General features: G+C 44.1%; 2 protein-coding genes across 6 annotated transcripts; both read right to left on the bottom strand.

The window, feature by feature from the left end:
• Positions 1–65587: 65587 nt before the first annotated feature.
• Positions 65588–68398, bottom strand: DDIT4L (DNA damage inducible transcript 4 like). Of its 2 annotated transcripts, XM_074993520.1 has the most exons (4): positions 68259–68326; positions 68130–68173; positions 67824–67961; positions 65588–66641 (listed from the first exon to the last, which is right to left on the bottom strand). In XM_074993520.1, the coding sequence occupies exons 3-4, from the start codon at positions 67909–67911 to the stop codon at positions 66154–66156; spliced, it is 576 nt and encodes a 191-aa protein (XP_074849621.1). In that variant the 5' UTR covers positions 67912–67961; positions 68130–68173; positions 68259–68326; the 3' UTR covers positions 65588–66153. The 2 variants fall into 2 exon arrangements, with proteins under 2 accessions (XP_074849621.1, XP_074849620.1); XM_074993519.1 differs by lacking the exon at positions 68130–68173 and having other exon boundaries at positions 65589–66641; positions 68259–68398.
• Positions 68399–143408: 75010 nt separating this feature from the next.
• On the bottom strand, positions 143409–273125 carry EMCN (endomucin). 4 transcript variants are annotated; one of them, XM_074993514.1, is made up of 22 exons: positions 272935–273125; positions 249990–250049; positions 247654–247713; positions 244697–244756; positions 241740–241799; positions 238782–238841; positions 235825–235884; positions 232867–232926; positions 229909–229968; positions 226952–227011; positions 223994–224053; positions 221036–221095; positions 218078–218137; positions 209205–209264; positions 206249–206308; positions 203293–203352; positions 188926–189084; positions 177083–177178; positions 175330–175354; positions 174286–174347; positions 156991–157068; positions 143409–146206 (listed from the first exon to the last, which is right to left on the bottom strand). In XM_074993514.1, exons 1-21 carry the CDS (start codon positions 272993–272995, stop codon positions 156995–156997), a joined length of 1377 nt encoding a protein of 458 aa, XP_074849615.1. In that variant the 5' UTR covers positions 272996–273125; the 3' UTR covers positions 143409–146206; positions 156991–156994. The 4 variants fall into 4 exon arrangements, with proteins under 4 accessions (XP_074849615.1, XP_074849617.1, XP_074849616.1 ...); XM_074993516.1 differs by lacking the exon at positions 223994–224053; XM_074993515.1 differs by lacking the exon at positions 232867–232926.
• Between the last annotated feature and the right edge of the window lie 8028 nt (positions 273126–281153).

Below are 281153 nucleotides of genomic sequence, written 5' to 3'. Positions count from 1 at the left end.
GCATGAACAGTAAAGTCCCTTATGGTCAGATATGATGTGGGGGTCAGATCTTGCAAGGGCAGAGCACCCTGAGGGTGGGATATCCTTGAAGACACTTGTAAAGTGCCCTAGTCTGCTTCTTCTTGTGTAAACAGTATACTGAAGCTTTCAGTGATAGTTAAGACAGCACAAATAAAGGAGGAGACCTATGGAAGGTCGCTAACAGACCACAGTCCTTTTAAAGATTTTATTGGAGCATGGCTTTGGTTCTGGGTGCAACTTATTTGAAATGACCTTATGCTGTGACAGAGTTGATGAGGCAGCAGGATGGCTGAAGCACTTTTGCAATAGCTGAAAAAAGGGTCTGTAAAGGTGGCCTGGTAGGAGAGCCAGAGGCAAGGCTTCCAGAGGGCAGAGTTTCAAGAAAGACTAACTACCCCCCTCACTCCTATTGCAAATGTAGGCAGTTTTCTTAGAGAAATTGGTTTCAGGTTTCAAGCCTCTAAATTTGGGACTATCGGACTCAAAGTATGGTACCCCTACTATGGGAGCAGCAACTGCCACTGTGGTTCTTTCTGCTTCAGTGCTGAACAAACAAATTGTGCAGTTGCATTTAACCTACCTGTAGCCACTTTCTGTTCACAGGCTACATGGAGCTGAAGGAGGAGTAACTTCATTGCTGTCAAAGAAGTTACTCTCACTCTGGAGTGGTATTAAGGAGAGCAGAATCTGGTACCTGGACACATTTGAAAATAAATTTACAAAATATAAAAATATCAAAGGAAAAAACACAGGGAGATGAGCAACAGCTTGTTCCGTAGAAAGACTGGGTTGTATTTTGGAGCCATGGACTTTCTGCCATTTGTATTTAAGAGGGTTAAATAGACCTTGCATGTTTCCTGACTCTGGCACCAATTTAATCAGATTCCTTCACTTTCTCTCGTGCAAAGCTCTAGTATCAGTGACAGCTGGAGTTAAATGAGTTCTTTTTTTCTTTCACCCTCAGTGTTGGGAGAGTCCCCAAGTCTGAATTCACAACACAGGAATGTGCTTCACAAATACATGCTCACTCTGCCATACTTCCTGTCCTTTCACAAGAGCAATATAATTCAGTGCTGCATCAGCAGGGCAATGGTTTGTGTCAGTTATGGGGATTACCAACTGCAGTAGACACAGTGGCTATGTCTACACTGGAGGGTTTTTCTGACAAAACCCACAGTGCATCCACGCTAAAAATACATTCTGTTGACATGCTGTCAATGGAACTTGGCACTTTTGTCGACAGCTTTCTGCCTCTCCCCCACGAGGCAGAACAACCTCCTTGACAGAATATGTCAGCAAAAAAGCCACATGGATGTTCTGGGGCCCCCTCTGTTGACAGACAAGGCTTCCGGGACACTGAGCAGCCCCATCTGCTGTGCTTCTGGTCCGCTGTTCTGTTGAGAGAGGGCCAGGCAGTCTGGCCACTTTTGTGTGTGGACATGATCTGTCGACAGAAGTTTTGTGGGAAGATCTCTGTAGTGTAGACATAGCCAGTGAGTTTGAAGGGAGATCAGAGATCTCATCCCACTTCCTTGTTACTGTTAAAAGCAAGGCTCAAGTTTGTAACTGCTCCTTCTCTGTACCAGCTGCTCTTAGGCTAGAGTGATGCATGTCCCCTGTTAGTGGTTATCTTTAACAACTCTGTTCGGCACAAGAAACTATCATGTTTTTGTTTCAAAGGCTGAATTGGTCCTTTCTAAGGTGAGGCAGCCTGCTTGATGTATAAATGCTCTGTAAAATACAGGGCTTTCTTCCTGGTTGCTTTGTATGATTTAGCAGCAGCCATCTGCAAACCTGCTGATAAGATGGCTCACTGGTGACCTACATAATGGACTGATGAAAAGGTCTCAGCAAGTCAGTCATGTCCCATCTGGAAGAGAACAAACAACACTGCTAGTCCTCTACCTCAACATAGAGAAATCTATCCATCCACACCTGTGGGGTACAAATAAGCTTCATCATCAGAAAGCATTGACAAAACTTGGCAACATTTCCATGGATCTTAATCATGCTGTCTGATGAGTTGCTCACATCTGGCTTCGGAGCTTTGCAGGACCACTCCATGGAGGTCACTTGTGGGACATGTCTTCAGACTTTCTTCTTGAGTCCCCTCCTGAGTGTCTTATGAAAGCAAACTTACTAGCTCTCTTTACCCTCCATTGTTGGAACTAAGAGAGCATTTCCCATATTGATTATTCATGTTTGTAAGTTGCTGTGTTCTTTCAGAGTTTGAATGAGGAGGTCCTCAAGTGGCTGTTTTCTCGTATAGGTCTCTATCCAGATGAATTATTTAATATGTACAGTACGTAAAAAAAGTCTATAAAGGTAAAATATTAACTACTGTCACATTCTTTCAGTGACTTTCCTGGAGCACAGTCCTCAAATAATCAAAGAGCAGTTGGTTTTTGTAACAATGATTTCTTGCCTTCAGGCCAGCAATCTGCAGAATATTTTTATTCTGCATGACCTTTCCCAAGGATTGGTTCATCATCTCCCTTTGGGAAGATGTTTAAACAGGATCATTCAGTATGGTTTCACAAATATTGCCATGGTATCTTCATAGATTTACACATGCATTGTTTGTGCCCCTGCGATCAGCTGGAATGGCTAGCTATGTTAACAAGGTTCTTGCAGAACTTTTCTCTGAAGCACTGGTCACTGCCTGAAGAGGATATCACACTAGTTGGACTGGAGGTCCAATCCAGGCCAGCGAATCCTATGTTCCTAAATTTGTTAGCTAAACATCTGAATACTGGGAGATGTTTGCTCCATTTTCACTTGCCTATTACTAATCTTGGGCTCAGCTTTAATATGATCCAGCTAGAGATGCGATTGAAACATCTATACATTTTGGGATCCTGAGAGCCAGCTGGCTTCAATAAGAACTACGGCCCCTTGGCACCTAGGATTTAACTCAAGGACTGTGGGTCTCAAAGGACCCTCATATTGAATCTTTCAGGACAGTTAAGATAAAGATCAGGATCTGAATGTCACAGGACAGAGCTGTGTCTACAGTGGGCTATATCTGAACAATGAGTCCAAGTGCTCCTGAACAGTGAGGAAGTTTGTATTTAGACTTTAGACCATTTCTACAACTGTGAAGTGTCACTCCAACCTGGTCTCTCACCCAGTCAATGTGGTACAGATGCTCCTGGCAGTTTCCATCACTCACTCTCTCTGTGCAATCTCCCTCAAATTTTCCTATCACTGTGGGATTCAAACACAATTCTCAGTAATAATTAAGAGGTTTCCTCTGCCAGCTAAAAGAAGGGGCTATTAAGCGTCCTTATCAGTGACTCTAAAATGGATGCAGTGACTAGTTGGGAGCCCAGTCCAATAATCTCTTGCTTCTATGTCCCACAATCCTTTGTTCAGAGCATAATGTTACAAACACCAATGTGTTTTCTACTAATACGCAATAACGTATCATTTGTAAAATACACACTAGCAAGACAAACTAAGGTGCGAGCATTGTGCTGGGGATATGTTCCCTGAATAACTATATTCTCGTCCTGGCTCTGTTCATGACTGTGGCCAAGTTACTTCATGGCTCTCCTTCCCCCTGTGGAAAATTGGATAATGATTGCTCACCTTTACAAAGTGCTTTGTCTATATGGCATTTTTCAGGCACAAAGCGCTAATCATTAGTCACACTGAAATTGCAACACCATGAGCTTACATTACTTCATCTTCAGTTTATCGCTAATTCTATGGGTAGTCAAAAATATCAATAGTGCAGAAATGGAAATATTCTTATTTTACAAATATTCTGATAAAAGAACAAAGCGAGGCACGAGGTGTTAACTATGGCTCAGCTACAAAGGTCCTTTGTATCAACATAGCCAAACCTATTTAGCAATTTGTTCAATATTTGCAGCAATCACCCTTCTAAAAGAGGGATATGACTTTTGCTGAAGATCTTCCCAAGGGGAGGAGATGATGGACCACTCCTTGGGAAAGATCAGGGAGAATAAAATCATTCTGCAAATTGCTGGCCTGAGAGCAAGTGAGAAGTCTAGTGCATGGCACAATTCATCACAGTGATCCGCATCTATGTCATCACATAGACTGGTGAAAGCAGTCTAACATCAACAGAGCTGTAACAGAGAGGTAGCCATGTTAGTCTGTACTCCAACAAAACAAAGCAGCAGAAATGTAGCACTTTAACGACTAACAAAATGTTTTATTTGGTGATGAGGTTTTGTGGGACAGACCCACTTCTTCAGATCAATTTCATTTCCCATAGAGCTGACACCTTTAATTAAATGTACAGATTTTGCAGCTTCATCAATTCCCTTTGTAAGTCCAGGTGGTGTCTATGTGGGGTTCTGATTTTATCTGCTTTACACAATATATGTGAAGTTACTCCTGATGTACAGCAGCATAGCTGAAAAGAGAATCAAGCCCATTGTTACTCCACTGCCAAATTAAAGAACTGCAAAAGTTTGCTTCCTGTAGTATTTGAAGCTACAAATCCTTACATCACACAGTTTAAAAAGGAGATAGCTGTCAAATCCATACCAAATAAATGCAGTTAGCCATGAAAGCAAATGACCTGGCTGTGAACCCCTCCGCCTGGAGAGAGAGACTCATTCTCACAAACTTTTTTAATGAGTTTCTCTCCACAATCTGTTGCCAACTCATGAACTTATCCCATAAAAGACCTGTTAGATAATGGAATTCCTGTAATTTGCTACAACAGAACCAAAAGTTGTTTGTGTAAACATCATGGCAGCGTGCACTAGAAAAGTGTGATTTCTAAAGTGCACTAGTGTGTTTTCCACTAACTGGCTTGCGTTAAACATGCCGTAGGTCACAAAGCACTATGTTACCATTCACCAAGGAATTTAAAGTGCCCACCATCAAGGTTTACAAGAGCAACTTAGTGGTAAAGTTTTGGTGCACTTTAAAAAAAAATCACTCCCGTTTAGTGCATATTGCCACATTATACAGACAAGGTAGGGGCCTCGTCTACTAAGTCTTGTAATTTATGGAGTCTTTCTGTCAGTTCTTATGGGTGTTGGATCAGATTCTGAGCCCACTGCACAGGGCTAAGTTACATTTGCCACTATTTTGTGACGCTTCCTTAGCTTTGGTCTTTGGAACACAGCATGTGAAGATGCTTTCAGTGCTTTAGATTAAATATTAGCTGTATTTGGACCCCCGTTTCTATAGCTCCCTCCATTATGGCTCTTTTCTCATCCTTTACAGTTGTTCACCATGATTGTCCCCATCCTCCTTCTGCTTTACATCTTGCTGTGTTATGAGAACTTCCACTTCCATGTGGCTCACGTGTATGCTCACCTGGGATACCCCAATGCCCAGCACATTGTGGGGCAAAGATATCTGCAAGGTAACATTTCTCCAACTCAGAGAGTAACTCACCTTCAGAATATACATGTGTGCAAAGAGAGAACTTGTGAGTGTGTGTGTGTGGGGTGTATGTGGGTGCCATATGTTACCTTGTTGGCCCCCATCATCCATTTTGACTGAATTTCTCCTCATTTCTTTGCTATGTCTTTGTTTCACATCCAGGAGCTGGTGTGGAAAAGAACGAGGAGATGGCCATGCACTGGTTCAGGTGAGGTGAAGGCGAAGATTACTGAAGTGGCAACTTCCCACACTGCTGCCCAGGATAAAGGTCCTCAGATATCTTTAGATTTCCTGTAGGAGGGGAGTAGGGAAGAAAAGCAAGCTATATTTTCTCTGGTAGTTTGTTTCCAAACTGCTCTAATTTATGAGAGAGGAACTTGGTCTAACGTGGACACTGACTCCCTTTGTGGCTTTGGACAACATGTCACTTCTCTGTCTGATTCTCCCATCTGTTATTTCTATTTTAAAAAAAAAACACAGGGGGTGCTCAAATGTGAGGATGATGGGGGCGTCATATAAGTACCTACAAATAGAGATTCTGAAGGCCTCTGAGTGCTATGCCTGCTGTGCTGGAAAAGAATGAGGCCTTCTGAGGGACAGCAGAACAGCAGGCAATAGAGGGAAAAAATATACAGGCTCAGGATCACTTAGGGACATCAGCAGTCTGATTTTTTTTCTCCACTGTTAATTTATTGCTCATGAAAGCTTTCTGCTGTGAGAGCGAGATAACTGCCCCTCTGCAAAAGATGTTTATAGCCTGATCAGAGAGTATTAAATGTTTCAGAGGAGACTTTGATTAGACCCGTCTCTAAAGGTGGTTTTTAAACAGTTTCCTTTTAACTCAGTTGTTCTGCAAGCACAGCCACGGCCACAGGAACTGCAAAATGGCTAGAAGAACAGCCCTATTAATGAGAAGTGAAACAATAACTTGGGGACAGTGTTCACACCAGAGACCGCAGTCATGGCTTTTTGCAGCTGCCAGTAGATATAGATAAAGTCTGATCCAAAGTTGATTGCAATCAAATCCATATCACCCTACATACTTCTGAAAGCATTTATGTAGGCAGCAAATGGGCACTGAAGAGATATACACCCTCAGGAATGGTAAGTAATTTGTGGAGGTGTCTGTACTTGCACGAACACTTACATGTACTTTTACATGTGAAACACCAAGACTAGTAAAAAAAAATAAGGCTGGGGTACTGGCAAGCTGTCAACATATGCAACATTTGCCTTTACTGTGCCATTTGTAGTATTAGCTATGCTTCAGACCAAGTTCTGCTCTCATATGTGTTTACCTACCATTCCCTTTATAGTTAATGGGAGTAGAGTACACAGCTGAGGGAAAGATTTGGTCTATAATGCCAAAGCAAGTGTAACAACAGGAGATAGAAAATGTTGATTTTTCTTGTAATTTCACCAATGAACTGAAACTAAGCTTTTATCCCTCTTACAAACACTTTTGGACAAAGAAGTTTAAAACAGTCCATGTCAGCAGCTGTGCTTTAGTGGGTGAAAAAAATCCTATTAGAGGTTGAACCTCTGTAGTCTGGCACACTCTCATCCAGCAACATCCTTAATCCTGTATGATTTTTATTAGCCTGATGACCACTTATCATGGGTATAGCCAAGTTTCCCAGGGACCCATAAAGTTTGTTTATAGCCACCAGTCCTGGCTGTCAGTGTTCTGTGCTGTAATTTACCCCTAAATATCTTCTAAGAGCCCAGTAAACAGTGGAAGTGCGGCAAATTCTCTCATTTGGGACTAGTGAGGTCCAGAGTGTGCAGGACTTGAGAAGTGCAACCTGTAATACTAACAGAGGCCCTACTCTGGAAGAGCACTTTAACGTGCTTAAGGCCATCTGTAATGAGGAAAAGCCCTGAAACTTAAGTGCTTTCCTGAACTAATGTTTCCCACTTGAAATACAATTGTCACTTAAGCCTGTCAATTTGCTCATACCAGTCTTTTCCTGGGTTAGTGCATTGACACTGACCGTCCTCTCCGGGCTTCCTTCTCTCCCTTTTCTATATGCATTTCTTTTTTTCCTGTCTTTCAGAGAAGCTGCAGAGCAGGGGCATCCACACTCCTCCTTTAACCTGGCTGTGGGAAAGCTGAAGAACATGACCATGTCACTAGAAAAAGGGTAACATTTTCCTTTGCTGAAACCCAGTTCCTTCCTCACAGGAAGCCCCAATATCACTATGAATCATCAAGTCTCCACTAGCATTTGCATTGAAATTACCCACCATTTTACGGTGAGTGACGCCAAGAATTAGTGTGGATGTGCTGCCTTTCACAAACCAGTGTTAGGTGAGATAGCAGTTACAAAGTTAATAGCTAGTCTGTATTAACGCTGCCATCAGTAGAACTACTGGTAGAATACTAATAGTAGACAAGGCCAAAGAGGGGAAATAACTAACAAAGGTCAAATTTTCAGATAGAATAGTCTTTCTGGTGTCAAAGCATCTTGGGGCCTGATCCAAGACCCATGGAAGTCAATAGAAAGATTCTGACATCAGTGAGCTTTGGATGAAGCCCATTAAGAAAATGTGGAGACAGTGAGACTCCCACTTTTCTCTGTCTCTCTCAAATGCTGTTTTCTCTGTATTGTATTTAGGAGCACATTAGCTGCACAAAATGTTCAGAGTGAGATCAGTAATCCAGAGAACACTCACTTAGCTTGTAGTTTGTACATTCACTGTGTATGAATCCGAGTTCAGTTTTGATTGAATCTAATATAACTGAAGGTTTCACATCTAAGTCAACAAGTGAGTTTCATGGCAGATTTGACTGAGGGCTTTTTTCTGGTTTTTGGAGGTTTTTTTGGTTCTTTCAAACCTGAAACTCAAAATAAAGCTTGTGTAGTTCAACATCAAGTGACTTGAAACTAGAAAAAAAGGTTTTGAACAAAGTCACATGATTTGAAACCTCTGTGTCACAAATCCCTCACATTTTTCTCCTAACAAGACTATTAAATTAGGTGGAATTTTGCAGTCAATCGTAGGAAAAATGTGTTTAGGATGATCAGTGATACAGCTGGGAGGAATTTGTAATTTCACTGAGTTAGAAAACTCAACAAAACTTAGCTCCAAAGACCCTGGGGAAATAGGAAGGAAATTAGGGCATTGCCCTTTAATGAAGTTAAAAATTAACTCTTAGGAAATTCTTCAGTGTTACAGTGATGGTGCTGTTACAAACTCCTGTATACAGAAAAAAGCAAGAGGATCTAGTTCATTCTGATCTATGTACTTGTGTTTCTTAAAATTTTCTGTTGATAATGACTTCATATTCTTTAGGGAAGTGGAAAATCTCCTCAGTGTGGCTGCAGCTCAAGGTCTCCAAGAAGCTCAGGAACTTTTAGAGATCATCATCCGGAACAGAAATCTTCCTTGACGGACCCCAGAAGAGATGGCAACACTCTGGCCATTCTATTTAGGCACTTTCGTAGATCTTGTCTTCTTTATCTTTGAACAATTTCTTGTAGTTCCATTTTGGAAGCATTAGATGGGACATTGCATTTGTCTTGCACTAGATCACTGCGAATGGCATTTTGGATGGTATGAGGCAGGAAGAAAGACCACTATATCCAGTCATCTTCCTTAAGCACAACATAACTTTGTCTTGAATCCAACATCTGTCTTAGAAGTTGTAACTCAATTTTATATTAGTACAAAGAGTGCTCTTAGGATGGGGAAAGGTAATAGAAGGTATCAACATATACAGTAAAAGCTTTGCTATCCAGCACTTGAATATCCAGAAAACTTGGTAACCATCATCTACCACAGATGCCACTACAATGATCAATTTACAATTGTTAACCCAAAAAATTACAGTCAGTTAACTGGAAAAGTTCTGATAGCTCTCTCGCATCATTTGCCAGTGTTTGTGGAAGTTGCATTTTTTGCTGGCCCTGAGCATAGAGAAACAGTAAATGACAGGACTGTATACAGAGCTAAGTACATAGAGTTAAGTGTACAGAGTTAAGGAAGTTCATTTAATTTCTTAAGCATTTTTTGAGTCTGGTGAAAAAGCTTGAGTAACTGGAACATTTGATTAACTGGCAACCCCCATTCCCCATGAACGTGGGATTAAAAAGCTCTTATTGTACATAGCTTTTCTTTTTGTTTGTAGCACACTACTTATGTACAGTATTGAGGGGCTGGATAGGATGAAAGGTCTGCAGGGGAAAAATAAACAATGGGCTTATAAATGCCAGTGATAAAAACCTCTATTAGTCTATATGCTTTGTAATGAGAAAGTTAGCATATTATCTGTGTTGATTGCAAAATCACTTTCAAGTAGCAACCAAATTAAGTAGCATGTTGATCCACTGATATTGTAATTTCTATCTTTTGATTCAGGATCTGAGACAGAATTGGTTGTTAGATGTGTTTTGTTGTGTAATTATGAATTGTAAATTGATAATAGTTAAGCTATATCATAATAAACATCTATGCATATTTTGCCATGCAGTTCATAATGAAAAACAATGAGTTAATAGAAACATAATAGCAACTTAATTTAGTAGTCATCATCACATCTATGTTTTTGCCAGGCAACTGGCAGAAGAAAGTAATTAAATGAACAGAAGTAGCCTTCATTTTCAAGGTGCCTTCAGTTTAATTCAACAAGAGGGGTGATTAATTGTAATAGAACATGCAGTTTCTAAACAAAGATAGAGGGTATTTTGCTATCAAACTTTTTACCCCCTCCGTCAGATGTGCCAGTCTGTGCTGTACTGTGTTTTTTTTTGGCCATCACTGTTTGGGTTGTTTGTTACATAATATGAATTGTCTGCTTTTTGAGGAGTGGGCTGACTGCACACTCAAGCCTCAGGGCTAAGAGAGGAGAAGCAAAAGAAGAGAAGGCTGACCAAAGGGTAGATTTCAGTCTCTGACAGCTACTCTTCTACAGTGAATTTGTAATGGAAGACAGAATCCCTTGTGTTCCTTGACTTAGGCATTAATACCACCCTTCTAAGGCTTAAGCAGTCATACCATCTTCAGGCCTAGTCCTGAACTCAGCTAAGATATTTTGCTTACAAGAATAAGGAAATTGGGGATATGAACACTAAAGTGTCCATATTTCTATTAGGTAAACCCCCGAAATGTGTGAGTTCAAGTTGCGCTTGACTTACATTGACGTGAGTTAAGCGCAACTCAAAGCCATTCTGCAGCTGTCTGCCCACCTGGCTTCCCCAGCTGGGGAAAGCTGGGTAGGCAGCCACACCTGGCTCCCAGAGTGACGGGGAGCCAGGAGACTGACCAGTGATGTGTTCGTCAGTATTCTGGCTCCCACCAGCAGAGGGGAGCCACAAACCCCATGTAAATCGGGGGTCTGCTGTATATAAAACCACCTTTGTCATATTTATGACCATAATTACCCCCCAGAACCCCTCACCTGGCAGGCCCCACTTCTGCAAACACCAGCATAGTCCAACTGGGGAGTAAAGCCCAGTGAAGTAATTGTATGTACACAGTTCCTTTTCCACTCTCCCCCACAACATCTGGGAGCTGATTTTTTTCCTCCATTGCACTTTGTGTAGTCATGTTGATCTGTTCATGAGGGGGTGTGAAATGCAACCAGATCAAAGAGAAGGACCAGAATCTCCTGCCCTTTGAAATGGTCAGACACACCCAGTGGAGAATTCCCTTTCCGCAAGGGAATTCTCCATTGGCCTAAAGGCGATGGAAGCCGCAGAGCCGCCTTCTGCACATTCTCCTCACACAAGAAATGAGGGGGCAAGACATGGAGGTGGCAAGAGAGATCCTTCATCGACTGTGCAGTCCTAACTTGTGGAAGGTGGCCCTGACTCTGCAAATTGCACCTGGTTCTAGCAGCCCTCACTGATCTATGGTTGAGTGCAGACTATTGTTTTCAGAGAGTTTTGCATCTGTGTTTGTGACTAAGATACAAGGCATCAGAGAGCCAGGCCTTTGTTTCCCTGCCTACTCTCCCTCAATCTAATGCTCCAACTTCAAGGACCTACATAAACACTGATTGAAATTAACCAGTTTGATTTATAATTATTTCCCTGTCCCATTTCCATCTAGTGTCTTCCCTCCAATGGTCTTTTTTAAAATCTAGGCAAACAGAAGACAGTACAGTGTCTGCTTCTGCCTGCAGAGTGTCACAGAATCTGAGCCTCTTTTCTCCTCTGCTTACCATCAACATAAAAAGGAAAAGAAAAAGCAGAAGCAGAAGAATGTTATCTGGCCACAGAATCAGAATACATCATATTTCATTGTATAGCCGTGTCTACACGTGCACGCTACTTCGAAGTAGCGGCACTAACTTCGAAATAGCGCCCGTCACAGCTACACGTGCCGGGCGCTATTTTGAAGTTAACTTCGACGTTAGGCGGCGAGACGTCGAAGTCGCTAACCCCATGAGGGGATAGGAATAGAGCCCTACTTCGACGTTCAACGTCGAAGTAGGGACCGTGTAGTCGTTGCGCGTCCTGCAACTTCGAAATAGTGGGGTCCGCCATGGCGGCCATCAGCTGAGGGGTTGAGAGATGCTCTCTCTCCAGCCCCTGCGGGGCTCTATGGTCACCGTGGGCAGCAGCCCTTAGCCCAGGGCTTCTGGCTGCTGCTGCGGCCGCTGGGGATCCATGCTGCAGGCACAGGGTCTGCAACCAGTTGTCGGCTCTGTGGATCTCGTGTTGTGTAGTGCAACTGTGTCTGGGAGGGGCCCTTTAAGGGAGCAGCTTGCTGTTGAGTCCGCCCTGTGACCCTGTCTGCAGCTGTGCCTGGCACCCTTATTTCGATGTGTGCTACTTTGGCGTGTAGATGTTCCCTCGCAACGCCTATTTCGATGTGGTGCTGTGCAACGTCGATGTTGAACGTTGACGTTGCCAGCCCTGGAGGACGTGTAGACGTTATTCATCGAAATAGCCTATTTCGATGTTGGCTTCACGTGTAGACGTAGCCTATATGACAGATACCAACCATAGGCCTGGGCGGTTGAAGATGAGGGAAATCTTCCTATTGATATTACTGGGTTTTGTGTTGTGCTCTGTGTCAACTGCTGTAAGACCATCAACCTGTACCTACTTTAACTCCAGCCATGCAATACTTTACTTTTATGTGAAAACTAGATCTGAGCATGTTGTCAAACAGTGATCTACCCATAAAGTACTCTAAACACCATCTTTTCCAGTCCTGCAGTGTTACCTAGGAGACTGTTCTTTTTCCTATAGCTGTGGGCATAGAAAGCAGAACAGAAGTGAGGGATAAGGAAAGGTAAGAATGATTCAGGGCCAGAAGTTGTATATATCCTCTGTGCTGCCTTGACTTATGGATGTCAGAACAAAAATAAAGCTGCCTCACTCCTGGGTGAGCTCAGACCTATCCTGATTTTAATAGTTTTCTTAGGTTAAATATCTCTCATAGTGTTACATCAAACGCTTAATGGAGAAATTTATCATAGCTGTGACCTTCCGAGGTTCCTTCTCATGCTGTGAAATGGCTCAGTACTACAGTAGCTGATATGAAGCTGCAAAAAGGTGGTAAAAAATCATCCCAGCTAAGATTCCATACTGTGGTGTAGCAACATCAAAAGGTGCTTCTTGCATTGAGTGTGTCTGCACAGGGGTGGAATAGCTCATTTGGTCCTGCATTGGTTTATAAAGTGATAGAATAGTCCTGGGTCCAAACAGTGGGTCTTCTGAAGCAGAGCTCTATAAACTGTTATTTCCTATAAACCTTCTGTCAGAGAAGTATTCTTTCAGCAGCTCTTTCAGAAACAAAGTATTTGTAGCAAGCCAGATTATTCTGAAGGTAGTTGGGAACTCCTTACCATGATTTAAACACTTATAATAGTGCATGGCTATGTCTACACGTGCACGCTACATCGAAATAGTCTATTTCGATGAATAACGTCTACACGTCCTCCAGGGCTGGCAATGTCGAGGTTCAACTTCGACGTTGGGCAGCACCACATCGAAATAGGCGCTGCAAGGGAACGTCTACAAGCCAAAGTAGCACACATCGAAATAAGGGTGCCAGGAACAGCTGCAGACAGGGTCACAGGGCTGACTCAACAGCAAGCTGCTCCCTTAAAGGGCCCCTCCCAGACACAGTTGCACTAAACAACACAAGATCCACAGAGCCGACAACTGGTTGCAGACCCTGTGCATGCAGCATGGATCCCCAGCTGCCGCAGCAGCAGCCAGAAGCCCTGGGCTAAGGGCTGCTGCACACGGTGACCATAGAGCCCCACAGGGGCTGGAGAGAGTGCATCTCTCAACCCCTCAGCTGATGGCCACCATGGTGGACCCCGCTATTTCGATGTTGTGGGACGCGGATCGTCTACACGTGCCCTACTTCGATGTAGGGCGCTATTCCCATCCCCTCATGGGGTTAGTGACTTCGATGTCTCGCCGCCTAACGTCGATTTCAACTTCGAAATAGCGCCCAACACGTGTAGCCGTGACGGGCGCTATTTTGAAGTTGGTGCCGCTACTTCGAAGTAGCGTGCACGTGTAGACGTGGCCCATGACTTGTGATGGAGTCATCCTTTCCCCCTGAGGAAGACTGTCAGGCCTGGATTCTCCTCAAAAGGGAATTTAATGCTGTCATGTAACATGCCAACAGACTGTCTGCAGGCCTACAGGCCTCAGAGAACAGCCTGCAGGCCTCAGAGAGCAAGAGTGGGAATTTCCATTCCTGTGGTACAACCAAGTTCCCATCCCTCCATTATGGCCAGTTACAGCCTTGAACCTTGTAAACATAAGCATGAGATAGCCGTATAAGCTCCTGACAACTGCATTTAGACATTGGAACCAGAGAGACCAATAACCAGGACAACTGTGGCTTCAGTCCTGTGAGAATGTTAAAAGTGACATTGAGCCAGTATGTGCACACCCAGTAAACAGCTAAGGGATAAAATCACCATAAGGTCCTGCCCCAGCTGAGTTTCACCAGGGACTCTCCCCCTCAGGGGTGCCTTGGCCATTTCCCCAGCTGAAGCAACGTCCGCCGTGGCCCTGAAGTGTGGTGCTTTGGGACTGGAACTCCCCGTGGCAGAAGGGATGTAAGCATGCCAAATAGCCTCTTGTCCAGACCTATACATTTCTGTTATACTTGGCTTATTAATGTGTACCTTGTGAATAATTTGCAGTAACTTGGAGTAGATAAGCTTAATAAAGTACTATTATCCCTAATCGGCTCTGTGTTGAAGCGAATCCCATAAATCCTGTCAGGCCTTGGCCTTGTGAGTTGACAAATGTTTGTAATTATAGTATGCATCTGAAGTGCATTTCTACAGTATAGCCCTGTGCACAGTACTTGTACCACCACAAATTCCATTCAAGTGTGCAGTCATATTCCCGAGAAGAGCATTCAATACATGTGCATATTCCAGCCAAATAGCTGGGTTAACACAGAAAGAATCCCATTCATTGGAATTGATATTCCAAGCAGAAAATGTAATTTCTGTTTTATCAAACAATGCACAATAGTCCTTTTCCTTCTTGGTGTTGAATATTTGAGGCAAACACACTCCATAACTGCTGCTTCACAGTACTGTTTTGTTTAAGGCTGTCTCTACACTGGATTATTTTGCTAGAATTTCCCCACCATAGGGGCTCCATTTCCAGATGGGACAAGTCTAACCATCCTGTCATCTCGCTCCACCCAGAACAGCTCTAGATAACATGGTTATTAAAAACTTGAAATCACCAGCAACCTGCCTGCAGAAGCATTCCCAATAGTGGAGCAGTAGGAACCACAATGGAAACAGTGGGACATTTTACAAACAAACTAGCAAACTAGGCCTTGGTCATCTCTGAGTACATAAATCAAGAGCATGTTTACTTACTTCTGAACTATAAAATTATTCACACATGGAAAGACTATGATGCCACAGCCAAAGTACAGGACGATAATATGCAGGATTAGAGTGGTATTGTAGACTCTGCTTTGCCTGGCGTAACAATACCAGACTATTATGTCACAAGTGAAATCACTAACATGATATCTGATAAAGAAGGATTAGGATATAACAGGTGAGCTGTGTGACTGAGGAGGGAACATGTTCAAACTGACAGTGGGAAGTAAGTTCCTAATCTCCTGCTCAAATAATAAAAGCAAAAGGTCCAACTTCATAGCATTTCAAAGAGCACTGTGACCACGGAAACACCAGCCTCACTTGTGCACCAAATCATTATTTCAAAAACAACTTCAAAGAGCCACAGGAACACTCTAACCATCACTCCCTGCCAATATCTGCTAAAATTATATCAGCTTCAGAAGGAAGCAAGTTACCCAGCTTTCAGCATGAGACAAACAGCAGCTCAAAGCCATATTTCCTACCAGCTCTGTACATGTCCTACATGGCAGCTCTTGGCTCCGGGAAATTGTCCTGGACAATTGGAATGGAATTCTCTCAGCCATCCATCCTCAAAGCATACACCAAGAAGGGCTTTAATCAATTACTGATGGCTTAGTGTCACCTTAGCTACGTCTACACGTGCACGCTACATCGAAATAGGGTATTTCGATGAATAGCGTCTACACGTCCTCCAGGGCTGGCAACGCTGATGTTCAACGTTGACGTTGCGCAGCACCACATCAAAATAGGAGCTGCGAGAGAACGTCTGCACGCCAAAGAAGCACACATTGAAATAAGGGTGCCAGGCACAGCTGCAGACAGGGTCACAGGGCAGACTAGCGCTTCTGGGGCAACAGCTAGCCGCTCCCTTAAAGGGCCCCTCCCAGACACACGCAGCCTGCACAGCACACGGTCTGCAGAGCCATAGGCACACACACCTCGAGCAACACAGTCATGATGGACCCGCAGCAGCAGCAGCAGCAGCAGCAGCTGCAGCAGCAGCCGCCAGAGGTCCACCCAGCCGCCCCTGCAGGAGCAGTGCTCGCCCTGCTCCATGCCATGCAGGAGGCAGCTGAGCACCTCCTTGCCACAGAGGAGGAGCTTCCCGCAGGGGAGGAGGACGCAACCCCCCCAACCCTGAAGCACCCCGCCACCCCCCCGCCTCATACGCCACCGGCTGTGGAGCTACCCCACGAGCACCGACTGGTGGGAGCGGCTGGTGCTCGGAGAGTGGGACGACGACCGCTGGCTCAGGAACTTTCGCATGAGCTGGCAGACATTTCTGGAGCTCTGCCAGTGGCTCAACCTCGCACTCAGGCACCAGGACGCCGCTATGCGGCGTGCCTTCAATGTGGAGAAACGGGTCAGCATCGCTGTCTGGAAGCTGGCCACTCCAGACAGCTACCGATCTGTGGGCCAGCAGTTTGGTGTTGGCAAGGCCACCGTCAGGACTGTCCTCATGGAGGTAAGAGGACCCACAGGGGGAGGGGGAGGCAGCTCTGGGAGGGCAGGGGGGCCCTGGCAGGGGAGGGCCACACACACCCTGCTCACCACTCATTGGTGCTCTCCCATGTGCTTCCCCTGCAGGTCGTCCACGCCATCAATGCCATGCTGCTCCACAGGCTTGTCAGGCTTGGGGACCCGGATGCCGCCATCGCGGGCTTTGCCACCCTGGGCTTCCCCAGTTGCTTCGGGGCTCTGGATGGGACTCGCATCCCCATCCGTGCCCCGGAGCACAGTGGAGGACGCTACATAAACAGGAAGGGCTACCACTCAGTGGTCCTCCAGGCCTTGGTGGACAGCCGGGGCCGTTTCCTGGACATTTATGTGGGCTGGCCTGGCAGCACCCACGACGCCTGGGTATTCTGGAACTCGGGCCTGTGCCGCCGGCTGGAGGCGGGGACCTACATCCCCCAGCGGGAGATCCCTGTGGGGGACACCACCATGCCCCTCTGCGTCATCGCAGATGCGGCATACCCCCTCCGGCCCTGGCTCATGCACCCGTACATGGGCCATCTGTCTGCCAGCCAGGAGCGCTTCAACCAGCACCTGAACCACGCGCGTCAGGTGGTGGAGCGCTCATTTGGCCACCTCAAAGGGCGCTGGAGGTGTCTCCTCACCCGCCTGGATGCGGGCCCCACCAACATCCCACAGATTGTGGGTTCATGCAGCACCCTACACAACCTGGTGGAGAGCAAGGGGGAGGCCTTCTTTCAGGGCTGGGCTGTGGAGGCCGGCAGGGCTGATGTGCAGCCACCCGCTGCCCCCAGTCGCCAGGTGGACCCTGAAGGGACCCGGGTCTGGGAGGCCCTGCGGGCCCAGTTCAATGAGGCTGCGGGGTGAATGCTGGCAGGCCCCTCCACTGCACCCTCCCCCATCCTCCACAACACTCCCTGCCCCTACGCCCACACCACAGAGCACCCAAGAGCACCCCCCCCCACTTTTCTTGTCAAAATAAAAGCAGACAGTTGTTTGTCAAATCAAACATCTTTTGAACTCTTATTATTAGGGAAATTCTAACTTATATATGTATATATTATAAAAACAGGGATAACATGAAAGGGGAAGACAAGGAAGGGGAGAACTATTTACATGGGGGGGTAAGGATCAGCACTGGAAAACGGGGGTCACAAATACAAACTATTTACAGCAAAAAAATAACTTAAAAGTGGGGGGAATATATACAAAGGGGGGGGCACGTCCTGGGCCCCACACCCCTACAGTCCAGCGCTTGGGGTGGGCAGCCGGGATCCCCGCCTTGGCCGCAGCCCTGGCCGGGGCTGGCTGCGGGCCGGGTGGCCCGGGAGATATGGCCAGCGAGTGTCAGCTGGCCCCAGGTCCCCCTCGGCGGCGGGTGGTGGTGCGACAGCGGACGGCACGGCGGGTGGAGCAGGCAGGGTGGGCGCAGCGGCGGCCGGTGCGGCATGGGGGGCCAGGTAGTCCGCAATGCGGTTGAAAGTCTGCATGTAGGCCCCCCATGCCTCCTGGCGCCAGGCCAGCGCCCGCTCCTGCAGGTGGAGGCGGCATTGCTCCACCAGCAGCCGCTGCTCGGCAACCTCCACCTGCCAGCGGTGGAGGGCCAGCAGCTGGGGGTCCGTCACTGGCGGCTGCTGGTGCTGGGTCCACCGGCTTGCCCGCCGTGGGGCTGGTCGGTCCTCCGCCGAGGGGCTGGCCTGGAGTGATGGCCCCGGAGGGCCTTCCGGGACCACTGACTCCTCGCTGGCGCTCTCCGGTCCTTCCGATGGTGCAGCTGCGGAACACAGGAGCGGGGAAAGAAGAGTGGAGACAGCCGTTAGTGTGGACTCCGAGCCGTGGCCCTTGTCCCCCGACCCCTCTGCTGCAGGTTCCCCATCCCCGTCCCCGGGAGATGCTGCTGTGATGGGGTTCAGGGGTCCCCCTGCACTGCACCCTGTCCACTGGCAGGAGTGACTCTCACTCAGCAGGTATGACAGGAGAGGTTTATTAGGCAACAGATGCCCAGTTTCTCCCAGAAGTGACAGTACAGCAGTCAGAGACGGTCCTTCCAACCCGTCCTGGGGAGAAGACCCTGAGGGGTGCCCCTCTGGGGTGTAGCTTTCCCCCTCCTCAGGCTGGCTGCCTTCTAGCTCTCCCTTCCCCTAGCCTCTAACTGCCGCCCCCGACTCAAACCCAGCTCGGCTCCTCCCTCCTCTTTGCTCAGGGCAGAGGTGTAACCTGCCAATTGTAGCCCCAGGATCATCCTTAGCCACTGGGAGCTATTCAGCTTGTTTCTCATATCTAGCCTGAGTCTTGCACTTGTACTCCCCCCACTCCATCACATGCTGCTGCTGCTGCTGCTGGGTGTCCCACCCCCTCCCCCCGGGGGACCCTCGAGGTTCCGCTCCCCCCAGCCCCGGGGATGGGGCATGGCACTGTCGTGCTGGGGGGGGCAGGGGTTGATGGACTCTTCTGAGGGACATGCCACTGCTGTCCTTGGGGCCATGGTCATCTGGGCATGTGGAGGGCCCTGGTCATATCTATTACCCCTGCCCCTCAACCCCAGGGGTGTGCACTGGGGGGGGGGTACATACCTGACGGTCCACTCCCACGGTCGGGGGACACCCGGTGGGCGGACGCCCGGCTGGAGCTCCGGGACGGCATCATTATTTGGAGCCCGATGTCACTGGAGGAGGAGTCCCCCTCCTCCTGCTCCGGTGCCCCGGGGGTGGGCTTCTGGGGGGGTCCCCAGGGTGCAGAGCTTGCCTCCGGGGCCTGCTGTGGCTCCTCAGCCGAGGTGTCAAGAGTGGCCAGAGGGGAGAAGGTGTGCCGGGGGCCCAGGATGTCCCTGAGCTCCCTGTAAAAGGGGCAAGTGACGGGGGCGGCCCCAGATCGGCCGGCCGCATCCTGGGCCCAGGGGGTAACCCTGCCGCAGCTCCTTCACTTTACTCCGGACATGATCCGGAGTGTGGGCAGGGTGACCCCGGGCGGCCAGGCCCTCGGCCAGCTGAGCGAATGCATCCATGTTCTGCCTCTTGCTCCCCATTACCTGGAGCACCTCCTCCTCGCTCCAGAGCCCCAGCAGGTCACGAAGCTCGGCCTCCATCCAGGAGGGGCCCCGCTGCCGCTTCCCAGGCTGGCTGCTGGGCTGTGAGCCCTGGCTCCCCTTGGGGGGGGTCCCCTGGGAGCGCTGGGGGGGCTGCCGGGTGGCCATCGAGTCGGCTGGGGGTGTGGGTGGCTGCGGGGGAGTGTGCAGGCTCGCCGCGTGTTACTGCTGCTGCCTGCATGCTCTCTCAGCTTCCTGCACAGGAAATGAGGGGGCGGGGACCTTTAAGGGGCTGCTCCATGCGGCCACCATTGAGCTCAGGGGCTGGAGAGAGCGTCTCTCAACCCCTCAGCTGATGGCCGCCATGGAGGACCCCGCAATTTCGATGTTGCAGGATGCGCAACGACTACACGTTCCCTACTTCGACGTTGAACGTCGAAGTAGGGCGCTATTCCCATCGCCTCATGGGGTTAGCGGCTTCGACGTCTCGCCGCCTAACGTCGATGTTAACTTCGAAATAGCGCCCAACACGTGTAGCCGTGACGGGCGCTATTTCGAAGTTGGTGCCGCTACTTCAAAGTAGCCGGCACGTGTAGACGCGGCTCTTCTTTGCAAGGAGAAGAGAGCTCTGGCCAAGAAAATGGATAGCACAACTCTATCTCCCTTGCGGTCCCTATCAAATCCTCGCACTGACTTTTCTTTTTATTCGCATTTACCTCTGCAAGCATAGTTGTGGTCTCACCCCTATTGGTTTGTTTCTCTATGGCTTCAGAGCTGGTTTTGTCTGTAATGTTTCTTGTATCACTGATTGTATCATTGCCACCTAATGGACTACATGGAGACAGATATTACCCCCTGTTCCTTTGCTAGAGAGTTGGGGGGACAGAGAGGTGGGATAATTTAATGATTTGAGCACAGGTGTAGACTGGTGCACACAATAACCAGCCTAGGACACAAGTAGCAGGCTGGTCCTCATTAAGATCGTGAGCTTAATGAGCAGGACCCTCTCCAATCATGGGGTCCTGCAGAACCTACTCACCCACTAGCAAACGTCTGCTGCTGTCACAGGGGAACTGTATCATTGCCCTTTTCTGGTCCCAAGTTCCCTGGTGGCTCTGGGGTCCTCATTTATACCCCCTACCAGGAAATCATCTTACATAATCACTGGATACCATTCAGCTGGATCTGATGATGCCCAGCACTTGCCTGCTGTGATCTTCTCCTTAGTAGAGCTGGCTGGTGCTCTGGCTGTTAAAAGGTCACAGTGCCACATTAGAAAAGGAAGGGAAACTAGCCAGGTTTCACATTCAGCTGGTACACACGGATACAGCCCGTCAACACCTCTTACTTTCTCCAGCATCTAAGCTTTCATTTTGAACAAAACAAGTCTTTCGCTATTATAGCTGCTGAGAGAGCCTCAAACCAAGTGTATCAGATAAAGTGATGTCCATCTGAATTAGTAAAATGTGAAACAATAACTCAGAGGTGTGGACTGCCCCTTCATCTCACAGCACACTGACTTGATGCTCAGAGACAAGGCTGATGGCATTAGTCATCTCATGTTTCATCAATGTCCAGAAGGAAGGGTAGGGCGAATTTTATTATGAAGTCTAGTGCAGTTTACTGAGAGCGACAACTCATTCTGGCACCATGGGAAGGTGGTTTGGGAAAATATTGCTATTTACCCTATCACTCACTGGTGAAGCTGAACCCAAAGAACATAGGAGAGTCCTGCAGGGAACCCAAGTCCCCCACAGGGAGGCAAATTCAAGATCTCCATTAGGACATAAGAGCCTCATCAAGGGCCTGCCTAGAGCTGAACAGTTCCTTTCCTTCCATTGCACACCCCTTTACATCACTGTAAAGTGAGTCACTTGATTTTGTTGGATGATACCTCTACATTTTATCTCACCAACCCTCCCCCAGATCCTCAGTTATGATGGGCGGGAGTCTTATCCATTTCGGTGAGGGAGAAATGAAAAATTGCTTCTTCCCCCTGTTCCAAAGTGCCAAGACTGTCCATGCTAAGAGAATTAAAACTGAAGGCCTGAACCCTACATTTTATACACACATCCCAAATCTGAAGTAGGAATCTGGGTACCACATGTTAGACAACCTCACAGCCTTCACATAAGAGAGTTTAATGTATAAACATGCATATATAAAAGGTTGCAGAGCAGATAGGAAGAGGATATAGAAGTGCATGAGAAAAGAACAAATGTGAGAAGCAACAAAGCCATTTATATTTATGGTGTTAATTTTTCCTCACTCTTAACTTCTTAGTCTCTCTTTCTGAAGGACAGAAGACATTACATGTATAATTATCACTGCCAGTTGGGTGATACTGGAGAGAACCAGGGACTCTGATCTTGAGATTCTATCCCCGTGGCCCCTGCCAGCCTGCTCCCTTGTATACCTTTCCTGTCCTTTAACTGTTCTCAGCAGATGGATTTATTGCTCTCATTTGCCTAATATAGCCATGGAGTCCCCATCTCCTACAATTAAATATAGTAGAGGGATGGTACAGCTGGTACCATAGTGGCCAGAGTACTGGCTCAGTTCTGAGGCCCTAGCACTCTGTTACACAGGCAGATGCCTCAGCTGTACTTAGCAATGCAGGTAGGGTGGGGATGAGGAGATGGTCAACTAAAATAAATGTCCTAGGAAACTATAGTTGGGGTCCTTACAGACATGGTTCAAGTCACACTTACAAGACAGGGCAATTACTGATCATTACCATCATCCTTGGAAATGGTGCCCCCTGAAGGTTGGGGTTCTGGCCCAGCAAAGGCCTTTATGCTGAATGAATTCTTCTCTCAACCTGAATAGACATAACTCATGTGAATCCCCTCAAATGCTCCTCCCCCTCAAAACATGTGAGGTGTAAGAAGTACTCAGCTCTCTCCAGGTACCATGAGGTTTCAAAAGTTTGGAGGAGAAAACAATAATGCCAAGTAACATAAGGGCTTGCCATGTCCTCCCTCCACATGTGAAGGGGGTGCTGCTTCTGCCATAGCCACAGCTCTTGACTTCACTGGTACTGTTTGTCCTGACACTCATCTTATATGCTTCCTTTCTCATATTAATTAAATTATACTCCTGCTTATATTCCTTCTGCCTCTTTAAACTATCCCACTACCTCCTTGGTACTTGTATTCCTTCAAACAGCATACAGTTAGGTCCTATCTTGCCCATTTAGTGACAGGAGATACTTTCTCTCTTTCTTTTTCGCTTCCAGGAGATACTGGTACATGCCCATTTGGTCACAGAATGAAGGGAGAGAATTTGTTTCAGTCATTGAATGGGCCTCTGAAGAATGCAGTATTTACAGGACACACAGGCCGTGTCTACACTTAGCCAAAATTTCAAAAGGGCCGTGCTAATGGCCAAATAGGAGAATACTAATGAGGCACTGAAATGAATATTCAGCACCTCATTAGCATGCTGCCAGCTGCAGAACTTTGAAAGTTCCGTGTTTTGCCTGCATGCGGCTTGTCTACATGGGGGCCTTTTTGAAAGGACCCCGCAAATGTTGAAATTCCCTTATTCCTATCAGCTGACTTTTGAAGTGCCACAGCCTGCAGCATACAAATGAGGTGCTGAATATTCATTTCAGTACCTCATTAGTATGCTCTGATTTGGCCATTAGCATGGCCCTTTCGAAATTTTGGCCAAGTGTAGACATAGCCACAGTGAGGTAAAGAAGCCAAAGAGAGTTAGGCACACAACACCTGGTGAAAATCTGTGCAAAGGAATGTCTAGCGCTCTTGGTAAAATAGGAAAACCCAAGGCCTTGCTTGCATGACAACAACAGGGTCATGTCCTGAAACTGAACATGCAATGTGAAATGTTACCAACAGCCAGTGACATAGCCTCTGAAGACAAGGACGGCAAGAAAGAGCTGATGATGATTTGGGAGACACTGTTAATGTCCAAATTACAAAAAGAGTTTAAGTCCTTTAGTTTGATCTCTTCCTTCACTGCCTCTCCTTAACTCCAGTGTCCTTCCTCTTTTTTGTCATTTCCGCTTTTTTCCACAGTTGTAGTTTGTCTTTCAGACCCTCAGCACCACCTTCCCCTGTCAGATACTCTGCCAGCTCTGGAGCTACCCCACCAGCTCAGAGTGGTGGGAGCACCTGGTTATAGGGGAGTAGGACAACAACTGGTGGCTCTGGAATTTCCAGAGGTGGCAACTGATGTTGATGGAGCTCTGCCAGTGGCTGTCCCCCACTCTGAGACATCAGGACACCCAGATGTGGCGTGCTGTCCCTGTAGAGAAGAGGGTCGCAATAGCTGTCTGGAAGCTGGCCACTCCAGACAGTTACCGCTCTGTGGGACACCAGTTCGGTGTGGGCAAAGCCACAGTTGGGGCCGTTCTGATAGAGGTAAGCAGGCTCGGCCATGCACCCATCAGGCGAGCATGCAGCCCCCATCCTGTGATCTGGGGTGCGTGCCCTGTCGGGTATGTACCTGATGGTCCACCACCGAGGTCAGGGGATGCCCGCCTTGGCTGATGCCTGGCTGGAGGTGTGGGACTGGACATCAATGACCAGGTCCTCCTGCTTGCTGCACCACTCGGCAGCTGGCTGTGGCCCTGCTGGCATTGGGCTGGCTGATGGTCCCATCTTGGCAGGGTCCTCAGGCTGGGGGCTCCTCTGCCGAACTATTGAGGATGGTGGGTGTACCTGGTCCAGGGTGCAGACAGGGTGGCCACAGGTTCTCAGGCCAGCTAGGTGAAAGCAGCCGCATTCTGCCACTTCATGCTCATTTCATGAAGGATCTCCTCCTCCTGCCATAGGCCCAGCAGGTCTTGGAACTCATGCACTGTCCAGGAGGGGGGTCTCTCCCCCTGGCTGGACCCCTGGGAGCCCTGGGCATGCTCGGAGCAGGGGTTCTTGGGCTCCTTATGTCCCTGGCTGGTGGCCTTGCTGCTCTGGTAGCATCTGGGGGTCTTGCTGAGGCATGCAGGGGCACCATGTGTGACAGCAGCTGTCCGCACACTCTCAGCTTCCTGCAACAGGGTTTCTGGGTGTGTGCAGCTCTAAGGGCTGCTGCATACACTGACCATAGAACCCCGCAGGAGCTGGGCAGCACATCTCTGTGTCCCGGTGGATCAGCACCATGGCAGACCCTGTTCTTTTGAAAGAGTGGGTCTCAGAGCATCTTCACACTCTGTCTTTCAAAATAAGCTTTTTAAAGGGGTGGCTTTTCCTATTTCACATTTGGAAGAGCACTTTCGGAAGCTGGGCTGCATTCCTTTGATTTAATTTTCGAAAGAACGCACAGCATGTGTGGATGTATCACATGCTCTTTCGGAAGAGGGCCTGGACTTTTGAAAATAATGCCTAGTGTAGATGCAGCTAGTCTGTATAGCAGGCCTGTAAAGCAAATCGTTTCTTTATCATTTTTCATTTAATATATTCTGCCAACCAGTTTTCTAACTTTTATGTTCATGTTTGTAAAGAAAATGCAGAAAACAATTTATCTGTAATTTGTTGTAAGAGTCACCGTCAATATAAAAGTTATGTACTTAAAAAAAACCTTTACCTTGTTACCAACAACTCCTTGGCTATGTCTACACTAGCCCCCCCCCTTCGAAATGGGGATGCTAATGAAACAGTTCGGGATATGCTAATGAGGTGCTGCAATGAATATGCAATGCCTCATTAGCATAATGGCAGCCACAGCACTTCGAAAGTGCCGCTTTCGATCACGCGCACCTTGTCTACACAAGGTCTTTTTCGAAAGGACCCTGCAGATGTTGAAATCCTCTTATTCCTGTAATCAAATAAGAAAAAAGGGATTTCGAAATGTGCAGGGTCCTTTTGAAAAGGACCCCATGTAGACACCATGTGATTGAAAGCGGCAGTTTCGAAGTGCTGCGGCCACAATTATGCATATGCAGCACCTCATTAGCATCTCCAGAGGTGTCTGATTAGCATCCCCCTTTTGAAAGGGGGAGGGGCTAGTGTAGACATAGCCCTTAAGTCTGAAAGCATTATAAATGTAATTACTTCTGTTTCAATCATAAGATGGTAGTCTCTTCTATATTTCTTTTTTGGTTGTAATAAAACTGTATTACACTAGCAAAGTCTCTGAATCAATTAAAAACTTTCACTTATTATTCCTTATTTCTAGTGCTGCAAGAATATATTTTAATTTGCCAAGACCCTGTTCTCATTGATAATTTAGTCAGTCATATTTCTCCCATTATTAGTCCTGACTGAATAATATATAATAGTAATAATAATAATATATTCAATTCTCCTGTCAAATAACAAGTGATTCTTTTTCACCAAGTTGAGTAATCTCCACTAAGCAGGGCCAATAAAGAAATGGGCTTTAGGGGCTGTAGCCCAGGGCTCTGTGCTAAGGAGGGTCCACAGGCTGCAGCCATTAAATCCCCTGTGTTCGGGGACAGCCTTTCCTGGTTGGGAGGTGTCTCCATGCCCTGCTTTTCCTCTCACCCGCTCCATGCTGCCCTCACTGCCAAGCCCATGGGCTGGGAATCACAGCTCATGGGAGGTGCAGCAGACAGTGCTGAGCCACCTGCTCCCCACAACCAAATGGGAGCTTCCTCAGGTAAGTGCCCCACATGCCAAACCCCACTAGTTCCAGCTCAGAGCCTCCTCCTGCATTCTCAGTCCCTAACTCTCACCCAGACCCCACATTCCAACCCAGAGCGCCAGCCCTGAGCTTGCTCTAGTGCCCTAACTTCCTCCTGGCCCCTGCACCTCCACCCCCTGCTCTAGACCTGAGCCCCTCCCATATCCTAACCCCCAGATTCTGCCCCGACCTTAGTCCTGTCCCACACCCTAAGTCCCTAATTTTCTCCCAGACCTCACCTCGAATCACAGCCTCAGCCCTGAGCCCACTCCAGCACCATACCTCCTTCTACACCTGCACCCTAGCCCCCTTTTCACCCTAACTCCCACCCAGACCCCCTTACCCCAACCTCCTGCCCTAAGCCCCCCTCACACTCCAACTCCCTTGCCCCCATCCTGAAGCCTCCTCCTCCACCTCCAAACCCTCATCCCCAGCCCACGTGCCCATTTGGAGCTCTCACCCCCTCCCACTTCCACCCTCCCGGCTCAGCCCACCACCCTCTCCCACAGCCTCAACCCCTCAGTTTTGGACCACCCTGGAGCCTAGGGGGCCCCAGAAAATCTAATAGCTATGTTAGAGTTAATCTGGCCCTGCCATTAGGGTAGGTTTAGTAGGCTGCAACCCTGAGCCTTTACATTATTTCCAGCCAGTTCATCCCAGACTGTCAGATAAACAAAAATTAAAACAAAAACCTTCACAACACCTCGTTTCTTTCTTTACAGGAACCTCTGTTTTTCAATGTTCTTCACAGTTTGGAGATGGAAGCAGAGTCAGACCACTCAATCTCATTCTCCCTGGCACATAGAGGTTGGCAGGTAATCCTCTTCCTACCTCTGTCTCCCCCACCCTATAATGGAAGAGTAAAACCGAACGCTGCACTTCTTCCTAGAACTTGTCCTTTTTGGCTGAGAAGAAAGAGGATCCTGCCTTGCCCCATTCTGGACTCAGGTGCAAAAGAGAACAGCAGCCTGGGGTTTTTCCAGATGCTGTTACACTGGAACCATGTTTTTTCTCTCAGCATATTCCTCTGCTGTTCTCTAGGTCTTGGTCTATCTCAGAACTACTGAAGCCTGGCCCCCAAGACTTCCCCCTCTGGCCTTATAGGGTTAATACTTCCTATTACAAAGAGAATTTTCAAAAGCACAGGGGGATGTATCTGCACTAGGAAAAAGGGAGTGTTTTTAACTCATGAGAGCTAACAGGTGGTAACTAGCATGATGTAAAACCTAGTAAAGACAAGGCAGTTTGTAGTTTTAACATGCAGCAGTTAAAGACTGCAGGAAACTTATACAGGTGGGAGCATTATAATGTTAGGCCACAAAACCCCAGCACACATGAGAGCAAGTCCCTGAGATCAGCTGTAGGAGGATGGAGCGGCCTGAGGTCTCCTTGACGGCAGACACAGACGTGGAAGAGAAAGCGCGCCTGGAGCTTATTTCCATTGTATCGCCCAGTAATAGCTCCACACTGACCGACTGTGTGTGTGTGCGCGTGCACGCATGCAGGTTTGGTGATGAGATGGGGGAGAGCTGCTGGCGGTACTGTGGTATCTGGGAGAAAGCATGAGGTAGGTGGTGATGGCGGGAGCCTAAGGTAACGTAGTGTACGTATGCTTGACAGCTAGAGTGGGTGGCAGCTCCTGGGCTGAGAGGGTAGTTGCATCCCTGTCGTTGCTCTTCCCAGCTATTGTTCCATGGGGGCTGTGAGCCACCCAAGGGTAACCCCCATTGTATGGGAGAGTTCACCAACAGAAAGTGCTGCTAACATTCCATCCGCAACCAGGCAGCCATGACCACTCTGGAGCTCACTCTTATAGATGCCGAGGGGGACATTTAAACAAAATAAAGGGAGACAGTAGTGCCGTTTCTGGTGGGCTTACAACCTGCTTCTGACAGTGCTCCTGTGGTGAGAGCCCTAACACAATGTCCAGGGAGGATTCATTTTGGCCACTCTGCAGATGGTACCATTTTAAGAACAAGTAGCCGTTTGAGTTAAAAAGCCACCAAGTTAAAGGAGCGGTATTTACTGGCAGGCTCGTCTCTGCTGGTTGGGTTTGGCTGCAACTGTGTTTTATTTTTACTTGATTTTTTCTTAAAATTTTTTTTATGAAGAGGACTCACTGGAGTCAGTTAGTGCTGGGTAATATTCTTAGGTAAACCTGACCCATGTGAGCTCTCTGTCAAGTAACTGGCAACAGGCAATAAAGACCAGTGTCTTTTCAGCACAATTTTTTGTTCCACCTTTATAATAGAGGTTACCTAGAATTCACTCAGTTCTAGCCACAATGAGGTTTAAATTAGACAAGAAGCTGTCTGGGGCAAGGGCCATAACTTCTTGTTTGTTTATACAGGGCTCAATACATTGGGCCCCTGGTCCAGATAGAAAACTTTGACAGTATCACATTATAAATAAAGATGATAACTTACGTGGCAATGGCAATAACCAAGGAGTCAGCACAGACATACATCATTTCATATTGCTGTGATCAAGAGCACAAACATTAAAGAATGTGGGTGTGCTTATAAATTAAAGATGATCATTATCTTTATGGTTTTTCTCATGGGCTATGTCCACAGGGGAGGCTTTTTCTGGCAAAAACGGGCTTTTGTTGGGAAAAACCACAGAGCAAAATGCGCTTTGTTGACAGTTTGTCACCAAAACCCAGCACATCTGCCAGGAGCATTACACCTCTCCCCGTTTAGGTAGAACGCCTCCCACAACAGTGCTCTTTCATCAAAATAGCTGTGTAGATGCGTCAGGGCCTTTTTGTCAAGAGACAGGCTTCCAGTTCACTGGGTAGCCCTGTTTGCTGAGCTTCCAGTCAGTCATTCTGTGGAGAGAGAGCCGGACAGTCTGGCTGCTCTCTGTTGACAGAGCAGATTGCTTTTTTGATCCATTTTTATGTGTAGACACAATCTGTTAACACAAGTTTTGCAGGGAAATCCCTTTCAACAGTCACTTCTGTTGACAGAGGCTTCTTGTGTAGATGTAGCCATGGTATGGAGGAAATGCAGGACACATTTACAAGCAGTCAGTGCTAAAGCTGGGTGAAATTTTTGATCCAAACCTATTTTTTAAAGAAAAAAATGCAGATTTAGTGACAATGATATATTTGGCATATTTGTGTATGTTTCACCAAAGTGTTTCAGGATCCTCCCCCGCCCCCCCCCCCCCAAAATCCCCCAAACAGTAAAATATTTGCTGTTGCACTGTCAGATTAAATATTCAGATTTTTCAATTTGAAACAATTTTGCTTCAAAATTTCCTTCAATTTTATTTAAAATACTATCCAAAACATTGTAAAATGGTCAAAAATCTGTAGAAAATACTTCAGTTTTGTCAAAACCAAACATCTTGTTTGACCAAAAGTAACTTTTACAAAAAAGAACCCTTTTGATTTGCCAACATTTTTAAAAAATTTCACATTGGTTCAACCCCAAATCATAGTTTCTTCCCCTATTTTTCAGAATTGCCAGCAAACTGAGAAATCCATTATTCACACAGCTCTAATTCCTACCTCATTGTATTATCCCCTGAAGCACACCTTGAATCGTTGCGCTATCCTGTACCTGTCATGCTGACCCCCCTGATTTATCTTGCAGTTGCCAATACCTTTATCATTGGCATCAACTCTGTGTTGTCAATTAAAAGGATTACCTTTCCCAGCACACAGCTCTAAATATAATGTAACTCAGTTTATCTGAAGTACATTTTGGTATTATTTCCATTATGCAAATATAAATTTATTATCCACTCATTATGCTTTGACTACAGGGTTGCTAATTAGAGGCAATTTAGCTGACTTTAAAAATATCCTTCCCTTTTCTTACACTTTCACTAACTTGAAAACTGTACAGAACACACTCAAGCCCAGTGTCAGCAAAGAAAACGTGCCATTAACAGCTCTGTTTTAATCATCTTAATTGACTTTTATTATGTAGAAAACCACACAAATTATTCTAATGACTTCTGTCTGGTGTCAGGAGTGTGAAAGATAAGGGGCAGTTTATTTTAATCATTTTTGTAATGCTATTATAGCTCAAATGTTACATAAATTTGATGCACTTGGCTAGCTTAAATACCCAGTTAGAGAATTCCGTTTGTAAAGGTATGTGACCACGGAAAAGAAACTGCTTCAGGAAACAGAGATAGCCGTGCTAGTCTACATACTATCAAAACAAAAAAGCGGTCCAGTAGCACTTTAAAGACGAACAAAATAATTTATTAGGTGATGAGCTTTCGTGGGACAGACCCACCTCTTCAGATCATAGCTTTACCAGAACAGAATATTGAGTCTGTTCTGGCATGGCTATGATCTGAAGAAGTGGGTCTGTGCCACGAAAGCTCATCACCTGATAAATTATTTTGTTAGTCTTTAAAGTGCTACTGGACTGCTTTTTTGCTAGAGGAAAGTTGGGGTTGTTTAGAACCTGGACTATTTTCAGAATTAAGGCCCATATGCCTAGAACAAGAACTCGGTTGTTTTGAAGCCGAGTCTGTGCATCTTCTCTCACACCGAGGCTTACACAACTAAACCAGGAGGGGATTAAAGGAAGCAGGGAAAGAGCCAACAATAGCAACAGAATGTCTTCCCAGGATTCCAGCCCAGTAGCATCAAGAGACTCGCTTGATAAACTTTCTCAAAGCCACCACCCTGCACAGCCATTGGCCCCCCACTTTAGCCACATGACTTTTGTGGGTTGGAAAGGGAAGCAGAGAGATCCCAGAATGCACAGAGGAGTAAATGTCTCCTCAGGCTACATTAACTTCATGCTGCACTCATTCTAGTTTTCCTGCAGTTCCTGGCAGGGAGCATAGTGCGTCGCACAACTCTGCTCCAGCTCCTGTGCTCACTTCTTGGCCAAGCCTTGGTTTTTCAAATCACCAAAGGGGAAAGGGGATTTTTTTTCTGCTGAGAAGGAAATGTGTAGGGAGCCACGATGCCATCAGTGATCGCAAAAGTCTTAATCCCTGCAAACCTTTCACTAATGTCTGCATAGGGAAAGAGACATTAGCTTTAAAACAGCTGCTAGTCCATCTGGACATCTCTGATGATGGCCATTTGCTTTTGCTTCTGTTAAGAGATTAACATGCCATTTTACAGTAATTTTGTTAACTTTTCTTTCTTAGATACTCATTTACCTAAACACCTTTTTAGTTACTGTTAAGAAAATCAAACTATGCTCTGCTGCATTCAGTCATTTTTTTTCTCCTGTAGACTTTGTCCCTGTATGTCAATATATGTGATTCCTATCACATGTACAGGGGAGAGGGAGCAACCTTATTCTATTAGTGTTGGGGGCACTGAGATTTTGCATACACAGGTAGTTCTTTCCATCTTATCACCAACACCTTCCATTCAGGTGCCATTTTTAGCACTTCAAAAATATACTTTATCCAAGGGTTTAGGAGTGCTCGGAATTCTCCAGAAGTATTTCCACCCCAGGTCAAGAGAGAGAAATCAAACGTTATTGCTAACAATAAAGAAGAGTCAACTATCAGAAGCATAACTTGGAAGAGACTTCTGCAAACTTAACGATCAAACACCAGACTCTCCACCCTATGAACGCTAGGGGTCCCCAGTGGACTTTCAAAAGCTTGAGGAATAAAAGAGGAGACTAGCTTTCTTGAGCTTTTGTTGAGAATAAATCCCAATACCTCACAGTATGTTCCCATGCTAAGCTCTCTTGATACCAGGGACGAAAATAACAAGGGTTAGGGTCAGTGTTGTGCCTGTAAGTATGTCGGGTTCTCTGAGAACCCTAAATTCTCTCTCTCTAGAGCCAAGTTGCAAAGCTTATTGTCAATTTAATTCATAACATAAGTATTATTCTGATGGCAGGTATGGTTGTTTTAAATTAATCCCTCTTGGAAATTTTATCTTTAATTTCTTGAGGGAGTTTAATGTTCATGTAACTGAGAAATTTAATAGCTTTGGCTATAATCCAGTTTAGTGCTGGCAGGCTCTGGGAAAGCTAAACCTAAAACACCCCTTCTGCTTTAGACCTGGTCTTCTGTTGGATAGAGGTGATGGTTTTGTGACATTGCAAGCCTGAGGGAAAAGTGACTATGATAATATCACAGAACTCATTTGGATTTGGGATTTGAACTGTCAAATATCAGTCAAATAGCCAAAATGCAAGGAATTACTGCACCAGCTATCCCTTGGACATTTGATACAAGCCAGAGGAGAACAGGCCCTATGTTAGGATTAAGCTAAAGTTCATGGTTCAAGGCTAATCCATTCTAAATTAATGAATGGGTTCACAGTGAACAGCTTCCATACCTCACAAGCTACTCCCATACCATTTTCTGTGCTTGTTGAACAGTGGAGACCTTGGGTGACTCACAGCTCTTCCCCACCCCCTCCAAATTTTGGCTCTTCTTATAAAATGTTGGCCACAACTGTGTTAGAAATTTATTTTCTCATCATTTCCATCTACCCTTTTCCTTTAGACCTCTCTCAACCTCAAAAATCTCATGGGCTGGTTCAGTTTTGTAGATTCTAATCAAAGCCACTCCAAATTTGAAGGAGCTCAGTTTCAAGGTTATGGCTTATCTCCAAAATGCAAGAAGTAGGGGAAGGGGGATTGTGGGGATCTTTCTAAAACGGTTAAAAAAAAATTATGCCATTTAAGTCTAGATTGTGGCTTTGCTCAGAGAGGCACATTTCCCCCTTGCTCCAGAGAGAGCAATGAGAGTATTGCTGTTAGTTTATAAAAGCAACAAGTTACTCTAATCTGTATTTGAGTCAACACAGCTGTGCTGGCCAGTGCATTGTGGGAGCACAGCCAAACCTCTGCCCCTTGCCCATCTCTTGTGGAGTTAGCAACTGCATTTACTCCTTGGCACACAGACTCTGGTTGCCTCAATGGGGACATAATGTATTGTTTCTCTGATTTGGAGCCACTCACTGATTTTAGAGTTCAGCTACAAACAATGAAGTGATCACTTCCCTTGGGTAGAAAACATAACATTTCCACATGACACCAGGTCCTTCAGCATTGTGGTGCATTCTCTTAGGGTCCAGCTGCCTGAAGAAGAAAAGAAGCAAACCATTCTGCTTTCGTCCAAGCTGCGGTCCTTTCATGGTCTCATTAAAATTTCTACCACTAACATTTGTTTCACATTATCTTTGGCTTTTTCCTTACCGCTCTCTTTCCTTCTTCTTCCTTGCTCCCAGTCACCATTTTCTGTGTTTTGTCTCATTTAGACAGCACACATTTGAGGGGTGGCACCATATCTGCTTCTGTCAAGTGTCATGAAAACTGGGGACTGAAGTTCTTCTAAATAAATATTTTGCAGATATTTAAATATTTAATCAAATAAAAGAGCAGGAGTAAGTTTTCTGACCCATGGGTGAACAGATGTCTTAGATATCTAAGTGGTCACAGTACAAAGCAGGGAATTATGGGCATTCACGTGCTCTGACTCATCATCCTAGGATCTTTCATCTGAGGACGTGTGTTGAAGGCCACCTTTCTACAGGATAAAATATCTGCAGTACATGGAACTCTATTCAGCTTAAACTCACCTCCATGGCTATTTTTCCTCCAAGAGAACAATAGGTTGGTCCAGAAGCTAGAGGTTACATCTACACTGGAAGCATTTGTCTACAAAAGTTACTGTTGGAAGAGATGTGCCGACAAAACTCCTGTCAACACATCATGTCTACACATAAAAGCAGATCTATCTTTTGATCCGCTCTGTTGACAAAAGGACCCCATGGAGCATCTACACAGCTTTTTTGCTGACAGTTTCTGTCAACAAAATGCATTTTGTGTGTAGATGCACCGCAAGTTTTGTCTACAAAACCTCAGTTTTGTTTACAAAACCCTCTAGTGTAGATGTAGCCTCTGAATGGGATATCCAAATTTTGAGGCAGCAGAAGCTGGCTTTGGCAGTTTTTCAGAAATGGAACATCTCCCCCTGCTTTGCATGTGCATTCACACCACATTTTTTAGAATCACAAATACAAGCACACAACCATGTTTTTTTGTTGTGTGCAAGGAAGCTTGCAATTGAAAAGCTGTCATACAGAACAGCGAAAGTGCATTTTGCTCTAGTTGTATTCTAGAAAGGTTTTCTCTAAGCCCTCTAGCAGCTACTTTGCATTAAGTCAATAGTCAAAATGTATAAGTTTTTGTACAAAAAAATCACGATCCATAGTCAGATTTAAAATAAGTTAAACACCCACCTTAACGTGGGTATAAATAACTGGAGAACCACCTCAGAAGGAACATGTTGCTGGAAGGTTCAGACACCAGGAAAGGCCTAGAGATCACATTACCAATTCCAATACAGTTAAGCAGCATATTGTGTAAGGTGATCCTTTAGAAAGACATTAGTAATACAGGCTGCACCTCTCAAATCAGTACTGTCTCATTTGGCAACATCTGTGGTCAGGCAGGATGTTTGGATGTTCCAGGACCAACATACACTGGGCTGGGGCTGGAACCTTTCCTGCCCTGACTAGATGGGTCAGGGGCTGGATTCCCTCCCCTGCCTGCCCTGCAGGGCCAGGGGACAGAGCCGGAGTCCCCTGGCTGCTCTGCAACAGCTAGGAGGCAGGTGCTGGAGCTCTGTGGCAGCTGCAGGGGGCCAGGCCTTGGGTTGGAATCCCAGAGGAGGGAGGCTGGTATCTGGGGCCACAGCAACCCTGGGAGTTGAGGACCGTCTGTGGGCAGAAGTCCTGGACTTTCCCTTGCCCAGCCAATCCTCTTCAGGATCTGTCAGATCCCACCGTGCAGGACAAGGGAGGTGCAACCTGTAGTCCCATCCGTAGTGTGTGGCTATTAAGGGGACAGGTAATTTTCATAACAGAGGGGTATGTGTGTGAAAATTAACTCCCTTGTTATTGTTACATTAGGTACAACAAGATGGTTGATGCTGTGCACCCTTCCAGAGGTGGCAACTTTTCAGTACTCGCTGCTGTTTATGTAACTTATGAAACACGCTACTCTGAAAGGCATGATGTATAAAATGTATTGCATTTGTCCTTCCGTAATTTTGCTGCATACCATACTAATACGTGTATTAGCACAATATGGTCTTCTGTGCCAGGCATTGTTCTGGGCATAGTAATTGCCTATTTGCTACAGCACTTCTATCACAATTTGTCTCTCACTATTCAGTTTCATCTCAATTGTCCGAAGCTCAGTTATCCAAGACTTCCTATTGTACAAATTAGGGACACTAGTCCTAATATTTATTAAGTAAATTGAAAAGTCCACTGATCCTCTAAAAATCACAGTTTCCAAATGTATTCAATCCTTTCCCCTCTCCTCAACTGGCATTTAAATAACTGAAGTTTATTTTTAATGGCCAGCTGAAAAATAAAGTGGACCCAATATACGCAATGTTAGAGCAGTAGTTTGAAATATATAGCACTTTGGAAATTATATGATATTCAAGTATAAAATACATAAATTTGTACTTTTGCACAAATGTTGATTCTATTATTGTTTCATTGTGTTAGGCAGCATAAATGAAAAGGTTATAAAAACTGCAATACTGATCAGTGCATTTTCACCGATGCAGTTCCAAAATCATCACCATCTTGGCAAGCAATGTCTCACTAATACAAGGACATGTCCAGAGCTTTTTTTGTGCTGGTACTTGCCGGAACTGAGTACTGGAACCTTGTCACTCCCAGCCATGAGACTGATTGAGAGGGGTTGGAGCAGGGAGTTGGCTGAGTACCTGTTCCTCTTTTGTAACAAAAAAAAAATTGCACTGGGCATCTCACATCCTGTATCTAGAGCCTTCACTTTCTGGGGAGGGAAAACAACAAAGCTGAAAGAGTGAAGAAACTACAAAAATGGAAAATGAGCGCAATATAAATATTGCAGGCACAAGAAGCATAATGCTTTCTATCTAGTGTCAGTCATTACTTTGCCAAGATAGCTCCAAGCAAGAGAACACATATCAGCAATACAGTATAAGATAAATGCTGTTTGTAATATCTCATCAACCTCAGGGTGAATACTTTAGTAAAACATCAATATAACATTATTGCCTCTAAGACATGTCATATTGCACAGAGCCTTTTATGGATTAAGCATCTGAGAGTAATACAGTGAAAAAAAGGGACTGCCAATAGTTACAGTCACTTGTTCCACATAAAAGTAACGCAAAATTACGATAAAGGAAAACTTAGGGTCTGCAGCTAGTCTGGATGAAGAACTGTATCAGAGGGGTAGCCGAGTTAGTCTGTATCCCTATGGCACCTTGTAGACAAACAGCTTTTTTTGGAGCACATGCATCTGACAAAGCGGGTCTCCGCCCACAACAATTTATGTTCCAAAAATCTGTTAGTCTACAAAGATGCCACAGGACTTCTCGTTGTTTTTGTGGCTCTGAACCTTTTCATCCATCTGAAGCACCATAACTACGGGTACAGGTTGAACCTTTCTAATCCAGAACTCTCTCATCTTGCAAACTCTGTAATCCGCCATGATTTGAATTAGCCAGATAGCCACTTATCAAGGGTGTATCCAAGTTTCCCATGGTCACATAATGTTTCTTTACACACACCAGTCCATGGTTTTAGTGCTCTGTGCTTTTATTCCGCTGGAATTTATCCCTAAATGTCTTTGAAGAGTCCAGTAGACAATTGAAGTATTAGTAATGTGCTAGAAAATATTGACCTCCCATTTAGTAAATTCTCTCATCCAGCACTGGTCAGGTCCCAAGCGGGCCAGACAAAAGAGGTTCAATCATGTAATGGAAACTTTTTCCCCTTGAGTAGTCTTCATAGTCTAAGAGCAGAGTGCTTGGCACTTTATAAACACATATTATTATAAGATCCTCTGGGCACAGACTTTTTCCTTATTCTAATTCAGGCAGAGACAATGGAAACAATCAAAGATTGGACATTAAAGTCAAAGCAGACAGATCTAGGTTTGATAGGAAATGTAAAGGGCCAGGGAAGTAAGTTTTAAGGAAAACTTGAGGGAGGCCACTTGAGTTACAAGCTAACTGCCCTGCAGAAGACCCCCTTTCTAAACTTTGAAGAACAGAACACTTATGTCAGAGATATAATCCAAAAGTAGCAGCATGGGAAGGACAGTATTCATATAAATAAAGAAAAAGACAATCATATGCATAAATAGGAAACAATGAAAAAATGCAAGATACAAACCAACCAACCAAAACCAAACAAACAACTCCTCTCCTTATGTGCATTTGCATGGGATTAATCCCACCTTGTGAGATGTTGGACATCCTTTCTGTAAATGACTGACTCCAACGGCAGCTGAGACCCAGTATCTTCTGGGAAAAGCTCAGCTCCTCACCAGCCTGAGCTCAGTCTGGGGATTTTCTAATCACTAACATTTACTAGGAATAAAAATATTTTATGCTAATTAATTTATTTTTATTTTAAATAATTGTTTCCTCAGTTTAACTTTCTTTAAGTGTAGCAGTTCAAGTGTTTTCATCTCTAATATGCTTAGCATAGCATTGTCTAGCTGCTGGGCAAGTATTACAAGAAGGAGATGTCCAAAAGGACAGGCAAATTCCCCAGACCACTCTGGGTTGATCTGAGGCATTACCTATTGTTAGTATGTGATAGAATTTCTTTCTGCCCTTGTTCTTTGCCAGATCTTATCGGTGACCTGAGGACGATGAAAATAGGACTTTTCTGTATTCATTTGGGAGAGTGTGGCACAGCCTCCAGCTTGTTGCCTAGAAGATTTGATGTTCCCCCTCCCATCTGAGTCCTTACTTAGACCATGTTGAATGCAGGGGGGCACACAACTGTGTAGAATCGGGGTTCCTCAGACTGTCTGGATCTAAGGGATCTGGGTACCACTTCAGCAAAGTACACGCTTAACTTTAAGCATCCTATGCAAGGCCATTCCTATACAGCAAAACACCTAAACAAGTAGGTAAATCCCATTTGAGTTAGGCACTGGGGATGAACCCATACTAGAATGTGACAAAATTTTCAGACAGTGTGCTGGTGCTGAACGGGCTTTGCGGTTAATCTAGACTTTAGTGTTCACACCCAAGAACAATCAGAGAGCAGCAGACACCAAAAGTAACTTCTTTCCATTCCAGTTCATCTGATGAAGTGAGTGTTACCTATGAAAGTTTATGTCTTAATAAATCCACTAGTCTCTAAAGCGCTAAAGTATTGCTTGTTGTTTTTACTTAAAGTTACGCACATACATAAGTGTTTGCAAGACTGGCATCTAAATATGGAAAAGATCTCCACAAATTCAGGGTAAACTCGTCCGATGGTTGTTCTTCGTTAGAATTTTGCCATAAAACTTTCCAATTTGTCACTGGAGTTTGGTTTCGGTTTCTGAGCTTGAGCTAATGAAAAATGGACAGACATTATCAAAATGAAATATGAGATTCCCCCCTCTCACTCAACCCCATTAATGCATCATGCATCTTGGCTTGGCATAATGCAGCAATATCAAGCTGAAAGCTGGGGAAATCCTATTTAAATGAGATCAGTCTCCTGTGATGAGCCTAGGTTACTTTGCTTAGGGTCAGGTAATACTTGAGCTCAATGACAGTAGAAATAACAACTCCTGCTCTTTCAGACTTTGATTATCAGTCTTTCCTTGTCTGAGGGTTATTGAATAAAATGATTAAAGTGCAACACTTCTGTTGAATAAAACATTTGAAGCTACTCCACTGCTCACCATCTCACAGGAATAATGACAGATATACTTATTTTAAGGAAAGAGTCAAGTGTTAAATTCAAAGTAGCTGTGAGTAATGTCTGCATGTTAATCCATCCTCTCTGACAATCCTCCAGGTACAACATTCAGTTACAACTTCATGTATATTTTCCACAGTCTATTTTTCTGCCTGTGAGAGCATCACCCCCCACCCGTTAAGACACCACCAAAACATACCAAGGTGATTGGAAACTGTTCGGTAGCACAGGTACATTACACACAGAAAGTCTTTGAACATTCCACCTAGGATATTTTTCTAAAAAGGAATATTCTCATTCACTGTGTCCCCAAAGGACCACCCTTCTGGAAGGAACATGCTAACGAACTAAGGGGAACATTCAAATGAGATGTGGATTTAAATATCTCATGCCTCATTTACATATTCCCACAAGATCTCACTTCCATAAGAGCCTTTTCTGGAAGCCAAAGGTGCAATGCAGACAAGATTCCTTTGGAAGGAAACCCCTTTCTGGAGGACCCTTTATTTCTCAAACTGAGGAATAAGGGGTGTTCTGGAATGGTGGTTTCCTTCTGAAGGAACCCATCTACAAGGCAGCTTTGACTTTCGGAGGCAAGATCTCGTAAGAATATACAAATGAGGTATGAGATATTTAAATCTGCACCTTATTTGAATGTTCCTCTTAGCTCATTAGATTGCCCCTTCTGGAAGGGCGGTCCAGTGTAGATGTAGCCATTGGGAGCTAAACTTAGCTTCCAGAAATTTAGCTTGTGTTTCTCAAGCAGTTTCTCTACATGAATCAAAAATGGTTTTCAAAGCCAAAGCAGCCTTAAATATAGCAGAATGGTCAAATGTAGCTCTAATCCTGGAAGCCTACATAGAGACACTTAGGAATGTTTTTAAGCTCCTTATAAGAGACACTCGACTTCTGTTGACTTTAACTGGAACTGAAGGTGCATGACACTGCAGAAAAGCTGGCCATTGGAGTCTCAAACTGCATGTTCACAAACAGTAATTACAAGCAAATTTCCTGAGGGAAACAGCAAACAGATGTTAGGGTCTAGCTGTCTTAACAAAATTGGCTTCAGGTCTAGATTTGCTGCAGAAATGGAAGCCAGGTTTGGCAGTGAGGATGAGGCTTGTAACAGATATAATATTATGGCTTTATATTTGGGCTTGATGTGAAGCCTGAGCCAAATTTTGATAGTGACCAACATCCCATACCAGTAGAGGCCCCGATCCTGATCTTACTGACTTTAGTGAAAACAGGATTGAGCCAGAGAGAGAGAACTCCAAGGCAGCCTCTCGCCTGCTCATCTTTTCTCTTTGGCTAAAGGTAAGAAGCATTGCTAGTAAAAGACATTAAAGAAATGGAGTAAATGGATTGTTCCTAATAATACTGATGTAAAATTAGAGTAACACCATGAAGTTACGCTTGGTTTGTACTGGGCTAAATAGAGGAGAAAATGGCCTTTTAGCACTGTTCTGATCCCTCTACAACCTTCCTCCCTCTATTGGGTTAAAAAAAAAAAAAGAGTCGTGTGCAGCAAACCAACTGCTATGCCATAGGAGACTCTGCAGGTTTAGAGATTTCTCTGAACCTTTGATAAACAACATATTGCCCTCCTGGGATACTTCAAAGGCAGTGCCTTTCCAAATAATGGAGCAGCCAAGGCTTTAAGACAGCATTTTCCATCTGCTTCTGTGTGTATTTATAAAACAGCTACAGGGGACTGTGGAGAAGATCAGAGGTCTAATGACTGATATTTAAAGGTTTTTGAGATTACAAGCATTTGAAATGGGGTAACTGCACTGGAAGGCATCATATACTTCAGGTAAACGGTAGCTTCACTCTATCGTTTGAGCCACTTATCCCTCAGTGCATACTGTTAGTTTAGTATGGAGAGATGAATGGCAAGTTTTCTAAAGATAATGATTTTTCACACTGCAAGTTTACCTACATGCTAAAATGTATCAATCAAAATGATGTGGTATTGAGCAACACAAAACATGAGGAAAGCTTCTGGTCTATCTACATGTACAACAATGAGTCAAGGCTGCTTATTTGACACTGAACTTGAAATTAAATGTGCTGAAGGCTGAGGCCAAATCTGAGCAACCAACACACTTCAGCCCACTACAGATCATCAGAAGGGGAAAAAACAAGGAATCTCATAGGTATGTTTAAAACGAGGCATGTAAGTGTACGGTGACCACATTGCAAATATGGGACACCGGCCTCCAGGGATCAGGGCAGAGCTGCTGTCCCATGTCAGGGCTCCTTGAGGATGGGGGCTGCTGTGCTTGGGTGAGGCACAAGGGATGGGGGCTCGACAGCCTCCAATGGGGAGGCACCGGGGATGAAGGGGAGTGGAGGATGGGCTCCAGAACTCCCTGATGTGTGTGCAGATGTTCCAAAGCCTCTCAGTGGCAGGCAGTGGGGAGGAGGACCAGGGAATGAAGCAGTAGCTGCCTGCCTCCCTGGGGTGTGGGATGCCAGGGAACGAGGCAGCGACCCATGGAAGGGCTCCCTGGCAGCCAGAGCTGCCTCCCCCAAATGTAGGGAGCCAGGGAATGAAGCAGCTGTCTCATTGCGGTGTTCGCCAGCAGCGGGGGTTGCCACCATGGGGTGACGGGGAGTGGGGCAGTCGCCCCACAGAGGCGCTCCCCTGCAGCAGAAGCTGCTAACACAAGCTGCAGAGCTCCAGGGAATAGTGCAGCCACCCAGTGGAGCAGATCCCACAGGGTGTCAGGGAACAACAGTCCTGCAAAATAAGGAACAATTTGCCCATTTTCTTTAAAACATCAGGACGCCTGTGAGACAGCTTAAATAAGGGACTGTCCCGGTAAAAATGGGACGGATAGTCATCCTATATAAATGTCAAGCACCAAGGCAAGATTTCGATATAAAAACAAGCACTTAAACTCAGATCCAGATATTGCAGTTAGGATCAAATAAGATATAAACAAGCATGACGACTTGGGGAGAGAGGGGGAACAGTCAGCCAGCAAGGCCTTGTCCTTAAAGGCTATCATTAAAATAAAATAAATGCACAGAATCAGAAAGTAAGCACAAAATAGTCCCAGCTTGAAGCTCAATGGTACAATAACCTCTGGATGGGTAACCGTTCCTTTTCAAAGATACTTTCTCCCCTCCATCAGGAAGATAGCCATTTTTACAGCAATTCACCAGATCACCCCTGCAAGGCTAAGTAGGGAGGAAGCTCTGCTCGAATTATTCACCTGGAACCAAGTAGTGCCCAACATACTATCACATGACCTAGGACTATCTCTTATTAGCTGCGTCTACACGTGCACGCTACTTCGAAGTAGTGGCACCAACTTCGAAATAGCGCCCGTCGCGTCTACACGCGTCGGGCGCTATTTCGAAGTTAACTTCGACGTTAGGCGGCGAGACGTCGAAGTCGCTAACCTCATGAGGAGATAGGAATAGCGCCCTACTTCGACGTTCAACGTCGAAGTAGGGACCGTGTAGACGATCCGCGTCCCGCAACGTCGAAATTGCTGGGTCCTCCATGGCGGCCATCAGCTGGGGGGTTGAGAGATGCTCTCTCTCCAGCCCCTGCGGGGCTCTATGGTCACCGTGGGCAGCAGCCCTTAGCCCAGGGCTTCTGGCTGCTTCTGCGGCAGCTGGGGATCTATGCTGCAGGCACAGGGTCTGCAACCAGTTGTCAGCTCTGTGTATCTTGTGTTGTTTAGTGCAACTGTGTCTGGGAGGGGCCCTTTAAGGGAGCGGCTGGCTGTTGAGTCCGCCCTGTGACCCTGTCTGCAGCTGTGCCTGGCATCCCTATTTCGATGTGTGCTACTTTGACGTGTAGACGTTCCCTCGCTGCGCCTATTTCGATGTTGGGCTGAGCAACGTCGAAGTTGAACATCGACGTTGCCGGCCCTGGAGGACGTGTAGACGTAGACTATTTCGATGTCGCAACATCGAAATAAGCTATTTCGATGTTGGCTGCACGTGTAGACGTAGCCATTATGTGTTTGTACAGTATGAAGCATAATGAGGCCTCAATGCAATTGAAGCACCTTACTACTCTTGTAATACAATCACTAAATAATAATGGTTTTCACAAGAGCTCAGTTACAGGTAAGGCTGTAACCCAGTTTGCATTGTAAATTCTATTTTTAGCACCTTTGTGTTTTGGGGAAATATCCTTTGGCCTAAAAGCCTGTATTAGGCTTTGGTTGGAAGAACAGATATTATGTGCAAAGGATGCAATGAAAACTATTGGCGAGGTTAATTAAGTAAAGACTTCACACTTAATCCTCTCTTTAAATTCAGGAATTTATTTATTTTTTATATATTTATGACTAAAAAATACATAGGTTCATATCTGCTGCTGTAGTTGTTGTGTTTTCTATGCAAGACTAGAAGAATGGGTAGACAGATGGTTTTTAACCACTTTTTTGGGTTCAGCTGATCCTGGAACCAGCCATGAACTAGTCTGGTCCCCAGAATCAGCCAGAGCAGAATTGTGGCTACTCAAAACTAAGCCCCGTTGCACATGAGCATAAATGGCTACCCAAATAATCAGGAATTACTCGTGATCAGCCATGCCCCTTTCACTGGAATTGGAAAGGCAGGTGTAGGAACTATTATGATGGTTAAACTGGATGGTCTGTGTGCCAAAGGATGAATGAACATGAATCTGACAGCAGGAATGTGAACACACGTAAACCTGTTCGGGATCTCCTTAAACTCCCTGGACCTTCAATAAGTGATTTACAAGCATCCCTTCTTCTACAAAAGAATTTTACCACAAGATTACAGAGGGAGACGTCTGAATTGGAATTCATTTACAAATTAAAAACTTTAACCTAGGCCTCAATAGAGATCTTAACTATTTCATACTTTACAAGGGCAATTCCCCCACCTTTTATATTCTCAGGAATGAGACTCATCCTACTTAAATTGCTTCATAAATTGGCCCTACTAGTGCATCTTCTCTCCCTCTGCCCCACTATATAAACCCTGCATTCTGTTTTTCCTCTTCATTTTTTCATCTGAGGAAATGGATTTTGCCCATGAAAGCTCATGACCTAATACATTTGTTAGTTTCTATGACTGCTTGTTATTATGATGGTTGTCTCTATATCCACACCAAGAATTCCTCTCGGTAAGCAGAATTCTCATGGGTAGGTCTTCCAGATTTATGGCCACACTGTGGCCTCTAATACATAATTTAACCAGCTGCAGCTCATGAGTGGGACTCAGTCCCTGGAGCTTCTCCTATCGCAGTGGTGGAACTGCCTCCTCAACAGAGACCAGTACTTGCACCTGGAATGCTTTTAGGACCATTAAACTAAAGGAAAAAGTAAGAATTTCTCTATAAACTGCTTTGGCTCCTTCATGCCTTTCTTTGTCAAGGGTTTTCTGGAAAGTTGAAGTGAGTTTTATGGTGTTGAACTGGATAGATAGGGAACAAACAGAAGGACAGAACTGAACTGCAAAGTGACCAGGACAGACAGCGGCTTCAGCAAATCAGAGTTTCAGTGCTGATAAACGCACTTCCAGGGAGAAGAAATAGCAGCGAACATAAAAAATGGGGGATGTAACAAAGCAACCTCCTTCAAGTATTTTCCCCCTGTATCTCACTAATAACCTCCTAATAGTAATTTTTCATGCACTCAAGCGTTGCAATTGCCACAGAAGTTGTGAGCTTGATATTAGATGGTCAAGAAGGGCAGTTGCCCATGGAAGGATATATGGGATCCACAATCTTAAAATCTGTAGAATCAACAACTTACAATATTTTTCTAGGTTTTTAAGGTGTTATTTTAATAGGTAATAATGTATCAGGGCACTTATTAAAAATGTAGATTGTTATTTGTACCACACTGGTTAATGCATCTGTGTATCTCTCTAATTCAGCATCTTGGGGACCTGACTGATGCCAAACAAATTTGCTGGACTACAGGAGGTCATTATTGTCTAGTAGCATTACCAACACTTCCATGGTTTAGTGGGCTCTTGGAAGACATTTAGGGGTAAATTGAAGCTAAATAGCTGCACAGAACACAGAGCCAGGGCTGGTGGCTGTAAACAAACTTTATGGGACCACGGGAAACTTGGCCACACCCATGATAAGTGGGTGTCCGGATAACTAAAATCATGCTGGATTACAGATGTTGCTGCATGAGACAGGTTCATCCTGTACTGGATGTGCTCAGAACTTGCATTAGTATACACATAGTATTTGTTACCACAGAGTAGCATCAAGCCAAATAGTTCCAGGTTATGTCATTTTTCATATACTATTGCTAGTTCGTTGGTTACACTCCACTGAAATGCCCTGGATCAATATATTTAGGTGGTTGCCAGTAGGAAGCCCCTTTCCTGCAAACTTTAGGTGCAAGACAGCTTTCTCTACCTGCACTCCATACAAGTTTAACAAAAAGCCCTGTGTAAAATGTTTCTGTGCATTTGCAGTAAGCAAATTTTCAAAGGGACATAATTGGTCAGATCAAGTCCAACTTTCATTGAAACGTATACAAGTACTTCTTCCTCAATGAGGGACAGTTCCATAAGAGTTTTCAGCTTTCTGCCTTCACCCTTGTTGGACACAGGGTTGCCCAAATACAGAAATGCAAGATTTTTTTTTCAAGTCTGTATATAGTGGGGAAGTATCTCCCCCATATAGATTTCTGAGTTTCAGAAAAAAAACTAATTGAACTAATTTTGTTCAAACTGTCCCAAAACTTTGGTTTTGTGCACAAACCAAGTTTAGAAAACTTGAGCCCGAAAGGTGGAAGATTTAGAAAATAATGCGTAACTTGCTGTTAACGAGGAAGCTTTACAAAACTTCATCTGTGCAGGCTGCTCCTGCTCTAATAAGTGTTAATATTCGTGGCCAGAGAATTTTGATATATTTAAATTCTATGGCTACGTCATCCTTTCATAACTGTTTTTGTAAACGTAGCACAATTGAGCAACCAGAGCAAACACATTTTTTATCTGAGATGTAAATTAGTCATCTTGAAAATAGCACAACCAGATACAGATTACACTGTGTTGTGAACATTCTAGCTGGTATTCCTAGTAACAAACCAAAAAAGTTAAAAACCCCTGTAGGTTTGCATCAAGGCAGAGAGTGAGGAAAACAGAAATCATGGTGGGAAAGAACATGGTGAACCTAAAACGGGTTTTCTTCATTTTTACCATGTTTGTAGTTTGCTGCTGAGTTAATGGCAGTAGGTCTTGGAAATCCATATGCATTGTAAAGGTGTCTTTTGCACACATGTACAGACATATATACTACATTTTATACCATCTGTATTTAGTAGATACAGCCAGTGTATCTACAAACAAACCAAAAAAAGTTATTGGCAACAAAATTCAGACTGGGAACATTTGAAGGATAGCGAAATGGAAAAATTCCAAAGATTCAAAGAACTACTGGGAATCTGAATATGGGCCACAGAGCACTGGCATGAGTTGAGCCAAATTTAGCCTCCATGAGTAAGTGTGAAATGCTCCTTACTTTGTGTTCCTTTACTAACATGTGTCAGGAATGTGACACTGAGTCACACAGGGGGTGGGGGCGGGAGGATAGCTGAGTGGTTTGAGCATTAGCCTGCTTAAACCCAGAGTTGTGAGTTTAATCCTTTAGGGAGCCATTTAGGGATCTGGGGCAAATAGATTAAAAAAAACTTGCTAGGGATAGTAATAGGTCCTGGTGTGAGGGCAGGGAACTGGACTTGATGACCTCTGAAGGTCCCTTCCAGTTCTATGAGATAGGTATATATCTTCACATTTAAGAAGTCACGACCAAAAGCTTCCACTTGAGAATGTATCTTAAAAATCAGTTTCACATTTCTGAAGATAAAGGGACAGCACAAATCATTTGCTGCATTGCCTTTTATAGCAAGTCAGTGTTTGTTCAGTCCCTTTCAGCCCAACAACATATCAATATATGCATTTTTATTATATACAAGTGCAGGAACTCTGTCCAAATGATGATCACACAAATTCCACCAACCATTTGCACTACTAAAAATGCGAAGATTGATCATGTTTTAACAGTTCCCACACACATAAACTGAGATGCCTGTACTTGGCTCTCTCTACCACATACATGACCTTTGTGAGGCTTCTTGAATGGTTGCTTTGTCTGTAGTTATCAATTTCTCTGTGGTCTTTCACTTACCAATCATTTAATAGAGTTATAGCAAGAAGTCACTTGAACAAAATTAAGATAAATGCGCTTGAAGCTTAAAACTGACAATCGTTTTACTGCCAATTTTATTTTAAAATGAATCGTTAGCCATCAAAAACTTCATTGTAGCTACATCTAGATTTCCAAGAACTGTTGGGAAAGATATGCAAATTGCACAACGCATTCGCTTATCTTTGGTGATAGTTCTGTCAGGGTGCCAAATGTTGGAAAACCCCCCTTTGTCAAGACATCCCTCCTTCCTCTTGGACCAAAGCGTACAGGGATGTCAGCAGTACGCTCCCAACCAGTGGATTTCTTCCAAGAGATATGCAGTCTGGACATGCACTCTGTTGACAGAAGACTGCAGTCTAGACATAGCCTGTGCGACTACTTTATAATGATGTCCTGGGCTTAATATTGAAAGTCATTAAAAAAAAAAAAGACTATATGCATCAAAAGACTGGAAATGCATTTTGCAAAAATGTTATAAATTTTCACTTGCACAGCAATGGAAGTAACTTAAAACAACAAACAAACAAACAACAATCTTAGATTTGAAAGATACGAGTCATCCAGGACAATGCTACATTATCCTCATCTGTTTTCCAGAAAGCCTATCCACTGCCTTTCAACTGACACTCAGTAGAACTTATATTAAATTTCCAAACTGTGTCAGCATTTCTGCACAAATCTCTCACATATCTGCTTTCTAAGATTGTAAGAGGGATTGGATCACAGATGCTGCCAAGCAAGAGCTGAGTTCTGCAAATTTCAGTTTGAAATTTTATTCCAGAAGAATTTCATCCTACTGCCCCAGTTCAGCAAAGCATTTAAGCACCTGGGCTTTTCCAAATAAGGATGGACTGTTGACACTGGGCCTGATGTCTGTCTGACTAATAACTTCATTTCATTTGCTCATGAGTGGCTTGCAAAAGTAAAAGGAAAAAGTGTACTATGTCCCTTTTCAGACGAACAAATGAGGCAGATATTTTCCCCCTGATATGAGAGGGAACTGAACTAAGATACTAAAACTGCCTTCTCCTCAGGCTGTGCTTGTGAGGTATGATTTGGAAACTTTCTATTTCATAATGGATGCAAAAGTGCAGTGTCATGAATGAAAAGGTATTTTAATGACTGCATCTAAAATTCACAGAATAAATCACGGCAGATGTTTTTCTTAAGTTATATAAAAACTAGCCCATTTGAGGATCCATGATCCAAGGAATGAACCTTTTTTGAGCTTGAGACCTCCAGGATCTGCAGCCTCTTCCCCAAGTGTCTTCAATGCAGTAGAAATTTAGGGACGGATCCATAACCGCTGTAACTTGGCACAGTGCCGCTGAAGTTAGTGGAAGTTATCTCAGCTTACGCCAGTTGAGGAGCTGGCGTTTAGTTTTTATCAGACACAGAAATATTTGCTTTGGTGGAGTTTTATAACTTTAAACAAAGTCTTGTAATACTCATCATGATTTTTAATTGCACTTGTTTTGCCACATCACATATGGTTAATTATGAAATTGTTTGAATTAAGGGAACCATCTGAGCTTCACTGGGGATTCTGAAACATAATTATGAGACAACCAGCATACAACTTGGAAATCAGACAGCACACTCCATGCTCCCAGTAGTTATTTTAAGTATCATATATAAGCACTTCTTCGGTGATCTGAGTACTCAGCCTCAGACCTTCTGTTTCAACAGTCTTCTGAGAAGCAAATGATTTAAGAACGGAGAAGGCAGAAACCCTAAATGAATGCTAAATATGAACCCTCTGCTTTTGCCTGTCTTCAGGAAAATGAATTTCTCCACATTTACCCATATGTCCAGCTATTAAATACTTTCACTAAATGGAGCCAAGTTTATTATTGTCATTGGTGGTGGTTTTTCAACAAATTGATAAAATAAACCGTAATAAAGTTACCAGGAATAGATAATTTCACCCAAGAGTTCTGAAAGGACTCAAATGTGAAATTTCAGAACTACTTACTTTGGTTTGTAAATCAACTTCTGCAGCAAATGACCAGAGGACAGCTAATATGATGCCAATTTTTAAAAAAGGCTCTAGAGGTTATCTTGGCAATTACAGGCCTTTAAATCCAGCTTCAGTACCAGGCAGGCTGATTGAAACAACAGTAAAGAACAGAATTGTCAGACACATATGTGAACATAAGTTGTTGGGGGGAAGAGTCAACATGGTCCTTGTAAAGTGAAATCATGCCTCACCAATCCACTAGAACACTCTAGGGGTGGGAAGGATATCAACAAGAAATGCTTGTATGTGAAACTTAAAGGGGGATCCAGGGGATATAGTGTATATAGATTTCTAGAAAGCCTTTGATAAGGTCCCTCAGCAAAGGCTCTTAAGCAAAATAAGCTGTCATGGGATAAGAGGGAAGCTCCTCTCCTAGATTGTAACGGGTTAAAAAGACAGAAAACGAAGGATGGGAATGAATGTTCAATTTTCAGAATGCAGAGAGGTAAAGAAGGACTTTTGCTAAGATAGCACTGTAAGCTGGATGGTCTGGGGCATATCTTCTGCCAGTCTCAGAGATCATCTATTTGCTGTGAACATGAATAGCAGGGAAATAAAGCAATGGAGGAGGGATTTAACACCAGGAAGAAAACCCAAGATTTGTCATGAATAGTCCATGGCACACATTTCTACAATTGCAGAGCCAAAGAATTTACAAAATATAAGACGACTTGCTTTCAAACAGTTCCCTGGATGTGCAATTTATACCACTGAATATCTTGGGGGAAACACTGTCTTATGGCAAAAGAAAATGTACATATAATTGGTGTGCCATGAAAAGAATCACGAAGTATGCTGGAAATGTGCAAGTGTAATGCCCGAACCTTTGGGCTTGATCCTGTATTTTATCGAGGGCCCCATACTAATGATCATTCCGATCCTGGTAGCTGAGGGAGCTCAGCATTTACCAGGCAGGGCTCAGCACAAGGTCAAGCCCTGTATTTGTGGCAAGGAAAACACGCTGGGATGATCTGGCTTCCTCACGAGCACATGATAATCATATTGATTTCAGTCAAGTTAATACTGTCTGTGAGTGTCTAGTAGCTCTTACAGTGTCTTCAGATATGAGAAAATGTTCCACAAAACTATGAGACAGACAAATACAGATAAACACTTTCTTCTTTCTACTGTACAGCACTATCACGGCCTTCTAGAAAAGCTGAGTACAGTTGCCATTTAAGATTGCTCACAGATTTAGCTTTTAAGGTTTTAAAACGATTAGACTGTAGTGCACTACACATTAGGTTGGATGATTTTGAAATACAGAATCTGGTTTTCATCTCAATATTGCGTTCAACAAATGTACACTGGGAACTCACTTATGCTCCTAACTCTGTAGAATGGCTATTGTCATGGAAGGTGGCCCCAGAAATGGGAAAGTCACCTATCAGACTGGAATGCTCTGTGACCACGCTACAGAATTAAAAGCTTCAGGCTGCAACTAACAGGAAGTTCTGGTTTCTCCTGCATCATATGATATAAAATAATTGACTTGTTCTCCTTACTTCATTGAGAACAACATACTCATAATCTAGCAGTAATGGAGTTCTTGGAATAGGCACGTAACAGCTCTCTGAGAAAATTCAAGATACAGACCAAAGTTATCCTATTTCTTATATAAAGACGGAGTCTTTGACACGCATGTTTTTAATGTTCTGTTAGAATGGCAAAGTATTTCTAGATGAGTGTGAAGACATTTTAAATTGCTGATTATCAGCACCCATAAATTATAAAAACCACATGGTCTTGCTGTCCTTAGACTCATTTGCGTAATAAGCATGCATTGGCAAATACTGACACCCACAGGGGTAGCTGTTTTAGTCTGTAGCTTCACAAAAACCAGATAGCCCTGCAGCATCTTAAAAACCAATAGATTTATTTATTAGGTAATGAGCTTTCTTGGGTAAGACCCACTTCTTCAGAATGGAGTAGATAAAAAGAATCCAGGGTTTATATGGCAGGGAGCGTGGGAAGAAAGGAGGAAAGAAGCAAAAAAAAAAAAAAATCTACAATGTACACTGGAACATGATCCCTCCCCCTCACAGGCCCTGAGTGACCGGCCTGCTCTCCCCTACAGACAGCCACCCACCCTCAAGACAATACCAGCAGCCACACACCATTCCACAGAAACACCAATCCAGGAACCTATCCTTGCAACAAACCCTGTTGCCAGCTCTGTCCCCATATCCATACTAGAGACACCATCACTGGACCTAACCACATCAGCTCCTACATCTGCGCATCCGCTAATGTGGTATATGCCATCATGTGCCAGCAGTGCCTCTGCCATGTACATTGAACAAACTGGAGCGTCTGTGTCAAAGGATGAATGGACATAAATCAGACACCAGGAACTGGAATAGTCACAGTCCTATAGGGGAACCTTTCAACCTTCCAGGTGAGTGAGTAAAGGATTTGAAAGTAGCCATTGTTCTACGAAAGGATTCTATCACGAGACTACAGAGGGAGACATCTGAGTTGGAATTCATTTCCAAGTTTGACACATTCAACCTCCAGCGTAACAGAGATCTCAATTATCTTATGCATTATAAGGGCAATTTCCCCAATTTTGATTTTCACAGGAATGGTTCATCCCACAGCTTACTTCTTCCACTGGCCCTATTAATGACAGGCTTTTTTGATCCCTCCCTCCCTCCCTCCCCCCTGCTCTGTAACCCAATCCCCTCACCCAGAACCAGGCACCCCCAGCCCCTCATTGGCCATAACTCAATCCCCCTTCCCTCCTCCAGGACCATGCATCCCCCTTCCCTGCTCTAACTGCAACTCACCAGATCTGCCACCACCTGCTCCTCCCACTACGTGGTGGGGTGTGCGCACAGAGCAGTGGATGGCACATTGGTTTTGGAGCACTGCACTAGGTCCAGCTGGAAGGAGGGGGGCAGAATAGAACCCAGGTGCTGGGCTGGAACCCAGGAATCCTGGCCCCCACCTGACTGCTCCAACCAGGAGGCTAGATACCCACCCCTCTGAGGGCTGGAATAGATCCCAGAAGTGCTGACTCCCAGCCTCCCTCCATGCTAACCAGTAGACCCCACACCACTCCCAATGTTGGAATAAACATCTACCCCCTCCTGGCTCCCAGGCTTCCTGCTTTAACCACTAGGATAGACTTCTACCCCTCTCCCTGATGAGGGGAATAGAAACCAAGAGTCCTGGCTCCCAGTCTCCTAACCACTAGACTAGGCTCTGTGGCACACCAGTATGCACAGCACTGATGTAAACCCTGGAATCTTATTATCTACTCCAGTCTGAAAAAGTGGGTCTTATGGGAGCTCATGACCTAATAAATAAACCTGTTAGTGTTTAAGGTGCTACAGGACTGCATGTTTTTTACTGATACTCCAGAATACAATAGAGACAAAAAAATAGATCTTGTGCAATACCTATCTTTTCAGAAATACCTTATTCATCTGTCATGGGTCTGGACAATGCATACATGCAAATCACAACCACAGCGCTGGCCAAATATCAAGCACATGGTGCAGGTAGTGAGTGAGACAACATCTAGCCACTGTGACATCTAGCAAAAGGCCTGCTGGAAGGTCACTAGGGGCTTTCTTGCTCTAACTTGCTATGTCAGAACAGCCACTGGAAAAAAAACCATGTAATCATTTGAACTAACTTGTGCCTATGCCTACAAGGTGCACAGAAGGTTAGAGGAAGAAAGGGAACAAAAACCACAGCTGCTTTCCAGTCTTTCAAATTCCCAGCCTATTGAAGAGAGGGTTCTAATATTGGCATTTGAAGCTTTTTACAGCTGAGAAGGATGGGAAGGAAACGGGGTCATAAATCCTGAATCCAAACTGCCAAGCCGAATTGTTAGTAGGGCTGCAAACCAGAAGGCTCCCTCTTCTACTGGCATGCAAACTTTCCAGAAACAATCTAGGACATGTTTTCCCAAACTGGGGAGGCATGAAGAAATTCCAGGGCAGGGGCACAAGGCAACCCTGCCCCAACACCCAGTCATTCCCCACACTCAAAGAAAAAGCCAGCCTTTGCTCCCGGCTCTCAGCCCCTGCCATTTCATGTGGGTGACCCAGCTGCTATAAAAAGCAGGCAGCCGGTGAAGGCCCATGTGGAGCTAGCTGCCTCTTGCAAAGGTGAGCGAGTGTGGGTTTGGGGGGAGGAGGAGCATGTAGTTAGATGACGGGCTGGCAGTGCCTGGCTTTGTGGGAGGGGAAGGGCTCAGGCAGGTGGCTCACAGGCAGCTAGGGTTGCTGGCCCATGGTAAAAAATAGGTGGGGGAGTGTGAGGGTTTCTCAAAAATCATAAGAGAGTCATGGTGCCAAAAAGTTTAGGAACCACTGATCTAAGAAATCAAGTGTAAGTTGGTGCCTTTCACCACTTGAAGATCTTTTCACCAAACACTTCCTTGAAGTTTGTGCTTCCCTAGAAGGAACCTCTTCTTCATCGTCAGTTTGATTATTTTTAATAGATGTGCTTGACTATACAATGCCATGCAAAGTCAGCCTGCAGAAAAGCCCAGGAGAGGACAAGAACTGCCCTTCAGGAAGCAGGCATAACTCCACTGGAAGGGACTGGAGGGAGATTTGGGGCTTGTCACCATGGTGATGGAATTGAAATAACTACATCAGTTCTAATTCATACCCCCAGTTATCACAATCTTAAATCTGGGTGTGGACATTCTTGTTGTTGTATTGGAGTGCCCTGTTTCAATATAATTTCTGTTGACTCCTCATTAGTTTAACTAAAGTGATATACAGGTGCTCCTGCACCAAATACAACAGAAATTACCCACATACTTATTTTGGTTCAATTTGTCACATAGAAAATCCATGGACTTGTCTTTATCTTTGCTTTGCTCCCTCTGGCACTTCACCCCATCCTACCCATCTCCACTTCACGCATATTTCACATTTCCCTCCAGTCCCTTCAACAGCATGAGAGAGCTGCGAGCTGCTCCTTGTCTCTCTGCCAAAGCAATTGGTTGTCTGCACTCCCTGCCATGCCTGCTGGACAAGATTAGACCAAGACATTTTGCACTTCTCAAGGAAACACTACACTGGACTGTCAATAATTTTGGGACAGGTCTCACAGTGATTGTGGGGCTACCCGACCATGCACTTGCCCTGACTTACGATTAGTTTTCTTCAGGGCAACTCTCTAAAATGCTGGGGATGTGTTTGAGTGGGGAGGCTGTTTTACGGATTTGAGGATTTTAAACTAACTTTATTATAACCCACTCATGTCCAGGGATTCTCAGAATTGTGTGTTTAGATAAATAGCAAGAAATTTGGATCCTTATCTGAACCTAAGAAGGCTCCTCATAAAATCTTCTGTCCCCAAAACAAATCCATTATGGCTATGATCTGAAGAAGTGGGTCTGTCCCACGAAAGCTCATCACCTAATAAATTACTTACTCTCTGTTACTATTCAATAAATTACTTGTTAGTCTCTAAAGTGCTACTGGACTGATTTTTTGTTTTCCACTCCCTCAACAGCTTTCCCCAAACTATAGCTGCCAGCGGTCTGCTACCTTATCTCCAGCACCCTAAGGGGTAGGAGAGCAGGCTGTCTCCTTCTCTGGACTCTTCAGAAGAATCTTCCAAACTCTCTGTCCTTTGGAGGTGAGACTCTGAAGACTTCTTCCTTATTTCTTGCTTTATTTGACTTCATTGGGTCCCCTTCCCACAATTTCTCTCAGATGTGAGACTGGTGGAGAACTGAGGTGTTTTTCTGTCCCAGTCACACACAAGACCAGGCTGGATAGACAGTGGCTTTGGCTTCTCTGGCCGTTTTAACTCTGCTGTTCTCTGGTCATCTATCACTGCTCATGTGAAAAGGAAGAGAGAAAAGAGATCATGCAACTAAGGCATTGGACTGAGACTCAAAAGATGGAAAGTCACAATCTTTCTGAGCCTCCATTCCTCAACTGTAAAATGGACATGTGTATTTTCCTACCTTCTATGCTGGAGGGAGGATAAATCCATAATGCTTGAGGGGGTGCTCAGCTATTACAGTTGGCAGGGCCAGTTCGATAAAAGTTCAGGCAGGCAGTAAAGCAGCATAAGCTGCCATGTGTCTGGCACAGACTCTGGGGTGGGTTTAAACACCCAGAACAGGCATAGCCAAAATCCAGGGAACTGGGAAATACTACAGTGACAACATTAAAAGGAAGAACCACTTTCTTCCCACATCCAATTAGGGATTTCAGTATCACCTCCGAAGCCACTCAGGCTACATCTATACTACCAGGGAAGACTGACCTGCCCAGGGTTGATCTTCTGGGGTTCACTTTTACACGTCTTGTATGGACACATGAAATTGAGCTCTCAGGGGTCACAGTCAACCGCTGTACCCCTTGTGAGAGGTGAGGAGTAAGGGAGGTCAACAAGAGAAACTCCCCCGTTGACCTTCCCCTGCATAGACAGACAAGTTAGCTGAGCGCAGATAGGTTGATTTTAACTACACAATTGGTGTAGCTAGAATTGTGTATCAGTGGTTGACTTTCTTAGTCTAGTACAGCCATAGCCTCAGTCTTCCTCTGCTTCTCGCAAGTTTCCACTGAGAGCCTTGCCCAGATTCCTTGCCTACCTGGCTCTCTGTTACAGGCACCAATGCTCAGGAATACACTGTTACAAAGAGCAAAAGACATTTCCCACATCAGCAACCACCTGTGAAGTGCATGAGAAAAATAAAATGAATAGAGCGGGGCAGCACAGACCTGCCTGCTGAGGTTGTGAGGAAGAAGTGAGGCAGAAGAAGAGACCAACATGCTGGTTCCGGTAGAATTCTTGACCTAGGGGAACTGAATCTTGTGAAAGAACTCTGCCATCTAACTGATCTCTTCCAGATCGACTTAGTATGATCCTAATGCTTATAGAATAGCATCCTCTGTCCTTTCAAAGCTCACTGGAAAAAAAAAAAAGGCCAGTTCTTTGAAGCTACATGGAGACATGCCAGGCACTATGATCATGAGCAGGAGGGTCAGAGCTCTCTGTTCACAATGCAGCAAAGAACTACTGTTCCACTGGGGAAGTTTGCCTAAGTAAGGAGGAAGATTTGAGCCAGTTTTCCCACAGTTACCCTGCTGTTGTCATTTGGTGTTTTGCCATTGATTTGAAAGGGGATAGGACTGAGATCCAACTATTGTAATTCAATAAAATAACTATTTAAAGTGTCTTTTTAAAAGTTAACACAGAACAATGTTTGCCTCTGGCAGGAATGTCAGTACCGGCACTGAACAAATCATTGACTAACTGCCTGAAAGCCCTCAGTGTCCTGCATGCTAATGACTGGGAATTCTATTAATGATCTGCTGTGGAAAGCCCCATGAATACAACAGATTATTCTTAAACATCACTTACAAACTATCAGTATACAGGCTACAGATTACTTTACCTGGGGTGCTAGAACAATTTATGGTGGGGGTGCTCACATCAGTTGAATAAAACTTTAAACCCCACATATAAAGAAAACCACATCAAGTGCGGGGTGCTGCCACAGCCTCCAAATTCCAGCAGCTACAGCTTTGTCTGTGTCTATGGAGTCACCTACTATATTCCTTCTGATTGCAATTTGCCCTAATTGCAAATTTTAATCTGCATACAAAACAACCGTAATGTGCTTCATCCAGAAAAACTGCATACCAGCCCACTCTCCCATTACATGTCACTAAATAGATGTATTTGTTTGGAAAGAAAAACGAGAAAGCAGATAGGAAATCCAGATCTCACAGAAATTCCACAGATACGTAATGTGTTCAACTGCATATTAAAATTTCTGATCATACATTTTACAGATATTTAGTCATTTGTATGTCTGGACCTGCAATACAAAACATTGGATTTGCCCTAAAAAAGAGAGGAATGTTCCGAGAAGAATCAATGTAAAAGGGGCATTTGTTTTAGCATAAGCTCACTATTGGTTTATAATGCAGCACAAGCAGTTGGCAGAGGCAGTGAATGGAATGTTTTTACACTTTCTTTTCAGGATAAGCTTCCTTAGGCAACTAATGAATACTTAGGAATCATGACTTCTGTGTTTGGTTCAGCCACTGACCATTGTGATTTTAGGCAGGTCAGGTAGGGCCTTGGCACCATGAGGGTGATCCAGAAGGATCAAAGCCATAAACTTTCGGAATCTTAGCTTCCACACCCATGAAATGAGAACAATGATATTTAATCTACTTCACAAACGTGATGTTGGAATTAATGTCGGGTTACTTTGAGATCCTTGGATACAAGCTACCATAGGAAATCAAACTACGTGATGGCCCCTACCCTATATTACACTACCAAAAATAGAACTTATATGTTATCAGGACCCTTCGTCTCAAAGAAGCCAAAAGCTCTTTACAAACTATGTGCATAAAGCACCATTGAAATGCAACTACAGTTGGGAGATGGATAGCTACCAGATCAGATTTCATGTGGAAAGAGCTTATTTCACAGTCTGTGATGCATTTTTTTATGTCTGTGAGATTTGGTAGGGTCCTATCTATCAGGCACTGAGCATTTTGTGCAAGATACTGAGCACCTTCAACTTCCTGTGACTTTAATTAGAGTTGAGGGTGCTTAGCTCTTCCTAGGAGATACTCAGTACCATGTAGGATCAGGTCTTTAACCACCATTTTGAGATCAACTATGACAACAGGGTTAGACAAGAATGCACCACCCTGGTGTTTCTCTTTTCAGGTTAAGGTACCAGCCAGCAGGTGTGGGTGGGAAAAAGGGAGATGCCCCCAAGGCCCAGCGTTTCAAAAGGGGTCCAGAGCTCAGGCCAAAGTAGCAGCAGTGGAGGCGGGAGCTCCAGTCCCCTTTGAAGCGCCACAGCAGTGCTGCTCTGACTGCGTGTGGCTGTGAGGGAATGTGTGTGTTTGGTGGGGTCTGGCACTGTGAAGGAATGTGTGTGTTTGGTGGGGTCTGGTGCTGTTGAGGGCTGACTGCCCTAGGCCCCCCTCCCACCTTGTCCCGGGGCCCACGGTGGCTGGCGGCACCGCTGTCAGCTAGTACAGAGCCACTTGCAGAGGGAGAGGTTAATGTAGGGAATGAAGAGAAGCAGGTTTCCTGAGAAATTGTGAACGAATGATAAGAAAATGCCATGTTCGTTGGAAGAGATCAGGAAGGGATGCCAGCTTCTTCCATGGCCTGAGTAATGTTGTTACAAGAACAGCTCAGCTTACCCTTTATTGCAGGTGTGAGGGGAGATTATAGTAAGAGGTGGCTCATCTGTGAACAGGTGATCATGGAGTTAGGGGGCATCTTCTCTTTTAGGTAACAGAGCCATATCTCCATTATGTCCAGTAAAGAGAAAAAGTAGACCTTTTTGCCATCCAGAAAGAAGGGGTGCTGGAGCATGAGGGACAAAAAGGATGTGTGTGAGCAGAATATGATCTGAGGCTTTGGAGCTCTCTCTTTGGATGGAGAGCAGAAACTACCAGCAATGATAGCTGCTTTGGAGAGGAGTAAAACCTATATTGTACATGCAGTTGCTGGAGTTCTCTTTTCTTTTGTAACTTGTCCAGTGCAACACTATTTGCCTCAGTTAGAAGGTTGTGGATGCTAATGGGGGGCAGGGAAGCTCTCCCCCCTACAGTCAACCTTTCTTTAAAAAGCTGTGCCAGAAACCAGCACACTTGACTCCTCTACCTAAAGGCAACTGTCTTACTAAAAAGCAGCCTGCTCTTTACAACCGCCCTTAAGAGGAAGGGTGGGAGAAATCCAATCCAGGATTATAAGGTAACCGATCTTATGCTGCAGCCAGAAACAAAATTATAACATGGGAACCCGGAGACAGTGTGTAAATAGACAAAAACAAAAGATTCAGTCTCCACTGCTGGCTTAATGGAGCAAAGGCTGTAATCCTTACACGTTAATAGATTTTAACAAACCCCAGCCACCCTTCTCTCGGTGGCTATTGCCAAAAATGCTTTGTGTACTCTACAGTATTTTTGAAAAGTTACTTTAAAAAAAAAATCCATCTGCCTACCCTTTATTTATACTTAGGACTACCCCCTTGCACCACATTCTGCCACAATACAAAGCTCAGTGGGGGCCTGGGTGTGTATTTTCCATGGGGGAAAAAGAAGATGGATAGCAGTTTATCAATTTCTTTCTTTACTGGTAGTTGAAACTTACACCTCTCAATATTTAGCAGTTCTTAGTGATTGATGGGATTGTTTACTAGTTTCCCTTTGGTCTGAAAGATACCGAGTGGGTTTTCTGGCAGAGCATGTGAGGGGTTTGGCTTAGGCCCAAGGCAAAATGCACTACAGCTCAAGCTTTGTTTACATCACTGTCACCCTTGGGCATTTTTGGATTTTAATAACTTCCAAACAGATACATTTCTGTTAGCTGAAAACAGAATGCAGAAGCAACACCTGGGTTTATTAAAACCTGCACTGTGTGCACAGACTATAAAACTGACTTTATTTCAAAAAAAGGTTTGAAACTAGAAATGTTGTTTCCGTCCATCAGGTTCCTGTTTATACAGTTGTACTTGCTGAGCGATGTAAAAATATGCACGACTAACCTCACAGTATTAAATAACTCCATTACTGCTGGATGACAAACATTAAATGGAATGAACTGGAAAGGATAATAAATCTATATGCAACAAGTCTCAACACAGTTTGCCCATTGATCTAATAAAGGAAATAGCATAGAATGCACATTAATAATCATACACACAAACACAGGTAACATTCTCATTATTGGACAAGGTTCATAATGTATAACTTAATTGCAAATGTTGGCTGTCACAGAAAAGGATTTGGCAATTTTGCTGTACTATCGTGTGCAGCTGCGACTTGGCCCATGGCCTGAGTTAAGGCCAATATGAAACAAAACGGTTCCATTCTTCCACCCCCAGCTTTTAACTTAAACTGTGTTGCTTTGGGTGGTTGACAATATCTGCAACTTCTGATGTATTGTTTTACTTCCTCATGATACTCATGGAAATGAGATATTTATGTCACATTGAAATCATCAAGCAAAACACGTTATAAATAAATCATCACAGACGACAATGAGAGCTGGGTTAGATGTTACTTGCCAGGAGGCTGGTGAGTACAGAACAGTGTAAAGAAAGCATTAGGGCTGAATTTCTAATATTAATTAGCAGGCTACATACGTTTCAGTGGTGGGGGAGGAGAAACTGGGAGCCAAGGACCCCCAGAAGGAAGGCAAGGAGAGTAGCTGAGAAGCCCTGAAGGGTGTAAATGTGAGTATAATTGTGCAAAGGTGGAACTGAGTGGTTCAGTTTGAGAATCAGCAGCAATTTACTCAGCAGGATGGAATGGGTTACCAACCCACAGAATTTGTGGGGAGGCAGGTCAGAATGGCTGGGAAAGAGGCAGCATCTACCTACTCAGGTCCTTACACTGAGGTCTTCAGGGTGTTGTCTAGTTTCCTTCTAATGCATTAAGCAGCATGGCTAAAGTGACGCTTCTTGGAGTGCTCAAGCCTGTGTGTCACCTTGTTCTCTCACACCTCCAGTGAGAAAGAGAAACTTGCTGGTGCTTAACTAGGTATTAACTCCATTCCGCTTCCAGCCCCTTAGCTACCCCAGCCATTGCCTCAGGGCCACACCAGCCCTCACTTTACTTTGCAAGTTATTTACAGGTGCAGGGCCCAATTCTGAGCCCCAGTGGAAGAATTCCTGATTTCCAGGCCATCCTTGCTTAGATATAGAAATACCAGGCCTGCTCTCCTCAAAGGAAATGTGTATACCAGTGCCTCTTTAAGCAGAGGATATTTATAGCTTATATCTCAGTGCTGTGATGTTATATAGTGAAAACACTCAGATGTTTATCAAAGGTTAAGATTAAAGAGATAGTAAGAGAGTAACTTTTGGTTTAGAGACTAACCCCAGCCCAAAAGTATCTGTCTGCCTCAGCTCACACCTCATAATCCTTTACAGAATTCTCAGCCAAGGAAGACAGGAATTCTATTGTCATGAACATAAAATTGGACTGACTAAGTACCTCTGCAGGTACAAAATAGAGAAGTGCCCCTTTGCCTTTTTCTTTTAGCCCCACAGCACCATTGTTTGTTCCCCAAGATAGGATAAGCCCCCAAGCTTTATTTTGCTGGGGTGGTGACTTCATCTTCCATATTGACTTTCAGTGCCAAAGGAGCTTCCAGGGGCATAGGCCAATGCTCAGTTTACTTGTTAACGGAGGCCAACAGGTGACTAGATATCCTTTGTGCAGTAGAAAACTGGTTGTTGACCCAGCCTCGATTCAAGTTTCTTTAGGAGCATAGTTTCAGCTCCACACAATTTCTTACTTGAATTTTTGCATATATTAAACATGGATCTTAAAAATCCCTGCGACTTCTGTTTTTATTGAAGACTTTACATGACATTCATTACAGATTAATACCACAAAAGTAGGTGTATCATAAGTGTAAGGAGTTACCATTTCAGAGATTAGCTTTCTGCCCAGGGCCTGCAAGGATTTTGTAGGGTCACAATTAGTGTCCATCACCTGCAGTTACCTTTTTAGTCTTTCCTCTCCACAAAAATATGTGAGATGTAGCATTTACTTATAGCGGTGAACAGTAGGGCAGAATTGTATATGGATGTCAGCTAGATGAAAAGTGATTACAGTTATACTTCTTCACTTTAAGGGACTAGAGGAAACAGGGAAAGACAAGTGAAGATGTACCACAGGAAAGACTGTGGGCAGCAATGAGGTAGAGCTTAGGACACAGCTACTTTTCAGACTAAGGTCTCATGTACATAGGAAAAGGTCCCCTACCTTGTGCTGCTCATGTTACGGGTGAGATAGAAGTGGAAACAAGACTGCCACTGCGCATCAACAAGAAAAATAAAACTCCCTCACAAATGGGTCACTCAAGATTACCTGCACTAATACAGTCAGGCAAACACTGGTTAAACAGCTGAATCAGAAATATGTTCACTGACAGTTGCATAAGTTACAAAAATTGTATGACCCATCACCATACACACACTTACTCCATTATGGAATAAGTATGCCCAGAATCTGCACCTCACAGATTTCATGGAAATTCTATTTCTTATTGGCAAATCTGGTCTTCAGTCTGGTTAATGGAATTATTTCTTACATAGGGCTACTGCCTCCAGCATATACCCCTGCAATCATGCAAGGCAGCTTGCTTCTGAACATGACAGTGAACAGATTTGCTCCACTCCCACTATGAAACCAGTGGTAAAATTTAAAAAGAAAATAGCCAGCATAACTAAAGCAGTTCAAATGGAATTTAGTCAAAATAGCAGGTGTAGGCACCCTGCTGTATCAACATATCCTATGAAAAGGAGTTTAAGTTTGCATCAAGTTACAGTCACTCAGAGTGAGAGACACATTGACAATGACCCCAGTGTCTGAGAAAGATGGAGGACTGACTGACTACATGGTAGCTTCTCCCGACAATAGGGGCAATAAATTCCAGCCTAAGCTCCCCAAGCCTTTAAGAGGAGCCAGCTGGCTTTCATACCTAGTTAATTCTGGTCACAGATTTACTGACAGGGTGACTGTTGCAATGGTGGACTGGTGAGGGCCTAGGTTATCATCTACAACTGAAGAGTTTTTTTTACTAGGTAAGTTGGTAGGCTTCTTTAGTCCTGACTGGCTCTAGTAAGAGTTGAGGTAATACTTGCATCAAGCATCAAATTTAAAAAATTGTAATGTGGTTTCTCTGCTTGAGTTAGAGTTAGGATAGTTATTTGCATACTTTGTAAAGCAGCATTTTACATTTACAATATTGGAAACCACTATAAGCAAAAAAAGTGAGTATTCCCTGTTATAGGCCAAGAGCAGAGAATACGAGACAGCATCCTGCTATGGTGAATTAGTAACTTTACTGCAGATCTCTTGGAAAAATAACATTCCTTACAGCCCTGCAACAGGGAGCAGTAATAGACTTCTTGGTCTGTGTTAGGAAGGGCATCAGTCAGTGGCAATTAAAGGAGCACTGCCCAACAAAAACCAGTACAGCCAGGTTCAAACAAACAGTCTCATCACTGTTTTCTCATCTACTTCCAGTCATCAGTTGCTTGTTTTATGCTTTACTTTGGGACAGGAAATCTGCAGCGTCTAGAGGAGGGACCAGCAACCCTCAGCATGGGTACCAAGAGTGGCACACAAGCTGATTTTCATTGTACATGGAGGTAGAGGTTCAGCCCCACCTCTCTTCACCCATGCAGCTAGGAGCTTGCTCAAAGCCATGCCACCTGTGGCGGCTAATGCTACCGATCACTCCCTAAATGGTAACTCTGTACCTTAAGTTATTTACTAATGAAGCTGTTACAAGTAGGACTATTTGTAATGTAATAGTATCACCAGCACTCTGACCATACACTGACTTCAAAAGGTCATATTTCAGCACTCTGCCTCAGAAAGGTTGCGGACCCCAGTCTAGAACAGGGACCAGTCCATGACTGGGGCTCTTGGGCACTACCATTAAAAAAAGGGGATCTCAAAGACACCTTGAAATTTAAGGTAAAAAAATATAATTTTTATTGTAAAGATACACGTCTTTGTACAAGAATCAATTTCAAGAACAATGCCAGCTCGAAAGGCAAGCCAAAACAGTTCTAGGAAAGGGACTAACATCTATACATCAGTGCAGAGAGATCCAACCATACCAAGTACCACTACCACTGAAGTTATTGACATGAAAATATTAAAAAGCAGTTCAAGTGCAAACAGAGTCAATTTCCAATTGTCCAGCTCTGGAAAGTCCAAGGCTGTGAGGTGTGGTAACTTCCAACTGTTAGAGTGAAGTTTTGTAATTCATGTACGCCGGTTGCATTGTGTACCCAATGCACAACTTGATGGAAAACACATGTATCTCCCCTTCTTCCACTCACTTAGTAAGTACCAAGTTGTGCCACAAATGTCTCGTACACATTCATATAGCTCAAGTATTCACAAGATAAGTCTTCAAGAGAATGATAACTGGGAGCCAAGATGCTCCATATGAGCCTGCCCAGGTTGTTTCCCCTCTATTATCTGGTGATAAAGTTCTCAGAAGATGACTAAGTGCCAGCAACCAAGACACAGCTTTTGTGCTCAGATGAGCATGGCAAATACATAGAGAATGTGTACTGAGAAGTATGAAGGGAGAAAGATTAGGCAAGTGTCTGTCACCTCATCCCCATATTGCATAGTGGGGATACCTGCTTCTGGCTGGATGCGTAAGATGTTGAGTTACAGCCAGTGACAGTCACTGCCTATTCTTTATTAAACACCCTGTTCCCCCACACTAAGATAGGCAATTTTGTTGAGCAAGGGCAGGTGTGTGAGACTAGCTCAATTTCAGCAAAAAAGCGTAAGTCTTCAGGAAAGATGTGGCAATGGGGAAAGGAAGCATTTGAGCAGCAATGTAAGCTTAAGCTTGAGCAGTGAGCTAAACTTCAGCTGTCTGTCTTGGAGAGTGAAAAAGGGCAAGCTCATGAAAGAGAAACTGCCAAGCTGTTACCGAACCAAACAGGGGCAATTTTGGTGGTTTGCAGGTCTGAAGCCCCTACAACAGGTGCCCTGTGAAGAGAGTTTAAAACCACCAAGCGAGGACAGAAATCTTCTAGCTTCTGGAAAGAAGCCACTGAGAGAACCAACTGAAGTGTTTTTTGGTTCCACTTTTAGGAAGGGGCATGGCAAGGGAACAGTAGGATTTAGTTGTCTGCTCAGCAAAGAGGAACCCTGACTGCAGACATTCCATTTTCAAAATTAAGTAGGAGGTAGGCAAGTGTTTCCAAGACAACGATCCAGCATTTCTGCTTCAGAAATTACCTTACACTTCAACCCATTTTTGCTGCCCCATTTACATGGCTTCCCATTTTTTAGAATAGAACAGTGAGCATTCAAAACACAACTGACTTTTGTTTCAACTAGTCATTTGCTCCATTACACCTCAACATTTTAAAAAAGTGCACACTGCTGTGACTTCAGTGCAGTCTGTCATAATCCTCAAATTGAGTAAATTATGTTTACTACATTATGCCTATGAAATCATGAAATATATTTTTGTGTGCACCAAGTTTCAGACTGGTGCCTTGTAAGAGGCAAGATCTACTTCTTCTTGGCCCTGTCTACACGAGCCCCAAACTTCGAAATGGCCACACAAATGGCCATTTCGAAGTTTACTAATGAAGTGCTGAAATGCATATTCAGCGCTTTTTTAGCATGCGGGCGGCTGCGGCACTTTGAAATTGACACGCCTCGCGTCTCATCCTGACAGGGCTCCTTTTCGAAAGGACCCCGCCTACTTGGAAGTCCCCTTATTCCCATCAGCTCATGGGAATAAGGGGACTTCGAAGTAGGTGGGGTCCTTTCGAAAAGAAGCCCCGTCGGGACGAGACGCGCCAATTTCGAAGTGCTGCGGCCACCTGCATGCTAATGAAGCGCTGAATATGCATTTCAGCTCTTCATTAGTAAACTTCGAAATGGCCATTTGCGTGGCCATTTCGAAGTTTGGGGCTCATGTAGATGTAGCCCTTTTGGACAAGGGAGTATGACACCCACAGAGTTAAATTAGCTGAACACAGCTTAAGAGGAGCTCTAGAGAGTCTTTGTGGAAAAAAAAGTTTCAGAACTATAAAGCTGTGCTGGTAGAATTATTTCTATGGCATATGTACTTCCTACATAAAAAAGGTTTGGTAATAATTATTAGGCTGTCCAGTCAGGTCAGACAGACACTAGTTATAAGTTTCAAATAAAGAGTCAACTTCCTGACCCATGCCCCTTGTTCCAGGCTCTTCTGCACACCCAGAACCAACGCGCTGTAAAACTGACCTGGGAAGATCTTATGCTAGCCTGAAGGCTTACACACTGGAGTATTTGCATAGAATAAGGCACATTGGTTGCTATGCATGAAATTGAAGCGTAAAGCCAGGTACCTCTTAAAAATTCAGGATATTAGACTCCACTTGGGAATTTTGGTTAGTGGCCACAGGTGCAGTTTAAACTTGCAGCAATTTCTAGCATTCTTCAACAACAGTACCTATCAACGAGTACAGTTTTTTCTTAATAAGCCGAAACCCAGGACTCAGAATCAGTGTACCTTTGCTGGCAGAAGCAAAACAAGCTTGGGTAAAGAAGAAGTCCCTGAAACTGGGCCAAGAGAAACAGTCCTGCTTGAACACAAGTGTCAGTTCAAAAGTAGGAACAACACTGGGATCACAGATAATCTTATCCAGCTTTTTACATAAATTTCCAATTTCTAAGTTGACATGGATAATGCCACCTCTCAAACCACAGGGCTCAGTTGAAGAAAGCCGCAATACATCTTGAGCTATTTTCTTGGTTAGTTTTTCTGGTATCAGAACCTTTGAGCAGTGAAGTTTGGTCTGCTTTGATTTGGACAGGCAGTTCTCCAACACTTTAACTAGACTCTGACAGGTTCTCTCCTCGAACACCACCTCAGTAAGGTTGGGTTCAGGCACAACGTAATCCCAGTAGTCAAAGTCTGCAGGAGAATCAATAATGAGAAGACATGAGGAGGAAGACACTGAGTAACATGCAAATAACTGGCAAGCAGCAGACAAACATCTGCTACTTTTCCTGAAGCATTGCTAGACAGTAAGCCAGCATGTTAGTATCAGCATAGTGCAATTTCATACATGAATGAGAATTAAAGCTACATTATTTGTGTTCCACCAACACCACTCTACAGACACTTGAAGGACAGATGAGCAAGTCACCCTTCTCTTGGTTACGCTGGTTGTTACTCTAGGCGTGCATCTACACTAGGAACTAACTTCAAAGGTTAGTCACTACTTCAAAGTAGCCAGCAGAGAGTCTACACACATTTTCCCCCAGCTTTGAAGTCCTTACTCCATTCCCAGGAACGGAGTAGTGCCCTGCTTTAAAGAAGGGTGTGTGTAGATGCCCAGCTTCGAAGTTAGCAAGTTTGAAGTTATTTTTGCAGTACAGACACAGCCTAGCTGTAAGAAAGTCATTTTCCATTAGGGAGAGGACTTCACAACCATTACTAATACTTATCACTGCAGGGGGATAAAAAGGTAGCCCGTCAGAAACACAAAGGACAAGTGACTGGCCCATTTGGTCATCCGCTTTCTAATGTGAAGAGTCTGTCATGTGGCAGATCACCGATGAGTGATTGTTTAGTACACATATGCAAGAAAATAGCTTGCTTGCTCGCTCATCCCAGTAAGTTACTGAAAGCTGCAAAGTATACTACAGGCACATTAGTAATATAAACAGATTTAGGCCAAAACAGTTACACTGTTCCATTAGTCAGAGCCCTATGAGCAAGTCAGGCTAAGCCATTGCAATTCTCACAGAACACCACCTACAAAAATTGGATCTGCCACTCAGTCATTCTGAAAAGTTTATTAGGATCATCTTTGCTGCTACTCTAGCTAGCCATGAAGTACTTTAATATTCCTGAAGTATTAGAGGTAGCCTACAACATTCTGCATTAGTTTCCACACTCACTTGTAATCATGAGCAAAACCTTTGCTCAGCCCCTGCCCTCCTTCCTTTATAAGGATCACTGCGCTAGCACATTAAAGTTATAACACCATTTGCAGATACCTCCCCCCCACCCATTTGCAACCTGACTTTTTAAAGGGGAAAAAAAGGCAGGGATGGGGGTGGGTGAACTGGGAAGGTCAAAGATACTCACCAGTTATGTTTGCATGGTGAAAGCCTTGGTGTATCAGTTCTGAAATGCATGCAGTGCTTTTACTGCTTAAGCTGCCAGTTGCAACCATTTTAAAAGCACACTTTAACCTCCAGCAGATCTTTATGCTCTCCTGGTTTACTGAAAGGGAAGCAAATGTTGCATACTTACAAACAAAACAAGTTGTCAAGAGACAACAGCATCAGCTCATAGCAACGTTGGGGGAACATTTGCTTGACAGATGAAAAATCGAGCTTAAGACTTTAGTTACAGGCTTCAACAGGCGTTGCCACGCCGTTTGTAGCTCACCCCTTGAATATTTTTCTGTGTCAGAGCGGAGCCTTTCCTTCCTCCTGAAAGGAGGCAGAGCTTTAAACTACAGGGAGAGCAAAGTTAAGGCACCTATCAATGAGACCAGCCCACCCGATTTCATCTTACCTGCTACGACGCGACAGAAGTACAATTACAGATTGTGTAGTTAAATAGCCGCTTTCAGCTGCAGGGCAGACCCACCCCCCAAAACAGGGCACACCAACCCCCTCAACAACTAGACACTTAGAGTCAATAGCAACACATCCCTCCTCCCTCACATCGCTCAGCCCACTGCAGCCCTCGGGCAGCAACAATTTATACGCACGTGTCAATCTCTCATTCCCCCACCTGTCCCCGCCCCTCCCTCTCCCCACCCCATTCGCAAGCCCAAGGCCGCGTTCTACTCGGCCAGAGCTTTCCGCTCTCATTGGCCGCGCCGAGCCCCCGCGGGGAGGGGCGCGAGGACAGGACTTCTCTAGTCCCTCTTGCGACAGAGAAGAGGCTGGGGAAGAGCGCCAGCTAATGATTGGTCAGTGGCAGTGTCAAAAAAGCCCCCAGGAGCTGGGAGAGCCGGAATGCCGATCACCTGACACATGCCACGCTCCGCTCCTGTCATTTAGCTGTGCTCACAGCTGTCCTGCAGCACATAGGGGCGGCATTAGCGGCTCCCACTACCTCCTTCCCTCCACAATAGTGAGGTCTGCAGCCAAAAACTAGAACGGTTATTTCGTTCGCTTTCTAAAGGTGCTTTGCATACATTTGCATAGTTTTCTATTAATATGCTAGGCACGTGCAGGAATTTCCCCAATGCCTCCGTGTCCCCTTTATTCCCTCGCCCATTGATCGCAGTTTTCTCTCGTTGCAGAGTGGGACTCGTGCAGCAGGTTTCTCCCGCAATGCGGAGAAGTTTTCAAGCTGCAGGATAATATTGTATTACTAACACGACCTGTTTTATTAATGCAGCAGCTGCTGGTTATGAATGGAGGGGGTGTCTCCTGTAGTATAGCTGTACAATAATACAGAAAGGGTCTGTAGAGCCTGATGTCCATCTCACCCTGGAATAAAATCAGAGAGGGAGCCGTGCTAGTTTATACACTATCAAAACAAAAAGCAGTCAAGTAGCACTTTAAAGACTAGCAAACTAGTTTATTAGGTGGTGAGCTTTTGTGGGACAGAATGGTCCAAAGAAGTGGGTCTGTCCCACGAAAGCTCACCACCTAATAAACTATTTTGCTAGTCTTTAAAGTGCTACTTGACTGCTTTTTGTTTGGAATAAAATCAGCATAACTCTACTAACTTCATGGGATTATGTGTAATTTACACCACTGCAAGGGGAGGCTCAGCCCTGTAGTGTTACAAGGAATATACATTTCTACTGGGCTTCCAAAGGGAGGATTTGGAAGAGCTATACAATCATGAATGAATGCGGCATGGAACCTCAAATAAGCTTCACTTGGGCAGAACTGGAATATTAGTTCCCAAATCGGTATTACCGGTATTCAGACACTTGCTGTTCAGATAAAAACACCAACGTTTGTGCAGAAAATTGTGCATGCGTGCGTGCGTGTGTGTGTGTTTGTTGTGGGGAGGGGTGGATGACAAGTTCATTTCTTTTGCAAGAGCTGTGTTTACTACAGGGCTGTAAATAGCTGTTGGTTCTTGGTACAGGACTTACTGTTACTCAATATACTTTCAAACAACAGGGAGCAAGTTGGAAGCTCAGTCTGAAAGCAGTTGGTTGACTGGCTCTTGGGTGTAGTGATGCTGTTCTGTATAAATTGGTCATTTTTTGTGCTTGTAATAAACCTCAAGGAAGGTGCGACTGCATCACCTCAGTCAACAGCTCCAAAATGCTGACTGCAGTTTAGAGCAAGGGAAGAGTTTTAAGGTGGGTGGGGATAGCTACTTCTTGTGTTTCCCTTATGCTCTCCCTACCACAACGAAAACAGTAAAAGTGGTAGCAGCAAATTTTAAATTGACTCCAGAAAAAAAAATCAAATTTACTCCAATTTTAATCCTTTTCTGCAGCTTTTTGCTGCTCTTTAAAGTCTGGTTAGCAGCAAACAAGCCCAAGGAAAAAACTTGAGCTGACACTCTGGGCCTTCTTCTCTCAGGCTTTGTGCCTCCTGTGCACATTCTTTGTGGGTGGCACTCTGGATGGCTGTGAATGACAACACAAGGCAGAGGAGAACCAGGCCTTCCACCTCTAACTCATGCTGTGAGCGAAGACAAAAATATCATTGTGGCTTAAGTGTTATCCCCAGCTCTGTTTTCTGTCCCCCCATTATACAAGATGGGTCCGGGGTGGTCCCTATTAGTATTAGTGCCATACGCAGCCAGCACTGGGCTCCCTGCTTCTGTGCAAGGGTCGGGGGAGCCAGAGGAAGGCTTGCAGAGGGCATGGGGGTTTCCAACTCTCCTGGAGCCAATGGACCAGGCACCATTTACTGCTCTAGCCTGTAGTTTGTCTGGTCCCAGACAGTTGTCAAAGCTTGTAGCAAGACAGAGAGCGGGGCTGACCCACAGACTCAGGCCAGCAACTAAGAGGAGCAAGGGTTAGTGTATACTGCCCTAGTAGGAGTTGGCAGATGAGGTGATGTTGGTTCTCCTTGTTTCCAGTTGCTACATTGTACTAAAAGAAGCAACACACTATTAGATATTTTCTAACAATCATTACAGCCATCCCACAAGTGCATTCTTTAACCAACGACCAAGCAACCTACCAGCCCCAAAAGAGGAACTCTATGTGGACTCCCCCTGATGGTCATAGTGAAAGTCTGGATTTCTACGTACAATACTTCCGCAAACGTGCTCAGACTGACATTATATGCAAACAATGCCAAATGAGACACAATCTCGACTATGTTGAACTCTACGCTGTCCAGAGTCTCAAAAATAACCCAGACATTATAATCAAACCAGCTGACAATGGGGGTTATCATGAATAAGTCAGACTATGAACAGGAGGCAGCCAGACAACTCTCCAACACCACATTTTACAGACCTCTGTCCTCTGATCCCACTTTGGAATTCCAAAAGAAATTACAACTACTTAAGGAACTCCCTGCTGCTACTTGAGACCTTATTGACTCAGCCACACCATCTGAGCCCCATCCTGGATTATTCTATTTACTTCCCAAAATCCACAACCCTGGGAACCCAGGATGACCCATCATTGCGGGTATTGGCACCCGTACCACCGGACTATCCAGTTATGTGGACTCTCTCCTCAAACCCTATGCTACGAATACTCCCAGCTATCTCCGAGATACCACTGACTTCTTGAGGAAATTACAAAACATCGAAAAAGGGCCTGACAACACCATCCTAGCCACGATGGATGTAGAGGCTCTGTACACTAATACTCCCCATGAAGATGGATTGCAAACGATCAGGAATACCATCCCTGATATCAACACAGCCAGTCTGGTGTCTGACCTCTTCAACTTTGTTCTCACCCACAATTATTTCTGATTTGGGGACAATTTAAACTTCCAGATTAGTAGAACTGCTGTGGGCACCCACATGGCCCCACAATATGCTAATATATTTATGGCTGACCTGGAACAACGATTCCTCAGCTCTCGTCCCCTATTACCCCTCCTTCCACTTAAGATACATTGATGACATCTTTATGTTTTGGACCCATGGCATAGAGACTCTAGAGGAATTCCACAGAGACTTCAACAATGTGCACCCCACCATCAACTTATGCCTTGATTACTCCACACGAGAGATACAGTTCCTGGACCCTACTGGAAACCCCCGATCGCTATACTTACCTACACGCTTCTAGTTTCCATCCTGCACACAACTAGATCCATGGTTTACAGTCAAGCCCTTAGGTACAATCGTATTTGCTCTGATCCTACTGGCAGAGACCAAAAACTACAAGATCTTTACCAAATATTTGTCAACCTGAATTACCCACCAGGAGAAATATAAAAACAAATCGACAGGGCCAGATGAATACCCAGAGACCAGCTACTCCAAGATAGGCCCCCAAAAGCCAAGAACAGAACACCGCTGGTCATCACCTACAGCCCCCAACTCAAACCACTGCAACGAATTATTAACGACCTACAACCTATCCCTAATCAGGACGCCACACTCCAGAAGGCCCTAGGAGACAGGCCTGTTCTCTCCTACAGACAACCTCCCAACCTTATGAGGATTCTTACCAACAGCCACAGTCTATACCACAGGAACACCAGTCCTGGGACTTTTCCTTGCAACAAAGCCTGCTGCCAGCTCTGTCCACATATCTGTTCTGGGGAAACCTTCACTGGACCTAACCAGGTTAGTCACAGAATCACGGGCACATTTTCGTGTTCCTTAACTAACGTCATATATGCCATCATGTGCCAACAATGCCCAGATGCTTTGTATATTGGACAGACTTCAACCGCTCTTAGACAAAGAGTTAATGAGCTCAAAACAAACATAAAAATACTCCTGATCCACAAACCAGTCAGCTGACATTTTAATGGAGTGGGCCATTCTGTTCATGACTTAAGAGTTTGCGTCTTACTGAAGAGGAATTTTCACACTACTTTGGAAAGAGAGGCTGCTGAACTCTCTTTTATATTCAAATTTGACACATTAACATGTGGTTTGAACTGGAAAGCGAATTTTCTGGGTCATTATAGGGGCTCTTTTGCAAACTTGGCTTCCTCAAATTCTTGACAACCCCACCCCCCGCCCCTCTGCTCTCTGATTTGCTCACCTTGATAATTTTTTTTTCTGATTTGTCAACCTTGATTACTATTTTTGTTCTCTGTGCCTTAAATATTGAGTCTGTTCTGGTCTGGTTATGGTCTGAAGAAGTGGGTCTGTCCCACGAAAGCTCACCTAATAAACTATTTTGCTAGTCTTTAAAGTCCTACTTTACTGGTTTTTTTTGTTTTAACCAACGGGGGTGAGGGTGGTCCGTCAAACCAGGCAAGGGCAAGGACATGTTCACAAGAGACTCTCTGTTAAGGTATGGTTCAGTTTATTACGAAAATGATTGAGAGCTCCTGCTGTAATGGTCTAGCCCTATAACGGCTAATGGAGACTCTCCTATTGTTTGGGTAGCAGAGCTACTCTTTCAGAATCTTTCCTTACACTCACCCTGCTACCAGTTGTTTTAAATGCCAGCAGGATGGATTCCTCAGAGAGAATTTATCAGGGAAAACAAAAATGCAAGAGGGTATTTTAGAGCACCTTATTCACCTGAGTCAGTGAATATGTACTGCAACTGGGGAAAGATAAAAATACAGATTCCCGACAAGTCAGAGACAGTGTTCTATGTCATATCCTACTTTAAAAAATGTTCAGTTAGTTTGTCAGGTCAGCGATTCATTAATTAAAACTTCTCATTCATCAAGAATCGTTTGGATTGATCGCTGACTGGAACAGCTCCAAAAGAATGAAAATTATTAGTTTGTGGCTCATTAACCTGATGGATTACTGTTAATCTGGCAGCCACCTATGCATAAGAAAGAGTCTATTCTCCTTTCAGTTGTGAGAATAGACATCTCATTCTCAACCCTAAGCACTCTCTCTAAAATTGTTTGTCACAATAACTGCAGCCACTGAACAGTAAACCTATTTCTAACAGAAAGAACTGTTTTCTTTGGGGATTTCCAACTGTATTACAGAGAAATTAGACTGAAGAAAAATGCTAAACTGAAGCAGATTTTATTAGTGTAAACATTCGTACTGCCCCCTTTGTTCTGAGGGTGAAAATGAAGTGATTTGGTAAACAGTCCTACTGCTATTTGCATAAACACCAACAATATTTGCTCCACTACTGTTCTGGCTGAAAGATGAACAGGCTCTAGTTTCCAGATAGAAAAAAATGCAAGGAAAGAATTCCAGAACTTGCACAGATGAACTGGCTGTTTTGCCTTTCAATAGAATGAAACCTCAGAGAAAGTGACAAAAGCAACTACCATATTACTGAAAAAAGTTATTCTAGAAAAACCCTGCAGTGTAGACATAGCCTTAGAAATGGCGAGCATTACCAGAGGGTCTTTGCCTGCATAAGGGATACAGGTAGGAAACACCAGTTAACTCTAAGTGACGTATCTATCCACACAACCACAAGCTTAATTTTGCTCCTACTGAAGTGCAGGAGAATTTTGCCGTGGATTTCAAAGGATCAGGATCAGGATCAGGATCAGGATCATTTTGAGTAATGTGTCTTTTTAGCAACCAATAATTTATAAAGCCAAATGCTGCTTTTTCTACTCCATTTTAAATCTTATTATATCCCAACTGCCTGTACTAGTTACATAAGAATGGCCATCCTAGGTCAGACCAAAGGTCCATCTAGCCCAGTATCCTGTCTGCTGTCAGTGGCCAATGCCAGATGTTCCAGAGACAGTGAACCAAACAGGTAACAATCTCTGTCTTGCCATCCATCTCCAGCCTCTGAAAAACAGAGGCCAGGGACACCATTCCTTATCCATCCTGGCTAATAGCCATTAATGGACCTAAACTCCATGAATTTATCTAGCTCTTTTTTAAACTGTTATAGCCCTAGCCTTCACAGCCTCCTCTGGCAAGGAGTTCATTCACAGGTTGTGCGCTGCATGAAGAAGAATTTCCTTTTATTTGTTTTAAACCTGCAGCCCATTAATTTCATTTGGTGTCCCCTAGTTCTTATATTATGAGGACAAATAAATAATTTTTCCTTGTTCACTTTCTCCACTCCACTCATATTTATATATTCCCCCCTTAGTCTCTTGCCATGTGAGAGCCTGACTTTTGAATCTGGCCTTTCTAGGAATTTAACTGATGGGGACTGATGTCCAAGACTGATGCCCAAGATGTCCACGGGAGTAGGCGTTAATAATTAGGCACTGATTATTAGTAAAGTAGCACCACACCATAGATTTTTAAGACTTAAGTACCATTTCCAAAATCCATACATACTATGTGAGGTAAGTGGATTTTTAAAGTTAATTTAATTAAAATGAATGATGCCAAACTGGCACGACAAATTAATTGTTGATGTAAGTAAATGCCACTCCATTGATTTCACTGGAATTACACCTGTTAAAGTGGAGAATTTGGACCTCTCAGTGTGCAACACAGAGTTAGGGATCTTCAGCCAATTAAGTCAAAATGAGAATTATCTTTTGGGTTTATTTATCTTACTATTTTTCTTTCAGAATAGGAAAAGAGCATTCCAGGTGGTTTCTCAGAGATTATGGCACTTCTTGGGCATCTGCAGTTAACAGTCATCATTTCTGACAATACGTTGAGGATGTGCAATAATCCTTCCTGACTACACTGCCTCAGGGTGTTTTATCACTGAATTACTCTCAAGCCCTTCTGGCCAATGAAATGTGGCTTATACAGGCATCTGAAAATGAGTTACAATACAAAACCAATCTTGCTGGAAAACATACATTTTTGCTAGTGATCACAACTGCTTTATGATTCTGAGCTCAGAAGTGGTTTCCATAGAGATTCCATACTTCAAAATAATTTTTGCCAAACACAGTGCAAAACATCACACAATATCTGTCTTCACAGAGCATAATTTAAGGAATGTTTCTCAGCTATTTTTTTTTATAGTACACCTTTTAAAAAAATTATAAGTACCTCCAGACTTATCTCGTGTACACCTAAAGGTACGCGTACCACCAGTTGAGAAACTTAGTCCTAAAGTAATCTAAGGTCTTGAAACAAGTGCCATCCAACCTTTCCAGAGTATTGTATCCTTTTCAGGAGTCAGATTTGTTTTGCATATTACCAAGTTACACCTCACTTAAAAACTACTTACTTACAAAAACATGTGAACACATCACGGAAGACTATTACTTCAAACTTGCTGACTTTCTCCCATCATATTGTCAAACAAAAATATTGTACATACATTTCAGCATAAGGCAGATGAAGCAATAGCAACAAGTCATTGTCTGAATGAACTTTTAGCTTGTACTGGCTTTACTGGCTTTATGAAGCCTGTTTTAAAACTAGGCAAATATCTAGATGAGTTGGTGTACCCCAGAGAAGACTTCCATGCACCCCCATGGGTTTTTGTACTGCTGTTTGAGAAACACTGGTTTAGGGCATATGAATGTTCTGGTGTGAAGCCTTATGCATGCAAAAAGTTCATCTGTCAAACATGCACATTTATACACATTTGGGTACTGCACTTTTTTTTTTTTTTTTTTTAAAACATGCTTTGCTCTGTTGATAGAAATATTACTCATCTTCATTTTTCAGCGCTCTGAGAAGACATTTGGACACCTTACAAGTACGTGCTGCATCTAAAGTACCATTTGACAGAATTATAGAGATGAAAGATTATGGAGACATTTTATGTAATCTAGGATAACCTCACTTCTTCCCCAACTCCCCACTAAAGGAGGACTAAGCCAAGGAGGACTACTTGTCCAATCCTGTGTTACATTTTTCTGATGATCTACCGTTGTCCTGAGAAGAATTAGAGAAAAGTATTCTAATGCCAACAGGCTGTCCTGTGGTTTAAAGAATTAAAAATTGGAAGGCACTGGGTGAACACCTGTCTGCAGTGAAGCTACAGGAGTTTTGTTGTTGTCTTCTCTGGAGTTAGGACTTTACCCAGTGACCTTAATCTTAATAAACTGAATTTGTTAGTAGTGTTTCAGAATTGGTTACAAAACAAAAGCACAATGCCAGATGTTCCTTCCAAGCACCTGATCTGTCCATAACAATGGATTTCAAAGAACTATTTTAAATTGGGCTTAAACTGCAGCAGGGAGGTTTACGTTGGACATTAGGAAAAAGTTCCTAACTGTCAGGGTGTTAAAACACTGGGATAAAATTGCCTAGGGAGGTTGTGGAATCTCCATCTCTGAAGATATTTAAGAACAGGTTAGATAGATGTCTATCAGGGATGGTCTAGACATTACTTGGTCCTGCCATGAGGGCATAGGGCTGGCCTCAATGACCTCTCAAGGTCCCTTCCAGTTCTAGCATTCTATAATTGATGATAGGCTGCCATAAGCATCCACATTTGATGCCTTTGCTGGGAACAAAACCTCTCCCTGACTTTATCCTGTGTTGATAATTATTCTAAATCTGAATTTGACCAAGAATTCTAGAGTAACACTATACCCCTTAGGTCAAGTACCACACAATGTTCAATAGCCACAAGTGATTAGGAACATAGTTTTACACCTCAGCTTTGTCATCAACGTCTCTAAAGTACTGTATGTCAGGTGAAGTCAATGGAGCTATAAAACTGTATACCAGCTGAAAACCAGGCCATTCCTTGAGAAAGTGGTATGTCTGGTAGTACTGCGCAGCATGCATCCCAATTACATCTCTGAGATTTGTAGTATAAAGGAGTATTATAAGCCTTCTCTTACAGATGGGGAAACTGAGGCAGAGAAGGTAGTGATTGACCATGGCTGTTGGGTGAGCCAGTGACAGAATGGACAATTGAATTCAGGAGTTCTTGATTTCCAACATACCTTCGAACATGGGTGGTCAATAAAAAAGCAGCTGCTTGCCAGGGTTAGTCCCTGGTGGGCTGCCACTGCTGCCATATTTCCCTGCACCTCTGCAGGGATTGGGTGATCACAGCTCTCATTAGCCATGTATCGCCATTCGAGGTCAATGGGAACATCAGGAAGCAGCATGAACTGGGGCACTGCTTCCCGCTGCTCCCATTGCCGGCAAACAGCAGTCCGCGGCCAATAAGAGCTGCAATCACATGATATTTGTGGAGTCTCAGGTAAATATAGACCTGGGGGTCTGCCAGGGACTAACCCTGGTAGACCGGATCCAGCCAACAGGCCGATATTTGCACATACCTGCCTCAGAGACGATCAAAACCCAGATCAGAGACAAAGACCTACAATGAGAGTGACAAAAAATTATTAATGCAGGAAACGTACAATGATGTGTGATTCAGTTTGTTAGTGTAAACACATGTAAAGGTAGACTTGTATTTGGGAACAAAACCTGAAATGGTAATGCTATTTACAGGATACATTGTCACATGCCTTTTTGAGCTCCTCCACTTTTATAAAAATGTTGCATTACAATATTCACCCCTCCCTCCAAAAAACACTCCATTATCAATATTGTAACATGGTGTCGTGGTATTTTGGGCCAGCCAATCAGGATAATTTATCAGCAGAATGTTACATTTCCTTCTCCTGTTAGGACTCATAGAAATCTTGGACTTCTTAAAGTCAATGGCAAAACTCCCACTGACTTCAATGAAGCCAGGCTTTAATCCAGGGACTGTGACTGAAAGTGTGGCTATGTGAAAAAAGGAAAAGGACATGCTTGTTACATGGACACCTAAGCTGTGAAAAACTACATAAGCAAAGATGGTTGCAAGTTTGTAACTTCTGCATGGGATTCCCTGTTTTTTTCCACTGGCACCTATAATTCTGATGTAGCAGATAGTTAAGCCTCTTATTAATGATTGTATAGTCTGAAGAAATTGTTGATCATTAAACAGAGCAATTCAAATATTGAAAGGTGATGGCATCAGAATTCATGTGTCAGCTAATATTTCACTCTGTTTTAATCTCCAGAGTTACTCATATACGATGCCAAATGGAATCAGAGAGTGGGAGAGACAGAGGTATATATCTTACAACTGCTGCTTCTGCTTAAGCATGATTGGATGACAGAATATGCCATCTTCAGCAGTAAGCACAGACACATTTTCAGTGTCTGCTCAACCCCATGCTAGGGATGCTGTGTACATGAGCAACCACTGAAAGCAGGCTCCCTTCCCCATCAGCCCTTTGGAGCCAGGATGCGGCATTCAAAATGTGTCCCAGCTCCAACACATTCCCACCCTCCTGCTTGCCACATCAGGGAGTTAGGATGGGCTCCTGGCCAGCTCGTTTGGGCCAGGAAGCAGCATTTCAGCTGCCTCTCAGCATGAATGGGGTCCTGCAGCATCAGTATTTCCCCTGATCTTGGCACTGTAAAGAGCCACCACAGGGGAAAAATTGACAAACTGTGCACCAGCTGGGACTCAGGCAGCCTTGCTGCTTAAGCCTTAGCTGGCCCGGGATTGTCAGTTCCCCCACCCACCACAGAGTGGCTCTGCAAAGAGCCTAAGTGAGGGGAAATTGACAAAATTTTATGGCACATTTGGACAATTCTCATGGCACACTGGTTGCAACCCACTGGTCAAATCAAGTGAAATAAGTTGCTTACAGAGACCATTGAATTATCATTTAAAATAAGTCTTTTGCAATCACCGTAGAAAGGGCTGCAGAATTTAGATTTAGAAATTGAATAAAGTTATGTGTATTGTCAGCTCTCTCAGCATTGCTGCAACGAGGCTGCTGCCATATGAGAAGGGATGGGGCCGGTGGGTGGGTGGGTGGGGGGGGGAATGTTATAAAATAAGTCCAGTGTTTGAATGGTGTGAAGAACAACATAGATGAAGTGGCATAAAGGTCTAGTGCAGTTCAGTCATCTAGGCAGGATATGATATTTGGCAAGACATAAGAGAGAAGGTGATATAGTTTGTACAGTATATTTATACTCCAGTGCATGAAAAGCACAACACATCTGCTTCTGTTCCTACCCAGGTCAATGGGCACACTTCTACAGATTTTAGTGGGAGCGTCTGCAAAACTACCCATAGCTGTGAGTGTCTGAGCACAGGCTTATACAATACCTGTAAAAATAGCCATGTAGACAGTCTCACTTCGAATTTTGAAACCTAACTCCCCTCCTGTGTGTCAAAACCCCACACTCTTGCCCAAGCAGGGAGGTCTGCCCAGCTATTTTTATCTCCATTGTGTGAGCCTGGGTCTGTAGAGTAGGCTTTGAGGCTTGCCGCGTTGTATTTTTTAGCTGTGTAGTGTAGTTAGATACCATTACCAATGTGGTGCTCTGGCATCTGTTCTGCTTCCTTCTGCGTTAACCTTTTGGCTGCGTTCATGTGCTTTCTTAGGAATGCAGCGCAGGCTTTTCAGTGAGCCCACACTGCAGGCTTCTAAGAGCCCTCAATAACCACAAATTAGATAAGGTACAAAGGCACTGAAACTAGATTTATTGTGAAATGACACATAGGCTTTAACACCCTGGATGTCTGAATTAAATGTCAACAGTTTTATGTGAGTACATGCGTACACCCTAACAATGAATGCAGACTTCCTAAGCAAATAGAATATTCCACTCTCCCTTTAGCTGGTCAACATCCCCTTTCTAAGCAACACTTTTATACACAAGTGCAAACAAATTATGAATCTAAGGCTGCATCATTCCCAAAAATTAGTTTTCCATGTCTTAACTGGCTTCCAGAAGGTGGCACGAAATTAGGCTTTAAGATGAGTCAAAGACATTCTTATGCCTGTTTGTCTTTATTCTTTTCTTAACAAAGAAAAATTAAGATTTTTTGAATCAGGTAATTAGAATTATATTGAAGTCTCTATTTTGCCTTTTTGAATGATTGCAGATTTAGTGCACTGGCAGCAAGTTGCTATGGATTCTCATTTAATGATGTGATTCCAACTCTGTCATAAATACATTAGACAGTTATTTAATAGTCATACAGACCTGGGGCTGAATTGCTGAGTGTTTCTTAGGTCTGACCTAATATTTTGATTTATGAAGTGTATTTTTTTTTGAAAAAAAAAGTACATTAGTTCCTGAAGCTGGACAAAATCTTTTTATTGTCATCTCTACTAGAGTACTGTTTTCTTTATAATGTAGAGTTTGGAGAACTGTAGGCATCTTATATGAAGAATTCATCATTTCCATAAAGGTTAAGATCAGATTGTGGTATATATAATGTAGTAGTGGGTAACCTGTACCCCGCTGGTCACATGCAGCCCATCAGGGTTCTATGTGTGGGCCATGAGACATTTTGCTTACTGTTGCCTACATATCGTGTTGCCAGATTCTGCTGGTTTTCATCTACATGTTTTTTTTTCTACCAGTGTTACTAAAGTGATGCAAGTAAAGTAAGGCACATGAAGTGAGGTGCATGCTGATTGCACAGACCATTGACTACAAGATCCATGCATCCACTCAGCACACCCAGCAATTTACAGGCATCCAAGCAAAGTTAGCAGAACTACCCTGTCCTGGGAGACAATTCTGGTAAGGACTATCTTGTGGCCCACTGAGATAAGTGAGGGCTGGCCCACTTACTAGACTTGGTTGCCCATCACTAGTGTAATGGAACAATAGGCAACCAACTTAGGTTATGTCTAGATGAAAGGGTTTGTCGACAAAATGGCCATTTTGTCAACAAAACTCATGGAGCACCCCAATTGCCAAGCACATCCTTCTGATGGTAAATTGACAGAACGCAGTGATTTTGTTGACTGCTGTACCCTGCTTGCCACACGGAAGAATGCCTTTGTCGACGGATCTGTTGACAAAATGCCAGTCTGGATGTTCAGGGGCAGTGGGCCTTCTGTCAACAGAAAAGGCCTCCAGAACACTGCACAACCCTATCTGATGTGGTTTCGGGTGGCCATTTTGCTGATAGAGTGGCTGAGCAGTCTGGCTTCCCTCTGTTGACACAGCAGATCACTCTGCCAACAGAAGTTTTGTCACCAGATATCTCCCGACAGTAAATTCTGCCAACAAATCCCTGTAATCTAGACACAGCCTTACTGTGGTTTGAGTTGACTTTTTGTCATGCTTAATTTTTTACATATATTCTGATTTTCATACTAGAGAGACTTATCCACTTATTGAGTTGGTGGAAAGTGGACTTATCCCTTTATAATTCAGGGCTAGTCTATATGCTAGTGCAGTCATGCAATTGCATTGCTGTAACATGTCGGGTGAAAATGCTCCCAGCATAGTAAAACCAACTTTCTGGAAAGCACTAGCTATGTTGGCAGGATATGGTCTCCTGGGCTACGTTTGCACTAGCCAAAAACTTCAAAATGGCCATGCAAATGGCCATTTCGAAGTTTACTAATGAAGCACTGAAATACATGTTCAGCGCCTCATTAGCATGCGGGCGGCCGCGGCACTTCGAAATTGATGTGGCTTGCTGCCGTGTGGCTCATCCAGATGGGGCTCCTTTTCAAAAGGACCCCGGCAACTTCGAAGTCCCCTTATTCCCATGAGCAGATAGGAATAAGGGGGCTTCGAAGTACCCGGGGTCCTTTCGAAAAAGAGCCCCGTCTGGACAAGCTGCATCAATTTCAAAGTGCCGCGGCCACCTGCATGCTAATGAGGCGCTGAATATATATTTCAGCGCTTCAATAGTAAACTTCAAAATGGCCATTTGCATGGCCATTTCGAAGTTTTTGGCTAGTGTAGATACAGCCCTGCTGACATAGTGCTGTCCACACCAGCATGGGAGTTGGTGTAGTTCAGTGTTTCTCAACCTTTTTTTAAATAAAGTACCCCTTTTAAACATTATAAGTACTCCACCAAGACTGCTGTCATGTACCCCTAAAGGTACACGTACCACCTGTTGAGAAACATGATCCTAAGGTAATCTGAGGTCTTGAAACAAGTGCCATTCAACCTTTCCTGATTACTGTGCCCTTTTCAGGAGTCAGATTTGTTTTGCATAGCACCAAGTCACATCTCACTTAAAAACTATTTACTTACAAAAACATGCAAACACATAATAGAAGACTATTCCTGCAAACTTGCTGACTTTCTACCATCTTAGCTGCGTCTACACGTGCACGCTACTTCGAAGTAGCGGCAGTAACTTCGAAATAGCGCCCGTCACGTCTACACATGTTGGGCGCTATTTCGAAGTTGAAATCGACGTTAGGCGGCGAGACGTCGAAGTCGCTAACCCCATGAGGGGATGGGAATAGCGCCCTACTTCGACGTTCAACATCGAAGTAGGGACGTGTAGACGATCCGCGTCCCGCAACATCGAAATAGCGGGGTCCTCCATGGCGGCCATCAGCTGGGGGGTTGAGAGATACTCTCTCTCCAGCCCTTGCGGGGCTCTGTGGTCACCGTGGGCAGCAGCCCTTAGCCCAGGGCTTCTGGCTGCTGCTGCTGCAGCTGGGGGTCCGTGCTGCATATACAGGGTCTGCAACTAGTTGTTGGCTCTGTGTATCTTGCACTGTTTAATGAAAGTGTGTCTGGGAGGGGCCCTTTAAGGGAGCGACTTGCTGTTGAGTCCGCCCCGTGACCCTGTCTGCAGCTGTGCCTGGCTCCCTTATTTCGATGTGTGCTACTTTGGCGTGTAGACGTTCCCTCGCTGTGCCTATTTCGATGTTGGGCTGAGCAACGTCGAAGTTGAACATCGACGTTGCCAGCCCTGGAGGACGTGTAGACGTTATTCATCGAAATAGCCTATTTCGATGTCGCAACATCGAAATAAGCTATTTCGAAGTTGGGTGCACGTGTAGACGTAGCCATTGTGGGATACATATGCAGCACTGTTGGAGGTCAATAAAGTCTATTAATAGACATGGTGTTTCCACATTAGCCTTAATTTGAACTTTTAAATTCAAACTTGATGCTACGTTGAGTAGCTTTCCATGGTGCTATAATACTGACCTTAGTGTTGCCCAAAATGAGGACCTTGACCATCTTGAGAAAGCAATTCCTCCTAGTGACAAGCTTCTCCTGTTGGGTGACTTCAGCGCCAGGGTCAGCAAGGACTGTAGGACCTGGCTGGGGCACCATGGTATTGGTAACATGAATGCAAATGGCCACCTTCTGCTGAGCTTGTGTTCAGAAAACTACCTGGCGATTACCAACACTCTCTTCAGGCAAGCCGATAACTACAAGACCACATGGATGCAGCTGAGATCAAAACAGTGGCACCTGATTGACTATGTCATCAATCGCAGGTGGGATATTTGAGATGTTAAGATCACCAGGACCATGTGGGAAGCTGAGTGCTGGACTGATCATCGACTCGTTAGATCAGTCCTTATGCTGCACATCACACCACTGCACTGAAAGAAGCTCAAGGTTGTCAGATGCTCCTTCAACATTGGGAAGCTGCAACATACTGGTCATTGTGAGAAATTTGCAGCCTGCCTTGACAAAGTGCTGACGTCCCATGGACCTCTGACTGGAGACCCAACACAAAAGTGGGACCAGTTCAAAACCCTGGTGACGGAGTCAGCCAAGTCAACACTAGGACTGAAAAAGAAGTTCACCAAGACTGATTTGATGAAACTGACAAAGCCGTCATGAAGATCTTAGAGGAAAAACAGAACACATTTCTGCTGTGGCAAAACAATCTCCAAACGTGATCATTTCAAACACCTTCAGAGCCAGACGCAAACGGCACTTCACAAAATGCCAGATGAGTGGTGGGAGAGTAAAGCTGATGAAGTCCAATACTACACTGACACCAAGAATTCCAAGATGTTCTTCAGTGCTATCAAAGCTGTATATGAACCTTCAAAGCCAAGTAGTACAACTCTCTTGTCTGCAGATGGCATGACCCTTCTGAGGGAGAAGAACAGCATCAACAATTGGTGGAGAGAGCACTTCAGCAACCTTCTCAACAGACCCGCCATTATCGTCACTGTGGCCATAGACCAGATCTCTCAGAAACCCACAATAGGCAGTCTTGACCTGCCCTCTACAATGGATGAGGTCAAAAAGGCAATCAGCCAGACCAGCTCTGGCAAAGCCTCTGGGATGGATGGTATCCCTGCTGAAATTTTCAAAGCGGCAGGACCAGTGTCACTCGAAGCCTTTCACAATATCTTGATCAGCATCTGGGAAGAAGATGACATGCCCAAAGACTTTAAGGATTCCACAATTATCTTACTCTTCAAGAACAAGGGCAACAAAGCTGACTGTGGAAATTACAGGGGCATCTCTCTTCTCTGTACTGCTGGGAAGATCTTGGCTTGAGTCATCCTCAACCGTCTGATCACCAGCATCTCAGAGGAGAACCTACCAGAGGCACAGTTGGGTTTTTGCCCAGGCCGCAGCACCATTGACACGATCTTTGCTGTTCGTCAGATCCAGGAAAAGTGCACAGAGCAGAACTTGGATCTGTACACAGTCTTTAATAGACCTGACCAAGGAGTTTTACACCATCAACAGAGAAGCCCTGTCGATTATCCTGTCAAAACTTGGCTGCCTGAGAAGATTCGTTAACCTCATATGCCTGTTCCACAATGACATGACTGGCTTTGTTCTTTCAAATGGTGAGTCCTCAGATCCATTTGAGATATCCAATGGTGTGAAGCAAGGGTGTGTGCTGGCCCCAGTGTTATTCAACCTCTTTTTCACGTGTCCTCGGCCATGCAGTTAGGGACCCGGACCGTGGAGTCCACATAAAATACAGACTTGATGGGTCATTTTTCAACCTTCACTGTCTGAATGCTAAAACCAAGACTCTTGAGAGGCTCATCTTTGAAACCCTTTTTGCTGAGGACTGTGCACTTATGGCACACAAGGAATCTGATCGCCAGCTCATCGTCAACAAGTTTGCTAATGCCACTGGCCTCTTTGCTTTGACCATCAGTCTAGGAAAGACGGAGGTACTGTTTCAACCTGCTCCAGGATCTGCTGCTCTCCCTGCTTCAATCTTTACTGAAGGAACAGAGTTAAAAACAGTAGAGGAGTTCAAGTACCTTGGCAGTGTGATAGCCAATGACGGCTCCCTTGACAAAGAAATCAATGCCAGAATCTGCCAGGCCAGACAGGCACTAAGACGTCTGAGAGCGCGAGTGTTGAATCAGCACAATATCCGACAGTCCACTAAACTGAAAGTGTACAAGGCTGTAGTTCTGACCAGTCTCCTGTATGGCTGTGAAACCTCAACCTTGTACAGAAAACATATAAAACTGCTGGAGCGCTTCCACACATGCAGCCTGAGGTCAATACTGCACATTTGATGGCAGGACAGAGTCCTGGAAATCCTGGACAGAGCAGGAACCACAAACATCGAAGCCATGATTCTGAAAGCCCAGCTTCACTGGACAGGGCATGTCATATGAATAGAGGAGTCAAGAATCCCTAAGCGACTCCTGTACTGTGAACTCTCCCAGGGCAAAAGGAATCAAGGCAGGCCTCGCAAGAGATATGAAGACTGCATGAAGGCCAACATTGCTCATGCTGGTTTAAAACCAGATCACCGAGAGCAGCATGCAAAAGACCGAACAGGTTGGCGTGCTCTTGTACGACACGTGTATGACAGCTTTGACAGCAGGGATGCATATGCCTCATTGATGCTCGTGAAAGGAAGAAAGCAACAGCAGCAGCTGCACCAACAGAGCCAGGACAACTCCCTTGCCCCCCACTGTGAATGCCCATGCCGTTCAAAGCTTGGACTCCTCAGCCGCGTGCGAGTCCACAACCGATGAGCCTGTGCAAGCTCAAGACATCATCATCGGACACGATGAACTACCTACATACATAGCGCTACCCAAAAATCGATCTAATGGTATTTACAGTAAAGACTGCCATTGTAAAATTGAGTTAACTGCCTTAAATTCAATTTTATCATGTAGTGTAGACATAGCCTGAGGTGCTTATTTTCAGCATTTTGCAAAAGATAAATACTCTATATAGCAAAGAATGGTATCCCTTCACTTACAGCCTACTTCCAAGGCCCCTACTATCATGCCCAACTATGCGCAAAAAGATCATCAGGATCAAACTCTTAATTTAAATGAAAAACTGTTTTAAACGATACAATTTTCATAGCAACATAGAAGTGACAATGGCATTCACTTTAGTTCGAGAGGGACAGGTTTTAAATACATTTTCTGGTCTTCTACTATGGCTAATGAATCCATTTATTTGATAACATAATCATAGTGGAGAAAATTCTCACAGTATATGTATATATATGATCGTTAAATACAGTTTTCCTCTGCAATGTAAGATGCAATCACATAAATGTAGTAGTTGGCAATATCCTAAGATGTCAATTTAAAATATTTCAATTAATTTCATGGCAAGTGAATTAAATCCTAACAAAAGATTTACAGTTTCCATTTTACATGAAATTACTATTTAATTTGCAAATATAGAAAATTCCATAGAAATATTTTTATGGAGACTGGGGTTTTATTTGCACTGGGGGTGGTATTTTCCAAAAGTCTTTGAAACAGATCCTGCATAGCAGAGTGAAGCATATAACAAGACAGATAGAAGAAACAAACATGAAGGTTTTAGATGCTGTCTCAGAAGCCAGCAAATATACTACAACCTGCGAAGTAATTTCATTTCCTATTAACACTAAACAGCAAATATATCTAAAGGAAAAATAGATTACAGTAAATCAGTAGTTTAGTTTTACATAGAAGGGGTTTATATAGTTTTTGCCAGTGTTTCACTTGTGCTGTGCATTTGTCTTTATTTTTAGACAGTTCTCCCCACCCCCCCACACACTGTCTTAGTTACGGTGATATTTATCACATTCATAATACATAGCTGAGCTCTCTGCAAAGCCTGGAACATTTCAGATTGAGCTGAGGGATTCCCTTCTCTTCCAAGGTGTCTGGAACCAGAGCACACACCAGCCAGTTTGCCTGGGGCAGCTTACCTATTGCCCATGTGCTAAAGTGCAGAGGCAGAAGGGCACAACTGAAAATCTTTCCCCATCCATGATATACACAGGCTAGGGACAGTCGAAGTCTCTGCACTTGCAGAAGTGCAATGGCCATCCCTCTATGCATCCCAAGATGCAAATCACCCCCAAATGGGATGAACTGGGACAAGTGTTCCCTCTAATTTTAATGTCTGTGTGACATCAGCTTCATGATGGTGCACATAGAATTCTTTCTACACATAGACACCCTATGGCAGGGGCATGGTCTAGGGATTCCAAGTGTGGAACTGGGCTCATGTTTGGGGGACGAGGACTCTGGCTGGAGGTGTGGGCTCATGGTGGGGCTGGGGATGAGGATTTAGGACGTGGAAAGGGACACCAAGGTGGAGTGCAGGTGGGAAGGCTGTGGCTTCTGTAAAGTTACTGTTGATTTGTTGTAGTCTGAATTAGAACAGAAAAGTGGACTCATTTTGTAAAGTCCACTCAAACAGCACTCACACACATGCAAGGCAAAATGCAAGATCTTCAGTTCATATACCTTAGGAAGATGAAGGGCTGCGGCAACTCTGGCAGGAAATGAATTTACGGTGAATCACACATGGACAGAAAGACTCAAAAATGGAAAGAGTGATTCATCTCCAAGTAAAAAAGTTTAATCTGAGCCATTTAGACCACTGCACTGGGCAAGTCACAACCACTTCCCTCACAGCACTGTAGTTATAGCACTAAAAGAAAGCCCCATTGTATGTTTCTGATGATGTTCAGATCCCTGAGAAAGTGGATAAGTGGGATTGAAAGAAAGTATGTCTGTTTATTGGCACTGCAGAAGAGAAAGAGTACAAGGAAACAGCCACAGATGTGTCTTAGATGGTGCTTAGTGCAGCAATCATTAGTGGAAAATCAAGTATCAAAGATTAAACTTTTCTTATTTTTCCTGACAAATTCAGGTTCTGCTGCTCTTGATCCACCATTAATACCTTTTCGGGGTTTTCACATTCGCTCCAGTATTGAATTCACAGTGATGGGTTTTATTATTATATTACCTGGATGTATTTCTCTACTCAGAAATATTCTCAACAGATTCAAATGCATTACAGAGACAGCCAGCCCTCTGTTGTCCTGCATTAGGCTAACCGAATGCTTTGGTTTTATTCCAACCTAGTATCATCACTCGGGAAACTGCTGCAGACAGAACATTTATAAGCCCTTAGCAATTAGTAGTGAATAACTTTCAAGAAGTGCATGCTACAGTTATCCTCCTGCCCATACCCCACCCCTCAAACTATAGCACAAAAGCCAAGTGAAGGGGTATGACAAAGGACAAGAAGGGAAGCACCTTGGAGCTTGCTATTCCTTGGTGATGAGTGCAGTGGGGAAGGCTAAGAAGTGAAATTTCTCCCTTCCTTAGGAAATGACAGGGGTGTGTGGGGGGCTGTGTGGCCAAACTCTAATATTCTTATACAGGCCTTCCATAAACAAGACTTTCCATAACTCAGATAGAAGTTTAGCCAGAATTAAAACTGAGTAGTGACTTTAAGATTGGATCCAGTGTCATTAGGCACTTGTATCCAGGGGGTAAGTGCCACAAAGCGCTACAGTATTTTGAACACATTACCTGACATTAGCAAATGCTTAAGCTAGGTCAGTAGGTTCCATTTAGTTTGTTGTCAGAAACAAGATGAATGCTCCAAAAACTTCCCTTTCTATTTGCAAATATTGAATCAATGGACTTTTAAGACAAGTGATTTAATGTCTGTTTCAAATGGAAATGTAATAAGGTGCATAAGTCAAGTGGAGCCCTTTTGGACCTGGCTTTGAAGCGCTGAGCACTTACTACTCTAGCATTGATGGCCTTGAAAGTCAGGCCCACGTTGGACTGAGGCACTCCAAGTCAACAACTGTTGTGAAAGTCTTGAAGCTTTCAGTGTCAAATAAGCAGGTAAAGAGAGCCAGAAACTGAACTTGCATCTCAGGTCTTATCTAGCTTAAGGTTGTGGGAGCACGAGCACCTGGTGGCCGGGCCTCACTTGCAAGGCAGAATGACCATACACTCCATCTTGGAACGCTATCATACAACAGCGGGAAGGTCTGAAGTCAGGCCAGGAGAAAGAAATCAGAAAGTTGACAAGTAGTTGGAGAGTCCCCAAAGAGAACATCCTGACAGGCAGATAGTAAGCCCCCAAAGAGAACAGCTGGGGCTAGTAGCTGGAAGCCCCCCAAAGAGAACATCTTGGTTGTACAACATCAGAGGGTCCCAGGGGGGGTTCAGAAAAAGACCAAGGACAGAGGAAATCTTGTAACATGTTCTGACAGGCCGGGAGGATAGAAAGCCCAAATTAGGTAACAAACGCTTCAATTGGCCAGGTATCGAACCCCCAAGTAAGAAACAGTATAAAAGGTGATTTAGTAGGAATAAAGGTGTGGGCTCCTGGACACGAGGTGGAGGCTAGCAACTTCCAGTCCAGACAGCAGACCCCAGCCTGATCACCCGGATGTCACCACCATGAAAAGTCCCAACCAAGCCGTATCTCTGACTTGAAGGGCCGCTGTAACGTAGTTGTTGGTGAGATGTGGGAGCATTGGATGTTATTGGTAAATCACATGTAATTATATACAGCTATATGTAACCTAGTGTTTAGCCTATGCCAAATAAATATATATATAAGACAAGTGTTAATTAATTGTAGTTACGAATAAATGAATCAATCACTATCGGTACATACCACTAGCTGGTCTAGCTGGGGCTGTATAGAGAATTATTGGGACTTAGAACAGCCACAGGGCATTGTGGTGTTCACAATCAGAGTGTTATTGTTCCTGGTACTCATAATACTGTGGAAACCTAGGTTTTAAGTAGATACACTGAATCACATATCGCTGCTACACTATATAAGGCTGCTATAAAGGTGGGGTGGTCGGTCACGGGCCACCCGACTCCCTCCCCGCTGTATCACACCCCACGCGCACCCCCAGCACCCGGAGTAGGTCGGCACATCGTCAAAGGTTTGTTCTGTGACATCTTCATAGCAGTGACCAAAGGGACTGCTCTTTTTTTCCAGGCTTTTGTAAAAGGTGCCTATAAAATGCTGTTGAGGCAACACAGCATCCTTGTGACAGCTTAGATTTTATAGGCCATTAGAAGAGGTGACCACAGACATCAGATGACATTTTGTATTCATTTTGCATACTACTCAATTCTCTCTTCTCTTCAGGCATAAGAAATCTTGGATGACAAAACTTGGACAAAAGAGGAAGAAACCTACAACTCCTCCAAATTAAATGCAGTCATGATCACTTGACTGTCATACTACCCTGCAAGAGGCTGGCTTACAGGATGAATTTGAGTCCTTACAACAAAAGGACATTTCTCCATCTTTGTCACACATTCAAGTGAGCATGATTCTGCATCAGAATCTTCACACTCTATATGCCAGGCTGAGTGTATCCAGCTGAGGGAAGAAATAAATTACACAGTAACTCTAACATCTTGCAGCCAAGAATCACAATATGCTTTCCCAATGTCTGGAGTCAGGCTTGTCCTGCTTTATACAGTTGTACCTTGGCCAGCCACAAAGAGCCCTGTCATGCAGCTGCCACTACTGCATTCCTTTTGTTCTGAATACAATTCTTCATTCCTAGTCAGGTGATACAGGGAAATGCTCTTATTGGAGAAATCAGGGCTAAGAGCCGTTATGGGATTTGATTAACAGACAAGAACTAAGAACAGCAACCAGTTTTCCTGGCTTTTGCTATAACCACTTGTCAGTTGTTGGCTGCATGTGTCCTGCACTGGCTCTGACCTGATAGTGTCTAGAGTAGGCTCTAATGGAACTACCCAAGATAACTACAAATTCCATTCAGCAGCGAAGGCACTCAGACAGGATTGTTGTTGATGAAGCACGATCCTAAGACCCTGGCTCAATGGTTACAGACACACTAAATACCTGCTGCAGTGGACTCACCTCAGTGAACGGCAGGACCTTCTGTTCTTTCCTTGGCTGGAAAGAGATACACCCACTTTGGCCTCTCTTTTATGCAACAGGATAAACAAGTTATGTATTGACATGGATAATTACCACCCTTTATGTTTTTCCATCAAAACACCTCTATCCATCATGCTGTCAACCTGACCTTCTCTTTGAGGGGGGTGAATGTGTCCTAGATTATCTTTGAGAAATGTGCTTATACCATCCTTCATTTTGAGGCATTCCGGAATGTATTTACACGAATGCTTCATGCCCAGGAGTTCTTGTGTTTTTGTATCAGTGCCCTGTTCTTGCCAAGTTCACGTATAGGACTGTGAACCTGCAAGCAAGCATCTGCTTTGTAACAGGGCAGCGCTTGACTTCAGTTTGGGCCTGAGGCCCTACAGCAGACCCGTATACCAGCCCCCATGTCTCAGGTTCACTCTTACAACTGCACCACACTGCAGCTCCAGCTTCAGAGAGTTTGCTTTCACCAATTGATTTTAAATAGTTGGTCCCAAAAAGCTCTGAACTGAACATGTCACAAAGTTCCAATCCAACTTCTCTAAAAGGACAAAAATAGATTTTTACCTGACAAGCTCAAAAATACAAAAGCAAAGCTTTAAAAAAAAAGAAAGAAAGAAAAAAAAGAAAAGGCAAAGCCATGCTACTGTTTCTGGAAAGCATAAGAACATTTTTGAAGTAAGTCATTTCTCCAGTGAGTCAGGATGAATCTGTTGCCAGGGAAACCTTGCACTGTAAGCAGAGGCATGCCTTGAGTTAGTGGTGGGTGGGGAGAAGAAGGCAAGCGGATAGCGAGCCTATTTACTTTATGTTCATGTTCCCTGCGGAAGTAATTAATTTTGTAGCATTCTGAACTGTGGTCTCAAAACACATGGATGCAAATAATGCCTGCATAAAACATTAGCAAGGAGAAGCGTGGGCTTTGGGGTGTGTGTGTGTGCGTGGGTGGTGGGAGAGGACCAAAAGAGGGTGGTTAAAGTTCGAGACCCAAAGGGCTGGGAAAAAAAGTCAAGAAATCAAGGAAATGTGTCAAAGTGGTTTCAAACAGTGAAAGTTGCCAGCTGGATGTCACTGCCATTGCATTTCCAAGAGCTACCTTTGGGACAGAGCTCAGGACACTTGCTTCTTTCGGGGTGGCAGGGGCCGGGGAGGTCACTTGCATTTCCCGTCTCTGAAGGACCCATGCAGACATTCTGTCCTAATCACGCCTGAATCCTCTGTTCCTCATTCTTGTCGCAGGTGTTGTCAGGTGTGACGCTGGTGATAACTCGTGAATGCCACTGAATGCCAGGGTTGTTCTGATGTAAGAGAACTGAACTGGACTCCTTTTCAACCGTAGTGGCAGAATGAATTAAAGAGATTACCTGTGGTGAGGGTAATATTATTTAAAGGCTACACTTAGATTAGAAGGCTACCTGCAGATAAAGATGTCATAGCACCACCTCAGGATACACTTGGATCTTTGTACAATATTTTACTGCTATTTCTTTTTTGAACCCCGTCTGTATTTATAGGAAAGTACTTTACACTGATCAGCTTATTGCTTCTTTCAAACACATTTGGTTGTAATATGATTACACAGAGTTAAAATCCCTTACACATCTGAAAAAAACTGATTTAGATGAAGTCCCTGTTTAACTACTTTAAGAAACTAGGAAAAGGCGCACACTAGGGATGAGTTTGGCCCAGAGGTAAGTCACCTAAGCTGTGTCTACACGTGCACGCTACTTCGAAGTAGTGGCACTAACTTCGAAATAGCGCCCGTCGCAGCTACATGCGTCGGGCGCTATTTCGAAGTTAACTTCGATGTTAGGCAGTGAGACGTCGAAGTCGCTAACCTCATGAGGGGATTGGAATAGCGCCCTACTTCGACGTTCAACGTCGAAGTAGGGACCGTGTAGATGATCCGCGTCCCACAACGTCGAAATTGTGGGGTCCTCCATGGCAGCCATCAGCTGGGGGGTTGAGAGACACTGTCTCTCCAGCCCGTGTGGGGCTCTATGGTCACCGTGTGCAGCAGCCCTTAGCCCAGGGCTTCTGGCTGCTGCTGCTGCAGCAGGGGATTCATGCTGCATGCACAGGGTCTGCAACTCGTTGTCGGCTCTGTGTATCTTGTGCTGTTTAGTGCAAGTGTGTCTGGGAAGGGCCCTTTAAGGGAGCGGCTGGCTGTTGAGTCCGCCCTGTGACCCTGTCTGCAGCTGTGCCTGGCACCCTTATTTCGATGTGTGCTACTGTGGCGTGTAGACGTTCCCTCGCTGCGCCTATTTCGATGTGGTGCCGCGCAACGTCGATGTTGAACATTGACGTTGCCAGCCCTGGAGGACGTGTAGATGTTATTCATCGAAATAGCCTATTTCGATGTCACCACATCGAAATAGGCTACTTCGATGTAGGCTTCACGTGTAGACGTAGCCCTAAAGTCCCTGCAGTTAGACCAGGGATGAATTTATAGGGCTGACGTACATTTTTCTCCACACATTCATACCGAGAATGAAACTAACACTGTTTACTACACTCGTGAGGAAATTGGATCACTTGGGTGACCTAGCACTTGCAGAAAGAGGAAGGAGATAACTATACTGATTTGATTTCCAGCCTCCCACCACATGCTCGGAACTGCATGCCTTGAACGTATCAGGTTTATATGAATGCTTGCTGCTGCAACAGGGGAAATAGAATCTGCTACAGTTGCATCAGGTGGTTCTCTATTTACTCTGTTCTCCTGGGGTATGAATCCCTATACATATTTGGGTTATACTCACTTGAACAGAGTTTGTGGCCTTTCACCTTTTGGTACTGGCCCCCGCCCTCTGTTTCTGAAAGCTCCTAAGCAGCCTGCACTTCCACTAAAGTCAGAGGGCTTGTGCTCCCAAACAGGCCTTTAGTTAATCTCATTTCAATGGTTATGCTGGGTTTCAGAGATACAAATCTGTATGGCAACACTTATTTAGTTTGCACTTGATTTGAAAAAAAATGTTTTGCTTATTAAATTCTCCCCCATAAGTGAGATTTATAAAGCTACTGGCACATACACCCAGTGTGGCTTGGGCACTTCAAGAGGGGCTCAGGAGAGGGGCCTGGGAGTGTGGGGGGTGCAAGAGTCAGGGCAGGGGCTTGGGGTGTGGGGCTGCAAGAGGCAGGATTGTGAGGGTGAAGAAGAGCTCAGGGCAGAAGGTTTGGAGGTGCAGGATTGAGGGCAGGGAGTATAGCGGGGTCCTCAGAGCAGGGTTGCTGTGCTGGCCAGGCAGTGGCTACCCCAAAGCTTGCCAGGGTGGTGGGGGCCACTGGGTTTAGGGTTGGCAACATCCAGAGCTCTGCCTCAGTTGGCCACTGGTTTAGCTATCTTCTGTGGCTGTTCTCCAGTATAACTGTGCCTGCTAGTAGACCTCTCCCTTTCCGTTTTATGAGAAATAACTGAATTCTAGGAACATCCCATTGTCCTGGCACAAACAAAACCCTTACCGTGCTCCAAGTTATGATAAAAGGAAGGTGAATATTAAATCTGCTGGTCCTAGCTCTTACCACTTAAGAGATCTTGAACAAAGAGTCACAAACAGGCACACACACTCTCAAATATACAGCAAATATGAACTACTCTTCACACTTTTCTGATATATCGTAACCATACCACTCTTATTCCACCTGGGCTTGTGACAGGTTCAGCCCCTGTAAGCAGTGGTGCACAGAAACACACTTGTTTCGGTAACCATAGGAAGTGCAGCAGCTTTAGGACATCTAACACCTAGTGGATTCAGTTATGAATGACACTGATGGTGAACACAAAACAAATGAGAGCCCTTGCACCAGGATCTAGTTGGGATCACACAGATGAATTTAATACAATCACAACAGAATTAAACAGGACTAGCAGACTCAGGACTAGCAGACTGACTATACTGTAAAGAGTGTGCCCAACTTTTTAAGTTTTACTTATTTGGCCTTGATCTTATGAAAGTTTTACACACTTAATAAACTATTAGATTTAAACACTTGTTTTAATTAACTCAGTGGAAATAAGACATGCTCCAGTCTTCGCAGGAGTGGGGGTCTTGAGCTGTCGGGTATCTGGGCTTGTCTCTGCAGTTTTTGTATGAGTTTTACTCTGTTCATTTAGGAACAGATAGGGTTCCAGTGGTAGAACATGCTGATGTGGCTGTAGGTTATGCCAGTAACAAAGTCCTTCTAGTGGCATGTTGTAGTTTGGTTTGGTAAATTTATTGAAAACTGTGTCTATCAAAGACCATTAATAGCAGTACAAATGTATCTGCATAATGGAGGTTGTATTAGTTTAATTAAATCTGTTTTGGACCTGGTGAAGGTAAATGAGTATAAAAACTGTACAAAGATAAGCCCTTGGAGGGAGGCTCAAATAACAAGTTTGGTAAGGGACTGTTTCCAAGGGACTGGACCTTCACTATTCGAAGGCACCACTGCCATTGGCACAAGATGAACCTGCTGACCAATACTGCCAAAAAGAGTCAATGGGGTGGGAGAATAATAGTTTGCTTTGTAGGGGCGATATGTCAAGTACAAGAAATAGCATAGAAGAGGCTGTACCACTGAGAAGAGCAGGTCAAAGATGTTAGGTCTGCAGTATACAGAGACATTAGAGTATTATGTTTTCATATTTCTGGAAAGTAGAAACAAAACACTACTAAAACATTTAGAACTTAATACGCAAAAACTAAAAACAGAGGGAGCATGAATACAGGCTGCACCCTAAGGCAACGAGGCACAACTCTCCTTCCCTGGCTCCAGGCTTGCTCTTTACAGACTGATTGCAAAGCTCCAGATCACGCACTGCTCTACAGAGCCTACTAGCCTGGCAGGATCAGAAAAAACCCTTACGCACAGTTATCAACACACCATGGAATGGAAGGGTTTTGGTTTTGTTATAGAGAAACACAAAGGAGGATTGCCTGTTAGCAAACTAATGTTCCTTCAGGCATGAAAGGATTTGAGTTTGAGGTTTAATCCCACAATGAGTGCATGCCTACACTATACAGATAACTTAAGACAATATCCAGCTTCTACAAAAATTCAGTTGCTTGTTCATGTCCACACCATGTCATCAGTGGCGTGCATCCTCACCAGTGGTGCTGGCATCAAGCTGCAGAGCAGTGCATGGGTAGCTAGCTCACAGTGCAACTAGGTCTCAGGGGGTTTGTGAGTGGCTTGCAATGCCTTATGGGACCAAAATATTGGTGTGGGGGAAACTGGAACAAGGCTTTGCCCCTCTCCCTGTGATGCAGTCCCTCCCTCGCTCCATCCCCTGCTATCAATAGTAAAAACTTCACATTTTCTTCCCATCTGTTTGGAAGCCTGACTTAGCTGCACATACACCATAGCCTGAGAAGCTTGAACCCCAATCAGCTGTACGCTCTAGCTGTGGGCATTACAAATAGCCCCATCCTATCCTGAAGTATTTCCAGAGCAGAGGTGGGAGCCGCCATGCAGAACATGCAGCAGAGCTGCTTGAGTGACATCTCAAGCCATAGAGTGCAACAATTCTTGCTTGCTACTGGTAGGTGTTCAGCAGCTGAACATGGTGGAGAGGCGTTTCTGGTCCCAGGAAAGAAGCATTGATGGGTGAGATTACATTATTATGCAGTTATGGGAGGAAGAACTTTCAAAATGTGGAAGGCCACTTTCCAGGAACTCTGTACAGAGTGTTTCCCAGCCCTGAAGTGCAGCAGCACTAAAAAGAGACCTGCTGTTACAGTGGAGAATCAAATGGTGATTGCTTTATGTAAGCTTACAATGCCAAACTGCTACCAGTCAGTGGGAAATCAATTCAGCCGATAAATCTACTGGGGCAGCTGCTGTGGTCCCATTATGCAGTTCCATTAATTGACTTCTGCTAAGACGAGTAGAGACTCTGGGCAACATGCAGGGCATAATGAACTTCTTTTTCCATGATGGAGTTCCCTGTGGTACAGAGTTAACTGGCACACATATCCCTATCTTGGCATCAGACCACCTTGCCGAAGAATACATAAACTCTAAGGACTAGGTATCAATGTTGTTGCAAATGCTGGTGGGGGGCCTTTTCACCATGGGATGCTGAGGAAAGGTGGATGACCTACGCAACTTTAGAAACATAGGTCTGTTCAGAAAGCTGAAAACAGGGATTTCTTTCCCCACTGCAAAACAAACATTGGAGGAAATGCCAAGAGCGATTTTGGGAGACCCAGCCTTCCTCTTTCTCCTACAGCTCATGAAGCCATGCACTGGCCACCTGGCCAGCAGTAAGGAACAGTTCAACTATAGATCTGAGCAAGTGCAGAACAGTGATGAATTGTGCCTTTGGATATTTAAAGGGGTCTCCAATGTAATTTGCTTATTAGGTTGGATCTCATGAAAGCAATATCTCCATTATCATTACCTGCTGCTGCGTGCTCCACAATATCTGTGAGGTAAAAGAAGAGTAAAGTTTACGCAGGAGTAGGATGTGGAGGTGGATAGGTTGTCAGCTAATTCTGAGGAGCCATATAACAAGGCAATAGGGAGACTCCAGCTAGGACCTCTGTTTCTGGAAGGCTTTGAAAACGTGTTTCAGTAGTATGCCACGCTAATGGGCATTGCTTATCTTCATTGTGCCTTCCTGTACCATCCCCGTCCATCACAGTTTCCCTGTACCCACCCTCCCCCAGATCCGAAGATTGGAATCAATAGTGTTTCATTCTTGAAACATTGTCTTTCATTGAACAAATAAACTGAAAGAACTGAAAAATAATTTAACTTTGGACAAATGGAATGATAAAACTGGGAGGAGAGAAACCAAGTCAGCTTGCCTACGAAAGCGCAAGTCCTGTCCACCAAAGGTATTTGAATGTCTCCTTGCCTTTTGTTCTTAGTATCCTTTGCTGGTGCTGGATGGTAGGGTAGAGATACTGAATTCCCGCTTCACCTCCCAGATCTTTTGGAGGAGGGGGAAATTGCTTACAGTTAGTTCTGCAGGAGTGAGAAGGAGTCTGGTCTCAAGCTACTTTCCTTAAAGCTCAGCCAGACACCTCCATGTGTCTGATTGGTTCTTCATATCCTGCAGGATCTCATCCTGCATGGCACACTCATGCTCCTGAGGTGCTTTCTGTAGACTTTTAATAGATAATGTAGACTTATAGTTCTGTAGATTTTTGTTGTATTATAGACTCTGTTAAGACTTTCTGCTAGGTAACATATACGTTCTGCAATATGTTAAATTGTAACACATTCTTTGTTCTTGCCTTGCTGCAATTATATAAATGTGTGCCTGTGTATGTGAATGAGAAAAAGAGTGGACATGAAAGGACCTTCAATACCGAGAGTATCAGAGGTGGAGACCAGGACTCAGAGCAAACCAAAACAAGGCAGACTGACCACTTGAAAATTGGAGGCAGACACCCTTTTTGATGAAGAATGGATAAGAACTTTCACAAGAGACCAACACCTTTGGGCCATCCTCATGCAAGGCAAAACCCAGATGAGGTTGCACCCAGAAGGACTGCTGGAAATGCTGGGCAGTGTTTGACTGTTTGAAATGCTGGTTGCTGTTTGAAATGTTAAGTGATTCAGTAAGGCCTGATAAAGTGAAACATATGGACTTGCATGAGGGAAAAGCCCAGTAAGAATGGGGTGTCTTGTCTTAGTCTTGGGGATCTGTCCTGCTACATGGAGCACCACTCCTGACAGAAAGAACTTGGCACAACCCCCACATTCCTGGATCTATCTGGACAGTAGGTCAGAGTGGGCAAAGACTGGTGACGATAACATCAGCAGGATACACACACACACACACACACATATATGTGTGTGTCTACCAGGTGTGTGTAAGCATATGCTGCTTTGCCTATATTGTTTAATAAATGTGGCATGTTGCCATATCCCCTGAAAAAGATCCCATGTGCTTCTTTTAACCAGTTCTTCAGACAGTGAAATCCTCAGTTTTTTTAGCTCTGTGTTAACTATCCCAGAGGCTGTTCTCGCTCTCTGAACATATCAAACATTCTATTTCATGCCTTCTAATCTGGGAAAGCTTCTCCCCTGCTGTGGGAGAAGTGCTGAAGGCCAAGCTTCCCTCAGTAAGGCATACAAAGAACAAGCAACGATTGTCAGTGCATCCCCTTGAGTCTTGTGCAAAGTTGCCACTTTAAAACACTCCCCTTATTATACTCAAGTGCAAAGCACACTCACAATCCAGATCCCGAGCTATTCCATTAGCTATAGTGACTGTGACCTAACGGCATAGGCTATGTGCCTTGTGCTGCAACTTCTGGGAAACCTTCTTCAGGAGAACAGATGGGCAGGCGGACAATACTTCCTCCCCTATTAACATGTATGATGGTTTGTGACCAAGGAGCAGCATAATTGGTTCCCAAATTGCAGTTTGTGTTGAAAGGGGGTAGGGGACGGGAAAGGCCTACAACCGAAACAGAACACAGGAAACCAATTCTCTTAGCTCTGCTGGTAACAAATCGCCCTGGACGTGTATCTGAGGTCAATGCAGATCTCTGCCAAGCAGACTTCCAATATGTTAGGGAAAGCATGGTTGGAGGGAAGTCACCAAGGATGGTATATCACATCTTTATTATTTGTGGTATGAGCACATCATGCAAACCTCCACCATCTCCCATGTGACATAAGTCACCTAAGGGTAACAGAGGCATCAAGAGAGCAGATGCTGCAAGGGTCTGGGTGAAGATCTGGTTTTAAGCTGCTATGATGTGTACTGCAATAATGCCAGCAGAGTTAATACTGGAATGGCATGGGAAAGCATCCCACTATAATAGCTAAAATAAAGCAAACCTCCTCTCCCCACAAAATCTTCTGCAGAAGGATTGCAGAGTATGTCCATGAAGAGTTCCTGGAGATTTTCCTGTGCACATAAACAGTCTTTTCTGGGGGGACTTTCTGTGCATCTGGAGTAGACCTTGGGAAGCAAATCCCCAGTGCACCTCACTTTCTCTTCAGGTTAAACAAAAAATTAAGAGCATATAACTCCTAGTTTGATTGGAATTGCATCCTCACCAGGGATGCCTTCTGTGGCACCATGCTTGACCAACAGGCTGTCCTGTGATTGGCTTAGCTCTGAGCTGAAAAGAGCTCCAGGCTCTCAGGAAAAATGGAACCATTGCTTGCCTGTCTCCCATTCCCCTCCTCTACAATGTCCTTCCTGTTGCCTGAGGTGGCCCAGAACATAGACTTATGTGCTGCAAGGTATACATTCTGTGGGACAGTGGTGGGGTTGCCACAGAGTTTGATTGTAAAAGTACCACATCTGTGGTGCAGAATCTAAACAGCTGTTGCCCTACCTCATCTTTTGGTACAGTTGCAGAAGTTCTTTGATTTCATATGGAACTTCTACATATCCCTGCTGTATCCCTTCTTCTCCCGAGATTTTATTTCAGATCTCTACATTTGTTTTGCTGGATTGGAGCTGTTCCTACACAGACTTTTCTTCCTCATGACCAACAAAATCCATCGCCTCTTGTTTACTGGAAGCTGGAGCATGCTAGGGGTATTGAGTTGCCATGATCAGGTGGACTCCTAAGCGCTCCATGCTTATCAAACAGGACATAAGAATTGTAAATTTCCTAGGTTTTTTTCCTGTGTGCTGGCTGCTTAGAGGTAAAGTTGAAAATGATATCCAGAGTGGAGCATTCAGGCTAATTCAGGTAACTTACACAATGCTGCATCTACGCTGCCTCTCTGTCAACTTGTAAACACTGTGCCTCTTAAGGAGGTGGAATCTTTAAGTTGACATGACAGGTGAGTTCAGTCAGTCGAAGGGAACCGATAGTGTAGTTGGTAACCTACATTACTAGGCTGAATTCAGGGGGCTTCCCTCAATGCAAATCTGTAGCACAGACTAGGCCTGAGGAATCCCTTATTGAATTTCTCAAGAGGACATTTTTTCAGATTATGTTCTTTCTTCAAAATTCTTCAAGCAGCATTGTGCTTCAAATGTAAGGTTTTCCTGTAGTGGATAATTTTTCCAGTCAAAATAAAACATCATGACCACCAGTCAGGAATAGTGTTATTTTATACTGTGCCCTTTATCTCAAGGGATCTTTCAATGCTTCACAAGCTTAAACTGATACACAAACCCATAGATAAGGTTTCATTCATCCACCTGTGAAATGTGGCAACTGTTGAGCAACCTGTAGCAAGACTGCATACTCTTCTTCACTCTCTCACCTGAAATATTATCTCCAATTGAAACAGCAATGGGAATTTTAAAATAGCTGGAATGTATTTACCAAACTTGTAATTCTGCCAAAACACTAGGATTAACAGCTCGGCTCTTGTAAGTGGTCGGGATGTCCTCTAACAAAATATTGCCATCTTAGACTCTGGTTTTGGATAAATCAAATGGGACAGTGCCACCCAATGAACCAAACTAAAGCACATTCAGCAACACCTATTTGCTACCTGTGGTGTACTACTCCAATCAACTCTTCATGTGTGTGTGCTTAACTGACAAGCACTGAAAGGACCACAACACAAAGAAGATATTGGTAAACTGGAGCTGGATCAAAGAAGAGCCACAAGAATAATTAAGTGATTAGAAAATGTGCCTTACAGTAGAGTTTGAGATCACACAATACCAAACAATAACATTTTTTATGTGGAACACCTATGAAAATTTACTTCACTCGTTGATGGTACTGGTTCCTCAGCCGTAGTATTTTCAATCCCTTCTGGCTTTTTAAAAAAAGAAATTTGACTTCCTCTGTTTACTCCATATTGGTGGAAATAAATTCAATAAATCACCACACACCATACACGCATACTGGCTGACATCAAGGAGCTGTCTGGCAGCATAAGTGCCACACTGGCATAGTACCTGTGTTGAGCGTCGCCAGCTGCTATCCCACCATACAGCTAGAAGAAGATTAGAGGACAGGAAAGAGGCTAGCCCAGTGTTAATCAATTTTGCTGCATTGCCAGACTACCACCACTCCCACGAGATGTAGAAATAAAATTATATTTCAGTATTTTCCATTACTGTTTTCATCATAAGCTTTTTGTTTTATTGTAAAACTTTGAATTATTTTTCCAAATGCTCTAGGCATACCTCAGAATTTTGCACCAAACACCAAAGTCCCGTAGAACATAGTTTCAGAAAACACTGCCCTACAGTGATAGGTTGAAAGAGCTCAGTCTATTAATTTTAGGAAAAAGAAGTTTAAAAGGTCAATTGATTACAGTTTTGATTACAGGAACTACATGGGGAACAAATATTTAATTATGGGCTTTTCAATCTGACAGAAAAGAAATACCACAGTCTACTAGCTTGAAATTGAAGCTAGCCCAATTCAAACAGGAAATAAAGTGAAAATGTTTGAACAGTGAGTAATTAATCAGAATAATTTATAAAGGGTTGTGATGGATTCCCCATCCCTGACATGTTTTAAAATCAATACTGGATGTTTCTAATATATATACTCTGGGCATGTTTACACGTACACATTATTTCAGAGACAGGCCCTCTTTCGAAAGAGCAGAAGGAGCGTCTACACGTGCCATGCGCTCTTTCAGTTGGAAATTGGAGAAACGCAGGCGAGATGTCAAAAGTCGGACCCCAATCCCATAGTGGGAAAAGCGCCCCCCCCATCAACAAACTACGTCAAAAGAAGGTATGTGTAGATGCTCCACAGCCTGCTCTTCCGGAAGAGTCGTCCTCCATGGCGGCTCCCAGCTGGAGTGCAGAGACGCCCTTCCCTGCAGAGCAGGGCTCTATGATCCCCCTCTCAGAGCCGTCACGGGGTTCCCAGGAGCCCATCCGGAGAAGAAGTAAAAGGGTCCCCTCCTGGATGGAGCATGAACACCGATGCCTCCTAAGTCTCTGGAAAGAAGAAGAGATTCTCTAGGGGATGGGGGTCAAGTGGAGGAACACTGTAGCCTTCACCTGCCTGGCCTGGGGACTAACCAGCCATGGCCATCCAGAGTGGACAACTGACTAAGTCCAGAGGAAAGTAAAAGGCTTAGTGCTCAGGGACAGGTCCTGCCACCTGCCCCTACTACCAGGAGCTCTGGTCCAATCTGGAGCCCCAGGACAGCTCCCCGCTCCCAGTGGCCCCAGACACCTCTGCAGACCAGCCCAATCCAGAGAGGCTCAAGGAGCCAGGACCAGCCAGCTCGAGCCAGGGGGACGATATCACTTGGGACTGAGCCAGTGAGGAGGTCCCCTCGCAGTCATCCAGCTGGGCCTCAGGGATCTGGGCATCACTGGAGATCAGAGGGACCCCCGGTAAGTGTTTGGCAGGGCTGGTGCCCTAGCTTGCAGGGTGGGGGTGGCACAGCCACCTGTGGGTCACACACAGGCCCAGAAGCCTCGGACCAGATACCCCGGCTGGCCATGGCCCACGGCACACCCCTGGCGCCTGCCCGCGCCACCCAGCACCCGGCCCTGTGGATGGCTCTGGGCACCCAGATGCACAGTGGGACATATGTAGGGCAGCCTGCACCCTTGGGGGAACCCCTGTGCACGGCTGACACTGCATGGATGCTGTGCCTGCCACACCCAGGCCTTGGGGAGATGGGACCCTGGGGGCGACGGAGGTATGGGGTACCAGTTGGAGACTGACATGCCATCCACCTCCCCTTCCAGCTGCAGCAATCGAGGACGCACACAGCCCATAGCCTTGGTGGTCCCTGAGAGCCCCCTGGAGGTGGCGGACAGGGGCCAGGCACCTCCAGCGGCTCTGATGCACAGCTGGAGACTGCAGTGGCACACAGGGGATGACACTGCCAGCCTCTGCCAGGTTGAGCGGTGCTTCCGGTTGGAAGAAGCCAGCCTGGCGTGGTGGAGGGAGGCATGGGACCAGCTGATGTCCCACCTAGAGGGCATCCATGAGACCCTCCAGGAGCACATAGGCAATGTAGCCTGGCTCCTGGCCCTCAGTGCAGCCCCTGCCCCAGAGGACTCCCCAGGAAAGGGCCCCCCGCACAGGGGCCCCCGCCCATTCTCCACTGATGCCCTTGCTGACATTCCCCAACACCCTTACCTTCCAGGGCTCCCCGCCCTGCCCCAGCCCTGCTGTGGAGCTTGCACCTGTGGGGTGGGTGGGAAGGGGATCCTGGGGCTGATGGGGCTTTTGGCCCGCAACCCCCATCCCCAAGTGACCCTCTCAGTTCAGACCCCTCCCTGCCCCATGATGTTCATGGCTGGCCCCCCGCCTTTCATTGTAAATAGTTGCATGCTTGCACAGGCACTGGGTTGTGATGCGTGGTTATAAAGTTTACTGCACACCAATGCCCGTGTCCCATGATCTTGTCAGGGGGAGGAAGGTGCGGGTGCATGTGGTGGGGGGTAGATGCATGGGGGAATGGTCAGTTTGGGAACCCCAATGAGGAGAAACCCAGGATGACAGCATCCAGGTCCCCGACACGGACAACTAGATACAGGAGCATCGCGTTTATGGTGCAGACAACCTGCAGGGGAGGGAGGCCATGTGCTCTCATGAGGGTGCGGCAGAGTGTCTCCATGCCCAGGGGCACCCTCACCCCTCCCTGTGTTGGAGGTGTGCCCTGGGCTTGGCTTGCCTCCATGAACATTGCTCCAACGGTGGCCTTGCCCACCTCAAACTGGTGCCCCACTGAGCAGCAGGAGTCTGGGGTGGCCAGTTTCCATATTGCAATTGTGACCCATTTCTCAAGATGGAGTGTGGGCCGCAGGGTGGTGTCCTGGTGCCTCAGTGCGGGTGCCAGCCAGTGGCATAGGTCGTGGAAGGTGTCCCGGCTCATATGGAAGTTCCGCAGCTATGTGGCATCGTCCCATTGTCCCAGCACCAGTTCCTCCCACTAGTCTGCTCTGCTGGGGTGGTTCCACGGGTGCCAGGGGGTGGGGTGCAGGCTGGAGGGTCCATGTCCCCAGGGGGGCCACTCTGCATCCTGAGGAGGTGGGGAGCAGCCACAGTGACCAGGCAGATGAGGTGGGCGATGGTGTCCACAATGTCTGTGTCCAGTGCCAGGAGCAGGGCATTGTCGGCCATGGTGCTGCTGCACTAGGGTCTGTGTCACTGCTGGCAGCTCAGCAGGCCTCAGCTTGTGCAAGGTGGGAGAGTTGGGCGGGGGGGCTTTAAGGAAGCCGCTAGCTGTGGTCCCCAGAAGGGCTTGGCAGCCATGTGACCCCGTCTGCAGCATCTCCGCCTCTATTGTTTCAAAAGAGTGCTTGTTCCCATGTGGATGCTCCCTTTCGAAAGAATGGGATGGATTGTCCACAAAGGGGGTCGGACCTGCGATCCGCCTTTGCTGTGCGGTCATATGCGTTTGAACACTGGGATTTCGATTCCTCGCTTGCAATTTTGTTGCTGGGACGGTGGGCTCTGTGCAGACACAGCCTCTGGGAATTATTTGGAGGAAGTTCCATAGGTCAGTGCTCTGCTGATGGTCAGACTAGATCAGCAATTCTCAAATGCTGTTCTGTGAAACCCTGGAGTTTAGCCAAGTGAAAATAAGGGTTCTGCTAACAATTCCATGACAATAGCCAACTCTTCTGTGGCTCCCTGCCCTGCCGCTGCTGAAACAGGAGAACTAAATTTAATTGGGTTCATGGCCAGCAGGATGGCAGGGAGGATCTTGCCATTAAACCAACTGAATTTAGTTGCATTATTTCAGTGGTGGCAGGGCAGGGAGCCTCAGAGAGCCACTCACTCACCCTGCTACTGGAGTAGACACCCTGCCACAGGAACACCTTCACTCTGGCCTGCCTTCCACTGGGTGCAAAGGGCTGCCTGGTGTAGGCTCCCCAGCCAGCGCCACAGATGGGTTAGTCCTGGGGGCCGGTTTGGGGCTGAGGCAGGTTAATGCTGGGGATAGAGGAGCAGGTTTGGGGATGAGCGGTATTATGCCTGGAGATGGCAGAGGGGGTTTGCGGGATGTGGGGTAAAGGTTGGGGATGGGGGTAGGTTGGGGATTGAGGTCTAAAGCAAGTAAAGCTTGGAGATGGGGGGCTGGTTTGGGGGCTGACAGGGGTAGAGCCTGGGAACAGGGTTCTGCAGAATTCTTGTGAGTTTAAAAGGGTTCCGTGGCCAAATAAAATTGGGCAACACTGGATTTAGACTCTAAGACCCAGGATAGTGTTGCTACTGTATCCTTTACAAATGGTGGGAGAGAGATATTTACAGAAAGACACGACAGCATAGATGCTATCATGGCATTACCAGGATTTGTTCATTAACAAACATAGCAGCAAGGAGATGGAGCTATGTAAAGTGAGCAAAGAGGATGATATTTGCCATACTGCATAATCTTGCTGTAGTTACAAAAATTGTCATACTACCCATCAGCTTTAGTGGTAATCACTGGTATCTTCATCATAAAAATCTGCATTGCTAAGAAGAGATTGGACCAGAGTGCATGATTCAAACCAGTGTTCCCTGGAAGCTGAGCACCTGGGCAGCCACCCAGGAGAGATTCAGGTGCCACCCAGTTGATTAACAAAGCACCCATAGCCTCCCACAACTGGCAGTTTGTTTCTATTGGTGGTGCACATCAGCACATGTCTGGGTGCACATCACAAAAATTTATTCTGCCCCAGATGGAAAAAAATAGAGGGAACACTGATCCAAACCACAACAACCCTCACCAAACTGCGTCATCTATGTTCAGGCTGAGGCACTCACGTATGTTAGGCTGATGGACACCACATGATTGTCATACATAGACTGCCAGGTGGCCCAGGTTTTGAAAATCTGTGTATTGAGCTTATTTATATAAATCTACATAAATCCGGTCATCTCTGTTCCATATGTTTTGTTTTCAAAAACATGTAAGTGTAAAGGGAGATACTAGGAAACCAAAAATACTAAGGTTGATTGTAGATTTATGATATTAAAAGTAAGCCAAATAAATATGTAAGTTTTTAATATATATTAAAAACAACGTTCCCCAAATGTCACTAGACACCTAATATAACAAATTAAAGGTGCAAATATTACATATCCAAAGAAGCACTACTCAGAGTGCCAGAGAGAAGGTGAAAGTTAAATATAAGAGGAGCCAGGTTCATTCATCCTTTCAGGCTATGTCTGGATTGCCAAGAACTGTCACAAACGATATGCAAAGTGTATTATGCCTTTGCGTATCTTACCAACGATTCTCTCAGGAGAGGTTTTTTCCAACATTTGGCTTGTCCACATGGGGCCAAATGTTGGAAAAAACCCTCTGTCACGACATCCCTTCTTCCTCATGGAACGAGGTATACAGGGATGTTGACAGAACACTCCTGACTGGTGGAGCTCTTCTGAGAGATCTGCAGTCTGGACACACGCTCTGTTGACAGAACTTCTGTTGATAGAAATTTTGTTGACAGAAGCCTGCAGTCCAGACATAGGCTAATACACAATAAAGGCAGAAAACAACCTCCCCCTTCCCCCGATCCAAAAAACACCATGCTGCCAACAATGAATATTTAAAAGCAATTATTTGGGATTTGTATGAACAGATTTGTTCATACATGGCTGGAATCGTTATTTAAGGTCATGTCTACCTGAACACTTACTGCACAGCAAGCTAGGGTGTAGCAACTGGAGCAGTATTATATCAACAACATGGGACTTCAAATGACCTTCACACGTGTGCTTTCTAATCTAGGAAACTGACACCTGGGGGACAAAATGACAAAACCCACAGTAACATTTCAGGAGTGGCACCACCATGCGGAAAGTGCACACTTTCCTGTCTAGGTATTCATATAATAAAATCCTGAATTATCTTGACACCCACAGCTCTCAAACCACATCACACATTGGACCCTCTTTTCTAGATTTAGCTTCATCATGACCTACTGACCTGGCTCTTGAAAGGGCAAACACAAGTGTGTCATGCTGCAGGGAGAACTACTTAGATAAGGGGCTGAAACCCTGTAATTTTATAAAATGCACTGGTCAACACTGACATTTTGGTCCTTGTGAGGTCCTCATTGGCCAACAAGTTGGCCTGTGGACTCCTAGGGCAGATGTAAGCACTGCTGGAGGAACATCAGCCTAGACTGTTCAAGGTCACCCCAGGGTTTGAAACTTTGTCTAACTCTGTCTGATGGTGGCAACAAGTTCCCTGAATCTTTGCCTGGCTCCAGCCTTGCTCTCACTTCAGCCTCACTCCAACCTCAGCAGGATGCTCGATTCCAGCTCTGCCAGCCCAGCTCCCACCAATGGGCCTGACCACCCCCATTACAATTTCTAACGCATGGGGAATGTTCACGGAGACATGCCCTCAAATATTCTCAGGCTGGTTTTGATCTTTCATATTATCCATTAGTGTCTAAACCCACAGAGGTCAGATGTACTATTCCAGACACTGAGCATAGCAGATCCTAAACGTAGGGTATACTAACTGAGTACCATCATTGTTCCTAGATAGATGTGAACCATTTTAGTACCTTCTTTCTGATCTCAGTTACTTTGCTGTGAAATCCTGACCCCCATCAAAGTCCAGGACAAAACTCCAATTGATTTATGGTACTTAGGGCTAAAGTTTCACCCTGGCCTTCTTTCTCCCATCTAATGTTTTGTTTACTTATTACTTCCTTTCAGCTAACACAATTAAGGGTCTCTCCATGGTATATCCAGGAAATTGAATTTACCAATTTTATTAAATCAATGTATGTTTGTAGTGGTTTTAAACACAGAAATGCTAAACCTGAGAGAAGGCTGGACTGTAACTGAGGAACACACAATTTGGGGCCTTTGTTCTCCTTCCATTTGAAGTCAGCAACCAAGCCTCCATCAATTTCTGTAGGAGCATTATAGTACCTAAGCAATAAAACATATTTTTAAATGCTGACTCTTCTGGTCACAACACTTGAGCTAAAAGGAAGTTTGAATTTTAGTGCGGATGGTGGCTAAATGTACTACAAGGATTGTATTGTATGCTTCCTGATGCAACATAAAGATCTTCTCACGGTATCCAGTGCCACCAGCCTTGACTCCTCTTGCAATGTGTGTTGAGTCATCTGGCATCTCTTTTTCTGCCTCTGATATTTATAAGTTACTCTTCTTATTTAGTGATTTTAATCTTTAGATATCAAAGTACTTTATAAAAAAAAAGAGATCAGTATCATCATCGTTACTGAGAAGTAAGGCTGAAGACTTTAATGCCCATTTTCCTTCAGTCTTGACTAGAGAGACTAATAATGACAAGACTCCTCAACACAATTAATGTTTGTAAGGAGGAAGGAACATAAGTCAAAATCGGAAAGGAACAGGTTAAAGAATATTTATATATATTAAAGTCATCAAGGGCTGATGAAATTCATTCTTGGGTACTTAAAGTAGCTGAAGCAATCTCTGAACTGTCAACAATTATCTTTGAGAACTCATGGGAGACAGATTTGGTCCCAGAGGGCTGAAGAAGGGAAAACGTAGTATCTGTCTTTAAAAGAGGGCACACACAGGATCCAGGGTATTATAGGTATCCCAACCTAGGTTTGATTGCTGGAAAGACACTAAAATTATTACAGCTGTCAAATTTGTAAGCACTTAGAGAATATGATTATGAAGAATAGCAGCTAGGGGATTTTCAAGAACAAATCATGCAAAACCAACCTAATTTCCTTTTTGACATATTTTCTGCTTAGTGAATAGACGAGCAACAGTAGACTTCCTATATTCTGATATTAGTAAAGTTTTTGATGATCCCACATTATGTTTTCATAAGCAAAGTAGGAAAATGTGATGTAAATGAAATTGCCGCTAGATGGGCCCATAACTGGTTGTAACAACATTGTCAAAAGAAAACAAAACAGCAGTCATTTAGCACTTTAAAGATTAGAAGTGGCTGTCCCACGAAAGCTCATCACCTTACAAATTATTTTGTTAGTCTTTAAAGTGGTACATGACTGCTGTTTTATTTTATTAGAATACAGACTAACATGGCTACCTCTCTAATGCTCCAAACAAGTTACCAAAGGTTTGCTGTCAAAGCAACACAGCTTGTCTAATGGGGTTCTGCAGGGGTCAGTCCAGTGGCTGGTGCTGGTCAATATTTCCATTAATGACTTGAATAATGGACTGGAATGTATGCATATAAAATTTGGGAATTACACCAACCTGTGACAATTTGCAAGCACTTTGGAGAACAAGAATGGAATTCAAAGCAACTTTGACAAATTGGAGAACTGGTCTGAAATCAACAACATGAAATTAAATAAAGACAAACAAAGAACTTAACTTCCAAAAGGGGGAAAAAATCAAATCCACAAATACAAAATGGGGAATAACTGACCAGGCAGTTGTACTTCTGAAAAGAAACCGGGGTGTGAGTGCATAGTAGACAACAAATTGAACATGAGTCAAGAACGTGACTAAGCTGTGAAAAAGGCTAATATAGTTCCCTGTGTATTAGCAAGAGTGTCATATTTAAGACACTCTTAGCCCATGGTAAATAGTAATTAAGCTTTGGCTTAAAGATATAGGAGTGTGGAAAACTGAGCTTGCTAGCCTGAGAAGTGATAAATTGGAAGCAATAAATCAAGAAAATAGATGTTAACAAGGACATGACCCAGGGTTATGTTCATTCTATAGTTGGGATATACATAAGTCCAGAAAAGGCTTTATTGAGTGTTAGACAACTGAATATTTTATTAAAATGGTGCATGTATCGATAGTATAAGGAGGACATCAGTGCACATGTTAAACATGCACAGTGCAGAGACAATAAGGAGATGATGGTGGAAATAGAATTACATTAAGGGACATTTCATGCTTATTAGTATTATAATGGAATATAAAACAAGTAGTTTTGTTAAACTGGGGAAAGTGCCAATTTACAATAAAACAAAAAGCGAGTCCCAGGATTATTAGGGTGTACTTCACACTACCATGTACTGATAACTCACGATATACTTTTATGGTAGATTATAATTGTAGTATTATGCAAGCAGTATTTTTTGAACAATATTTGCTTTTATTATTCAAAGTATTGCTTAGTGGTCCTCTACAAAATAAGTTTTCTGTAATAGATCTAAAGGCTTGAATCTAAAAATTAAGTTGAGTTTTCTTGAACCTTTCTTTTTTAAAGTCTTATTATTAATTGGGAGCATGTCCCTATAAATATTACCAAAGGGAGGTAATTGCCCCACTCTGTTCAACACTGGTGCAGCATCATCTGGAGTATAGTTTCCAACCCCAGGTGCCACACTTTAGGAAACACGTGGACAAACTGGAGAGTGTACACAGGAGAGGAACAAAAGTGATAAAAGGCTCAGAAAACCTGAGCCTGGGGGAAAGGTAAAATACTGGCCATGTTTGGTCTAAAATAGTCCTTAGCAGGTTTGAAAAGAAGATGGTGACCAATTTCTCTCCATGTCCACTGAAGGTAGGACAAGTAGTCTACGGCAAAGGAGACTGAAGTCTAAAGACAGCCAATACCTTACTTGCAAAATTGACTAGAATAGGCTTCTGAGTGAGAATGTAGAGTCCTCATCACTGAATGTTTTTCAGACCAGTTTAGACAAACACTTGCCATAGATTGTTTGAGTTTATTGGTCCTCCCTTGCCACAACTTGCAATTTCTTCCAATCCTTTTTTTCTATGACCCCATTTTACAGATAGGGAAAGTAGCAAAGGAAGGCACAGTGACTTGCTCAATGTCACCCAGAGGCCAATAGTAGAGACAGAAACTAAGTTGAAATCTACTTCCTTTACCTCAGTTGCAGAAGTATTTCAAATCTTTAACACTTATACTCTGAAGAACTTACGTGTGCTATTTTAGAACTCTGAAGTGCTAAGCAGCACCAAGCCAAAATCTGCTTGCCTGTACTTCTGAACCTGGTAAAATCCAATAGACATCAATAGATCTATGCCACATTTACTCCATCAGAGCAAAGCATAATCTGGCCCATGGACTTTCAAACTGAATTTCTTTATACAGGAACTGAAAACCCTGTTGTCTGAATATCCAATGCTGCATCTCATGTTCTGTTGACTTCCTGCAGAACTGCACAGCAGTTCCACTTACATCTCAGCTTTGATGTTACATGGCAATAAAGAGAGTTTCCTTTACCAGCCATAACTAGAGTTTCTTGGTAACAAGCCCTGTATGCAGGATCAGCCACCAGAAAAAGCTTCAAGGTATCTTTGATCCCATAATAAAATGTGATGAGAATAACCACATTACCAAGGGGTTAAAAAGGCATATGGTAAAGTTTGTGGGGAAAAAAAATCCCTGAACTTTTAATTCTTGCTTTTGTTTGTGAAAAACAATGGCATTTTTACATGGGAAATTCCAATGCTTATGACACTTAAGTCTAGGCTGGACAAAGGTAGTAGAAAATACATGGTAAAGAAAGATTATTCTGACAAGATACCAGTGAGCCTCTACCAGTTGATAGGACTCATCTCCAACTTCAGACAGACATTATGTTTTAATATGTTGAGTTTTTTACTAGAATCAATGCTCCTGAGCACAACCAAATGCCAACATGGGAGCTTCATTATGCAACCCTAATTCACATATATAATTCCATTGTGAATAGGAGTTAATTCTTGCACATCTTACCCTATCAAGGCTTTTCCTTGACCTACTTGGGCTTTAGACCAAAACCTGATAATCTCGCTAATACATCAAAGTTAATTACAGTTACTCTAAGATTCAGATTCTATACAACAAAGTCAATTGGAGCTGTGCCATTGACTTGAACATGCATTGTATCAAGACCTAAGCTCTTTCAGTCCAACATCAACATTTCAAAGGCTAAGCCTTCAAAGCACGGCCCCTGACCCCGGTAGGATCTGGATGTAAAATTCTTACTGAAGACAAGGCATGTAGAATTTTTAGCCTAGATGTGGCTAGCCAGAGTAACCAACCCCCTGGGGGCATAGCATTAACCTTACTCAATACACAGAGAATGACATGTGCCTGTCTACCAAGATTTTACATCCAGATAAATATGGCTTCTACCCGGTGTACAACTGCTTGCAGGATAGAGCTCTCAGAACATGTTTGGCCCATGCACTTGTAGGGTAATACCATGATCTTTAGGAGAAGTTGACAATTAGGCAGACCACCTAAAGACAGCTTTTTATAGGTTTATTAGTTATATACTGATCAAAACAAAATTTAGGAAATGCTAGTGCTTCCCTCTGAGGCTTTATAGGACAAATTCACCATTTTACTCTATAGCCCTAATTCTGATATTTTCACTGTCTCCTCCCATCTGTATTTGTTACTTTCTGAAGGCACTTCTCCAGCGTGACATTTTCTCCCTGCTGTACAACTTCATTACTAAAACCTTCTTGTCAAAGGCAACAGTAGAATGGAACTTGCTAGTAAATTATTACTCACCAGCAGCACTGAGCGAATGGAAAACAATCAATTGAAGAGCTCATTTAAAAAGGTCAGAAATGCGTCACATACCTTCTTACAGTTACTACTGTAGATCTAGTCCCTGCACGATTCCATTCTGTATTCAGGAGCACTTTGAGTAACATTCACTGGTCCTGGTTTACATTCAAGCTATAACCATTTCTTGGGAATAATCCCTTAATGTGACGAATCACCAATCCACAGGGGCAGGACCGTGGCTTCCATAACTCTAAAACTGGGCCTTTGAGTATCATAGCTTTCCCTCTCTCTCCTCGCCCGGCTCCCTGAAGCAAACTTAATAAAGCCAGACTTCTATGAGAGGCTCGTATTGCACCATTTTAGGAAGCACTGCTATCAGTAAGATTGAGAGGGACACCAGATGCCCTTTTCAGAAACATGGTAATCATTTATTAGTCACCTGACATATTGAATCTGAAAGTCACTAGGGTGGCATAGAGAAGTCAACAGAGCTGGGCTGGCAGGGCCTGGTTGGTGGGCAGGGCCAGAATAGTATGCTGACAGTGGGGCCTGGCTATGGGCAGTGGATGCAATATTCAATTGGACCGCAGGGCCCTGAAGGCATGGGGCCCAATGCAATTGCCTTTCTTGTCTTGCCCTAAAGCCAGGCCTGGAAACCAAGGTAAAAGCATAATCCCTATGGGCTAAAGGCAGGGCTCCCTACGGCCATGTTATCTAGGAACCAACTTGGTTTGCTGTCTGTCGGTCCCATGGTAGACCCTTTGTCTGTGAGCTCAGCTCTTAGCACAACTACCTGACTCCTCTCCTCTGTTCTCCATCTTAGGGCCTTGCTGTACTTCCCTAGGGGATGGAGTGCAGGAGAGACTCTCCCTCTTCTTGGCTACTGGTTGCGAGACATAAATGTGCCAGTCTGTGGGGCTTCTGCTGTGTCTTCCAGATCCTCCATTCACATGCATAGATTTTATTCAGTTTGTTAGTGACTCTGATTTTCATCCCCGGACTGCTATGTGAATCCTGCCTCTCATACCCCGCTTCCCTTTACACTCCACGCATCACAAGACAAAGTCCAAAGGGAAACTGAGACACACATAAGAATAAAAATAGTTCCAAAATTCCCACATTCACCACACTCATTCCAGATGCCGTTGTGGCAAGGGAAGTGGTGTATGGTAAGTAATAATGGAGAAGGAGGTAGTTGAGTATTTGGGAGGTAACATCTTTGAATTCAAGTAGTCACTTGAAAAAAAAAAGTATTACTACCTTGACTCCTAATATAGCTCAGTCCTTGGGACCTTATGCCATTTTTGCCGCACCCAATTTTGGGGCTAGCAAGAATCTTGTCCAGCTTCCAGCATAAATCAGAGCTGTGATCCAAAGGCCATTCCAGCAGCCAGGGAGAACTGCAACACAGAGAGGCACCAAGCACACCTCTGTGCCAAGGGTTATGAAGGGGCCCGCTGTCGATTTGCTATCCTGGCTCTCCCCAAGTCATGGCTCTCCCTTACAAAGTCATCACTTGGAGAGTGCTTTGTGGAAAAAGTGAGGCACGGGTGCTGATCTGAAGAGCCAAGTTCAGGCCCACTCCAATTTCCTCAGGCACAGAATTTGAGGTATGGTATCAAACTGACCACAACTCTAATGTAGACCAGGCCTAAGGTTTCCCAGTTCTTTTGTCCTGTGACATTAAAGCCCTCATCCTCACAGGAAAAGCTTTACTCTTTCCAAGACATGAAGGGTTGCTGGTGGGGAGGGGGGAAAGGAGGGTGGGAAGTAAGGCTTTCAACCCTCTTAAAAGGGATTGTAAAGAGATGCTGCTCTCCAATGCCCATAGAAGTCTCCATTTCTTCCCTAGTCCAAAAGCCCAAGGTTGCAACACTTACCAGCCTGAGTACCATGAATGGTAGTTTCTACCCAGTAGCCAAAACCACCAGATTTCTCCTTGGAAACATTCAACATGCACTTATGTGTTTCATTTAAAAATGAAAGTTTGAGGACAATGTAAAGTAAATGGAGATTAAATTTCACTTTGATTTAATTGTATGTAAACTGAAAACTTTACCATCTTTTAATCTGTGGCCTGCTTCATAGTGTTGGCCTGCATGACAACCATGAGCCATTTGTTCCAAAGCCTCTTTAAGCACTTTTGTCAGCAATATGTTCTGCAGTTAGGCTGTGCCAGTTTGTAACAAGAAGAAGGAGAGGGAAGACGGGTGAAGAGATGTGAAACATTCTATTTCCCCACTCCAAAAATTTACCATCAAAGATGTTACCTGCAGGCTACTTGCTGGAATGTGCTCTGGAGATTTAGACAATGCTTTTTTTCCATTAATATATAAAAGAACCACCGAAGAGACCCTGTCAAACACAGTGCTTTTCTCAGCACTGGAAGTGGAGCATAATTACTGCACAGTTTTGTGTGTGGGGGCTGAAGCACTCATCCGGAAAGACTTCAGAGGATACCTTGAGGTTACAGTGTTCTGTTTCCCATTCACTGCCAATTGATCACCGGCGTCTGAAACCAACTCCCAGAGCTCTAGAGAAAAATAATAATTACAAGTACTTTTAAGTCTTTATCAAATTTTGGCACATCACAGCTAACCAGATTCAGCATCATAAATAACCTCCCTTATTATTCTCTACTTCTGCACACATTACATGGTTTTAAAATGGCTGAAAGTGAGTTTGACTTAACTGACTTTGTCTCCGGGTGGAACATAGGTCGTCTACAAATCTCCTCCCCTGTCTCAGGACAAGACTTCTAATGGACCCCAGGAGTACTTTAGTTGCTGTCCTTCAATCTCAGTGGATCTTCTCCACATTGCAACAGAGGAAGGCCTTGAACAGTTTTCCTTGAGGGTTCCATTTGAGAGCTTGATGGACTATTTTGGATGACAGTTTTCTGGACAGTGTGGCCCAGCCATCCCCACTTTTTTCCTCTTGATTTGAGCATCAAGTGGTTCTTGTCCTGCTCTGTTCCAAAGCTCCTCATCTGTGATCAGGTAGTGTTTGTTAAACAAGATACCAAATTGTCAGCCAGGGGACAGAGGTCCAGATCTTAGAGCAGGGGTCAGCAACTTTCTGAGTCGGACTACCAATATTTGACCTCTATATACCGTCCTAGGTGCCGGTGATACTTTTTAGAGTCACTAATAGTCCTATTTACAACAGCTTCATTAATAACTAAAGAGGCAGAGCTTTACTGTTTAGGTGGTGGTTGGCAGCATTAGCTGGTCTTTTGCTAACCTGCGGGTGGCCTGGCTTTGTGCAAGCTCTCAGCTGCATGGGGAAGGATGGGCAAGGCTGAGCTCCTTCCTCGTGTGCGGATGGAGAATTGGTTTGTGGGTCACTCCTGGCACCTGTGCAGAGGATGTTGACCCCCTGTCCTAGAGTCTAAAGGTATTTAGGTGCCTAATACCACTAAGAGTCTACAGCAGATTCCCTCCGTTGAGCCCCAGTATTGTTACCATATATGCAGCAAGCAGCACGAGCTTCCACACAGCACCTGGCTAGTGAGTCTGATCCTGCACCATAGAAGCAATTGACTTACATCATTGCAGCCTCAAAGCCAACATGTCACAATCTGAGGGGGAAATTTCCAGCAAGTCTAGTTCACACTCTCAATGCCTATTGAACACTTGCTCTTCATCTGGAGTCCAAAAAGCTGCTATATTTCTTCCATGGCAAGGATCCAAACTTAGTTTACAGGAGTTTTCCTCCAGAGCTTTAAAGTTATTACAGTAGAATCCCATGGATACTTTTAATCAAGATGGGCTCAGAACTAGGGATGAATGGAAGAGATTCTCCAGAACTTGCCTCTCTCAAGTTTTGGGGTTCAGTGAGTGTCTCATTTTAATCATACCATAGGTAGGGTCTCAGCCTGCTGCTGCTCCTGCTCCTGCTCTTGTCTGATGCTTCCAGTAGAAGGTCTCCAGCACCACTGTGCACTGTTGGTACTCACAAAAGAGAAGCCATTAAGATTGGCATCAGAAGGTGCAACAATACTGGCTGGGGTCTGCGAAGAGATTCAGAACCTCCTGCTAAAATTTTCCCCTTACATAGGGAAAAGAGGGATACTTGGCAATGTTCCCCCCTGTTTTGTTCCATCCATGCGTGGAATGTGTATGTGCATCAAAGTATGTGGGAATGTGCAATGCCAGGAGAACCAAAAAAACCTTAGCTGTGAGCACTCTGCTAATCAACTGGGTGGGATTTTAGTCTCTCCTGAGCAGCAGCTCGAGCTTACGGTTTACAGGGAAGATGGCCTCTCTTTCGAGGAGTTGCAGCCATGTTTGAAGGCAGAAGGCTGCTCACAACAAAAGTGGAGGGTAAGTCGTGAGAGAGAGCCTTAAAAGCTTAACTTATCTTTGATAATTAGGCATCACTAGGTAATTTGCTTGTCACTACTGTAACCTACTCTCCTTCAAGGAATCTACCATGTATTCTTCCACGAATTATCTTCCACTATTCTTCCATGAATTATCCCAGTACCCACCAAGCCCACCTTACTGATGTGCCTTTGATCTCACCAGGGGGCACAGCAGATGTCCATCTTGCTTCTCAGGTGAAAGCTGGTCTCTGTGTTTAAACTTAGCATATGCTGGAGCTTCTCAAATAACAGAAAAACAACGGTTTCTATGAGGCCTTAAAAACAAGTTAGTCTCTATCTTTTAAGATCCCATTGCACTTTTTACAGGAGTTTTCCCTAGTTTACTAGGCTGAAATTTTAGTTGTCCCTTTTTTCTTCCCAGAAGTAGCGCAGTTCAGAGGAGAAATAGTTAGCACTTGGGGATCATTCACAATTAAGGCACCCTGCTGCTGTTAGAGAGTTTGCAAGAGTAGATGAAGCTAAGCACTCTTAGGTCTGCAGAGTCACAGTATCCCTTTCTGGGGCTGAGTTAATACCAGATTAGGTTCACACCAGTCAGCATCCTTAACTACAAAATAATCCAACCAATCCTCAATGAGTTTGCAGCATCTAGCCCCAAATCATGGTTCAACAGTTCATATTTAGCTTCATTTCTCCCATCCTCAGGGTTCTTCCTCTGTCAGTCCCCAGCCTGTCTGGCAGGAGCTCAGCCCTCTGACCCTGTCTTATCTCTCCTTCTATATCCTCCCTTCTTCTGAAAGGCAGAGGACTCTGTATATAGCCCTCCTACAGAGCATTCCTTCAGCTGACTGCAAGAAAGTTGAGCCCTGTTCCCAGATCTCTAATAAAACAGCATCCTGGGTTTTTTTCCATCCAACTCCTAATTCCACAGGACTGCTGTGGCTTTTAGATTCTTCAGCCGTGAATTCCATTTTAAAACTAGAGCACAAAACATAAAAGTTCAAGTACAGGGCATATTTGGGATGTCTCATGCCCCCAGCACCCTGACCATGCTACACAGACACTTTTGAACTAAGATTTCAGGGGACTATAGCTTCAGACTCAACTCAAAGTGAATGTAAAGGAACTGGGGTAACTTTTGGGAAAGCGGGAGCAGATACAGGAAGGATGGACTCCACCTAAACCATAATGGAACCAGACTGCTCGCACTGAACATTAACAAGGCTGTAGAACAGTTTTTAAACTAAGAACTGGGGGAAAAGCTGATCGGTGCAGAGGAGCACATGGATTAGACATCCCTGAATGGAGGGTCTATTAATAGGGATTCTCTATGTTCTAGTAAGGAGGAGAGGATCAAAATGATAAAATATGGGTAAAATCAGATGAGAAACCATAAAATGAAAGAAAGTCTACCAGGAAATGGCAGGCAGATAAATAGTGGTAAGAACTAGGGGGGTCACCAAATGAAATTAATGGATAGCGGTTTTAAACTAACAAAAGGAATTTTTTCCTCATACAGTTGATAGTCGGCCTGTGAACTCCTTGCCAGAGGAGGTTGTGAAGATCAAGACTATAACAGGGTTCAAACAAGAACTAGATAAATTCAGAGATTACGTCTATTAATGGCTATATGCCAGGATGGGTAGGAATGATGCCCCTGGCCTCTGTTTGTCAGAGGCTGGAAATAGAAGAAGGATGCTTCTGGGGGTCTGGGGCATCTGGCATTGGCTGCTGTCATAGGACAGGATACTGGGCTCTCTGGACCTCTGGTCTGACCCACTATGATCGCTCTTGTGTTCAAAAGACTAATTTCCCTAGTGTATTGTGCTTCTTAAGTATTCCTTAACTATTTGGAGTGTCTGATTTGTCACTTAAATAACTACTTCAACTAGAAAGTGACTCGCCTGGAAAAAAATCTATGGTATATTTTAAATTATTTTTCAGGGTTCCTGGATTCTGGAATGAGCCTTGCTTTGAAGGCTGTCAGAAATCAAGACAAATACAATACTTGCATTATGTGTCAGAGGGGTAGCTGAGTTAGTCTGTATCTTCAAAAACAACAAGAAGTCCTGTGGCACCTTATAGACTGACATATTTTGAAGTATAAGCTTTCATGGGCAAAGAACCCCTTTGTCAGATGCATGAGTTGTGGGGGTTTCAGAGGAGGATTTAAAGAGGGGCTTTCAGTCAAGGTGAGGGCCAGAGCTGACAAGGTCTATTCAGTCAGGGTGGATGTGGCCCACTATCGGCAACTCCATATTAACTGCCGATAGTGGGCCACGTCCACCCTGACTGAATAGAGCTTGTCAGCTCCAGCCCGCCCCTTTACTGAGTCTCCCTTTTTAAATCCTCTTCTGAAAAGCCCCCATTCATGCATCTGATGAGGTGGGTCTTTGCCCACGAAAGCTTATGCTCCAAAATATCTGTTAGTCTATAAGGTGTCACAGGACTTCGTTATTTGCATTATGCAATCAGTCCTAGCTCTGGTCCCACAGAACAGACAGGCAATGCTTTCAATGAAATTAAGGACATTTTTGTCTGGATTTAGGAGGAGGATTATCCCCATTAAAGGAAAGAGGAGTTTTTTGTGTGTGTGTGTGTTGTTTTTTTTAAATGAGGGATTAGGTGCCGTTGATGTTTTCCCAGAGATTCTGAAGATCAAGTGTAATTACATATAATTGCCATCACAGGGATAATTCACAAGACTGGAGTATTGTGTTGGAAATTACAACTTGTTCAGGAAACACAGGCAGGGAGAAGGGAGAACGTGTTGCCTTGTACCCTGGAATCTCAGAGTTGTGAGCACACTGTCAATAACAGACCTCATTTGGAACCGCAAACATACAATCAGGCAGCAGCACACACAGAAACAAGCATATACAATGCAGTACTGTGTTAAACTACTAAAAAGTAAAGAGACTATTTAAAAGAAAAAGATTGTCCTAATTCTTTACAGCCCAAGTTGGTGCCACCTTCCCTTTCAAACATCAAAACCGAATAAGGGCTGTAAGATAATTTTCTTCTGTCAACCTCCTGCTATGGGGACGGTGCAGGAAATTGATGTAGGATATATCAAATCCAGGTATGCAGCTCGCACAACTGTAATTGTGCATCTTTCATCAAGTTTTCTACCCTAGAGTGGACTTGGCCCAAGTTATGATGCTCAGGGCACCGATGACATGAAACTGCTGCACTCCTCATCCAAAATGCAGAGGGAATGAGACGTCGGTCTCATGATTCATTGGTTTGGGGGTAATTCAGAGCAGAGTGCCACCTAATAGCCTGATTCAATAAGAGCATTGGGGTGACTCAGACTACTTTCAGCCCAGTAACAGGCTGTCTTTGAAGATGTGCACTTTTACCAGAATCTGATGGTCAGTTTTAAGTTCAACGTCTTGATGAACTTATACATCCATGAGCTTTGACCACCAAAGACAGCAAACAAGCAGTTCTGATGCAACTATCTAGGCTGTACCTGGTCTCCTTGTGGCTATCTGGGTGACCGAGGAGCAAACCACATCACTGGCAGCTGCAAATTCCTCAAGTTGCTTTCTGTTCTTCTCCCAAATACCAAAACTTCCTGAATGTACTCGCCCAGGATTCATTATTTTCTACCTGTGTATTAAACTTATGATCAGGACATCTCTTCTTGGAATTTCATTAAGGTTTGGTCACAGTTGGTAACACATTGTTTGCAGCTGCCTGGGTAGCTTGAGGTTGATGAGACCAGACACTGTGATGACAGTAAGATGCTCATAGCTGTTATAATACTAGTGAGTCAGTGTCCCCTCTAAAAGGCATGGCTACCAGAGAGTTTACAGCAGCACACTGCACTGATGCAGCCGTGCTGTCATAAGCTCTCTAATGTAGCCACTTTAAGCAGACAGGAGAGGGCTCCCACATCATCATAGAATCATAGGGCCAGAAGGGACCTCAGGAGGTCGTCTAGTCCAGCCACCTGCTTCAAGTGGGATCAACCCCCATTAAGTCATCCCAGCCAGGACCTTGTCAAGCTGGGACTTAAGAAACTCTATGAATGGAGAATCCCCCACTTCTCTAGGCAATGCATTCCAATGCTTCACCACTCTCCTGGTGGAGCAGTTCTTCCTAACATCCAAGCTACACCTCTCCCTCTGTAACTTCAGACCATTGCTCCTTGTTCTGCTATCTGACACCACTGAGAACAGTTTCTCACCATCCTCTTTAGAGCTCCCCTTCAGGAAGTTGAATGCTGCTATTACAATCACCCCTCAGTCTTCTCTTCTGTAAACTAAACAAGCCCAAATCCCTCAGCCTCTCCTCATAGCTCATGTGTTCCAGCCCCTTAATCATTTTTATTGCCTGCTGCTGAATCTGCTCAGGCACACCCACATGCTTTTTATACTGGGGAGCCCAAAACGGGACACAATATTCCATATGTGACCTCACCAGTGCCGAATGGAGGGGAACAACCACTTCTCTAGATCTGCTTGAAATACTCCTCCTAATGCACCCTAATATGTCGTTAGCCTTCTTGGCTACAAGGGCACTATTTACTCATCTCCAGCCTTTCATCCACCACAACCCTTAGGACCCTTTCCATCGTACTGCTGCTTAGCCATTCAGTCCCCAGCCTGTAACAATGCTGGGGATTCTTCCGTCCCCAGTGCAGGACTCTACACTTCTCTTTGTTGAGCCACATCTGATTTCTTTTGGCCCAATCCTCCAATTTATCCAGGTCACTCTGGATCCACTCTCTACCCTCCAATGCATCTACCTGTCCCCCTAGCTTTGAGTCATCCGCAGATTTGCTGAGGGTGCAATCCAGTCCTTCATCCAGGTCATTAATAAAGATGTCGAACAACACCAGCTCCAGATGTCTTCACTACTTCAGCCCTTGCAAGCAGCACAAGTTATGTTGGCAGGAGAAGCTCGTTTGTGCAATCTATGTCACTCAAGGGGCTGACACAGTCGCCTCCCTGAGCAGGGGGTGCCTTTGGGGGCAAGGCAGGAGCTTTGGTCCCCCTTCCCCCTGAATTTCGTAATTGAGGTAGGCTCACGTATATGCCCTAGGCCCAGATAGAACTATTACGTGCAGCACAGTCGAGTATGAAAGGTTACAAGTTCTGTGCTGCTCACAGCTTCAGCCTTTGGGGCAGGGTGTGTATTTACTAACAGGGGAAGACTCATTAGCCGCTCCTGAGAGCATTGCCAGGTACTCTAGTTAAAAGGCAGGAAACAAAGGGTGGGAATATATGGAGAGAGCTAAACAGTGGTGTCCTCTCAGGGGTCTGTACTGGGACCAGAGCTGTTCAACATATTCATAAGTGAGCTGGAAAAGGAGGTGAACAGTGAGGTGGCAAAATCTGCACAAGAAGCAGTTCATTAATCACCTGCGAACCATGCAATGCCCATCAGGCATTGGATGCAGGTAAGAGGCCACATTTTGCTGGAGCAGCCTGTCAGAGTGGCCTGAGAACCACAACAGATGGCCCTCAGCTTTCTTTTAATCACTCTCTGGCAAGTGCGTTTTGGATAAAAGGCAGATATCAACGTTGAGGATTTTGGGCTGCTTGACAAGAATGGCTTTAGCTATTCCAATCCAGAGAAAGGCTGAACATTGCAGGCAATAATTTTACATTTGCTATCAACACAGGATACCAGGATGTCCCTGCCATTCTAAGCACTGTACAATTTAGTGCAATTAAGATACTCTTGTCGCAGAGAGGTCCCAGTCTAGCCCAGTGACAAGAGACAACAGGTGGAGCTTTCTTGCGTCAACATGATCTCACATCATTTTTCATGTGTGTTCATGGTCTTCACTGGAAATATTACCTACACCAATGTAACTCAGGAGAGAATCAGGCCCTCCATATTTTGGATAAGCATATAAGATTTTCTGCAGCATCTATTGGGAACCTGTTTGCTGTTATGGACCCATTTGACAAGGAGCAACACCTGATAAGACGCTTTGTCTTTCTGCCTAGGCCTGGTTCTTATAGTAGATGAAGTCCTTGATAAGCACCAGAGAAGGTGTTACTTCTTGCCATCCCTTCCTGTCTTTGCTCATGCTTAATGTTAAGATGCAGTGACCCTGGAGTCATGTTTTGAGAGCTCTCACTCCACCTGTGTAATTAATCACTCTGTCCTGCACTACTCAGCCACAACTGCAAGCTTGTAACAAATGTTCTTTGTTACCATTAGAACTTGCCTTTTGAATAATTAGAAATGCAAGACAATGTTTGTGAAATAAAATCCCAATTGACTGCTCACTCGCATTTACCGTAGTTTTTCCATCTACCTCAGCAGGCTTTCTTTGGATCAGGCTATAGATGTCCAGGCAGCATAGGAACAAAGAAGGGAGCCAATGTTACATTGCTCTCATTACTTTTATTCCGGTTAAAAATGTTCTTTGGCTTATACTACTACTTAGATTACCTTAAACACTGTATAGAATAGACAGCTGCATGATATTCTTCTGAATGTAGAATCAATATGATGCTTCTTGTAAGTTACACTTGCATCGGCTATAGGAGATACCTGTTCTCTGAAGCATGCCTCAAATAGTTATTCTTGGGTCAGAGCATGAACACTCACTTTTCACTGTGTGTGCACCAAGACAGCTAGAAAATCGCTCCTATCAGCAGAGGGATTCTATCTTAGGTAATGATTGTGACAGGGTTGGTAACAGAGATGCTCAAGACTGTCACCTCATGAGTTGATCATACCACTGAGCACACCTACCTGCCCTCTGAGGTGCATCACCAGCCTGTCTTGCAGAGCCAGAACCTCTGGTCTCCCCCAGCAAAGACACAGAACTAAAGGCACAGCCCACAGCAGAGCAACACAGGTTATGGATACTTATTACAGAAAGGATAAAAGGCGGAAGTGACTGTAAATTGAAAGACAATCACTATGGACCTTTCATGGACAATGCACAATGTGGTGAGCATCTTGTAATAGACTCAGATTTATGCTGTCCTTGGAGTGCTTCTGCTGTTATGCCCCTTTCATTGGAGTATGAGCACCAAGCCTCACAAATCAGGGTGGTGTTGGGAGGCCCATTATCCTCCATAATGCACCACATACATGGGAACGACCGTCCCACACCCCCAGTGCATTTAGAATGCATGCTTCCTGAACGAGGACCTGGTTGTGTTAGAGCACAAAGCAGGTGGTAGAATGAATGGAGAAGAAAATGATGGCACTTTGTTAGAAGTAGTCAGAAGCAGGACACTTCAGAATTTTAATTACACCTATTGAGCCTGTGTGGAGCACCAAAATGGAGGACTGAATTTAGAGTAACCAGATTCTGAGCACGTAATTATGCATGAGGTAGTCTTCCTTTGCAGTGCTGGGTACTGAAGTTCTTTGCTACCAAGTAGCTTTTATATACTTCTGCTGCAGTGAAGGATGTGCTGTATTGGATTTCCGTGCATCTTTGCAAAACAAATTGACATCATTGCACAATTTTACTGGCATACAAACAAACCTGGCGCATAAGGAAGCCATGAAAGCATGTGCTGGATACTCAGAGATATTGGATTTATCAAAATTAAGATGCTACTTTGAATCTGTACATGTGGAACAGAGATGGAAGTTTGTGGCAGCTAAAAACCATGGAATGGATTGAGACCTGCTTTTGCTGTTTTAAATCAGGGAATCCCTGTGGACTTCAGTGGAACTGCAACAATATAATGCTACAGTCAGTTATTGGCATCAAACTTGTCAAGCTCTATTTACTCCTGGTTGACCTGTCTTTATTATGTTCTCCCTTCTGGATGCTGTTTTCTCTAGTTGTAACCTGTGGCTCTGATATTGTGTGCAATGTTCCAAGTCAATTAATTTTATGAAGGATGACAGCCTAATTCCTAGTGGTCCCTTCTGACCTCAAACTCTATAAACGTGGGAAAAAGTCCTAACAAATCATCAAGTCTATGATGATGTCTGGTCGCCGTGCTAGTGATACAGTCTCTGGTGAGAGCATGCAGCACAGAGTAAAATGTTACTATACTAGATTTTGGCTAATGACCTCCCTGACAAAAAAATCCCTATCAATTGCTACACCCACTAGCACCGAAATCCCCGCCACTACTAACATCATTGTGTCAGCTACCCAATACTGGGAATGGCATGTTTTATAGCATCACACTGCACAATTAGTCTTATTTCTTCTATTGTGAAATTCATACTACTTGTTCAAACCAGGCCTGTTCCCAGAATTAGAGAGGAACTTACAGACACAGAGAAATAGAAGAACTTCTACTGCTTCTGGTTTCTCTCTTGCTTATGTTTACCACAAAGAGAGAGGAAATCTGTCTGCTGGTAGTTCATGACTGGTCCAATTTTTAGAGCCCTACTAAAGCTGCGGACAGCCTGGAAGCAAGGAATCTGAACCCAACCCCACCTGCTGCAACACATGGGTCTTCTTGTCCAAAATTAGCTGTGCTATTTTTATAGTATCTCACAACTTAACAGAAAAATTGACAGGTGATTGCTATTAGCTACTCAGGCATCTTGGGCTTGAAGGACAAAGTTCTGTATTGAGGGCAAGGGGTCATTTGCACTTTGTACCAAAAATATGCAATTAGTTTTAAGACATTGGGTGGAAATAAGTGCATCGCCTTTTTAAATAGCTCAGTTCTCATTAGTGCCTCGCAGAAATCCACAGGAGAACTCATAGCAAATTCAGGAAGGATGATGCTATTTAAATAAGAATGTCCTTTAATCCCTAAAGTGCAGGGATTGTAAGTGAGGGAAAGGCAGGCAGAAAACTGTTGGTTTTGTAAACTCTTTGGCTTTGACCACACAGCAAAGTTATTTCAAGATAACTTTGTGAGCAACAGCTGCTATTTAGAAACATCTACACAATGCATATGCTATTTTGAATGAAGCTTGAAACAGCAAGAACATTATTTTGAATTTCATAAACCTCATTGCAAGAGGAATCATGCCTATTTCAAAATAGAGGTATTTAGTGCCTTAACCATAATGGCGTCCAATGGTCCTAGCTGGAAATAGGCATTATGTGTCCAGACATGCTATTTTGAAACACATTCTTATGTGTAGCTGTGTTATTTGGAAACAAGTTCTTTCAGAATAGCTATTCCAGAATGGCTTATTTCAAAATAACACTGATATGTAGATGTAGTCTTTATGAACCCAGGCTGGGGAAGTTCAAAACACAGAAGAGCTAGTAACGCTCATATGTAGTATTCTTCATCACCAGTGTCTACCTACATATTAATCATAGGAATAAAACAGATTTGCCAAGTTGCATATTGCTTTCTAGTGTTGCTAGCTGCATATTCTAACCTGACCCCCTACAATGACCTCTTGCTATCACATTGCATTATATTTCAGTAGAGGATTTGCTCAAATAGATATGTTCAGTGCGTTAGATACCTCTACTGTACTGTTCCTTGGACACAGGGCACAGTTCAAAATTTTTAACAAAAGCATTACTTTCTCGGCTTCAGAGAAGATACAGCTGATTGATTCAGATGCAACTGAGGTTGGAATTAAGCCTCTAGGGATTTTACCATGCGAAGTTCTTATCTCTGGTCTGTACATTCTGAAATTATGGATAGAACTCAGTTTGCTCTCCAACAGATCTTGCCAGAGGTGGAACTCTGGACAGCTAGTCTTGCTTCTCTGGCTACTTTTACAGTTTAACATTGTCTACCAATGCACCTTCCCTCTTCCACATAAACAAAAATCCTAACCTAGAAGAGCCATACTGAATCAGACCAATGGTTCAACGAGCCCAGTATCCTGGCCAATTCCAGGCACCCCAGAGGGAATGAACAGAAAAAAAATAATTAAGTGATTCATCCCATCACCCATTCTCAGCTTCTGGCAAATGGAGGCTAAGAACGCAGTCCCTGCCTATCCTGTTTAATGGCTATTAATGGGCTTACCCTCCATGAATTTAGAGAATTCTTTTTTGATTCCTGTTACAGTCTTAGCCTTCACAACATCCTCTGGCAAAGAGTTTGACTGTGTTGTGTGAAGAAATACCTCGTTTTGTTTTGAACCTGCTGCCTATTAAACATTTCCTCTGGAGTTCATTCCATGGTCTGTACTTACTCGTTTCCTCCTAGACATTTATTCGTAATGAAGAAAAACGCAGCTAATTCTGTGGTGATCATGCCCAAAGGGCTCTCAGTTCCTAAGAAACTAGAACAAAAGAAGCTAAAAAAATCAAAAAGTGAGGGAGCTTCATGAATCAGAAATGTAGTTACAGTGTCAGAAATTCCATTTCCAATCCCATGTCATTTCTACAGGACCTCTCTTATTTTGCATGTCAGAACTTGCCAATGGAAAATTCTCTGACTTCAATAGGCAGGATACATTTTCCAGTGCAACCACCCCACAGTATTGTAGAACTGAGACAAAGTTAAGCAAAACCAGATGGCAAACCATATTATTCAGAAAGCTACGTCAAATGTAAGCTTGTAAGGCTTCCCTGGATTTCAGTGACAGTTCTGCTTAGATAGCCTTTGCAGAATTGGGTCTAAACACTTTATATAGTGGTGAATGGTCCAGTGCCATGAAGCTCATACAAATTAGAAACCTTTCTAATAGATCAACAAATCAGGTTTTTGCTCTACTCATGCAAATCACCGTAAAGTGGGGGGAGGGGGAACACCAACGGCCAAGGAGCATCTAGTCCATGAGTTTTTTTTATATATTACTTGACTGAATTTTGACAGCAAGTAATTTTATTAGTCATTCATTTTTAATGCATAATCACCAAACTAACGTCTCCTCCAATGTCCTTCCACTAAAGTCTCCCACATACGTACAAAGACACTCTTGAGTATGATATTTGAGTATTTAGAGAACACCACGTTACAAACACATAATTCAGGCAACATTTGGTTTTATTAAAACCTGAGCTTTTGCTAACACTACTATTTTCCTAACAAAATAAAGAGTCATTAGACAGGGGTCCCCACATCCTAGATTCCTTTATTGCAAAAAATGCTCACATGGCACTTGTAGCAATTTCATTCCCTTCTACTATATTTACAATGTGAACAGTAGTTCCCCACAGCTCATGGTTCTTACCTCCTCCCTAGGGGTGGGGTGTGCGTACAGAGCTCTCATCTGTCTAAGATCTTGGTCTTCTTTAGCCCTTCCTTCCAGCCTTGCCTGTTTCCTACCTATTAGCTGTCCTCACCTGTTCAGCTGAGCCACCTGTTAATTGGTTAACCCATCACTTAATTATCATCCTGTTTTGCCCCATGTGGGGAGGCACATCCAGTTTCCAGAGTGTAGACAGTAACTTACAGCTGACTCACAACCCAAGGAGAAGTCTGGTAGAGACATTTTTATTTTAGGGCTGATGAGGGTTGAACACAGGCCATTAAATGTTCATTTCTGAAAGCATCTGAAGTAGTTTAGACCTAAACTCTACAGCAGGGTCTCCATGGCACTTTTTTCAGTAGACTAGAAATTCTATGGTTGCTTCATTGAGCTTTTTCCCCCTAAAGTTGGGTTTCAATCAAATATGAAATTAATAATAATAAAACTGAAATAAATGAATTAATTTCATCCTAACTCCCCTGTTTACCACATGTGAGGGCTGTACCCAAAAGTGATGAAGTTGGAAGGCTTGGGAGTTCAATGAGAGATCGTTGGGTGTTTCAATGCTAAGAAATGCCATTTGGGATTGTGTACTGAGAATAACTGCTAGATATTTATGCTAAAAATCACTGACAAATAATTAGTGTGGTTTAAATTCTCTGTATTAGGTTTTAAAGGAGATTAGTAAAAAGGTAACTAGTACTCACAACTACCTGTGCACCCACCTCCTAAAAAACACTAATGGGCATTTAGCATATCCAAAGAGCACAGGGTCAAGCCCTGATGGACCACATTGTTAGGGACATCCAGGAAGGAGCCTGGTCTCTGTGGATAGGGCACAGGATTGTAAGGAAATTTGGGGTTATCTACACATAAAATGCTGGAATGGTACAACTGCATTGCTATAATGAATGCTTCAGTGAAGACAATATCCACTCACATGGGAGGGTTTCACCTGTCAGTAGAGATAGACCACCTCCCTGAGATGCAGTAACTAGGTTGACAGGAAAGGTCTCTTGCTGACCTAGAGCTTTCTACACCAGGGGTTAGGTATGTTTAACTGTCACTCAGTAATATGGATTTTTCATACTCCTGGGTGATGTAGTTATACTGACCTAGTTTCCTAGGGCAGGCCAGGGCTTGGATTCTATTCTGCACTCTGTCCCTGGTTGTTGCTGATGTGTCATTGATATGCAGCATATCAGTGACTGAGTGTAAAACAGAACCTACAGCCTGCATGTGGGGGTAAGTCACCCTGCCCCTGCCCCCCCCCAAAAAAATCAGGAAAATTGTATTTTCTTTAGAAAACACTTTAATTTCTATGGACAAGCATTACTGTGGAGATGCTCAGTGTTCTACTCTGTTTGAGATGGATCCTTGAGCATGAGGAAATTCTTTTATCTACTATAAAGCTCTCAGTTCCTCATTCCACATTATTTTAGGAGCAAAGAGATTTCAGCATCCAGAATATTCACGCCCCTGACACCATCCATTAACTGTTCCTTATCTCATCCATCAGATGAGCCATCTGTATGTGTATCCTGCAGTAATTCATATTGCTTCAGCAACATGCTGGTAAAATTGCAGTTTCATGTGCCAGCCCAGCCCAAGTGAAGGAGAAACAGCCTAATGGCTTCTGTTCAGTTAAACTTAAACTTTATCCTTTCCACAACAATAGCAATCTAATTATCAAGCACCTGAAATTGTTGCAGTAAAGTGCTCAAGCAGCAGTCTTAGTTTGGCATAATGTAGAGGACCTGAATATTGTTAATGAAACCTATCTCCAGAGGTCATCCTTATATTGAAAGCCTTGACAAATCTCTGCAGTCCCTGATAGCTCTAGGCAGCTCTTAGTTTTGGAAAGATATGTCCTTTTTCTCTACTTTCTCTCTCCTGGTCACCCCATTGCTGTTCTTGCTCTTACCCCTCCCCAAGGTCTACAATTCCCAAATTAGCCAACAGGGCTTATGCAGGGCTGTCATAAACTGCACCTCACACCTCTGGGCTAGCAATTTCTCCTGGTCACTTTGAGGCTCAACTATTGAGCTCAATCAACACCCATTTACACAGCTTGTCACTGCTGTTCTCCTTCACATGGGTCTGCAACTCCTCTACTTTCTTAGTAACTACATCCTCCTCCTTGTGACTCAGCTCTCCAGCCAGGTCACTTCACATTCCCCTTTTTTTCCTTGGGGACAGAGTTTCTGCTTCCTAGCAGTTCTAGGAAGTCCTCCCTTCCAGTCCCTCACTAGCTGATAGGGGAACCCAGGCCCAGAGTCTACTGAGGGTTCAAATTTAGAGATTCTGCACTCAGCACTTCTGGGCCTGCTTCCATTAGTCCTTACCACTCCTTCTCTGGACTGCACTTCCTACCACACCTGGCTCCCCTACTTTCTCTGAACATACCCTCTTCCTAGGAAAAGACCTCTACCTGTTTTCCTACAGCCAACCCCCATAGTAGCCTCCATTGCTGGGTTATATACTGACCCTACCTGTTCCTGCCCAGCTGAGCCTACTTCTAATTAGTGCAATGGACCAGCTCCTCCTCCAGGTGCACCCTGTGGAGGTAATTGGCCTGCCTGTCTGCCCCTTTCAGTTCTGTGTGTGTGAAAGAGAGACAAGTAGTCACCCCTTCACAAGGGTCAATGCAATAGTCTGTCTCCCTTGGGATACCTGTTGTTACTGACAACTCTTTGCATCTGCCAGTTTCAGAGTGCTCCCATTTTTGTACTCATGGTACAGTCTTGGCCCCACTGATATGAACACTCCCACTGATTTCAGTGGTGCCGGGATTTTCCCCACTTCATTTGAGGATTAAATGATGCCTCTGTACTGAGCCGGAAGGGAAGTGTAACATCTGAATGAGTCACTGGGCCTGAGTGGCTGCAGTTCTGGAACTCAGGTCGTACCACTCTGACGTGCTATTGTACTGCCCACACGCCACAGCACGCAGGAGAACCAAACCCAGAGGGCCTGTGTAAGGTTCAATGCCACCTGAGCTGCCTGAGGAGTGCAGTGAGAGGCTGTGGATGAGAGACATATTTAAAGGAGTAGTGTTATGCTCCCATGCAGCACAGCTATCCTTGTGCCTGAGGCAGGGCCATCACCAGGGCAGGGCAAGATGGGCAGCCACCAAGGGCACAAAACCATATGTATATGTGTGTGTGTGTGTGTGTGTGTGTGTGTGTGTGTGTGTGTGTGTGTGCATGCGTGCGTATGTGGAAAAATGAGTTGGAAAGGGAGGTGACATGTAAAGCCCCATGTGGCCCTGCAGGTCAGGGCTTCAGATGGGAGCACCTCCTCCACCCCCGAATCCATCTGAGCAGACGACCAAGCCTGTGTGGATTGCAGGATTGCATCCAAAATACGAGGGTCGGGTGTGACCCTACTTGCTCCTCCTACACGTGTTGCCTGTGGGCTCAATCCCTCAGGTACAGAGCTTTCTGGCCTGTCACTTTTTTTTTTTTTTTGGTCGAGATTTGCTTTAAAAAAATATCCTCTCCCTCCCTTTGCATGGAGAATTATGCTCTGTTTTGTCTTGTCTTGCATGAAGCAAGGTAATGCCCAATGGTGCCTTTTGGGCTGAGCTTTAAATCTGTTTAGTTTTGCAGTTGTGGAAAAGGGCTTATTGCAAATCCTCCTTCGAAGGAGCTCATCTCCAACATTCTCTCCCTTCTCCCCATGCCAGCTCCACGTTTAATGTTCAGTGACGTCTGAATGTTGCCAGTTTTTGGAGCTTGAAAGGTGCAGTAAGTGCTTCACGTGCTGCTCATAGAAAATGTCTCAAATTCTTAACATCCAGGCCTCTATATGAGAACCAAGCCACCACCAAACTGCTCTCATTAAACTGGCATTTTGTCTCCGATAGGGGCTTCCACTGGTCACATCGAAGGTCTGCTTGAGTTGAGAGGAGATGCCCAGAAGAAAAATCATCCCAAGGTTCTCAGCAACTGAACTCATATGATCACAGGCCATTGGAATTCTCATGGCAGCTGTACACTGGCCAAGGTGACCATCTGTTCTGTATCTGGTGGGATGGTCCTGTAATTGGGATGCCAAAAAGGCGTCCTTACTTATTTTTTAAAAGGGACTAATTGTCCTGTATTTGGGCTCTCCCCTGCTGAACTTTTCTGCCAGCAGCTGTGCAGGTGCAGCTGCTGGTGGAAAAGGTCAACGGGCGCGGGCGCAGCTGCTGGCTGGAGAGCACAAAGGTCACTTCCCCACACCTCAAGGGAGCAGGGGTGGCTGCAGTGTCCCTGCCACTTCGCTGGGGCTCCCAAGGAATGCTGGGGGCTGCTGCTTCCCTGGGGCTTGGGAAGGGCTGGTGGCTGCCCCCTCCTTCTCAGCTCCCCAGGGCTTGGTGGAGCTGGGAGGACCCGCCCGTTCCCCCCTTTGCTCCCTCTCCCATATTTGGGACAGGGCGATATGGTTGCCCTAACACTAGCGCTACTCTGCTTTGCTACTCTGGGCACAGAACAGCAGGGGCATTAAATTGTAAAATATTCACCTCATGTATGAAAAAGGCCAAAAGGCCAAATTCAGAGACCTTGGGTTACATTTAGGTAAGGGGCAACTTTAAGCCTGGGGGGGCACAAAGTTGAGGGGCAGGCCCTGGGGGGTGGGTGAAATTTCTTAAGGGGAGCACAGCACAATCAGCTGCTGAGGCTCAGGCTTATCCAGCTCACTGAAAAAGTTGAAATCTGTGACCTTTTTTATGTCTGCATATTCACATTGATATACCCATTAATAAAGTGTTTACATTTCACAGACTTATTTTCTTACATGTGCCAGAAGGGTTTCTTTTCATGTGGACATAGTTGAAATTTCCATCCCTTTTCATGGAGGGATGGGGGTGTGATAGAACCCAAGCATCCTGCCTCCTAGCTCCCTGCTCTAACCACTAGGATAGGCTCCCACCTCCCCTCCCTCTACGGGGTGATAGAATCTGGGCCTCCTGGCTCCCAGCATTCCTCCACTCTAACCAGCAGACCCTCCTGAGGTAGACACCCTACACCTGCCTCTAACCACTAGGCTAGAGCCTAACTACTATGCAATCACCCTCCTCCCTGTGGGGCATGATGGAACCTGAGTCCTGGGTCCCAGCCCCCCATGCTTTAACCACTAAACTAGACTCCCAACCACCTCCCAGGGCTGGGCTAGAACCCAGGAGTTTTGACTCCCAGCCCCACCCCCACCCTAACTGAATCTTCCTCCCTTCGCCAGGCACCCCCCCGCTCCCCACTATAACTAATCCCCATCCCTGCCCCGGAGTCAGGCACCTCCAGCCCTTTCCCCACTTCTGGTCTAACTCGACGCCCGTGACTCACCAGAGCCGCCACTCCAGAGCCACTGTTGCTGCCACGCACTTACCCCACCAAGTGGTGGAGTGCATGCAGAGTGGCAGCCGGCATGCCTGGCCCGTGGCTCTGGGGCACACTAAGCACTGCTTCCCGGCACACCGGTTGTGGAGCATTGCAATAGTGCAGCACAGTACACAGGGTAGCTGTACACTTCTTATTGCAAACGGCTCTCTCGCTAAAAGTCTGGCTCAAGCTGATAACTTACTCACCAGAAACACAGATCAGACTGAGTTTTCAATTTCCATTGCCATTGCTTGACATCCGAGTGCTTCATTCTTCAATCTGAAGGTTGCCTGAAACCGTTTTATTTTTGCATCCTTAGAATGCCATGTGACCTGCCTGGGAGTCTTAAAACCACAGAAACGTCTATCAATTATTATTCCAACAAAGTCGTGGGATTAACAAGAGTTCAAAAAACACGCCCCTGATACGAGCACTGTAAGATATTTGCTTATGATCACCTCATCATTATGCCTCCCTTTGAAGAGAGACACAGAAGGGCCTTTCTAAGAAAAAAAAAATGCTTGTGAATAAACAAGTAAATGCCAACCCCACAAAATCCTCACAGGTCAGCTGTAGACAAATAAGCCTGGATTGACAATCAATGGTATTTTCATTTAAGCTTTTTATTCATCTTACAATACCACACCACCACACTAGGTGCACGCAGTCAAAGCAGGAACAAATAAATCACAGCTCCTCCGAAACCGATCATGAGGAAGCCGGTAGGCAGAGCAACGCTTCAAGTTTGCAATGGATGTACCTGATTGCTTCAATATTAGCTCTGTGAAATGGATCTTTGCAAGGGTATGTGACAGCTACCATCTCAAGAGCTTGTCCTAAGACAACCCATGTAATTGATTGGCAATAGTCATGGGAAAACTCTTTCCATAATTGTTAGAATACAAGTATCAGAGAGGTACCCACGCTAGTCTGTGTCGTCGAGAACGATAAGAAGTCCTGTGGCACCTTATAGACTAGCAGATATTTTGGAGCATCAGCTTTTGTGGGCAAAGACCCATCTGATGAAGTGGGTCTTTGCCCACGAAAGCTTATGCTCCAAAATATCTTTTAATCTATAGGGTGCCACAGGACTTCTGTTAGAATACAGCAAACCCTTGCCTTAATGGACCTTAATATAACGGACTTTGGAAATAATGGCCACTGTCCCCAGGCAAAGCTGCTGAAGGCTCTGTCAGGCTGAAAAGTAGTGACAGCAGTAGGTCTGGCTCATATACATGTAACTCCAACAGACCCAGGTTGCCAGCAGCAGGAATTGACTCCTCAATCATAGGGTCTAAAGCCTTGTGCTCTACCACATGAGCTAAGGGCCAGCTGGCTCTCAGCCAAGGCTGTAGAGCAGAGACTTCACTCACCCTAGTATGAGGTCTCAGTGCCTCTGGGCACTACACACACAACAACCCTTCTCACTCGCCCACCCTGTCACATTACACATGAGCTTCAAGACCTTGCCCCTGTGCCAGCGGCCCTCACATCCTCCTGGCACTCATGGGCCACGTGGCACTGGGCAGGCAGCATGGCCCTGGTGCTCAGGCTGTTGCCGGAGGCACTGGCGCTGCTGGTACATGAGTGGCGGCGGTGGTGGCGGACCCCCCACAGTGCGAGATGCTCTTCTTCCCTTTGCCCAATGTGGTGTGCCCGGGGGAGCTACCAGAGGGACCCTGGGGCTGCAGCAGGGTCAGGGACAGTGCCTGCCCCCCCTCGCCCTTTGGCCAGACTGCAGCAGCCGCATGGCTGGCCCCCTCCCTGGCAGAACAAACCTCTGTCACTCGCTGTGGCAGTAAGGCACCTGTCACCCTGCTTGGCAGCACCCTGTCCCCCATGGGGCAGCCATTCCCCATGGCCAGGCCCAGGGGAGCCAGGCAGGGTGGGGAGAAAAGGGCTGCGGTGGGGCATGGGATCGCTCCTTCCCCCAGCACTGTGTGGGCAGAGCATGACAGCACACGGCCGACACTGTGTGCAATGGAGCTGAGCAGCCGCAATGTCGGAGGCAGCTGCCCACTGGCAGGCTTGGGGAGGCAGCCCCGCTCTGCCTTCGTGTGAGGGGTTCAGACCTGGGGGCTGGAGGAGCTGCAGCGCTGTGTGTGCCAACAGCCTGGGGCCGTGGAAGGAGCCAGGATAGGGTGTAGCTCTTCTACTGCACTGGTCAGTTTCCCCTCTTCTGTGAGTGGCAGGCAGCCCAGAGCCAGGTTCTCAGCTGCCCAGTACTCAGAGGAGACAGGAAACTGACCAGCGGCACTGCGCTGGTCAGTTTTATGGCTCCCCCGAGTTACCCAAAATTTGACTTACACAGGGTTATGCAAGAATGCACCCTCCGGGTAAGTCAGGGGGCTACTGCATTCCTTATCTATACTTCCAGCACGGATTGTTTGAAGTGTCCAATTTAAAGAAAGAAAAATTTATTTGTATTTGTTTCTTCTCTTTCTTTGTTTTTTACGTTTCACTTGGCTTAGCTAGTAACCACGTTCAAGTCAAGTCAAGTCCACTTTCTTGCATTCATGCATAACGCTGCTGACCTGAGCTTGCAGAATTACAGGAGACTATTTTAAAAAACATTCTTAGAAAAGTTTAATGATCATAACTATTTGTATTCATGTTCTATATTCATGTCCTCAACTTCATCATACTGCTATTATACTGATGGAAAACGGGTAAAGAGAGTGGAGAATCAGGCCCCACACCCAAATTTCTCTTTATTTAGCAGTGTCACTTTTACAGTGAATTTGTAATCACAACACATAACTGTGCATTTTGCTGTTGAAAAAGATGGAGGGGTGCATATGGCTGCTTTTATGGTCATGTGAGGAAGGAACGTATGTTATAACTACAGCAGAGACTAGAAACAGGAATATCCTTCTCAAACTGATACGGAGTTACCATTTCTACATGATGAAGTGCTAAAGGCAAAAAAAAAGCTTTAAATTGCCCCATCTACTGGTCAAAAGAAATGGTACATGAGACCTGTTCTGAACTGGCTTCTCACTGGAATACAGTGCAGTTAAACTGCTGATCATCTTATATACACAAGAATTGAAAGAGATGACATTGGTATTTTCAAGTGAATACAGATTGTCTGGTACAAATCTGAATTCCTTAAATGTAGAAGCCAAGCAGAGGAATAACCAAACAGAAAACACATGTTTAAGGCTATTACAAACTGCTTTGCTTTACACTAATTCAGTGGGTGTGACAAATGACTAATTCATTCTCTATTAAAACTGCAAATGGCTGTTTTTTACTTCTGTTGATTGGGAGTGGAATGTTTGAGGCAGATATGTAAGCTGGGTCTGTGCTTCTTCAGCAGGTTTGGATTGGGAGCGAGGTGAGCTAGACAGAGGAAATAAAGGGAGGAAAGGTAGCAATACATACACTGTACATTTTATTTTAGTTTTGCATCAGGGCTGGAAGGATAATATTGTGATATCAGAGAAAGTAGGAGCCACTAGCCCCACCACAGCAACCAGTTTCATAGCTAGCAAATATCAGAGAGGTAGCCGTGTTGGTCTGTAGCTTTGAGAACAACAAGAAGTCTTGTGTCACCTAATAGACTAACAGATATTTTGGAGCATAAGCTTTCGTGGGCAAAGACCCGCTTCATGGGTCTTTGCCCACAAAAGCTTATGCTCCAAAATATCTGTTAGTCTATAAGGTGCCACAAGACTTCTTGTTGTTCTCATAGCTAGCAATGAATCTTCTTACTACATGACTGCAATGCTTTTAAAAATACTGCTCTACCACTCTTATTTGTTACATGATACAGTTTACCATGAAGATTCAATGCAGCCACGAAAAATATTTTGGGACACAGTATGCAGAAATATGGTGAAAATATACTGTATGGCAAATGTTTGTATAAGCAAAGAACCTGACATTTTCTAAATAAAAATAAAAATAAAGTGCTTTAGCATGGATTTTAGTTGTCACTTATTTTTCCACAGCCTAGTCAAATAATGCACAGCATGTATTTGCAGGGGTTGCTATATGTCTTGCCCAAGGAAAGACTGAGACTCTAAATGTGGGGAATTCTGTTCTCCCAGCCGTGCAAGTCAGAAATAGTCCTATTTCACATTTCTGTACATTACACGTTCTACGGCAAGAATAAAGCTTATCTGTGCAGGAGACAGAGTACTCTTGGGGGCTGCTCTAGACTCCTGCAGGAAGTAGCAACTGGCTTAAAACTGATCATCTGCCAGAGCAGTGCCCGGTGCATTTTTCAACCATATCCTCAGAAATAGGAGAACTGAGCTGCAGGGAAAAACCAGAAACAAACCAAAAGGGTGGGAGAAAAAAAAACGCCGAACCCACCAATTGGAGAAAGAACCACATGGGGCTGATGGCAGGCACATTGCTTAGCGCATTGTCCAGAATGTGTTCTGTCTTCTGGTGTTCTGTGGTGATGGGAGCAGTGTAAAAAAGGGATGAGAAAAGGGATAATGGAAGCCCTATGTTCTTCCACAATAACTTCCTTCTCTAGTAACTTCTTGGATGCGGTGCTGTTTTATCCACTCAGTAAATAGGATATTGCTAGAGCGAGTTAAAAACTCAGGGTGTTTTTACAAAGTTAAAATTAGGTCCCATTTTATAGGAATCCTCAATGGGCCAAATTCAATATTTTTGTCCAGTGGGCTCAGCAGCTGCTTAATTATCCAGTAAGATGAAGTCATTACCTTCTGCATTCACACTCAAACTCCAGATAAAGCACTCTCTGTTACGTGCGCGATGCAGACTACTTGCGAAGTCAGGTGAATGACTCCTCTTGCTGGTGGCCCTCTCCCCCTACTCGTAACCCAGCAGAAGCCCATTGCCCGGCAGCCAACCTCCAACTGCAAAATGTTCCCACAGAGGTCTTCCCCATAAGTCTGTGGTACATGCGCAGATGTATTTAGAGGCCAAGTTGTAGTGCATATAACTAATCAGTCCATCTCCATGGCAAGATGGCTTGTCAACTCACTGTTCATCCTGCATGAATGGGTACCCCTGCAAACCCAACAGTCCTAACAGAGAATGAGCTTGAGTAGGTAGGAATCACCTGTCTTCACCTTCATGGGAATTATTCTTAAGTCAGTCCTGTGCTACAATGCATGCATTATGGAAAATATCACAGTTCCACCCTATCGCCTGCGCACAAGGAAAGCTGTGATTGTTAGTGTCTTGTCTCTTCCCTACAGGGCAGGCATTGGATAGTTGTGTATCACATACACAGCAGCACCCAAAGCATTTTTTCTGGGCTGGGATATCCAACAACTGGTGGTATAGGAAAAACTCTCATCCTGCACCCAGACTCCATCTTTTTTTCTATGTGTACCAAACAAAAGTGCTGGCTTCTGCACAAGAGTTGCCTAAGAAGGTACACAACCTTGTTTTGAATTTGGAAGTGAATTTACTCCACATAGCCCTGCTTATTTGACCTGAAAGTTCAAGCACCTGGTGTCTGAAATGAACAGACTGAATTTAGAATGCATACTATGACTTTGTTGGAAACTAAGCAGTTAATGACTTTAGTTATTACTTGGTCTGGCTGATCTTTGTCTTTGAGATAGGCTCTATGCAGGGCTTGTTTTTACTGAGATAATCCATTAAATACAGGGCTTGGCTTGGGGAAGCCTTCCAAAGTTTGGATTCTTGGCAGTAGAGTGCTTCTACTGAAAAACAAAATTAGCTGAAGCCCATCTACTAAGCCTTTTGAAAAATAAATCTATAGGGATTACACTAATGTGTTTGGAGCATTCCCTTCCTTTAAGTAAGACTTATAAGAAGATCATTGGAAAATATGACAAAGGTGGATAAGAATGATTAAAATCTAGCAGGATCAACTCCCCTCAGTCCTTCTTCAGGTATATTACTTTCAGTGTCAGCTGGGACACCTAACTGCTAGCTCAGGAAGAGTATGCGCTACTTCCCATACTCCCAAGGGACAGGGTAACATTCTACTTTGCCTCACACCTGTTCTTCCTAGTGGTGGCTCAGAGCTGCAGATTCAGAGCCTGACTGTAACTTCCCCAGGCCCAAGCGTCACTGTTTGAATGTAAACAGCTGAATTCAAGGGCTGCGGCTCTTGCATAAGAGCATGCAAGAGAGAGCTCAGAAGCACAGGAACTGGAAAAGGCCTTAACTGGAAGCTTACAGAGATCCTGAAGCGCAGCACCTATTATACATCAGCACACAACAGGTTACATCAATTTGTTTTAACTTCTCACAACCAAGTTCCTCTCCAACTCTTAATTCTATCGCAATGTGTTTTGAAGCTGCTTTTGAGTAATTTACAATAAGGTCTTATACTGCATCCCAAATGGCTTCAACTATTACTTTTCTTTCAAAACAAAGCAGGAAAAAATCATAGATTTGCATACATCTGAAGGCTGAAAATCGGTCTTTGATCCATACCTAGTCAATCCATGTGATTCTCTGCTCCGGTGGCTTGTTGCTCTTCTTTTTTGTGGTGTGTTATAATGACACTATGTTAGTTATGTATTTAGCTCCCCAAGAACGTCAAGCAGGGTGGTGAAGATGGCTAAGTATGGAGGAAAGACAAATACAAGGTAAATACATCACATCAGGTAAAGAACACAACACTGAACAGAGAAATGTTCCAGCAATCTAATAAAAGATTTACAAGCTGTTAATAACAGCAACAACAGTATTAGCAGATTTATTCCTCCGTTGCATAGAGCCACATCTGGAAAAGAAATTAAAGAATCATTGAAATTCGAGATGAAAAAATCATCCAGCCCCTTTGCCAACCACTACAGAACTGTTCTCTATAATAGGTTCATTTTCTCTTCTTTTCAGGAGAACTTGGAGTCAGACCCTCTGTTGTAACAGAAGCTTTAAGTTCTGCCATTTCCCTAAATGTGGCTTTAAGTTGTACCAGCTGCCCATGGCCCCAAGGACTCATAATAGCAGCTGCGATCTTCAGTGGATAAAACTCTCACTAACCAGGCCCATTGCACGAGCACTGCAATTGTAACTCTATGTCGTTTGAGGAATCCCTCCTCTCATGAGCGGGGTGGGCAAATAAACTTTGCATCGACAGATTGGCCATAACTGAGCCTGAAGCCTTTGCCATTTATGTACAAAAGGCTGTTACAAAGAGGAGTGTACGGCAGCAAGTACAGCTGGACTACACAGTGTTGTTTACCTGCACAGACATGATGATACAGCACAAAATTAAAGCTATTAAGTTGAGAGAGTGTTTGAGAACTCTTGATTTGGTTTCTGTCTGGAACAAGACTGTGAGGAAGAAAGTCTTAGAGGGAGAGATGCTGCTAGCAGTAAGCATAAAGAGAAGAAGGTGGGACTGAGGCGAACGAGGGAGGCGTTTTGATGTAAAGAAGATGACATTACACAGAAGTGCAGGTGTGATCTATGCTCACGTATGGGCTGAATGAAATGAAAGGAGAGAAAAAGAGCATGGAACTGTCCTCACTCAAGGGTTAAACACAATCACAGTTTGACATTCAGGCAAGTGCACGTATGGAGCCAGACGAGCAGCCTTAGGCGCAAAGGAGGGACAGAGAGGATGCTGGGCTATGGCTTGCCTAGAGTGGAGTATGTTTTGCTGGGTGATTTTTCTCCCTGCATACTTGTAGCATAGGCACAGATCCACCAAAATATGTAGGTGTCTAAGTCCAGTTGATTCCAGTGCAAGTAAGGTTACTAAATGCCTTGGAAAATCTAGTCCCTGATGGCTCCCAGGGCTCCTGAGGGGGCTGTACATATCTGCTCCAGCTCCAAACCAGGGCAGTGCCTATATATGGCAAACCACACACAACTGCCCAGAAATAACCTACGATTCTGTTCACACTGATGAAGTTTTTGGATTCTGCTCATGTTGCAATGCAAGACAATTACAGGCAAGATTCATGCCTTTGTTCCAGCTCTTGGCTACACAGAAGGTCAGACTGGATGATCTAATGGTCCCCTCTAGCCATAACAATCGATGAACATTTCTTTTCTTAGCTTCTGTTTCAGCCATGTATTACGGACAGGCACCAAACTGCATTCACTGGAACACATTCTGCTGCGCGTGATTTTGCTTGTCACTGAGAGAGCCCCTGACTGCTCAATGTGCGTAGCTTAAGCTTTCTGTTAAGCTAAAGCCCCAGTTGCTCTCGGTTTCGGGTAGTTGGTACTCCAGCTCGATCATTCTATTTCAGCCTTTGAGGGTAACGGAGTCCCAAACAATCTTCTAATCTATTTCTTTGGGTCACAGCTCTTCCTCAAGCACCTGCCAATCTTTTCCATTGTGCACTCGAGTGCCCCTTTCTGGTCATTCAGCAAGAAAGGGAAATTCATACCCTTCCTCTTCCATAAGGCTTGGCCCCTCCCCTCAATGCAGCAGGGGTAGGCCTGAGTGCTAGCTAGCCCTGCTGAGAATATTTCCTTTGTTCTGTTACAAACACTCAGCTCTTGTGGTTATTTAGCCTGTGAAATTAGCCTGGTTGCCTTCTGAAGCCTCATCCTGGGTGCTGTGACAGAAGACAGACAAGAGTGCCTTCTCTTTTCCTAGTCTCCCTCTTGCTCCTTCAGCAGCAAGACTTACAGTAAGCCTGGCTTCTTCCTCTCTCAGGCCTAGACCGAGGAAGAGAGTTCTTTCTAGCCCCAGCCTCTTCCTCAAAATGCTTTGCTGCATGGTCTCCAACTCACTGGTGTCCCTTGGAGCGGCAAGAATGCCTGGCGGAAGAAACAGGGTAACACTGGTCCTGAGGCTGGCCTCGTGCAGGGTGCGACAGGATCAGATCCAGTATTTATATTTGGTGTGGTTCATATGGTGTCAATTTGCAGAGAGAGACAAGAGGCACTTAACACAGATATAAAGGTTTATTATGGGATTAACATTATCTTGGCACTTCATGACAGATTCGGCACAAATCTTACATAAATCACTGATGTGGTTCTCCCACACCCACCTTTCTCAGATCTTTCAGATTGTCTTATAAAGAAAGCGCTACAAAACACCGACTTCAGCTTTACATGAAAACTCGGACAGAGATTCTTCTTTCCATTGAGAATCATCAGCAGCCAGGAAGCTGAACTGGGTATATTTGATGTAAACTCTCAAACTTCACATTTTTATCCCTGCCCTGGCTCCTTGAAAGAATCAACATTGTGAAGCTTCTGCTTAACCAAACTCCCTCAAAGGCATTCAGAGGATACAGTGCACAGATTGTTTTATCTATGCAGAAATGTTCAGCGGCAGCCTGCAGGACATTGGTTGGTGCCGAGCTTTCATAGTGCTTCTTAACAAAGTATTCCTTTGAGTGTCTGAGATACTGGGTCAGACCCATCAAAGAGAAAAAACCCGGGTTGATAATGTCTAGCATTTGAAGAGCACTTTTCATCCTCAAAGCACTGTATAAACATTAACTAATTGATTTGCACAACACCCTATGAGATTAGTAAGGAGGTGTCATTGCTGCCACTTTGCAGAGCCACAGCACTAGAAAGAGGAGCTAAGTGACTTGCCTTGATGCACTGCCCTAAGAACTAGCATTTGAATAAAAGAATTCTTGGCTCTCAAGCCTGTGTTTAGACCAGTGGTTCTCAAACATGGTTCGTGTACCCCAGGGGATAGTTGGAGCTCTTCCAGAAGGTATATTAACTCAGCGTTTGTCAACCTTTTTTATTAATAAAAAATTGGACTTGGTTTCATGTTCATCTAAATTTTGTGTGTCTGAAAGTTGGCCTAACTGGGGGCTCGGATAAACTCAGTGAGAACATGCCAGGTGCTTGGATATAATAGGTTTTATTGCCAGACTATATTAAGCCTCCCAGTCTTCAAGCATTACTAAATATGCATCACCCACCATGGGGAAGCAAACAAGCATGCTAGTAATCAGGGAGGCAAGAATCAGTGCTTATACCCCTTCTGCTACAGACAGTGCTGGACCCTTCGTCCTTGTCTTTGAGGGCTCATAGCAGGCTCTGCTCCAGTGTACGGACTCGCTGGGCACCCACACGGCCAAGGTCCACAGGTGAGACTGCTCACTAAAGCAATGCTTACCAGCTATTTAAAATAATCTCTGCTCCCCCCTCCCCCATTTTCCCAGGGCCGTATGTATCCTCAAGCAGGCCCTGGCAGGAAACACTGCTGTTCCCTACTTCACAGAACTTGCCTACATATCTGGCAGGGCTCCATGCCAGCTGCAGCCGGTTAGATCCAGCTGGCCCTAGCTCCAGCCAGCCAGGTCCAAGATAAGGGGCAGAGATAACTTGTGGTCAGCCCCAACAGGTACTTACATGTGTGTGTGTAACCCCAGAGGTATCCCAGACAAGCCCCCACTTGTCTGACCAATGCACCCAGGTCATCAGCAATAGGGAATGACCCTGCTACCTTAGGGACTAAAGTCCTGTTTTCTACCATGTGAGCTGAGATCCAGCTGGCTCTCAGCCCAGGCTGTAGAGCAGAGACTTCACTCGCCCTTGTCAGTCGTCTCCGTGCCTCTAGGGTTACACATTATGAGAAACACTGGTTTAGACCACAAATGAGACGCCTGTGTCTCATTTTGATATTTCAGCAAACAAATGAAACAAATCAACGGATTTTTCTGAACAGTCTCATTTTAATTTCCATTGATTTATAAATCTGAAAAAGCAGAATATGTGCAGAGAGCAGCACTATTTATATATTTACAGATGTGCTGGCTCTCTGTAAATTGAGATATTCTGTAATTATTACTAGAAGGAATCATTACATTTCAAGAGTTGATAAATAATAATTAGGAATCCAATGCATTACTCAAAATTTGAGAAACAAGACCTATCCACAGTGGTGTTATTCCTTTGACAAGCACAGCCTGTAATATTGTACATGCCTTTTGATCGCTCACTGTGAAATGAAGATTACATCCTGGAATATATTCTTACAGCAGATATGCCGAAGTGATTACCCAAGGAATAGTCAGAAATAAACTATAATACTGGTCTGTAATATGTTTTGCAAGTGCAGCAATTTACAGTACAGTGTTTTAAAAAACTCTAATACAAGAGTTAATTGGTAAAATTGCATCTACATGGAAAAAAAAACCAAAAACAAAAAATTCAAAACAAAACCCAAACCACTTTGATTTCTCCAAGTGACCCATCCTGTATATATTTATTACCAGGTGATGTGTTTACTACTATGAATAACTCCAAGGAAGTCTGTAGACATACCCGTGATTATGATCATTTTACACACTGTTGTTTGAATGATCTGGCCCCAATTTTGCAATCTATTCCATATCATTTTAGAAGACTATTTACTGAGAATACAAGAAAATGTATTAAGACGTTACTTCCTGCATGGGAAGAAAACACTTCTATATACAAGACGCTAGTCACACACTTCCTGGTTTTTATAATATCTTATTCATTCTTAAAGTTTTCCTGCTTTAATATATGTAGAAATAATAAAAATGTACATCAGTTATGTAGCGATCAAGAAAACACTAGAGTCTTTCCAACAGAAAATATGAGGCATTTAACATATGGAAATTTAGAGCTAATCATAGAACAATTAACACAAGTGTCCTGCCTGCCTTTAGGAAGCTGAAGCTGATCCACAGGTCCCTGTAGAACTGCGGTTTCAGTGGACAGTTCCTTTATAATGTGCTGCTTCACATCTGAAATGACAATAAAAACCTCAAGCTTATCATACCTACCAAGGTTATTCATTATCACCCATTAGCATACAAACAAGCTTATGGTGCCAAAATCAAACAAAAACTCTTGCAATTATAGATTGAATGTTTATTCTCGGTGGTTTACATTTGTAGGAATTTACAATATTTGTTCTCCAAGAGCAATATTTGATCAAAGGTCTCACCTGAGAACAGGGGCTTGCCCCATCTTATAAAACATTAATTGATTTCAATTGAGCAGTAATTTCTTTCATGAATTTGCACATTTGGGGACAGGAAAGATTTGGTGGGAAAATTTGCTCCTTTAAATCAGTTGCCTACATCAGAGGCACGTTGGAGAAGTCTAGCTGAGCACCATGTTGAGTCCCAGCCAATGAACACACAGGGACCAAATTTCCCCCATGCCCATAAAAATAGTGACCCCATGAATTAACTATTATTATCCAAAAAGCCTGAGAATGAAGGACAGGGGCAAGTTTGGCCATTTGTACAAGGAGGTTCTTTTTCCTCTCAGAAAGATCACCATAAAAACACCAAATGAATGCACCCAATGCACTGAGGAGCTACTCCTGCTACACAAAAGCCATAGGGAGTTTTGCCACTTCTTTCAGTACCAGCAGGATAGAGCATTTGACACAGTTCTCAAACGTTTTTCCTTACCCATACTCACTCTGGTCCATATCCTGTGATGTTCTGAGCACCTGCTCTCACTGGCTTCCAAAGGAATTGAGAACCCGCCCTCCTCCCAGGAGGAACTTTGGAGGACCATGGTTTCTGAACCAGAAACGGTGCCTCATTAATACATTCTTCACCTACTGCTAGAAATAGTGTCTACTTCTTATGTGTATGTGCATTTTGATCTGAATACGAAATGTACATAGCCTTTCTAATTCTACTTAAAGGTTCACTTTCTCTGATTTTGTTTGCTTGCTAGCCATATCTTCATACAGGGTTTGGTGTCTTTTCTTGTACTTATGGCTTGCTAGTCTATGTATCCTATATTCCCCAGAACTGTATATTGCACATTTTGGATATATATTTTTAAATTTTGTCTGAATTTAGCTATCTGTACTTATGCTGCTAATTCCCTATCCTAATACTAGACAGCATGCTGCCCACTGAGGGGCAGCCAGCTGAAATGGCTGCATTTCAATGCTGTGGATTATTTGAGTCCTATTCCTGCAACCAGACACATGCAGTTAGACCTCTGTGCATATTTGGGGCACTCATGTGGATCGGATTGTACGATCATGGTCCTGTGTCAAAGATCCATGTGGTGAAAAGCACTGTATGGATATTTAATGCATTTGCATAATGCACATGAATCATAGAACAAAAGGTTAACTTTATGTGGTGACAATGATCAAGGCCTATGTACGCTACAAAAATCACTAAAATGCCTCTGAAGATATTAATATTATTTTTAAGTTAGCAGTTTCATTCATTCACAGTAACCAGGCTTCTTTTCAGTGATAAAGAACTGCAGCTCCTTACTGCTTCCAGTGGAAGTTGTTGTGACTTCTAGTTAAGACAGCCAAGTCTTAAATGGCATAAACTGAACTGCCTCATTCCACTACTCTGAACAACCAACAGCTTTTTGTTGCACTTCTTTGCTATTTCCCCCCTCCCGCTCATATGCCTAATCCTTACAGCCCACAAGTCAATGGAAATAGCTTTGAAAACTCAGGGCCTTTCCTTTACAGCCCTGCTAATCCACAGATATCTGCTTTATGTTGTGCGTACCCATATCTGCGGGCAAGGATATTTGTGGCTTATTTTTGCAGATATGGAAGTGGATACAATTTTTGTATTTAGAACCCTGCAAATATGTGGGTATCCACTTTATATCAGTTGGTATCCACATCAGTGGATATCTGCAGATCGTTTTGCAGATGGTATCCACCTAGGGCTCTACTCATCTTCCCCTTCTCATTTCAAAAGACCAGTCTGCATTTGGCAGAAGAAGATAAAGAGATATTAGAAACCAATAACAAAACAGTTCATTAAAATAATGCTATTGTGGGTGTGGGAGGGCATGAACTGTGATAGTGCGAAAGTTTGGACAAAGGGAAAGTATGGGAGATGTTACAAACAATGATTTAAAGATAAGATGATCTAGGGCTTGGTCTACATTAGGCAGGTAAGTCGACTGCAGATATGCAATTCTAGCTAGAGCAATTGCATCGCTAGGACCGATTTATCAGCAGTTGACTTACCTTGCTGTCCTCACTGAAGAAGGCTGACAGGAGAGTTTCGCCCATTGACTTCCCTGACTCCTCACAATATCGAGGAGTACAGAGGTTGACTGCCAGTCCCTTATAGGTTGATATCATGTCTCTACCATGTGTGTGAAATCAAACCCTGTAAGATTGACCCTAAGTGGTTTGATCTTCTGAGTAATGTAGATGTGGCCTAAATGTCTTGAAAGGAAAGAAATTCTCCAGCACAAAGATCTAATAGCCCTAAAACAAAGATATGTCAAAGACAAATGAGAGTAATACCCCTTTCAGTAATCCACCTATCGAGATAGCTGAAGAAGAACCAATCACAGTCTGACTTGAAGGCTCTATGGTTAGAAATATAAAAGATGAGTAATGGAGATATGGAAAGAGTTCCAAGTTTCTGTTAAAGATATTTTTTAAAAATGATACAATTTTAATTGAGGGTGCCTTCAAAAGTAAACTCCCAGTCCACAACAAGCTTCTTTGTACGATTTTTTTAAAGGGCTTTCTGAAGGTTTAAGGAAGGGGATGTTATTTTAAGATATTTCAACAAAGATCTTATTTCACTTTAGAGCAATTAAATGTATAAAGAGGTCATTTGGGAGACAGAAATACAAATTTGTTCCAGCATCGAGAAAATGAAGATATAGGTGGATGTTTGATGGGAAAGGAAACATGGAACTTATTCCAGAGTTTATATGTTTTTTTCCCTAGAACCTTGGATAATTTGGACAAAAATCCTAATCCAGGATCATGCCCCTTGTATATATTAAAAGGATAAGACTCAGTGGGAAAACAAAAGTCCTTAGAGTACAATACATTTTTGTTGTCTGACTCCTTAACATTTTAAGCAATATACAGTAAAAAACGTAAGGAAAGATCAGAAAGTGTTTTTTGGGATGCTGGAAAGGCAGTAATGAGAGAATTATTCATAAATAGAGCATGAACATGCCTCAAAAAGATGAGTTTGGTTAAAGAATTTTCTGGTTGGGAAAGTAAACATAACAGGAGCTGAAAAAGAGTGTGTAATAATAAATGAGATAAGAAGCAAGATTAATCTGTTACTAAGAGGAAAAGCTAAGCAAACATCACATAAAACAACAATATTATGAAAAGGGCAATAAAGCTGATTGGGTTTGAGCCAGAAATTTAACAAAGGAACAAGAAAAAGCAGCTGTCCCTCAGATTTGAAACAAAAAGGAGATTAGTAAACTGGCATTAAAGTGAGATCGGATATGTTTGCTAATTTTTTCCACTTGGTTCACATCAGAACATCCAGATCCTGAACTTGTAAATGGATATCTGAGAAGTATGAAAATACCTCAGGTCTCAGAGGACAATGGAGTACTCTTGATGGACAAATTACTGCAAAGATAATTGAAGTTGTAATTAAGAATTTAAAATCCAGTGAAACTGCAGGACCTGACTGGTTTTCTGGGGACTGTTAAAGAGTTCTAAAGCAACTGTTGGGTCTTTATTTAATTGAAATGTTTAGTATATCAATAATATTGCAGGGGAATGACATTTCAGTTTCATGGAAAGAGGCGACACCTAAGGTCATTCCTAAAGGAAGAGGGCTTAAGCAACAAGTTTGCATCATACAGACCTATTTCTGTAATGTGGATGCTAAAACTTATTCCACAGTGAAAACAAACACACTGCATAGTATCTTGTAGAAATATGTGCATCCCAACCAATTTAGATTTTTTGTTGACAGGCCTCTGTCTGATAATAGCAGAAGAACTCTGAATTTAATCTGTAATTTCATTCAGGCAATTCTTCCTCTACACTGCTTTCTCTGGGCACTGAGAAAACTTTTGCCTGGCTTGAGTGGGACCATCCCAGATAATTTTTTTAAGTTATTATTTTGGAAGTCAGTTTTATATGGGCATATTGCTCCTATATACTAATCCTTCCACATCTGCTTTGGTTAATGGTCATCAGTCTCCTCCTTTTAATTTGTCCAGAATTATAAAACAGGTTGCCTGTTATGTCCCATGTTGTTTACTTTGGCAATGTAGCCATTTGTGATAAATATTTAGAAACAGCTCCTTGACACACCATCTGAGCCCTAGCCTGCATTATTCTATTTACTTCCCAAAATCCACAAACCTGGAAACCCCGGACGCCCTATCATTTTGGGTATTGGCACCCTTACCAGCGGACTATCCAGTTATGTGGACTCCCTTCTCAAACCCTATGCCACCAACACTCCCAGCTATCTCCGAGATACCACCAGCTTCCTGAGGAAATTATAAAACATTGGAAAAGTTCCTGATGCCATCCTTGCCACAATGGATGCAGAGGCTCTGTACGCTAATATTCCACACAAAGATGGATTATAAGCAATCAGGAATACCATCCTTGATGTCACCACAGTCAATCTGGTGTCTGATCTCTGTAACTTTGTTCTCACCCACGATTATTTCTGATTTGGGGACAATTTATACCTCCAGATTAGTGGAACTACTATGGGCACCCGCATGGCACCACAGTATGCCAATATATTTAGGGCTGACCTGGAACAACGATTTCTCAGCTCACATCCCTATTACCTCTCCTCTGCTTAAGATACATTGATGACGTCTTTATGATTTGGACCCATGGTACAGAGACTCTAGAAGTATTCCACAGAGACTTTAACAATCTGCACCCCACCATCAACTTATGCCTTGACTACTCCACACGAGAGATACATTCCTGGACACTACAGTACAAATCAAGGATGGCCTGATTGGTACCACACTGTACTGGAAACCCACTGATCACTATACTTACCTACACCCTTCTAGCTTCCATCCTGCACACATAACTAGATCCATTGTTTACAGTCAAGCCCTCAAGTACAATCACATTTGCTCTGATCCAACTGACAGAGACCAAAACCCACAAGATCTTTACCAAATATTCATAAACCTGAATTATCCACTGGGAGAAATAAAAAACAAATTGATAGGGCCAGACGAATACCCTGAAGCCAGCTACTCCAAGATAGGCCCAAAAAAGCGAAGAACAGAACACCACTGGTCATCACCAACAGCCCCCCACTCAAACCACTGCAACGAATTATTAAAGACCTACAACCTATCCTTAATCAGGATGCCACACTCCAGAAGCCCCTAGGTGACAGGACTTTTGTCTCCTACAGACAACCTCCCAACCTTATGAGGATTCTCACCAACAGCCACAGTCTATACCACAGGAACACCAGCCCTGGAACCTTTCCTTGCAACAAAGCCCGCTGCCAGCTTTGTCCACATATCTTTTCTGGAGACACCATCACTGGACCTAACCAGGCTATTCACAGAATCACAGGCACATTCTCATGTTCCTCAACTAACATCATACATGCCTTCATGTGCCAACAATGCCCAGATGCTTTGTATATTGGACAGACTTCAAACTCCCTTAGACAAAGAGTTAATGGGCACAAAACAGACATAAAAACACTCCAGATCCACAAACCTGTTAGCCGGCATTTTAATGGAGTGGGCCATTCTGTTAATGACTTAAGAGTTTGTGATTTACTGAAGAAAAATTTTCACACCACTCTTGAAAGAGAGACTGCCGAACTGCCTTTTATATTCAAATTCAACACATTACCATGTGGTCTGAACCGGGATGGGAATTTTCTGAGTCACTATAGGGGCTCATTTGCATACTTGGCTTAATCTAATTCTTGATCTCCCCCCTGCCTTCTACCTCTTTACTCTCTGATTTGCTCACCTTGATCATTTTTTTCTGATTTGTCCACCTTGATTACTGTTTTTGGTTCTCTGTGCCTTAAATATTGAGTCTGTTCTGGTATGGTAGGGTCTGAAGAAGTGGGTCTTTCCCATGAAAGCTCACCTAATAAATTATTTTGTTAGTCTTTAAAGTGCTACTTGACTGCTTTTTTGTTTTGATAGTATATAGACTAGCACGACTCCCTCTCTGTTACTCCTTGAGGAAGATCATCAAAATACCTTCTAGATTAGAACACAAAAAATTTTGCATTCTGATGACATCTTGTTATACAGGTTGAACCTCTCTAGCCCACCATCCTTGGGACCAGACAAGTACTAAACCAGAGCATTTGCCAAACCACAGGAGGTCAGTATTGTCTAGCAGCATGACCAATGCTTCCACTGCTTACTGGGCTCTTAAAAGACTAAATTAGAGTGAAATAACATACGGAACACTGAGAACCAGGACTGGTGTTTGTAAACAAACTTTAGGGAACTTCAGGAAACTTGGCCACACCCAAGATAAGTGAATATCTGGCTAACTAAAATCATCCTCGATCACAGATGTTGCTGGAACAGGGATTGCAGGACTAGGGAGTTTCAAGCTGCATTTGTAGGATCCAGATACCTCATCAGAAATTACAGAACAATTGACTTTGGAATTTGGATCCATGTCAGGCTTCAAAATACACCATCATAAGTTGGAAATATTAGAAAATTATTATTCCCAAAGGATCAAAGTAAAATGGCTATCAACTATATACATTTAAATGGGTAGAGGAATCTTAAAAATTTTTAAGACTATATACTGTGGAGAAACAACTGTAGAACATACCACCAGTTTGGGGTGTCTGCCTTGTTTTTGACAGTCTACCCTGAGGTGAGCACTTACAGTCATGAGACATTCTAGACAGCATGACATTACACTATTAAAATTTGCCTGGAAACATAAAAGACAAAATGTGAGTTCTAAGCTTGTAAGGTCTGCAGAGTGGGAGAACTATCTTTCCCTAACTTGGTGTATTATTATTATTATTATTAATTATTATTATTATTATTATTAACAATTAAAATATATGATTCCAGTTAACAATAGATCATCCAAACTCTGGATGATTTAAACAAAACCAAAGCCCAAGTATAGGTATTCATAGTACTTGTTGGACTAAAAAGAAATGTAGTCACCAAAATGTAGTCACCATTCAACTAGACGTCCTCAGCAGCTTTGGAAAAAATGTATGAACTGTTGTATAAGCCCTCTTCCTTACTGACTTTCATTAACAATCAGAAATGTATCCCCAGGAAGTAAAGTGATTATTTAATGTGGGTAAGAGCTGAGATTACTCAATTTGCATTACTGTTAATAGCTCCTGATTTGAAACCATACCAATATGAAGATCCCATATTTTTAGTCTTTACAACTCAAATATTTCATTGTGAAAACTGAATACAAGGCAGCTCTATCTAGACCCTTCACCACACAGAGGCTACGTCTATACGTGAAGCCTACATCGAAGTAGCTTATTTCGACGTAGCGACATCGAAATAGGCTATTTCGATGAATAACGTCTACACGTCCTCCAGGGCTGGCAACGTCGACGTTCAACATTGACGTTGTGCAGCACCACATCGAAATAGGCGCTGCGAGGGAACGTCTACATGCCAAAGTAGCACACATCGAAATAAGGGTGCCAGGAACAGCTGCAGACAGGGTCACAGGGAGGACTCAACAGCAAGCCGCTCCCTTAAAGGGCCCCTCCCAGACACAGTTGCACTAAACAACACAAGGTCCACAGAGCCAACAACTGGTTGCAGACCCTGTGCATGCAGCATGGATCCCCAGCTGCAGCAGCAGCAGCCAGAAGCCCTGGGCTAAGGGCTGCTGCACACAGTGACCATAGAGCCCCGCAGGGGCTGGAGAGAGAGCGTCTCTCAACCCCTCAGCTGATGGCCGCCATGGCGGACCCCGCTATTTCGATGTTGCGGGACGCGGATCGTCTACACGTGCCCTACTTCGACGTTCAACTTCGAAGTAGGGTGCTATTCCCATCCCCTCATGGGGTTAGCGGCTTCGACGTCTTGCCGCCTAACGTGGATGTTAACATCGAAATAGCGCCCAACACGTGTAGCCGTGACAGGCGCTATTTCGAAGTTAGTGCCGCTACTTCGAAGTAGCGTGCACGTGTAGACACGGCTTTAAAGAGTTAACCCATGAGCAAACTGGAACACAAGATTTAATTTCTAATATGTAAAAAAAATTGATTAAAATAATGTTGTAAGTAGACAACCCAAATGAAGAGATGGTAGAGGAATTTGGACAACAAAGCTGATCTGGATGGTTGGGTTTCCATGTGGGAGACATATCCAATTTGTGTGCTCATCAAGCAAATAGTTATAAATTACTATATAGATGGTATTTGCTTCCATCATGTTTTTGCTAACAGAGGAATGCTCTGTTGGTGGGGTTGTGGACAAAGATGAACATACTTATACATTAGTAACAGAGAGAAAACTGTGCTAGTCTATATACTATCAAAACAAAAAAGCAGAAAAGTAGCACTTTTAAGACTAACAAAATAATTTATTAGGTGAGCTTTCATGGGTTTGGCTATGGTCTGAAGAAGTGAGTCTGTCCCACAAAAGCTCACCTAATAAATTATTTTGTTAGTCTTTAAAGTGTTACTTTACTGCTTTTTTGTTTTGATACTTATACATGTGGTGGCTATGTCCAGAAACTGGAGAGTTTATGGAGAAAATTATTAGGTGATCCTCTGATTGCTGACTTAGAGCAGGTCTACACTACAGGGATAAGTTTACCTAAATTATGCAATTCCAATTACATGAGTAATGTAGCTGAATCATAGCCTCAGAGACCTGAAAGAAACCTCTGGAGGTCATAGAGTCCAGCCCCAGCTGGAGTCAACCTAGCTTAGGTCCAATTCATCTGGAGTCTATATCATACTGGATCAATGAGAGTTTCTCCTGTTGACTTGACTTAAGCTTTTCATTCTGGTGCAATATTGGAGATGACAGGAGAAAGCTCTCTGGTTGATTTAGTGGGTCTTCACTAGACCCGCTAAATCAACCACTGGTGGAGTGATCCCCTCACTGCTGGTCTCCCAGTCCTGGAGATAAGCCCTAATTAGTGGTCTTGTGGAGGATCTACATTCTAAACAGAATGACAAATTTCTTTTTTCTTGTAAGAAGCTGGAATTTGTTTTGCACATAAGTTGTAAAAGGTGACTCCTTATCTTATGGAAGTTTGATATAGTAAAATATGGACTGTTCTCATCATGGAAAAGCTTTCCCATCAAGTATGTACACAAGAGAAATACTGAAAAGACGACAGGTATTTAGAAATTGGGTCACCCTTTGCAGTGTACACAAAGTAGGAGATTTCCCTGGCCAACATCTTTATTAAGGTTCTTTGAATATTAATATGACCCTGAGCGAGTAACAAGAAATATAAGGTGTGGTATGTTAACATTATTATAACTTTGCCTTAATAAAAAGTAAATAATAAAATAACAGCAACAAACTGCTATAAAAGGGATTTCTTTGAAAAGAGGGGAAAGGGTGCAAACATTGGGGGAAAAGTTGAAAAGAAATGACTGCCTGAAAAGACTTTATATTTGAAGAACAATGCAGAGCCTTTGACGGGCTTCAAGTAATGACCTTGATGGGTTCTGTAGAGATCTCTGCCTTCCTATATTTAAAAATGAGTGCCTGAAACCAAGCACCTTAATCCACACTGAAGCGCCTAAATAAAAATGGCCTGATGTGAAAAGGTCTGGAGCAAACACAGTTTCATGTAAAAACCAATGTGAGCTGATGGGTTTAGCACCCCTTATCTATCTGACTGCTTTTAAATAGGCACATGATTTCAGACGCTGGACTCAGAGGGTAAACACATGCTTAGTTCTGCCTCACATATCAGATTCTAAAGCTCCATCCAACAGGAAATAATAGTCAACAGTCACAGTAAGAAAATGCCCATTAGGCACCATCCTGCAAATCATGGTACTTCCATTTACATTAACTTTCACGGGTATAGTGGAAATGCCAGTTGTACTCTGCCTAATCCAGCACCCTTGGAACCTGACCGACACTGAATCAGGGATTTTGCTGGACCATGGGAGACCATTGACAGCCCCCCTGCTGCCGCTGGCTGGGTTGACTGAGCAGGGACTTGTGGGGGCAAGCATGGGGGAAGAGGCAGGGTGATTGTGGAGCCCCATAGCTGGGAACCAGGAGTGCAGCCCTCCCTCCCTGAGCTTGAGCTCTGCAAAGGAGCAATTTGTGGTGTTCCAGATGCTCTGTGGGATTGGGGAAGGAGTTGCTCAGCATGGTCCAGCTTTTGTCTGTGAGTGTTCCAGCCCAGGAGCCCCCACGGGGATGCCACACTACAGATGTCACTGGATGACAGAGGTCCAGAGTATAGAGGTCCAATCTGTAGCACTTGTTCGAATTATTTCAGCACCGTGCAGGACTGAGTCATTGTATTGGAATACGACCACTTGTATCAGCTGGAGTCCATATGGAAATCTTAACTTTTGGGTTTGTGAGTGGAAAAATGTCAGGTCTGAACAATAGAGCAAAATTCTAACATTGTTTTTTGCAACATGGATATAAAACAGCTAATTTGTGATTCTAGTTCATGACAATTTAAGCAAAATGGCCTTGAGGTTCTTACTGACAGAAGTCATTAGTTTTTTTCTACTTATGGTTCTTTACTTTTTGTTTTAGCTTAACTGAACCATGCTAATGATAACAGATATTAATGGAAGTTAGAGACAATGGAATGAAAGAGTAAACATACATATCTATTGCCCAGATGTGACTGAAGAAGATTCATCATGTTGATGAGTTCTGTTCTTTCCATGAGAGGAGTGCTCACCTAACAAAGAGAAGTTACACTTTGGTCAATTAGGCACAGAAATATAATTAGAAACAAGTGCTGCAGGAATACATCACAGTCTGCTTTGCAAAACTAGACTAGCTGTCATGTCAGAACTACATTACATGCAACATTCTCCAGCCCATTCCACATGGTGGGTCTTCACTTGGATAGTCTGTCTTCTCTGTAACTTCAATTTAGAAAACTAGGGATGGATTGCAGCTGGCACGTAAGGCTTTCCTGAATTGTGGCCTAGGGGCTCATAAGTCCCATAAATACCTGTTTTTCCAGAGCATCCTATTTCCCAATGTTATTTCCATTAGTATCAATAGGAGTTCTGTGCATGGAGGTGGAGCAGAATATTGGATTCAAGACCCACGTGAGGCTGAAAAGGGATTCACACACTTAAATATGGTGGACTCAATATAAACAGAAGCTGGGTATTTGAGACATAAATGGAAAGCCTTTCTGTCCACTTCTTAAAGGGAATTTTACAGGCTACATTGACACTACAGCAATCTGTCAACAGAAGATACTGTTGGAAGAGATCTTCCGACAAAACTTTCTTACCAGGTGACAGCCGCACACAAAAGCGGATTGGAAAAGCAATCGTCTCCATTGACAGCGAGCAGTCAGACTGCCTGTTTGCTCTCTCAACAGAACAACCAACTGGAAACTCAACAAACAGGGCTGCTCGGTGAACCAGAAGCCCTGTCTGTCAACAGAGGGCGCCCCCCCGGCACACCCCCGGAGCGTCTAAACAACTTTTTTTTTGAGAGAAACTGTCAACAAAGGTGTTATTTGTCATCACAGGGAGGCCAAAGGCTGTGCGTGGAAGTGCCAAGTTTTGCCAATGGACTGTTGTTGCCAAAACACATCTTGGCTACGTCTACACGTGCACACTACATCAAAATAGCTTATTTTCATGTAGCGACATCGAAATAGTCTATTTTGATGAATAACATCTACACGTCCTCCAGAGCTGGCAACGTCGACGTTCAACTTCAACGTTGGGCAGCACTACATCTAAATAGGCGCTGCAAGGGAACATCTACACGCCAAAGTAGCACACATCGAAATAAGGGTGCCAGGAACAGCTGCAGACAGGGTCACAGGGAGGACTCAACAGCAAGCCGCTCCCTTAAAGGGCCCCTCCCAGACACTCTTGCACTAAACAACACAAGATCCACAGAGCCAACAACTGGTTGCAGACCCTGTGCATGCAGCATGGATCCCCAGCTGCAGCAGCAGCAGCCAGAAGCCCTGGGCTAAGGGCTGCTGCACACGGTGACCATAGAGCCCCTCAGGGGCTGGAGAGACAGCGTCTCTCAACCCCTCAGCTGATGGCCGCCATGGCGGACCCAGCTATTTCGATGTTGTGGGACACGGATCGTTTACACGTGCCCTACTTCGACGTTCAACTTCGAAGTAGGGTGCTATTCCCATCCCCTCATGCGGTTAGCGACTTCGACATCTCGCCGCCTAATATCAATTTCAACTTCAAAATAGCGCCCAACACGTGTAGCCGTGACGGGTGCTATTTCGAAGTTGGCGCTGCTACTTCGAAGTAGCGTGCACGTGTAGACGCAGCCCTTGTGTGTAGATGCTCTGCAAGTTTTGTCAACAAAACCCTGGTTTTGTTGAGAAAACTCTCTAGCGTAGATGTGGTCTCAATAAGTGCAGAGAGGAGACTATATTAAGGGTTAGATGCAGTTAAGTTTTAATCAAGTTTGAAATACCCCAGTAAAACAGTGTGTAATCATGATAAATATTAAACATACAAGTCAATACAAACCAGAGCTGCAACAAACCCACTATATTCTATTTAACTGAAAAAACTAAATTGTAGCTATGGATTTTAAAAAAGTTTGTATTGTTTCTCAAATGATCAGCAGTCTGTGACCTACAACACAGTGCAATCTCCGAAGTGCAGTGGAGAAAAAACTTAGTGTTCACTGGCATGCTATTCAAACTGGTTGAAAAATCCCAAAATATTTTTAATTAAATTAGTTTTCTTTTCAAAGTGTTTAAAATAGATTTTTTTAAAATTTAGACTTTTAAAAAAGTTCAAAATATCTATCAAGCACATCACAAAATTATTGCAATGGTCATGAACAAATGATTGTTTACCCTCCCCCCCAGTTTTTAGTAAACAAAAAGTATCAGGAACCATTTCAATAGTTTTTCTACTGTACAGAGTGGCTGTGTCCACACTACAAAAATAACTTTGAAGTTGTATATATGTAACATACACACCCTACTTTCAAGTTAAACTTCAAAGTAGGGAACTACTCTATTCCTGGGAAAGGAGTAAGACTTTGAAATTGGGCTTCCTAGTTCACTTCAAAGTTTACTTCAAAGTAAGGAAAAACGTGTGTAGACTCTCTGCTGGCTACTTGGATATAGTGCCTAACTTCAAAGTTAATTTCGAAGTTAGTTCCTATTGTAGACATGCCCAGTGAGAGCTAAGAAAAGGAGAAGTGTAAATATTACAGTGAAAAAAGTCTAGGCTTTTTCTTCTTTTGGTTACAAATGGAGTATTTCAACAATGTCAAAAGATTTTGCAACAATATTTGGTTTAGACAAATGTCAAAAATGTCAATCAACTGCTGATGTAATATATCCAACCCACCCAACTCTACAGAGTTTAAAGGCTTCTCCCTGACATCTTTATGGCTGATAACTGTCCTTGCCCCCACCCTGTTTTTTACATTTTCAGCCTGCATACTTTAACCTTGTTTCACTTTTCTTCATCTGTACAGCATGAAGAAACAGAGGGATAGGGGGAGTGTGGGGAATGGGGTGCCTCTGGGGAGTGTGAGTGAGTAGAGAGGGTCATAATAAATAGAACTGGTTGAAAAAATGGGAAGGGGGAATGAATTCTACAAAAAACAAAACAAAGCAAAACAACAACAGCAATAAAAAACTTTGCCAAGTTTTATTTTTTTTTAATTTTAGAACTTCAAATTTGTCTAGATTTTCTGATCAGCTTTTCTGCCAATGGTCTTCACCCTATCCCCACTACTCACCAGACTAGGAAGAACATAAAAGAATCATAATGCTCCACTGAAACATCGCAGTTCAGAAGCCTTGATCCAAAGCTGTTGATGTTAGTGGAAAGATGTGAATGAGCTTTTGGATTGAGACTAAAATGATGGGTGTGATTCTTAGGGCTTCAGCTTCAGAAAGCAGTGCTGAGACTTTTCCCTCCTAAGAGCAATGGAGTAGTCAGTTTCTTTCTTTTGGGTCCAGAGAACGCAGGACTGCGTTGGTCTCCTCAGAGGGCAGAGCTATTTAGGCCAGGAACCTTGCTAATACATGATCTATCTAGATGGTCCAGGTTGATATATGTGACACGCAGGGACAGGCTGACCCACTCAGAAATTACCAGGTATCAATAACAAGTGGTCCTGTAGTATCTTAGAGACTAAAAAATGCCAGGTACCACTGTCCTTTTTGCAAGACTAATGAGCAGCTGCTGGGCATTTAATCTGAGAGTGCAATGCCTTGAATTTTTAATAAGTTATCTACGTTAATATATCACATGGCTGGAAGTTATGTGGGTAGAATTCCAGAGTTTACCATAATAAGGCCTGCTCCATTTTTGCTCACATATTTGAATTACACATCTTTAATAAACACAGTACAGACTTAATCTATCTAACCCAGAACACACTCGTCCAGCAACATCCATAATCCATCATGATTTTAGTTAGCCAGATGACCACTTATCATGGGTCTTACCAAGTTTCCCATGGCCCCATATAGTTTGTTTATTACCACCAGTCCTGGCTCTCAGTGTTTTTTGCTGTTATTTAGCTCTAATTTATCCCTAAGGGTCTTCTAAGAGCCCAGTAAGCAGTGTAAGTGTTGGTAATGTGCTAGACAATATTGACTTCTCATAGTCTGGCAATTTCCCTCATCTGGCACTGGCCAGGTCCTGAGGATGTTGGATGAGAAAGATTCTACCTATTGGTCCAAATCAACAATTTAGTGAAGAGGATGGAATTTAACTGAATTTCAGAATAGAAAATAGAACATCAGAAGTCTCTGAACAAAAGAATTTACGGCAATAAATGGACTGTGAAGAAGCTAGAGAAAATCTTAGAATATATGTGGAGTGCCTAGACAAGCCCACAGAAGGAACACTGGAAAGCAGAAGAGAGAACAGCATTGCAATTGATTGTTGGTTCTAAGACGTTTGCTCTGCTGAATATCTTAAGGCACCAGAAAAAGCAGATGAAACTAATTTGAATGTTCAGATTTAAGGGTGAAGAGATTTTTATTAATCTAAAAAAGGTCTTAACTGAAAGTTATTGTTTCCAAGACTTAGAAAAATAAAGTCTTTACCCTGCTATTTGATTTTATAGCAAGTCTAAAGGTTTGGCTTCCATGGGCATGTTTAATCTTTTGTTAGAACATCTGAGATTTCAATTTATTTGCAGAATTACTTAGCCCTAAACTGTGCTGCATGTTACTAAAGTGTGGCTTCTGAGAGAAAGCTGTCTTTGCCAAAACTTCTGGATATTGTGAATCATTTTGAAAGTGGTGGATGCAGAATGCAAAAATCCTGCAGTTCTCAAGCAGTCTAGATAGACTATCTGAGTACCTTGGAACACTGTTATTCAGAGAAAGGACATCAGACACAAATCACTGGAAACATCAAAACAGCTAGCCTTCAAAATCAGTGAATTCTGGCTTCTGTTTCCTTTAGCTGATTCAAGATTGAGCATTCAAAGATAAGCAGCATATTTTAAGAAATTTCAGCATTGGCATAGTAGATTTAACTGTGATCTTGACTTCAGCAAAAGGAAACAAAAGCCAGTTTTTCACTCTCCAGCTGTATTAGGAATTATCTCAGGCAGATTAGCAGAGGCCAATGGGTAGCCCTTTGAACCTGAACCATGCTCTGATACAAAAATGGGAAGAACTGATGTGTCAATTAGGAAAGTGGCCTTAGGTACCATATTAGGATAATGGAATTATACCGATACTATTGTGGACATTGTATTTAACAACTAACCATAATCCTTTACTTAAAATCTTACGATCTTGTTCTGCTGCAGCCTCCCTCTCTTCTATTAGTTGTCACACTTGCTTGCTGAGTTTTGCTTAAACAGACCATACACTTCTCAGAACAAGGACCAGGTTATATGAATAGGGCCTAGCACACTGAACCCCTAATCTTGGTTTGTGCCTTTTTGCATCTCTATAATACAAAAGAGCAACAGTAAGATTAAAATGGGGTTGGCATCACAAGCAGCTACTCTAATTCATCATTGGTCTTTGATATGGTCAGCATCTTATTATGGCACTTATTTAAAACTGTTTTTGCAGCCTAGCAATTCAGATAATCTATCAAAGTCATCAAGGGCAATTCAGGCACTGGGCTATAATCTGATATGCAGCTTCCTTCCTTCAAATTGTCATCTTTAATCAGGACAGAGATGGAGGAGATAAAGAGCAGAACTTGGTTATCATATGAAGGTAAAATACAATTCTTCATTCAGTACCATGTTTGCTTGAAATAAATGGGAATTGTAGATCAGATGCTAACTAATTGCCAAAATGATTCTGCAGAAGCCAAAGTGATAGTGTCAGGTTCAGAAGTTTGAAATCTTTTCAGTAATAGCACAGATGAAAACATAATTGTTATTATTGAATAAAACCAGTAACCTGCAGAAAGACAAGAGGCTCCAGTTATGACATCTAATGTTCTAGAAAGAACAGAGTACTAAATAAATTGATGACATGAAGGGGAAAATATTTTATGTAATGAAGCCATTTTAATTTGTTTAATGAAACTTTCACTTGTACTGGGGAGTCTGTGCCCTATGTAACACCCACAAATGTGTTAATTAGTTCTTACAAGTTGCTGCCATGCATGAACTGTCTTGATATCTAGATGCCTGATCTGTTCACGAGCATTAATTCTGACTCTTTTAGGCTTCTGTTTCATGTGTCATTGATTGAGCGTACTGTAACACTTTGCCCAAGGGGGAATTTCAGGTTTTGAAATTGACGTGTTTCTGTTCTACATTTATTTACATATACGAACTTTATAATAGGGTTGTTAGTCTTCCAGTTTGACTCAGGATGCTAATGCTGTTGCTCCAGTGACAGATGTGATAATAATCTGGACAAAATATATGGAATTAAGTTAAACCTTACAGAATTAAGTCCCTTGTATCAAAAAGGCAAAAGTGCATGTACTATTGTGGTACAGCACAGAATTTCTTCAGAAGAAAGACAGGATTAATGTAATCTGTGGGAAGGCTTAAGAACCTCAAAGTAAGTTTAGGGATGTAATATGGATTACCTCAGAAATATCTGTGAAGTAAATGCAAATGGCCCACGTAGGATTCCATTCTTTTGAAACTTTGTATTAAGCAGAAAGCCATTGTCAGGCTGTTCATGTTCTGTTCAAAGGCCCAAGATGGCTACATGAGAGACTCAGATGTTTGAAGGTTCTTGTTTTAACCACAGGTGTTAAAAACTTGAAATCTTGTGTGGTTTGAAGGACTGTTCACTTGCCAGACCCCATGCTTGTGTTGGATCGACCCTGGGTAAGCTTATTAGCCTATGTGTAGGTTCTCTTATTGTTTTAATTCTTTCTCCACAATGCTTTATAACTTAAAATAAATCTGCTTGCTTAGAAGGAACTGTGTGGTAACTTACAATTGCTGGTAATAGCTCTTACTGGTCTCTGAAGAGAAGGCAAAATAAGCCTGTCTTTTGCTGTGGATGTCACAGCATAGTCAGGGGATAAGGCAGAGGTGTGCCTCTCAACCTAGAGAGACAGTAGCTGGGGAGACAGATGCCCAGAGTGAGTGCCCTTGCTGTGCCATAGATGGAGAATACATGCACTATAGCCTTGACCTGCAATAATCCCAGGAATAACACCCACGCAGGACCTAACCAGAGAAACATGAGGAGTTACAGCAGCTGTTCTAAGGATACGTCACCCAGATGACTTTATATTGCAGAGACAAGCAAAAGAAACTCTGAATTTAATGAGGGCACTGCCCAGATTAGCAAGGTAGGCTTTCATACCCATCAGCAACAATATCTATTTTGTTTGATTTCTACGGACGTTATTAACGAGGCCAAACATACTCCATTGTCACTCCACCACAACATCCATCAGAAAAAAAATTGGCCTGCATAAAGGAATTGCAGCATTGTCACTTGCTCTGAAGATAGCATAACAACAGAGGCCAATTTTTCAAAAAAGCACAAAAGGCATCTGGGGAGCCCAGCACCTGTATGTTTGATTCTGTATTAAGAAAGGCAGGAGCATAAATAATGCTTGAAAACAGAAGTGAGCTGGACTGACCACACAGCCATAGCTAAATGAGGGAGTGCAAAAATAAATTCTGTGATGACTGAAGAGTTGTTTGTGCCCTGTACAGCTGCTACATTCTCATGCCAGGCATTAGTGCACATTGCAAGTCGGGAGAGAGGAAAATTAGAGAGGTAAATTAGAGCTTAGGTAGCTCCCTCTTGCCTGACCCCAGCACTCATCTCCTGGCCATCCTGGGCCTAGCCAAGTGAAAAGTTTCTTTTTGCAACCAGCACGACAGAGCGACCTGTCCAGACAACACTGGCAGTTATGGAGCACAACGGACTAGAAAGATAAGAAATAAGTAGCTGTGCACTGTTGTGTAGCCAGCCAGGGAAAGCTGCTGAAAGAGGCAATTCCCCTGAGAGAAGGAAGTCTCAAGATGCAGCTGGCAAACCAAGTACTGTACCCGGAAAATTCAAGTGCACGCATCAGCCCACGATGCTGTGATCCCTTAGCAGGCACAAGAGTTCTCCTCAGTGGCTCCTCTTTTTTTTTTCTTTTTTAAACAAGAAAAGCACTGTAACTGTCCATACATTTGCCTTGCTCTTGCTGTTTCTGTTAATGACAAAACACTTACAAGTTCTATTTCTATCCCAGGAAATGCCTGAAATTTCCCATGTAGATATTATCATGGCCATTTTGGACTGTGCAGCCACTCAGCATTCAAAAACAGCAAGCTAATCTCTCATCCAAATCAGTTCTGGCATACATGCTATTTACTTCCAGCAAGTTCACTGCAGGATTAATTACACCCTTTTCCTTCCCCATCACTAGCATCCGATCAGTCAGAGCTCCTGCACTGCACTCCATCAAAGCACAAGAGGTTACTTTGGAAAGAACGACACCTTGTCTATCAGATTACATTCAAGTGCTTGGATTTCTCCAGGCAACTGTGCAATAATTTCTACACTACCATGTTCTCAGGAGCCATTCTATTACGTACCCTACCAGCGTGATAACAATATCAAAGACCATTGCCACTCTCAGACAGCTCCTAATGCAGCTACTTCAGTCTTGGTTTCAAAGTGACGATTTATGATCCATTAGGTATCAATATAGTTCTACCATGTGAAGTTCATATTTATTGGACATCCTCACTCCAAATACAGGTTGAGCCTCTCTAGTTTAGCACTCTCAGGATCTGACCTGTGCAGCACCAGAGAATTTGCCAAACCATGGGAGGTATATTATCTACCAGCACTACCACTACTTCAACTGTACTGGGCTCTTAGAAGCCGTTTAGGGGTAAATTTGAGATAAATAACAGCACAGAACACTGGGAACCAGGACTGGTGGCTGTAAGCAAAGTTTATGTGACTACAGGAAACTTGGCCACACCCATGGGCATCTGGTTAAATAAAATCATGCTGGACCACAGATGTTGCCAGACCACAGAGTGCAGGACAAGAGAGATTCTACCTGTACTACATCTCAGGGCTTTCTACAGATCTGCAATTCCCTTCTTTCAGTTGCCTTTTAGAAGGCTGATAAATACACAGACTACAATGAAATACATAAGAACCCACTGTGAAAGGAGGTAGGTGGGTTGTCATGTTGGGGTTTTAAAGGTGTCAGATAACTATATCTGGACAATGACAGTACTTGACTCACAACTGTCATAGAAAATCCTATATTACTACACATTCTCTGGAAACATGCCTAAAGGTGAAATGCCATATGTACAGGTCCATGGTGGATGCTCAGTCCTAAAAAAAACCCACAGAAACACCCTAAATATGCTAATTTATCCACCCATTTTTTCTTGCTGACTGTTCTGATCCACCCATGTATGTAATGATTTCTTGTTGCTGGCGAGCAAAGTCCTTGACATGGCATACTCCATGAGATGTCTATGCATGCTCCACGGAAGGCTTTCCAAATTCTAAACAGTATCCAAAGTTCTCATCAAAGCTAGATTTTCACCACAGACTGCACTTACACTTTTTTTTATTTCTCAGCTATTCTAATGTATTACTAAACTCTCACATGAAATGCAAACCTTGTAGACTTGCTAGGAATTTAAACCCAGGATGAAAGGCATTGGAGACAGAGGCCCTGTCCTTTAGCACACACATTTTCCTCAATTTGTTTCTAAAATGATGAGAACATTAAACATAGTTTTACCTGCTTTTCTTAATGGCCGTGTCTACACATGCACGCTACTTCGAAGTAGCGGCGCCAACTTCAAAATAGCGCCCGTCACGGCTACACGTGTTGGGCGCTATTTCGAAGTTGAAATCAACGTTAGGTGGCGAGACGTCGAAGTCGCTAACCCCATGAAGGGATGGGAATAGCACCCTACTTTGAAGTTGAACGTCGAAGTAGGGCACGTGTAGACGATCTGCGTCCTGCAACATCGAAATAGCGGGGTCCGCCATGGCAGCCATCAGCTGAGGGGTTGAGAGACGCTCTCTCTCCAGCCCCTGCGGGGCTCTATGGTCATCATGTGCAGCAGCCCTTAGCCCAGGGCTTCTGGCTGCTGCTGCTGCAGCTGGGGATCCATGCTGCATGCACAGGGTCTGCAACCAGTTGTCGGCTCTGTGGATCTTGTGTTGTTTCGTGCAACTGTGTCAGGGAGGGGCCCTTTAAGGGAGCGGCTTGCTGTTGAGTCTGCCCTGTGACCCTGTCTGCAGCTGTTCCTGGCACCCTTATTTCGATGCGTGCTACTTTGGCATGTAGACGTTCCCTCGCAGCGCCTATTTCGATGTGGTGCTGCCCAACGTCGAAGTTGAATGTCGACGTTGCCAGCCCTGGAGGAAGTGTAGACGTTATTCATCGAAATAGACTATTTTGAAGCTATTTCGATGTAGCGTGCACGTGTAGATGTAGCCAATGTGATAAGATTCATTATCAGAAGAAACGTGGGTGGGCCAGCTCCTTGACTGGAAGACATTTACTTCAACTTTTCAACATTATCTGTAGATATCCCACTGTATATTCTAAAATTCTTTGTTACTTTTTTAAAGTATGATACAAATGCACTGCTGAAATAGGCCAGTCCCTTTTGTTCTCTGCCACTAGAGACCTGATGCAATATTCTGCCATGATACATATACCATACAACCCCACTGAAGGCAGGGAGTTTTCAGGGTTGTATGTCAGGCAGAATGTTTCCTTGCATGTGCTTTTCTAAAAGTCTTGGCTCCTCCCTCATCAAATTATTATGGATGAATACCATATGTTTATTGAGAAACCTTACTTCAATTACAAGATCAGGATTAGCCATTCATTAAACTTCCACCTCCAATGGGCTACTGAGTGACACCATACCCAAACCATGAAACATCAAAAACATTACTATTGGTTGAATATACACCACACAAGCAAGATAGCTAAAACAAAAGACAGCTTATTAAGATCCTGATTCAGGAAAGCATTTAAATAATAAGCTGAATAGTTCCATTGACACTGATAGAGCTATTCACGTGTATATTCTTTTTTGTTTTCCTGGATTAAGACCCTCAGCTTTAAACCTATTTTGTATGCATCACAACAATAGAGTAAATGGCAGCCAAAGTGAAATCCTTTCAAAACTGTAAAGATGAAGGTGTTTACATTATTTCATTTTTAGTTGAGTTGCTTTTCCTGAAAATGGTGCACTGCAAAGGTTGACATGGCTCCAGAATATTTTTTTTTTCACAAATAATTGGTTTTAGTGTTCATAACACTCACTAAATTAGTCTGACACTCCGGAAACTTCTGTGAGTTTGTACTGTTATGAAATGACTATCTTTGGTCCCGACTCTCCAACCTATGTTCATGTGAATAAATCTTTTTGACTTGACTAGATACCTTGGAGCAACTAGAACTTGCATGAGTAAGAAGTATTTTCATAACATTTGCAATATGAATGGACCCTATTCAGTTTTTTTAAAATTAATTTAATGTAATTAGTTTAGGAAACTTGGAAGAAGAATGGCCTGTGAATATGTTTAATTAAAGTGTTTATTAAAATGTAGACTTTCATCAGCAAAAGAGTTAGGTGTATTAAATATGAATACCATTAACCGGGGGAAATTGATGTTCCCTAAGCGATTATGACTCATACCTGCCAAATATGGCAAATATACAGCATACTTCAGTTAAAAAAAAACATAAAGTGTTCACAGAAGAAATTCAGGGAGCCAATCTGTGACCTAGCAGCTGATTAAAAAGACTTCAGACCCCATCTCAAAAAACACACAGCATCTGATTTTCTTCTCATTTACACTGATTCAAAACAGGAGTACCCACTGAAATCAACGGAGTTACTCCACTGTTAAAATTGGTGAGTGGTAAGAATCAGGTGCTGTAGGGGTCATGTTTACACTACCGAGTTATTCTGGAATAGTTTATTCCAGAGTTATTCCAAAATAAATTACTCCAGAAAAACAGAACCATACTACAAGGAAGCCCCAGAATAAGCACAACTTACGCTAAAACAATTCATCCAAACAAAATACATCCTGTTCTGGTTTAGAGTGCCTGGAAGCACTCCATAGAAAGCATCAGGATCGGCACTTCCCATGGCTGCTTGGTCCAGGAAGCTGCTCTGAACAACCACCTCACAAGTCACCCCATCACTGCCCACCCTCCTCACAGGACATAAAGTGGACACACTGGGCAAATGCAGCCCTGTGCTCTGGTTGCCCCAGTGGATGTCACAGCATTCACAGGATGGAAGTGGAGGGGCTGCAAACCACTGTTGGGTTCATGGGCTTCATGCTGCATCTTATGGTACATGTCCTCCAAACTGTCCACGTGGTGCTCCAGTAGGATGACTCCAAGGACCTGCTGGACCCTCTCACCCAGATCCTGGTGCTCCTGTTGCTGCATGGTACCCTCAGTCCCTGCACACTAAGGAGAACTGCTTTTGGTGGCAAGACACGAGCTCTGATTGGTTGGATCATGTCGTCCTGCAGGGATGGGATGATGAGCAGCGGCTGCAGAACTTTTGCATGATGACAGCCACCTTCCAGGAGCTCTGCAAAGGGCTCTCCCCTTCCCTCAGGGTGACAGGACGCCCTCATGAGACCCACCAGCCCCATGCAGAGGCGTGGCGCCATTACCCTGTGGAAGCTCACCATATTAGACAGCTACCGCTCCATCAGGAACCAGTTCGGAGTGGAGAAATCGACCATCAGGGTTGTGCTCCCACAGGTTGCCCACAATATAATTTAGGTGCTGCTGCACATGGTCATCACTCTGGGAAACATGGATGCCATCGTGGATGGCTTTGCTACCATGGGCTTTCCCAGTTGCGAGGGGGACTCAGACGGCATGCACATACCCATCCTGGCTCCCGCCCAGTGGGCCGTGGACTATGTCAAACACAAGGGCTATTTCACTGATATCAGTGTGGGATGGCCGGGGAAGGCTCATGATGCACACATATTTTGGAACTCTTGCCTCTTCTGGAAAATGCACATCGGCACCTTCTTCCCCAACTGCCCCATCAGAGTCAAGGAGGTGAACGTGCCCATTGTCCTTCTGGGCAAAGCAGCCTATGGCTTGCTCCCTTGTCTCATGAACCCCTGGACCCAAACACCACATTTAAAAAAAAAAAAAAATCAAATCAAACCCTGGGATCCAATGTCTTGGATTTTAAGGCCTGGCTTCCATTTGTCTGGCAACAGCAGGCCAGGATCAGTTATCTGCGTGTAAAGGAACACGGCTCTGCATCCTACCTAAGATAAATGGCTGCAGCTCAAGCCAGGCAAAGCATTTGAAGCTTGATCTCTTTGACTTCAACCACCTCTAAGTCAGACCGATGGGAGCGGTGGGATTTGCAGTGCAGCCAGTAGACTGCAGGCTGTACCACTCCTGGCTCCATTTGGGTGAGGTGGTTTGGATCAGCCACAAGGCCCAAGCCCTGCTGATGGGGTGCGGGGGAGAGGTGGCAATCACCCAGGGGCTCTGGTGATTTACAAGGATCCTAGGAGCTACTGGCCACTGCTGGGGCAGTGCAGCGGGGCGAAGGCACGGCATCCTGCCTGCCCTCACTCCACGCTGCCCCCAGAACCAGCCAGCATGGATGTCCCTGCAGCCCTGGAAAGGCAGTTTCTGTGCCCTAACCCTGCTCCAAGTGGAATGGTGCCTGCAGGCAGCAACATGTGCAGACCCCCTCCCCTCTCCTGCAGTCTAGGAGCTGTTGCCGGAGGGGTTTGCTAGTCACTTTTGGGAGCCACCCCCCTGCCTGCTGACCCCCTGCAGCAGCCCAGGGCCAGCATCCAAACTCCCACTCAGAGCTGGCACCCCGCACCTCTTCATGCACCCACACTGCCTCCCAGAGCCCAGCCCCTCACCCCCACCTCCTCCTAAGCCCCTGCGCCAGACCAGAGCCTGCACCCCTGCCATGCCCAAACTCCTTCCCAGAGCCCAATCCTGCAGACCTCTCCTGCACCCCAGCTCTCTGCTCCACCTGGTGAATGTGAATGGGGTGGAGGGGAATGAGCGATAGAGGGAGGGGATATGGAGTGAGCAGGGGGCAGGGCCTCAGAGAAAGGCTTTCCTATCAGAGGAGCATGTAGAAGCCCTGGCCATGCTGGCAGCTCACTGGGCACCAGCTAGTTCAGCTGCACCAAATGCCAGGCGGAACGCCTCTGCATTGTTGTGGCTTGTGTGTGTGGATGGGTCAACAGCCCCAGGGCCCAGAACTGCTGTCAGTCTGCCTGTCCATGCCCCAGGAGAGCTGATGGGGGGTGTACCACAGCTATGCAGCAATCCCATGAAACTGTCCCTGTAGGGGATGGAAAGCATCCAGCCAGCACCCATTAAAGACTCCAGGAAGAGGAAGAAGCTTGGAGACTTGTGGGACATTTTCCTGAAGATTTCTGATGCTAAATGCCTACAGCTGGGAGGGAAAGGACAGTCATTGTTGGCATGGTCTGAGTCTTGATCTAAACATCTCTGTCTCAGTCTTTCTGCATTTCACAGCATTTTCTTGCTACTCCTATTTCCATCTCCAGTCCTGCAGGGACATTATTTTGTTATGCTTAAAATGATGAGGGTTTAATTCCTTTCACAAACATTATATATCTCCTCTGTTTTCTCCTTCAGATTTTACGATGTAAATAATTTACAATAAACACCACCAAGCTAATGCAGGACAGAGTAAATTGTAATGTAAGTCTGTAATGAGGGCAGTATTTTGTAACAAAAGAAACTGTTGAGTCATAGAAGCAGAGCAGGGTGAATATTATAAAAGTAATTGCAAACATCAATTCAAACCAAAAGCAGGAACTTTGGAGACAAAACAACTCCTTCTATATGCTTTCTGCAAATATTTATTAACAGCCAAGTTTTGTTCACAAAACCATCTGCATAATAGGTCACACATCCTTACACTCCTGGAAAGATTTTCTGAGTCATCTTAAAAGGTTTTTGTGAGGATGGAAGTCACTCAGTAAGAGTAGAAATGTAGCTGTTTATGCTTAACTTCAACTTTATATTATAAAGAGCAAATACTGGAAGCACATTAGGAAGTAGTTTGCAAGCAACTATTCACTGACGAGTTTTTAATAAATTTGTAAACTGTGGCGAATGTCTCTTCAGACAGTCTGCCAACAGAAAAAGGGTTGATTTGTCAAATAAGTTTTTAATAGTTCACCCTTCTCTACATGAGGATTCAACTTATTCGTAAATGATCTGGAGAAAGGGGTAAACTGTGTGGTGGCAAAGTTTGCAGATGATACTAAACTCTTCAAGATAGTTAAGGCCAATGCAGACTGTGAAGAACTTCAAAAAGATCTCACAAAACTGAGTGATTGGGCAATAAAATAACAAATAAAATTTAATATGGATAAATGTAAAGTAATGCACATAGGAAAAAAATAACTCCAACTGTACATACAAAGCTACAGATAATCGGGAAAGAGATCTTTGAGTCACTGTGGATAGCTCTCTGAAAACATCTGCGCAGTGTGCAGCAGCAGTCAAAAAAGCAAACAGGATGTTAGGAATAATTTAAAAAGGGGTAGAGAATAAAACCATGGGATGCCCACATCATGGATACTGTGTGCAGATGTGCTCACCTCATCTCAAAAAAAGCTATATTGGCATGGGAAAAGGTTCAGAAAAGGGCAACTAAAATGATTAGAGGTTTGGAATGGGTCTAATATGAAGAGAGATTAAAGAGTCTAGGACTCTTCAGCTTAGAAAAGAGGAAACTAAGTGGGGATATGATAGAGGTATATAAACTTATGAGTGCTGTGGAGAAAGTGAACAAAGAAAAATTATTTACTTGTTCCCATAATATCAGAACTAGAGGACACCAAATGAAATTAATGGGCAGCAGGTTTCAAAGAAATAAAAAGAAGTTCTTTACACAGAGCACAGTCAACCTGTGGAACTTGTTGCCAGAGGAGGCTGTGATGGCTAAGACGATAACAGGATTTAAAAAAAGAGCTAGATAAATTCATGGAGATTAGGTCAATTAATAGCTATTAGCGAGGATGGATAAGGAATGATGTCCCTGGCCTCTGTTTGTCACAGGCTGGAGAGGGATGGCAGGAGAGAGATTGTTACATGTTTGGTTCACTCCTTCTGGGGCATCTGGCATTGGCTACTGTCAGCAGATAGAATACTGGGTTAGATGGACCTTTGGTCTGACCCACTATGGCCCTTCTTATGTTCTTAAGTGTCCAAAATAAAATAAGGGTGACTGTGAGGTCAGAAAAATCAGTTATCTAGACTTATTACATTTCCTTGCATTGGAGCAGGTCCAGTGGAGACTACAAAAATGATTAGGGGGCTGGAGCATATGACCTATGAGGAGAAGCTGAGAGATTTGGGCTTATTTAGTTTGCAGCAGAGAAGAGTGAGGGGTGATTTGATAGCAGCCTTCAGCTTCCAGAAGTGGGGGCTCTAAAGAGGATGGAGAGAGGCTGTTCTCAGTAGTGTTCTCAGTAGTGATGGATGGAAGAACAAAGAGCAGTGGTCTCAGGTTACACAGGGGGAGGAGTAGGTAGGATATTAAGAAAAACTATTTATCTAGGAGGGTGTTGAAGAACTGGAATGCATTACTGAGAGAGGTGGTGGAATCGCCATCCCAAGAAATTTTTAAGTCCCAGCCTGACAAAGTCCTGCCTGGGATGATTGAGTTAGGGTTGACCCTGCTTTGGGCAGGGGCTGACCTCCTGAGGTCCCTTTCAGCCCTAGGATTCTAGGATTCTGTTCCTTGAGTTGGGTTCTTGCATGGTGTTTAAGGGAACAGCAAAAACATAAGCCATGTTCCATTAATTAAATTTGAACACTTTTTGAACAAGAAATTAATTTCACTAGACCGTTTGGGTCTGTTCCAAAGCTCATTGAAGAGAACCCCATTGCCTTCAATGGGCTTTACATCTGATCTGTTGCATCCATTTGGCATTTTCTCAGCTGGGACAACAAGTACCAGCGTAACTGGCTTCCAGGGCTGCAGTGCTTAGGCTGCAAGTACTGCAGATGACCATGTATTACTTAGGGCAGCTTTTCTGCAACCATTGACCTTGAGCACTTGTATTTTGGGTCCTTATCCATATGCGGCCTCCTGAAAGTGTGAAAGTACCTTCTTTCTACACTACTGGGTCAAATCAGAATTCTACTCTGGGACAATGGCTGTTCCAGGGGAATACTGAACTTGCTCCTAGCATGGAACAAACTCACAATACTAATTGTCTTTATGAGTGTTTCTAGGTTTGGGCTATAAACATAGATTTAATCTCCTCAGGCAAGAGTAATTTTTTCCCAGCTTTCATTAAAGACGGAGTCTGCATTTGCTTCAAGTCACTGTTTGGCTGCTCCTAAGGAATCATTTTATCATGGGGGAGGTGTGGGTGGAGAGCTGTAAAAAATCAATCAGCATCCAAACTCATCTCCTCCCCAGCCTCTACCAGAGAAGAGCACACACTTACCAGTCTCAGAAGAAGTTGTCTTTACAGAAAGAAGTTTGATGCCCTCTTTATCTGTTGGGCTTCTGTTTTCATTGGGAGACATTAAAACAGACAATTAGAATCAGACTCCTGCATGTTGCTCAGTGCACAAAGCACTGAGGGCACAATCCCATAACAAGATCCACTCTAGTGGATTCTGTTGTGTTGGGAAGCAGCACTGACTTCAGTGGGGCTTTTGCCCAGGTACAAAGGTCTTGAGTCACTCTGACTGTGGCATCTAAACCTACATTTGTCAAAGTGGGTGTGCAGAGGAAGCGGCTAATGGGAGAAGCTGCTGCGGGACAAGAGATGGCAAGCTTTCTTCTCTGCTTCTGCAATGTTTCTAACATACCCAGTCACTGAAGCTGCTAAGGTATACAGGGTGACTGCTTCAAAAGCAGCTCACTGCCCAAAGCGTCATTCAAACCACAGTTCACCTTCATGTCGTAGTCCCTCAGAGTCAACAACAGGCCCTCCTGCCATTCCAAGCAGCATGCAGACTTCTGAGGGGCCTATCTCAATTTTACTCTTTGGCACCATTTGTACAGCTCCTAACGCCAATGCAGACCTAATTACGTCTAAGTGAATTAGGGAGTTAAACAGAGAGGAGAGCACAAGGAATCAAAATAAGTACAAAATTAAAAAAGAATATAAGGGAAGCAAGACTTAAAAAAGAAGCGGGATGGGAGCGTAGAGGAGAGAAAGAGGAAATGGACCAGAAAAAAGTGAAGAGGCAGGCCTGTGGCCCCAGACTTGGTACAACAGGCAACTGGGGTCAGGAGCACTCACCTACCGATCTATTGCAAAGGGAGTTACAACATACATGGTAAGAGCAAGAAAGGTACACTGTGAGTTCCCGCTCCCATACTTTTAAATCGTGGTTCCCCCTTGTGGTATTGTTGCAGGTGTTAACAGCTTATTATATGTTCGTGAAGAAAATTAAAGAGAACAACACGCAGAAATCATTGCCTTCATAAGAACGGCGTGAGTAGGCTGAAAGGAAGGCTGGAGCACAGTTTAACTCACCGGTCAGTTCCATTCTCTTGTCTCTCTGGAAGAGGAAACAAGTTTATGTTATCCTGATTGCCTACTTGTGAGCTAAATGACAGGTTCAAACACAGCCCATGACTAGCATAACCCTGTTTTGAGTTTTTGTAGCCTTACATCAAATGTTAATAAAACAATACATAAAGAGACATGATAATTTGCAATTGTGTATGGTCATCATGATTGAGAAACATGGACAATTATCATTATTTTACAGCAACTCACTTGCAAGGATTAAATGATTTACAAAAGGTCACACAAAAAGTCCCTGCTCCAAGACCATGAAACTACAGGGAAACGCAATGTGATTTTTTCCTGTATAAATTGTTCAAGTTACAATCACTACCCAGGAGAGAATAATCCCACTTTTCATGGGTTTGTTCCCTATCTCGCAAGCTTAATTTCATAGCCCTGCCATGTTTGGAGATTCCATTGACCCTACACATGAAAGACAGTTTGAGGCCTGATTTTTTTTTGTTTATGGCTTTTCATGCATCAGTATTTTCATACTGAATCTAATGTCATGGTGTTGGATCAATAAATAACACTAGAATACAATGTGTGACAGTAACATCATGCACTGATGCAATGGTGTGACTTGAGACACAAAAGTTTTCCCCTCTTTCACATATAGGGAACACTGTGAAGTTCCTGCATTTAGCCTCTAATCTTCTAGACCAAGAGCAGTGGGCATACCTGTATAATAAATTCAGTATGCAGTGCATTACACATTCTTCATTCTTGTCCTGTGGGTGGGGGATTAAATTAGACCTACTTCTACAGCACCAGTTTTAAGTGTGTGGATGTTGATGTAGTGAGCTAGGCAAATACTTCAGAAAAGATCCACAAATATTCATTACAATTTTAAAATTAATTTGCTTTTATTGCATTTGCATTTGCAGGAGGGAAAGCCAGAGAAATTCTCTCCACCTAAAAATCTTCACTCCTCAGCAATGAAGACTGACTAAGTTTGCAAGAAAGAAATTATTTCCTTTCTACATTTTTTGTGGTTTCCATTGTCATTTGCAAAACTTATTACTGCATGCTATTTACCTTGGCCAGTCGCTTGGAGCCTTGTTATAACCTCACATTCCCAGTTCTCAGGAATTCCACAACTAAAGCCCTGCCAAGAGCTCCCAGATCAAGTGAGCTTGAAGGCAGAGAGACCACATTACAGATTCAGATTTGTGTCTCCTACTTACCTCTGCATTTGCCTATAGCTCTCTAAACTCACTCCCTCATGCACTTGGCAAAATTAAGGAAGAAGGTGGAAGGGTGGTCTGTCCAAATTACAGCTTATTGATGGAAATACTGTTTTCCCCAGGATTTTATGTAGCCAAGGAAAAATATAGCCATGAGATCTCTCCAAAAAATAGGAAGAATTGATTTTTTCCTTGTGTTTTGAACAGAGCTAAAACCAACACAGCTGAGTTTAACAACAAATTCAACTTATTTTCCACCTTGCTTTCCGAGCAATTTTTTCTGTGTAGACTAGAGTGGTTGACAATGTCAACACAGCTGTTAGGTAAATGCTAAAGGAGAGGGAACATTAAACATACTAGATTTGTGTGTTCTACAACACATGTGATTCTTGATCATAATAAAGAAGTGTTATTTTTTTACTAAATATTCTCAAATCAGCACGGTTGTCTATCTGAATGTAATAACATTTGTTTGGTAATTAATAATACATAGAAGACATCCTGTCTACGGAAAACCGTTGAATAAATACCTGGGGTTGTCTTATGGCACATTTTGTACAAGCCCGCCAGAATGAATACAGAAAGGGTGATTACAATCAAGGCAATCACGACTGGCAAAATAACACCTGCAAAAGGCAGAGAATATTGTTTTACCAACCATATTCACTTGCATAATTTTAAACATATCATACTAATAAATGTTTTCTCTCCAGTCCCTCCTCCATCAGTACAGCTTAAGCTATTAATTTATCTTGCTTTGCATATTTGTTACTCCTTGTGCACTCACTAGCTGCGTCTACATGTGCCGGCTACTTCGAAGTAGACTTGCCAACTTCGAAATAGCGCCCGCCTCGTCTACACGTGGCGAGCGCTATTTCGAAGTTGAAATTGACATAAGGCGGCGAGATGTCGAAGTCGCTATCCTCCTGAGGAGATGGGAATAGTGCCCTACTTCGACGTTGAACGTCGAAGTAGGGCACGTGTAGCCGATCCGCGTCCCGCAACATCGAAATAGCGGGGTCCGCCATGGCGGCCATCAGCTGAGGGGTTGAGAGACGCTCTCTCCAGCCCCTGCAGGGCTCTATGGTCACCGTGTGCAGCAGCCCTTAACCCAGGGCTTCTGGCTGCTGCTGCTGCAGCTGGGGATCCATGCTGAATGCACAGGGTCTGCAACCAGTTGTCGGCTCTGTGTATCTTGTGTTGTTTAGTGCAAGTGTGTCTGGGAGGGGCCCTTTAAGGGAGCGGCTGGCTGTTGAGTCCGCCCTGTGACCCTGTCTGCAGCTGTTCCTGGCACCCTTATTTTGATGTGGGCCGCTTTGGTGTGTAGACGCTCCCCTGCAGCGCCTACTTCGATGTAGTGCTGCCCAACGTCGACGTTGAATGTCGACGGCACCAGCCCTGGAGGACGTGTAGACGCTGTTCATCGAAATAGCTTATAATCTATTTCGATGTAGCATTCACGTGTAGACGTAGCTACTAGGTGTCAGGCATGCAACCTTTTTGAAAACCAGACTCAGGCAACAAAGGAAGATTTAGTAGCTTCCGCCCTCCCATCCTCCATCATTCCAAAGTCTTAAATATCTGACTCCTGGCCATGTAGAGTACAGTCATACAGACATGTCCTTAGGCCATTAAGGTTCTCATTTCCCCCATGTGGGATTGCTCTGTCCATGGTAAAAACACAGCATGTTCACCTGGAGAGTCAACAGCCCCAAAACAGTTCTTTAGCACCTATGTTCCAGGAACAATTTAAAAAATAATCATGTGCTGCAAAATAAGGCAGATTTGACATTCAGTGACTAAAGTGACCATCTCTCTTTTACGATGGTAATCACAGAAAGCCACGTAGGAGTTTCAGAATTTAGTAACATGCCCCACAATACCTTTGACCAGAGAAACAAAAAGAAAGATATCTTTTAAAGATGAGGCAGTTTGCCTCCTTTTATTACTTCCCACCATCTGTTGCATCCTAACAGGTGTTTCCTGGCCAAGCAATAAGAATGTGTAAAAGGAAAGATTTATGTAATAGACACATGTCAGGACCAGTTTCTCTGTTTATAATTTTTCATGGCACTATCCTATCAGGTTAACAGACAAGCCTCGTGGCCTAAGGAAGGGTTGGTTCTCTGCCCTACAACGTGGTAGCTTCCCACACACAACTAGCACACCCTATGCCAAGGGTGGGCAAGATATAGTCTGGGGGCCAGATCCAGACCACAAATCTTTTTTAACTGGCCCATGACTAGGGGGTGGGGTGGGAAGAGCACTTCAGATGCTGTTCCCACCCCCAGCAAAATCCTTCAGCTACCACTGGTCAGAAACCGGCCAATGGAACCTGAGAGGTTTTGCTGGGGGTAGGGACAGTATGGGAATCCTTGCCTGCAGCACAGAGGGCCAGGTGGTCTGGGGCTTCTGGCAAGGAAGAAAATCTGCCTTAGAGTGCTGCTGGCTGGGAACTGCTTAGGTAAGCACCTCACAGCCACACCCTACCTCTCGCGTCCACCCCCCTCCCCCCACAACAGCTCCCCCTCTCAGACCCTACACCTGCTTAACATTGCTTCCCAGGCTAGAAACCACTCTTGAACCCATATCCCTTCCCAGACTCTCCACCCCAATACCCCATCCTAGGTCACAACCCCCTCCATCACTCAAACTCTCTCTTACACCCCACACCCTCTTCTGCACCCTAATCCCCTACCCCAAGCTCTCTTTTTCATCCAACCTCCTTCCCAGACCCTGCAGCCACTCCATAGAAAAGTCTGGCTCTTGACCACTTCCCAAAATCTTGGGGTGGCCCCTTGCCATGAAAAGGCCTTACTTCAAAGACCACCATCAGCCCCCTCCAGCACAGTGCTGACAAAGCACCAGGTTCACTTCCTAGGGAAGACCATGGGGGAGGGGGATACTCTGCATTATTCAATGGCTCTTTCTGACAGGCAAAGCACTAGCAGGGATACTAGTACCTGGATCCACGGGAAAGGCTGATCTAGATTAAAAAAAAAGATGGTAGAGGATAAAATGGGGGAGTAGCATCTTCAAGGCTCCAACCAGGGTGGAGTTGGTCCTTTCTAAAGGGGTTCTTGGGGAGATTTAAAATATAGTTATACCTGCACTGGAGCTAAGTTGACATCTTAGACAAACTGACTTTGTATATAGCTAAGCCAATATTAGAAGGAGTATTAGAAAGCAGGCCTGCAATAACGTTTCCCCACAAGATGTACCTGTCTCTTCTCATATCTAAGAAAGGAAGCAGCACACCCATCTCAACTGCTTGAAGAAGTCTGGAGATTACAACCTAGCACATGTTTACCCTGTGCCTTGACCAGCTCTCTCAATGTTAAATTAAAGGGCTGTGAGAATTAAGCAGCTTAGCTATGCTTTTCCCCATGTCTTCCCTCAGCGGGAGCAACTTGAAACAAGAGCTATTCATGGGGATGTTTGGAAGCAGCTGGACTGGGCGTCATGAGATCTGGGGGGTCTAGTTCCAGCTCTGCCACCAACTAGGTAAATAATCTTGGGAAAGTCATTTAATCTCTCTTTTGCCTTTCTCTTCCTATTTCTGTCAGTTCTAGGATTTTAAGATCAATGTGGCAGGGGTTAGTGCTTACATATTTGTACAGAGCCTAGCATAATGGGGCCCTGATTTGGTTGGCACCTTTAAGTGCTATAATATAATATAATCATTGTCTGAGGCCCAAGGCCATTATCTCTGCAAAGTACAAATTAGCGCTTCCAGGATGTCTGTCTGCAGGGAGGTGAAAACACAAGAATGGAGTGCATAAGCTGTCAGAAGGAGCCTCAGGTCATTCTAATGATTTTCATGATTCAGTGCTATCTCTTGATTTCTCAGAGGATTGTCATCAAAACATTCATTACCTTACTTGTACTCGCTATAGCAAGAATTATGCAAGCAAACAGAAAGTGCAAATTCAACTGATCATGGATATGGTTTAAATCCACTAACAGAAACAAATTAAACAGAAGGGCTTGTTGCCACAAATGTGGTCCCTAGAACATGGCATGCTTGTTCTCTGGGGAGAAGCTAAGGGTTTAAATTCATTCTTGATTTTTTTTCTAATTCATTTCATTAAATGATCCATAAAAACACCCACTTATGTGACTGACTGGTTGAAGACTCTACCATTTACAGGAATCAGTATGCTAAATCACCTATGAGATGCTCAATGAAAACAGCAACAATTAAAAGTCTATTAATAAGAGGACAATTTGGGTAAAGGATCACAAACTTGTACTCAATTGTCAGTTTCATTAATTGAACTTCTCATCACACCAGGTCCACCCATCTATGCACCCCATCCTGAATGTGAATTTGGAAGATGTTTAACAAAGGGAGAATGATCAATGCAACCCTTGGAGTATGGGGAGAAGGTTAGTCCTGGTTGCAGGAGAAGTGCATTTAAAGAAACACACACACACACACACACACACACACACACACACACACAGAGTTCTGATTGCTTACTCTTCGCCTCAGAGCAAGATTAGTAAGAGTTTAATCATTGTGTTCTTAGTGATCTTGGAGCTCCTGTCCACCTGTGACCATCTCATGTTACCATATTGGCATAATCCTTGTTCTTCCTTGCTCCATCAGTTCCATAACTGCCAGTGGACTCCTAGCTGGTGTGACAATAACAGATCTCCTACTCTGATGGGAGTGGGGAAGGTGGGGTGGAAGTGACCTTGCATAGCACCAGCAGGCTCAGCAACATGTATGATATGCTGCTTGGCAGTAGCCAAGGCCCTTTTTGCCACAGCTAACATGTAGCATTCCTCAAAAGTTCTCAGTCTACAGCTTGAGTAAGTGCCTTTCAGCAGATAGCTGGCACTGAACTGGCAAGCACCTTAAGTGTCGCATGAAAATGAAGTGAAGAGACTCACTGAGACAAGGAGGGAGTTACTCTAGACCCTCAAGTGTCACAAACCCTTTTAAAAATGAATGTTCACAAACTATCTTAGTATTTGGCTAGTAGCCTGCAGAGCAGCAGGAGTAATGTGCATCATTAATGAAGAAGAAGTGGACCTTAGAATGCACCATGCATAATGCTTACTAATCCATTACTGTCAGATGCAACACTTACTTCAGTAATGGTCTCTGCAGTACAGTAATTCCTGTTCTTGTTAGGCTGCTGCTGCCCCGCGTCTAGACAACAGTATATTCAGAAATAAGGAAAGCTAATGAATATTTCAGTTCTGGAGCCACATGTTGTGTCACACCCCACAGTACTCTTTATGACATAGTACTGAATCCACTTACATGACCATTGTGCAAGTCAATGGGAGTTGGGTAACAAACTCTTTGAAAAATAATCTCCCTATTTCCATACTAGCAGTGGAATGCTGACCCTTTTGTATGATAGACTGACCTAACCAGGGGGGTAGCTAATTGTGACTGTTTCTATCTGGTGTGCCCTTCATCATCATCATCTGTGTCTTGGTGGTCTCCCAAACAGATGGAGACTACTTGAATACCGAGAAGCCACATCTAGTACAGGATATGAGGCTTGACAAACAGTGAGAAACAGAAAGCAGACAACAGCCATTCTCCAAAGCTTTTAAAAGCTCCCAATTTGTACCTGGGTGCAATTCAAGTTGTTAATTTTGATCGATGTTACATGACTTGGGTCTGACTCCCTTAAAATTTGCTTCCTTCCTCATCTACTACCCTGGCAGTTGGGAGGATGGTTTGCTAGCATCCTCTGACTACATTTGTGTGCGGTTCAAAGGCAGGGCTCAGGTGAGGAGTTAAATCAACCACTGGAGCAGACCAGAATCCTAGAGGTTTGTGAAAGCACTTTTGCTCAGTGCTGTGCTTTCTGGTGTGCCCTGTGTAGGCCCTCTGCATAATGGTGAATAACACCATGTGTAATCTGGAACAATTCACTTATCCTCTGGTGTCTCACACTGCCGCTCTTCCATGGCTGGAAGTTGAAGCTAGAGAAATTGAGACTGGAAATAAAGTGTGGTGTTTGTTTGTTTTTTAATGGAGTTTAACAACCGCTAGAGCAACTTCCCAAAGGTCACATGCGTCCTCCAATTTTTAAAAGGAGATTAGATTTTTTTTTCTAAAAGACACAGTCTATAAATATTTTGGAGAGAGTTCTATGGTTTGTGCTAGGTAGCAGGTCAGCGAGATAATCAGTGGTAGCTATGAATAATGCACACTGCTGTTCTGACGGATCTCTGGTCACTTCAGACCCAGAGAGTGAAGGCCTTTAGAGACCTCTCCAACTAGTTAATGGGACTCTACCCGCTTTAGCAGCATACCTTATATGCAGGGATTACAAAAATCACTAGTGGGGCTGACAACCACCAGGGGCTCTGGGGTAAGATGGGAGGAGGGTCCTGCTCAATGCCCCTGGAAGGGGCAGGGCCAAAGGTGGAAAGGGCAGGGCTTGGGTGAAGGGGACAGTGCTGGACCTTCCGCTCCCTCACAGACACACAGAGTGTCATTGTCACAGAACTTCAAAGGACCCTGGAGCTCCAACCATTGCTGCTGCTAGAGTAGCAGCATCAGTGGTGGGAGCTCTTGGCTACTTTGAAACACTCGGCCCAAGGGCAGTGTTCCCCCTTGTCACTGCCCCATCAGCAGGCCTAAAAATCTCCTAACTCAGGGCCACTATTAAAGCTGCCAAGTATGAAGTATCATTTGCAGATCTGATCTGCATTCTGCCAAAGTTAAAACAAAATAGAGAACAGTGAAGTGAAGGGAGAAAAAAGAATCAGGACTTCCTCCCTTTCCTTGCATCTCAACTGTCAAGTCAAACAGTCCTGTTTGTCTGGAGGTGGCTCAGCACTGGTATATAAACACACGTGTTCAGGCAGCCAACACAGAAGGTATTTTCAGCTTGTATTCGCTAAATATCCAGCCAACTGACAGATGTTTTGGGGGTGGAGCCTTACACAGCGGCTTCACAGACAGAGATGGGAAGAAAGGAAGGAATAACAGACACTGTAGTTGTTCTGTCTGTTCCTAGTCAACCTCACCCTATGGTGCTGGAAGTTAGAGGGGCAGATGTTCTGTATAACTAATCTGGGAAGACTTCCAGATTCATCATTGAAAAGTGAAATTTACAACACTGGCAGCATTAAATTCTTGTTTCATGATGATCAAAACATTTTTTTGGCACAGCTGACCACAGTTTGATTTGAAAATACCTGACTCAGTCAATTCAGAGATGGGAAGATTGACAGATGGTAAAAGAGACCAATAACTAACCTCCCTCCATTGTATTCTCAAAGGTCCACTCCCTAAATAACTTCAATAGCCTGAAGTTTACCTCCTCAATTTTTGGAGGGCAGCCACATGAAATTGATACACAAGCAAAACAAAATGCTTAAAATACAATCCTGCGAGATTTCTCAGAGGGGATTTTTGCAATATAAATCAGAGTAGAAGTGAGAGCCTTATAGATTTCTCATGGGCTTGACCTCACTTTTTTGTGGTAGACCTATAATTATATGAAACAAAACTGCCACATTTGGCATGTCCCCATCTCCTCAATCAACTGGCACATCCATTTTGTTACTCAAAAGTTGCAGCCAATACAGTGACTCGAAGTTAAAGACTCAGCTCAGTGTTTCCATATAGTAGTTTGCCTGTGTACACGAAGGATCAAACTCTCATGGCCTCACTCACATGAGCTGTCCTGTTGGTTATAGGGAGATTACTCTTGTGATTTAAATGAGTGGGTTATGGTCTGACCTGTACAGTGACCTGTACAATGGTTGCAGAGGGCCAATTCATTTGAGAAAAGCTTAAATCAGCCTGTAGTAGGGATCACTTGATCCTACCACATTGTTTGGTTGATCTACCCTCATACTGTCTTACCATACAAAGCCTTGGAATCCTTCATAAACCATTCATGCATTTTTTGCTGTTCCAATTAAAAATGGAACTGGTATTGCTCATATTCAGCTAGATTCTAATCTACCTCATATATCCTTCATCTGGTTAAGAAAAAGAAGAATAAGTAGCACTAGTGAGATAGCTGTGTTAGTCTATATACTATCAGAACAAAAGAGCAATGCAGTAGCACTGTAAAGACTGACGAAATAATTTATTAGGTGGTGAGCATTCGTGGGATAGACCCACTTCTTCAGACCATAACCATACCAGAACAGACTCAATATTTAAGGCACAGAGAACCAAAAATGGTAATCAAGGTTGACAAATCAGAAAAATTGTAATCAAGGTGGGCAAATAAGAGAGCAGAGGGGAGGTGGGCAGGGGGAAGTCAAGAGTCAGAAAAAATAAAGTATGTAAAAGCTCACCACCTAATAAATTATTTTGTTAGTCTTTTAAGTGCTACTGGATTGCTTTTTTGTTTTAATAAATAGCACTATGTGCTCATTTGCTCAGATGGTGTCAACACAGAATGAATCACTTGTCCATTAGTACATACATTATGCGGTACAGGTTAAAGTAAGACGAGTGTGTGTGAGCAGGAAGCAAGATTGCAGCTTGTTCTTTTGCTAAAAGCCATGGGGAGTTCCCCCACCTTTCTCTGGCTCGGGTAAACAGAAGAATCACCAAGCCCTCTCACCCACTCTCAGGCAGCTGTTCCTATCTACTTTTGCCACTACATTTCAGTAATATTGGTTTCTGTTTTTTTTTAATTCTTGATAGGTTCTCCCACACGTTGCTGCTGCTTTCCCACTCACTCAGATGCCCCTCCAACTCTCTAAGCTTTCTGGCAGAACTAGCTGGGAATTATGAAGAAAATCTAGTTTTTGTAAAATGAGTTTCAATAGGAAATTTCATGTTTGCAGAAGTTTACTCCATTTCCTCCTGTTGGGAAAAATCAAAACAGAAAAAAAAATGATTCAGATTGAGTAAAACTAAATCAAACTACTTTGGTTGGTCAGACCAAATTTGAATCTTTTATTTTTTGATGAATTCAATACAATCTTTGTTCACTTAGCAGCCCCATTCTCTCAGGCTGGACTACACTGCCTATAATGCACTGCAGTTTCCTATTCATATGAACGTGAACATGCATTATGGGAGATGGAGTACAACCAGAGTATGATCCTTAATGGTGAATGGACCTGAAGTGGTATATCACAGGAAATGGAGATGCTCAGTTTCTTAATGAGATACACAGTATTTGTGTTAGTACCAGAGGTGCACAGGATAATGAATTGTAAATTCACAAGATGTTAAAGCTAATTAATGGTTTATGAGATGTCCTCTATCACTGAACAACTGGATAACTTTAAGGAAGGAGAGATACAAAAACAACTAGTACTAGCAACATTTCTAAAAAAGCTCTAAAAATCATGGGGCTCCAACCAGAGAATAAGCCTTACATGGGAGATTTCAAAAGGTGTTAGCCACTCTTCCTAGCAAATATTGTCACTCTTCCATCCCTAGCCAATATTGTCGGTTCAAGATTTCACCCATGTTTTGTATCAGTTTGAAAAAATCAGTGTCACTTTCCCATTTTCATGATAAGTTTGCTATCATTTTTAATTAAAGTTTTATCAGCAGCTCAAATGACAGCACTAAGGACTTTAAGGAAAGAACAGCAAGTGGTGGGTTTCATATCTCAGCAGGTTCTATGGAAAGGAAGCAATTATGATCTCCAAAGCTACAGTTAAATGTTTAGCAGATCATTTCATAGCATCCATCTATGTGGTGATCCATCTGCTTTGAACAGCTACTGGAGGGTTGCTGAGATCTGAAACATATGCAACTGTGTTAACAGATGATACAAAATCCATATTATGTTTTTCCTTTAGCCTGTGGAGCCTGGGGTTCATTTTTACTCTATTCTTGGAGAATCTAGTCTGAGTTAGGACCATTTTCTGCTGGATGTGTATAAGGCTAAGTAATAGTATCTGCTAGTCTCAAAGGCTGTGTCTACACGTGCCCCAAACTTCGAAATGGCCATGCAAATGGCCATTTCGAAGTTTACTAATGAAGCGCTGAAATGCATATTCAGCGCTTCATTAGCATGCGGGCGGCAGCGGCGCTTCGAAATTGACGAGCCTTGCCGCTGCGTTGCGCGTCCAGACGCGGCTCCTTTTTGAAAGCACGCTACCTACTTCGAAGTCCCCTTATTCCCGTGAGCTCATGGGAATAAGGGGACTTCGAAGAAGGTGGCGTCCTTTCGAAAAGGAGCCCCGTCTGGACGCGCCGCGCGGCGGCAGGGCTCGTCAATTTCGAAGCACCGCTGCCGCCCGCATGCTAATGAAGCACTGAATATGCATTTCAGCGCTTCATTAGTAAACTTCGAAATGGCCATTTGCATGGCCATTTCGAAGTTTGGGGCACGTGTAGACGTAGCTAAAGAGAGCTGATTTTGAACTGTGCCAACAGCTGCTACAGCAGTCCAATCAATCCAGACTACTGTCTCTGTGATTATTTTGCTTCATGAGTCTTTGTTGTTAAAGCTTCTAGGCCAAATTTTCCTCTTAATGTACAAGCAAACCAAACCATTAATTTTAGCAGTTTTGTACGGAGTCTAAATGATAGCAAAATTTGGGCCAGTAGGCATTAAAAGAAATCCACACAGGTAGCTTGTGATTCCTTACGAGACAGCAGAGGTAAACCAAACAGAAACATTGTACTCACTGGACCATAATAAACCATTGTCTATCTAGTCTGTAATCTACCTTAAGCCATGAACAATACCTAATGATTCAAAGTAAGATGACACCTTCACGCCAGCCATTTGTACCACTATTTGTAAGTTGTGGAAGATTAATGCTGGCATGCTCTTGCAGATGTTCATTATCCTGAATGACATCAGTTGGTTATCCTTACAGCACTGTCTTAGTTTCATAAAATAAAATGGTAGGACTAAAAGGAACTTCAAGATATCATCTAATCTAGGCCCTTGCCTTTATGACAGTACTAAGTACCATCTAGGCCATGCCCGACAGTTGTTTGTCTAAAAATCTTTAAAATTTCAGTGCTTATCAACTCTGACTGTTAGAATTTTTTTAATGCCTGTCCAAAATCTCCCATTGCTTCTTTGACTATCCTCAGAGGTGAAGAAGAACAATTTTCCTCCTGCTTCTTGTAACAACATTTTATATACTTGAAAACTTGCTGTTGTGTCCCTTCTCAGTCTTCACTTCTCCAGTCGAAACAAACCCAGTTCTTTCAGTCCTCTCTAATAGGTCATGCTTTCTAGAATTTAACCATTGCTGTTGCTCTTCTCTGGACTTCCTCCAATTTGCCTACAACTTTCCTGAAATGTGGCGCCCAGAACTAGACACAAGGTTTCAGCTGAGGCCTAATAAGCTTAGAATAAAGCAGAAGAATTACTTCTCATGTCTTACTTACAACACTCCTACTAATACGCCCAGAATGATTGCCTTTTTCTTTTTTTCCCCAGCCAGCGTTATGCTGTTGAATCATAGTTAGGTTGTGATATACTACGACCTCCAGATCTTTTTCGGCAGTTCTTCTTCCTAGACAGTCACTTCCCATTTTGTAAGGCTAGGTCTAGATTAGACATAGAACGTGTCTGCTGATACAAAATTTTAGCTACGCCAATTGTGAGCTAAAATTGCCTTACCAGCGGTTGACTTCAGTGTCTGTCTACACAGAAGGTGGTCAACGGGAGCATTTCTCACATCGACCTTCCTTAATCCTCGGTACTTGCAAGGAGTTCCAGGGTTGACTTTGACCCTGGGGAGTGCCATTTCATGCATGCATGAAGCAAAAGCCTGGAAGAATGACCCTCAGTGAGTCTATCTTCCTCGGTAGTATAGACACAGCCTAAGTATTCAACTAATTGTTCCTTCCAAAGTGGAATACTTTGCAGTTGTCCATACAGAATTTCAACCTATTTTCAATAGATAATTTCTCAAGTTTGTCCAGATCATTTTGAATTATAATCCTATCCTCCAAAGCACTTCCTACTCTTCTCAGTTTGGTTTCATTTACAAACATTCTAAGTGTACTATCTATGCCATTATCTAAATCACTGATGAAGCTATTTAACAGAAACAGACCCATAACTGATCTCTGCGGGACCCCATGCGATATGCCCTTTGAACGTGACTGTGAACTGCAGTTTGTAGAGTTGTTAGTGATCATAAAATTATAGTGGTTTTCCACTCTTAAATTCTAGCCACAGTATTTAACTCAGTGACCTCCTGCAGCAGTGCATGTAACAGCACGACAATATGGGGCTGAAATACATCTTTCCATTTTATTTTATAATTTATAAGCCTTTAATTTCATGGAGTGGCCCCAACTCTGAATCTTTTGATCATCACTCACTACTAGCTATAATGCAAAATGTAACTGACATTTCATCCTGAGCCTGGCAGTTTTAGAGAAATGGCTCCCTTCCAGACCCCCATGCAACTCATGATGCAGGGACTCATCACTTACTTGTACTTTTAACACTGCTGACTGCTGATTCGGATCTTATTCCTGGATCCTGAGATAGCCTATTAGCATTAGAAGTGGGTTCATGGCTCTTGCTGTCTGCTGAAGGTCTTATACTAGAACTCATGCTGTGTTCTGAAGGTGTTCTAGTGGTAGTCACACCTGAAAAGAAGGCAATCATATGAGCATTCATCCCATACAAACAGCATGATTGATCCTCAAAAACCATCCCTTCCTTCTTCCCTCTTCAACTCTACATCTTTTGCTCCCAGTTCCACCAGCATACAGGGTGTAGATGGAGTGATCCACTCTCTGGCAATTCTTTGTCAGACAGACCCTAAGGGGTTGTTATTGATAGCATAATTTGGAACAGTCTTAAGGCTTCACTAACCTATACCTGAGGCCAAAATAGCCTCAGGTCCTTTTTCCAGGATCAAAGGGAATGAAAAAGTAGTGTAGAGCCACTTTCCTCCATACCCTGGTCCTGTGATGAGTACAACCTGACGAGAATAGAAGAGGTGGATTCCTGATGAAATCTGTTTCAACTTTATAACTAATCCTCTAATAGTCACATGGGTAGAGATTATACAATTTTTATGGATGGAAATTAATAATGGGGTCAATTGCTTCATTCTCTGTCATCGGGTGGATTTATCCTGCTGCTTAGAAAATACAATATCCAGAGATCATTAAATGTACTAGTAAATGTCTATTCTTGCCATTGTTTCAGCTCTCATGTGCTTGATACAGGGCCAAGGCTATTTGTGCAGTGATGAGATTTGGTGAGTCTAAAATGATCATGTGTTGCACTGGGCACGGCAGCAGTGCTGAAGGTCATTGAGCAACAATGAAACTGAACTTAGGATGACACAATTGAGTGGATAGTTTTATTTTGTGTTCCTACTTTCGTATAATCAAAGACAAGACACCACCTATTGGATAAAAGCAGCAGGTATCCATCCGGTGGCACTGCAATATTCCTTTTCTGACTTAGGCAAAGTCCCTAAGAGCTAACTACAAACCAATGAAAGACTGTCCACGCAAAAGCATTTCATTTTTAAAAAAATCTGTACATTTAAACTGGTGCAAATTGGCAGCCTCAGGGAGCGTATGCTTCAGCCATGCACAGAGTATCTGAATTCTACCTAGTGCTCCCAGAGAAATTCCTTCTCCACAGTCTCCATCCACACCTGCAGTAAAACACCTGGGGTTGGATCAGGTCCACTGACTCAAGTTTGTAGGGCTATAAAACTGCAGTGTAGATTTTTGGGTTCGGGCTGCATCCTGAGTGAAAACATCTACGTGGCAATTTTCTAGCTCTACCAGCCTAAGTCAGCTGACGCAAATATCTTCTTACAGTGTACACAGCCATTAAGGACTGATTTTCAGTGGTGTTCAACACCAGCCAGAAGTAGTGACTTCAAAGAGAGCAGCAGCTACTCAGAACCTCTGAAAAGTGGATCACTTATTTAAGGGTCTACATATGTATTAAGATGTCTGGCTTCAAATCTCCACACAAGACCTTGGGGATCTTATCCCACTCTCAAGCTATGCTCAGAACTCAGTGACTTCTTTGGTCCTGCATCCACCTGTAGCTAAAGTGGCAAATGGACTGCATGTAGCTGCAACTGCAATAGCCACTTCCTTTTTTTTGGCAGGGGTGGGGGGATAAGGCCCAAGTGTGACCCTTGAACGGTATTCAGTCCCTCTGTCTCAGGGTCACATGGCCTAACACCCAGCATCTAATTATGTGCCTCTCACTCTTGGAGTAGTGTGGCCTAACAACCAAAGCCCAGTTCTACCCTCCCTCACCTCCCTCAGGATAGCATGGCCTAACTGCCACAAAGTCAATGCAATTCCTCCAGTGGTCAAGGTAGTACAGTCTAGTGGACAAAGAGTTGCTACAATTCACCTTGTGGTCAGGGTAGGCCCCGACCTTAGGCCCAATGGTCAGCAGCAGAACAACAGGCATTTGGTGGGGGTGAGAAGGCAGTAGGGGAACCCAGACCCTGCCTCTCCACCAGATCTCAGCCTGGGGTCCTGTAAACAGTGGAGCAGTCTACTGGTAGCTCAGTGGGGAATCCAACAGAGCTCCTGAGATTACGATCCCCCACACTACCACCCAGGCCTGCTTCCTACCAGTGTCTTGTTGATCACCCTCAGCAGACTTTTGTTCTGGTCCAAGGGTTTTCCATGAAGTCACTTGTGGGTTGGCAGTTGTGGCTTTGTCCGGCAATGCTTCCATCCCTTGAGCTACTGTGAGATGTCCACCCCCTGTAGAAGTCAGCCCTGACTGAGGTGCTCTGCAGACCTTTATAGCCAGCCTCCATCTGGAGCATGCCCAGCAGGGCTGTAGGGGCGTGTCTACCTCAACCACGTAAGCCAGGTTAACTCCTGCAGGCTCAGTGTGGGGTTGATATACCCCATCGCTTGCCCCCTGCCTGAGTTTCCTTGAGGCCTTTCTTCACCCAGAACCCCCCTGCAGGGGCCATATGTAATCTGGCTCAGGGGACTAACAGAAATAAAGGAAAACAGCAGCAGTGGGGGATTTCTGCCTGAGGCCTTTGCCCCTTTCCTGCATCATGTATATGTATCACCCAAAGAGCTGTGCTGCAGGGAGCATTGGCCCCATCTCTTGAGCAGGCACATAACAAAGAGTGTTCCTTGCACTGCTCTAAGGGCACAATGTCTATGTTTCCAGGCCATACCATTCTGGAGGTGTGTGCTACGTCCCTGCTCCAGCATGATCACTCAAGTTGGTAAGAGCCATAACTGCACCTTAAGGTTCAGCCTATATTCTGGAAAGTCTAGAAATGTAAAGGTGAGGCTGTACCTACCCCACTCTGGAAATAGTATCACATCTTTTAAAATTCCATACACAAGTCTAGTCTATAATAGAAGCCAGTGATTTGTAAACTATCATTTAAATAATTTGAAAAGCCCTTTTAAAAGCTAATTTTTGAATTCCCACAGCTTAAAAGGCAAACAGGTTTTTTAAAATAAACTTTTCTTTTTGTTTTCATGTTCATTGTAATTGTCCCAGGCTCTCAAATCTCAAATACTGACTTTTGACCAAAAGGCTTAAAACAAGCAAGCAAACAAACAAACCTTCTTAACACGTAGGAGCTTATTAGGGGAGAGAAAGGTAATAGCAGCAGGTCCCACAAATGGTTCTGTTACCATAGCAGCAATAATATAAAGTCATTACAACAATGTTAATAAAAGCCTCCGAGAAGAGAAATCCAGACCTGTAGGAATCCTTCCTGGGCAGAGGCATTCCACCATAAATACACTCAGTAAGCTGTGCAAAATAATCAGGTATGTGGGCAAAACCAGGAGAGCAGCAGCAGGCATCTTGTTCTGACACCAACCACAAGTTTGTCTGGTAGCCCTGTATACAGCTGTAATTCCAGAGGGACCCCATGTTCCAAGATTCACCTCCTTATTGGCAGAAACGCAGGTCTAAGGATTCTACTTGTATTTAGTGCTGTGAGAACAGATTGTTCTGGGGAACATGTGCTGCATACTGTTATGTTCCACAATGGAGGATGGGTGGGAGAACATAAACTTCATTTATCTTTTCTGATAAAATTTATGTAACATGATTGAAATTCACCCCTGCATGCAGGGATGGCCAAGGTTCTGTAATGAGCTGGGTTAAATAGAGTGAAATGTTGTTTGAGCCTGGACATGAACACACCTTGCAATGACCCCTCTGAGACTATCAGGACAAGTTCATCACCAGCCCTCCACCCATGAAAAAAGTGGTTCTTCTCTCGTCCTGGAATTTTGGGCCATGTGAACAGACGTATTGTGCTGACAATTGGCAGGGTGAAGGGGAAAGACAGAATAGACAAAGAGACAGAGAAAAAGACAGACATGCAGGGACTGACTGTGAAAGTCATCGTAGGTGCAGTTGAAAGCATGGCATGGGAGTCTGGAAAAACCCAGGCAGAGGTTAATTGGGTCAGGAGTGCTGACCGAACAGAAGGTTGGGCCTGTAAGCAACAAAAACAATTTCTTGTTACCTTGATTCCTACTACATTCTGAGACACGGGCCTTTGTGCATTCTTTGTAAATGAAACTACATCAAAGAAACACCAGAGGGCAGGTTTACATTAAAATGCTGCAGCTGAACTACTTTAGTGCTTAAGCATGGGCAGTACTCATGCCAAGAGGAAGGGTCCTTGTACTTGTATTGCTAATTCCCCTCCCCAAGGGGTGGTGGCTGAGACAACAGAAGAATTCTTCCATCAACCTAGCACTGTCTATGACGGGGGATTAGGTTGGTATAGTTATGCCTTTTAGGGGCATGGATTTTCAAACTGCTGAGATACATAGTCCTAATCTTGATCAGGACTCAGCACCATCAATTCTTCTTCTGAACAGGAATGATCTATTAGGCCCTGAATTTTTGGCTACCTGTTCAGGTCAGAAGGGGTAACTGTACTACTTTTGTCTCATGTAAAACATGACAGAAAGCTCATTGCACTTCATGGGAAAGAAACCCATTAACTTCTATAAGTTTTGGATCAAGAACCTTATGCCCTATATTGAGGGTTGAAGTGGGCCCAAAGGTATGTCCTCTGCTCTTGATCTAAAGTGAGCCTAAGAAAAATAACAATGAAGAGATTCTCTTAATTCTATTGGTAATTTCCTTTATAGTTAAATCTCAGCAACTGATTTGGGGCCTTCGGTAGCATCTACATCGTCTGTCTAACACCTAGTGCTGGGTTCACCTAAGTTGATGGAGTAGTTCTAGTGCCAATCCCCTAAAGAGGCTGAGTCATTCAGACACATCCAGTGCTTCCAAATGGAAGAGCTGCACTGAACACAGTGTCCCTGCTAGAGATTTGGGTTTTGATAAAACCCATAACTCAGATCTATCAGAGACTTAATTTAATGAGGAAGTAGAAGGAGACAGTTCAACTTTGAGCTCTCTGGTGATTACAATGCCTGTGTTCGGTAACAGAATCCCCAGCTAGTTCCTCTGGGGCACTCAATGATCCAGATCTGCCCTTCCCCCTGACACATCACTGCAGCAATTCATCATGTTGCTATTCTGCCACCTGCAGAAAAGATTTCTGGAAGCTTAACAGGAGGAGGCTGAATTCACAGCAAAGCAGCACAGCAGAGAAAGCAGGTTACTGTTGTAAAACAGAGTAACATCATTGTTTAATGGGTCTGTTGTCAACAGTTGATTATAAATAAGATTTTAAAGGGATGCCTTATCAGCCGACGTCCAAGTGGAGTCTGATGCTGCTGTCACAGCACTCCCTGGCGATGATTCAGTTTTCTCTGCTGATGTTTGGGAAGACAAATGACAGTGTCTTAACTCAACACATATTTGGTATAATCAGCTGGAAAGCAAAGGGGAAAACTGGGGCTGTTCTGCAAAACAGCTACCTGCGCATCAGGTTTTTCCTACTACTTGCCCTTCATTTTCTCCTAATGAACTGAAATTTAGTATATCTCCTCTTTTGATCTCAGGATGAATTACCATAGCTGCGTCTACACGTGCCGGCTACTTCGAAGTAGCCACGCCAACTTCGAAATAGCGCCCGCCACATCTACACGTGGCGACCGCTATTTCGAAGTTGAAATTGAGGGAAGGCGGCGAGACATCGAAGTTGCTATCCCCATCAGGAGATGGGAATAGCGCCCTACTTCGACACTGAACATCGAAGTAGGGCACATGTAGACGATCCGCATCCCGCAACATTGAAATAGCTGGGTCCACCATGGCGGCCATCAGCTGAGGGGTTGAGAAACGCTCTCTCTCCAGCCCCTGCGGGGCTCTATGGCCACCGTGTGCAGCAGCCCTTAGCCCAGGGCTTCTGGCTGCTGCTGCTGCATTTGGGAATCCATGCTGCATGCACAGGGTCTGCAACCAGTTGTCGGCTCTGTGGATCTTGTGCTGTTTAGTGAAAGTGTGTCTGGAAGGGGCCCTTTAAGGGAGCGGCTAGCTGTTGCCCAGGAAGTGCTAGTCTGCCCTGTGACCCTGTCTGCAGCTGTTCCTGGCACCCTTATTTCGATGTGGGCCGCTTTGGCGTGTAGACGCTCCCCTGCAGGGCCTACTTCGATGTGGTGCTGCCCAACATCGACGATGAACGTCGACGGCATCAGCCCTGGAGGACGTGTAGACGCTACTCATTGAAATAGCTTATTTCAATTTCGCTACATCGAAATAAGCTATTTCGATGTAGCATACACGTGTAGATGTAGCTCATGTCTCTTATGCACAAGTCACATGTATTTTAGTTTTTTTCCACACAGTGTTCTTAATGTCTATCCCAGCAGGTTGCTAGACTAGTTATGACTTTGGAGCCACATCAAATTAGCCAAAAATGATTGCAAAGTGCAGAGAACATCAAAACCAAAATTACTTATATGCAAAAATGTATATAGCCAACCAGCACTGTAAATCATACAGACAGTTGAAAAACTGAAGCTACTTTGGTTAAGCATCTAGTTATAAGTCCAGGTTACATTCCTAAATAATGCAGCCTATAGTGAAACAGTTTATAAAGGGGAATTAATATCCATAAGGAATAACGTAATTAGCTTGAGATACGTTCTCAAAACATACAGTTCACACACATGTGGTACATACAATGTACCTATAACCCACAAAAAGCAATCAATATGAATAGAATAGAAGTAAATAAATAGATTAAAAGAGAAATAATAAATAAGTAATAAATAAATAAATAGGAAAAGATAAGCCAACTCCCCATCTGTCCCCACTGGCTCATCAGCCACCTCTCTTCCAATCCTCACTGGCTCCCTGCATATCCCCCCAGCTCCCCACCGGCTCCCAGCAATTCCCTGCTGGCTCCTTGCCACTTCCCTGCTGCCTCCACGCAGTTCCCTACCAGCTTCCCACCAGCTCCCCACCGCTTGCTGGCTCCCTGCCAGTTCCCCACAGCTTGTTGGCTCCCTGCTGGCTCCCTGCGGCTCCCTGCCTGTCTCTGCTAGCTCCCTGCTGGCTCCCTGCAGCTCCCTGCTGTCCCCCCAGCTCTCCCCAGAGTTCTCTGCTGGATTCCCGCAGTTCCCTGCCAACTCCCCCAGCTATCTCCCAGCTCCCACTGCCTACTCCCAGCTTCCTGCAGCTCCCCACCAGTCCTCCATGACTTCAGGGCTCACTTCCAGGACACCTGCACTACGGCACCAGCCACCCAGCTGCCACAAAGCTCCGCTATGTTCCTGGCTTTTGGTTCCTCACCCCAAAACAACATAAGCGTGGATCAGTGTGATTTATAATGGATCCGTTGTCCTGAATTAATTAACAACATTTATGTGAAACAACTTACAGTGAAGCGACTAATAATGAGGACACCCTGTATTTCCAGTAAGATATTTTAAAATGGAAAACAAAATTTCTCTGGTGCTTACACCACACACGGGACCAAATTTAAAAGAGGACTCACTCAGGCCTCTAAATTTTGCACCAATAGTCAACAGCACATGCAGCTGATTACAGATGTGATGAAAACCCAGATCTCGTTGGCAGACCTCCTAGCACTTTATAAAGGAAGCATCATTATCCCCATTCAGAGCCAGCCCAGCAGGGCCCATATGGTGGGCAGGCCCAAGGTGGCACACTGATAGCAGGGTCCAGCAGGTGGGCGGTGGATACCACAGTTATAGCTGGAGGGTGGGGAACTGAAGGTGTTGATCTCAAGGCAGTCACTTTGCTTGTCTTGCCCTTAGGCTGGTCCTGACCCCATTTTACAGACGAGAAATCTGAGGCACAGAGCAAAGAAGTGACTTGCCCAAGATTATCCTACAGGCCAATGGCAGAACCAGGTCACCCGTGTTCCAGTCCAGAGCTCTACCACAAGGGTATAGAGCAACATAAAAGACCAAGGACAGGGTAGGGCCATTGCTCAGTGAGGAGGGAGAAACAGTAACGGGGAACTTGGAAATGGCAGAGGTGCTTAATGACTTCTTTGTTTCGGTCTTCACAGAGAAGTCTGAAGGAATGCCTGACATAGTGAATGCTGGTGGAAAAGGGGTAGGGTTAGTTTTTGAAATAAAAAAAGAACAAGTTAAAAACTATTTGGAAAAATTAGATGTCTGCAAGTCACCAGGGCCTGATGAAATGCATCCTAGACTCCTCAAGGAGCTGATAGAAGAGGTAGCTGAGCCGTTAGCTCTCATTTTTGGAAAGTCATGGGAGACAGGAGAGATTCCAGAAGACTGGAAGAGGGCAAATATAGTGCCCATCTACAAAAAGGGGAACAAGAACACCCCAGGAAATTACAGACCAGTCAGCTTAACTTCTGTGCCAGGAAAGGTAATGGAGCAGGTAGTTAAGGAAGTCATCTGCAAGCACTTGGAAGGTAGTAAAGTGATAGGGAACAGCCAGCATGGTTTTGTAAAAAACAAATCATGTCAAACCAACCTGATAGCTTTTTTTGACACGATAACGAGACTCGTAGATAAGGGAGAAGCAGTGGATGTGGTATACCTAGACTTTAGTAAAGCATTTGCTACAGTCTCGCATAATATTCTTATCAACAAACTAGGCAAGTCCAACTTAAAAGGGGCTGCAATAAGGTGGGTGCATAACTGGCTGGCTAATCGTACCCAGAGAGTAGTTGTTAATGGTGCTCAATCCTGCTGGAAAAGCATAACAAGTGGGGTTCCGCAGGGGTCTGTTTTGGGACCAGTTCTGTTCAATATCTTCATTAATGATTTGGATATTGGCATAGAAAGTACGCTTATTAAGTTTGCAGATGATACCAAGCTGGGAGGGGTTGCAACTACCTTGGAGGATAGGGTCATAATTCAGAATGATCTAGATAAATTGGAGAAATGGTCTGAAGTAAACAGGATGAAGTTTAATAAAGATAAATGTAAGGTGTTGCACTTAGGAAGGAATAATCTGTTTCACACATACAGAATGGGAAAAGACTGTCTAGGAAGGAGTACAGCAGAAAGGGATCTAGGGGTTCTAGTAGATCACAAGTTAAATATGAGTCAACAGTGTGATGCTGTTGCAAAAAAAGCAAACATGATTCTGGGATGCATTAGCAGGTGTGTTGTGAACAAGACACGGGAAATCATTCTTCCGCTCTACTCTGCGCTGGTTAGGCCTCAGCTGGAATATTGTGTCCAGTTCTGGGCATCCCAATTCAAGAAAGATGTGGAGAAATTAGAGAAGGTCCAGAGAAGAGCAACTAGAATGATAAAAGGTCTGGAGAACATGACTTATGAAGAAAGGCTGAAAGAATTGGGCTTGTTTAGCTTGGAAAAGAGAAGATTGAGGGGGGACATGATAGCGGTTTTCAGATATCTTAAAGGGTGTCATAAGGAGGAGGGAGAAAACTTGTTCTCCTTGGCCTCTGAGGAGAGAACAAGAGGCAATGGACTTAAGCTGCAACAAGGGAAGTTTAGGTTGGACATTAGGAAAAAGTTCCTAACTGTCAGGGTGGTCAAGTACTGGAATAAGTTGGCAAGGGAGGTTGTGGAATCTCCCTCGCTGGAGATATTGAAGAACAGATTAGATAGATGTCTATCCGGGATGGTGTAGATAGTGGTTGGTCCTGCCGTCGGGGCAGGGGACTGGACTTGATGGCCTCTCGAGGCCCCTTCTGGTCCTAGTGTTCTATGATTCTATGATTACCTACAGCCCCCAACTCAAACCACTTCAACGCATTATTAAAGACCTACAACCTATCCCTAATCAGGATGTCACACTCCAGAAGGCCCTAAGAGACAGGACTGTTCTGTCCAACAGACAACCTCCCAACCTTATGAGGATTCTCACCAACAGCCACAGTCTATACCACAGGAACAACAGTCCTGGGACTTTTCCTTGCAACAAAGCCGGCTGCCAGATTTGTCCACATATCTATTCTGGGGATACCATCACTGGACCTAACCAGGTTAGTCACAGAATCACGGGCACATTCTCATGTTCCTCAACTAACATCATATATTCCATCATGTGCCAACAATGCCCAGATGCTTTGTATATTGGACAGACTTCAAAATCTCTTAGACAAAGAGTTAATGGGCACAAAACAGACATAAAAACACTCCTGATCCACAAACCGGTCAGCCAGTATTTTAATGGAGTGGGCCATTCTGTTAATGACTAAAGAGTTTGCGTCTTTCTGAAGAGGAATTTTCACACTATTTTGGAAAGAGAGGCTGCTGAACTCTCTTTTATATTCAAATTCGATACATTAACACGTGTTTTGAACCGGGATGCAAATTTTCGGAGTCATTAAAGGGGCTCTTTTGCATATTTGGCTTAATCTAATTCTTGACTTCCCTGCCCTCTGGCCCCTACTCTCTGATTCGCTCACCTTGATACCTTTTTTTTCTGATTTGTCAACCTTGTTTACCATTTTTGGTTCTCTATGCTTTAAATATTGAGTCTATTCTGGTATGGCTATGGTCTGAAGAAGTGGGTCTGTCCCATGAAAACTCATCACCTACTAAATTATTTTGGTAGTCTTTAAAGTGCTGCTTTAATGCTTTTTTGTTTTGATACCACACAGTAGATGTTGCCAGAGGAAAGAGTGCCATTTATGCTGTGCAAATTGCTGCAGATAATTATTATATTAGAGTATGGCCCACCACCTCCAATTCAATTTTTCATGCTCTAACTCACAATAGACCAGTAGCTACAACGAAACATAGGTCTCAGCTATGTTTGAAAGACCTTGTGAGGACAGTTTATACTGGCAGAAGAGTATCCTCTTGTTGGTATGGTTTGTGTCAACTCCCTGACCAAAATAAGATATAATGGGAATCATAACTGTTATTATGCTAGACAAACTCCTGACAAACATAACTACACTAGAAGAAATAGTAGGTCTAGACAAGCCTTAGTTTCATAAACAATCCATGATTTGTTGTCTAAAGTGCAACGAAAGGCATGGGAAGTCAGCGACAGTGCATGCATCTTGTGTCATCATTTGAACCAGTAAAGCCAACTGCCAGGAGCTTGGCACAAAAACATTGTGCTTTTCTTAAAGGGCCAGCAACTGGTATCAGGTTATTTTGTGGAAAAACAGTTTTTGTTACCAAAAGTTTCTGGCCCTCATGGTTATGTAGGGAAGTTCTGAGACCATAACCCAAGCATAAACTACAAGCTCAGGAGTAAGAAGATAAATTTTAAAACACCCCAACTTTAAAAATTTTAAATCTTGTGATTTTTAAATCCCTTTTTTTTCTTCAGTCATGATTTTTGCACACTGGGGTTGGCAATTCCGGCAGTGTGAATATAAAGTGGATGTAAAATGCTAATACGTCAGGATGGCAGGGTTTTACACCCACCCAGTACTCCTGTCAGTGACTGCATAAGGTGCCAGGTAGCAAACAATCCAGGCAATCAAAATTGAATTTGATTGTCACATCTATTGTGTGACATCCTGGAATTTGCCTTCGCACCATCACATATTGCTGTGATGTATTAACACTGTATGGTGCAGGGCAAAGCAACATTGTATCTGGACAGCATGCCGTTGTTACTATGCAGCTCCAGTCACAGTAATCTCTCATTTCACCCTCCTGTATTGACTGCTGAGTAGAGCAGTCAGCTTTTCTCTCTTTGCTCAGCACACTGCACTTTCATTAGCATTTCCGAGACCAGCCAGCGCAGGAAGAGCTGAGATATGACCTGTAAAGTATTAGCTGATTAGAAACTGGAGGAATCTGGGTGCTCAAAACCAGTGTTTCTTACACTTTTTTGAGACCACGGAACACCAAACAATATTTTTGATGTGGAAAACCTATGAAAATTTTCTTCAAAAACTGTTGTCAGAACAAAACAAAGCAGAACAAAAAAAACGCCAAACAGCAACATAAACAACAAAAACAAAATGAGGTAATTGATTGAGATATCATAGCAATGAAGAGGTAACTTTGTAGCTGGTTTTAATACCAGCAAATATAGACCATCAGTGCATTTTTCCAAATGCTTGTGGCACACCCTCGAGCTGTTTATGGAACTCCCGTGTTCCATAGAACACAGTTTAAGAAACACCGCTCTATATCAAACCATAGATACATGTGCAGTATATTAACAAAGCTGGCCTAAAATGGCAGAGCCACTTTCCTTACCCATATTAAATACAATGGCAACAAAGTTGTTCTGACATGCTATCCTCTGTTTTTCTTTTCCAAAGGGGAAGGTGTCCAAACAAGCACTCCCTCTGCACAAAGGATCTTATTCCCTCAACTTTTTCACAGCCAGAAACGCATCCTTCCACTTTATGGAGACAACTATAAAGCAAGTTGGAGTATGAAACCAGCCTTAGAGAACATGGAAGGAGTCAGATATGGAGCTTCCAAAAATACAGGGAGAACCCAAAACTTCCACCTTATTTTATCATTCACACGTGTGCCAAGTGCGTACAAAGTGATAACTGAATGATCATCAATATTTCAAGCTCCCTTACCACAGCTATAAATGATGACACAGGCCAATGGGGACTCTGTCTCATTGTGTGGTCTTAAGAAGTGCTCCTGCATCTCTTCCCTACTCTTAGTGATTTCTGAGTCACACATGGATTGGTGGGTTAGAAGTAAAAGGCTGTATTCTGCAAAGAAACCATGACTGGGGGGAAGTTGCACCGTGTCATGTAAGCTCAGTGTACTAGCTTGCTATGCACAAAGTATTTCAGCTAAGCTACAAAGCAAAAAGTAAAGTTTAACACATAAGCATTCAACATGGATAAGGTGACCAACTGTCCCATATTGGGTACGATGGTCCTGTATTTGGGATGCCAAAAATGCGTCCCAACTTATTTTTAAAAAGGGTTGAATTGACCCATATTTAGGCCCTTGGGGGCTGAGGGTGCTGCTTCCGCAACGATCTGGGTAGGGAACGTCCACATATACAGTTTCCCTGGGGCTGAGGGGTGGAGTGACACATGCTAGGGGCTTCATGCGGACAGGAAGAGACACCTTCCCCCCAACATATCTCCCTGTCCTGTATTTATGGATCTCGCGGATGAGAGAGTTCCAAATTGGAGAGTTTCAATTTGCATAACCAAATGACACTATAGATCTAAGAACTATGAACACAGGCCATTTCTACAGAATGAGAGTTTTTATCTGAGAAAACAATAATTTAGAAAAGGCTGTCTGTAAAGCAATGAGGAGGCCTGTGGCACCTTAACAGCTAAGAAATTTAATAGAGCATAAAAACATTTCAGCCAATGAAAGGTTATGCCCTAATAAATGCGTTAGTCTTGAAGATGCCAAAGGACTCCTCCTTGTGATTGCTGAAAGAGACTAGCATGGCTACCCCTCTGAAAAACCATGTATGGAACTGAGCGGTCAAGCAATTCTATATGACATCCTACTACCATGCCATGGTAAAAAGAAGGCTAAAGTGATCCTTGGATGGAAAAAAGGGCAACAGTGAGTAGGGAAGTGAGCTTACTTCTTCATACGGCATTGGGGAGACCTATAGTGGACCAGTATGTACAGGCCTGCTGTCCACATAGTTAAACAGATATGGAAAAAAATGGAACAGATGCATTAGAAAGCCAGAGAAATGCTCTCAGGGCGGGAGAAAATGCTTAATTTGAGAGGCTTAAAAAGGCTGTTGAAAAGAAGATGGTGCGGTGACTTGATTACCAGTACCATTTTTGTGGTGCTCTGGCCCGGTGTGCAATACCGGCACCTCGGCGCCCACAGCTGGGATCCCCAGGTGAGTGGTGGAGGGATCTTGCCAGACCTACAGCTGGGTCAGGGTGCTCTGTCAGAATTCCCAGCCACAGGCACCCGACTGAGGCTGGGGGAACCCTGGCAGCTCCGGGAAGAAGAGCCCCTCTGGCAGCCAAAGCGTCTGGGACCTGGCCAGGGAAACCCCGAGAGCCCTGGGACTGCCAGCCAGACAGAATGCGAAGCCTTGCTGGCTGTGTACCAGCCACTTAAAACAAATACAAAAACACTGTTGATTATCAGGTGTGAACACCTTCACAGGAAGAAAATACTGCCACCAAAGGGTTCCTTATTCTGTCAGAAGGAGGCAGAAGGAGAACCAAAGGCTGCAAACTTAAGCTAGACAAAATTCAAACGGCAAACAAGGTACACGATTGTAAAGAGCAAGGGTAGACAATCACTTGAACAAGCTACCGAGGGAAGCTTCTCTTGATGTCATCACATCAAGGACTGGATGCTTATCTGGATAATACGGCTTTACCGCACACAAGTTACTGGTTTCTAGACTGAGGTATCTGAAAGAAATGGAATGGCGTGTAGTGTATACTAGGTCAGATTGAAAGATCTATTGGTCCCTTGCTCTTAGCCTTGACCTCCAAGAATCTATGCAATATTATTGATTAACTGTGCCTCTTCTAAACATGTTATAAATACAATGATTAAAGGAGGTAGAGTTACCTGCACCCGGTTGGGAGTTCTCGGATGGTGAAGTCCCTTGGGAATTTTCTTCGGCTGTCCCTTTGAGAAAGTAAACCCCATTAGTCAGTTTACCATTGTTCTGGACAGACGTCCGTCAAAAAATAATAGCTAATCAAACAAGGAAGGAAAAATGGAGTCAGTCTGGAGAGCGGCTCCCTGGGCAGCTGGTAATACCTTCCTTTCATGGCTTCTGCCTTTACCTTCGCTTTGAAAAACTGCCAGTTATTGTGTTCATGGTCCAGAGAAGAGCAACAAAACTGATTCAAGGTCTACATAATCTGACTTCTGAGGGAAGGCTGAAAGAACGGCGTTTGCTTAATCTGGAAAAACGATGCCTGTGAGGGGACATGATAATGGCTTTCAAGTCCCTAAAAGCTTGTTTCAAGGATTCGAAAGAATAATTATTCGCCTTAACCTCAAAAGATAGGACAAGAGACAGTGCCCTTACATTGCACCATAGGGGCTTTAGGCTACACATTGGACTTCCTCGCTGTCAGCTGGGTTCTGCACTGGAATAAATTGCCTAGGGAGGTTGCAGAATCTCCATCAATGCAGATATGGAAGAAGAGGTGAAGCAAATAGCTGAAAGGGAAAATCTAGATGGTGCTTGGCCCTGTCAAAAGGGCAGGGAACTGGACTTGATGACCTCTCAAGGCCACTTCCTGGTCTAGTATTCTATGTTTCCATGAAATTACAAGATGGGTTACCCTGGTAAAGCTACTGCTGATAAACTCTGTGTGTGTAGATGCTCTTAATTCCAGAATTCATGGATTAAACTAATTTAAAAGAAGGCTCTCCTATTCCAGCTTAAAAGCATCCAAACATGAAAAACATCAGGAGGAGTTAATTGTTTTTAATACAAACACTAGCTTCTTCCAGAGGACGCTTAGGTGTCTAGAAAGACACTTAGGTGTATCAAAGGCATTTGATTTACTACCACACAGCATTCTGATTAAAAATAGCAAAATAGACTATCAAGAAGCATGTGCTGTATAGCAGAATGACGGATATAAAACGTTCCTGGTCATTGGGAAATCTTTATCGAATGGTGTGTTTATTGTGCCGTTCTCCATGGATTCCCACTGTGCCTGATGTTATTCAAGCTTTTTGATGACAATGGGTTTGAGAAGTATCATTGATGATGATCTGACAATAAATATATCATCACAGCTGCTCCAGTGAGTGGAGAACACAAAGACTGGCAAAACCATGGGCCAGGTGAGTCATACAAAGCTAGTCGGATCACCTCTTAAACTTGGTCCATTCAGGAGAGAGGTAGAACCTCTTTTCAGACCTGACTGGTGCCAGACAAGGGAATTTGCTGCACCACAGGAGCTCATATTCTATAGCAGCATTACCAACACTTCCACTGCTTTCTGAGATCTTAGAAGGTACGCAGGGGTAAATTACAGCTAAATAACCACCAAGACCACTGAGAGCCAGGGATGGCGGCTAGAAACCAACTTTATGAGACCATGGGAAACTTGGACACACCCATGACAAGTGGTCGTCCGCCCAACTAAAATCAAGACGGATAAGGGATGTTGGCAGACGAGAGAGTTCTAAAGGAGAGAGTTTCAACCTGTATAAGGAAATGAAACTGTAGATCTAAGAACAATGAATACGGGCCATTTCTACAGAATAGGGGTCTTTATCTGAGAAAGCAACAACTTAGAAAAGACTTTCTGTAAAGCAATGAGGAGACTGTGGAAAAAAATCTATGAGAGCAGAATACAGTTTCAGCCCATGAAGGGTTAGGCCCTAATAAACGCGTTCGTCTTGAAGATGCCAAAGGACTGCTCCTTGTGATTGCTGAAAGAGACTAGCATGGCTACCCCTCTGAAAAACCATGTATGGAACTGAGCGGTCAAGCAATTCTATATGACATCCTACTACCATGCCATGGTAAAAAGAAGGCTAAAGTGATCCTTGGATGGAAAAAAGGGGAACAGTGAGTAGGGAAGTGAGCTTACTTCTTCATACGGCATTGGGGAGACCTATAGTGGACCAGTATGTACAGGCCTGCTGTCCACATAGTTAAACAGATATGGAAAAAAATGGAACAGATGCATTAGAAAGCCAGAGAAATGCTCTGAGGGCGGGAGAAAATGCTTAATTTGAGAGGCTTAAAAAGGCTGTTGAAAAGAAGATGGTGCGGTGACTTGATTACCAGTACCATTTTTGTGGTGCTCTGGCCCGGTGTGCAATACCAGCACCTCGGCGCCCACAGCTGGGATCCCCAGGTGAGTGGTGGAGGGATCTTGCCAGACCTACAGCTGGGTCAGGGTGCTCTGTCAGAATTCCCAGCCACAGGCACCCGACTGAGGCGGGGGGAACCCTGGCAGCTCCGGGAAGAAGAGCCCCTCTGGCAGCCAAAGCGTCTGGGACCTGGCCAGGGAAACCCCGAGAGCCCTGGGACTGCCAGCCAGACAGAACGCGAAGCCTTGCTGGCTGTGTACCAGCCACTTAAAACAAATACAACAACACTGTTGATTATCAGGTGTGAACACCTTCGCAGAAAGAAAACACTGCCACCAAAGGGTTCTTTATTCTGGCAGAAGGAGGCAGAAGGAGAACCAAAGGCTGCAAACTTAAGCTAGACAAAATTCAAATGGCAAACAAGGAACACGATTGTAAAGAGCAAGGGTAGAAAATCACTTGAACAAGCTACCGAGGGAAGCTTCTCTTGATGTCATCACATCAAGGACTGGACGCTTATCTGGATAATACGGCTTTACCGCACACAAGTTACTGGTTTCTAGACAGAGGTATCTGAAAGAAATGGAATGGCGTGTAGTGTATATTAGGTCAGACTGAAAGATCTATTGGTCCCTTGCTCTTAGCCTTGACCTCCAAGAATCTATGCAATATTATTGATTAACTGTGCCTCTTCTAAACATGTTATAAATACAATGATTAAAGGAGGTAGACTTACCTGCACCCGGTTGGGAGTTCTCGGATGGTGAAGTCCCTTGGGAATTTTCTTGGGCTGTCCCTTTGGGAAAGTAAACCCCATTAGTCAGTTTACCATTGTTCTGGACAGATGTCCGTCAAAAAATAATAGCTAATCAAACAAGGAAGGAAAAATGGAGTCAGTCTGGAGAGCGGCTCCCTGGGCAGCTGGTAATACCTTCCTTTCATGGCTTCTGCCTTTACCTTCGCTTTGAAAAACTGCCAGTTATTGTGGTCATGGTCCAGAGAAGAGCAACAAAACTGATTCAAGGTCTACATAATCTGACTTCTGAGGGAAGGCTGAAAGAACGGCGTTTGCTTAATCTGGAAAAACGATGCCTGTGAGGGGACATGATAATGGCTTTCAAGTCCCTAAAAGCTTGTTTCAAGGATTCGAAAGAATAATTATTCGCCTTAACCTGAAAAGATAGGACAAGAGACAGTGCCCTGAAATTGCACCATAGGGGCTTTAGGCTACACATTGGACTTCCTCGCTGTCCGCTGGGTTCTGCACTGGAATAAATTGCCTAGGGAGGTTGCAGAATCTCCATCAATGCAGATATGGAAGAAGAGGTGAAGCAAATAGCTGAAAGGGAAAAGCGAGATGGTGCTTGGCCCTGTCACAAGGGCAGAGAACTGGACTTGATGACCTCTCAAGGCCACTTCCTGGTCTAGTATTCTATGTTTCCATGAAATTACAAGATGGGTTACCCTGGTAAAGCTACTGCTGATAAACTCTGGGTGTGTAGATGCTCTTAATTCCAGAATTCATGGATTAAACTAATATAAAAAGAAGGCTCTCCTATTCCAGCTTTAAAGCATCCAAACATGAAAAACATCAGGAAGAGTTAATTGCTTTTAATACAAACACTAGCTTCTTCCAGAGGACGCTTAGGTGTCTAGAAAGACCCTTAGATGTCTCAAAGGCATTTGATTTAGTACCACACAGCATTCTGATTAAAAATAGCAAAATAGACTATCAAGAAGCATGTGCTGTATAGCAGAATGACGGATATAAAACGTTCCTGGTCATTGGGAAATCTTTATCGAATGGTGTGTTTATTATGCCTTTCTCCATGGATTCCCACTGTGCCTGATGTTATTCAAGCTTTTTGATGACAATGGGTTTGAGAAGTATCATTGATGATGATCTGACAATAAATATATCATCACAGCTGCTCCAGTGAGTGGAGAACACAAAGACTGGCAAAATCATGGGCCAGGCGAGTCATACAAAGCTAGTTGGATAACCTCTTCAACTTGGTCCATTCAGGAGACAGGTAGAACTTCTTTTGAGACCTGACTGGTTGAAGAGAAGGGAATTTGCTGCACCACAGGAGGTCATATTCTATAGCAGCATTACCAACACTTCCACTGCTTTCTGAGATCTTAGAAGATGCGCAGGGGTAAATTACAGCTAAATAACTGACAAGACCACCGAAAGCCAGGAATGGGGGCTAGAAACCAACTTTTTGAGACCATGGGAAACTTGGACACACCCATGACAAGTGGTCGTCCGCCCAACTAAAATCAAGACGGGTTAGGGATGTTGGCAGAGGAGAGAGTTCTAAAGGAGAGAGTTTCAACCTGTATAAGCAAATGAAACTGTAGATCTAAGAACAATGAATACGGGCCATTTCTACAGAATAGGGGTCTTTATCTGAGAAAGCAACAACTAAGAAAAGACTTTCTGTAAAGCAATGAGGAGACTGTGGAAAAAAATTTATGAGAGCAGAATACAGTTTCAGCCCATGAAAGGTTAGGCCCTAATAAATGCGTTCGTCTTGAAGATGCCAAAGGTCTACTCCTTGTGATTGCTGAAAGAGACTAGCATGGCTACCCCTCTGAAAAACCATGTATGGAACTGAGCGGTCAAGCAATTCTATATGACATCCTACTACCATGCCATGGTAAAAAGACGGCTAAAGTGATCCTTGGATGGAAAAAAAGGCAACAGTGAGTAGGGAAGTGAGCTTACTTCTTCATACGGCATTGGGGAGACCTATAGTGGACCAGTATGTACAGGCCTGCTGTCCACATGGTTAAACAGATATGGAAAAAAATGGAACAGATGCATTAGAAAGCCAGAGAAATGCTCTGAGGGCGGGAGAAATGCTTAACTTGAGGGGCTTAAAAAGGCTGTTGAAAAGAAGATGGTGCGGTGATTTGATTACCAGTACCATTTTTGTGATGCTCCGGCCCGGTGTGCAATACCGGCACCTCGGCGCCTCACATCTGGGATCCCCAGGTGAGTGGTGGAGGGATCTTGCCAGACCTACAGCTGGGTCAGGGTACTCTGTCAGAATTCCCAGCCACAGGAACCCGACTGAGGCTGGGGGAACCCTGGCAGCTCCGGGAAAAGAGCCCCTCTGGCAGCCAAAGCGTCTGGGACCTGGCCAGGGAAACCCCGAGAGCCCTGGGACTGCCAGCCAGACAGAATGCGAAGCCTTGCTGGCTGTGTACCAGCCCCTTAAAACAAATACAACAACACTGTTGATTATCAGGTGTGAACACCTTCGCAGGAAGAAAACACTGCCACCAAAGGGTTCTTTATTCTGGCAGAAGGAGGCAGAAGGAGAACCAAAGGCTGCAAACTTAAGCTAGACAAAATTCAAATGGCAAACAAGGTACACGATTGTAAAGAGCAAGGGTAGACAATCACTTGAACAAGCTACCGAGGGAAGCTTCTCTTGATGTCATCACATCAAGGACTGGATGCTTATCTGGATAATACGGCTTTACCGCACACAAGTTACTGGTTTCTAGACAGAGGTATCTGAAAGAAATGGAATGGCGTGTAGTGTATACTAGGTCAGATTGAAAGATCTATTGGTCCCTTGCTCTTAGCCTTGACCTCCAAGAATCTATGCAATATTGTTGATTAACTGTGCCTCTTCTAAACATGTTATAAATACATCGATTAAAGGAGGTAGACTTACCTGCACCCGGTTGGGAGTTCTCGGATGGTGAAGTCCCTTGGGAATTTTCTTGGGCTGTCCCTTTGAGAAAGTAAACCCCATTAGTCAGTTTACCATTGTTCTGGACAGACGTCCGTCAAAAAATAATAGCTAATCAAACAAGGAAGGAAAAATGGAGTCAGTCTGGAGAGCGGCTCCCTGGGCAGCTGGTAATACCTTCCTTGCATAGCTTCTGCCTTTACCTTCGCTTTGAAAAACTGCCAGTTATTGTGGTCATGGTCCAGAGAAGAGCAACAAAACTGATTCAAGGTCTACATAATCTGACTTCTGAGGGAAGGCTGAAAGAACGGCGTTTGCTTAATCTGGAAAAACGATGCCTGTGAGGGGACATGATAATGGCTTTCAAGTCCCTAAAAGCTTGTTACAAGGATTCGAAAGAATAATTATTCGCCTTAACCTGAAAAGATAGGACAAGAGACAGTGCCCTTAAATTGCACCATAGGGGCTTTAGGCTACACATTGGACTTCCTCGCTGTCCGCTGGGTTCTGCACTGGAATAAATTGCCTAGGGAGGTTGCAGAATCTCCATCAATGCAGATATGGAAGAACAGGTGAAGCAAATAGCTGAAAGGGAAAAGCGAGATGGTGCTTGGCCCTGTCACAAGGGCAGAGAACTGGACTTGATGACCTCTCAAGGCCACTTCCTGGTCTAGTATTCTATGTTTCCATGAAATTACAAGATGGGTTACCCTGGTAAAGCTACTGCTGATAAACTCTGGGTGTGTAGATGCTCTTAATTCCAGAATTCATGGATTAAACTAATATAAAAAGAAGGCTCTCCTATTCCAGCTTTAAAGCATCCAAACATGAAAAACATCAGGAAGAGTTAATTGCTTTTAATACAAACACTAGCTTCTTCCAGAGGACGCTTAGGTGTCTAGAAAGACCCTTAGATGTCTCAAAGGCATTTGATTTAGTACCACACAGCATTCTGATTAAAAATAGCAAAATAGACTATCAAGAAGCATGTGCTGTATAGCAGAATGACGGATATAAAACGTTCCTGGTCATTGGGAAATCTTTATCGAATGGTGTGTTTATTATGCCGTTCTCCACGGATTCCCACTGTGCCTGATGTTATTCAAGCTTTTTGATGACAATGGGTTTGAGAAGTATCATTGATGATGATCTGACAATAAATATATCATCACAGCTGCTCCAGTGAGTGGAGAACACAAAGACTGGCAAAATCATGGGCCAGGCGAGTCATACAAAGCTAGTTGGATCACCTCTTCAACTTGGTCCATTCAGGAGACAGGTAGAACTTCTTTTGAGACCTGACTGGTGCAAGAGAAGGGAATTTGCTGCACCACAGGAGGTCATATTCTATAGCAGCATTACCAACACTTCCACTGCTTTCTGAGATCTTAGAAGATGCGCAGGGGTAAATTACAGCTAAATAACTGACAAGACCACCGAAAGCCAGGAATGGGGGCTAGAAACCAACTTTTTGAGACCATGGGAAACTTGGACACACCCATGACAAGTGGTCGTCTGCCCAACTAAAATCAAGACGGGCTAGGGATGTTGGCAGACGAGAGAGTTCTAAAGGAGAGAGTTTCAACCTGTATAAGGAAATGAAACTGTAGATCTAAGAACAATGAATACGGGCCATTTCTACAGAATAGGGGTCTTTATCTGAGAAAGCAACAACTAAGAAAAGACTTTCTGTAAAGCAATGAGGAGACTGTGGAAAAAAATTTATGAGAGCAGAATACAGTTTTATCCCATGAAGGGTTAGGCCCTAATAAACGCGTTCGTCTTGAAGATGCCAAAGGATTGCTCCCTGTGATTGCTGAAAGAGACTAGCATGGCTACCCCTCTGAAAAACCATGTATGGAACTGAGCGGTCAAGCAATTCTATATGACATGCTACTACCATGCCATGGTATAAAGAAGGCTAAAGTGATCCTTGGATGGAAAAAAGGGCAACAGTGAGTAGGGCAGTGAGCTTACTTCTTCATACGGCATTGGGGAGACCTATAGTGGACCAGTATGTACAGGCCTGCTGTCCACATGGTTAAACAGATATGGAAAAAAATGGAACAGATGCATTAGAAAGCCAGGGAAATGCTCTGAGGGCGGGAGAAAATGCTTAACTTGAGAGGCTTAAAAAGGCTGTTGAAAAGAAGATGGTGCGGTGACTTGATTACCAGTACCATTTTTGTGATGCTCCGGCCCGGTGTGCAATACCGGCACCTCGGCGCCCCACAGCTGGGATCCCCAGGTGAGTGGTGGAGGGATCTTGCCAGACCTACAGCTGGGTCAGGGTACTCTGTCAGAATTCCCAGCCACAGGCACCCGACTGAGGCGGGGGGAACCCTGGCAGCTCCGGGAAGAAGAGCCCCTCTGGCAGCCAAAGCGTCTGGGACCTGGCCAGGGAAACCCCGAGAGCCCTGGGACTGCCAGCCAGACAGAACGCGAAGCCTTGCTGGCTGTGTACCAGCCCCTTAAAACAAATACAACAACACTGTTGATTATCAGGTGTGAACACCTTCGCAGAAAGAAAACACTGCCACCAAAGGGTTCTTTATTCTGGCAGAAGGAGGCAGAAGGAGAACCAAAGGCTGCAAACTTAAGCTAGACAAAATTCAAATGGCAAACAAGGAACACGATTGTAAAGAGCAAGGGTAGACAATCACTTGAACAAGCTACCGAGGGAAGCTTCTCTTGATGTCATCACATCAAGGACTGGACGCTTATCTGGATAATACGGCTTTACCGCACACAAGTTACTGGTTTCTAGACAGAGGTATCTGAAAGAAATGGAATGGCGTGTAGTGTATATTAGGTCAGATTGAAAGATCTATTGGTCCCTTGCTCTTAGCCTTGACCTCCAAGAATCTATGCAATATTGTTGATTAACTGTGCCTCTTCTAAACATGTTATAAATACATCGATTAAAGGAGGTAGACTTACCTGCACCCGGTTGGGAGTTCTCGGATGGTGAAGTCCCTTGGGAATTTTCTTGGGCTGTCCCTTTGAGAAAGTAAACCCCATTAGTCAGTTTACCATTGTTCTGGACAGACGTCCGTCAAAAAATAATAGCTAATCAAACAAGGAAGGAAAAATGGAGTCAGTCTGGAGAGCGGCTCCCTGGGCAGCTGGTAATACCTTCCTTGCATAGCTTCTGCCTTTACCTTCGCTTTGAAAAACTGCCAGTTATTGTGGTCATGGTCCAGAGAAGAGCAACAAAACTGATTCAAGGTCTACATAATCTGACTTCTGAGGGAAGGCTGAAAGAACGGCGTTTGCTTAATCTGGAAAAACGATGCCTGTGAGGGGACATGATAATGGCTTTCAAGTCCCTAAAAGCTTGTTACAAGGATTCGAAAGAATAATTATTCGCCTTAACCTGAAAAGATAGGACAAGAGACAGTGCCCTTAAATTGCACCATAGGGGCTTTAGGCTACACATTGGACTTCCTCGCTGTCCGCTGGGTTCTGCACTGGAATAAATTGCCTAGGGAGGTTGCAGAATCTCCATCAATGCAGATATGGAAGAACAGGTGAAGCAAATAGCTGAAAGGGAAAAGCGAGATGGTGCTTGGCCCTGTCACAAGGGCAGAGAACTGGACTTGATGACCTCTCAAGGCCACTTCCTGGTCTAGTATTCTATGTTTCCATGAAATTACAAGATGGGTTACTCTGGTAAAGCTACTGCTGATAAACTCTGGGTGTGTAGATGCTCTTAATTCCAGAATTCATGGATTAAACTAATTTAAAAGAAGGCTCTCCTATTCCAGCTTTAAAGCATCCAAACATGAAAAACATCAGGAAGAGTTAATTGCTTTTAATACAAACACTAGCTTCTTCCAGAGGACGCTTAGGTGTCTGGAAAGACCCTTAGATGTCTCAAAGGCATTTGATTTAGTACCACACAGCATTCTGATTAAAAATAGCAAAATAGACTATCAAGAAGCATGTGCTGTATAGCAGAATGACGGATATAAAACGTTCCTGGTCATTGGGAAATCTTTATCGAATGGTGTGTTTATTATGCCGTTCTCCATGGATTCCCACTGTGCCTGATGTTATTCAAGCTTTTTGATGACAATGGGTTTGAGAAGTATCATTGATGATGATCTGACAATAAATATATCATCACTGCTACTTCAGTGAGTGGAGAACACAAAGACTGGCAAAATCATGGGCCAGGCGAGTCATACAAAGCTAGTTGGATAACCTTTTCAACTTGGTCCATTCAGGAGACTGGTAGAACCTCTTTTGAGACCTGACTGGTGCCAGAGAAGGGAATTTGCTGCACCACAGGAGGTCATATTCTATAGCAGCATTACCAACACTTGCACTGCTTTCTGAGATCTTTGAAGATGCGCAGGGGTAAATTACAGCTAAATAACCGACAAGACCACTGAAAGCCAGGAATGGGGGCTAGAAACCAACTTTTAGAGACCATGGGAAACTTGGACACACCCATGACAAGGGGTCGTCCGCCCAACTAAAATCAAGACGGGTTAGGGATGTTGGCAGAGGAGAGAGTTCTGAAGGAGAGAGTTTCAACCTGTATAAGCAAATGAAACTGTAGATCTAAGAACAATGAATACGGGCCATTTCTACAGAATAGGGGTCTTTATCTGAGAAAGCAACAACTTAGAAAAGACTTTCTGTAAAGCAATGAGGAGACTGTGGAAAAATATTTATGAGAGCAGAATACAGTTTCAGCCCATGAAAGGTTAGGCCCTAACAAATGCGTTCGTCTTGAAGATGCCAAAGGACTGCTCCTTGTGATTGCTGAAAGAGACTAGCATGGCTACCCCTCTGAAAAACCATGTATGGAACTGAGCGGTCAAGCAATTCTATATGACATCCTACTACCATGCCATGGTAAAAAGACGGCTAAAGTGATCCTTGGATAAAAAAAAGGGATACAGTGAGTAGGGAAGTGAGCTTACTTCTTCATATGGCATTGGGGAGACCTATAGTGGACCAGTATGTACAGGCCTGCTGTCCACATGGTTAAACAGATATGGAAAAAAATGGAACAGATGCATTAGAAAGCCAGAGAAATGCTCTGAGGGTGGGAGAAAATGCTTAACTTGAGAGGCTTAAAAAGGCTGTTGAAAAGAAGATGGTGCGGTGACTTGATTACCAGTACCATTTTTGTGATGCTCCGGCCCGGTGTGCAATACCGGCACCTCGGCGTCCCACAGCTGGGATCCCCAGGTGAGTGGTGGAGGGATCTTGCCAGACCTACAGCTGGGTCAGGGTACTCTGTCAGAATTCCCAGCCACAGGAACCCGACTGAGGCTGGGGGAACCCTGGCAGCTCCGGGAAGAAGAGCCCCTCTGGCAGCCAAAGCGTCTGGGACCTGGCCAGTGGAACCCCGAGAGCCCTGGGACTGACAGCCAGACAGAATGCGAAGCCTTGCTGGCTGTGTACCAGCCACTTAAAACAAATACAACAACACTGTTGATTATCAGGTGTGAACACCTTCGCAGGAAGAAAACACTGCCACCAAAGGGTTCTTTATTCTGGCAGAAGGAGGCAGAAGGAGAACCAAAGGCTGCAAACTTAAGCTAGACAAAATTCAAATGGCAAACAAGGTACACGATTGTAAAGAGCAAGGGTAGACAATCACTTGAACAAGCTACCGAGGGAAGCTTCTCTTGATGTCATCACATCAAGGACTGGATGCTTATCTGGATAATACGGCTTTACCGCACACAAGTTACTGGTTTCTAGACAGAGGTATCTGAAAGAAATGGAATGGCGTGTAGTGTATACTAGGTCAGATTGAAAGATCTATTGGTCCCTTGCTCTTATCCTTGACCTCCAAGAATCTATGCAATATTATTGATTTACTGTGCCTCTTCTAAACATGTTACAAATACAACGATTAAAGGAGGTAGACTTACCTGCACCCGGTTGGGAGTTCTCGGATGGTGAAGTCCCTTGGGAATTTTCTTGGGCTGTCCCTTTGAGAAAGTAAACCCCATTAGTCAGTTTACCATTGTTCTGGACAGACGTCCGTCAAAAAATAATAGCTAATCAAACAAGGAAGGAAAAATGGAGTCAGTCTGGAGAGCGGCTCCCTGGGCAGCTGGTAATACCTTCCTTGCATAGCTTCTGCCTTTACCTTCGCTTTGAAAAACTGCCAGTTATTGTGGTCATGGTCCAGAGAAGAGCAACAAAACTGATTCAAGGTCTACATAATCTGACTTCTGAGGGAAGGCTGAAAGAACGGCGTTTGCTTAATCTGGAAAAACGATGCCTGTGAGGGGACATGATAATGGCTTTCAAGTCCCTAAAAGCTTGTTTCAAGGATTCGAAAGAATAATTATTCGCCTTAACCTGAAAAGATAGGACAAGAGACAGTGCCCTTAAATTGCACCATAGGAGCTTTAGGCTACACATTGGACTTCCTCGCTGTCCGCTGGGTTCTGCACTGGAATAAATTGCCTAGGGAGGTTGCAGAATCTCCATCAATGCAGATATGGAAGAATAGGTGAAGCAAATAGCTGAAAGGGAAAAGCGAGATGGTGCTTGGCCCTGTCACAAGGGCAGAGAACTGGACTTGATGACCTCTCAAGGCCACTTCCTGGTCTAGTATTCTATGTTTCCATGAAATTACAAGATGGGTTACCCTGGTAAAGCTACTGCTGATAAACTCTGGGTGTGTAGATGCTCTTAATTCCAGAATTCATGGATTAAACTAATGTAAAGAGAAGGCTCTCCTATTCCAGCTTTAAAGCATCCAAACATGAAAAACATCAGGAAGAGTTAATTGCTTTTAATACAAACACTAGCTTCTTCCAGAGGACGCTTAGGTGTCTAGAAAGACCCTTAGATGTCTCAAAGGCATTTGATTTAGTACCACACAGCATTCTGATTAAAAATAGCAAAATAGACTATCAAGAAGCATGTGCTGTATAGCAGAATGACGGATATAAAACGTTCCTGGTCATTGGGAAATCTTTATCGAATGGTGTGTTTATTATGCCGTTCTCCATGGATTCCCACTGTGCCTGATGTTATTCAAGCTTTTTGATGACAATGGGTTTGAGAAGTATCATTGATGATGATCTGACAATAAATATATCATCACAGCTGCTCCAGTGAGTGGAGAACACAAAGACTGGCAAAACCATGGGCCAGGCGAGTCATACAAAGCTAGTTGGATCACCTCTTCAACTTGGTCCATTCAGGAGAGAGGTAGAACCTCTTTTGATACCTGACTGGTGCCAGACAAGGGAATTTGCTGCACCACAGGAGGTCATATTCTATAGCAGCATTACCAACACTTCCACTGCTTTCTGAGATCTTAGAAGGTACGCAGGGGTAAATTACAGCTAAATAACCACCAAGACCACGGAGAGCCAGGGATGGCGGCTAGAAACCAACTTTATGAGACCATGGGAAACTTGGACACACCCATGACAAGTGGTCGTCCGCCCAACTAAAATCAAGACGGATAAGGGATGTTGGCAGACGAGAGAGTTCTAAAGGAGAGAGTTTCAACCTGTATAAGGAAATGAAACTGTAGATCTAAGAACAATGAATACGGGCCATTTCTACAGAATAGGGGTCTTTATCTGAGAAAGCAACAACTTAGAAAAGACTTTCTGTAAAGCAATGAGGAGACTGTGGAAAAAAATTTATGAGAGCAGAATACAGTTTCAGCCCATGAAGGGTTAGGCCCTAATAAACGCGTTCGTCTTGAAGATGCCAAAGGACTGCTCCTTGTGATTGCTGAAAGAGACTAGCATGGCTACCCCTCTGAAAAACCATGTATGGAACTGAGCGGTCAAGCAATTCTATATGACATCCTACTACCATGCCATGGTATAAAGAAGGCTAAAGTGATCCTTGGATGGAAAAAAGGGCAACAGTGAGTAGGGAAGTGAGCTTACTTCTTCATACGGCATTGGGGAGACCTATAGTGGACCAGTATGTACAGGCCTGCTGTCCACATGGTTAAACAGATATGGAAAAAAATGGAACAGATGCATTAGAAAGCCAGAGAAATGCTCTGAGGGCGGGAGAAAATGCTTAACTTGAGAGGCTTAAAAAGGCTGTCTAAAAGAAGATGGTGCGGTGACTTGATTACCAGTACCATTTTTGTGATGCTCCGGCCCGGTGTGCAATACCGGCACCTCGGCGCCCCACAGCTGGGATCCCCAGGTGAGTGGTGGAGGGATCTTGCCAGACCTACAGCTGGGTCAGGGTACTCTGTCAGAATTCCCAGCCACAGGCACCCGACTGAGGCGGGGGGAACCCTGGCAGCTCCGGGAAGAAGAGCCCCTCTGGCAGCCAAAGCGTCTGGGACCTGGCCAGGGAAACCCCGAGAGCCCTGGGACTGCCAGCCAGACAGAATGCGAAGCCTTGCTGGCTGTGTACCAGCCCCTTAAAACAAATACAACAACACTGTTGATTATCAGGTGTGAACACCTTCGCAGAAAGAAAACACTGCCACCAAAGGGTTCTTTATTCTGGCAGAAGGAGGCAGAAGGAGAACCAAAGGCTGCAAACTTAAGCTAGACAAAATTCAAATGGCAAACAAGGAACACGATTGTAAAGAGCAAGGGTAGACAATCACTTGAACAAGCTACCGAGGGAAGCTTCTCTTGATGTCATCACATCAAGGACTGGACGCTTATCTGGATAATACGGCTTTACCGCACACAAGTTACTGGTTTCTAGACAGAGGTATCTGAAAGAAATGGAATGGCGTGTAGTGTATATTAGGTCAGACTGAAAGATCTATTGGTCCCTTGCTCTTAGCCTTGACATCCAAGAATCTATGCAATATTATTGATTAACTGTGCCTCTTCTAAACATGTTATAAATACAATGATTAAAGGAGGTAGACTTACCTGCACCCGGTTGGGAGTTCTCGGATGGTGAAGATCCTTGGGAATTTTCTTGGGCTGTCCCTTTGGGAAAGTAAACCCCATTAGTCAGTTTACCATTGTTCTGGACAGACGTCTGTCAAAAAATAATAGCTAATCAAACAAGGAAGGAAAAATGGAGTCAGTCTGGAGAGCGGCTCCCTGGGCAGCTGGTAATACCTTCCTTTCATGGCTTCTGCCTTTACCTTCGCTTTGAAAAACTGCCAGTTATTGTGGTCATGGTCCAGAGAAGAGCAACAAAACTGATTCAAGGTCTACATAATCTGACTTCTGAGGGAAGGCTGAAAGAACGGCGTTTGCTTAATCTGGAAAAACGATGCCTGTGAGGGGACATGATAATGGCTTTCAAGTCCCTAAAAGCTTGTTTCAAGGATTCGAAAGAATAATTATTCGCCTTAACCTGAAAAGATAGGACAAGAGACAGTGCCCTTAAATTGCACCATAGGGGCTTTAGGCTACACATTGGACTTCCTCGCTGTCCGCTGGGTTCTGCACTGGAATAAATTGCCTAGGGAGGTTGCAGAATCTCCATCAATGCAGATATGGAAGAAGAGGTGAAGCAAATAGCTGAAAGGGAAAAGCGAGATGGTGCTTGGCCCTGTCACAAGGGCAGAGAACTGGACTTGATGACCTCTCAAGGCCACTTCCTGGTCTAGTATTCTATGTTTCCATGAAATTACAAGATGGGTTACCCTGGTAAAGCTACTGCTGATAAACTCTGGGTGTGTAGATGCTCTTAATTCCAGAATTCATGGATTAAACTAATATAAAAAGAAGGCTCTCCTATTCCAGCTTTAAAGCATCCAAACATGAAAAACATCAGGAAGAGTTAATTGCTTTTAATACAAACACTAGCTTCTTCCAGAGGACGCTTAGGTGTCTAGAAAGACCCTTAGATGTCTCAAAGGCATTTGATTTAGTACCACACAGCATTCTGATTAAAAATAGCAAAATAGACTATCAAGAAGCATGTGCTGTATAGCAGAATGACAGATATAAAACGTTCCTGGTCATTGGGAAATCTTTATCGAATGGTGTGTTTATTATGCCTTTCTCCATGGATTCCCACTGTGCCTGATGTTATTCAAGCTTTTTGATGACAATGGGTTTGAGAAGTATCATTGATGATGATCTGACAATAAATATATCATCACAGCTGCTCCAGTGATTGGAGAACACAAAGACTGGCAAAATCATGGGCCAGGCGAGTCATACAAAGCTAGTTGGATCACCTCTTCAACTTGGTCCATTCAGGAGACAGGTAGAACTTCTTTTGAGACCTGACTGGTGCAAGAGAAGGGAATTTCCTGCACCACAGGAGGTCATATTCTATAGCAGCATTACCAACACTTCCACTGCTTTCTGAGATCTTAGAAGATGCGCAGGGGTAAATTACAGCTAAATAACTGACAAGACCACCGAAAGCCAGGAATGGGGGCTAGAAACCAACTTTTTGAGACCATGGGAAACTTGGACACACCCATGACAAGGGGTCGTCCGCCCAACTAAAATCAAGACGGGTTAGGGATGTTGGCAGAGGAGAGAGTTCTGAAGGAGAGAGTTTCAACCTGTATAAGCAAATGAAACTGTAGATCTAAGAACAATGAATACGGGCCATTTCTACAGAATAGGGGTCTTTATCTGAGAAAGCAACAACTTAGAAAAGACTTTCTGTAAAGCAATGAGGAGACTGTGGAAAAATATTTATGAGAGCAGAATACAGTTTCAGCCCATGAAAGGTTAGGCCCTAACAAATGCGTTCGTCTTGAAGATGCCAAAGGACTGCTCCTTGTGATTGCTGAAAGAGACTAGCATGGCTACCCCTCTGAAAAACCATGTATGGAACTGAGCGGTCAAGCAATTCTATATGACATCCTACTACCATGCCATGGTAAAAAGAAGGCTAAAGTGATCCTTGGATGGAAAAAAGGGATACAGTGAGTAGGGAAGTGAGCTTACTTCTTCATATGGCATTGGGGAGACCTATAGTGGACCAGTATGTACAGGCCTGCTGTCCACATGGTTAAACAGATATGGAAAAAAATGGAACAGATGCATTAGAAAGCCAGAGAAATGCTCTGAGGGTGGGAGAAAATGCTTAACTTGAGAGGCTTAAAAAGGCTGTTGAAAAGAAGATGGTGCGGTGACTTGATTACCAGTACCATTTTTGTGATGCTCCGGCCCGGTGTGCAATACCGGCACCTCGGCGTCCCACAGCTGGGATCCCCAGGTGAGTGGTGGAGGGATCTTGCCAGACCTACAGCTGGGTCAGGGTACTCTGTCAGAATTCCCAGCCACAGGAACCCGACTGAGGCTGGGGGAACCCTGGCAGCTCCGGGAAGAAGAGCCCCTCTGGCAGCCAAAGCGTCTGGGACCTGGCCAGTGGAACCCCGAGAGCCCTGGGACTGACAGCCAGACAGAATGCGAAGCCTTGCTGGCTGTGTACCAGCCACTTAAAACAAATACAACAACACTGTTGATTATCAGGTGTGAACACCTTCGCAGGAAGAAAACACTGCCACCAAAGGGTTCTTTATTCTGGCAGAAGGAGGCAGAAGGAGAACCAAAGGCTGCAAACTTAAGCTAGACAAAATTCAAATGGCAAACAAGGTACACGATTGTAAAGAGCAAGGGTAGACAATCACTTGAACAAGCTACCGAGGGAAGCTTCTCTTGATGTCATCACATCAAGGACTGGATGCTTATCTGGATAATACGGCTTTACCGCACACAAGTTACTGGTTTCTAGACAGAGGTATCTGAAAGAAATGGAATGGCGTGTAGTGTATACTAGGTCAGATTGAAAGATCTATTGGTCCCTTGCTCTTATCCTTGACCTCCAAGAATCTATGCAATATTATTGATTTACTGTGCCTCTTCTAAACATGTTACAAATACAACGATTAAAGGAGGTAGACTTACCTGCACCCGGTTGGGAGTTCTCGGATGGTGAAGTCCCTTGGGAATTTTCTTGGGCTGTCCCTTTGAGAAAGTAAACCCCATTAGTCAGTTTACCATTGTTCTGGACAGACGTCCGTCAAAAAATAATAGCTAATCAAACAAGGAAGGAAAAATGGAGTCAGTCTGGAGAGCGGCTCCCTGGGCAGCTGGTAATACCTTCCTTGCATAGCTTCTGCCTTTACCTTCGCTTTGAAAAACTGCCAGTTATTGTGGTCATGGTCCAGAGAAGAGCAACAAAACTGATTCAAGGTCTACATAATCTGACTTCTGAGGGAAGGCTGAAAGAACGGCGTTTGCTTAATCTGGAAAAACGATGCCTGTGAGGGGACATGATAATGGCTTTCAAGTCCCTAAAAGCTTGTTTCAAGGATTCGAAAGAATAATTATTCGCCTTAACCTGAAAAGATAGGACAAGAGACAGTGCCCTTAAATTGCACCATAGGAGCTTTAGGCTACACATTGGACTTCCTCGCTGTCCGCTGGGTTCTGCACTGGAATAAATTGCCTAGGGAGGTTGCAGAATCTCCATCAATGCAGATATGGAAGAATAGGTGAAGCAAATAGCTGAAAGGGAAAAGCGAGATGGTGCTTGGCCCTGTCACAAGGGCAGAGAACTGGACTTGATGACCTCTCAAGGCCACTTCCTGGTCTAGTATTCTATGTTTCCATGAAATTACAAGATGGGTTACCCTGGTAAAGCTACTGCTGATAAACTCTGGGTGTGTAGATGCTCTTAATTCCAGAATTCATGGATTAAACTAATGTAAAGAGAAGGCTCTCCTATTCCAGCTTTAAAGCATCCAAACATGAAAAACATCAGGAAGAGTTAATTGCTTTTAATACAAACACTAGCTTCTTCCAGAGGACGCTTAGGTGTCTAGAAAGACCCTTAGATGTCTCAAAGGCATTTGATTTAGTACCACACAGCATTCTGATTAAAAATAGCAAAATAGACTATCAAGAAGCATGTGCTGTATAGCAGAATGACGGATATAAAACGTTCCTGGTCATTGGGAAATCTTTATCGAATGGTGTGTTTATTATGCCGTTCTCCATGGATTCCCACTGTGCCTGATGTTATTCAAGCTTTTTGATGACAATGGGTTTGAGAAGTATCATTGATGATGATCTGACAATAAATATATCATCACAGCTGCTCCAGTGAGTGGAGAACACAAAGACTGGCAAAACCATGGGCCAGGCGAGTCATACAAAGCTAGTTGGATCACCTCTTCAACTTGGTCCATTCAGGAGAGAGGTAGAACCTCTTTTGATACCTGACTGGTGCCAGACAAGGGAATTTGCTGCACCACAGGAGGTCATATTCTATAGCAGCATTACCAACACTTCCACTGCTTTCTGAGATCTTAGAAGGTACGCAGGGGTAAATTACAGCTAAATAACCACCAAGACCACGGAGAGCCAGGGATGGCGGCTAGAAACCAACTTTATGAGACCATGGGAAACTTGGACACACCCATGACAAGTGGTCGTCCGCCCAACTAAAATCAAGACGGATAAGGGATGTTGGCAGACGAGAGAGTTCTAAAGGAGAGAGTTTCAACCTGTATAAGGAAATGAAACTGTAGATCTAAGAACAATGAATACGGGCCATTTCTACAGAATAGGGGTCTTTATCTGAGAAAGCAACAACTTAGAAAAGACTTTCTGTAAAGCAATGAGGAGACTGTGGAAAAAAATTTATGAGAGCAGAATACAGTTTCAGCCCATGAAGGGTTAGGCCCTAATAAACGCGTTCGTCTTGAAGATGCCAAAGGACTGCTCCTTGTGATTGCTGAAAGAGACTAGCATGGCTACCCCTCTGAAAAACCATGTATGGAACTGAGCGGTCAAGCAATTCTATATGACATCCTACTACCATGCCATGGTATAAAGAAGGCTAAAGTGATCCTTGGATGGAAAAAAGGGCAACAGTGAGTAGGGAAGTGAGCTTACTTCTTCATACGGCATTGGGGAGACCTATAGTGGACCAGTATGTACAGGCCTGCTGTCCACATGGTTAAACAGATATGGAAAAAAATGGAACAGATGCATTAGAAAGCCAGAGAAATGCTCTGAGGGCGGGAGAAAATGCTTAACTTGAGAGGCTTAAAAAGGCTGTCTAAAAGAAGATGGTGCGGTGACTTGATTACCAGTACCATTTTTGTGATGCTCCGGCCCGGTGTGCAATACCGGCACCTCGGCGCCCCACAGCTGGGATCCCCAGGTGAGTGGTGGAGGGATCTTGCCAGACCTACAGCTGGGTCAGGGTACTCTGTCAGAATTCCCAGCCACAGGCACCCGACTGAGGCGGGGGGAACCCTGGCAGCTCCGGGAAGAAGAGCCCCTCTGGCAGCCAAAGCGTCTGGGACCTGGCCAGGGAAACCCCGAGAGCCCTGGGACTGCCAGCCAGACAGAATGTGAAGCCTTGCTGGCTGTGTACCAGCCCCTTAAAACAAATACAACAACACTGTTGATTATCAGGTGTGAACACCTTCGCAGAAAGAAAACACTGCCACCAAAGGGTTCTTTATTCTGGCAGAAGGAGGCAGAAGGAGAACCAAAGGCTGCAAACTTAAGCTAGACAAAATTCAAATGGCAAACAAGGAACACGATTGTAAAGAGCAAGGGTAGACAATCACTTGAACAAGCTACCGAGGGAAGCTTCTCTTGATGTCATCACATCAAGGACTGGACGCTTATCTGGATAATACGGCTTTACCGCACACAAGTTACTGGTTTCTAGACAGAGGTATCTGAAAGAAATGGAATGGCGTGTAGTGTATATTAGGTCAGACTGAAAGATCTATTGGTCCCTTGCTCTTAGCCTTGACATCCAAGAATCTATGCAATATTATTGATTAACTGTGCCTCTTCTAAACATGTTATAAATACAATGATTAAAGGAGGTAGACTTACCTGCACCCGGTTGGGAGTTCTCGGATGGTGAAGATCCTTGGGAATTTTCTTGGGCTGTCCCTTTGGGAAAGTAAACCCCATTAGTCAGTTTACCATTGTTCTGGACAGACGTCTGTCAAAAAATAATAGCTAATCAAACAAGGAAGGAAAAATGGAGTCAGTCTGGAGAGCGGCTCCCTGGGCAGCTGGTAATACCTTCCTTTCATGGCTTCTGCCTTTACCTTCGCTTTGAAAAACTGCCAGTTATTGTGGTCATGGTCCAGAGAAGAGCAACAAAACTGATTCAAGGTCTACATAATCTGACTTCTGAGGGAAGGCTGAAAGAACGGCGTTTGCTTAATCTGGAAAAACGATGCCTGTGAGGGGACATGATAATGGCTTTCAAGTCCCTAAAAGCTTGTTTCAAGGATTCGAAAGAATAATTATTCGCCTTAACCTGAAAAGATAGGACAAGAGACAGTGCCCTTAAATTGCACCATAGGGGCTTTAGGCTACACATTGGACTTCCTCGCTGTCCGCTGGGTTCTGCACTGGAATAAATTGCCTAGGGAGGTTGCAGAATCTCCATCAATGCAGATATGGAAGAAGAGGTGAAGCAAATAGCTGAAAGGGAAAAGCGAGATGGTGCTTGGCCCTGTCACAAGGGCAGAGAACTGGACTTGATGACCTCTCAAGGCCACTTCCTGGTCTAGTATTCTATGTTTCCATGAAATTACAAGATGGGTTACCCTGGTAAAGCTACTGCTGATAAACTCTGGGTGTGTAGATGCTCTTAATTCCAGAATTCATGGATTAAACTAATATAAAAAGAAGGCTCTCCTATTCCAGCTTTAAAGCATCCAAACATGAAAAACATCAGGAAGAGTTAATTGCTTTTAATACAAACACTAGCTTCTTCCAGAGGACGCTTAGGTGTCTAGAAAGACCCTTAGATGTCTCAAAGGCATTTGATTTAGTACCACACAGCATTCTGATTAAAAATAGCAAAATAGACTATCAAGAAGCATGTGCTGTATAGCAGAATGACAGATATAAAACGTTCCTGGTCATTGGGAAATCTTTATCGAATGGTGTGTTTATTATGCCGTTCTCCACGGATTCCCACTGTGCCTGATGTTATTCAAGCTTTTTGATGACAATGGGTTTGAGAAGTATCATTGATGATGATCTGACAATAAATATATCATCACAGCTGCTCCAGTGAGTGGAGAACACAAAGACTGGCAAAATCATGGGCCAGGCGAGTCATACAAAGCTAGTTGGATCACCTCTTCAACTTGGTCCATTCAGGAGACAGGTAGAACTTCTTTTGAGACCTGACTGGTGCAAGAGAAGGGAATTTGCTGCACCACAGGAGGTCATATTCTATAGCAGCATTACCAACACTTCCACTGCTTTCTGAGATCTTAGAAGATGCGCAGGGGTAAATTACAGCTAAATAACTGACAAGACCACCGAAAGCCAGGAATGGGGGCTAGAAACCAACTTTTTGAGACCATGGGAAACTTGGACACACCCATGACAAGTGGTCGTCCGCCCAACTAAAATCAAGACGGGCTAGGGATGTTGGCAGACGAGAGAGTTCTAAAGGAGAGAGTTTCAACCTGTATAAGGAAATGAAACTGTAGATCTAAGAACAATGAATACGGGCCATTTCTACAGAATAGGGGTCTTTATCTGAGAAAGCAACAACTAAGAAAAGACTTTCTGTAAAGCAATGAGGAGACTGTGGAAAAAAATTTATGAGAGCAGAATACAGTTTTATCCCATGAAGGGTTAGGCCCTAATAAACGCGTTCGTCTTGAAGATGCCAAAGGATTGCTCCCTGTGATTGCTGAAAGAGACTAGCATGGCTACCCCTCTGAAAAACCATGTATGGAACTGAGCGGTCAAGCAATTCTATATGACATGCTACTACCATGCCATGGTATAAAGAAGGCTAAAGTGATCCTTGGATGGAAAAAAGGGCAACAGTGAGTAGGGCAGTGAGCTTACTTCTTCATACGGCATTGGGGAGACCTATAGTGGACCAGTATGTACAGGCCTGCTGTCCACATGGTTAAACAGATATGGAAAAAAATGGAACAGATGCATTAGAAAGCCAGGGAAATGCTCTGAGGGCGGGAGAAAATGCTTAACTTGAGAGGCTTAAAAAGGCTGTTGAAAAGAAGATGGTGCGGTGACTTGATTACCAGTACCATTTTTGTGATGCTCCGGCCCGGTGTGCAATACCGGCACCTCGGCGCCCCACAGCTGGGATCCCCAGGTGAGTGGTGGAGGGATCTTGCCAGACCTACAGCTGGGTCAGGGTACTCTGTCAGAATTCCCAGCCACAGGCACCCGACTGAGGCGGGGGGAACCCTGGCAGCTCCGGGAAGAAGAGCCCCTCTGGCAGCCAAAGCGTCTGGGACCTGGCCAGGGAAACCCCGAGAGCCCTGGGACTGCCAGCCAGACAGAACGCGAAGCCTTGCTGGCTGTGTACCAGCCCCTTAAAACAAATACAACAACACTGTTGATTATCAGGTGTGAACACCTTCGCAGAAAGAAAACACTGCCACCAAAGGGTTCTTTATTCTGGCAGAAGGAGGCAGAAGGAGAACCAAAGGCTGCAAACTTAAGCTAGACAAAATTCAAATGGCAAACAAGGAACACGATTGTAAAGAGCAAGGGTAGACAATCACTTGAACAAGCTACCGAGGGAAGCTTCTCTTGATGTCATCACATCAAGGACTGGACGCTTATCTGGATAATACGGCTTTACCGCACACAAGTTACTGGTTTCTAGACAGAGGTATCTGAAAGAAATGGAATGGCGTGTAGTGTATATTAGGTCAGATTGAAAGATCTATTGGTCCCTTGCTCTTAGCCTTGACCTCCAAGAATCTATGCAATATTGTTGATTAACTGTGCCTCTTCTAAACATGTTATAAATACATCGATTAAAGGAGGTAGACTTACCTGCACCCGGTTGGGAGTTCTCGGATGGTGAAGTCCCTTGGGAATTTTCTTGGGCTGTCCCTTTGAGAAAGTAAACCCCATTAGTCAGTTTACCATTGTTCTGGACAGACGTCCGTCAAAAAATAATAGCTAATCAAACAAGGAAGGAAAAATGGAGTCAGTCTGGAGAGCGGCTCCCTGGGCAGCTGGTAATACCTTCCTTGCATAGCTTCTGCCTTTACCTTCGCTTTGAAAAACTGCCAGTTATTGTGGTCATGGTCCAGAGAAGAGCAACAAAACTGATTCAAGGTCTACATAATCTGACTTCTGAGGGAAGGCTGAAAGAACGGCGTTTGCTTAATCTGGAAAAACGATGCCTGTGAGGGGACATGATAATGGCTTTCAAGTCCCTAAAAGCTTGTTACAAGGATTCGAAAGAATAATTATTCGCCTTAACCTGAAAAGATAGGACAAGAGACAGTGCCCTTAAATTGCACCATAGGAGCTTTAGGCTACACATTGGACTTCCTCGCTGTCCGCTGGGTTCTGCACTGGAATAAATTGCCTAGGGAGGTTGCAGAATCTCCATCAATGCAGATATGGAAGAACAGGTGAAGCAAATAGCTGAAAGGGAAAAGCGAGATGGTGCTTGGCCCTGTCACAAGGGCAGAGAACTGGACTTGATGACCTCTCAAGGCCACTTCCTGGTCTAGTATTCTATGTTTCCATGAAATTACAAGATGGGTTACTCTGGTAAAGCTACTGCTGATAAACTCTGGGTGTGTAGATGCTCTTAATTCCAGAATTCATGGATTAAACTAATTTAAAAGAAGGCTCTCCTATTCCAGCTTTAAAGCATCCAAACATGAAAAACATCAGGAAGAGTTAATTGCTTTTAATACAAACACTAGCTTCTTCCAGAGGACGCTTAGGTGTCTGGAAAGACCCTTAGATGTCTCAAAGGCATTTGATTTAGTACCACACAGCATTCTGATTAAAAATAGCAAAATAGACTATCAAGAAGCATGTGCTGTATAGCAGAATGACGGATATAAAACGTTCCTGGTCATTGGGAAATCTTTATCGAATGGTGTGTTTATTATGCCGTTCTCCATGGATTCCCACTGTGCCTGATGTTATTCAAGCTTTTTGATGACAATGGGTTTGAGAAGTATCATTGATGATGATCTGACAATAAATATATCATCACTGCTACTTCAGTGAGTGGAGAACACAAAGACTGGCAAAATCATGGGCCAGGCGAGTCATACAAAGCTAGTTGGATAACCTCTTCAACTTGGTCCATTCAGGAGACTGGTAGAACCTCTTTTGAGACCTGACTGGTGCCAGAGAAGGGAATTTGCTGCACCACAGGAGGTCATATTCTATAGCAGCATTACCAACACTTGCACTGCTTTCTGAGATCTTTGAAGATGCGCAGGGGTAAATTACAGCTAAATAACCGACAAGACCACTGAAAGCCAGGAATGGGGGCTAGAAACCAACTTTTTGAGACCATGGGAAACTTGGACACACCCATGACAAGTGGTCGTCCGCCCAACTAAAATCAAGACGGGTTAGGGATGTTGGCAGAGGAGAGAGTTCTGAAGGAGAGAGTTTCAACCTGTATAAGCAAATGAAACTGTAGATCTAAGAACAATGAATACGGGCCATTTCTACAGAATAGGGGTCTTTATCTGAGAAAGCAACAACTTAGAAAAGACTTTCTGTAAAGCAATGAGGAGACTGTGGAAAAATATTTATGAGAGCAGAATACAGTTTCAGCCCATGAAAGGTTAGGCCCTAACAAATGCGTTCGTCTTGAAGATGCCAAAGGACTGCTCCTTGTGATTGCTGAAAGAGACTAGCATGGCTACCCCTCTGAAAAACCATGTATGGAACTGAGCGGTCAAGCAATTCTATATGACATCCTACTACCATGCCATGGTAAAAAGACGGCTAAAGTGATCCTTGGATAAAAAAAAGGGATACAGTGAGTAGGGAAGTGAGCTTACTTCTTCATATGGCATTGGGGAGACCTATAGTGGACCAGTATGTACAGGCCTGCTGTCCACATGGTTAAACAGATATGGAAAAAAATGGAACAGATGCATTAGAAAGCCAGAGAAATGCTCTGAGGGTGGGAGAAAATGCTTAACTTGAGAGGCTTAAAAAGGCTGTTGAAAAGAAGATGGTGCGGTGACTTGATTACCAGTACCATTTTTGTGATGCTCCGGCCCGGTGTGCAATACCGGCACCTCGGCGTCCCACAGCTGGGATCCCCAGGTGAGTGGTGGAGGGATCTTGCCAGACCTACAGCTGGGTCAGGGTACTCTGTCAGAATTCCCAGCCACAGGAACCCGACTGAGGCTGGGGGAACCCTGGCAGCTCCGGGAAGAAGAGCCCCTCTGGCAGCCAAAGCGTCTGGGACCTGGCCAGTGGAACCCCGAGAGCCCTGGGACTGACAGCCAGACAGAATGCGAAGCCTTGCTGGCTGTGTACCAGCCACTTAAAACAAATACAACAACACTGTTGATTATCAGGTGTGAACACCTTCGCAGGAAGAAAACACTGCCACCAAAGGGTTCTTTATTCTGGCAGAAGGAGGCAGAAGGAGAACCAAAGGCTGCAAACTTAAGCTAGACAAAATTCAAATGGCAAACAAGGTACACGATTGTAAAGAGCAAGGGTAGACAATCACTTGAACAAGCTACCGAGGGAAGCTTCTCTTGATGTCATCACATCAAGGACTGGATGCTTATCTGGATAATACGGCTTTACCGCACACAAGTTACTGGTTTCTAGACAGAGGTATCTGAAAGAAATGGAATGGCGTGTAGTGTATACTAGGTCAGATTGAAAGATCTATTGGTCCCTTGCTCTTATCCTTGACCTCCAAGAATCTATGCAATATTATTGATTTACTGTGCCTCTTCTAAACATGTTACAAATACAACGATTAAAGGAGGTAGACTTACCTGCACCCGGTTGGGAGTTCTCGGATGGTGAAGTCCCTTGGGAATTTTCTTGGGCTGTCCCTTTGAGAAAGTAAACCCCATTAGTCAGTTTACCATTGTTCTGGACAGACGTCCGTCAAAAAATAATAGCTAATCAAACAAGGAAGGAAAAATGGAGTCAGTCTGGAGAGCGGCTCCCTGGGCAGCTGGTAATACCTTCCTTGCATAGCTTCTGCCTTTACCTTCGCTTTGAAAAACTGCCAGTTATTGTGGTCATGGTCCAGAGAAGAGCAACAAAACTGATTCAAGGTCTACATAATCTGACTTCTGAGGGAAGGCTGAAAGAACGGCGTTTGCTTAATCTGGAAAAACGATGCCTGTGAGGGGACATGATAATGGCTTTCAAGTCCCTAAAAGCTTGTTTCAAGGATTCGAAAGAATAATTATTCGCCTTAACCTGAAAAGATAGGACAAGAGACAGTGCCCTTAAATTGCACCATAGGAGCTTTAGGCTACACATTGGACTTCCTCGCTGTCCGCTGGGTTCTGCACTGGAATAAATTGCCTAGGGAGGTTGCAGAATCTCCATCAATGCAGATATGGAAGAATAGGTGAAGCAAATAGCTGAAAGGGAAAAGCGAGATGGTGCTTGGCCCTGTCACAAGGGCAGAGAACTGGACTTGATGACCTCTCAAGGCCACTTCCTGGTCTAGTATTCTATGTTTCCATGAAATTACAAGATGGGTTACCCTGGTAAAGCTACTGCTGATAAACTCTGGGTGTGTAGATGCTCTTAATTCCAGAATTCATGGATTAAACTAATATAAAAAGAAGGCTCTCCTATTCCAGCTTTAAAGCATCCAAACATGAAAAACATCAGGAAGAGTTAATTGCTTTTAATACAAACACTAGCTTCTTCCAGAGGACGCTTAGGTGTCTAGAAAGACCCTTAGATGTCTCAAAGGCATTTGATTTAGTACCACACAGCATTCTGATTAAAAATAGCAAAATAGACTATCAAGAAGCATGTGCTGTATAGCAGAATGACGGATATAAAACGTTCCTGGTCATTGGGAAATCTTTATCGAATGGTGTGTTTATTATGCCGTTCTCCATGGATTCCCACTGTGCCTGATGTTATTCAAGCTTTTTGATGACAATGGGTTTGAGAAGTATCATTGATGATGATCTGACAATAAATATATCATCACAGCTGCTCCAGTGAGTGGAGAACACAAAGACTGGCAAAACCATGGGCCAGGCGAGTCATACAAAGCTAGTTGGATCACCTCTTCAACTTGGTCCATTCAGGAGAGAGGTAGAACCTCTTTTGATACCTGACTGGTGCCAGACAAGGGAATTTGCTGCACCACAGGAGGTCATATTCTATAGCAGCATTACCAACACTTCCACTGCTTTCTGAGATCTTAGAAGGTACGCAGGGGTAAATTACAGCTAAATAACCACCAAGACCACGGAGAGCCAGGGATGGCGGCTAGAAACCAACTTTATGAGACCATGGGAAACTTGGACACACCCATGACAAGTGGTCGTCCGCCCAACTAAAATCAAGACGGATAAGGGATGTTGGCAGACGAGAGAGTTCTAAAGGAGAGAGTTTCAACCTGTATAAGGAAATGAAACTGTAGATCTAAGAACAATGAATACGGGCCATTTCTACAGAATAGGGGTCTTTATCTGAGAAAGCAACAACTTAGAAAAGACTTTCTGTAAAGCAATGAGGAGACTGTGGAAAAAAATTTATGAGAGCAGAATACAGTTTCAGCCCATGAAGGGTTAGGCCCTAATAAACGCGTTCGTCTTGAAGATGCCAAAGGACTGCTCCTTGTGATTGCTGAAAGAGACTAGCATGGCTACCCCTCTGAAAAACCATGTATGGAACTGAGCGGTCAAGCAATTCTATATGACATCCTACTACCATGCCATGGTATAAAGAAGGCTAAAGTGATCCTTGGATGGAAAAAAGGGCAACAGTGAGTAGGGAAGTGAGCTTACTTCTTCATACGGCATTGGGGAGACCTATAGTGGACCAGTATGTACAGGCCTGCTGTCCACATGGTTAAACAGATATGGAAAAAAATGGAACAGATGCATTAGAAAGCCAGAGAAATGCTCTGAGGGCGGGAGAAAATGCTTAACTTGAGAGGCTTAAAAAGGCTGTCTAAAAGAAGATGGTGCGGTGACTTGATTACCAGTACCATTTTTGTGATGCTCCGGCCCGGTGTGCAATACCGGCACCTCGGCGCCCCACAGCTGGGATCCCCAGGTGAGTGGTGGAGGGATCTTGCCAGACCTACAGCTGGGTCAGGGTACTCTGTCAGAATTCCCAGCCACAGGCACCCGACTGAGGCGGGGGGAACCCTGGCAGCTCCGGGAAGAAGAGCCCCTCTGGCAGCCAAAGCGTCTGGGACCTGGCCAGGGAAACCCCGAGAGCCCTGGGACTGCCAGCCAGACAGAATGCGAAGCCTTGCTGGCTGTGTACCAGCCCCTTAAAACAAATACAACAACACTGTTGATTATCAGGTGTGAACACCTTCGCAGAAAGAAAACACTGCCACCAAAGGGTTCTTTATTCTGGCAGAAGGAGGCAGAAGGAGAACCAAAGGCTGCAAACTTAAGTTAGACAAAATTCAAATGGCAAACAAGGAACACGATTGTAAAGAGCAAGGGTAGACAATCACTTGAACAAGCTACCGAGGGAAGCTTCTCTTGATGTCATCACATCAAGGACTGGACGCTTATCTGGATAATACGGCTTTACCGCACACAAGTTACTGGTTTCTAGACAGAGGTATCTGAAAGAAATGGAATGGCGTGTAGTGTATATTAGGTCAGACTGAAAGATCTATTGGTCCCTTGCTCTTAGCCTTGACATCCAAGAATCTATGCAATATTATTGATTAACTGTGCCTCTTCTAAACATGTTATAAATACAATGATTAAAGGAGGTAGACTTACCTGCACCCGGTTGGGAGTTCTCGGATGGTGAAGATCCTTGGGAATTTTCTTGGGCTGTCCCTTTGGGAAAGTAAACCCCATTAGTCAGTTTACCATTGTTCTGGACAGACGTCTGTCAAAAAATAATAGCTAATCAAACAAGGAAGGAAAAATGGAGTCAGTCTGGAGAGCGGCTCCCTGGGCAGCTGGTAATACCTTCCTTTCATGGCTTCTGCCTTTACCTTCGCTTTGAAAAACTGCCAGTTATTGTGGTCATGGTCCAGAGAAGAGCAACAAAACTGATTCAAGGTCTACATAATCTGACTTCTGAGGGAAGGCTGAAAGAACGGCGTTTGCTTAATCTGGAAAAACGATGCCTGTGAGGGGACATGATAATGGCTTTCAAGTCCCTAAAAGCTTGTTTCAAGGATTCGAAAGAATAATTATTCGCCTTAACCTGAAAAGATAGGACAAGAGACAGTGCCCTTAAATTGCACCATAGGGGCTTTAGGCTACACATTGGACTTCCTCGCTGTCCGCTGGGTTCTGCACTGGAATAAATTGCCTAGGGAGGTTGCAGAATCTCCATCAATGCAGATATGGAAGAAGAGGTGAAGCAAATAGCTGAAAGGGAAAAGCGAGATGGTGCTTGGCCCTGTCACAAGGGCAGAGAACTGGACTTGATGACCTCTCAAGGCCACTTCCTGGTCTAGTATTCTATGTTTCCATGAAATTACAAGATGGGTTACCCTGGTAAAGCTACTGCTGATAAACTCTGGGTGTGTAGATGCTCTTAATTCCAGAATTCATGGATTAAACTAATATAAAAAGAAGGCTCTCCTATTCCAGCTTTAAAGCATCCAAACATGAAAAACATCAGGAAGAGTTAATTGCTTTTAATACAAACACTAGCTTCTTCCAGAGGACGCTTAGGTGTCTAGAAAGACCCTTAGATGTCTCAAAGGCATTTGATTTAGTACCACACAGCATTCTGATTAAAAATAGCAAAATAGACTATCAAGAAGCATGTGCTGTATAGCAGAATGACAGATATAAAACGTTCCTGGTCATTGGGAAATCTTTATCGAATGGTGTGTTTATTATGCCTTTCTCCATGGATTCCCACTGTGCCTGATGTTATTCAAGCTTTTTGATGACAATGGGTTTGAGAAGTATCATTGATGATGATCTGACAATAAATATATCATCACAGCTGCTCCAGTGATTGGAGAACACAAAGACTGGCAAAATCATGGGCCAGGCGAGTCATACAAAGCTAGTTGGATCACCTCTTCAACTTGGTCCATTCAGGAGACAGGTAGAACTTCTTTTGAGACCTGACTGGTGCAAGAGAAGGGAATTTCCTGCACCACAGGAGGTCATATTCTATAGCAGCATTACCAACACTTCCACTGCTTTCTGAGATCTTAGAAGATGCGCAGGGGTAAATTACAGCTAAATAACTGACAAGACCACCGAAAGCCAGGAATGGGGGCTAGAAACCAACTTTTTGAGACCATGGGAAACTTGGACACACCCATGACAAGGGGTCGTCCGCCCAACTAAAATCAAGACGGGTTAGGGATGTTGGCAGAGGAGAGAGTTCTGAAGGAGAGAGTTTCAACCTGTATAAGCAAATGAAACTGTAGATCTAAGAACAATGAATACGGGCCATTTCTACAGAATAGGGGTCTTTATCTGAGAAAGCAACAACTTAGAAAAGACTTTCTGTAAAGCAATGAGGAGACTGTGGAAAAATATTTATGAGAGCAGAATACAGTTTCAGCCCATGAAAGGTTAGGCCCTAACAAATGCGTTCGTCTTGAAGATGCCAAAGGACTGCTCCTTGTGATTGCTGAAAGAGACTAGCATGGCTACCCCTCTGAAAAACCATGTATGGAACTGAGCGGTCAAGCAATTCTATATGACATCCTACTACCATGCCATGGTAAAAAGACGGCTAAAGTGATCCTTGGATAAAAAAAAGGGATACAGTGAGTAGGGAAGTGAGCTTACTTCTTCATATGGCATTGGGGAGACCTATAGTGGACCAGTATGTACAGGCCTGCTGTCCACATGGTTAAACAGATATGGAAAAAAATGGAACAGATGCATTAGAAAGCCAGAGAAATGCTCTGAGGGTGGGAGAAAATGCTTAACTTGAGAGGCTTAAAAAGGCTGTTGAAAAGAAGATGGTGCGGTGACTTGATTACCAGTACCATTTTTGTGATGCTCCGGCCCGGTGTGCAATACCGGCACCTCGGCGTCCCACAGCTGGGATCCCCAGGTGAGTGGTGGAGGGATCTTGCCAGACCTACAGCTGGGTCAGGGTACTCTGTCAGAATTCCCAGCCACAGGAACCCGACTGAGGCTGGGGGAACCCTGGCAGCTCCGGGAAGAAGAGCCCCTCTGGCAGCCAAAGCGTCTGGGACCTGGCCAGTGGAACCCCGAGAGCCCTGGGACTGACAGCCAGACAGAATGCGAAGCCTTGCTGGCTGTGTACCAGCCACTTAAAACAAATACAACAACACTGTTGATTATCAGGTGTGAACACCTTCGCAGGAAGAAAACACTGCCACCAAAGGGTTCTTTATTCTGGCAGAAGGAGGCAGAAGGAGAACCAAAGGCTGCAAACTTAAGCTAGACAAAATTCAAATGGCAAACAAGGTACACGATTGTAAAGAGCAAGGGTAGACAATCACTTGAACAAGCTACCGAGGGAAGCTTCTCTTGATGTCATCACATCAAGGACTGGATGCTTATCTGGATAATACGGCTTTACCGCACACAAGTTACTGGTTTCTAGACAGAGGTATCTGAAAGAAATGGAATGGCGTGTAGTGTATACTAGGTCAGATTGAAAGATCTATTGGTCCCTTGCTCTTATCCTTGACCTCCAAGAATCTATGCAATATTATTGATTTACTGTGCCTCTTCTAAACATGTTACAAATACAACGATTAAAGGAGGTAGACTTACCTGCACCCGGTTGGGAGTTCTCGGATGGTGAAGTCCCTTGGGAATTTTCTTGGGCTGTCCCTTTGAGAAAGTAAACCCCATTAGTCAGTTTACCATTGTTCTGGACAGACGTCCGTCAAAAAATAATAGCTAATCAAACAAGGAAGGAAAAATGGAGTCAGTCTGGAGAGCGGCTCCCTGGGCAGCTGGTAATACCTTCCTTGCATAGCTTCTGCCTTTACCTTCGCTTTGAAAAACTGCCAGTTATTGTGGTCATGGTCCAGAGAAGAGCAACAAAACTGATTCAAGGTCTACATAATCTGACTTCTGAGGGAAGGCTGAAAGAACGGCGTTTGCTTAATCTGGAAAAACGATGCCTGTGAGGGGACATGATAATGGCTTTCAAGTCCCTAAAAGCTTGTTACAAAGATTCGAAAGAATAATTATTCGCCTTAACCTGAAAAGATAGGACAAGAGACAGTGCCCTTAAATTGCACCATAGGGGCTTTAGGCTACACATTGGACTTCCTCGCTGTCCGCTGGGTTCTGCACTGGAATAAATTGCCTAGGGAGGTTGCAGAATCTCCATCAATGCAGATATGGAAGAACAGGTGAAGCAAATAGCTGAAAGGGAAAAGCGAGATGGTGCTTGGCCCTGTCACAAGGGCAGAGAACTGGACTTGATGACCTCTCAAGGCCACTTCCTGGTCTAGTATTCTATGTTTCCATGAAATTACAAGATGGGTTACTCTGGTAAAGCTACTGCTGATAAACTCTGGGTGTGTAGATGCTCTTAATTCCAGAATTCATGGATTAAACTAATTTAAAAGAAGGCTCTCCTATTCCAGCTTTAAAGCATCCAAACATGAAAAACATCAGGAAGAGTTAATTGCTTTTAATACAAACACTAGCTTCTTCCAGAGGACGCTTAGGTGTCTGGAAAGACCCTTAGATGTCTCAAAGGCATTTGATTTAGTACCACACAGCATTCTGATTAAAAATAGCAAAATAGACTATCAAGAAGCATGTGCTGTATAGCAGAATGACGGATATAAAACGTTCCTGGTCATTGGGAAATCTTTATCGAATGGTGTGTTTATTATGCCGTTCTCCATGGATTCCCACTGTGCCTGATGTTATTCAAGCTTTTTGATGACAATGGGTTTGAGAAGTATCATTGATGATGATCTGACAATAAATATATCATCACAGCTGCTCCAGTGAGTGGAGAACACAAAGACTGGCAAAACCATGGGCCAGGCGAGTCATACAAAGCTAGTTGGATCACCTCTTCAACTTGGTCCATTCAGGAGAGAGGTAGAACCTCTTTTGATACCTGACTGGTGCCAGACAAGGGAATTTGCTGCACCACAGGAGGTCATATTCTATAGCAGCATTACCAACACTTCCACTGCTTTCTGAGATCTTAGAAGGTACGCAGGGGTAAATTACAGCTAAATAACCACCAAGACCACGGAGAGCCAGGGATGGCGGCTAGAAACCAACTTTATGAGACCATGGGAAACTTGGACACACCCATGACAAGTGGTCGTCCGCCCAACTAAAATCAAGACGGATAAGGGATGTTGGCAGACGAGAGAGTTCTAAAGGAGAGAGTTTCAACCTGTATAAGGAAATGAAACTGTAGATCTAAGAACAATGAATACGGGCCATTTCTACAGAATAGGGGTCTTTATCTGAGAAAGCAACAACTTAGAAAAGACTTTCTGTAAAGCAATGAGGAGACTGTGGAAAAAAATTTATGAGAGCAGAATACAGTTTCAGCCCATGAAGGGTTAGGCCCTAATAAACGCGTTCGTCTTGAAGATGCCAAAGGACTGCTCCTTGTGATTGCTGAAAGAGACTAGCATGGCTACCCCTCTGAAAAACCATGTATGGAACTGAGCGGTCAAGCAATTCTATATGACATCCTACTACCATGCCATGGTATAAAGAAGGCTAAAGTGATCCTTGGATGGAAAAAAGGGCAACAGTGAGTAGGGAAGTGAGCTTACTTCTTCATACGGCATTGGGGAGACCTATAGTGGACCAGTATGTACAGGCCTGCTGTCCACATGGTTAAACAGATATGGAAAAAAATGGAACAGATGCATTAGAAAGCCAGAGAAATGCTCTGAGGGCGGGAGAAAATGCTTAACTTGAGAGGCTTAAAAAGGCTGTCTAAAAGAAGATGGTGCGGTGACTTGATTACCAGTACCATTTTTGTGATGCTCCGGCCCGGTGTGCAATACCGGCACCTCGGCGCCCCACAGCTGGGATCCCCAGGTGAGTGGTGGAGGGATCTTGCCAGACCTACAGCTGGGTCAGGGTACTCTGTCAGAATTCCCAGCCACAGGCACCCGACTGAGGCGGGGGGAACCCTGGCAGCTCCGGGAAGAAGAGCCCCTCTGGCAGCCAAAGCGTCTGGGACCTGGCCAGGGAAACCCCGAGAGCCCTGGGACTGCCAGCCAGACAGAATGCGAAGCCTTGCTGGCTGTGTACCAGCCCCTTAAAACAAATACAACAACACTGTTGATTATCAGGTGTGAACACCTTCGCAGAAAGAAAACACTGCCACCAAAGGGTTCTTTATTCTGGCAGAAGGAGGCAGAAGGAGAACCAAAGGCTGCAAACTTAAGCTAGACAAAATTCAAATGGCAAACAAGGAACACGATTGTAAAGAGCAAGGGTAGACAATCACTTGAACAAGCTACCGAGGGAAGCTTCTCTTGATGTCATCACATCAAGGACTGGACGCTTATCTGGATAATACGGCTTTACCGCACACAAGTTACTGGTTTCTAGACAGAGGTATCTGAAAGAAATGGAATGGCGTGTAGTGTATATTAGGTCAGACTGAAAGATCTATTGGTCCCTTGCTCTTAGCCTTGACATCCAAGAATCTATGCAATATTATTGATTAACTGTGCCTCTTCTAAACATGTTATAAATACAATGATTAAAGGAGGTAGACTTACCTGCACCCGGTTGGGAGTTCTCGGATGGTGAAGATCCTTGGGAATTTTCTTGGGCTGTCCCTTTGGGAAAGTAAACCCCATTAGTCAGTTTACCATTGTTCTGGACAGACGTCTGTCAAAAAATAATAGCTAATCAAACAAGGAAGGAAAAATGGAGTCAGTCTGGAGAGCGGCTCCCTGGGCAGCTGGTAATACCTTCCTTTCATGGCTTCTGCCTTTACCTTCGCTTTGAAAAACTGCCAGTTATTGTGGTCATGGTCCAGAGAAGAGCAACAAAACTGATTCAAGGTCTACATAATCTGACTTCTGAGGGAAGGCTGAAAGAACGGCGTTTGCTTAATCTGGAAAAACGATGCCTGTGAGGGGACATGATAATGGCTTTCAAGTCCCTAAAAGCTTGTTTCAAGGATTCGAAAGAATAATTATTCGCCTTAACCTGAAAAGATAGGACAAGAGACAGTGCCCTTAAATTGCACCATAGGGGCTTTAGGCTACACATTGGACTTCCTCGCTGTCCGCTGGGTTCTGCACTGGAATAAATTGCCTAGGGAGGTTGCAGAATCTCCATCAATGCAGATATGGAAGAAGAGGTGAAGCAAATAGCTGAAAGGGAAAAGCGAGATGGTGCTTGGCCCTGTCACAAGGGCAGAGAACTGGACTTGATGACCTCTCAAGGCCACTTCCTGGTCTAGTATTCTATGTTTCCATGAAATTACAAGATGGGTTACCCTGGTAAAGCTACTGCTGATAAACTCTGGGTGTGTAGATGCTCTTAATTCCAGAATTCATGGATTAAACTAATATAAAAAGAAGGCTCTCCTATTCCAGCTTTAAAGCATCCAAACATGAAAAACATCAGGAAGAGTTAATTGCTTTTAATACAAACACTAGCTTCTTCCAGAGGACGCTTAGGTGTCTAGAAAGACCCTTAGATGTCTCAAAGGCATTTGATTTAGTACCACACAGCATTCTGATTAAAAATAGCAAAATAGACTATCAAGAAGCATGTGCTGTATAGCAGAATGACAGATATAAAACGTTCCTGGTCATTGGGAAATCTTTATCGAATGGTGTGTTTATTATGCCTTTCTCCATGGATTCCCACTGTGCCTGATGTTATTCAAGCTTTTTGATGACAATGGGTTTGAGAAGTATCATTGATGATGATCTGACAATAAATATATCATCACAGCTGCTCCAGTGATTGGAGAACACAAAGACTGGCAAAATCATGGGCCAGGCGAGTCATACAAAGCTAGTTGGATCACCTCTTCAACTTGGTCCATTCAGGAGACAGGTAGAACTTCTTTTGAGACCTGACTGGTGCAAGAGAAGGGAATTTCCTGCACCACAGGAGGTCATATTCTATAGCAGCATTACCAACACTTCCACTGCTTTCTGAGATCTTAGAAGATGCGCAGGGGTAAATTACAGCTAAATAACTGACAAGACCACCGAAAGCCAGGAATGGGGGCTAGAAACCAACTTTTTGAGACCATGGGAAACTTGGACACACCCATGACAAGGGGTCGTCCGCCCAACTAAAATCAAGACGGGTTAGGGATGTTGGCAGAGGAGAGAGTTCTGAAGGAGAGAGTTTCAACCTGTATAAGCAAATGAAACTGTAGATCTAAGAACAATGAATACGGGCCATTTCTACAGAATAGGGGTCTTTATCTGAGAAAGCAACAACTTAGAAAAGACTTTCTGTAAAGCAATGAGGAGACTGTGGAAAAATATTTATGAGAGCAGAATACAGTTTCAGCCCATGAAAGGTTAGGCCCTAACAAATGCGTTCGTCTTGAAGATGCCAAAGGACTGCTCCTTGTGATTGCTGAAAGAGACTAGCATGGCTACCCCTCTGAAAAACCATGTATGGAACTGAGCGGTCAAGCAATTCTATATGACATCCTACTACCATGCCATGGTAAAAAGACGGCTAAAGTGATCCTTGGATAAAAAAAAGGGATACAGTGAGTAGGGAAGTGAGCTTACTTCTTCATATGGCATTGGGGAGACCTATAGTGGACCAGTATGTACAGGCCTGCTGTCCACATGGTTAAACAGATATGGAAAAAAATGGAACAGATGCATTAGAAAGCCAGAGAAATGCTCTGAGGGTGGGAGAAAATGCTTAACTTGAGAGGCTTAAAAAGGCTGTTGAAAAGAAGATGGTGCGGTGACTTGATTACCAGTACCATTTTTGTGATGCTCCGGCCCGGTGTGCAATACCGGCACCTCGGCGTCCCACAGCTGGGATCCCCAGGTGAGTGGTGGAGGGATCTTGCCAGACCTACAGCTGGGTCAGGGTACTCTGTCAGAATTCCCAGCCACAGGAACCCGACTGAGGCTGGGGGAACCCTGGCAGCTCCGGGAAGAAGAGCCCCTCTGGCAGCCAAAGCGTCTGGGACCTGGCCAGTGGAACCCCGAGAGCCCTGGGACTGCCAGCCAGACAGAATGCGAAGCCTTGCTGGCTGTGTACCAGCCACTTAAAACAAATACAACAACACTGTTGATTATCAGGTGTGAACACCTTCGCAGGAAGAAAACACTGCCACCAAAGGGTTCTTTATTCTGGCAGAAGGAGGCAGAAGGAGAACCAAAGGCTGCAAACTTAAGCTAGACAAAATTCAAATGGCAAACAAGGTACACGATTGTAAAGAGCAAGGGTAGACAATCACTTGAACAAGCTACCGAGGGAAGCTTCTCTTGATGTCATCACATCAAGGACTGGATGCTTATCTGGATAATACGGCTTTACCGCACACAAGTTACTGGTTTCTAGACAGAGGTATCTGAAAGAAATGGAATGGCGTGTAGTGTATACTAGGTCAGATTGAAAGATCTATTGGTCCCTTGCTCTTATCCTTGACCTCCAAGAATCTATGCAATATTATTGATTTACTGTGCCTCTTCTAAACATGTTACAAATACAACGATTAAAGGAGGTAGACTTACCTGCACCCGGTTGGGAGTTCTCGGATGGTGAAGTCCCTTGGGAATTTTCTTGGGCTGTCCCTTTGAGAAAGTAAACCCCATTAGTCAGTTTACCATTGTTCTGGACAGACGTCCGTCAAAAAATAATAGCTAATCAAACAAGGAAGGAAAAATGGAGTCAGTCTGGAGAGCGGCTCCCTGGGCAGCTGGTAATACCTTCCTTGCATAGCTTCTGCCTTTACCTTCGCTTTGAAAAACTGCCAGTTATTGTGGTCATGGTCCAGAGAAGAGCAACAAAACTGATTCAAGGTCTACATAATCTGACTTCTGAGGGAAGGCTGAAAGAACGGCGTTTGCTTAATCTGGAAAAACGATGCCTGTGAGGGGACATGATAATGGCTTTCAAGTCCCTAAAAGCTTGTTACAAAGATTCGAAAGAATAATTATTCGCCTTAACCTGAAAAGATAGGACAAGAGACAGTGCCCTTAAATTGCACCATAGGGGCTTTAGGCTACACATTGGACTTCCTCGCTGTCCGCTGGGTTCTGCACTGGAATAAATTGCCTAGGGAGGTTGCAGAATCTCCATCAATGCAGATATGGAAGAACAGGTGAAGCAAATAGCTGAAAGGGAAAAGCGAGATGGTGCTTGGCCCTGTCACAAGGGCAGAGAACTGGACTTGATGACCTCTCAAGGCCACTTCCTGGTCTAGTATTCTATGTTTCCATGAAATTACAAGATGGGTTACTCTGGTAAAGCTACTGCTGATAAACTCTGGGTGTGTAGATGCTCTTAATTCCAGAATTCATGGATTAAACTAATTTAAAAGAAGGCTCTCCTATTCCAGCTTTAAAGCATCCAAACATGAAAAACATCAGGAAGAGTTAATTGCTTTTAATACAAACACTAGCTTCTTCCAGAGGACGCTTAGGTGTCTGGAAAGACCCTTAGATGTCTCAAAGGCATTTGATTTAGTACCACACAGCATTCTGATTAAAAATAGCAAAATAGACTATCAAGAAGCATGTGCTGTATAGCAGAATGATGGATATAAAACGTTCCTGGTCATTGGGAAATCTTTATCGAATGGTGTGTTTATTATGCCGTTCTCCATGGATTCCCACTGTGCCTGATGTTATTCAAGCTTTTTGATGACAATGGGTTTGAGAAGTATCATTGATGATGATCTGACAATAAATATATCATCACTGCTACTCCAGTGAGTGGAGAACACAAAGACTGGCAAAATCATGGGCCAGGCGAGTCATACAACGCTAGTTGGATGACCTCTTCAACTTGGTCCATTCAGGAGACTGGTAGAACCTCTTTTGAGACCTGACTGGTGCAAGAGAAGGGAATTTGCTGCACCACAGGAGGTCATATTCTATAGCAGCATTACCAACACTTGCACTGCTTTCTGAGATCTTTGAAGATGCGCAGGGGTAAATTACAGCTAAATAACCGACAAGACCACTGAAAGCCAGGAATGGGGGCTAGAAACCAACTTTTAGAGACCATGGGAAACTTGGACACACCCATGACAAGGGGTCGTCCGCCCAACTAAAATCAAGACGGGTTAGGGATGTTGGCAGAGGAGAGAGTTCTGAAGGAGAGAGTTTCAACCTGTATAAGCAAATGAAACTGTAGATCTAAGAACAATGAATACGGGCCATTTCTACAGAATAGGGGTCTTTATCTGAGAAAGCAACAACTTAGAAAAGACTTTCTGTAAAGCAATGAGGAGACTGTGGAAAAATATTTATGAGAGCAGAATACAGTTTTAGCCCATGAAAGGTTAGGCCCTAACAAATGCGTTCGTCTTGAAGATGCCAAAGGACTGCTCCTTGTGATTGCTGAAAGAGACTAGCATGGCTACCCCTCTGAAAAACCATGTATGGAACTGAGCGGTCAAGCAATTCTATATGACATCCTACTACCATGCCATGGTAAAAAGAAGGCTAAAGTGATCCTTGGATGGAAAAAAGGGATACAGTGAGTAGGGCAGTGAGCTTACTTCTTCATACGGCATTGGGGAGACCTATAGTGGACCAGTATGTACAGGCCTGCTGTCCACATGGTTAAACAGATATGGAAAAAAATGGAACAGATGCATTAGAAAGCCAGAGAAATGCTCTGAGGGTGGGAGAAAATGCTTAACTTGAGAGGCTTAAAAAGGCTGTTGAAAAGAAGATGGTGCGGTGACTTGATTACCAGTACCATTTTTGTGATGCTCCGGCCCGGTGTGCAATACCGGCACCTCGGCGTCCCACAGCTGGGATCCCCAGGTGAGTGGTGGAGGGATCTTGCCAGACCTACAGCTGGGTCAGGGTACTCTGTCAGAATTCCCAGCCACAGGAACCCGACTGAGGCTGGGGGAACCCTGGCAGCTCCGGGAAGAAGAGCCCCTCTGGCAGCCAAAGCGTCTGGGACCTGGCCAGTGGAACCCCGAGAGCCCTGGGACTGACAGCCAGACAGAATGCGAAGCCTTGCTGGCTGTGTACCAGCCACTTAAAACAAATACAACAACACTGTTGATTATCAGGTGTGAACACCTTCGCAGGAAGAAAACACTGCCACCAAAGGGTTCTTTATTCTGGCAGAAGTAGGCAGAAGGAGAACCAAAGGCTGCAAACTTAAGCTAGACAAAATTCAAATGGCAAACAAGGTACACGATTGTAAAGTGCAAGGGTAGACAATCACTTGAACAAGCTACTGAGGGAAGCTTCTCTTGATGTCATCACATCAAGGACTGGATGCTTATCTGGATAATACGGCTTTACCGCACACAAGTTACTGGTTTCTAGACAGAGGTATCTGAAAGAAATGGAATGGCGTGTAGTGTATACTAGGTCAGATTGAAAGATCTATTGGTCCCTTGCTCTTAGCCTTGACCTCCAAGAATCTATGCAATATTATTGATTAACTGTGCCTCTTCTAAACATGTTACAAATACAATGATTAAAGGAGGTAGACTTACCTGCACCCGGTTGGGAGTTCTCGGATGGTGAAGTCCCTTGGGAATTTTCTTGGGCTGTCCCTTTGAGAAAGTAAACCCCATTAGTCAGTTTACCATTGTTCTGGACAGACGTCCGTCAAAAAATAATAGCTAATCAAACAAGGAAGGAAAAATGGAGTCAGTCTGGAGAGCGGCTCCCTGGGCAGCTGGTAATACCTTCCTTGCATAGCTTCTGCCTTTACCTTCTCTTTGAAAAACTGCCAGTTATTGTGGTCATGGCCCAGAGAAGAGCAACAAAACTGATTCAAGGTCTACATAATCTGACTTCTGAGGGAAGGCTGAAAGAACGGCGTTTGCTTAATCTGGAAAAACGATGCCTGTGAGGGGACATGATAATGGCTTTCAAGTCCCTAAAAGCTTGTTACAAGGATTCGAAAGAATAATTATTCGCCTTAACCTGAAAAGATAGGACAAGAGACAGTGCCCTTAAATTGCACCATAGGGGCATTAGGCTACACATTGGACTTCCTCGCTGTCCGCTGGGTTCTGCACTGGAATAAATTGCCTAGGGAGGTTGCAGAATCTCCATCAATGCAGATATGGAAGAACAGGTGAAGCAAATAGCTGAAAGGGAAAAGCGAGATGGTGCTTGGCCCTGTCACAAGGGCAGAGAACTGGACTTGATGACCTCTCAAGGCCACTTCCTGGTCTAGTATTCTATGTTTCCATGAAATTACAAGATGGGTTACCCTGGTAAAGCTACTGCTGATAAACTCTGTGTGTGTAGATGCTCTTAATTCCAGAATTCATGGATTAAACTAATTTAAAAGAAGACTCTCCTATTCCAGCTTTAAAGCATCCAAACATGAAAAACATCAGGAAGAGTTAATTGCTTTTAATACAAACACTAGCTTCTTCCAGAGGACGCTTAGGTGTCTAGAAAGACTCTTAGATATCTCAAAGGCATTTGATTTAGTACCACACAGCATTCTGATTAAAAATAGCAAAATAGACTATCAAGAAGCATGTGCTGTATAGCAGAATGACGGATATAAAACGTTCCTGGTCATTGGGAAATCTTTATCGAATGGTGTGTTTATTATGCCGTTCTCCATGGATTCCCACTGTGCCTGATGTTATTCAAGCTTTTTGATGACAATGGGTTTGAGAAGTATGATTGATGATGATGTGACAATAAATATATCATCACAGCTGCTCCAGTGAGTGGAGAACACAAAGACTGGCAAAATCATGGGCCAGATGAGTCATACAAAGCTAGTTGGATCACCTCTTAAACTTGGTCCATTCAGGAGAGAGGTAGAACCTCTTTTGAGACCTGACTGGTGCCGGACAAGTGAATTTGCTGCACCACACGAGGTCGTATTCTATAGCAGCATTACCAACACTTCCACTGCTTTCTGAGATCTTAGAAGGTATGTAGGGGTAAATTACAGCTAAATAACCACCAAGACCACTGAGAGCCAGGAATGGGGGCTAGAAACCAACTTTACGAGACCATGGGAAACTTGGACACACCCATGACAAGTGGTTGTCCGTCCAACTAAAATCAAGTTGGATTAGGGATGTTGGCAGACGAGAGAATTCTAAAGTAGAGAGTTTCAACCTGTATAAGCAAATGAAACTGTAGATCTAAGAACAATGAATACAGGCCATTTCTACAGAATAGGGGTCTTTATCTGAGAAAGCAACAACTTAGAAAAGACTTTCTGTAAAGCAATGAGGAGACTGTGGAAAAAAATTTATGAGAGCAGAATACAGTTTCAGCCCATGAAAGGTTAGGCCCTAATAAATGAGTTCGTCTTGAAGACGCCAAAGGACTCCTCCTTGTGATTGCTGAAAGAGATTAGCATGGCTACCCCTCTGAAAAACCATTTATGGAACTGCGCGGTCAAGCAATTCTATATGGCATCCTAGTACCATGCCATGGTAAAAAGAAGGCTAAAGTGATCCTTGGATGGAGAAAAGGGGAACAGTGAGTAGGGAAGTGAGCTTACTTCTTCATACGGCATTGGGGAGACCTATAGTGGACCAGTATGTACAGGCCTGCTGTCCACATGGTTAAACAGATATGGAAAAAAATGGAACAGATGCATTAGAAAGCCAGAGAAATGCTCTGAGGGCGGGAGAAAATGCTTAACTTGAGAGGCTTAAAAAGTCTGTTGAAAAGAAGATGGTGTGGTGACCTGATTACCAGTACTATTTTCGTGATGCTCCGGCCCGCTTTGCAATACCGGCACCTCGGCGCCCCACTGCTCCGATTCCCAGTGAGTGGTCTAGGGATCTTGCCAGACCTACAGCTGGGTCAGCGCACTCTGTCAGAATTTCCAGCCACAGGCACCCGACTGAGGCGGGGGGAACCCTGGCATCTCTGGGAAGTGGAGCCCCTCTGGCAGCCAAAGCGTCTGGGACCTGGCCAGGGAAACCCCAAGAGCCCTGGGACTGGTAGCCAGACAGAATGCGAAGCCTTTCTGGGCTGTGTACCAGCCACTTAAAACAAAAACAACAACACTGTTGATTATCAGGTTTGAACATCTTCGCAGGAAGAAAACACTGCCACCAAAGGGTTCTTTATTCTGGCAGAAGGAGGCAGAAGGAGAACCAAAGGCTGCAAACTTAAGCTAGACAAAATTCAAATGGGAAACAAAGTACACGATTGTAAAGAGCAAGGGTAGACAATCACTTGAACAAGCTACCGAGGGAATCTTCTCTTGATGTCATCACATCAAGGACTGGATGCTTATCTGGATAATAAGGTTTTACCGCACACAAGTTACTGGTTTCTAGACAGAGGTATCTGAAAGAAATGGAATGGCGTGTAGTGTATATTAGGTCAGATTGAAAGATCTATTAGTCTCTTGCTCTTAGCCGCGACCTCCAAGAATCTATGCAATATTATTGATTAACTGTGCCTCTTCTAAACATGTTATAAGTACAGTGATTAGAGGAGGTAGTCTTACCTGCAACTGGTTGGGAGTTCTCGGATGGTGAAATCCCTTGGGAATTTTCTTGTGCTGCCCCTTTGTGAAAGTAAACTCTATTAGTCAGTTAACCATTTTTCTGGACAGAGGTCTGGGTTACTCTCGTAAAGCTATTCCTGATTAATTATTCCTGATGATCTCTGTGTGTATAGGTGGTCCTAATTCTAGAATTCATGGATTAAAGTTATTTAAAAGAAGGCTCTCGTACTGGTGCATAAAAGCATCCAACATGAACAAAATAAGGAATAGGTAATTGCTTTTAATACATACACTATCTAATTCCAGAGGAAGTGTGCGTGTGTGGAAAAGCCCTAAGATTTCTCTCAGACATTTCATTTAGTAACACACATTCTGATTAAAAATAGCATAATAGACTATCAAGAAGTATGTGCTATGTCGCTGAATGACGGATGTAAAACAGTCCTTGTCCTTTGTAATCATTATTGAATGGTGTGTTTATTATGTGGTTCTCCATGGATCCCGACTGTGCCTGATGTTTTTCCAGGATTTTTATGAAAATGGGTTTAAGAACCATGATTGATGATTATGTGACAGTAAATATATCATCACAGTTGGTACATTAGTAGAGAACACAAAGATTGGGAAAATTATGGGCCAGGCTAGTCATACAATGCTATTTGGATCACCTCTTCAACCGGGTTCATTCAGTAAACAGGTTGAACCTCTTTTGGGACCTGACTAGTGCCGGAGAAGGGAATTTGCTGCACCACAGGAGGTCATATTATCTAGCAGCATTCGCAACACTGTCACTGCTTTCTGAGATCCTTGAAGACATGTAGTGGTAAATTACAGCTAAATAACCACAAGGACCACTGAGAGCCGGGACTGGGGGCTGGAAATAAACTTTATGGGAGCATGGGAAACTGGGACATACCTGCGACAAGTGGTTGTCCGTCCAACTAAAATGATTGTGGATTATATATGTTGGCAGATGAGAGAGTTTCAAACTAGAAAGTTTCAACCTGCATTACCATATGAAACTACAGATCTAAGAACAATAAACACAGGCCATTTCTACAGAATGGCGGTCTTTATCTGAGAAAACAGTAACGTAGAAAGAGGTTTCCCTAAAACAATGACGAGGTCTGTGGCGCCTTAAAAAAAGGAAATTTAATAGAGCATAATAACATTTTTGCCTTTGGAAAGTTACTCCCTAATAAATGCATTTTTCTTTATGATGCCACAGGACTCCTCCCTGTGATTGCTGAAGAAGAGTAACACGGATAACTCTCTGAAAAACTATTTATGGAACAGAATGGTCAAGCAATTTTATTTGAGCTCCTCGTGCAAAGCCATGTTAAAAAGAGGGCTAAAGTGATCCTTGGATGGATAAAGAGGGGAATAGTGAGTTGGGAAGTGATTTTACTTCTTCATACATTCTTCATATAGTTGTGCTGTCCACTCTGTTAAACAGATATTGTAAAACATTTAACAGATGCATTACAAAGCCATAGAAATAGTCTGAGGGTGGGAGAAAATGCTTAACTCCAGAGGCTTAAAAAGTGTGTTGAAAAGAAGATTGTGTGGTGACTTGTTTAACAGTACTATTTTTGTGATGGTATGGCCCAGAATGTAATTCTGGCACCTTGGCACCCCCCAGTCAGGATACCTAGCTGAGTGGCGGAGGGATCTTGCCAGACCTACGGCTGGGGCAGAGTAATGTGCCAGGAGCTCCAGCCACAGGGACCCAGCTGAGGCTGGGGGATCCCTGGCAGCCCCATGGGTTGGAGCCCCTCTGGCAGCTGTAGTATCAGGGACCCAGCCAGGGAAACACCGAGAGCCCCGGGTCTGGCAGGCATCTCGAATGCGGAGTCTTGCTGGTGGTGTACCATCAACTTGAAACAACAACAGCAACACTCTTGATGATAAGTTGTTAACACCTTCGCAGGAAGAAAATACTGGCACCAAAGGGTTCTTTATTCTGGAGGAAGAAGGCGTAAGGCTACAGTCTTAAACTAGACAAAATTCAAATGGGAAACAAGACACACATTTTTAAATGGATGGGTTGTCAATCATTGGAACAATCTTACAGGGGAATGCCTCTATTGATGTCATCAGATGAAGGACTGGATGCTTATCTGGCTAACAAGGTGTAACCGCATACATGTTAGTGATTGCAATACTGAGGTATCTGAAAGAAATGTGATGACCTGTACCATATACTAGGTCAGATTAAACTATCTAATGGTCCCCTGGTCTCAGCCTTCAACTCCAAGAATCTATGTAATATTATTGATTAACTGTGCCTCTTCTAAACATGTTATAAATACGATTATTAAAGAATGTCGTCTTACCTGCACCCGGTTGGGAGTTCTCGGATGTTGAAGGCTCTTGGGAATTTTCTTTTGCTGGCACTTTGAGAAAATAAACACTATTAGTCAGTTAACCATTGTTCTGAACAGATGTCTGTCAAAGAAATAATAGACAATCAAACAAGTCAGGAAAAATGGAGTCAGCATGTAAAGCAGCTTCCTGGGCAGTTGGTAATAATTTCCTTCGATGGCTTCTGCTTTTACCTTATCTTTTAAAAACTGCCAGTTATTCTGGTCATTTTGTAGTTCCAGGGTTCATGTTGATCTTTTATGGAGCATGTTTTCTTTAAGCCTTCTTAAATACCCTTTGCAAATTTTACGAGACCGTATGATTTGTGTTTTCAATAAGCAGCGAAGAGATACCATTGAGAATTCTGCTTGAATAAATAAGAAATTTGTTTTAAACTTTTACCTCTTACCTTTTCTTTTAAAATATCTTAGTTACAGTATTTCTAAGTGCACATAGAAATCCTGCACTTTGTTGGTATTACGATGGGCTGGCTGTATCCTGGCTGCTCTTTTCTTTAGCAGCTACTAAACTACAAAAATCGTAGCAATCACCCATGGGGTATTCTGTATTCCTAGAAATATTCTGATCTGTTATATGGGGCTTTAGTCCTGATTCCATTCTGGGTGGAGATCGTTGGCTTATTATATTATGGCCAAATAGCTGTTTGGCTGAGAGGCCCTGGGAAAAGCCAGGTAGGAAGTATTCATTTATCAAATGGAGAGAGAAATCTCTGAGCTGCAATTCATTTGCAAATTTGACTCCATTAACCAAGGATTAAACAGAGGCTGGGAGTGGCTTGCAGTTTACAAAACCAGCTTCTCTGCCCTGGGTGTTAATATCTCCCCGTTAGACTCTGACAAAGGCTCACATCCCTCTGTCTGATTTAACTTGTTTTTTTCTCTTTTGATAAGTACTATTGATACTAGGCCATTTCCACCTTGCTGAATAGACCTTATCAGCTCTGGCCCTCCCTTTTACTGGGACGCCACTCTTTAAATACCCCTCTGAAACCACCCCCCCGACTCATGCACAAAAGCTTATGCTCCACAATATCTGTTGAGGTGCCACAAAACTTCTTGGTGTTCTTGAAGCTACAGACTAACACGGCTACCTCTCTGATACTTCATTTGTCTGGCTCTTCTCTTTGGATAATATCCCAGTTGGGTGCAAACTGTCAGTATGCTGCTGGAACTTTCATCTGTCAAATGAGATATTAATCAGGAAGTATCTCACAACGTGCCTCAAGAGGGCAAGGATATAACCTAACTTCAGCAACATGGTCAAATCCCAATATGGGTATGATCCGTGAACCTGAAATTCCCTGTTTCATTCAAACATCAGAGTCTACTCTTCTAGTTCTACAATTAAGATATTATGTACTTTTACAGTATGCTTGGGAAACCTTTGGCAAGCGTCAACAAAATGTGACTGAATTTCAATAATAATATATTAGGCCAGAGTGTGCCCCCAGATACACACATATACATTCACCTTTCTTTTTAGAGTGTGTATATGTGTCTATCAAGGGTCTATGTGTGGTACAAAATAATCACCATTAAAATATATATATCAGAATTAGAATATATTCAAGAATGAAACCAAATATTTCAATATACCCACTATAAAAACTAAATGAGAAGTTGCATGGTTACACCTTCCATCCAAGTATCCTTTTTCACTTTATTGATGAGATTTATCTGTCCTTTCTTATGCAATGATTTGATTCCTGTGTCCTAGAGAAGGGTCTCTGTATATCCTGGCCTAAGACAAAATGGTCAGCTTAACCTCTTCATCTTTGTTTTCAAGCTCTCTCCTATGGGAGGGTTAAGACCTCGGGGCTACCTCACAGGGAGACATCCCAAGTGTGTCTCCCTGGATTTTAAAGATGGGTTTTCTTACTTGGGTGACAGCAACATAAGAACATAAGAACGGCCATACTGGGTCAGACCAAAGGTCCATCCAGCCCAGTATCCTGTCTGCCGACAGTGGCCAGTGCCAGGTGCCCCAGAGGAGGTGAATCGAAGACAATGATCAAGCGATTTGTCTCCTGCCATCTGTCTCCAGCCTTTTACTAAAGGCTAGGGGCACCATACTTTACCCTTGGCTAATAGCCATTTATGGACCTAACCTCCAAAAATTTATCAAGCTCTATTTTAAACTCTGTTAGAGTGCTGGCCTTCACAGCCTCCTCCGGCAAGGAGTTCCACAGGTTGACTGTGCGCTGTGTGAAGAAAAATTTTCTTTTGTTAGTTTTGAACCTACTACCCATTAATTTCATTTGGTGTCCTCTAGTTCTTATATTATGGGAACAAGTAAATAACTTTTCAATATTCACTTTCTCCACACTATTCATGACTTTATATACCTCTATCATATCACCCCTCAATCCCCTCTTTTCTAGACTGAAAAGTCCCAGTCTCTCCAGCCTCTCCTTATACGGGACCCTTTCCAAACCCTTAATCATTTTAGTTGCCCTTTTCTGAACTTTTTCTAACACCAGTATATCTTTTTTGAAGAAGGGTCCTGTGGCACCTTATAGACTAACAGAAAAGTTTTGAGCATGAGCTTTCATGAGCACACTTGGGTGGTGGCAGCTACTTCCCAGGGTCAGGGAATCTGTGACTTTGGAAAGTTTTTAAGCAGAAGCCTACAGAGGCAAGGTATTTTTAAGGTCTCTTGCAGACCCACACCACCTGCACTTGGAGTGTCAGAGTAGGGATCAGCCCTGACATGGACAAGACCAACTGAAGAAGTGGGTATTACCCCCTAAAAGCTCATTACTTAATAAATATATTTGTTAGATTTTAAGGCACTACAGGACTGCTTGGTTTTTGCAAAGCTACAGATTAACACAGCTACGCCCCAGACTAAATGAGAGTGATGAATTTGATCCCCTTTTATAAGTCAGAAATTAGTGTAGCCACTGCGTTTCAGTTACCACAGTGCCCTTGAGATATGCCAGTCAGGGGACAGGTCATATTAAAAAGGTTTCCACATTGGGATATAGTTTAGACAATATCGCTGTGCAATTTATTGCAGTTCTGCACTAGTATTAAAACTGTCCCACCACATTAGGCACTAAACATAAATGCAATCCCAGATTTCTTCAGCTAAAATAATATTTAAGTGATTGCTTGCCTCAGCCAACTCCCAAAAGTGGAGAGCAGCCGTCCTGCCCACATTCCTCTGCACCCCACCTTCTCTCTTACTAAATATAGTCAGTGAGTGCCCAGCCCCTGACTTCCCATGGCACATCTCTTTTCAAGGTTGACTCACTGCTCGCATACAGTTGGCTCTGCCTCAAAATTTTACAGGTTCCCCACATTCAAGGCAGATAGCTGTGGTTGCTTGTTTAATTAGAATGACAGGTTAACTCCTTCCCTCCTGAACTTCTGTCAGAAGAGGTCATCACACTGCCCAACATTTCTTAAAAATACTGAATAACTAACCATGGACCAAAATTGTCTTTCTAGTTGCCTGCTGTGGGGTGTTATCTTAAGAGACTAAAATAGACTAGCTGCAATAACCAATGCAACTGTGGTAAAATATATTTATTTCCCTTTGCTCTACCACTATTATTTTAAAACATTACAGTAGGAGGACAACTGAATACAGTTGTACAAGAATCCAAACAGAGAAATAGGCAACCAGCCATATCACTACTGTTTCTCCAGATTTATGCCTACAATTAGCAGCATGGGGAAGAAGTATCTCACAAACTCCAAAATGGTCATCAAACACCTCAGTGAAATGAGTTGCCTTGTAAACCTGTAATTTGGTCTTGTGCATATTGTACTTCTCTCTGGAAGCAAAAAAGGAATAAGGTTCCTAGGAATAGTCTTGACAGAGGATCTAGGAAGCTTTATTTGTCAGATTTTTTTTTAAAAAATGTGTATATGTGATGGGTTGGATCACAGAGGTCCCCTTGGTATTGACACCTGATGTGCTGGTCATGCCACAAAGCCCACCAATCTGCCCTCTGTGGCTTCCCACCACCCTTTTCTGCTGGGTCAGAATCTCTGGTCTCCCCACAGCCACGGAACAGAGTTGGCGGTAACAAAAGAGCAACACTGAACCAGGTCAGCTCTGTGAGGACTGAGCTGTAAGACTATTGACAGCACCTGGGAACACAGCACCCCAAAAGAGAACCTAAACCCCAGATAAATCTGTCTTACTCTGTACAAAAGTTTTATATAGCGAAAGCTTGTAAGTTTCTTGTTTTTAGCAATCAACGAGAGAGATGCACATATACTCCTGCTCAGGAAACAGTTATTTTCAGTGGGCTTGGCGGAAAAAAAAAAGGTGATTTTATTAAATATCAAAGTGGGATTTAAGTGACTGCAAGTGAAAACAGACAGAACAAAGTAAGTTACTAAGTTAATGAACAAAACATGCCCTCTAATCCTAATGCACTGAGACACTTGTTACATGCAAATTCTTAGCCTTACAGTCCTTCTACTCATCTCTTTCACAAGCTTGGCAGCTTCCTAGCTTGGGCCCAGTCCTTCCCACTGTTCAGTCTTAGATCTTTCCAGCAGGCATCTTCGGCGGTACTTGGGGGTCTCCTGGCATCTGGCCACTCCCCTATTGTTTAATTCCCCCTTTTACATCCCTTTTATCCAAGGTGGGAATTCATTATGTTCAATTCATATTATTCTCTTTTCTTTTCCCTGAGTGGAAAAATACCAGATACAAAATGGGCTCCTGCATCATGTGGCATAGTCACATGTTTGTATAGGACCAACCACAGTTTGGTCTTACTGGAAAAACACACTAATTCACTGGCAATGAATGACAACTGCCACAGGCCCCATGACAAGGTGTGAGAGGAGCCTGGCTCCATGTCCCGGAAGGGCGGAGCCTAGTGCATTCAGCCCTCAGTGCTTCCTGGACCATGCCACTGTATGCTGCTCCTCCTTCACAGCCACACGCAGCAGTGCTACCACTACACTTCAAAGGGCTCCAGAGCTCTGACCACTGCTGCTGGCAAATCAGTAGCAGTGGCAGCATCTGGAGCAACAGGCCCCTTGGGAAAGCTGAGCCCTGGAGCAACTGCCCCTTTGCGCCTACCCTCTTGGTGGGCCTGTTCACATTCCATTGGGAAGAGAAGGGCTGGCAGGAGGTCAACCAGGGAAGCATAAGTAGAGCACTTTGGGATGCAGGACTTAGCTGCTCACCCTGGGGAAAGGCTAGACCTGGGTTCCTGCATCACTGCCTAAGGAGTGCCAAAGACAGAAGTTTATCCTTGGTGGTGGAAAATCTTGTTGATGGAAGGCCCTGAAAAAAGAAGAGTCTGGATCTTGAGGCCCTGATGCAAGGGGAAGCCGGGAGCCCCTTGCCTCAGAGGACTACTCCAGTGCTTGACATTTTATACACCCAAAAGAGACAGAGGCAAATGAATGACCTGGCCTGAGATAAGTTCCTGCTTGACTTCACTACTATCCCAAACATACATGCTTCTAGCACTGTAGGTAAAGCACCCATCAGTGCTTTGAAAATGCTTACCTGTCCTCCCCAGGTCAGCAATAACTCCTAATCAGAGGTGGAAAAAGTACCCAAAAAGTTACTTGAGTAAAAGTGCAGCTATTGGGGGTGGAGGTGGAATGTACATAAGTACAGGTCACTGGTTTTCCCATCTGGAAAACTACCTGAGTAAGAGTACACACACACACACGCCCCATCTTTATTGTACTCAAGTACAATAAAGCTGCACATTCGTTCAAGTAACTTTTTGGGTACTTTTTCCACCTCTGTTCCTAATGTAGCCAGAAGTGGGAGCATCTTAAGTTTACAGGGCAGCAGGTTCCTCATACAACTTTCTTTTGTTTGTGCTCCCTGCCACTAAATGCAGTCACATGCTCGACAGCTACAGAAGTCTCAGGCCTGGGCAGCATGTTTGTAGCATGGCCCCCTGGACACCTTGTACTGCCTATTGAGTAAAGGATGGAGAAGATGGAGCTGCTACTAGGATAGGGAGTCAACAAGTAAGAAAAGAACCAAAAGGACTGAAAATAGAACACAAAGAGAGGGGAATGAAGAGGAAATAACATAATGGAATAAAAGAAGACAGAGGAAGGACAGGAGAGGTAAACAACAGTGGAAATGAGATGCAACGGAACTGTGTTGGGACAGGATACAAAGGGATGTGAAGGGAATGGGAACACCCATCTGCCAAAACAAGCCAAAGGAAGCTCCAGCAAAAAATAATTTGAAAATAAAGTTACATAACTCAACAAGGTTTGTTCCTCATATATTTATTATGAAAAACATAAAATACTGGCACCAGCATAAGTAAATTCCAGTATGGGGTTCAAACTACTATGCCTGGGTGTGGCACCCTCTTGTCTTAAACATTCTCTCCATTTTGCTTCCATCTCGAATGAAAAAATAAACTGTGATCAGATACTTAATATAATTAATATTAACAACAAGTGGTGAAGGAACACAAGTCAAAGTAGGGAACAAACAGGTTGAAGAATATTTAGAGAAGTTAGATGCATTCAAATTGGCAAAGTCTGATAAAATTCTCCCTAGAGTACATAAGAAGTAGATGAAGCCATCCCAGAACCATGCACAATTCATGGAGGGCTGGAGAAGGACAGACATAGCACCTATCTCTTTGAAAAGGGAAACAAAAAGACCTTGAGGAATTATAGGCTAGTAAGGCTACCTCTGATACCCAGAAAGATACTATAGCAAATTATTAAATGATTCATTTGTAAGCACTGAGAAACCAACCAGCAACATGGATTTGTCAAGAACAAATCATGCAAACTCTAACCACTGTCTTCAATATATAGTGGTACCAGCTCAATGAGTGTGGGGCAGCAGGAAATATAACATACCTTTATGGCAGAAATACTTTTCATAGAGTCTAATGTGCCCAGCTGTAAGGATATGTGGGCTAGATGAGATCAGTGTAAAGTAGGTGCACAAGTGGTTGAAAGACCATCCTCAAAGAGCAGTTAACAGTGGTTTTCTATCACACTGGGGGGATGTAGCTAGTGAGGCCCACAGAGTGATTTGCTCTGAGTCTAATACTATTCAACATTTTCATTCATGACTTGAATAACAAAGTGAAAACTACACTTATAAAATTTTCAGATGACCTCAAGCTGGGAAGGATTGCAAGCACTTTGGAGAATGGGATTAGAACTCGATATGACTTTGTCAAACTGGAAATGGAGCTGAAATCAACAAGATAAAATTCAACAAAGACAAGTGCAAAGTACTTCACCTAGGAAAGGAAAAATCAGATCCATGAATACAAATGTGGAATAACTGGTGAGGGTGTAGCACTGCAGAAATGGATCTGGGGTCTATAGCAATTCACAAATTGAACATAAACTGACAATATGATGCAGCTGTGGAAAAGGCAAAAATTCTGGGTGTGTATTAATAGGAGCATATGTAAGACTATGTCTACACTAGCCCAGAAGATTGACCTGCTCAGGTTCAGTCTCCTGAGGTTTGATTTTGAATGACTAGTGAGGATATGCAAAATTGATTTCTCAGGGGTCACAGTAGACCCCTGTACTCCTCATGAGATACAAGGATTAAGGGAGGACAGTATGGATAGCCAAGCAAGCTGAGTGCAGATAGGATGATTCTAGCCACACAATTGCCACAGTTAGAACTACGTATCTGCAATTGCCTTATTTTGCCTAATATAGATATAGCCTAAGACACAGGAATTATTTGTTCTATGTAGACACGGAATACAGCCTATTTCAAAATAAGCCATAGTGCATCCAATGGCTCTATTTCAAAATAAGCTCTTTTGTGTGTAGACGCTCTATTTTGAAATAGCTGAGCGCCATTTCAAAATGCTTTTTGTGTGCAGCTGCACTATTTTGAAATAAGCTCTTCTGGAATAGCTTATTCAGGAATAACACTGCTGTGTAGACATAGCCGGACTGATTTTTCTTGACGGCCACAGGTTACTCTAAATTACTTACTCTAAAGATCAATATATCTACACTACCACAAGGAGTGAGACTGCTAGTCCAGATAGACAGTCTTGTGAAACCTTGGCTCAAACTAGTGTGCTAAAAATAGCTGTGTGGAAGCTCTAGCATTGGCAGAGGCTCAGGCTACCACCCAAACTCTGAGTCATCAACATTCAAAGGCTGATCTCAACTTTCCTAAATCCTGGAGTTATTTGGAGCCATGTTCTTGGTGCAGAGACCTTCTAATGATATTACCCAGAGGTATTTAGTTGGCTGATACAGATCACAGAATCTTTTCAGCATAATTTCCTCCTAGCACATCTTATGGTCAATTGAATAAATGTAGATTATAATTATGGACCCTTCATTGTTGGAAAGGAAATGTGAACAGAAGGAGTGATTCAGACGGTAGCATAGAAGAGGAGACATAATGGAAATCTGCCACCTCAATTACTCTTCTGTTCAGGTTTTTCATCTTTCCTGAACAGTAATTCATACAATGAGGGTACGTCTCCACTGTGATGGAAGTCGAGGGTTCAAACACAGGCTCAAGCCTAACCCTCCTTCAACTATAAATACATTACACTAACCCAGGGCTCCAACCGTGATAGGGGATCCAAACATGAGGCAAGCTGGGACACAGGGTTTGAGCCCTATTGCTCTACAGCGTTGAGGCAGTACTCTGGGAATACACCAAACCTCACAACCTCATGGACAGATTTGGTCCTCTGGACAGTCAAGTTTGAGGACAGTTAAGTTTTCCCACAATGCACCATGAACCAAATGCTCAGGACACATTTGGAAAGGTGTTAGGAAGACTGAGATATGAGTGGTTGGACCCATACAATGTAGTGTAGAGCCTGGAGTGCCAGGGTAGGATACCTGGTTCAACAGTTCCTAATCTGGGGTTACAATTGAGTGTAGATGCCCAAGTCCTAGATTTACAAACCCAGGATCGGCCAAATCAAATCCTACTAACCTGGGGATTACATTGTAGTGTTGACAAATACCTGGCATTAAGTGAATTTGCATGGACAAGTGGAAATTCATCATATTTTACAGCAGCCTTTTCAATACTCTGCCCAGAATCAAATGTTATGGGCAACCAAGATTCTACAACGAGTGCAATTCGTTAAAGGAACTCCTCTAGCCCCCTGCTGCACAGTAGGCAATGAACACTGGTTCATTTCCACCAGGTGTGACTTTTGCTTCACCCTGCAGTTAAAAGAATCATCTAGTTCCATGAGCAGTTCACTGCCAGTCATCAGCAGGGTCAAAAGTTGCAGACACTCTTAAGAGAGGAGTGTTTTATGAGCCATTTGTCAATTTCACAGAGCAAAGGACAAACCACCTTCCAGTTTGTTTCTATTGCAAGCATGTGCAGCATGTGTAATACACATCATGCACACATTTAAAAGCACTTGCAATAGTGCACAAATATTACTAGCCAATTTGAAACTGCATTTGCTTGTCACCAGTATACCTTACTCTGCCTCACTCACTGTCATTATAGCGCTCACATGGATAGAAAGCACTGGCACAGCAGGGGCACTGTTGTAGGTGTTCTTCCCAGCACAGCTCCTAGGGCTACTGATACCCTTGCTGTGAGTACTTAATGCACTGTCTCTCATTTTCCTTTTTGTCTCTGGCTTTGATCTACTGCAGTTTCTGTGATTTTATGCATTTAAAGTTTCTGTTTTGTAAGCTGCAGTGCAATGACTGGAGAAAGTGGTTCTGTGGACAGGCTGAACAGAGCACCAATGGCCAGGTTTAATTGCCCCTTTGTAAGATGTAAAGGGACTGTTTTCCACCATGGGCTAGACTAAAATATAAGCCAAGGAGTGGTGCCAGTCTCTTTAGGGGTATTTTCAGAGCACTCTGAAGCAGTGGCCTGCCCTCTTTTCAGCCTCCATCCCTTCATACACCATCCCTTGGAAAGGGCAAATTTAAACTCAGTTTTTTAACACAGTGATTTGCAGCCCTCTCCTCCAGAAGCAAGGAAGAAGGAAGACATCCACTCCCACAACAAAAAGTGGGCTCAGCTGCCACCTCCAGCAAGTGGGTAGACAGACATTCAGACTTTGAGGAAAGCTAGCAAGGCCAGAACATCTCAGGAGCGCAAGAAATAGAAGCAGCTGGCAACAAAAGCAGGGAAGAGCTGTGAAAAGGAGGAAACCAGAACCTCCATTACTATAGTGTGAGAGGAGAGAGAGTAAAGGTGCTTCTGGGAGTGAAGCTGAGCTGGACAGAGCAGGAGGCCTCTTCACCATGAGAGCTGGCAGTGACCAAAGGAAGGAAGGGCAGGAAGCGCCAGAACCTGATGCAATTTCTCTACAGTGGAACAAAGAAGAGCAGGGTGTGAAGTGTTGGCATTTAAACTTCTTCGGCTCCTTCTTCCCCTTCCCAGAACACAGGGGCGGCCCTCCCTTTGCTCCAGGCGACGAGCCCATGAAAGTTATTTATATGCAAAGTGCAGAGCAAACTGTTCCTACACAGAATACTGCTGGATAGAATGAGCAGAGTAACAGCGAATAACCACCGGCACAGTGACTTAAGACAGATAATGGCATATTGTGAGCTTAAGAATCAGACTTCTGCCTAAACATCATCAGAAATAATACTGACCAGATTTAGTGGACCAAAGAAGAAAGTACTTCTGTCACAAGCTGAAGGGTTGGCAGACTTTGTGCACTGACAAAGTATAGCCAGTATCACTGTTCCCGCTTCCCTCCATACAGTCCAGCAAAACAAAAATCCCTACTACAGTATCTCCACCTCTGCATTCCCCAGTGAACTTTATGGAAAGCTCTGTGCTACAAACTTCTGCCAGCCTGGCCACATTCGTCAGGTGAGTGATGGAAAAATTCTGCTCATCCGTGGAAAAGATTAAAAGGGACATTGCTATGGGCTCTATATTGTTCAGCAAACAGCTAATGGAGATTCTCCATTAGAGGGCATGGGCTGGTCGGATGTAGCACTAAGATCTTAATTCTATTTTTGCTATTGGCTCAAAAACCGCACGTGGTCAAGATGCACAGCACAGTGACAACAATGACAGTAAGTCAACACAGCGTCCACAACAGGATGCAGCTGAGGGGCCATGAAGAGACAGAAGAGCTAGAGAGCATGGCAGTACTGTCACAGTCTGCTGAAACAGAAATAGCTGGTTAAGTACACTAGCAGGTTAAGTCACTTTCATTTCTAATTTCTATGATATTACAAAGTAGGTGCCACTATATCACTACGTTAGCGTGCTTATGGAAAGGGGCTTATCACGATAGTTATATGGAGTATTTCAGTTATTGGCAGCATATTTCTAGTCCTGGATTACTTTGCAAGTATTTTAATACTGATCCTCCTCTTGGTAGTCCTCCTTCAACTGACAACTTCAAAAGGAATCAAGTGTGCAGCACATGTATTTTCTGCCCATGATAGCATCTATAGCAATACAGTACAGTAATGGAACACAGCACTCCCAAAAAGAGACCCTGAAGTTGCATTCATATAATAGGCAGCTATCCTGTTAACATTGAAGTGATCTGTTTTCAAGGCTCATGTGCTGTGCCATAAGCTAGAGTTTAATTCTGCAGTAGGGGGCCCTGGATTCTGCAGGACATGGAATTCAAACAACTTTTAAAATTCAAACTTTTATTGACTCCCATTGGAAATAAATAACTACAGTAATCAAAGTATCACATGTCATTTATCTCAATATTCAGTTCAGTTGTATGAACATCCAGTTTTCATTGCCCTGGAGCATTCTGTATGGGCAATTCATCTATATTGTAAAAGTTGTCAGGGGAAGTTGCAAGTTTTGGTTGTTTGTGAGGCATATGTGAAGCTTTTTGGCATCTGGGGAAGTCATTGGGCCATGGGATAGCTAAAGCTATTAGCATGGCTGAAGGGATAAATCTCCCATCCCTTCCCCTCCTCTCTTGAAGGGTTTGGTTGGATTATTTTTGGGGTGTGGTGGCAAAGGGGTTGACTTTCTAGACCAGCTTTCCCACTGCTTTGAATAACATTTGCTTAAATGGACAGCTGAAAAACAATTAGCAATGTTGACATTCTGAGCTATGGGAGTTCAGTCATTCTGCCCTCAGCCTGAAACCATCTCTCTGAGCTATCTACAGCCACTGGCATCTATCTCGGGTTTTATTTGCATTGCAAAGGTTATCATTGCAGCCTTCTATGCAACCATTTATTTATTTTAAATAAAAGCCTACATTCTGTGTTGGAGGTGGAACCTGGAGAAAATTCTGCAGCCTAGAAATCCTGGGAGATACAAGACTGATTATATTTCTGGTCATTAGTACGCAAAAAACTCACATCTCAGACCAGGAGGGTGAGTCCATTATAAAATTTTACATAAATTACTATATAAAAATAGTTTGATTCTTTGGCTAGGAAGGCAGCGGATGGTAACCTTTCTGATATGGTTCTCCTCAAATGAACTAAAAATCAAGGATTTTGCCAAGCTAGTTAGCATTGGCTTACCAGCCATAATATCAAGACCAAATATAAATCCTTTTTATATATTACTATTCTGCTAAAAATGAAAAGAAGAAAAACTATAAGAAGCAGTAACAACTTATTAAGGCAACCTATGATTCAATTAACCGAACTCTAAATGCTTTAATTGCATCAATGTTTTTCAAATAAGCTTCAACTGTGGGTACTTGAGATGTTAGTACAAACTGAATGTGCTCTTTAAAAGGAGTAAGTATTTTGTAAGAGTTTTTAGATAACAATGCTGGAGTATATCTCCCTTGCTGTCAAGATGCACAATTTCTATTAGGCCGTGTCTACACATGCACGCTATTTCGAAGTAGCGGCGCCAACTTCGAAATAGCGCCCGTCTCGGCTACGTGTTGGGCGCTATTTCAAAGTTGAAATCGACGTTAGGCAGTGAGACGTCGAAGTCGCTAACCCCATGAGGGGATGGGAATAGCGCCCTACTTCGAAATTGAACGTCAAAGTAGGGCACGTGTAGCCGATCCGCGTCCCGCAACATCAAAATAGTGGGGTCCGCCATGGCGGCCATCAGCTGAGGGGTTGAGAGACACTCTCTCTCCAGCCCCTGCGGGGCTCTATGGTCATCGTGTGCAGCAGCCCTTAGCCCAGGGCTTCTGGTTGCTGCTGCGGCAGCTGGGGATCCATGCTGCACGCACAGGGTCTGCAACCCGTTGTCAGCTCTGTGGATCTTGTGTTGTATAGTGCAACTGTGTCTGGGAGGGGCCCTTTAAGGGAGCGGCTTGCTGTTGAGTCCGCCCTGTGACCCTGTCTGCAGCTGTTCCTGGCATCCTTATTTTGATGTGTGCTACTTTTGTGTGTAGACGTTCCCTCGCACCGCCTATTTCAATGTGGTGCTGCCCAACGTCAATGTTGAACGTCGACGGCACCAGCCCTGGAGGATGTGTAGACATTTATTCATCGAAATAAGCTATTTCGATGTAGCGTGCACGTGTAGACGTAGCCTTAGGGTGATAAGGCAAGGCAAAAAGGCTACAGTCCATGTGTCTGGTATTTGCTCTTTGCGCTCAGCCACCTGCAGTGCCCTGCTATAGACAACCTACAGCTGACACCCCAGAGCATCCGAGAGCCAGGAAAAAATGAGATTATATATTGTTTGGAAAGTACTTTTATCAACATATAGGTGGAGCTTACAACAATCAGTGTGAAGTTAGGTGCCTGCCTTCCTGTGGCGCTTCACTGAAAATCCCACCGAAGATCATGTACAGTTAGGTGGTTGAATCCTCAAACTCATAACCTCAGCATTTGGTAAGCTTCAGGATGGAAGTGATGGCTTTGCCTTCTTTTTTTCCTCTTCCCTTTTTGACTGGCCATTGGCTGATTCATGCCTTGCACAACTTAGGTGGAGCCCCCATAAGGACCATTATACCAGCCAGGAATCACAATGTTCTCCAGCCACACGCATTCCTTTCAGATCACGACCATACAGAGATGGTCTCATGTTTCAATGTGCTCAGCCCCATGCACATTCCCGTTTTTGTACTGGGCACAGCTACTCTTTGCTGTGACCCCAGCTGTACACCACTCAAGAACTGGTTTAGACCAGGTGAATCACTAGTTAATTGTTTAAGCCATCATACAATGGGGCTACCTCTGCCAGTTTGCCTTCCTGCAGCTGACTGCAGTGAGACAGGCAAGTTCTCTCTGTTTTCTCCTACAGTCCCTGGAGCTATTGCCCATCTTCTTCAGCACAAATCAGACTCATGGTCATGTCCTCCCGCAGGTGTGATGGGGTTCTGGGGTCCCCAATGCTCTGCACCCTGTCTGCAGGCAGGAGAGTCTCTCACTCAGCAGGAAAACAGCGGGTTTATTAGCCGACAGGACACAGCATCGTTCAGAGGAGTCAGTACAGCAGGCAGAGACAGCCAGTCCAATCCATGTTGGAGAGAGGAGGCCCCTCGGGGCCCCCAGAGCTGGGGCCTGGCCCCCTCTTTTGTCTCTCTCTCCCAGCCCAGACTAACTGCTTCCAACTCCCAGTTCCAATTCAAACCCCTCAGGCTCCACCTCCCCCTTTGTCTGCAGTACAAAGGTGTTACCTGGTCGTCAGGGTTACCCTCAGCAGGAGCCCCACACCCTCTGTGAGCCCCACACACACACACAGGTATCCCCCACTCCATCACATCTCTCCCCGCTTCCAGACCGAACTGAGCGGGGTCACTCAGCCAGTGACCTGGGGAAGTTCGGGGCCCTCCCCTCGTGATCGGGCATTGGCTGTACCCTCAGTGCTCCCCTTGATGTGCACCACCTCCATGTCATAATCCTGCTGGGGGAGGCTCCAACTCAGGAGCTTGGTATTGGCCCTTCCAGAGCACAGCCAGTGGTTTCATACTCAGGCAGGTCCTGGCCATCAGGAGCTGAAACAAACTTCTCCCCAGGCAAAGGGCTGCTCTGGCTCTTACAGACAAGCACCTTTCCTGTTCACTCTCCTTCACCTCATTCCCATTTTCTGCAGTCCCCACAGATGGGTCAGGAAAAGTTTCAGGGAAATTCTCTTCCTGAAGAGCTTCCCCAAACAATAACTCACCCCTGTCTGCCTCCACGGGGGCACTGCACCCTTGAGCCACAACCAGCTCCTGGGTTTCACCTACACCCAGGATCACTTCTGGCCCATTAGGCAGATTCCCACGTAATCCCCCTCCAGGCAGACAGCCAGTACCACCGGACAGAAGGTTAGGATCCCTTTCCTCCCTTCTGCTACCAGCTCCTTTATTTTCATCAGTCAACATAACACCATTGCCCATCTGTTCTTGTGTCCTGGCGAGAGGATGACTCTGGTAGGACAGAGTCCTCTCACCCCCTCCCAGTAACACCTCAGCATCAGGCAAAGAACAAGTACCAGAATCGTCTGGTCTCTGGGATTCCCTGATGATACTAACTGGATTAGACCAAGTTAAAGCATCATCCCCCCTGAGAGTGACAGAGGCAGGCCCACTTCCCATCTGGGCTTCAGCTGCCCTCAGATCCAGCTCTGGGCTCTTGGCTCCATCTCGAGCCCCCACAGGCTCAGGCAAAGGATTCACTTCCCCAGAAGCAAAAGCACTTTTCTTGCACCAAGGACCAGTGTCCTTAGCAGGGACACCACTGCCCATCCCAGAGCCATTCCCTCTGCTCCAGCCCCCATGGCTGGGTTTAGGCACACCTGGAATGCTTTTGCCTGGTGGTTCCTTCTCCAGCCACCCCAGGCTGGGGAATCTTCCTCAGACAATGGGCTAGTTTCCTCATTGGCACCTTTTCCAAATGCAGGCTCTGGTCTCTCCCCAGGCTGCTGCTGCTGCTGTTCAATACAGACAGACAATGGGAGACACTTTCTCCTTTGTCCCAGCCCCCCGGCTGGTCTCACACACACACAGAAGGTGAAGCAGCTTCTCTCACAGACAACTTGCCATTCCCAGTGGACCAGCTGCTTTCCTGCACAGACACACAGGCACCTTCCTTGGCCCAGGCCTGGAAAACTCTCCGCAGGTCTGTCTTGGCCACTAGTAGATAATGGGTTGGAATCGCTCCTTCCCTCCTTGAGCTGTGGCAGGCTACTTGGTTCAGAGCTCCATGCAGTCCAGGGTTCCCTGCCCCGATCCGGGCTCACCTCTGCAGGATTTTCCTTAACCCTCAGCTCTGCCACTGCACATCCACGCTGCCTTGTCCAGCTTCTTTAATCTCGATTCAGTTTCCAGGTGCTGCCACTTCACAGCGGAGTTGCTCAGCGTGGTTGCAGGCTCTCAGGCTGATGCCCTCTGCACCCCACGATTCCTGGAAGAATCCCTTCAGTGTGCCAGGCTCCTTGCGGGTCACAAGCTCCCTGGGGTTAGGCCGTAGGCCCCTCTGCCCTGTGGGACCGACTCCAACAGACTTTCAGAGGAACCCCTTCAGTGTGACACCCGCTGTCAAGGACCATGAGCACACTGTCTTGGGACAAACTCATTCAGCGTCAGCCTCCTTGTGGGTCACTTGTTCCTGGGGGTTGGGCCCTCGGCCCCTCCACCTTCTGGGACCGACTCCAACAGATTCCCAGGAGTAACCCCTCCTCAGGTGTGACACCCCCTCTCAAGGACCACGACCGCAGTTGCTTGGGTTCGGCCGCAGGCCTCTCCGCCTTGGGGAGCTGCACCTCACTGCCCTTCAGCACACCTGGGTCTCGCAGGCCCCACTTCTTCCGGGGCCCCGGTCACTTACTGCTGGATGCTCCATCCTCGGGGTGCAGAACATCCCACTCCTGACACCAGTGTGATGGGGTTCTGGGGTCCCCAATGCTCTGCACCCTGTCTGCAGGCAGGAGAGTCTCTCACTCAGCAGGAAAACAGCGGGTTTATTAGCCGACAGGACACAGCATCGTTCAGAGGAGTCAGTACAGCAGGCAGAGACAGCCAGTCCAATCCATGTTGGGGAGAGGAGGCCCCTCGGGGCCCCCAGAGCTGGGGCCTGGCCCCCTCCTTTGTCTCTCTCTCCCAGCCCAGACTAACTGCTTCCAACTCCCAGTTCCAATTCAAACCCCTCAGGCTCCACCTCCCCCTTTGTCTGCAGTACAAAGGTGTTACCTGGTCGTCAGGGTTACCCTCAGCAGGAGCCCCACACCCTCTGTGAGCCCCACACACACACACAGGTATCCCCCACTCCATCACAGCAGGTTCCTCTCCGAGTCCAATTCAAGGCCTGATCTCAGGAATAGTTACTACAATCCCATCTTCAGCAAAATCCTCCAAGTCAGATTTCTCACCCTGGCCTCCCAGTAAAGCAGGTTAAAATGCAGCAGTCTTCCAGCCCTGCACTCTGGGGCCCAACTCCAACCAGACATCCATGAGTCAACAGTTCCTCCAGTTACTATTCCTAGGCCTCCATATCCCTAGCAATTCTCCACACATTTTGTGCTCTTCTCTTGCAGCCCTCAACTCAGTTGTTTTACAAGCAGGCTCCCTGCAGTATTCTACTTCCTAAGCCTCTTTCACTAAGTCCCAACCTCCTTCCAGAATCAACTGTCTTGTTCCTGGGCTCAGCCTCCACTGACTGAGCTGGTTCTGCCTCTTTGTCTAGGATTCTCTGCTCAATTCTTCTACTCAGCAGGGTTGCCTCACTCTGGCCAGCTCTCTCTGCACTAGGTTTTTTCACCAGCAGCACTTGACTCATGCCCTCTTGAGTGTCACAGAGCTCTTGACACACAACTATCACCAGCTCTTTCCTGTGTCTTGCTATTCCCCTTTGTTGCCCGTTTTCATAGATGCCAGGTGCTCTCCCTTGGACCTAGTTGGGAATGAAATAACAGTCCCAGGAAAACTGGACCCATTTCCTCTTTAGGAGGTCTTATGCCTTAAGGAAGGAGTTCAAATGGCTTAATTTACAGCCCAGGATCTGTCCCTGGGATATCCCAGTTTAAAAATGGGATACCTGTTTCTTTGTATGCTGACCTGATCCTGGGCTTGTCAAGAGCAGATTACGGGGTTTTATTGGAACCTGGCCTAGATTTTTGATTTGCTGTATGGAAACAAGAGCTCCTACATATCCGTTGGCCCAAGCTCTGCATCAAATAATGCCCCTTGCAATCCAATTGGATTTTGACAGGTTTGCCAAGAGTCTTATTCAGGGCAGAGTTTCTCCTGCAGCAGACATAATTTTATAACATCCCAGCCCTGCCAGACCTTTTCACTGGCCATTTACAATGTACATTTTAAAATGTGGTACCTACAAAAAGCAGATGACCTGTCTTAAAATTTGCTCCATCAGATAAGAAGTTCACTGCAGTGCAAAATCAGTGACATCTCTCTGGGGGTTGTCGCTATATAGTCTAATAATCTTTAGACTGTTAGTTTCACTGCAGCATGCCATGAAGTTAGAACCTTCATTAGTCTAACAGGAGACAGTATTTCTCCAAAGAGTTGTCACTTATGTGTCTATGGATTTTTGCAGAGGTTAGAGATAAGCAAGTAGGTAAACAGAAGGTCAAATACTGAGCTTCTTAGTCATTCTTTAATTAGGAAAAACTCATTGACTTCACTGGGTATTTTTCCTGAACAAAGCCCTCTGGCTTTGGTCCAGATATAGAAGAGAAGAAAAAAAAAACCAGAAGAAAATAAATCAAAATAATTTCAAGTGAGAAAAATGCATGAAAGCAAAACAGTGTCTAGTTTGATATTTTTAATATGTAGCATCATGTTTCATTCAGAAGCAGCTGAATTCAGTATGCGCTAAGGATACAGCCTCCATTTGTTCAGGCTGCACATCTTGCCCTGCTCGCCAGTCAAATGAACTATTTCTACACTTGGTTTGTGTTTCCTTATCTTACCCAATTGTGTTGAATGATTGTATTTGAGAGTAAAACATACTATTGAACAGAACACAAAAATAATAAGGTTACCTTTGAAATTACGAGCCACTGTTAGCCCAACAGGAGAGACCAGTAATGATTCAAAGGAATGTATCAGGAGGGAGAAAAATCACCTGCAGAGGAACTAAAGCTCAAATAAAAGGCAATATAAATTTCATTACCGCAACCTGATTTCAGATGTTCCCAACCACTACCATGCAACCCCAAAGGATGCATCTACACTAGGAACTAACTTTGAAGTTAATTTCGAAGTTAGGCACTACTTCAAGGTAGCCAGCAGAGAGTCTACACACATTTTCCCTTACTTCGAAGTTAACTTCGAAGTAAGGGAAAATGTGTGTAGACTGTCTGCTGGCTACTTTGAAGTTAACTTTGAAGTAGGGAGCTCAACTTCTAAGTCCTTACTGCATTCCTGGGAATGGAGCAGTACCCTACTTCAAAGTTTAACTTAAGTTTAAGCAACTTAGAAGTTATGTTTGTTGTGTAGGTACAGCCAAAATGTTTAGAATGCAAGTTAAGGTTCAGTTTACATAGGCATCCAACATTCAGCTAATTATTCAAAGCCTATTCTATTTCTTATGTCTGCAATACTGAGCTAGTAAGCTATTACACTTGCAGCCACGGCCAAAATAGGAAGGGAAAAGGACACAAAATGGGAAGAAAACACACTTAAGTGTTGCAACGTCTCCAAAATGGTTCACTTTGCTTCTGGTTCTAAAAGCAAAGGACGTGGACAAAGGAAGAAGAGCTGAAAGGGAAGGAGAACAGATTGGAAACAAATAACACTTTCAAACTTAAAGCATCTCTAAATAGAAAGGCAAACAACCATCACTTGAAAGTGCTCCTGCTAATCAGCATCATTTGTCTTAAGCTGCACAACTGGAATGCAATGGTTGGGTTTATCTGATGATAGAGATGGGGTTACTCACAAACCTCAGTAGTGTTCAGAACTGGAGGGTTTGGTTTAGGACCATCCCATTTAGGGTTCAACACAAAGCCTAATGAAGTCAATGGAAAGACTTCAAATGATATCAGTGCCCTTCGGATCAGGACCTGAGTGCCAAATACTACCCCACCTCCATCCAACCCACCTGCGTGCGCACACACACACACACACACACACACACACACACAGAGCAATTTAATAGTTCCTTTTTTATTTATTTCCAGTGCCTGATTTTGACAGGAGTGCTTCGAGGGCAAAGTGCTATTCACTGCCAGGCAGAGTCAGAGAATCAGGTACTTAGTGAATATATGCACGCTGTTTGAAGAATAGAGGCATTGTAGAGGCACTAGATATTATTCTATGAGTACATGCTAACACCCACACACTGTTGAAAAATTAGAGAACAAGCTTCACTTTGGTTACGGTTCATTTCTTCCAGAAAATAAACCTTGGTGCTGACTCAGGAGGAGTTTCTGTGGTGGATCATCATCATCTCGTAGCTCCCAAGCTCTTTGGCTTAATTTCTCTCCCATTTGCCCCTATGGACCTGTCAGAGATGTTAGCCCCTAACGTAACAGGTAATTGGAAGCATGATGAATCAGCCCAGCAAGCATTTCTATGCTGAGGTATCTGCATATTTTGGTGCAGACCGGAATAGCAGGAAGTGTGGTTAGGCCAGAGCACTTCAGTTCTAGAGTCAGGAATTCCTAAGCATCATTGTGTGTGCACTGTTCTTAAAACAGGAGTTACAGAAATTATGGTTTGATGTTATTTATTAAGGACCGTCTCCTAGTCATGTGTACTGCCGCTCTTGAATTGAATTTTTTACTGAGTTAAAAAAATGGCTCTTCTTTCTATTTTGGGTGCCAGCCCTGACCTAGGTCACAGCGAGCTGCAATGAAAACATACTGTCAGAGAACAGGGGAGCAGCCAGCTAGCTTTGAGAGGGTCAGCTACAAGGTCCCTAGACTGGAAAAGTAGTGAACATACATCTTCTAACTTTACATAAATTGCAGTTACGGCCTCCTGATTTTTTAAAGGGACATGGTCAATTTAAATCACAGTTACTGACATTTTTAATCTGCTGTTATTACAGGGACATTTAAGGTTAGTGTAATCGAATTAAATTACAGTCAACAATAAGCCTCAGTTTTCTCAGTTTGTTCCCTTTCAGCATCTGACAGAAATTTATGCATACAACAGCTTCTTTCTACTTCCCTCCCCTGCCCAGATCTTTCACACGGCAAAAGGGAAGAAAATATTTTTTAAAAACAGGAAATAGGGATTATAAAACAAGCTAGCAGGGGGTTCAGCAGCAGGTGTAGTAAAGGAATTTACTCATCTCATTTTTTTAACTGACCAGATTTCAGGTATAGTGTCCCTTTAAATAACATTGTATCATACAGTGACCGAGAGATACCCGTGTTAGTCTGTATTCTATCAAAACAAAAAAGCAGTCATGTAGCACTTTAAAGACTAACAAAATAATTTATTAGGTGATGAGCTTTCGTGAGACAGACCCACTTCACTGCCTTTTTATTGTGTCATACACAAGAGCATGAGTCGACTCTTTTCAAGCCTCCACAGATTATCAGTTAATGAAGTTTTCCAGCTCCATTCATTTATGTGGTAGAAATGGAAACACACAACTTGTATTTTTCCACCCAGGGTTTTCATTTTTTCTCATGATTTTACCAATGGAATTTCAGCACAAGATCTGCCTGCAGTTTAGAGATTTTTTTTAAATACAATAGTTAGAAGCAAATATCCATTATTTGACATTTGCTAATTCAGTGTGATGAGCTCTGCCTGGCTATTACCATACCCTATCATTCCCACTCAGTAGCAGGAGAAGTGTTAGGAAATGCATTCTACAGATATAGCTCTGCTGAGCATCCCCTTTAACCTGGGCACGTTGCTGTCTAATAAGCTTTCAGAAGTGGCTCTGTTGAGCCTGCTCCCACTGAACTTATTCTACCTTGCTTTTCAAAAGGCATGTAATGAATTCAAGATTGAACAATAGCAGGAAGGCTGCTCCTTCTAACCCCAGCAAACAGAACATAAATAGCAGCCCAAACACGTACTTTCAGAGTTCATACTGACCGAGCAGGGTCTGAAAAGAAAATTTTTCTGTAGCAACAACATTACCAGTCACTCTTCATCACATTTTACCAGCCATGAGCCTGAAGAGGAGCACAAGTCACACCACACAAGAGACTTGTTTATTTGGGCTGCCATCTCGAACATGGAACCCAAGTAAAAGTTTGACAACTCAGTGCCTGCAATTACTTAATCTTTTAATAACAGATTTTCTGTTAATTGGTTATTAGCTAGTCACTGAAAGCCATTTGTAAAAGCTATAACTTCAGGTCATCCACATAATGGGCCAACAAATAGAGAAAATTAGCTTTGGCTTCCAATTAATTCTCAACAAAGATGGTGAGATAATAGTAACTGTTGCTCGATCCTACTCATTAAAAGTAATCTTTTCCTGGTTTGCAAGTACACAAAGTTTTAAGCCGGAGAACACCAGAAACAGCAGGATAATGGTCATTATGTCACCTAGCATCATCAAATATTTGAAATCAGGAGTCACTTCTTCACATTGCAGAATTCAGACACTATTGCTTTGTTCTTTGTTGGATTACACTGGAAGAATGCAACAAGTCTACATGTATTTGCTGTCACTGTAAGGTGGTTTCTGATAGGCAGACCAAGTTCATCACTGGTGTGATTCCTATAAGTTAGCAGGTTTACACTAGGACATGCTGAGTCCACTGTAAGTTTCCCACTATGTTAAACCATATGTTCAAATCTGACAAACATTTCAATTCCCCTTTAAGCCCCCCAAAGGTTATTTTCCAAAGGCAAAGAAGAAAAAAAGTTTGAGTAAATGGGTTTTTCTTCTTTCTGGGTGCTTTAACTCCCTCAGCTTTGGGAGGCACATGACAGTTGGACAGAAATATGCTACAGAAACCAACTAGTATATTATTTTTACAACAGACATTTAATTTGATTCGATGCCAATGGCCTCCTTGCAGTGGAATGAACCACTGAATTGCTATAGTACAGCAAGGCGAAGCCCTCGCTAGCAGCGACCCACAAAGAGATAATCATGCCCAAGCGCATCAGCTGCTTAGCAAGGAAGTCAAAGGAGCGACAGAACAGTGCACGCTTACCATTTTTGGTGCAAAGGCTGAACACAGTTAGGGAGAGGAGGGCAGCTCCAAGCAGCTTCATGCTTGTAGTCTGTCACATTGGCATTCCCCCGCAGACCCAGCCAGGGTGTGTTCTCTCTCAGTGAGGGAGGCCCAAATTAGAAAGTGGAAAAGGTGTGCAGAGGCTGTGTAAAATCACTGCCGATTTCTGCTTATTGTGGGGACTTTGATGAAGAACAGGAGGAAACAGAACATATTTCCTCTGGGAGTTCAGGATAGAGGAGACTTATTGTTTCAGTCCTTACAGGAACTCCTTTCCTTTGGCAGCCAGCTGTGTTTTTAATACTTTATTTTGTTCTTCTTCAGCCCAGAAGTCAAGAAAGGTTCTACACAGAGGCAGATCTTTCTTTAGAATATGGGGTACGTCAGACCAACTTTTTGCTGATGTATGTGGGGATATTTTTAAAAGAGATACTAATTAATAGAGACAGTCTGAACCAGGAAAATTTTATAGCAAAGTATGAAAATACGGAGCAACTGGCAATTTAATAGAGCCTGCAATTGAATAAATGATAATCTATTAAGACAAGAAACCCCTGGAATCCCATCCCCATGGCTGGAGATGACTCAGAATCAGCAGTGAGCACCAGGTGGCCTGGCATACAGGTAATTGCTGCTGGTCTCTTACAATATCCTAGGAGAAGGGAGTGCATCTTGAACCCAGAATACCCTTTCTTTATGCCAACGTTATGTCCCAGTATGAGAAGATCTAATTAAGAAATAAAGTCTGAGTAAGTCATACTCTGCATTTGGTATGAAATGGCAGGTCACTTGCAACCACATTCCATACGCAAGAGAAGCCCATGAACTGGCTGTGAGAATGTGATCTTGGCTATTCTCTGTTCTCAGTGTAGCAGTCATCAGGCAATTTTTGCTCAATTGCTACTAAAAGGGCTGGTCATAAGTGGGCTAAAAAAAGAGGCTTCTGGTTTTCTCTAAACATTTTTGAAAGTTTCAAAACCAGCTCTAAGCCCTGCAGCCGGAGTCTTACTCATAGCAACAGGATGTATGTTCCTCTGCTGCTGTACAGTGATTTCTAATCTTAATTCACTGCACCTTCTGATGAGAATAATCCATAAAAATCTAACACTCTGCCAGGCTTTCTAATGAGTGAGAGTCAAAGGCACTTTTGTCTACTTTGCCCAGACGGATTTGGCAAATGATGTACTCTCCACCCTACTTTTCAAAAGAGACCCCAGTGGAGCTTTGTAATACCCACTGGTACCTGCTGGTAAAGGTTCACAGTTCCATGTCAGCAACTCCCAACAGGCCTGACAAACTCATTTCAGCTGATGCTGTTTGTAGTATTTATCCAGCAAATGGCCCATAAGGTACCACATGAAAGCCAGCACCCTACACTGGTCACTAATATCATAGTGGAATGTATATATTTACACTAAATGAGGAATTATGTATTTTCTACTGATATTGTGCTTTCAAATCCATATGCCAGGGAGAAAAATATTTCTTCCAGACTGGAGTAAAGGTAGTTATGTACATGTAAATTAAGTACATGTACTGCTACATATAAGTTAAATATTGCAATCCAAATCACACACTGGGAGCTACCTTTACAAGTGAAGTAATAGAAAAAAAAAAGCTAACATGGCAAGGAGAGGGCAACATGGTGCCAGCGCACTGAGGAACGAACAACCAACTGGAACGCATGTCACAGGTTTGCTGAACTATAACAGAAGCTGCAAGGGAAATATCCTGTTAATCAATTCACTGAAGAGCATGCTTTGGGGAGGAGCTGAGCTTTGGATGGTTTGATTGTTGGGCTGACTGAAAACCAGCAAGTTCTACAGAACGGTGTGGGTGAGAAACTGTAATGACTTATTCTCTAGAAAACATATTATACTGTTCTTTGTACCCATCTTTGTACCCAGGCATATGTCCATTATCCTCGCTTCAATCCAGCACTTAACTGGGACTTGACAAAGCTGAGCCTCCCCATTCGAGGTGCAGCAGTTCATAACCCTGGCACCTCTGGATTTGTTGCGGCAGTTATGAAAGTTTAAAAAACATGTTTAAGGCTCAGCAGTTTTTTCACTATAAATTGAGCACTGTTCAAATCTCTCTGTTTGTTAAGACACAGTCTCATTTTATGATAAATACAGCTCAGTGACATGATGTTAAGCAAAAGTGTGAAACCCGAGTTATAATTCTTCAGCTGCATGTATACCAGTGGTGGGCAATAACTACCTTTTGGGCTATGTGCAGTACCCCAGGGTTAGCTTCTGGTGGGTCATCACTGCGTTATTTGCCTACACTTTCATAGGTAGTTCCACTTGAAGCTCCCAGTGGCCACGGATATCCTGTTCCACATCTCTTTTTCCTGAGCTCCCATTGGCTGGGAATGGTGATCTGCAGCCAACAGGAGCTTCAGGCAGAGGTGCAGCTAAATAAAGCGCACAGGCCCAGCGGGGGCTAACCCTGGTGAACCACCACCAGCTTATTGCCCGCATCTGGTGCATACTATTTCTTTGGGAGGATGCTTATGGGGCTACTCCTGCGAGTGGCTACCAGTGAGTGCATAGTACAAGGAAATGCTCTTGAAAGGGGGTTCAGGGACTGGAATTTACCTAATGTTAACCTGAAAAATCAAAATAGGACAGGCAGAATCCTAGGAGAAAATCATAAGGAAATACTGACCTCATGAAGTGCCTGACCCAGTAGTCAGCACAGCACACATATGTGGGTATTTTTTTTTCCTGACGCTGGTACAACAAGAAGAGGGGTCAGGGTGGAGAAGGGGCTCATACCCGCTTGGTGTTCACATCTTTTCAGTGAGCTCTTCTAAACTTCAGAACTATACCCTAGAGCTCATGCCGCCATTACCCATTATTTTTATGAAGTCAGTATGGATCATCCTGGCATGGCCAGTCCTCACTCCTAAGCACTCAGCTACCACAAGGAGAAAATCTGGAATATACACTTTACCCCATTTAAAGCCACCTTCACCAAACAAGGACGTGCCACCAAAGAAGTAGATTGTATCATGAAATGGGACATGCAGATATCCCAAGAGAACTGGATTCAACAGAGGAATAAAACATCCTCTCAGACTGTGACTCACCAACTCAAGGCAGCACCAGACCCACCCAAAAGAACAGGTGCAAAGCCTGCAGATATAGCTCCACTTCTGCAACGATCAACAGCCCCCGCTGTAAAACCTGTCAAGAGCTACACATACCTATCCCAACATGCAGGGGTGACACTCTGTACCTCAAAATAGCAGTCTGGAACCAGTGGCATAGCCAGGGTGGTGCAAGTGGGTGGGCCCTGATTCATGTGAGTGGGCCACGATGAGGGGATAACACCTGTGCCCCCCGCTTCCAGCTGCCTTGGGGAAGGGAGGACTGGACATGCTGGCCAGAAGCCCTGTAAAATGGGGGAGCCCAAATATGGGTGCCCCCACAGTTCCCAGCCAACACTCAGGGCTTCTCCAGCTCTGCCAGAAGGGTGCTCCTGCTGGGAAGGAGTACTGGAGGCTTGCTCTGTTCTGTCCCCATCCATCCCAAGCAGAACTGGGTGTGGGCTCTTGCCCTGCTCCTCTTGCCTGGCCTGCTGTTCCCAGCAGAAGTGAGGTCAGCGCACAGGGTTTGCCCCACTCTGCCCTCCCCAGGCTCTGATCAGGTTTCAGGGTCAGTGCAGAGGCTTGCTCGGCTGAGCCTGCAAAGTGCTGCATGTGACTTGGCGAGCAGGGGTTTGCCCAGCTCCAGAGTGCCAGCTCTGAAGCAGAATTGGGGGTTGCCCTGCTCCCCCTGCCTTCCTATCACTCATGCTGGAGAGCGAGCACAGGGGTTTACAGGACCCCAACTGTGCTCCCTGGCTGAAATGCCAGGAGAACAGAGCTAGCCCCTGACCCTGCTACCCAGGCACAGATGGAGCACTGAGTGGAGAGGAGCCAAGACTGGGGGCAGGTGGGCCTGGATCCTAACTGGTGGGCTGCTGCCTACCCAGACCCGCCTGTGATTATGCCCTACCTAGAACGTGCATTTTTCCACTCTGATATGATTATATGTTTGGTACAGTGCACACTTTGTGATGTACCATCTGAAAAAGCTTTGCTCTATTAAGCATTAATATCCTGTACGATGAGAGCACACTCAGTTATGTAGGAAGTGATAAAGTATTGCTGTATGTGTCACTGAAATATGTTGTGAGGTGGGGAACACCCCAACAAGCTGGTGAGGTACAACAGAGGAGTAGCCAGACAGTACTGGCACATCATGAATGGGAATCCACTCTGCCACAGGCCATCTCAGAGACTTTGCAGAGGGAGTATATATGCAATGGAGAGTGCCTGACCAGTGGGAACTGCCTGATCCCCATATCAGTGGAAAGATCTTTCCAGCAAGATGGAAATGCGGATAAAGAGGAAACGTAGGGTTAGCATATTTGAACTTTCAAAAAAAGAGGACATCCTTGAGAGAGAGAGAGAGAGAGAGAGAGAGAGAGAGAGAGTATCTCTGCCAATAACTACCAACTCACATAGTATTGGTGTTATAATATATATATAATCAAATCAAAAAGGCAGTCCCGTAGCACTTTAAAGACTAACAGAATAATTTATTAGGTGATGAGCGTTTGTAGGACAGTCTTTAAAGTGCTACTGGACTGCTTTTTCGTTTCGATAGACTATAGACTAGCACAGCTATCTCTGTTACTATAACATATATAGTGTTGTATACACTCCCTCTCAGGGGTGTCCTCTTCTTTGGGAGTTCAGATATGGTAACCGTAAGGAATCACATGCCTCCCCCCACAAATCAACACCTCTAGGGAGTGTCTGGGTGGGCAGACTTTTAACTGGGGATGGTAGTCCCAATCTGTATATTGAGGATCCGTAGCCTGCTTGTACCAAGTGTCAGGATCAGACACTGCCTGATTTAATTCCTGTTTAGTCTGTAAAGCAGACTTCAAATTTATTTATTTATTTAGCTTCTTACGTAACGAGTTCTGAGCTCTACGCCTGCTCCTGCTACTTATAATCAGTCATTGGTTTTGTAGTGAAGAAACCTGTTTTATGTTTTTCCTAAAACACTGTGTTTTCACTAAAGTGCTTGGGAACTCTCAGCTCAGTTTACCAAGGTTAGCATGTGTCCTCTCCACACTGAAGGAGCAGCAAACTTAATGGACCAACACTGCTCCTGCTTCTCCCCAGTGCAAGATGGTACAGTTCTGGAGTGCAAGAATGGAGAGCTGGGGGAATCAGCTGGAGTGTTCCTCTGTATGGCTGATGAACAGCTGAGAGATCATTCAACTGAGATTGCTGGGAGTGTCCCTGCTTGTGGATATCTGTGTAGGTGCAGTACCTATCAGAGGGTTGTAACTTGACAACAACAACAAAGTGAGAGGGAGACACCTCAGCCTGGTGGTACAGAAGGTTCAGCTGCCCACAATCCAGACCACATCCTGGGCACCCCTATTACAGTGGTATACCGCATCCAGTCCACTACTTGCCTCTACAACAACTAGGTGTGAAACCAGACAATTACTATGCTCTCAAAATTCACACAGAAAAATAATAGACCACAATCATAGAATCATAGCATACTAGGACTGGAAGGGACCTTGAGAGGTCATCAAGTCCAGCCCCCTGCCCTCATGGTAGGACCAAGTACTGTCTAGACCATCCCTGATAGACATTTATCTAACCTGTTCTTAAATATCTCCAGAGATGGAGATTCCACAACCCCCCTAGGCAATTTATTTCAGTGTTTGACCACCCTGACAGTGAGGAACTTTTTCCTAATGTCCAACCTAAACCTCTCTTGCTGCACTTTAAGCCCACTGCTTCTTGTTCTATCCTCAGAGGTCAAGAAGAAAAACTTTTCTCCCTCCTCATGACACTCTTTTAGATACCTGAAAAGCACTATCAAGTCCCCCCTCAATCTTCTTTTTTCCAAACTAAACAAGTCCAATTCTTTCAGCCTTTCTTCATAGGTCACATTCTCTAGACCTTTAATCATTCTTGTAGCTCTTTTCTGGACCCTCTCTAATTTCTCCACATCTTTCTTGAACTGCGGTGCCCAGAACTGGACACAATACTCCAGCTGAGGCCTAACCAGCGCAGAGTAGAGTGGAAGAATGACTTCTCGTGTCTTGCTCACAACACACCTGTTAATGCATCCCAGAATCATGTTTGTTTGCTTTTTGTGCAACAGCATCACACTGTTGACTCATATTTAACTTGTGGTCCACTATAACCCCTAGATCGCTTTCTGCTGTGCTCCTTCCTAGACAGTCACTTCCCATTCTGTTGGGCCTTCTCTACACTAGCCCAAATCTTCGAAATGGCCGTACAAATGGCCATTTCGAAGATTACTAATGAGGTGCTGAAATACATATTCAGCGCCTCATTAGCATGCCACTGGCTGTGGCTTTTCAAAATTGCTGCTTTTCGCTGCTGTGCAGCTCATTCAGACAGGGTTCCTTTTAGAAAAGGCCCCACCAACTTTGAAATCCCCTTATTCCTAATTGCTGACAGAAAGGAGCCCTTTCTGGATGGGCTAGTGTAGACATACCCTATGTGTGTAACTGATTGTTCCTTCCTAAGTGGAGCACTTTGCATTTGTCTTTATTAAAATTCATCCTGTTTACCTCAGACCATTTCTCCAATTTGTCCAGATCTTTTTGAATTTTGACCCTATCCTCCAAAGCAGTTGCAACCCCTCCTAGCTTGGTATCATCTGCAAATTTAATAAGCGTACTTTCTATTCCAATATCTAAATCGTTGATGAAGATATTGAACAGAACTGGTCCCAATACAGACCCCTGCGGAACCCCACTTGTTATACTTTCCAGCAGAACTGCGAACCATTAATAACTACTCTCTCAGTACGGTTATCTAGCCAGTTTTGCACCCACCTTATAGTAGCCCCATCTAAGTTGTATTTGCCTAGTTAATTGATAAGAATATCATGCGAGACCATGTCAAATGGCTTACTAAAGTCTAGGTATACCACATCCACCATTTCTCCCTTATCCACAAGGCTCGCTACCCTATCAAAGAAAGCTATCAGATTGGTTTCACATGCTTTGTTCTTTGCAAATCCATGCTGGCTGCTCCCTATCAGTCTACCAACTTCCAAGTGTTTGCAGATGATTTCCTTAATTACTTGTTCCATTATCTTTCCTGGCACAGAAGTTAAACTGACCGGTCCGTAGTTTCCTGCCTTGTTCTTATTCCCCTTTTTATAGATGAGCACTAGTAGTAGCATCTTTCAGTCTACGTAGACTATGGATCGCGCCCTTTGTAGTTCCATTTGGGATCATCATTTGCAGCGTCAGCTGTGACTGTGAAGGCCCACACGAGAGTGACAGTCCTTGCTGCATCTGTTGCATGTGTAATGGGTGTCTGGCAGGTCATTACTGTGCTTTCTGTGGGCTCGCTTCTTCTCTGCTAGCTGTCTGATCCTCATCTCACCCTTCTGAAGGCCCTTGTGTAGTTCCTGCCTCCATCAGCTGCGATCGTCCGCCAGCTCCTCCCAACTGTCTGACTCGATGTCTACCTCCCTGAGGTCCCTCTTGCAAACATCTTTGTAGCACAACTGGGGGCATCTGGGAGGTCTTTTGCCAGAGGCTAGCTCACCATACAGGATGTCTTTTGGGATCCTTCCATCATTCATCCTGTGGACATGGCCAAGCCAGCAGAGCCGCTGCTGCCTGAGGAGGTTGTGCATGATTGGGATTCCAGCTTGCTCAAGGACAGTGGTGTTGGACACTCTGTCCTTCCACGATATTCGAAGGATGCGCCTGAGGCAGCGCAAGTGGAAGACATTCAGCCTCTTTTCCTGGCCGGCGTACAGGGTCCAAGACTCACTGCTGTAAAGGAGGGTGCTGAGGATGCAGGCTCTGTAGACTTGCATTTTGGTGTGGGTGTACAACTTGATGTTATTCCATACTCTCTTGCTGAGTCTGGACAGAGTTGTGGCTGCTTTTCCGATTCTCCTATTTAGCTGAGACTCCAATGACAGGGTGTCAGTGATGGTGGACCTGAGGTAAATGAACTCGTGGATGACCTCTAACGAATAGTTGTCAGTGCTGATTGATGGAGGGTCAGCAATGTCCTGAGCAAGTACATATGTCTTCTTTAGGCTGATGGAAAGCCCGAAGTCCTTGCATGCTTTGGAGAACCAATCCAGCAGTTTCTGAAGCTGGTCTTCTGCGTG

Source organism: Carettochelys insculpta, chromosome 4 (genome assembly GCF_033958435.1).
Source record: "Carettochelys insculpta isolate YL-2023 chromosome 4, ASM3395843v1, whole genome shotgun sequence".
NCBI classification, from domain to species: domain Eukaryota; kingdom Metazoa; phylum Chordata; order Testudines; family Carettochelyidae; genus Carettochelys; species Carettochelys insculpta.
Note: the sequence above shows the minus strand (reverse complement) of the source record. Positions and strands in the feature narration are given on the sequence as shown.

Bases quoted from the DNA above. Each gene is read 5' to 3' on its own strand.
- EMCN (XM_074993514.1), bottom strand. From the start codon at position 272,995: ATGAAGCTGCTTGGAGCTGCCCTCCTCTCCCTAACTGTGTTCAGCCTT. The intron at 235,885-238,781 runs GTAAGTCTACCT...ACTTTCTCAAAG, and splicing joins GAACTCCCAACCGGGTGCAG to GGACAGCCCAAGAAAATTCC. The intron at 177,179-188,925 runs GTAAGTGATGAG...TGCCTTTTGCAG, and splicing joins CAGCAGTGTTAAAAGTACAA to GTGTTATTTTGCCAGTCGTG.
- DDIT4L (XM_074993519.1), bottom strand. From the start codon at position 67,911: ATGGTTGCAACTGGCAGCTTAAGCAGTAAAAGCACTGCATGCATTTCA. The intron at 66,642-67,823 runs GTGAGTATCTTT...ATTCTCCTGCAG, and splicing joins TCACCATGCAAACATAACTG to ACTTTGACTACTGGGATTAC.